General features: G+C 45.8%; 2 protein-coding genes and 1 long non-coding RNA gene across 5 annotated transcripts; 2 read left to right on the top strand and 1 right to left on the bottom strand.

The window, feature by feature from the left end:
* The first annotated feature begins 89,165 nt into the window (after positions 1 to 89,165).
* On the top strand, positions 89,166 to 206,212 carry soga1 (suppressor of glucose, autophagy associated 1). 3 transcript variants are annotated; one of them, XM_038803431.1, is made up of 14 exons: positions 89,166 to 90,300; positions 99,484 to 99,708; positions 103,681 to 103,839; positions 131,438 to 131,500; positions 133,505 to 134,791; positions 143,938 to 144,102; positions 151,310 to 151,435; positions 154,147 to 154,377; positions 159,065 to 159,229; positions 164,236 to 164,403; positions 197,273 to 197,524; positions 199,586 to 199,656; positions 201,273 to 202,740; positions 204,519 to 206,212. In XM_038803431.1, exons 1-14 carry the CDS (start codon positions 89,599 to 89,601, stop codon positions 204,654 to 204,656), a joined length of 5,220 nt encoding a protein of 1,739 aa, XP_038659359.1. In that variant the 5' UTR covers positions 89,166 to 89,598; the 3' UTR covers positions 204,657 to 206,212. The 3 variants fall into 3 exon arrangements, with proteins under 3 accessions (XP_038659359.1, XP_038659358.1, XP_038659360.1); XM_038803430.1 differs by having other exon boundaries at positions 89,168 to 90,300; positions 143,935 to 144,102; XM_038803432.1 differs by lacking the exon at positions 89,166 to 90,300 and adding an exon at positions 93,507 to 93,606 and having other exon boundaries at positions 143,935 to 144,102.
* A 12,473-nt stretch (positions 206,213 to 218,685) lies between these two features.
* LOC119969602 (NADH dehydrogenase [ubiquinone] 1 alpha subcomplex assembly factor 8-like) lies at positions 218,686 to 219,091 on the top strand (the record flags this gene model as incomplete). The annotated part of the gene is made up of 1 exon (XM_038803433.1): positions 218,686 to 219,091. A coding segment is annotated over one exon (252 nt), but the record flags the coding sequence as incomplete, so codon positions are not given.
* Positions 219,092 to 219,425: 334 nt separating this feature from the next.
* LOC119969603 lies at positions 219,426 to 234,835 on the bottom strand. Its single transcript, XR_005461425.1, has 3 exons — positions 234,757 to 234,835; positions 233,829 to 233,918; positions 219,426 to 220,384 (listed from the first exon to the last, which is right to left on the bottom strand). It is a non-coding gene; the product is annotated as an uncharacterized LOC119969603 (long non-coding RNA).
* Between the last annotated feature and the right edge of the window lie 53,523 nt (positions 234,836 to 288,358).

Raw genomic sequence — 288,358 nt, 5'->3', positions numbered from 1 at the left:
AAGCTTAATATGCAGCCAGAGACTCATCATTGTGCAGGAATCCGCAATTGATACTGATCAGCAACTGATGAGGCTGTGTAAGCCCGTTTCCAGCAGCTCTTTGAACCATCTATAGTCTTCAAAAAAAATATATCGAGGCTGTTACATCCAGAATTCCTGGTGGTCAGACACTCCAGATCTGGGAAAATGTGTTAGCTTCCACATGTTGGTCGTTCTTGACTTTATAACTTGTGATGGTGTGTTGTGTTGCAGTTAAATCTACATGTTTGTTTTTGAAACTCTGAAATATTAGGGTATATTTTTCTTTTGAGGGAAGATGTGTGTAGTATAGCGAAGTAAGGCTCAAACTCTGCTTGGTGAATTAGCAAAGGTTTATTAACAGAACATTACAGAGCAAGGAAACTAATTTCTAACCGCCAGGAAACTCCAACTCCTGGAACATTTCGGGTAAGTCTCCAATTCCACTCCCAATTGGACCAGTGGGTCACATGGCCCTTTCAGGCACCCGGCCCTTAAAGGGTAAACGGCACCACAATGTGACACGGGTCACACATTTATTGTGACATTTGTGGCTTCTGAGTCATCGTCAGGTGGTTCATCTGACAATTTCTTCACTCTCCTATGTGTGTGGCCTGGTAAAGCAGCAAACGTGTCAAGCCCCCACAAATCCTGAAACTATTGCAAGTTCACTTGTTATTTAACTCTTTCTAACCGTCCAAGGTTGCACCTACTATTTAAAGTGATAACTCAGCAATCTAGGCTGACAGTAACGTACTGACATCCACCGCATGACTGGAGGTGCAGCTGTTCAGTTGAGATATTCAATAACTAAACGTTAGTGTGTACAATAAATGTCCCATTTAAAGAAAGAACATAGAACATAGAACAGTACAGCACAGAACAGGCCCTTCGGCCCTCAATGTTGTGCCGAGCCATGATCACCCTACTCAAACCCACGTATCCACCCTATACCCGTAACCCAACAAACCCCCCCTTAACCTTACTTTTTTTATTAGGACACTACGGGCAATTTAGCATGGCCAATCCACCTAACCCGCACATCTTTGGACTGTGGGAGGAAACCGGAGCACCCGGAGGAGACCCACGCACACAGGGGGAGGACGTGCAGACTCCACACAGACAGTGACCCAGCCGGGTATCGAACCTGGGACCCTGGAGCTGTGAAGCATTTATGCTAACCACCATGCTACCCTGCTAGGGGTATTCTCCTAGATTCTTGGCCAACGTTTACTTTGAACCGCCACATTGTAAAGAGTTACAAATTTCAATGGCATGTGGACCAGACATAGTGAGTCGAAGAGTTATTTTGCGTGCATCGGTAGCATTATTCAAATCGAAAGGCTCTAAATAAATTTGAAACTGCTGCTTGAACACCCGCCAGTTAACATCAAGTTTACCAGTGATCCTTAGTTGTCGAGGAGCTTGAGCTTTGTCCATCGATCCTGGATTCGTTGAAGTTCTACAGTCCCAGGTTGGTGCTTCGAGATTCAAATACCTTCTTAGTTTTCTGTACTAGATTCTTACAAAACTATACTCGTCAGGTACAGTGGACATCCCTGGTACCATGTTATATTACAATTTGTGCTAATATGTCTTTAGTCTTTGCCTGTGATCCAGAATGGTCTGATGGGTTGATGATAAAGAAACCACCAATCTCCAACTTGAAGCAAAACTGATTTATTGAATAACAATTAAATTAAATAGAGTTTGCACACTCTACAGAGCTATAACTGCTAATTAAGTAAGGTTGAGTCTGTTAAACAGTATTCTATAATCAGGTATTAACTAATGATGTCCTTGTGCTACTTCTGTCTAATCTAAACTAGTCCTTGAGCTGTGATCAATCTCTCTCCTCTGCTAACATTACCCAAGTTCTGATATTTATACTGGGAACTGGTGGTGCCCTCTAGTGTTTTTATTACACTGAGATGTAATAATTAACCCTTCACTGGTGTACCTATATACATATCATTACAGTCAGCGGGGTGTTTATATCAATTTGGGGGCATAGGTTCAAGGTGGAGCAGGAGGAGAGGGGAAGGTTGGTGAATGAGGGTGGACAGCAGATACTCGGAGGCGCCAGAGGCGGAGTTGTTAAAGGAGAGACAGAGGCTCCAGATGGAGTTTGGGCTAGTTTCTACGGGGAAGGCAGTGGGACAGTTACGGAGGGTCAGATCTTGTGAACTGACACAGTCGAATACTAGTCAGAGGAAGTATTGATCAATCTCTGGTCAGACCTCATCAGGCCCAATTGGAAAACAGCCCAAAAAGATACAGTCCCAAAAGCCCTGAGCCTGCTGGGCTCTTCCATTAATTTTATTTGGGCACTGTTCACTGCTTTCTTAAACTGTTCATTCCCATATTCCTGGCTATTTTCTTTTTTTTATAACTTTTAAAAAATAAATTTAGAGCACCCAATTCATTTTTTCCAATTAAGGGGCAATTTAGCATGGCCAATCCACCTAGGTTGCACATTTTTGGGTTGTGAGGGCGAAACCCACGCAAACACGGGGAGAATGTCAAAACTCCACACGGACAGTGACCCAGAGCCAGGATCGAACCTGGGACCTCAGCGCCGTCAGGCCGCAGGGCTAACCCACTGCGCCACCGTGCTGCCCGTTCCTGGCTATTTTCAACCAGATTTCCAATTCCATGTTGTCTGGTGCCACCTGGTGGCTTTGTAACATTCTTTTTTAAACTCCGGATGAAAATTTCAAATTTAAAATTTTCTGGCAATGGGCAGCATATCCGAATGCATCACGCATCTGCATTTGCTCAATGACCATTGGGGATATGTAAGAATTCTTCTTTTCTGCTAGTCAAATGATTTTCATGGTAGAAAACTGAGAAAACTCTCATTTATAATTACAGGGAATACTACAGTTGCACTTAACAGTTTCTGTATGCTGTCACTTGGGGATCAGATCCTCCTTCTAGATTGTGGATTTGAGGTAGATTGTGAAGCAATGAGGGGCCTTTTTGCAATTGTTTAGTGAGCTACTGTAATGATGCACGTTCACAGACTTCATTAGAAACACAAAAGGTATTTATTGATAAGAAAAACAGTACAGAGAATAGCAGCTGCATGGCTTCCCTAGAGCAGCCCACCTGGTTGTCCTGGTCCCTACATGTCTACTTTATGTCTACTACTTAAGAGATAACTCCACCTCCTTTGGTGATTACCCATTCTCAGCCCTAATTGGTCCCCCAAGCCAGGTGACCCTCTTCTTCTGTGTTGCCCTTAAAAGGACAATCACCACAAATCACCATAGTTACAACAACAAAATAGATAAAATCACAATGTTTTCCGAACCCTAAGACTGTTGCAGCATTATTCTTATTCCTCTGTATATTTATTATTACAATATCTTCAGGAGTCCCGGGAAGGTTAAACAACAAAGGTTTATTTGGGAAAACAGAAGTATAAGCTGCAATGTGGCATACAGCACATAAGTCCCAGCTGGGACTACCGATCGTGCCGGTCCCAATCCAGGCTGGCTTTTAAATACCTGGTTCATGCGCCCCAGCACGCTCGACATCTGCCCCTCAGCGGGGTGCTTATATTCTGCGAGCCCCACGATGAGATCATTGGGTCATCCTTGTGGGTCTCGTGAGGGTTATTACAATTGTATATAAGCAATTCATATACAAGTGTTATCTGCATCTCTGATTTTATTTACTTCACCATTTGCAGCTATGCCTGCAGCTGCCTAGGCCCCAGGCTCTGGAATTTACTCCCAAACCCACTGCAACTCTCTATATCTCAAATTCATTCTTTAAGATGCTACCTAAAATCTATCATTATGTTGATACTTCTGGTCACCTGCCTAGTAACTCCTGAGGCTGGATTTTGCGCGCCCCCAGTTTGAAGGCGAGGAGGTGGGCGGGGGTGGGGGGGGGTGGGGGGGGGTGGGGGGGGGGGAGTGGGGGGGAGGCCACTTCAGGGCCTCATCCCACCAGTGCTAGAATTTTACCTGCAGCTGAGGGGAGGCCCATGCCATGTGGAAAGCTTGGCAGCTTTAGTTGTGTGGCTGGGCTTGTGTCAGGTAACGGGGGGAATCTTCCTGGGTCCATCAGAGGCACCCACCCCCCGCCCCATCCCCACCAAAGCTCATTCCCCTCTTCTCCCCAGCCCACATTTAACTCCCTTCCTGGCCTTATTAATCTGCCACCCCACCCCTCCCTCACACCCACCATGCTGAGACTCCCCAACCCTGAACTTATCTGAGCCTCTTCATGATGGAACTACCTGTAGTCCCACTGCTGCGACTTCAGAGTTGCTGGCCATTCAATTGGCAGGATATCCGACTGAGATAGGCCACACCTAAAAGCAATTAACAGTATTTCCAGCTTTAAATTGCTGAGGCATAGCCGTCGTGGTCATGAGCAGGCTTCCCCCTACTTTTGAACCAGGGTGACAGAGAAGAGTTGGTGGGGACCATGGCGGCTCACAAAACCCTGTCCATTGTACGGCCCAGTATCAAATTAAACTCCTTAGGATGTTTCAATAAGTTAACAGCTCCGTTGGTAAAACCTTTGCCCCTGAGTCTAAAAGTGAGGGTTCAAGTCTTTCTCCAAGACTTGAGCATGAACACCAAGGCTGACACTCCAGTGCAGTATTCGAGGCTGCTGCATTGTTGGAGGTACTCTCATTCTAACACGACGTTACATCAAATCCCTATCTGCCCTCTCAGCTGGATCGACAAGATTCCATTGCACTTTTTCGAAGAAGAACGAGGGAATTGACCCTGATGTTCTGTTCAATATTTATTCCTCAGTCAATAGATTATCTGGTCCTACCACATTTCTGTTTGTGGAAGCTTGTTGTGGTGCTTCTTTGTCTTTCGCAGGATGTGAGCATCGTTGGCTCAGCTGGCATCTAATGCGCATCCCCAAGTGCCCTTTGTGGTGATATGCATCACTATAAGTACACAAAGGGGTTAATGTAAATATACCAAGATTAAATAAATAATAGAGAGAGCACCAAAGACATTATGACACACAGACATTCAGACAATAGGTCAGTAAGGTAGGACACGACCAATGGGCAGTCAAGACACCCAGAGGTGACATGACCACAAGTGGGCAACCCATATAAAGGGACAGGGCACACATGCTCTTTCTCTTTCCACAGGCGACACCAAGAGAGAGGCACAGGGGCAGATCAGAAGCATCACACCTACCGCATAGCTTAGAGCAGACTGTTTAGTTAAACTGAGTTACTATAGCAAGATTAGCAGGACAGTCGAACTAAAGTCGGAGAATTGTTAATTGTTCAATAAATGTGTTAAACCTATCTCCAAGTCTGAACGTTCCTTTGTCAGAGCATACATCAAGGAAGCAGCTTATGCTACACGAGGAAGCATAACACAACACCCTTGAGAATGTAAAAGCAAATTACTGCGGATGCTGGAATCTGAAACTAAAGAGAAAATGCTGGAAAATCTCAGCAGGTCTGGCAGCAGCGGTAGGGAGAGAAAAGAGCTAACGTTTAGAGTCCAGATGACCCTTTCTCAAAGCTGGCCCTTGAGAAGGTGGTGGTAAGCTGCCTTCTTGAACCACGACAGTTGTGGTGTTGGTGGACCCACAGTACTGTTAGGGAGGAGAGCTCCAGGATTTTGACCCATCCACAGTGAAGGAACACTGATATATTTCCATGTCAGGGTGGTGTGAGGCTTAGAGGGTGAAATTCGAGTTGTGCAAATGGGCTGCTGAATTTCCTGCATTGCAACAATCACAACATCACAACACTTCAAGTGTACTTAATCAGCTGCAATGGGAATTTAAAATTCTTCTATCAGCGTACAAATAGCAAAGGCACAGAGGAGTGGAACAAAAGGGGGATCTATGCATAGCGGCAGAAGGCATGGCTGAAATACTAAATGAAAAGTTTGCATCTGTCTTTACCGAGGAAGACGATGCTGCCAATATCATAGTAGAAGAGGCCAAGTTGGATGGGTTAAAATTGCCAAAGAGGAGGAATTGAAAATGTTGGCTATACCTGTTTCCACATGGGCAAATGTAAATACACTCACTATGCGATTGGAAAAAGGCTGGCTATTGTCGTAGTTGGTTATCCTTCAATTCAAAAGACTGGCATCTACTCACTGTCACAAGTTTCTGTTTCTGCCATCTGTCTTCAGATCTTTGGGCACATGAGGCAGAGCATCCCATTAGTTAATGGGATTCAAAGGATTTGCTTCATTTTCTTTCCTTCTGTGCTATCACACTGCCTGATCATTATTAGAAAAGCTGTCTGTACTTAAGGTTGATAAGTCACTAGGATAGAATGTATCAAATGATCCTGAGGGAACTAAGTGTGGAAGTTGAGGAGGTATCAGCCAAATCTTCCAATCTTCCTTAGATACAGCAGTTGGGTTCCTAGGACTGGATAATTGTAAATATTACACCTTTATTCCAAAAAGGAATGAGGATAAACTAGGCAACTCCAAGTTCAGGGGTGGAAAGCTTGTAGAAACAATAATCCGGGACAATGTCACTTAGACATGCGTGAATTAATTAGAGAGAGCCAACGTGGGTTTGTTAAAGGCAAATCCTGTTTAACTAACTTGATTTGAGTTTATTGATGGCATGGTAGAGATGGTTAATGAAATTATGCGGTTGATGCGGTGCAAATGGATTTCCACAAGGTGTTCGAAAACGTGCCTATAATGTCAGCAAAGTTGGAGATCAAGGAATAAAAGGCACAGCGAGACCAGGATACAAAGTTGGCTGAGTGACAGAGGTAGAGACGAGCAACGAGCAGTTGTTTCCCAAACTGGAGGTCGGGGTCGGTAGCGCACCATCGCTTTTCTTGATAGCTAGCTCCGCAGATAATACCCACTCCTTCTTCAATTATCTCAGGCTAATAAAAACAATGTTTCTCTTGTGCCAACAACAAGACTAGCATTGGTGTAAAGAAAAGATTTGTATTTATGTAGCACGTTACACAATGAAAGTACATCCCAAAGCATGCTTTGGTTGCAGCATAGAAGGAGGCTTGGCCTGGCTTGTCAGGTCCATATGCCAAGTCTCTGAAAGAACAATTTAGCTTGTTCCACACCCACACCCTTTTCTCGTTTTCCCTTCAGGTGTTTATGTAATTCATGTTTGAAAGCCTCGATTGAATCTGCCCCGATTAAACTCTCAGTTTGTGCATCTCAGGTCTTAATCACTGGTTGGGTAAAAATGTTTTTCCCGAGGCCGTTATTGGGTTTGTTGGTAGTAAGACTTACAAGAAGATAGTCACACTTAGAGTAGGTCCAGGAGAATTCACTGAATTCATTTAGTAGCCATCGTCTCCATTATAGTTTGTTAGTTATCTTTCCATGTGTTTGTTAATAAATCATCTTTATAGTTAAACAACTATATGTTCTGTGTACATCATTACGATGGTTATATCACAGAACACAACAGAGGGAGCACCATGACCATGGCAGAATTTCAAAACCAGATGGTGAATTTTTAAATCAAGTTGTTGCTTGAGCGGGAGCCAGTGTAAATCAGCCAACACAGATGGGTGAGCAGGAAATGGTTCAAGTTAGGGCACGGCCAGAGGTTTGAATGGCCTAACGTTTATTTAAAGTAGGACATCGGAAAGCTGCTAGGAGTGCACTGGAATAGTGAAGTCTCAAAGTAACAAATGCATGGGTGAGGGTTTCAGCAGCAGAACCATGTTTGAGGTTGGGTGACAACCATGTTTGAGGTTGGGAGAGAAAAGAGCTAACCTTTTGAGACCAATGACTCTTTGTCAAAAGCTAACAGTCAGTGAACGTGGGGAATATTTATACTGTGGAGTGAGAATGAAAGATGAGTCATAGCCACTGAAACCCAGGGAAACGGGGTGCTAACAGTCACAGAAACCAAGGGGAAAGAGTGCTAATGGCAGTCCCCAGAGAGAACAAAAGGTGTGAAAGGTCAAACACCACCACCATCATGCCACCACCAAACAGATCTTCCCTTCACTCCCTCTCTCAGCATTCCGCAGAGACCATCCCCCCCCCCCCCCCGAGATAATCTAGTCCACTCCTCCACCATACCCAGTACCTCTCCCATCACCCATGGCACCTTCCCGTGCAATCACAGAAGGTGTAACACCTGCCCCTTTACCTCTTCCATGCTTAACATCCCAGGCCCAAAACACTCATTCCAGGTTAAGCAGCATTTCACTTGCGTCTCTTCCAATTTGGTCGACTGCATTCTCTGCTCCCAATGTGATCTCCTCTATATCGGAGAGAACAAACGCAAACTGGGTGATTGCTTTGCTGAGCACCTTCAGTCTGTGTGCATTCAGGACCTGGACCATCCCGTTGCTTGCCATTTTAACAAAAGACCCGCTCCCATGCCCACATGTCTGTCCTTGGTCTCCTGCAATGTTCCAGTGAAGCACAACGCAAAATAGAGGAACAACATCTCATCTTCCGGTTAGGCACGCTACAGCCTTCCGGTCTCAACATCGAATTCAACAACTTCAGATGATTAGCTCTACCCCACCTAGACCCATTTGTTTTCATCCCATTTCATTTCAACTGTCTCTTACCATTTCTTTCTTTCTTGTCTTTCTTAATACATATTTAACCCCACAATCTTATCTACATTTCCTTACTCCTTCTCCCCTTTGCTTCCCCCTTCCCCTCCCCCCCACATCTCCATCTGTCACAGTTTACCCTCTGATGTTAGTTTCTATGCTGTTTGGCCTCGCACACCTTTTGTTCTCTCTGGGGACTGCCATTAGCACTCTTTCCCCTTGGTTTCTGTGGCTATTAGCACCCCATTTCCCTGGGTTTCTGTGGCTATGACTCATCTTTCATTCTCACTCCACAGTATAAATATTTCCCACTTTCTCTGTCTGTTAGCTTTGACAAAGAGTCATTGGACTCGAAACGTTAGCTCTTTTCTCTCCCTACAGATGCTGCCAGACCTGCAGAGATTTTCCAGCATTTCCTCTCTCGTTTCAGATTCCAGCATCTGCAGTAATTTGCTTTTATCCTCTTGGATTCTCTTTGTTTTTAAATTCAGAGTATGCAATTCTTTTTTTCCAATCAGGGGGCAATTTAGCATGGCCAATTCACCTGCCTGTGCATCTTTTTAAGTTGTGGGGGTGAGACCCAAGCAGATACGGGGAGAATGTGCAAACTCCGCACGGACAGTGACTCAGGGCTGAGGTCAAACCTGGGTCCTCGGCGCCATGAGGAAGCGGTGCTAACCACTGCGCCACCGTGCCACCCGACCTCTTGGATTCTGATATAATACCAAGATTGCAAACAATCTGGGTCAGCCTCAGATATTTGCCAGGGAGAGAGATGGAGACAAAGGTGAGGGAATGGAGAATGTGACATGGACTGTTGTCTTCCCAATATTTAATTTAATAAGCAGAGATCAATGATTTAAAATAATTGTCAAAAGATCTGGAGGAGAGACAAGGAGATATTTTTTCACTGAGAGAGAACCCTGGAAATGCTATCTGAGAAGATGGTGGACTCTTGGTTCCATTTATGATTTGGAAAGGGTGTTGAACAATTCTTGAGGATCAGGAATTTACAGGGTTGTGTACAAAAGGCAGGGGTGCACAGGCATGATGTCCAAATAGCCTCCTTCTGTGCTGTAAATTTCTATGATTCTAATCCCAAGTGCTGCAGGCAGGAAAGAGTCCGCAGATTAAATAGCACATTGCAACAGAAGTGATGTGATCTCATGAAATTCACGTAACTGGAGCACAACACATTTTAGACCACAGTGTGAACTGTTATCAAGTGCCTTGTTGGTTTCATATTATTATGGGATGCAACCTCAGGGTACTGTGAAATTGTTCATAGGCTGAATAAATTTTGCTCAATATATAATAGCGTTATCCAGAATATCAGGCAGCTATCGTTAAAGAAATAGCAGCGAATGCTCAGTTTGGAAATGAAAGAAAGTGAGTGACATTATTGAACATTGTACTGTCACAGCATTTGGGAGAAACGCTTAGAACAGCAGGAGCAGAACTAGAAACTCAAGTGTATTCATATATATTTCATTTCCTAAATGGACAAAAGATGAGTTTTTAGATTTGGTGACATTGCTTGATTGGAACATTTTCTCGCATTCAAGTTTTGATTAAAAGGAACATTTGGCGGGGGGGAGAAAAACTTTACAGTGTGGTTAGAATGTGGAATTCGTTGCCACAAGCCATTGTTGAAGCAGTCAGAGTCTATAATTTCTTTTAAAAGGGATTTTGTTGCTGCATATTAAAGATTTTAGGGAGTGTGACAGTTGTGGTTAAATACTCCGAGTGGAAACTGCCTCAAAAGGTGTCAGTCAGCACTTTACAAAGGCCCCATGCTGAGTGATGGATACACAGGCAGGCACAGGGAATTTAAATGCAGATGAGCCGTCGTTTCGCACAGACCTCAATCAATGGCCGGTTCGTGTGGTAATTCAGGAAGACACTGTCAACATTGGTGTTAACAAATTCTTTGATGTCTGCAAATATTTGAAGCAAGGCTTCTTTTTTAAAAAAGAACAAACACTGGTAACAAGGCAGGCAGCAGCAAACTGAAGGGAGAATGTCGACTCTCAGCTCATCTTTCTCATGAAATAAAAGGCTCACGGAAGTGGGCTCGCTGAAGAAGATTCTTAAGATTTGCAACAATGCTGGAACAGAAATTATACTGAGTGTTTCTTATGGTCATTGAATGGTTCCAGGAGGCAATGTGTCCATTCCAGCTCTTTACAAGAGCCAATCGGCTGCCCCTGCTCCCACACCTTAAAAAGGTGACGGCGCAGAAGAAGGCCATTCGGCCCACCACGTTTGTGCCAACTCTCTTCAAAACCTAGTCCCACACCGCATGATTTCTCTTCAGATAAATATACAATTCCCTTTTGAAAGTCACATTGATTCTGCATCCATCATGCTGTGAGGCAGCACATTCCACATCCCAACCACTCGCTGTGAGAGTGTATTTCACCTCAGGCTGACTTTGTTTCTTTTTCCATTCACCTTAAATTGGTGCTGTTTGGGCAGCACGGTGGCCTAGTGGTTAGCACAACCGCCTCACGGCGCTGAGGTCCCAGGTTCGATCCCGGCTCTGGGTCACTGTCCGTGTGGAGTTTTCACATTCTCCCCGTGTCTGCGTGGGTTTCGCCCCCACAACCCAAAAACAAAATGTGCAGAGTAGGTGGATTGGCCACGTTAAATTGCCCCTTAATTGGAAAAAATAATTGGGTAATCTAAATTTAAAAAAAAAAATTGGTGCTGTCTGGTTTTCAGCCAATGGGAACAGTTTCTTTCTATCTACTCTGTCCAGACCCCTGATCATTTTGAATACCGCTTAATAGAAGGGCCAATAACCAGGGGGTATGGATTTAAGATAAGGAGCAGACGATTTAGAGGGGATTTGAAGAGAAACGACATCACCCTGAGGGTGGTGGGAATCTGGTACTCACTGCTTGGAAGGGTGGTAGAGGTAGGAACCTTCACACCATTTAAGAAGCATTTACATGAGCACTTGAAATGCCATAGCTTACAAGGCTATGGACCAAATGCTAGAATACAGGAGCAGGGATGTACCTTTGAGGCTGTATAAGGCTCTGGCCAGACCCCATTTGGAGCATTGTGAGCAGTTTTGAGCCCCGTATCTAAGGAAGGATGTGCTGTCCCTGGAGAGGGTCCAGAGGAGATTCACAAGAATGATCCCTGGGATGAAGAGCTTGTCATATGAGCAGCGGTTAAGGACTCTGGGTCTGTACAAGATGGAGTTTAGAAAGATGAGGGGGGATCTTATTGAAACTTACAGAATACTGAGAGGCCTGGATAGAGTGGACATGTAGAGGATGTTTCCACTAGCAGGAAAAACTGGAACCCGAGGGCACAGCCTCAGACCGCAGGAGTGATCCTTTAAAACTGAAATATGGAGGAATTCCTTCAGGCAGAGGATAGTGAGTCTGTGGACATCATTGCCACCAAAAGCTGTGGAGGCCATGTCACTGACTGTCATTAAGAGGTAGATAGGTTCTTGATTAATAAGGGGGTCAGGGGTTATGGGGAGAAAGCAGGAGAACGGGGATGAGAAGCATATCAGCCATGATTGAATGGCAGAGCAGACTCGATGGTCCGAATGGCCTAATTCTGCTCCCATGTCTTATGGTCTTAAAATGGGATTAGAATAGGCAGTGCTTGATGGCCAGCACAGACATGATGAGCCGAAGGGCCTCTTTTTGTGCTGTAAAACTCTAGACTCTATTAAAGGAGAAGCTGATGCTACCGAACCCGAGTAGCTATCTGCAGCAGGCATGAATTTGTGCTATGTTTAAGCAGGAGTGGGATTAGACTAACCAACTAATAAAATTACCAGGGGTAGACATTTTGGCAGAATTTCCAATTTCTTTACGATACCATAATTGCTTTTTCTAGCCTGGAAATTGCAGTTAATGCCATAGGAAAGGCCCATATATTATATTTTAAGTATTGACATTTATTTTGCATGCTCACGTTTAAATAAAATACAGCGAAAATACTACATGGAAATAAGCACAAATACTCTCAATGTTTATTCTTACAGTGAGCAAATGGTCTGAAACATATTTACCCACCCTGTTCTCACATCCTTTTACCTGCCCTTGCACATACCCACCCTATTTCAACATTCACGATTAAATAGTTTCTGCTTCAAAACACTAATCCTGGAAGGAAACTTGACAACCTCACCACTGCATGTGTAAAATTTCTCTCTTACATTTAGGCATTAATGTGTGACCGTTCAGATCCCTCAGTTACTAGAAACCATGTGCTGCTATTGAACCTATCTCATTGTCTCTGAAGGTAAAGCACTTCTATCATTTCACTCTATAATCTGCATTATTCTAATGAAAAATGCTACAGTTTTCAAGTTTGCGTGTTTGCATTTTCTGACGGCTGGCAGCCTCAAAATGAATCTGCATATTCCCCTCCAAAGCTTCAAATATGCTTCCTGTAATGTGGACCCCTAATTCCACAAAGTACCCTAACTGAGGTCTTATTAAGGTCATATATTGGCTCATCTTTATCCTGCGGATTTTAGATACACTATCCCTTATGACAAAACCATCCTACAATGTTTTAATGACCTCATCAACCTGAAATGCTGTCTGCGTCCTGCCTATTTAATTCTTTATGAATTTATGCCTTCAAATCCCTCTTCTTCCACGGCACTGAGCCAAGTTCCATTCCGATAATACATGCTGTTATTTATTTTATCAAACGGTACCACTTCTAAAATCTGCATTAACCTATTCCTGGATTCTAATTTTTGTACCAACGTTTTTCCTTTCTCGTTGCGTCTTTAACCTGGGCACATTATTGTGTTATGCCACCTTGGGCTAGGGCATGGTCAATTCAAGCCTCCCTTGACCAGAGTCACAACAGAATTTAATTTACAAATATTTCCCAGAAAAGTACCAGACGTCTTTATCCCTTAGCTGCCCAATAAATACGGTCAACAGGTTTGTAAATTTTAGCACGATTCCTTTTTTTTTGATAAACAATTTTATTGAGGCATTTTGGCATAATAAACAACGTCAATACAAAACTGTGAGCAAAGGACAATCGACATAGTGCAAAAACCAGCTCCCCTCCTACAAGGACCTGCCTAACTACACCCCTAATCTACGTTACCCAACCCCCCCCACCCCCTCCTGCCCTCCCCCCCCCCCCCCCCCCCCCTCCCACTGATGATTAATTTTCCGCAAAGAAGTCGATAAATGGTTGCCACCTCCGGGCAAACCCTGACAGTGACCCTCTCAGAGCGAACTTAATTCTCTCCAGACCGAGAAAGCTCTCCATATCCGATACCCAGGCCTCCGACTTCAGGGGCTTTGAGTCCCTCCATGCCAGCAGAATTCGTCACCTTGCTACCAGGAAAGCAAAGGGCAAAACGTCAGCCTCTCTCTCCTCCTGGTCTCCCGGGTCCTCCGAAACCCCAAATATAGCCACCTCTGGATTCATCACCACCTTTGTTTTCAGTACCCGGGACAGAACGTACGTGAATCCCTGCCAGTATCCCCTGAGTTTTGGACATTCCCAGAACATGTGGACATGGTTCACTGGTCCTCCCGAACATCTGGCGCACCTGCCCTCCAATCTAAAGAATTTACTCATCCGGGCCACTGTCATGTGGGCCCGGTGGACGACCTTGAATTGAATCAGGCTGAGCCTAGCCCATGTTGCGGTCGCATTTACCCTACTCAACGCCTCCGCCCATAAGCCCTCTTCTATCTCACCTCCAAGCTCCTCTTCCCATTTGAGCTTCAGCTCCTCGGTCTGCGTCTCCTCTGCTCCCATAAGTTCTTTATATATATCCGAGACCCTCCCCTCCACCACCCATCAACTGGACACTATCCTGTCCTGGATCCCCCTAAGTGGCAGGCGTGGGAAGGATGGAATCTGTCTGCGTAGGAAGCCCCGCACCTGCAAGTACCTGAAAGCATTTCCTCTCGCCAGCCCGAATTTCTCCTCCAGCGCCCTCATGCTCGGGAAGCTCCGTTCCAAGAACAGATCTCCCATCCTCTCAATCCCAGCCCTCCGCCATGTTCAGAACTGTTCCTGGGGGATCTGTTCCTGGAAGGGAGCTTTCCGAGCATGAGGGCGCTGGAGGAGAAGTTTGGGCTGGCGAGAGGGAATTACTTTAGATACTTACAGGTGCGGGATTTTGTACGCAGACTGGTGCCGTCCTTCCCACGTCTCCCGCTGAAGGGGAGGCAGGACAGGGTAGTTTCTAGGCGAGAGGTGGGAGAGGGTAGAGTCTCAAACGTCTACAAGGAACTAATGGGAGCTGAGGATACGCAGACCGAGGACCTGCAGCTTAAGTGGTAAGAAGATCTCGGGGGGAGAGATGGAGGATGGTATCTGGGCAGAAGCCCTGAGCAGAGTAAACACGACCGCAACATGCGCCAGGCTCAGCCTGATCCAGTTTAAGGTCGTGCACCGGGCCCACATGATGGGGGTCCGGATGAGCAGATTCTTCGGGCTGGAGGACAAGTGTGCTAGATGCGCCGGAGGGCCGGCTAACCACGTACATATGTTCTGGTCGTGCCCTAAACTCAGGGGGTATTGGTAGGGATTCGCAGATGTCATGTCCCTGGTATTGAAAACTGGAGTGGTAATGTGCCCTGAGGTGGCAATCTTTGGGATTTCAGAGGACCGCGAGTCCAGGAAGAGAGAGAGGCCGACGTTCTGGCCTTTGCTTTCCAGGTAGCCCGGCGATTAATATTGTTAGCATGGAGGGACTCAAAGCCCCCGAGGGCTGAGGTATGGCTATCGGAAATGCAAGCTTTCTTGGCCTGGGGAAAAGTCAAGTTTGCCTTGAGAGGTTCGCTATTAGGGTTCGCCCGAAGGTGGCAGCCATTCATTGACCTCTTCGCAGAGGAGTAAGCATCAACGGAGGACGGGGGGGGGGGGGGGGGGGGGGGGGGGGTAGAGTAGGGGGATATTGAGGCAGGTCCGTGCATGAACAGAGCCGTGGTTTGCACTATATTTAATTTGTGTCTTGACTTCTCTTTTTTTTTGTACTGTACAATGTCACCTTTTTCTATATGCCTAAAATACCTCAATAAAATTGTCTGTTAAAAAAAAAGAGAACTTTTCATAAAACTCCACCGGATACCCATCCGGCCCTGGGGCTAAACCCGATTGCATGGCCCTCAAGCCCCCCAATATTTCTTCGGTCCTAATCGGGGGCCCCAGCCTGTTTACCAACCCCCTACCCACTTTTGGGAAGGTCAGTCCATGCAGAAAGCGCCTCATCCCCTCCGGCCCCGCAGGGGGTTCCGAGGTGTAAAGCTTACTATTGAAGTCCCTGAACACCTTGTTCAGCCCTGCCAAATCCCCTACCACGTCCCCCCCCCCCCCCCCCCCCCCCCCCCCCCCCCCCCCCCCCCCCCCCCCCCCCCCCCCCCCCCCCGCCCCCTCTGTTGACTAACTTCCCTATTTCCCTGGCCGCCTCCGTCTTCCTCAGTTGCTTTGCCAGCATTCTACTGGCTTTCTCCCCCGTGCTCATAAATCACACCCCTCGCGTTCCTAAGCTGCTCCACATCCTTACCTGTGGACGACGCCCTGTCCGTCCTGTCCCTATGTGCTCTAATCGAGATCCGCTCCCCTCTCACCACTGCCTTCAGCGCCTCCCAGAGCACCGCAGCTGAGACTTCCCCTGTGTCATTGGCCTGCAGGTAGTTTTGCATACATTTCCTCACCCTCTCACACACAACACCTCGCCCGCCAACAAACCGACCTCTGGCCTCCATTGAGGGCATTGAAAACTTTCCTTGCAGGCCTAAAGATCAACTCAGTGTGGAGCATGGTGTGAAATAGCGATCGCCGAATATTCTAGGTCTGTCATACATAAGAACTAGAACTAGGAGCAGGAGTAGGCCATCTGGCCCCTCGAGCCTGCTCCGCCATTCAATTAGATCATGGCTGATCTTTTGTGGACTCAGCTCCACTTTCCGGCCCGAACACCATAACCCTTAATCCCTTTATTCTTCAAAAAACTATCTATCTTTACCTTAAAAACATGTAATGAAGGAGCCTCAACTGCTTCACTGGGCAAGGAATTCCATAGATTCACAACCCTTTGGGTGAAGAAGTTCCTCCTAAACTCAGTCCTAAATCTACTTCCCCTTATTTTGAGGCTATGCCCCCTAGTTCTGCTGTCACCCGCCAGTGGAAACAACCTGCCCGCATCTATCCTATCTATTCCCTTCATAATTTTAAATGTTTCTATAAGATCCCCCCTCATCCTTCTAAATTCCAACGAGTACAGTCCCAGTCTACTCAACCTCTCCTCATAATCCAACCCCTTCAGCTCTGGGATTAACCTAGTGAATCTCCTCTGCACACCCTCCAGCGCCAGTACGTCCTTTCTCAAGTAAGGAGACCAAAACTGAACACAATACTCCAGGTGTGGCCGCACTAACACCTTATACAATTGCAACATAACCTCCCTAGTCTTAAACTCCATCCCTCTAGCAATGAAGGACAAAATTCCATTTGCCTTCTTAATCACCTGTTGCACTTGTAAACCAACCTTCTGTGACTCATGCACTAGCACACCCAAGTCTCTCTGAACAGCGGCATGCTTTAACATTTTATCGTTTAAATAATAATCCCGTTTGCTGTTATTCCTACCAAAATGGATAACCTCACATTTGTCAACATTGTATTCCATCTGCCAGACTCGAGCCCATTCACTTAACCTATCCAAATCCCTCTGCAGACTTCCAGTATCCTCTGCACTTTTTGCTTTACCACTCATCTTAGTGTCATCTGCAAACTTGGACACATTGCCCTTGGTCCCCAACTCCAAATCATCAATGTAAATTGTGAACAATTGTGGGCCCAACACGGATCCCTGAGGGACACCACTAGCTACTGATTGCCAACCAGAGAAACACCCATTTATCCCAACTCTTTGCTTTCTATTAATTAACCAATCCTCTATCCATGCTACTACTTTACCCTTAATGCCATGCATCTTTATCTTATGCAGCAACCTTTTGTGTGGCACCTTGTCAAAGGCTTTCTGGAAATCCAGATATACCACATCCATCGGCTCCCCGTTATCTACTGCACTGGTAATGTCCTCAAAAAATTCCACTAAATTAGTTAGGCATGACCTGCCTTTAACGAACCCATGCTGCGTCTGCCCAATTTCTATCCAGATGCCTCGCAATTTCTTCCTTGATGATAGATTCCAGCATCTTCCCTATTACCGAAGTTAAACTCACTGGCCTATAATTTCCTGCTTTCTGCCTACCTCCTTTTTTAAACAGTGGCGTCACGTTTGCTAATTTCCAATCCACCGGGACCACCCCAGAGTCTAGTGAATTTCGGTAAATTATCACTAGTGCATCTGCAATTTCCCTAGCCATCTCTTTTAGCACTCTGGGATGCATTCCATCAGGGCCAGGAGGCTTGTCTACCTTTAGCCCCATTAGCTTGCCCATCACTCCCTCCTTAGTGATAACAATCCTCTCAAGGTCCTCACCTGTCATAGCCTCATTTCTATCAGTCGCTGGCATGTTATTTGTGTCTTCCACTGTGAAGACCGACCCAAAAAACCTGTTCAGTTCCTCAGCCATTTCCTCATTTCCCATTATTAAAACTCCCTTCTCATCCTCTAAAGGACCAATATTTACCTTAGCCACTCTTTTTTGTCTTATATATTTGTAAAAACTTTTACTGTCTGTTTTTATATTCTGAGCAAGTTTACTCTCATACTCTATCTTACTCTTCTTTATAGCTTTTTTAGTAGCTTTCTGTTGCCCCCTAAAGATTTCCCAGTCCTCTAATCTCCCAGCACTCTTTGCCACTTTATATGCTTTTTCCTTCAATTTGATACTCTCCCTTATTTCCTTAGATATCCACGGTCAATTTTCCCTCTTTCTTCCGTCCTTCCTTTTTGTTGGTATAAACCTTTGCTGAGCACTGTGAAAAATCGCTTGGAAGGTTCTCCACTGTTCCTCAACTGTTCCACCATAAAGTCTTAGCTCCCAGTCTACCTTAGCTAGTTCTTCTCTCATCCCCTTGTAATCTCCTTTGTTTCAACACAAAACACTAGTATTTGATTTTACTTTCTCACCCTCCATCTGTATTTTAAATTCCACCATATTGTGATCGCTCCTTCCGAGAGGATCCCTAACTATGAGATCATGAATCAATCCTGTCTCATTACACAGGACAAGATCTAGGACCGCTTGTTCCCTCGTAGGTTCCATTACATACTGTTCTAGGAAACTATCGCGGATACATTCTATAAACTCCTCCTCACGGTTGCCTTGACCGACCTGGTTAAACCAATCGACATGTAGATTAAAATCCCCCATGATAACTGCTGTACCATTTCTACATGCATCAGTTATTTCTTTGTTTATTGCCTGCCCCACCATCTCGTTACTATTTGGTGGCCGATAGACTACTCCTATCAGTGACTTTTTCGCCTTACTATTCCTGATTTCCACCCAAATGGATTCAACCTTATCCTCCATAGCACCGATGTCATCCCTTACTATTGCCCGGATGTCATCCTTAAATAACAGAGCAACACCACCTCCCTTACTATCCACTCTGTCCTTCCGAATAGTTTGATACCCTCGTATATTTAACTCCCAGTCGTGACCATCCTTTAACCATGTTTCAGTAATGGCCACTAAATCATAGTCATTTACGATGATTTGTGCCACCAACTCATTTACTTTATTCCGAATACTACGAGCATTCAGGTAAAGTACACTTATGTTGGTTTTTTTACCTCTGTTTTGAATCTTACCATCTCCAGTTTTATTCCTTTTGTTATTACTGGGCCTATTCACTGTGCTCCCCTCACTCACTGTACCTTGTACTGTCGCCCTTATGGATTTCTGACTATGTCTTCTCTGCCTTGCACTTTTCCCCTTACTTCCTTTTGTTTCTGTCCCTGTTTTACTACCTTCCAACATCCAGCATTGGTTCCCATCCCCCTGCCACATTAGTTTAAACCCTCCCCAACAGCTCTAGAAAACACCCCCCCCTAGGACATCGGTTCCAGTCCTGCCCAAGTGCAGACCGTCCGGTTTGTACTGGTCCCACCTCCCTCAGAACCGGTCCCAATGCCCCAGGAATTTGAATCCCTCCCTCTTGCACCATCTCTCGAGCCACGCATTCATCCTATCTATCCTGACATTCCTACTCTGACTAGCTCGTGGCACTGGTAGCAATCCTGAGATTACTACCTTTGAGGTCCTACTTTTTAGTTTAACCCCTAACTCCCTGAATTCCGCTTGTAGGACCTCATCCCGTTTTTTACCTATATCGTTGGTGCCTATGCACCACGACAGCTGGCTGTTCACCCTCCCCCCCAGAATGTCCTGCAGCCGCTCCGAGACATCCTTGACCCTTGCACCAGGGAGGCAACATACCATCCTGGAGTCTCGATTGCGTCCACAGAACCGCCTGTCTATTCCCCTTACGATCGAGTCCCCTATCACTATAGCCCTGCCATTTTTCTTCCTGCCCTGCTGTGCAGCAGAGCCAGCCGCGGTGCCATGAACCTGGCTGCTGCTGCCTTCCCCTGGTAAGCCATCTCCCTCAACAGTATCCAAAGCGGTATATCTGTTTTGCAGGGAGATGACCGCAGGGGACACCTGCACTGCCTTCCTACTCTTGCTCTTTCTTTTGGTCACCCATTTTCTATCTCCCTCAGTAACCTTCACCTGCGGTGTGACCAACTCACTGAACGTGCTATCCACGACCTCCTCAGCATCGCGGATGCTCCAAAGTGAGTCCATCCGCAGCTCCAGAGCCGTCAAGCGGTCTAACAAGAGCTGCAACTGAACACACTTCTTGCACGTGAAGGAGCCAGGGACAGTGGACATGTCCCTGAGCTCCCACATCGCACACGAGGAGCATGACACGGGTCTGGGATCTCCTGCCATGTCTTAAACCCTTGGTAAATTTAAACAACTAGAATTTCAAAATAAAAATAAATAAATTAGACAATGAAAAGAAAAAGAGAGACTACTTACCAGTCCCTTAGCAGGGTTAAAAAGCACCTCCTCACACTCTGCACCGCCCCTAGCTCTTGTGTCGCACATCCCCTGGCCCACCTCCTGGCAGCCCCACTTCTCCATGTTCCCGAACCCAAGTCCCTCCCTCGTCAGCAGATCAACTAACGCCCTTCCCCCCCCCCCCTAGCAACAACACCCTGTAACCTAACCCCTGCCATAAGCTAGCTATATACACACACCCCCACCTGGCTTCCATAGACCAGCTCACCCAGCTAGCCTGGTGACTCTCGACTCCGGCGCCAACAAGTCTCCCACCTATTATTCCCTCTGACCCATTCCCTCCGCCCATCAACACCACTTCCCCAAACCAGCCATCCTGGAGCAATTGCTCTGGAGAAAAAAAAAGAACAAGGAACAAAGAAAACCCTGACGCTAGTGCAAAACGAATAAAAGAAAATAAGTAATAGGCACTTCCAACCACCCCGATCAGAACACAAAAAGCCCCCAGCACCAAATACCTTAACTACCTCTTTTTCCAGCGAAAACTCGAATACAGGAGAAAGAGAAATAAAGAAAAAACACACACAAGAAAAACGTGTAAACATCGTTTAGTGCCTTTTTAACACAAGTCCAAAAAGTCCTCAGTTCGGCACCAGCCCTTCTCTCTTGGCCAAGTCCATCGCATCCTTGGGTTTCTCAAAGTAATGGTGCCGTCCCTCGTGCGTGACCCACAGGAGGCCGGGTACAGCAGTCCAAACTTCACCTGCTTCTTAAATATAATATTTTTGACTTGCCTGTAGCCTGCCCTCCTTCTGGCCACCTCCACGCTCAGGTCCTGGTAGATGCGCAAGACACTGTTATTCCAATGGCAGCTCCACGTGCGCTTTGCCCACTGTAGCACCCGCTCCTTGTCCAGGAACCTGTGGAACCTGACCACAATCGCTCGGGGGAGGGCCCCCCACTCGCGGCTGCCTCACCAGCGCTCTGTGCGCCTTGCCCACTTCCACCGGGTGAGGGAAGATATCATCCCCCAACAGCTTCTGGAACATGTCTGCCACATACGCGGCAGCATCCTCTCCCTCAGCCCCCTCCGGGAGGCCAACGATTCTCAAATTCTGCCAACGAGACCTAATTTCCAGGTCCTCCACCTTTTCCAGGAGCCTTTTTTGTTGATCCTTCAGCCTCTCCATCTCCACCTCCACCACCGTTTGGTGATCCTCCTGCTCCTCCAGCGCCTTTTCCAGCTTCTGGATCGTCCGATCCTGGGCATCCAGCCGATGCTCTAGGCACTCGATCGATTTCTGAATCGAGTCTAAACTGTCCCGTTTCAGAGCGGTGAAGTCTTCTTGGATGACCTTCAGCAGATGCTCCGTTGTTGGCTGGGCTGTCTGCACCGGGTCCGGACATCGGGCATATTGTCCTCAGCAGCAGCTTCTACACTACCCTGTTTGCCCACTTCTTCAGCTGTTTGCGATTCTTTCTGCTTCTTAATTCCATACACCTATATCTGGAGCCAGTGCGTGATCCCTATGCCTTCAGATCCAGTGCTTAAAAGTGCCAAAAAGTCAGGGAAAAAGGTCCAAAAGTCTGACCGGATCGAGAGCCACCAAATGTGCGACTTACTCCTCCATAGTCGCCACCAGAAGTCGCACAATTACGTTTTATTGATATAATGAAATATGCAGCAAATGCAACTGATTTACTATCAATTAATACCTAATCCTCCACTTTAACTTGTCCCCAGCCTCTGTACACACACACACACGACAAACAAATACAGATGGGAAGAAAGGGGTGAAAATAATAGAGATCAAAAGACATGGGGAGAATGTGCAAACTCCACAAGGACAGTAACCCAGGGCCGGGATTCGAACCGGGGTCCTCAGCGGCGCAGTCCCAGTGCTAACCACTGTGCCACATGCCCTCTTTGCTTTCAATTCAAGGGTTTCACTGTAGATTCATTCAGACCTCTGCAGTTTCAGCAGCTTTTATTATGCAGAGTCCTTTCCTTTTAATGGCTTTTAACAAACTCTGCTTTCCTTAGGTCTCTGAAAATCATCCAACTCAGGCAAGATCGAATCGCTACCTGTTACCGGGCAGAATATAGCTTTTTAGGCACAGTGGTGCAGTGATTAGTACTGCTGCCTATGGCACTGAGGACCCAGGTTCAATCCCGGCTCAGGGTCACTGTCTGTGTGGAGTTTGCACATTCTTCCCGTGCTTGCGTGGGTTTCACCCCCACAACCCAAAGATGTGCAGGCTAGGTGAATAGACCACACTAAATTGCCCCTTCATTAGAAATGGATAGTTGGGTACTCTAAATGTATTTATTTTTTTACATTTTTGGCCAATTCATTGACCGCCATCCAACCAATTGAACTGAGTCCCACCCATCCCTCGGGTGCCAGAAAGTCTGAGTTCCCTGTTCGAAACACTAGCACCAAATGTTGTGCTGCAACTTCTTGAATTCCTCATTCTCTCTGCTGCTTGACCTAAAGATGCATGTCCATTAAGCATCCATGGATCAAAAATTGCAACGGAAGTATTAAAATTGGCATCATCATTATTTGCCAATGAACAAAGAAAACAGCTGAAGATTCTGCCTTGTTTGCTATTCCAGTTCACCTGCTGGAAAATACGGGCAAGTGAATGTTTGGTGACAACAGGATTCAGTTTTGTTTAATTTTCCCCAACACATGAATCATCTACCAAAACGCATGGTTGGTGTGTTGCTTGAGGGATGGGTTTTAAAGAGAAAGACAGAATGTGTGAAACTGTATCTTAGAAAGTGTCACTGACAAACTAACAAAGGAAAGAAGATAGAAAATTAACCTGCCTTTAATGATAATCTACTTTTAAGAGCTGCAGAAAGGTAATTCTTAGAATGGTAGTCTATAAGCTCAACAAAGGCACAATTAGTATACATTGGGCGGAATTCTCCGCTCCCGCGATAAATCGGGAAGGCCGTCGTTAACTCAGCTGATTTTCAAGACGGCCTCGGAGGCCGCTCCTCTCACCTTATTCACCCCCACCCGGGGGGCTAGGTGTGGCGCTCCGTAACTCTCGGCCGCCGGGCCTTGACGCTTGCTTCAAGGCGGCACGGCGTGAATGACGCGACGGCGGTGCCTACATAACATCAGCCGCGCATGCACAGGTTGGCCCGCGCCAACCCGCGCATGCGCGGCTGATGTCACGACGGCTGACGGCTCAAACCCGCGCATGCGCGGTTGCCGTCTTCCTCTCCGCTGCCCCGCAAGACGTGGCGGATTGATCTTGCGGGGCGGCGGAGGGGAAAGTGTGCGTCGCTTTGAGACGCCGGCCCAACGATCAGTGGGCACCGATTGCAGGCCAGTCCCCTCCTGAGCACGGCCGTGGTGCTCACTCCCCTCTCCGCCCCCCACAAGCTTCAAACGGGCCTTTGGCGCCCATGTTCACGACGGCATCGACCAGGTGTGGTTGCCGCCGTCGTGAACCGGTCTGGAACGGCAGGCCGCTCGGCCCATCTGGGCCAGAGAATCGCCGGTCGCCATGAAAATCGGTGAGCGCCGATTCTTCCGAGTGGGGGGTGAGAGAATCGCGGGGGGCGCCAGGGGGGCGTGTCATTAGTCGCCCAGCCCTCCCGCGATTCTCCCACCCGGTGTGGGGAGCGGAGAATTCCGCCCATAGCGTCATGCTCTTGTATATTATCAACTTTTAGACAATACTTTGAAAATGTTGAACATAAACAGACCATTAAAATTGTTGCTGAAAACCATGTGACTTTGGCATTCTGAGCACCAGACCGCCCTGAGCATCAGCCAAATATATAATTAAATATAGCAAATCATAGCCATCCAAGGGAATTCACACATAGAACATAGAACATAGAACAGTACAGCACAGAACAGGCCCTTCGGCCCTCGATGTTGTGCCGAGCAATGATCACCCTACTCAAACCCACATATCCACCCTATACCCGCAACCCAACAACCCCCCCCCTTAGCCTTTAGGACACTACGGGCAATTTAGCATGGCCAATCCACCTAGCCCGCACATCTTTGGACTGTGGGAGGAAACCGGAGCACCCAGAGGAAACCCACGCACACACGGGGAGAAAGTGCAGACTCCGCACAGACAGTGACCCAGCCGGGAATCGAACCTGGGACCCTGGAGCTGTGAAGCATTTATGCTAACCACCATGCTACCGTGCTGCCCTTTTATTTATGGATGGGCCATCAACAAAATAATTATAGCATTCCAGCCAGGCTGTCTCTCTGCTTCACCAAGGCAAGAAGACACAATAAAGCTAAATGTGTATGAGATAAATGTGAATGGATCTTGTCGACTCACCATTCTATTATGATATGCCCCCATCCAACCCAGGCTGAAGGATTTTAAGGTATTAACACATGATATGTAGGCCGGGATTCTCCAAAAACTCCGCTAAGTGTTGACGTCAACGTAAACACAATAGTGTTTCACACCAGCGTCAACAGCCCTCTTGGCCCTGGGGTTCTGCAGCCCACAGGAGGCCAGCACGGCGCTGGAGTGCTCCATGCTGCTCCAATTTCCGTGCGCAGTCCTCCACTGCTTGCCACGGGTCCGCACATGTGCGCGGCGGCTGGTTGCCCACTAGCGCCGCGCAACATGGCGGAGCCACACAGCGGGCCGGCATGGAAGAAGGTAGGGCCCCCCCCCCCCCCCCCCCCCCCCCCCCAGATCGCTCTGTCTGCCGATCAGTGGCCCCCGATCGCGGGCCTGGCCATCGTGGAGGCCTCACCCCCCCCCCCCAAGCCGGAGACTGATCCCCACCCCCCACCAGGACGGCCACCTCAACCGCGACGGCGAGCTCCTGCCGGGTGGAACCATACGGGAACCACGCCGACGGGAACTCGGCTGGTCAACCGCGGAGAATTGTCGCGGGGACCTCTTTCAATGGCCCCCGACCCGCGCTGCATCACCTCGTGACGTCAACGGTTGCCGGAGATTCGCGTCCCAGCGCCGGACCTGATCCCGGGTCTGAAAGCCCCATTCTGCGCCTCTGAGCCGAGCGCCATTTCTGCGCGGAAGCTCGGAGAACCCTGGCCGTAATCTTTTTTTGGAAGAAGGAATTTGAACTTGCAAAAGTCACATGGTGAGGAAGTCATTTTATTACCATCTTTTAAAACAACAGCAAAAAACTGTTTTGCAGTGATAGAGTTCCATCAGGAAACCGCCAAGGGAGCTGTGAGTAATACGTAAGCAGCCACGGTAATAAACAGTAAAACCTTGAAAGTGGACCTGGTCAACTTCTCCTGGGAACCAACCTGATGGAAATTCGACGACAAGAAGCCTCCCACTTTACTAATAATCCTCTGCTTTACCAGACCTTCACTTCAACTGACATATCAAATCATCCAGGAAACTAAAGACTTTCCAGGAAAGAGATTGAGATCATCATTAATTGTAATTGGATTGTTTTACCTTCATCTGTATCTAATTTTTTGTTATATATGGTGTGTGTAAGTTGTGTGAGTGCGAGGTCATGCTTTAAACATCTGGGGCAAGTGTGTGATAATCAATCAGCTTTTTTAAAAAACTCAGATTAAGTTTGCTGCTGGGATTATTTAAAATGGGACGCTCACTCTGAGGGAAAGAAAACACACTTTCATATAAAGCATACTGATCGTGGGCAGAACGAAAACACATCAATTCTGTCTGTGACAATAGGGATATGGGCAGATTTCAAACTGAGATGTTTTCACCAGCTTCACAGTTTTGCTGAGCCAACATCAATGTTGCAGACAACAGGCAAAATTCTACGCCACCTGCTGGCGGTGGCAGGGTTCCCAATGCAGGGGTGAAAACGGGATGATGGAATGGATGCGAACGAGTCTTTCTTCTTAAATTTAGAGTACCCAATTCCGTTTTTCCAATTAAGGGACAGTTTTAGTGTGACCAGTCGACCTACCCTGCACATCTTTGGATTGTGGGGGTGAGACCCACGCAGGGACGGGGAGAACGTGCAAACTCCACACGGACAGTGAACCCTTGCTGGGATCGAACACGGGTTCCTGGTGCCGTGAGGCAGCAGTGCTAAGCAAACGGGTCTTAATGACTTATCCATTAATCGGACCAGGCACCATACCCTCCAGGCCTGCGTGATTCTCGGGTCCACTGAACCAGGAATCACTTGGGCGAAAATTACAACTAATATTTCCCAGCGTGGCCTTGACGTGGTGGGCCTTGTGGTGAGCCAAGAGGTTATCCTCTTAAGGGAGTTGCCTCTAAAGTCCATCCGAGGTCTGTGTGGGTCTCACCCCCACAACCCAAAAAGGTATGCTGGGTAGGTGAATTGGTCACGCTAAAGTGCGCCTTAATTGAAAAAAAAAGGAATTGGGTACTCTAAATTTTTTTTAGAACTCCATCCGAGGGCCAACCTCCCCCTCCCCCCTCCCCCTCCAACAATAACAGACCTTCCCACCCCACCTCCACCAGACACCCCCACACATGTTCCCCCAGAGACCCGTAAATAGGGGGACACCCCAGAGACCTCTTCAATAGGGGGAACCACAAACAAAATTCCCTAAATAGGGGGACCCCCACACAGGGACCCACTAATTAGGGGGACCCCAAAGAGAACTCTGAGAGAGGGAGACCCCACACAGAGACCCCCTAGATAGGGAGAAGCCCACAGAGACCCCTGAAATAGGGAAAGCCACCCCCCCCCCCCACACACACAGTGGCCCCCTTAATAAGGGGATTTCCACAGACTCTCCCCCCAGTTTAACTGACTTGGCTAGACAGCTGGTTCATAATGCAGAGCGAGGCCAGCAACACGGGTTCAATTCCCGTACTGGCTGAGGTTATTCATGAAGGCCCCGCTTTCTCAACGTTACCCCTCCCCTGAGGTGCGGTGATCCTCAGGTTAAATCATTACCAGTCAGCACTCCCCCTCAAAGGGGAAAGCAGCCCATGGTCATCTGTGACTGTGATAATTTTATCTTACCTTTTTATTAAGGACCACAGTGGTAATGTGTGCATGGAGCCAGAGGACGTAGGTAAGAGTCTAAATAAACACTTTGTGTCAGTGTTCATTAGCAAGAGAGAAGATGTTGATATAGAAATCAGGGAGAAGGACTGTGATGACATTTTAAAAATTAATACAGATAGATAGGAGGCGCTGAGTGGTCTGGCAGGCTTAAAAGTAGATAAACTTCCAGGGTCAGATGAAATGTATCCCAGGCTGCTGAGTGAGGCAAGGGAGGAAATAGCAGAGGTGTTGGCATTAATTTTCAATTCCTCCATGGCCACAGGAAAGGTGCCGGAGGTCTGGAGGATAGCAAATGTGGTACCATTATTCAAGAAGAGAGGAAAGGATAAACCAGGAAACTACACACCAGTCAATCTAACCTCAGTGGTGGGGAAACTATTGGAAGCAATTCTGAGAGAGAATTAATCTACATTTGGAGAGGCAGTACAGTTTTGTTAAGGGGAGGTAATGTCTGACCAACTTGATTGACTTTTTTGAAGAGGTGACCACGTGTGCAAATGAGGGCAATTCGTTTGACGTAGTCTACTTGGACTTCAGCAAGGCTTTTGGTAAGGTCTGACATAGGAGACTGAGAGTGAAGGTAAGGGCCCACGGGATCCAAGTAAATTTGGCAAATGAATCCAGAATTGGCTGAGTGGCAGGAAGAACAGGGTGATGGTCGAGGGGTATTTTTCTGACTGGAAGTCTGTGTCCAGAGCAATCAGTGTTGGGGCCCTTACTGTTTGAGGTTTATGTAAATTATTTAGACATGAACGTAGGAGGTTTGATCAGTACGTTTGCTGATGGTCTAAAACTTGGTGGGGTGGTAAATAGTGAGAAGATAAATAGTGACAAGGATAGCCTTACTTTATAGGAGGATGTAGATGGGCTTCAGGTGGGATGATCAGTGCCAAAAATGGAATTCAGTCTGGATAAGTGTGAGGTGATGCACTTTGGAAGAACAAACAAGGCAAGGCATGGTGGACAGCAGGACCCTGGGAAGCACAATATCGGAGGGGCCTTGGTGTGCATGTACACCAGTCCCTTAAGATAGCAGGGCAGGTGTATGCAGTGGTTCAAAAAGCATATGGTACATTTGTCTTTATTAAAATCATACAATCCCTACAGTTCAGAAGCAGTCCATTCAGCCCATCAAGTCTGCACAGATCCTTCAAATGAGCAATCTACCAATACCCACTTCTCCCTATTCCCATAACGCCATAACCTAAGCTGCACATCCCAGGACACTAAGGGACAATTTATCATGGGCAATCCACCTAAACTGCATATCTTTGGATTATGGGAGGAAACTGGAGCACAGGTGGAAACCCACGCATACTCAGGGAGAACGTACAAACTTCACACACCCGTGTTGAAATTGAACCCGGGTTCCTGCCACGGTTAAGAAGCAGTGCTAACCACTGTGCCACTGTGTCATCCTAAGGCATTGAGTTGAAGAGCAGGGAGGTTATGCTGGAACTGTATAAAATGTTGACTAGGCCACAGCTCGAGTATTATGTGCAGTTCTGGGAATCCACATTATAGGAGGTAGCACTGGAAAGGGCGCAGAGGGGATTTACCAGGATGTAGCCTGGGTTGGAGAGTTTTAGCTATGAAAAGATATTGGATAGACTGGGGTTGCTTTCCTTGGAGCAGAGAAGACAGAGGGGGACATAATTGAGATGTATAAAATTATGAGGGGCATGGATAGAGTAGGCAGGAAGAAACTTTTCCCCTTGTTGGAGGGATCAATGACCAGGGGCCGTAGATTTAAGATAAGGGGCAGGAGGTTTAGAGGGGATGTGAGTTAAAACCTTTTTACCCTCAGTGTGGTGAGAGTCTGGAACTCCCTGTCTGAAACCCCCATAACATTCAAGTAGTATTTAGATGTGTGCTTGCGATGCCAAGAAATATAATGGGTCAAGTGCTGGGAAATGGGATTAGAATACGTAGGTGGATTTTTCTGACCAGCACAGAAATGATGGACCAAAGGGCCTTTTCTTGCTGTAACCTTAATGACTCTGTGATTCTCAGAGTGAATTTTATGGGACATAAAACGTACATTGGACATCCGCACAGACTTCCCTACTGTGATTGATATTTTTGGGAGAATATCCGCTGGACCCGTCAGCGGCGTGGTCTTTTGTGACCTTTGGACTCTCGTTTGCCCGCATTGATGCCATTCCCACGGCCTTTGGGCAGAAGCCAGTTTAGATGCATGCAAATGAGGTCCAGGAACAATATTGCCTTCGTCAGACTTTCAATATCTCAATGCTAGCGTCAGTGCTCCAGTGGGAATTTTGGAAAATTATTTACAATATACATCAGGTATTGGATTAATTTTCCAAGGACTTTGTATTATGCCTGGATTTTGATTATTGTCCTGGTAAATCCCCTCTGCACCCTTTCCAGTGCTACCTCCTATAATGTGGATTCCCAGAACTGCACATAATACTCGAGCTGTGGCCTAGTCAACATTTTATACAGTTCCAGCATAACCTCCCTGCTCTTCAACTCAATGCCTTAGGATGACACAGTGGCACAGTGGTTAGCACTGCTTCTTAACCGTGGCAGGAACCCGGGCTCAATTTCAACACGGGTGTGTGAAGTTTGTACGTTCTCCCTGAGTATGCGTGGGTTTCCTCCTGTGCTCCAGTTTCCTCCCATAATCCAAAGATATGCAGTTTAGGTGGATTGCCCATGATAAATTGTCCCTTAGTGTCCAGGGATGTCCTTCCTATTTATTTCCTTTGTTCCCATTTCTTTTATGTTATTTTATTATTTTCGTCCAATGACCCATAATCAGAATGAGCCTTTAAGCAGAAAACTTAAAGCTGAAACAGCCTTCTTGTCAGGACACTGTGTTCCCAGGTTTTGCTTTTGGAACCGAGAAGCCAGACTCCTCGGCACCAAGTGGATCTAAGGAACCAGGTTCAGTGGGAGTCACATTGATTGGTTGGCTGGCAACCGGTGGGTTGGTCAGCGACAGTGTTCTGCCTGACAACGGTCAGTGATTGGTTCCTGCACCATGCTTTCTGAGAGAACGTAGCAAAAGTATTTGGCCTTGGAAGTGAAAAGAACGCTCTCTCTCTCTCTCTCTCTCGCTCCTGCTTACATTAGCGAAATAACTGATTTCTTGTTCTGAAAGCAGTGAGGGCCTGGCACATCCTTTGCTGTGAACCTGAAATGATGCAGAGTCTGCAGAGAAGGTAGACAACTTTGCCAGAGAAAATCATCTCAAGCCTAGAAGGAAGAAACAGTTTGTGTGTGCGTGTGTGTGTGTAGAGAGTGGGGCTAATTAGTATAGTTGGGAAAGGGGTATTAGATAGTCAGTTACATTTTTTGTCCATTTATTTATAATGCTGTACATAATGAAAGGTTACATATGTACAATCCTGGCGACTGCAGTTTTATGGGATCAACCAAGGATATGAGGTATTTTAAATAAAATCTAATTTTACCTGTGTTGCGACTCCTGGCCAGTGGGGCTAGAATTGACCTCTCACTCGTCCAGGGTATCAAGACAATTGTCACTTTATTTGGAGAATTATGGAGATGACATATATCTGTCTGAATATTTTCTGAAATGATATAAAAATACTGTGAAAATAGACGGGTAACAGCCAGAACAGTGAACAATGTACTTTGTGCCATCTATTATTATAGCTGGTTTGGATCATCTGCATCGCAGCGATCATCGTCAGATTGTCACTCTGCCCGAAATTCTCCTCACCTAGTTGCTGCTCGGCCTTTCTTGCCGGCTCTCCCGAGTTCAGCTTCATCAGAAATACAAAGCGCAGCATCCCTCGGAGAACCCCATCGCATCACAGCCGCATCAGGGGGCAGACAAAACACGCAAATCTTTTTAACGCACAGGCTACCATGTGGTAAGTTCAAAAGTCCATTGTGAATGTTTGTGAATGAGTGAGTGGATGAGTGAGTGAATGAATGAGTAGGGTGGTAAGCTGAGTAGGTGGTGAGGTAAATGGGTAGAGTGACAGCTGAGTAAGGTGTCAGGTGGGCAAGTGGCAGGTAGGGAGGTGGCAGATGGACAGGGTGTTGGTTGTGTAAAGTGATAAATGGGCAGGTGGTAAGTGGGTAGGTGGTTGAGGTGGTAGGAGGGTAGTGTGGTGGGTTGATGAGGTGACAAGTGATTGAAGGGGTAAGTGTGGTAGGGTGATATGCAGATAGGGTGGTATGTGGATAGAAGAGCAAGTAGGTATGGTGGTTAGTGGCTGGGGTGATTAGGTGGGTGAACTGGCATATGGGTAAGGAGCAGGGGAATAGGCTAGTAGGTAGGTAGTGATCTAGAGACCCAGAGTCATGCTCTGGGGACCGAGGTTTGAATCCCAACATGCCAAGTGTTCAAATTTGAATTCAATAAAAAATAAATCTGGAATTAAAAATCTAATGATGACCATGAAACCATTGTCGATTGTTAAATCCCACCTGGTTCACTAATGTCCTTTCGGGCAGTGTTTTTCAAACTTGTTTTTCCGGGTCCATAAGACATAACAGCAGAATTAGGCCACTCGGCCCATCGGGTCTGCTCCGCCATTCAATCATGGCTGATATTTTCTCATCCCCATTATCCTGTCTTCTCCCCATAACCCCTGATCCCCTTATTAATCAAGAACCTATCTATCTAATTATTCAAGAACCTATCTACCAAACATTCCTCATTCAAACATGAACAAAAGAAGTGAACTCCAAAGGTGAAGTGAGAGTGACTGCCTTCAATATCAAGGCCGTATTTGACTGAGTATGGCATCAACCAGACCTCAGAAAACTGGAGTCAATGGGGATCAGGGGAAACCTCTTCAATAATTGGAGTCATATCTGGCACAAAGGAAGATGGTTGTTGTGGTCAATCATCTCAGCTCCAGTCCTGCGCTGTTTTGCAGATTTTAAGGCTGAGCTGCTGAGCTCTCTGCAGGAAACAAACAAAAAGCTTTTGGAGATCCAGACGACCCAGGGTGCTGCCATTCAGGCGTTGCAGGAGCAGGCCTCTGAACGAGAGGAGGAGGCCGTGGTCCTCGTGAGTAAGGTGGAGGGGCACGAGGCACCATAAGAAGTGGCAAGACCGCTTTGAGGAGATTGATCTCCGCATGAGGCGGAAGAATCTGAGGATCTTGGGCCTTGCGGAGGGTCTGGAGGGGTCGGATCTGACAACCTATGTGGCCAGGATGCTGAACACGTTGGTGGGGGCAGAGTCTTTCAGTTTGCCCCTGGAGCTAGAGGGAGCCCAGAGTATTGGCCAGGAGGCCTAAGGAGAATGAACCCCCGCGTGCGGTGCTGGTGAGGTTCCACCGGTTCCGCGATCAGGAGTGTGTGCTGCGCTGGGCAAAGAGGGTAAAGACCAGCAATTGGGAGAATGCGGTAGTACGGATCTACCAGGATTGGAGTGCGGAGGTGGCTAAGCGGCGGTCCTGGTTTAATCGGACGAAGGAGGTGCTCCATAAGAAGAAAATAAAATTCGGAATGTTGCAGCCTGCGCGCTTGTGGGTAACTTATTTGGAGCGGCATTACTATTTTGATTCCCCGGAGGAGGCGTGGGCCTTTGTGCAGACAGAGAAGCTGGACTCGACCTAGGGGTTGGGGGTTGCGGGGTCGGTTGTAATGTTTTATTGCTGGTTTCTGCTGTTGCTGTGTTTTTTCTTTACTTTTGTAATTTTGATATGGTTATTTATTTGGGTTTGGTTCTGTTTTCTGTTGGGGGGCATGGTTTGAGTTTTGTATTTTGCGGGGGGGGGGGGGGGGGATTGGGGATTTGTTGTATTCTGTATGGGGTTGGGGGTATGGGGTGGGGCTGGTATTTGGGAGCTGCGTCAGAAGAGTGTGGTGGGGCAGTGCGAAAGCGCGGGCTTTCCTCTGGTTTCCCGCGTTGCGGGGCTGGAGGGGTGGAGATCGGGGGGGGGCCTTTACTGGCTCCTTCCCGCGCTGGAGCGGTGCCTTGAGGAGTGACAGGAGGGGGGACGATCCCACTTTGGGAGGGGTCGGGTTATTGGCGGGAGTTTCCGGGGTCAGCAGAAGTTAGCTGACCCACGGAAGTACAATGGAGGACAGGTCGCAGCTAGGAGGGTTCCTAGCCTGGGGGGGGGGGGGGGGGGGGGGGGGGGGGGGAAGGGGAATACCGGGTTGCTGCTGGCAGGGTCAGGAAGGAGCTGGTGTGGGCCGGGGGGACAGAGGTGAGGTGCTGTCGCCGTGGGGACTGGGTCGGGCGGGGGATGCTGGCCTGGGGCCGGCAGTGGACGGGCTATGGCTAGTCGGCGGGGGAGGGGGGCGAGATGGTCACCTGGAATGTGAGAGGACTGAATGGGCCAGTGAAGCGGTCTCGGGTACTTGCTCATCTGAGGGGGCTAAAGGCAGATGTGGCAATGCTTCAGGAAACCCACCTGAAGGTGGCGGACCAGGTCCGTCTGAGGAAGGGGTGGGTGGGGCAGGTTTTCCACTCTGGGTTGGATGTGAAGAACCGGGGAGTGGCGATTCTGGTGGGGAAAAATGTGTCGTTTGAGGCATCTGAGGTGGTGGCGGATAAGGGGGGTAGGTTTGTTATGGTAAGGGGCAGGCTACAGGGAGAGAAGGTGGTACTTGTTAATGTGTATGCCCCAAATTGGGACGATGCGGGCTTTATGAGGCGTATGTAGGGACGGGTCCCGGATCTGGAGGCGGGAGGTCAGATCATGGGGGGGGACTTCAATACGGTGTTCGATCCTTCACTGGATCGGTCCAGTTCAAGGACGGGTAGGAGGCCGGCGGCGGCCAAGGTGCTGAGGGGGTTTATGGACCAGATGGGAGGGGTGGATCCATGGAGGTTTGTGAGGCCGAGGGCACGGGAGTATTCCTTTTTCTCCCATGTACGTAGGGTTTATTCTCGGATAGACTTCTTCGTGGTGAGTAGGGGACTGATTCCGAGAGTGGAGGAGGCCGATTATTCGGCCATTGCAATCTCCGACCACGCTCCGCATTGGATAGAGTTGGAGATGGGGGAGGTGCAGGACCAGCGCCCGTTGTGGCGTTTGGATGTGGGGTTGTTGGCGGAGGAGGAGGTGTGCACGAGGGTCCGGGCAAGTATTGAGGGGTACCTCGAGGCGAATGATACGGGGGAGGTCCGGGTGGGGATGGTCTGGGAAGCCCTGAAGGCAGTGATTCGTGGGGAGCTGATATCCATCCGGGCACACAGGGAGAGGAGTGAGAGGAGTGAGAGGGATAGACTGGAGGGGAAGATCCTGGAGGTAGATAGGAGGTACGCGGAGGCAGCAGAGGAGGGATTGTTGGGGGAGAGGCGCAGCCTACAGGCTAAATTTGATTTGTTGACCACTAGAAAGGCGGAGGCACAGTGGAGGAAGGCACAAGGGGCAGTGTATGAACATGGTGAAAAGGCGAGTAGGATGCAGGCTCATCAGCTCCGCAAGCGGGATGCGGCTACGGAAATTGCTGGAGTGAGAGATAAGAGTGGGAATGTGGTGCGGAAGGGGGTAGAAGTGAATGAGGTCTTCAAGGACTTTTACGGGGAACTGTACCGGTCGGAGCCAACGGTGGAGAGGAGGGGAATGGAGAGTTTTCTCGACGGGCTATCTTTCCCGAAGGTGCAGGAGGAGCAGGTGGAGGGGGTGGGGGCGCCGATTGAGCTGGAGGAGCTGGTTAAGGGGATCGGGCAGATGCAGTCAGGGAAGGCGCCGGGGCTGGATGGGTTCCCGGTGGAGTTTTATAAAAAGTTCATGGACCTAATGGGCCCCCTGTTGGCGCGGACACTTAATGAAGCGTGGGAAGGGGGGGACTTTGCCCCCGACGATGTCGCGGGCGCTGATTTCTTTAATCTTAAAGAGGGACAAGGACCCCCAGCAGTGTGGTTCGTACAGGCCCATATCTCTCCTTAATGTGGATGCCAAGGTGCTGGCAAAAGATCCTGGCCACCAGGATAGAGGACTGTGTGCCAGGGGTTGTACACAAGGACCAGACAGGTTTTGTTAAGGGAAGGCAGCTGAACACGAATGTGCGGAGGTTGTTGAATGTCATCATGATGCCAGCGATTGAGGGGGAGGCATAGATAGTGGTGGCGCTGGATGCAGAGAAGGCCTTCGATAGAGTGGAGTGGGGGTACTTATGGGAGGTGTTGGGGAGGTTTGGATTTGGTGAAGGGTTTATTAGATGGGTGAGGCTACTGTATGAGGCCCCGATGGCGTGTATGGCCACGAATGGGAGGAGGTCGGAGTACTTCCGGCTTTACCGAGGGACCAGGCAGGGTTGCCCCCTGTCCCCCTTGTTTGTATTGGCAATCGAACCGTTGGCAATGGCGTTGAGGGATTCAGGAAGGTGGAGGGGTTTGGTGCGGGGTGGGGAGGAACATAGGGTGTCATTGTATGCCGATGACCTGTTACTGTATGTGGCGGACCCGGTGGGAGGGATGCCGGGGGTGATGGAGCTGCTAGTTGAGTTTGGGACCTTTTCAGGCTATAAACTAAATATAGGCAAGAGTGAGGTGTTTGTGGTGCACCCTGGGGACCAGGAGGAGGGAATTGGTAGGCTCCTGCTTAAGAGGGCAGGGGAGAGTTTTAGGTACCTGGGGGTGCAGGTGGCCAGGGACTGGGGGACTCTTCACAAGCGTAATTTCACCAGGCTTGTGGATCAGATGGAGGAGTTCAAAAGGTGGGACATGTTGCCATTGTCGTTGGCGGGGAGGGTGCAGTCCGTCAAAATGACGGTGCTTCCGAGGTTCTTGTTCCTCTTTCAGTGCCTGCCCATCTTCGTCCCCAGGGCCTTCATTAGGAGGGTGACTAGCAGTATTTTGAGCTTTGTGTGGGCACATGGGACTCCGAGAGTGAAGAGGGTTTTCCTGGAGCGAGGGAGGGATAGAGGCGGGCTGGCACTGCCCAACCTTTTGGGGTACTATTGGGCGGCCAATGTGTCAATGGTGCGTAAATGGGTGATATGGGGGGGGGGGGGGGGGGGGCAGCGTGGAAAGAATGGAGATGGCGTCTTGTAGAGGTACGAGCCTGGGTGCCTTGGTAACGGCGCCGTTGCCGCTCTCTCCTAAGAGGTATACCACGAGCCCGGTGGTGGCGGCAACCCTAAGAATCTGGGGACAGTGGAGATGGCATAGAGGGGAAACGGGGGGCTCGATGGAGGCTCCATTAGGTGGAAATCATGGGTTCATCCCGGGGAACACTGATGGGGGATTTAGGGGGTGGTATAGGGTGGGCATCAGTAAATTGAGGGACCTGTTTATTGGCGGGAGGTTTGCGGGCCTGGGGGAATTGGAAGATAAATTTGGGCTCCCCAAGGGAACATGTTCAGATACTTGCAGGTAAAGGCGTTTGCTAGGCGACAGGTGGAGGAATTTCCTTTGCTGCCCTCGCGGGGGGCGATGGACAGAGTACTTTCGGGGGTGTGGGTCAGAGAGGGGAAGGTGTCTGACATTTATAAGGTAATGCAGGAGGTGGAGGAGTCGTCAGTGGAGGAGCTGAAGGCTAAATGGGAGGGGGAACTAGGGGAGCAGATAGAGGATGGGACTTGGGCGGGTGCCTTAGAGAGGGTTAACTCGTCCTCTTCATGTGCGAGGCTTAGTCTCATCCAATTTAAGGCGCTGCATCGGGCCCATATGTCTGTGACTCGGATGAGTAGGTTCTTTGGGGGTGAGGACAGGTGCACCAGGTGTTCGGGGAGTCCAGCGAATCATGCCCATATGTTCTGGGCATGCCCGGCACTGGAAGAATTCTGGAAGGAGGTGGCGAGGACGGTGTCGAGGGTGGTTGGACCAGGTTGGGGACTCGCGATTTTTGGAGTTGCGGCGGAGCCGGGAGTGCAGGAGGCGAAAGAGGCCGGTGTTCTGGCCTTTGCGTCCCTAGTAGCCTGGCGGAGGATCTTGCTGCAGTGGAAGGATGCGAGGCCCCCAAGTGTGGAGACCTGGATCAGTGACATGGTGGGATTTATAAAATTGGAGAGGGTCAAATTTGCCCTGAGAGGATCAGTACAAGGGTTCTGTAAACGGTGGCAGCCTTTTCTGGACTTTCTGACTCAAAGATAGGTATCTTGGTGAATAGCAGCAGCAACCGGGGGGGGGGGGGGGGGTGTTTTAATTTTTTCTATTTTTTCCATGGTTATTTAACTTAATATTGTGTTAATTTAATTTGTTGTTAAAATGTTTTGTTGTTCATTGAGGTTGGGCGAATGTTTATGACTGTTATTGTTATTGTTGGTATTTTATTGCTGTTCGTTGTTATATAAATACAAAATTTTTCAATAAAAATTATTTTTTAAAAAAATCATCTCAGCTCTAGGACAGCACTAGAGGAGTTCCTCAGGGAAGTGCCCTAGGTCCAACCATCTTCAGCTGCTTCATCAATGACCTTCCTTCCACCATAAGGCCAGAGTGGGGCTGTTAGTTGATGACTACACAATATTCAGCACTATTCACCATTCCTCAGATACTTAAGCAGTCCATGTCCAAATGTAGCAAGACCTGGACAATATCCAGGTTTGAGCTACCAAGTGGCAAGTAACATTCACGCCACACAACTGCCATGCAATGACCATCTCCATCAAGGGAGAATCTAACCACCATTCCTTGACATTATCATCATCCTGGCAGTTATTCTTGACCAGAAACTGAACTGTACTAGCCATATAAATACTCTCACTACAAGAACAGGTCGGAGGCTAAATGTCCTGTGGTGATTAACTCACCTCCTGACTCCTCAGAGCTTGTCCACTATCTATAAAGCACAAGTCAGGAGTGTGATAGAATACTCTCCTCTTGCCAGGACGAGTGCAGCTCCAACAATACTCAAGAAACGTGACACCATCCATGACAAATTACCCCGCCTGATTGGCAATTCATCCACAAACATTCACGGCCTCCACCACCGATGCACAGTGGCAGCAGGGTGTACCATCTACAAGATGCACTGCAGGAACTCATTAATGCTCCTTACTTTCCACCCATGATCACGACCACCTTGAAGCACAAGGATGGGAGGATCACCACCACCCACAAGTTCTCCTCCAAGCCACTGACAGTCCTGACTTGGAAATATATCGCTGTTCCTTCACTGTACCTGGGTCAAATTCCTGAAACTGCCTCCCTAACAACACTGTAGGGGTACCTACACCACATGGACTAAAGTGGCCATAAAGGCAGCTCACCACCACCTTCTGAAGGGCAGTTAGGGTGGGCAGAAAATTCTAGCCCAGCCAGCGAAGACCACATCCCTTGCATGAATAAATAAAAGCTGGGCTGGGGTTGAGGTGGTAAGTGGTTTAGGTGGTATGTGGATAGGGTGATATGTGGATGGAGTAGCAATTGGGTAGGATGGTTAGTAAGTAAGGTGTGTGGTGTTCTTTGTGTTGCTAATTTTAGGATGGTTGGCGTAGTGTTCATAAAGACCATAAAATAGCTTTAAATTGAACAAAGCTATAAATTTATTAACACTACTAATTTAGATTCGACACTTACTCCGAGATAATGCACAGTTTTTTTTTAAATTTAGAGTACCCAATTAATTTTTTCCAATTAAGGGGCAATTTAGCGTGGCCAATCCACTTACCTTGCACATCTTTTGGGCTGTGGGGGCGAAACCCACGCAAACACGGAGAGAATGTGCAAACTCCACACGGACAGTGACCCAGAGCCAGGATCGAACCTGGGATGTCGGTGTGCCGTGAGGCAGCAGTGCTAACCCACTGCGCCACCGTGCTGCCCTTGATAATGCACAGTTGATGATAAACATATGGGCGGGATTCTCCAACCCCACCGGGTCAGAGAATCCTCGGGGGGGCGGCGCGAATCCTGCCCCACTGCCCCGATGCTGGCTGCCGCATTCTCCGGCGCCGTTTTTCGGCCGTTTTTCGGCGTTCACGCCACGCCGGTCGGGGGCTGTTGGCAGCAGACACCCAGCAATTCTTCGGGCCCTGATGGACCAAGCGGCCGTCCGTTTTTGGCCAGTCCTGCCAGCGTGGGTTACGTATGGTCCCACACGGTGGGACCTGGCAGGTAAGTTGGCTGGGGCGGTCCGCGGGGGGGGGGGCATGGGGGGATCGAACCCCAGGGGGGGCCCCATGGTGGCCTGGCCCGCCAGCGAGGCCCACTGATCTGCTGGCAGGCCTGTGCCGTGGGGGCATTCCTTCCTTCCACACTGGCCCCTATAGGGCTCCGCCATGGCCGGCACCGAGACGAGAACCCCCAGTGCATGCACCAAAATACGCCGGCTGGTCTGCGCATGCGTGGAACCACGCCGGCAGTTCCACACAAGCACGGGATCTCGCTAGCCCTTCGGTTCTTCCGGTTGGAACAGCGCCAAACACTCCGGCGTCCACCTAGCCCCCGAAAGTGCGGAGAATCTTTCAGTACTTGGGAGGAAACCGAAGCACCCAGAGGAAACCCACGCAGACACGGGGAGAACGTTCAGACTCCGCACAGACAGTGACCCAAGCCGGGAATCGAACCTGGGACCCTGGACCTGTGAAGCAACAGTGCTACCCACTGTGCTACCATGCTGCCCTACGTGACACCTGGTTAAATTCTGGGTTGCCTACCCGCGTCCAAGCTATATCATGATCGCAATGCAATCTTTAAATGTAAATGTCCTATTGACCAGGGGAAGCAGCAGCAACCAACAGCACCATTTACCCTCCAACTCCGTTCAATAGGTTACAGTCGAACATTTGCATTTCCAGCCCCTGATGCAGGAATCACACTCATTCAGCATTAACTCTATGTAAACCTGCCTAATTTCTAAATTAACCTGCTCAAGTGACACGTTTGACAGTGTGTTGGATTGTCCCAGTGGCAAATCTGGTTTACACTTGGTTTAAATTTTAGTTACTATTGGTTGGGTGAAACTTAAGCTTCAGGAAGCAGCAGTACTAACACCCAGCTGACACCAGTGTAACAGGCTTAAAGGCTGAAAACCTGTTCAGCACGAAACAGGTAAAATGTCAATGTTGAGGTATTCTGTGATTTCCACAGTCAATGAGATAAATGTAAGTGTTAATTTTTAAAGACATATAACTGGAAGTGTTTCACATCAAAAAGAGAATGACTCCAAAAGGAAGTTAGATTTCAATTGCAGGGGAAACAACATCAATATGCAAATGGATCAGGACACTTCAGCCCTCTCCTCTTCCTTTCAAATCAATTGTTTTGTTTGTATGTGACTCCTGAAGTATTTCATTCACATTCAGATTAAATGTTGTGCCACCATGGTCAATTCCATGCTGTCTGTATGTTCATGAAAAATTAACCCAAACACTGAAACCTGTCTCTTCCTGCTACACCTCACCAGCGGCATTTCTCATTCAAATCAGCCCTATTGTCTCCAAATTCCCTCCATATATCCTGTCGCGCAACTTCCCACCCACATGTCAAGGATTTTTCTTATTGGTCTTCCTGTAACTCAAGTTCCAGGACCCTAGACTCGGTGAATCAGCTATTCAATCAATTCTTTGATCTAGGTTGGGGAAACTGGATGGGCCACTGGGTTAGAATGCGCAGTACAAAGGCGGCCTAGCACGGCCTAGTTCCCCACACACGCACCCAAAATCATGCCCCACATCGCACCTGCAGCTCCAGGTTACTGGACTCTGCCCCCAGACACTCACACATCAGCCCACGCCCTAGTTTCCCTGCTCTACCATCTGAAGCTGAAAAAAGCAGGAGCCAGGCATCTGACACAGCAGGGGGTGACCATCAATGACGGCGGTGGAATGGGGGGGGGGGGGGGGGGGGGGGTGGTAGTAGTCTGTTCAAAAGCGCATTCAGACAGTGACAAGAAGTTGGGTCTTACAACATAATCAGATTATTGATGACTCCTGCAAAGCAAATGAATGTTTGGGGCCTTCATATCATGGTAGCAAGCATCCTTGAAGTGGAGCCATGTTCTTTGGACATTCTGCTGGTTTTTGATCTCCGGCTATCTCACCACTCAGAAAGTCCTTGGGAATGCGCTCGTCTTCCTTCCTGCAAACGTGTCTGAGCCAGAGTCGCCCCTGGTTGTTGAGTGTGAACATATTTGGGAGATTTGTCTTTCAGAGGATGTCTTTCAGTATATTAGGTTGTTCTAGTTTTGGACTTTTTGATTTGATTTGATTTATTATTGTCATATGTATTGGTGTACAGTGAAAAGTATTGTTTCTTGCATGCTGTACAAACAGTGCATACTGTACATAGGGAAGGAAAGAGAGACTGCAGAATATAATGTTACAGTTATAGCAAGGTGTAGAGAAAAGATAACTTAATACGAGGTAGGTCCATTCAAAAGTCTAATGGCAGTAGGGAAGCTCCAGGGTCCTAAAGATCACTAAATCTGTAAGTAATTGAATAAGAACATTGTTAGAGAGTTTAAAAGAGTTAGAATGAAGCTTTAGAAGCATAGAACGAGAGTAAAAGATAGAATTAGAGGGTATGCTGGGCACAGCTTGCAAAAAGTCGCTTCGCTCCGGCGCCATCTTGAATCTTGAACTCGCATGATAGACTATAACCTTCGCCTTCTTAGGAAGTCTCTCAGGATCAAGAATGACTTTCTTCAACTGCCTCTCGGATAGACACTGGCATCACCTGAACGTCAACGTTAAAGTTTACACTTTTATTTTGTACATCACTGATGGCTGTCAGGATTGGGTAATTGTGCTTTCTCCCATTGAGATTTTAGTCCAGGGACCTAGGGAGCACTGCACCCGTAAAATCCAGCCCATAATCACATGTACTCTATTCCTAATATTTGTAAAAGCGTGTTACATAACTGTTCAAATTAGACATTACATAAAGTGCAATGCAGATTAATTTCTTTCAGTCAAGTTCAGGTGCCTCATGTAGTGGTACTGACTCAGCAAACTTACCATTACATCTTATATCTACAATGTACAGGCCAATGACTTGCCATACATTGCATAGATTGCAACGGGCTGTCACATGGTTTCCAGCCTCTCAGTATACTATGGTTAGACGATGGGCGCGATTCTCCGCTCCCCAAGCGGCGTGGGAGATTCGCGGGAGGGCCCCCCAACAAAACCCTCGCGCCCCCCGCGATCTCCTCCCCCAACCCCCCCCCCGGCTCGGAAGAACCGCCGCTCGCCTTTTTTCACGGCGAACGGCGATTCTCCGACCCGAGTGGCCTGCCGTTCGCGGCCATTTCACGATGGCGGCATACACACCTGGTCGCTGCCGTCGTGAAACGTGAGTGAGAAGCCCGTTTGGGGCTTGTAGGTGGCCTAGAAAGGAAAGAGCACTACGACTGTGCTCGGGAGGGGACAGGCCCGCGATCGGTGCCCACCGATCGTCGGGCCAGCGTCCAAATCGGACGCACTATTTCCCCTCCGCAAGATCAGGCCGCCACGTCTTGCGGGGCGGCTGAGGGGAAAGACGGCCACCGCGCATGCGCGGGTTCGTGCCATCAGCGTCGTGATGTCAGCCGCGCATGCGCGGGTTGGAGCCAGCCAACCTGCGCATGCGCGGCTGATGTCATTAGTCGCGCTGGCCGCCTCATTCTCGGCGCAACGCCATCGCGGCCGAGATTTATGGAGCGCCGCTCCTAGGCCCGCCGGAGGGGAGAATTGGGGGCGAGGAGCAGCCTCCGAGGGCCTCGTGAAACTCGGCCGAGTTCACGACGGCTCTCCCAATTTTTCCCAGGAGCGGAGAATTCCGCCCAACCTTTCCCCATTCAGCCTTTGGACAATCTCCTAGGACAGTCTTGGACCCTGCCAGTCTGTAACACTCAAGTCACTCAGCTCTTTGTAAAAACAAGCAAGTTTCAGGCAGATTCTCTCACCAACTTCAGCAGTTTGGTCAATATGTCCTTCACACCTCAGCTAGCTTGGGCAGTAACATAAACAGAAACTACTGGACAATCTCAACAGGTCTGACAGCTTCTGCAGAGAGAAAAGGGAGCAAACGTTTCGAGTCTGGATGACTCTTTGTCAATGCTAGAGGGAACTGGAAATAGGGTCAGATTTATACTGTAATGGGGGAGGGCATTGAGCAGGGGGCTGGATAAGGGGCTGGAATTCAGAAGTAGTCAGAAATATTTTTCCTTCTTACAGGCTACAGAAAATGAAGGAAACAGCAACAACAGCAGCCTCCTGGCATTTGCAGCCACCAGCAGGAGCAGCAGCAAACACAACCTGCAGCTGTGAAATGCTCTCACAACTCACAAGGCCGATTCCTTATTAGCAATAGCCTTCAGCTGTGAAGTTAGAGGCCACAGTCAAAGGGAGTTAAAGTGACCTTCGGCATATAAACAAGAACAGAGCTCTGTCTTAGAAGTGTTTTGTAGGACAGACAAGCAGCAGCTGTAGTTGCCCCTGTTATGGGCAGTACGGTAGCACAGTGGTTAGCACAGTTGCTTCATAGCACCAGGTCCCAGGTTGGATTCCCGGCTTGGGTCACTGTCTGTGCGGAGTCTGCATGTTCTCCCCATGTCTGCGCAGGTTTTCCTCCGGGTGCTCCGGTTTCCTCCCACATGTCCCAAAAGACGTGCCGTTAGGTAAATTGGACATTCTGAATTCTCCCTCTGTGTATCCGAACAGGCGCCGGAATGTGCCGACTAGGGGCTTTTCACAGCAGTGTTAATGTAAGCCTACATGTGAAAATAAAGATTATTTAGATAATTATGGGTATCCACAATACTTAAAGGCCTCAGAAAGGAAAAGTCCCTCACCCCCCCCCCCCCCCAGCTTAGGGGTGACCCCTGGCCTGGAACGCTTCAGCCCCCCAACAAGCCCAAGCACCCCCTCCCGCCAAGCACTAGGGCAGCAACTCCAGTGACCTTGAGCTGTGTGCCCATAAACGAGATGGTTACTCACCTCCTCAGCTCCCCTCAGCAGCCATTGCTCCAGCTTCATGTTTTAAAAAGCGAGTACGAAATGACGCCCGTGTGGTTCCTCATTGGGGAGCCAGCATTTTTATTATTTGGTCTTGGGATGTGGGCATTGCTGGTTGGGCCAGAATTTGTTGCCCATCACTAATTGCCCTTGAGCTGAATGGCTTGCGAGGCTATTTCAGAGGAGGCAGTTAAGAGTCAACCGCATCACTGTGTGGGTCTGGAGTCACATGTAGACCAGACTGGGTTAGGATGGCAGATTTCCTTCCCTGAAGGGCATTAGTGAGCCAGGTGCGTTTTTACGACAATTGCCATTGGTTCCATGGTCATCATTAGACCTATAATTACAGATTTCTATTGAATTCAAATTTCACCATCTGCCAGGATTCGAACCTGGGCCCTACAGCATCACCCTGGGTGTCTGGATTACTAGACCTCGCTAATGAGATGGAAATTAATGCAAATTGGAGTTAATGATATGCTCGCCATATTTCGGCGAGATTCAGAACTCGGCATCAAGAGCGGGCCAATTAGATAGCAAACTGATTTGCACCCACCGCAAATCTTGATTTTGGCCTTTCCCGCTATTTAACCAATGTGCCCAGATCCGTGCCAGGTTAGGGTGCCATTTTGAAAGGCTGTCCCGATTTCTCCCCCCCCCCCCCCCCCCCCCCCCCCACCACCACCACACACACCTTTCAGGACCTCCGCCTTCCCAACCTCAAACTTTCTTCAGCCCCCTCAACCTCCCCCCCCCCTCCCCCCCCCCCGCACCCCCCCCCCCCCCTTTCATGGGTATGGCCCCAGTGCTGAACCTTGGCAGTGCCTGTCTAGCACCATGACAGTGCACCTGGCACACTGGCAGTGGCAACTAGGCACCCTATGATGCCAGGGTACCACTCTGCCCTGTCCCCGAACACCCGGGGGGGGGGGGGGGGGGGGGGCTCAAATGGTCTGCAAGTCTTCCTCAGGTTCCATCACGCCCAGACCACGATTGTGGAAACCAGTGCTTAACGGCACTGGGTTGAGACCTTGCAGGCAAGGTCGTTATCTCCCAGACCGAGTGAACATGGCATCCGGATATTAAAATGAACCAGGATGGCGCCCAGCGAGAGCGTGATCCAGATTGCGCAGAGCACCGCGGAGTCAGGTGACTCACGGCGAGGTTTCGTGCCAGGTGTTGAGCCCGATTTGGGGCTATTCCCGGATTCACCTATTGTGTCCGATGTGGAGCCGGGAGCGACGCGGTGGGAAAACCGTGCCCCTCATTAAAATCTCAAAAGGGCGTTAAATGCAACGATAACTACTTTTCTACCTGCACCAATTAAGGTCCTGCCTGTGATGAATACAGGCATCCAAAACCACAACTGTTAAACTCAGAATGTGGAGCTAAGAAACATGTCAGAATCATGACCCCAAAGTGTGCCTACTTGTGACATCAATAAAGATTACTGTTATTATTATTATTATTTAAACTACCCACCCATGCATTTCTGAAGGCTAAAGGATCTCCCCATTGCCCCACCACCCCTGCTGCCCCAAAACAGTGCAGCACCGTATAGAGTTAGGAAAAACTGTGAGAAAGTGATGGTGAGTGCAAAGTAAAAGGAAGGTGACAGGACTACCATGTGTGCACTAGATGGTGCTACAGCCTTGACAATTCTGAGAACCACAAAATAGGCAAGACAAAAAGTCGGGTATCCTTTCGAACTGTACCTTTGGATTTGGATTTGGGTTTATTGTCACGTGTACCGAGGTGCAGTGAAAAGTATTGTTCTGTGTAAAGTCCAGACAGATCGTTCCATACATCAAAAACAGAGGACATACAATAGATACACAATGTAAAAAATACATAGACATAGAACGAGTTACACATTCTATGAGTTACCTTTGTACTCAGATTTAAGTGTGTATATTTTGCAGCAATGACTATTACAGGGCAACTCATGAAGCAGTGCATCTTTGCAAGACCTGATAAACATTAAGCAGCTCATAATATAAGAAACATTTAAGTGTATTTGTACTACAGTTGCAATATAAACACAATGCAGTTTCACTTTCTATCAACACAAAAGGTTTGTAGTGTAAATTGAGAGCTACAAGCCACCAAGTATGTGCTGGATGAGTTGCTGAAATAAGGCTGTCCACAGGACCACACTATCTATTAGCACCATGAGTTTCTACATGCGTTTGTCACCATGTTGAGTCAGGCATTGAGACAAAACATTTTCACATTAAATGTTTTAAATAATTCCACAATGCACCCTGGACACCTATGTCCAATCCAGTGTAGCAGGTGGCTCACTTCTGTCATGAATGAGTTTGTTATTGAATCTGTAGGCCTGTAAATGAGCAACTCACCAACAAGAACAAAGAACAAAGAAAAGTACAGATCAGGAACAGGCCTTTCGGCCCTCCAAGCCTGTACCGACCATGCTTCCTGTCGAAACTAAAATCTTCTGCACTTCCAGGGTCCGTATCCCTCTATTCCCATCCTATTCATGTATTTGTCAAGATACTCCTTAAACGTCACTATCGCCCAGCTTCCACCACCTCTCCGGCAGCGAGTTCCAGGCACCCACTACCCTCTGTTTAAGAAACTTGCCTCATACATCTCCTCGAAACCTTGCCCCTCGCACTTTAAACCTATGCCCCCTAGTAATTGACCCCTCTACCCTGGAGAAAAGTCTCTGACTATCCACTCTGTCTATGCCCCTCATAATTTTGTCGACCTTTATCAGGTCGCCCCTCAACCTCCGTCATTCCAGTGAGAACAAACCGAGTTTATTCAACCTCTCCTCATAGCTAATGCCCTCCATACCAGGCAACATCCTGGTAAATCTCATCTGCAATCTCTCTAAAGCCTCCACATCCTTCTGGTCGTGTGGCGACCAGAATTGAAAACTATACTCCAAGTGTGGCCTAACTAAGGTCCTATACAGCTGCAACATGACTTGCCAATTGTTATACTCAATCCCACTGCCAATGATGGCAAGCATGCCGTATGCCTTCTTGACTACCTTCTCCACCTGTGTTGCCTCTTTCAGTGACCTGTGGACCTGTACACCTAGATCTCTCTGACTGTCAATACACTTGAGGGTTCAACCATTCACTGTATATTCCCTACCTGCATTAGACCTTCCAAAATACATTACCTCACATTTCTCCGGATTAAACTCCATCTGCCATCTCTCCGCCCAAGTCTCCAAACGATCTAAACCCTGCTGTATCCTCTGACAGTCCTCATCGCTATCCGCAATTCCACCAACCTTTGTGTCATCTGCAAACTTACGAATCAGACCAGTTACATTTTCCTCCAAATCATTTATATATACTATGAACAGCAACGGTCCCAGCACCGATCCCTGTGAAACACCACTCGTCACAGCCCTCTAATCAGAAAAGCACCCTTCCATTGCTACTCTCTGCCTTCTATGACCTAGCCTGTTCTGTATCCATCTTGCCAGCTCACCCCTGATATCGTGTGACTTCACTTTTTGTGCCAGTCTGCCATGAAGGACCTTGTCAAAGGCCTTACTGAAGTCCGTATAGACAACATCCACTGCCCTACCTGCATCAATCATCTTTGTGACCTCCTCGAAAAACTCTATCATGTTAGTGAGACACGACCTCCCCTTCACAAAACTGTGCTGCCTCTCAGAAATACACCCATTTGCTTCCAAATGGGAGTCGATCCTGTCTCGAAGAATTCTCTCCAGTAATTTCCCTACCACTGACTTAAGGCTCACAGGCCTGTAGTTCCCTGGATTATCATTGCTCCCCTTCTTAAACAAAGGAACAACATTGGCTATTCTCCAGTCCTCCGGGTCATCACCTGAAGACAGTGAGGATCCAAAGATTTCTGTCAAGGCCTCAGCAATTTCCTCTCTAGCCTCCTTCAGTATTCTGGGCTAGATTCCATCAGGCCCTGGGGTCTTATCTACCGTAATATTTTTCAAGACGCCCAACACCTCATCTTTTTGGATCTCAATGTGACCCAGGCTATCTACACACCCTTCTCCAGACTCAACATCCACCGATTCCTTCTCTTTGGTGAATACTGATGCAAAGTATTCATTTCGTACCTCGCCCATTTCTTCTGGCTCCACACATAAATTCCCTCGCCGGTCCTTTAGTGGGCCCACCCTTTCCCTGGCTACCCTCTTGCTTTTTAATGTACGTGGCGAAAGCCTTGGGATTTTCCTTAACCCTATTTGCCAATGACTTTCCGTGATCCCCTTTAGCCCTCCTGACTCCTTGCTTATGTTCCTTCCTACTTTCCTTATATTCCACACAGGCTTCTTTTGTTCCCAGCCTTCTAGCCCTGACAAATGCCTCCTTTTTCTTTTTTGGCGAGACCTACAATATTTCTCGTTATACAAGGTTCCTGAAATTTGCTGTATTTATCCTTCTTCCACACAGGAACATGCCGGTCCTGAAATCCTTTCAATTGACATTTGAAAGCCTCCCACATGTCAGATTTTAATTTACCCTCAAACATCCTCCCCCAATCTCGGTTCTTCAGTTCCTGACTAATATTGTTATAATTAGCCCCAATTTAGCATATTCACTCTAGGACCACTCTTATCCTTGTCCACCAGCACTTTAATACTTACTGAATTGTGGTCACAGTTCCCGAAATGCTCCCCTACTGAAACCTCCACCTGGCCGGACTCATTCCCGAATACCAGGGTCCAGTACAGCCCCTTCCCTAGTTGGACTATCTAAATATTGTTTTAAGAAGCCCTCCTGGATGCTCCTTACAAACTCTGCTCCGTCCAAGCCCCTAGCACTAAGTGAGTCCCAGTCAATATTGGGGAAGTTAAAGTCTCCCATCACAACAACCTTGTTGCTTTTACTCGTTTCCAAATTCTGGCTACCAATCTGCTCCTCTATCTCCTGCTGGCTGTTGGGTGGCTTTAGCAAACCCCCAACATTGTGACTGCACCCTTCTTATTCCTGATCTCTACCCATATCGCCTCACTGCCCTCTGATGTGTCCTCCCACAGTACAGCTGTGATATTCTCCCGAACCAGTAGTGCAACTCCTCCACCCCTTTTACATCCCGCCTGAAACATCTAAATCCTCGAATGTTTAGTTGCCAATCCTGTCCTTCCCTCAACCAGGTCTCTTTAATGGCAACAACATCATAGTTCCAAGTACTAATCCAAACTCTTAAGTTCATCTGCCTTTACCTGTTATACTTCTTGCATTAAAACATATGCACTTCAGGCCACCAGTCCCGCTGTTTTCAGCAACATATCCCTGTCTGCTCTTCCTCAGAACCATACTGGCCCTATTCCCTAGTTCTCCCTCAATTTTTTCACCTTCTGACCTAGTGCTCCAGTACGCACCCCCTGCCATACTAGTTTAAACCCTCCCGTGTGACACTAGCAAACCTCACGGCCAGGATATTTATTCCTCTCCAGGTTAGATGCAATCTGTCCTTCTTATACAGGTCACACCTGCCCCGGAAGAGCTCCCAGTGGTCCAGATAACGGAAACCCTCCCTCCTGCACCAGCTGTTTAGCCATGTGTTTAGCTGCTCTATCTTCCTATTTCTAGCCTCACTGGCACGTGGCACAGGGAGTAATCCCGAGATTACAACCTAGAGGTCCTGTCTTTTAACTTTCTGTCCAGCTCCCTGAACTCCTGCTGCAGGACCTCACGCCCCTTCCTGCCTATCTCGTTAATACCAATATGTACAATGACCTCTGCCTGTTTGCCCTCCCCATTCGGGATGCCCGCTACCCGTTCGGAGACATCCTGGATCCGGGAACCAGGGAAGCAATATACCATCCTGGAGTCTCTTTCACGTCCACAGAAGCGCCTATCTGTGCCCCTGACTATAGAGTCCCCTATGACTATTGCTCTTCTGCGCTTTGACCCTCCTGCTGAACATCAGAGCCAGTCGTGGTGCCACTGCTCTGGCTACTGCTGTTTTCCCCTGATAGGCTATTCCCCCCAACAGTAAGCAAAGGGGTATACCTATGCGAGATGGGGACAACCACAGGGAATTCCTGCACTGACTGCCAGCCCCTTCTGGTGGTTGCCCATCTCTCTGCCTGCACCTTGGGTGTGACCACATCTCTACAACTCCTATCTATGATGCTTTCCTCCACCTCTATGCTCCTAAGTGCATCAAATTGCTGCTCTAACCGAACCACACAGTCTGTGAGGAGCTTCCATTGGTTACACTTGCTGCAGATGTAGTTGACCGGAATGCTGGAAGCGTCACAGATCTGCCACATCTCACAGTTGGAGCACTGCAGCCCGCTGAATGACATTTAAGCACTAATTAATTAAGTTAAAATAAACACTTGAATTATTGATAGATTGATTTACTATTAATTATATGGCCCTGACGCTAGATGAGTTTTACTGTAAAATTAAATGCTAAACACCGATCTGTGCCCTCAGGTTTTATTACTCTAGTTAATCAATTGGATTTTTTTTGCAATATTATATTTTTTTCAAATTGAACAGAATCCCAACCAGCCAATCAGGTCACAGCTTTACTGTGATGTAACTCCCCCCCCCCCCCCCCACACACACACACACAACCACACACAATTTGAAAAGGTAATAAAAATAAAAATCACTTACCTTCCCAGGATGCTCTCTGGTTCTCTCCCTGCAGATTAACAGTTACAGGCCAGAAGAAAGAAAACAAAATGATAGGGAAAAAGCACCTTCTCCCACTCTGCACCGAATTATCTCACTGCACCAAATTACCAAGTTCCAATTCCCACACTGGATGTGTCTCACTCACACAGGCTGTGTCTCCTTCACCTGCGCAAAGCTTACTGAGTGCTCTTTCTGTCTGTCTTTAATACAGAACTCAGCTAACCAGGGTGACTCACACTACTTAAGCTTCAAACAACCATGAAATGAAAATCGCTTATTGTCACGAGTAGGCTTCAAATGAAGTTACTGTGAAAAGCCCCTAGTCGCCACATTCCGGCGCCTGTTCGGGGAGGCTGTTACGGGAATCGAACCATGCTGCTGGCTTGCCTTGGTCTGCTTTCAAAGCCAGCGATTTAGCCCTGTGAGCTAAACAGCCCGGATTCCATTCATTCAAGACCATTTACAGCCCAAGCACCCAAGTACCTACCCCACTGAGGGCAAAGATTGGAGTGGCACTGATCAAGGATGGAGAGGCAGCCAGCAATCGTTAGAAGAACTTCAGGGCAGCACGGTGACATAGTGGTTTGCCTGCTGCCTCACAGCGCCGAGTACACGGCTTTGATCCTGGCCCCGGATCACTGTCCATGTGGAGTTTGCACATTCTCCCTGTGTCTGTGTGGATCTCACCCCCACCACCCAAAGATGTGCAGGGTAGGTGGATTGCCCACGCTAAATTGCCCCTTAATTGGAAAAAAAAAGAATTGAGTACTCTAAATCTTAAAAAAAGGAGAACTTCAAAGATCTCCTCAACCGAGACAAAATCCTCGACATGAGGTTCCTTGACCACATTCCACAACATGCTACCTGCCAGCACTCAGAACTATCCCAGCCCAACATGAGGTTGAAAGGGTCATTTAACAGCTAAGAACCAATAAAACTGGCACAGCCAGAGTCCCAAATGAGATACTAAAACACGGCAGAGAAATACACTTGACACAAATACATGACCTCATCTCCTTCACCTAGAAGGAGGAGAGGATGCCAGGAATCTCTGAGGCATTATAATTGCAACCACCTTCAAAAAGGAGACAAGGCGGACTGCGGTAATTCTACATGGATATCTCTGCTGTTCGCCCTAGGGAAGACCACTGCAAGAATCTTCGTCAATTGCCTTCTTCCCCTGGCTGAAGGGCACCTACCAGAGTTACAATGCAGATTCAGTCCATCAAGAGATACAGTGAACAGGATCTTCTTCATGAAGCCCAGTGCCGGAGTGGAGCTACCCTACAGGATGAGCAGGAAACTACTCATTCTACGACACCTTCATTCCAGAACCAAGATTGCCCCAACCTCTGTCATGAACTTGGGTATGCTGATGACGTTTGCATATGTGTGCCCTCACAGGATGAGCTCCAAATTATCGTTGATGCATTCAGGAAACGGTATGAAAGAATGGGTCTCAGGCTAAACACCCGGAAGACAAAGGTTCTCTACCAGCCTGCTCTCGCTGTGTAACACTGACACCTAACTATCAGGATCCATGGAAAAATATTGGACAATGTTCATCATTACCCATATCTAGGTAGCCACCTCTCAGAGAAGGCACACATCAACGATAGAATTCAACATTGCCCCCAGTGTGCCAGCGCAGCCTTCAGCCATCTGAGGAAAAGAATGTTTGGTGACAAAGACCTTAATTCCAGCACAAAGCTCATGATCTGTAGGGCTGCAGTGCTACCTGCCCTCCTGTATGTGCCAGAGGTGTGGACAATGTACAGCTGACACCGTAAATCCCTGGAGTAAAATCATCAGCGATGCCTTTGCAAAATCCTGGAAATTCAATGGCAGGATAGGTGCCCGAATATCTGTGTCCTCTCTAAGGCCAACATCTCCAGTATCGTAGCACTGGTCATAGTTAATCTGCTATGTCGGGCAAGCTACCCTGTTCACCATGCCTGACATGAAACTCCTAAAACAAACTCTCTCCTCCGAGCTTCATCATGGCAAGTGACTACCAGGAGGCCAGAAGAAGCATTTCAGGGACTTCCTCAAAGCCTCCATGAGAAAAGCAAATTTCCCTATCGATCTGTGGGAATCTGTTGTTCGCGACTGCTCAAACTGGAGGAGAAGCATCCGCATAGGTGCCAACCATTTCAAGCGTCTCCGACAGGCCCAGGTGGAGGCCACGTTCACACAGCAGAAGGAGCATTCTACCCACCCGCCTCAACAAGATCCAGCATTGGACTTTTTAGCCACCTCAGAACCTACAATTGCAGAGTAGAAGAAAATTATCCTCAAGGGACGGCCTAAAAAGAAGAAAAGACCTGCAAAATTGTTGTGGCACTTTAGAAAATTTCTAAGTCTAAAGATCAGTGAATACGACTTGTAGGGTTATGACATTAACCAGGTCAAATATTTCTGGCAATGCTGTTTTAGTGAACTATGATCATATTGTATTGCATATAGAAAAAAACATCAAGAGACAGTATTTCTCTATTCAGTGTTTGAATCCTCTTCATCAGTAATTGTTAATTGAAGAGAAAATGTGTGTATGTTAAATGAAAAAGGAAATTATGTAGGTGGACCTGAACTTCCGCGGAGTGGCAATCAGAGTTGGATTACTACTCCTCTTTTACTTTTACACTTTCACATTTTTGCCGTCCTTTCTCACCCGGCCTTCAGGCTGGGTGAGAACTGTGCAGGGCAGCATGTTGCCGTTCAGTGCGTTCTGTCTAGGGCTTCAGTGTCAGAGGCACGGAAGCCTTGTCCTCTTTTTTGCAGCACTGTCCGTTGTTCATCAGGTAGGTTTAATGGTCCAGCCTCCTTCAAATCAAGGAGAAGGTAGGTTTGTTAGGCAATTGGTTAGAATTTGGGGTTTGGGTGAGGAGGTGGTGGTCAGGTAGGAGGGGTCAGCAGTTGGAGGGGGGAATCATACGTGGGGTGGAACAAGACAATCGGGGGGGGGGGGGGTGCAACAGACATTTGCAGGGTTTTGGATAGTCAGGGGGTGTCAGACATTTGGGGGTGGGTCGGACATGCATGTGGCCTGACTGTTGGTGGGGTCAGGCAATCGGCGAGGGGGGGGGTGTTTCAGACATTTGGGGGTCAGGAAGTTGGTGGGGGAGGGGTTGATCAGTTTGCAGGAAGATCGGATCTGATCTGTTGGAGGGGTAGGCAGGAGCTGGATAGAGTCCCAAGGCAGATAGTCGGGGGCAGGGGGGGAGGCGTTGTCCTATGGGGAGGTAGTCGGGTGGGGGAAGACTCCTGTGGTGGGGGTAGCCGTGGGATGTGGAGGTTCCTATGGGAGTTCTGGGAGTGGTGGAGTCCCATGGGGAGGGGTAGTCGAGGGGTGGGGTAGTCCTGAAGGAGTATAATCAGGGATGGGTGGAGTCCGCTGGGGTTTCGGAGGTGGGGGTGCCATATTGAAAGGGTGGTTGTGGTGGTGAAGGTTGAGTGTTGGGGGTGGTCCCATGGGAGGTTGGTGTGGGCCTGTACAATAGTTACCCAGAAGTGTTTTTAATTCTTCTAACTTTTTCTGGATTACTATTGATGTAAGAAAGTTGGAACCATCCAAAGTTTGTGATTTAAATCACATTTTCGAATAGTTTCCAGTGCAGGGCAACTGTCTTAAGGAAGTTTGAATTTCCTGGGCAACTATTGTGCAATCCTTACCTGGGAACCTACGGGGGACTGAGTGGGACTGAGTGGGAGTGGTGTATCCAATTGCATCTTCGGGGTACCTTCCAGATACAAGACATACAGCCCCGAGGCACGGAATTTACAGCTCATAGTACTTTATAATCATAGCAGACAGTGAAATATTAATTCAAAGCATATAAGAACATTATAAGAGATTTATTGCAATAATTTGGACATTTAAACACTAGAAAAATACTATTCTTTGTAGTAACAACCAAGCATGACCAGAAATCAATTAATTTGAAATACATAAAAGCTAACGCATGCATTAAATCACTTGATGTATCATGCAATAACTTTGTAGTTTCAAAACTTTAAAAACATTACATTTAATGAGCAAAAGTCATGCGTAAAATGAGTTGGTGTCAAATACCTTTTAAAGCTATGGCATAATTTAATGTGCTGAATTCAGGCTGTGCAGCCAAGAAACAGAAGCAATTCCACATTCATAATTAAGCAGAAACAGGAGAAGATCTTAGTAACATTGGGAGCTAGCTAAAGATGGCTCATGGTGTATTATGATTTCATATTACTTTTACATTAAGTATGCTGGAGCTTGTGTTATTCAATATAATGCATGTGCAGTTATCAGTGCTATCCAGGTGATCCCTGTGCCATAACCGTCTCTGTGATTGAATACAGCTGAGGTCTGCCTCCTCGTGCAGAACCATAAGTGCGGTGTTGCAAATGTACTGGGGTAAGTGCTGTCTATTTTAATTTATCAGCCGTGATAATGACAATTTTGACCTTACCTCGATGAAAGTCCCAGTAACCTTTCTTCTGCTGGTTAGATTCCCCCAACGTTATACAGGTAGACAAAATAAGGCATGGACAACTGTATACCATGATAAATGATATACTGCCCTTGTTGTTAGATCTGGGTTGTTTGCAAATATTCGTCTGCAGCTGATTCACTGTACATAACGTCGATTAGCTATATTCTAGAACTGGTCAAAAGGGGCTGGTTTAGCACAGGGCTAAATCGCTGGCTTTGAAAGCAGACCAAGGCAGGCGAGCAGCACGGTTCAATTCCCGTACCAGTCTCCCCGAACAGGCGCCGGAATGTGGCGACAAGGGCCTTTTCACAGTAACTTCATTTTTGAAGCCTACTTGTGACAATAAGCGATTTTCATTTCATTTCCAAGTAGACATTCTCCAGTTTGAGAAATATTCTGAGTCTATCTCTGCTTCTTACTGAAGATGACTTGCAATTGACACAACCCAACTGATGGCCTGATAATAACATTGAGTGGACTGTGTCCAGGCCATGTCTTTCTGGAGACCTCTGTCCAGGAACCTTTCTTGTCTGCTAGTTTTTACTGGCTTCCAGCAGCTCAGTCCATGCATCCTATTCCTTGTTTTTTCGAAGAATAGCACGCATGTGGTGGCCATCAGCTACCTTGGCCCAAAGCTCTGGAATTCCGTCCCTAAACCTCTCCACATTTCTAATTTGATATTAATGATGCTATATCACTGCAGATCGTTGTTGGTAAAGGCTCTGAGGATGTTCTGGTGTTGGCACTGCTGCCTCTTCCTCTCATGGAGCAGGCTTGGCCTGAGTTGAAGAAGCAAACAATTTCAAAGTGATAATGGAGATATTATGTAATGGCTTTCCCCAGCCACTTTCTCAAGCAATCTGCAGGCTAATAGGTTGTCAGTGGGAGTCACTTGAGTATTTACTTGGCTTGCGGATGATTGAGGCGACAATTGATTTCTAGAAAGTTGGAAAGTGACCCAGCATAAGCGACTCACTGAAGATGTCAGCAGTCACATTCATAATTTCTGCAGACACCTTTCTGAAAAATGCCTTGATTCTGCCGTCTGAATGAATCATTCCTCAAGCATTCTCTTCAGCATTCTATTTTTACATTGAGCAATTATTATTTTCTCTGCCATTATCCAGGAGAGAGCCGAGATGCTAAACATTGGTGGGATCTTTGTTTAAAGGGAGTGCACACCTAAGCCTTCATTCACGTGTACTTTAAGCAAAGTCACTGGATAAGAATCAAGAACAGGTTGACCTTTGATTTTCCACTCCTTAATTCATAATACCCTGCCTGAAGCCATTGACATCAATTTAGGAAATACAATAAAAGCAAAAGATGCTGGAAACACTCTGTATCTATGAAAAACTATACATTTTTCAATTAATTTATGGGATGTGGGTGTTCCTTGTTTGGCCAGCATTTATTGCCCATCGCTAACTGCCCTCCATTTCAGAGGGCATTTGTTTGAGGGGCAACCACGGAAATGGAGTCACATAGAGGCCAGACCAGGTAACAGATTTCCTTCCCTTAAGGACATTCATGAACCAGGTGGTGGTTTTACAACAATCCTTTCACAGTGAGCATTTTAATTCCAGATTTTTGTGAAATTAAAATTTCACCATCTGCCATGGTAGGATTTGAACTCAGACCTTGCCCTGTGTTAGCTGGATTACTAGCCTGGTAATACCCCTACGCCACCGCCTCCCCAATGTTGAACTTACATCAATGCGGTTCCAGAATGCTACCAGCTCCAGTTCATTTTTTGGGTTATTTAATAGAGTCAGACGATGATGTCCTTGCTACAACTGTCTCTGGCTGAGCCCTGTGTTATTTTTTTCTTCTGTATAAATTTAGAATGCACAATTCATTTTTTTCCAATTAAGCAGCAATTTAGAGTGGCCAATCCACTTACCCTGCACATCTTTGGGGTTGTGGGAGTGAAACCCACGCAAACACGGGGATGAATGTGCAAACTCCACACGGACAGTGACCCAGAGCCGGGATCGAACCTTTCGGCAGGTGCTGCCCCGCCTTGTGTTATTTTATCTTACAAACAATAGCATAGTTACAGTATTTAAGTCAATGCTACTTTTTTTTAATACATTTTCACAAGATGGAGTGAAATAAAGCATTCTTTCCGGGAGGCTTATTTCCCTTCTTTTAGCAACTCAGGTAAAATGTCAATCTGATGCTGGGAAAGGATAGCTGTGTGATACAATCCAATTTTCATTATTCACTGTTATGTTCTTTGTTGTAACCACAAAGAGAAAGAATCAGAGGTGGCACATGTTGAGTTTGTATAACGTAGTGCAATGGGTTTATTTTACTCGACGCTGCTCAAAAAGGGTACAATGGTGAACTCCACAAAAACCGATTATGTCATTGCATAACACATGACATTACACCAGCCAATGGTGTTACTCTGATACATTACACCCCATCCATCTTTACATCTGTAGTGTCCCGGAATTTTTTTAAAATATAAATTTACAGTACCCCATTCTTTTTTTTTCTAATTAAGGGGCAATTTAGGGTGGCCAATCCACCTACCCTCCACATCTTTTTGGGTTGTGGTGGTGAGACCCATGCAGGTATGGGGAGAATGAGCAAGCTTCACACGGACAGTGACCCAGGGCCAGGATTGCACTCGGGTTCTCAGCGCCCTGAGGCAGCAATGCTAACCATTGTGCCACTGTGCCAGTGTCCCAGCATTTTTAACTTAATCAAACAGTTTAACAGAGATCCAACACATTATGCCAAAACTATGTTACGTATAAATATGTAAGACAGTCTCTTGGGTGGAAGTCTGTCTTGTTTTAGCAGAAAACAATGTTCAGGAACCTGTATCTTCCTGTACACTGGTCCACGTTACATCTGGTGAAACCAACTCAGGAATTATCTCTGATTGTGTGGATGACTGTGTCGTAACAGGTTCCATAATTTCAGCAGTTGTAGTCCTCATGTCTGGCATGTCACTGTCTATAATCTCTGTGGTGTAACCATCTGTACGGATTCTGTACTCTCACTCCGTGCAGACAATAATTGGTCAGCGTGCCAATGCCAAATTCATTCATTTTGCACAGTATATTGGACTCGTTATGACTAGTACAATTGATGGAGTCCATTTTCGCATGAGGTGTAGTTTCTCGCAAGAACACGTTCCCCATGGTCAAAGACTTTGCTTTTGGAATATTGTTTCCTTTTAGCCAATTGTGCCTGATGTTGTTGCCGACTATCTCTGAAGTTGAAGAGGGAGTCATAAGTTCAAACTGTGTGAATGGTTTTGTTTTGAACAATAGTATAGCTGGTGCGTTTTGTGTTGTTGAATGCACAGTGTTTCTGTATGTCATTAGAAAGCCTTTATCCCTCAAAACCGTCACTGAATGCTTGAGCGATGATATGAAACATTCAGCTAAGCCGTTGGCAGCAGGATGGTAGATTTGAGATGGTGGATGCCACACCCATTCAGGTACTTCTCGAATTCGACAGACGTGAACGGCGTACTGTTATCGTTATGAGTTGTTAAGGTCACCCGATTCTTGCAAACACCTCATCAAGCCTTTCTATGGTCTGTTCTGTAGTTGTCAATTTCATGATGGCAACCTCCGGCCACTTCGAATGTGCATCAACCATGACCAAAAATATGTGTCCTTTGACTAGTCCCACATGATCAACATGGATTCTTTGCTGTGGCCTGGTAGGCCATCTCCATGAAATGAAAATCGCTTATTGTCACAAATAGGCTTCAAATGATGTTACTGTGAAAAGCCCCTAGTCGCCACATTCCAGCGCTGTTCGGAGAGGCTGGTACGGGAATTGAACCGTGCTGCTGGCCTGCCTTGGTCTGCTTTAAAAGCCAGCTATTTAGCCCTGTGCTAAACCAGCCCCTGGATGCAAACGTTGTAGTAAGGTACATTTATCAACGCAGCGCAGGATTGGCATAACCTCAGCTTCTCCTCTGTTTGGACATCCAGTCCGGGCCACCAGAAGTAGCTTCTCACCAACTCCTTCATTCTAACTACACCACAATTCCCCTCGTTCAGCTGTACCAGGATTCTACTTTGTAGACATGGCAAAATAATCACTATAATACCCAACATTAATATTTCATTATGTACTGTCAACTCAAGATGCCTGGCAAGATAGGGTTTAAGGTCCGGATTCTTTCTGTGCTCTTGTGTAGTAAGCTAAAGTCGCCATAATCCCAGATGACCATAGGCTGCATTCCTCTTTGAAAGGGAGAGCTAACTGGTGGTAATGTAACCTGAGGATCACCACACCTCAGGCGAAAGCAAAGTTGAGAAGGTGGTACAGGAACCTCAGTTGATACAGAAATTGAATCTGCGCTGCTAGCCTTGCTTTGCATCATGAACCAGGTGTCTAACCAAGTGAGCTAAACTGACCTCCTTGTATTGGAGCGCCTTTTGAATCACGTCCAATACTTTGCCCATGACCTGGTCTGTTCAGGTAAATTTCCATACCTGAGAAGGCATTACCAGAACATTTTCCACCTGAGACAGATGGAATATGTCATTGAAGTGTTCATTCGGTTCATGCTTATCTTTTTGGTCTTGTTGATCTTGCAGCGGCAGACTAAACAAAGTGTCTGTGTTTGCACGCTATTAAAAGCTACAGGGCGCGATTCTCCGCCCCCCACGACGGGTCGGAGAATAGCGGGAGGGCCTTCCCGACATTTTTACCGCCCTCCCGCTATTCTCCCCCCCCCCCACGGCCGCCCCCCGACACGAATCGCTGCTCGCCGTTTTTTACGGCGAGCAGCGATTCTCCCCTAGCCGATGGGCTGATTTCCCAGGCCTTTACGCCCGTTTTCACGAACGGCAACACACCTGCTCTCACCATTCGTGAAAACGGCCGCAAAGTGCCGTTCTGGGGAACCATGGCACCAATTGGCACGGCCGCACCACGGGTCCGAACCCCGCGCACTCTTTGTTCCTCCGCCGCCCCGCTGGATCAGTCCGCGGTGCGGCTGAGGTGCATAACGGCCCGCACATGCGCGGGTTTCACGCATATGCGTGATGACGTCATCCGCGCATGCGCGGGTTGGAGCCGTCCAATCCGCGCATGCGCGGCTGACATCATCGTTTGCGTCAGCCGCCGTTAACTTTGGCGCGCAGGCTTAGCAAAATTCGCTAAGCCCACGATGCCGAGGTTCACGGGGCCCCGCTGCTAGCCCCGACCGGGGAGCAGAATCAGGTCCCGGAAGGGGGCGCGGAGGCTGCCGTGAATCACGGCCGGTGTCACGGCAGCCTTCACAACTCTCCGCATTTGTGGAGAATCGCGCCCCACAATATTTGATGACATAATCATGTGCCGACAAGTATAATGCCCAACTTTGTAAGAGAGCAATACGATCCCCTTATGTGGCCCAGGAATTGCTGTTAAGGGAAGATGGTCAGTCAATAGAGTCAATTGATGGCCAAATAAATAGTGGTGGAACCTTTGAATACCAAAGATAATGCTTCAAGCTTCTTTCTCAAGTTGAGCATAGTTGGACTCAGTGCTAGTCAACATCCTGGAAGCAAATGCTATTGGTCGCTCTTCACCTGAGGCATTATTTGCGAGACAACTGCTCCAACGCAATAAGGTGATGCATTGCAAGCAAGCTGGAGCTTCAATTTCGGGTTATAATGAACCAATAACACTAATTCCTGTCATTCTTCTTTAAATTTGGTAAGCATGCTCACAATCTTTCATCCAGAACCAAGCTTGCTGTTACAAAGCAATGTATATAAAGGCTTCAGCCTTGTTGCTAAGCGAAGTACAAATGTTCCATATTAATTCAATAATCCCAGAAACAAACTTAACTGAATCATGTTCTGTGATGTGGAGCATCCAGGATCTCCGACATCTTAAGGTTCTTTGTGAAGACCATCTGGGTCGATGATGTGTCCAAGTTCGTGAATAGAAGATTTAAAAATGTTGCTCTTCTCTTTCTTGCCCCTGAGGTTATGTAGTTACAGCCTTGCAAGAATAGTGTCTAGGTTCTTTAAATGATCTTTATCGTTCGAACCTGTAATCAAAATGAGCATTGCACACCCGATAGCCCACTCAAGGTCTGATCCATAGATTGATGAAAGAAAGGCAGTGCTGACGTTATCCCAAACAGAAGTCTCCGAAACCGAAAAATACCCTTGTGTGTTACTATGGTCAGCAATGGCTGAGATTCAACAGCTATGTTCATTTGCAAATAGGCTTGGGAGAGTTGAATTTTGCTAAATGTTTGGCTGCCTGAAAGTCCTGCAAAGAGATCTTAGAGAAGTGGTAAAGAGTATTGCTCAGCACATAACACAGGGTCAATAATTGTTTTGAAATCCCTGCATATTCTTAAAGAACCATCCATCATTCTTTAAAACTGGGAAGATTGGGGTTGCCCAATCACTGGAGGTAACAGGCTCAATGATTCCTGACTTCAGTAATCTCTCGGGTTCTTCTTCCACTTTAGATCAAATGGCATAGGGTACGGTGCACGCTTTCGAACACGTAGGCAGGCTGCCTGCCTTTATCTTGAGCTTCACTTCAACCCCTGTCATGGATCCAAGTGACTCCTCGAGTAACTTCACATACTTTCTTAGAAATGGTTGAAGATCATTCATAGAATCAACAAGCGTGAAAGGGGCTGGTTTAGCATACTGGGCTAAATAGCTGACTTTTAAAGCAGACCAAGGCAGGCCAGCAGCACGATTCAATTCCCGTACCAGCCTCCCTGAACAGGTGCCGGAATGTGGCGACTAGGGGCTTTTCACAGTAACTTCATTTGAAGCCTACTTGTGACAATAAGCGATTTTCATTTCATTTTCAACAGCCCAGTTTAGCTTAATCATCCTGAACCAAGAACTCCCAAACAATGCTGGAAAGCTTCCTTGAACAATGTGAAGAGACAACTTTCTGCTCACTAACTTCCACAGTCACCTTAATGAAGTCCTTAGAATCATGGAATCTCTACAGTGCAGAAGGAGGCCATTTAGTCCACATTGGCACCGACCCTTGGAAAGAGTTTCCTACTACACCCCATCCCTCTCCCCGTAACCCAGTAGCCCCACCTAACATTTGGGTCACAGCTGCACAAACTCGGTATATGCCCTCAAGTACACATCAGATGGTTGCAATGGCAGATACTTCAATTTCTGATGATGTATCGATTCAGGTATAAGTGATAGTGCAGCACCCATATCCACTTCCATCCCATTGAATTTTGGAGAGACCCAAAATTGTTGCTGGTCTCCTTGTACTACTAGAATGGCGATCTTAAAATCATTAAGCTGACTTTAAACTTGGTGAATCTTCAGTTAGGTCACTTAACTGATAACCTGGTATACATCTTTTGTGCTGATGAAGGCTGGTGTGAGCAAGATGCCTCGGCAACATGACCAACTTTACCACAAATTTTGCATTTGTTCTCCTTGCTCCAACAATCTCCAGCCATATGTCCTACTTGGTTGTCGTGGTGACATAATTATAATTTTTATTAGTGTCACAAGTAGGCTTACATTAACACTGCAATGAAGGTACTCATGGTAGGCACTTTGTGGGCCTGCTTCTCACAAGCACCACCTTATAGACTTTAGCTTGAACTCCAATCAGTGAAGCTTCTCTAGCAACAGGTTCCATAGATGGTGCAATTTTAAGTGTTAATGCACCTTCCTTCAGTCAACAATTTCCTTCGGATGGCTTCATTCCTGAGACCACAATCTAATCGGTTGTGAGGTTTATCATTCCAAGACTGGTCAAATTTGCAGTACTTTGCTAGCTTTCGTAGTGTGCAAAGAATTGTGAAATGTAATTTTTTAAAAAATCTTTATTGTCACAATTAGGCTCACATTAACACTGCAATGAAATTACTGTGAAAAGCCCTTCCCCTTCATCCTGAGCATGATGGTTAAAATGGAACATTCCTACCTGGCGATTGTCCAACGGGTGAACGGTTGAGCGGACATTGCGCGACAATCGCCAGGCAGGAATATTCCCTTCCAGTCGGGGAACACTTCAGCAGTCAAGGGCATTCAGCCTCTGATCTCCGGGTCAGCGTTCTCCAAGGATGCCTTCAGGACGTGCGACAACGCAAAATCGCCAAGCAGAAACTTATAGCCAAGTTCTGCACACATGAGTACGGCCTCAACCGGGACCTTGGATTCATATCACATTACATTCATCCCCCATCATCTGGCCTGGGCTTGCGAAATCCTACCAACTGTCCTGACTTGAGACAATTCACACCTCTTTAACCTGGGGTTACCCCTCTCTCTGGATCTGTAAAGACTTAATTAGCTGCAAATGCTCGCATTCAAAGCATTGTCTTGCATCTTTGACTTTGTCTATATATATGTTTCTGGAACCTACCTCTTCATTCACCTGAGGAAGGAGCAGTGCTCCGAAAGCTAGTGTTTGAAACAAATCTGTTGGACTTTAACCTGGTGTTGTAAGGCTTCTTACTGTGCTCACCCCAGTCCAATGCTAGCATCTCTACATTGAGTGTAATCAAGGCTAAGAAGGGTGCTGATAGTGGCACAATAAAAGATTAGAATGCACCCTTCTCAGCCAATTTACACTTGTACACAGAAAGGAATTAACTTTCCGGACTTTTTACGTTCAAAACACAAGATTAGAAAAGTTAGTTTATATTTCCAAATTGTGTGTATAGAATGTTGTGGGCTCCCTAAATCATCGACAACAAGGACTTCCCACAAACGTAGCTTTTATCCCTGAACTCAACAGCTATTTACCTGTGCTCTGCCCGTGCTCCAGAGGATAACCCCTGTGCTCCCACCATCTGACCACTTTTGTAGCCATGTCATCGCATTCTCATGTGACCACTCAGCCTGCATCTCCCCGTTTTGTTGGGACACCCAGTGGCATGAAATGTAACAGTGTGCACAATAGGAAACCATGTACAGACAATTGTATGACATAGAATTAAGCAAACTGACAATGCATTACTATTTACATGTATATATATATCGAAGCACAGATTAATCTGTAGGAACAAGTGTATAGCCCATCGCACCTAACTGTTCAGTTGCAGAGCATTACTGTGTATCGCCACCAACGGGTCATGGCCATGTGCGGTCTGAATCCTGACCGTTTGCCCTGGTGGTAGAGGGCCAAGTCTGTGTGCATTGTAATCATAGTGCATTTTGCTTCTCCATCTGCGTTGCAGGAGGACAACATTCACATCGGTTTCAAGTTTAGGCTACAGCAAAGCCTTGACAGTAGGAATTGTGGTACTGGTGCGCTTAGAAAAGGATTGTTGTGCTGTCGAGGGAAGGCCCTGTCATACAGAACTCGCAGACTAAAGAGTGCCCACAGTAGTCTGTGCGATCCCGGGCACGTTTCTCTGGAAGATACTTGGCCAAGCGAACTGCCATTTCCACCAAACCATTTGGCTATGGATATAAGAGGCTCTCATATTCAAAGTCCTATGTGCATGCAAAGTTGTGAAATTCAGCAGAAATGAATTGGTGAGCATTGTCTGTCATGAGTCTCTGTGGGATGCTGTGTGTGGTGAAATATCTCTTAAGGTTGGTGCTGACTGATTTACTCGTCATGTTTCATAGGTAAAGTGCAAAGTATGCGAAATAGGAATCAACTGAGACTAAATGTTGTTTACCAATTCACTCAAAGATGTTGGCTGCTATGAATTACCATGGAAGGTCCAGGACCTGCTGTACATAGAGCAATTCCTTTACTTGATGCGGCTTGGGTGTATTGCATGGTGCACAGATGGAAATTTCTCTTCACATGTTTGCATACATGAAGGGCCAGTACAGTGGTTTCTTGATCCTGTGTCTGGTTGCTTCCAACCCACGTGCCCTTGGTCAGGTTCTGTGTTGTAGCTCTGGAGGGCAGTAGGGGTGATGAATCACTGGCCACGCAATATTAGTCCAGACTGTGCAGTCAGTCCATCTCTGATGGCGAAGAAAATGCAGAGCTCATGGGGAAGCTCCCATGGGGTTTCTGGCCAGCCCCTCATTGTGCAGTTGACCACATGTGATGCCCACCTGTAAAGCCTGTTTGAGTTCCTGAATTTGATGAAAGAACAGCACCCCTTTTGCCATAATGACCCAATACGGTTTTGATTCCCGTACCAGCCTCCCCGGACAGGTGCCAGAATGTGGCGACTAGGGGCTTTTCACAGTAACTTCGTTTGAAGCCTACTTGTGACAATAAGCGATTTTCATTTCATTTTTCATTTTCAAGTGTCCTAACAAGTCACTCAGTTGCATCAAAAGAAAACCACCATGGCTCAAGCGGAAGATAACTTCCATCTTCCCGGGGGCAACTTGTGATGAGTAACAAATGTTGGCCAACAATGCCCAAAGACAAAGGATGAATGAATCAAAGAAAATTACTCCCCAGGGAACCCTTTGCGGGAATTCTATTTTTATTTGTAGTTTTTTTTCCCTTTCCCGCTTTACCTTGTTAAGTTCCTTGTTTGTCTGCAGCATCTTCCAGTCCCAAAGAAGGGCTCTTTAGACCTGAAAGGTCAACTTCTGTTTCACCACAGATGGTGTCAGATCTGCCTGATAATTCCAGCTTTATCTGTTTTAATTTCAGATTTCCAGCATTTGTATCATTTTGATTCGCTTTATTAAGTTTTAAAGTAAGTAGGTTCTGTGAAGTTCTTCAAATAAAGTATAGTTTAGGATATTTACAAAACCCAATGCATGACCAATAAGTCTATATATTTTACATAAGCCGGATATGGTTCTGTCTTCCTTAATGTCAAAACAAGTGGTGAAAGAGGAACTGTACAGATCAATGCTGAAATATACAGCATCCCTCTATTCCCATCCTGTTCTCCCCTGTTTGGAGTAAAGCCATGACTAGACAAACTGGTTTCAAACAAGTTTATATTAAAAGAAACAAATGTGGTTTTAGTTCTTCCAGCAGAGTTCCTTGCAGAGAGTGGCTCTCACAACTGAGGGTTGTTAGGTACTTAATTCTGATTTGACCAAATGTCCCTCCATTAAGACCGAGCAAAAGTTTCAAATTACAGACGTTAAGAATTCCTACCCCTTCCTGCATCGATGGTCATCATTGTGGCGGATAGAGATTCCTGCCCAGCAGGCCATTGAGGAAATGTAGCACAAGGTCAGAATTCAATATCCATTTCACAGTTCCTAGCTGTTCTGCCATGTTCCCACTGAAGTTATAAAAGAATAGAAACATAGAAAAATAGGAGCAGGGGTAGACCATTCAGGCCTTCAAGCCTGCTCTGCCATTCAATATGATCAAGGCTCTGACTGTCAATACTCTTGAAGGTTCTACCATTCGCTGTCTATTCCCTACCTGCATTAGACCTTCCAAAATACATTACCTCACATTTGTCCGGATTAAACTCCATCATCCATCTCTCCGCCCAAGTCCCCAAACAATCTAAATCCTGCTGTATCCTCTGACAGTCCTCATCGCTATCCGCAATTCCACCAACCTTTGTGTCATCTGCAAACTTACGAATCAGACCAGTTACATTTTCCTCCAAATCATTTATATATACTACAAACTACAAAGGTCCCAGCACTGATCCCTGTGGAACACTACTAGTCACAGCCCTCCAATCAGAAAAGCGCCCTTCCATTGCTACTCTCTGTTTCTATCACATAGCCAGTTCTGTATCCATCTTGCCAGCTCACCCCTGATCCCGAGTGACTTCACCTTTTGTACCATTCTGCCATGAGGGACCTTGTCAAAGGCCTTACTGAAGTCCATATAGACAACATCCACTGCCCTACCTGCATCAATCATCTTTGTGACCTCCTCGAAAAACTCTATCAAGTTAGTGAGACACGACCTCCCCTTTACAAAACCATGTTGCGTCTCGCTAATACATCCATTTGCTTCCAGTAATTTCCCGACCACTGACTTAAGGTTCACCGACCTGTAGTTCCCTGGATTATCCTTGCTACTCTTCTTAAACAAAGGAACAACATTGGCTATACTCTAGTCCTCTAGGACATCACCTGAAGACAGTGAGGATCAAAAGATTTCTGTTAAGGCCTCAGCAATTTCCTCTCTAGCCTCCTTCAGTATTCTGGGGTAGATCCCATCAGGGCCTGAGGACATATCTACCTTAATATTTTTCAAAACACCCAACACCTTGTCTTTTTGGATCTCAATGTGACCCAGGCTATCTACACACCGTTCTCCAGGCTCAACATTCACTAATTCCTTCTGTTTGGTGGATACTGATGCAAAGTATTCATTTAGTACCTCGCCCATTTCCTCTGCTTCCACACATAGATTCTCTCGCCTGTCCTTCAGTGGGCCCACCCTTTCCCTGGCTACCCTCTTGCTTTTTATGTACGTGTAAAAAGCTTTGGGATTTGCCTTAACCCTATTTGCCAATGACTTTTCGAATGAAATTATTTCCTTTCATTTAATAGCCGAGGCATAGAATATCAGAGCAAGGAGGTTATGCTGGAACTGTGTAAAGCATTAGTTTGGTCACAACTTGAGTACTGTGAGCAGACCTGGTCATCGCACTACAGAAAGCATGTTATTGCACTACAGAGAATACAGAGGAGATTTATTAGGATGTTGACAGAGTTGGAAAATTGAATCTATGAGGAAAGATTAGATCGGCTGAGTGCTTAAGGAAGTTGCCCTAGAAATAGTAGATCCATTGTGGTAATTTTCCAAAATTTTTTGGACTCTGGAATGGTTCCTACAGATTGGAGGGTAATGAATGTAATCCCACTATTCAAAAAGGAAGTTGGGAGAAAACAGGGAACGAGAGATCAATGAGCCTGACGCAATAGTGGGGAAGTTGCGATAGTCCATTATCAAGGCTTTCATAGCACCGCATTTGGAAAGCAGTGGGGATGTAATCAGATAAAGTCAGCATGGATTTATGAAAGAAGAATCATGTCTGACAAATCTTCTAGAATTTTGAAGATATAACTAGTAGAGTTGATCAGGGAGAACCGGTGTGTGTGGTTTATTTAGACTTTCAGAAGGCTTTCGACAAGGTCTCACACAGAAGATTAATATGTAAAGTTAAAATGTATGGGATTACGGGTAATGTATTGAGATGGATAGAAAGTTGGTAAGCAGACAGGAAGCTAAAAGTTGGAATAAATGGTCTTTTCCTGATTGGCAGATAATGAGTGACTAATGGGGTACCACAGGGATCTGTGCTAGGACCCCAACTGTTCACATTATATATTAATGATTTGGACGAGGGAACTAAATTTATTATCTCCAAATTTGCAGATGATACAAAGTTGGGTGGGAGGATGAGCTGTGAGGAGGATGCGGAGATGCTTCAGCGGGATTTGGACAGGCTGAGTCAGTGGGTGTGTGCATGGCAGTTGCAACATAATCTGGATAAATGTGAGGTTATCCACTTCAGTAGCAAAAATAGGAACGCAGATTATTATTTGAATGGGTGAAATTGAGAGAAGTGGATACTCAGTGAGACCTTGGTATCCTCGTGCATCAGTTACTGAAAGTAAGCGCGCAGGTACAGCAGGCAGTAAAGAAGACAAATGGTATGTTGGCCTTCATTGCGAGATGATTTGAGTGCAGAAATAGAGATGTTTTACTGACAGTGGTGAGGCCACACCTGGAGTATTGTGTGCAGTTTTGGTGTCCTTATCTGAGAATGGATGTTCCTGCTGTGGAGGGAGGGCAGTGAAGATTTACCAGGCTGATTCCTAAGGAGAGACTATGTCGGTTAGGATTATATTCATTGGAGTGTAGAAGAGTGAGAGGGGATCTCACAGAAACTTACAAAATTCTAACAGGATTAGACAGAGTAGATTCAGAAAAATGTTCCCGATAGTGAGGATCCAGAACTAGGGGTCATAGTTTGAGGATAAGGGGTAAACCTTTTAGGACTGAGGTGAAGAAAAATTTCTTCACCCAGAGGGAGGTGAATCTGTGGAATTCACTACCACAGAAAACCCATGCAGACACAGGAGTGCGTGCAGACTCCGCACAGACAGTGACCCAAGCCGAGAATCGAACCTGGGAGCCTGGCACTGTGAAGCAACAGTGCTAACCACCGTGCTTCCGTGCCACAGAGAGTAACTCACGTCCTGACTCTCTCAACACTTCTCCATCATCTACAAGGCTCAAGTCAGCAGTGTGATGGAATACTGAGCAAGTGCCTGAATGAGTGCAACTTCGACAATTCTCAACAGGCTTGACACCATCCAGGACAAATCAGCCACTTGACTGGCACCCCATCCACCATCTTCACCATTCACTCACTCAACCAACAATGTACTGTGGCAACATCTACAAGATGCTGCACGGTAGCACAGTGGTTAACACTGTTGCTTCATAGCGCCAGGGTCTCAGGTTCAATTCCCGGCTTGGGTCACTGTCTGTGCAGAGTCTTCATGTTCTCCCTGTGTCTGCGTGGGTTTCCTCCAGGTGCTCCGGTTTTGTCCCATAAGTCCCGAGAGCTGTGCTTGTTAGATGAATTGGACATTCTAAATTCTCCCTCTATGTACCTGAACAGCCACCGGAATGTGACGACGAGGGGCTTTTCACAGTAACTTCATTGCAGTGTTAATGCAAGCCTACTTGTGACAATAAAGATTATTATTATTATAAGATGCACTGCAGGAACTCACCAAGGACACTTCGACAGCATTTTCCAAACCTATGACCTCTACCACCTCAAAGACCAAAGGCAACAGATGCATGGGAACACCAGCACCAGCAAAATCCCCTCCAAGCCACACACCATCCTGACTTGGAGCTGTATCGCCATGCCTTCAAATTCACTGTGTCAAAATCCCTTCCTAACAGCACATGGACTGCAGATATTCAAGAAAGTAGCTTGCCGCCATCTTCTCGAGGGCAATTAGGGATGGGAAAGAAATGCTGGAATAATCAGCGAAGCCCAAGCCCCGAGAAAGAATTTTAACAAGGACCTGTACTGTTTGTACGCACAAAAAACAAACTCACAAATCTACTGGGAAATAGGAAACCCTTTAAAATTAATCAGAAGTTTTTTTAAAAACCTATCTTAAACCCTCACAAAATGTGTCAGAAATATTAACCTTCATTTTCTCATGCACAAATCTTCTAAAATGGATGAAGAGCAATCTCTAGTACCGATTCACAGCACCTGCAGTCCGTCCTGCAAACTAAAACTTTTGCAGAAATGGAACCAAATAATCCCACTTGTAAAATACCACATCCACTGACAAGAAACAGAAACCTACAAATATCAACAGTGACACACAACTCCTCAAAAATAGAACTTGGCATGGTACATGAACTGCAAGCTCAAGACCTGGAATCAGGACAATCATCACTGCACATGCTCTTGCAATCACTGTTTTATTCAAACTATTAAAGGGTGAAAATATGCAAAATATGTTCATAAAAAGCAATTACTTTTGAATAAAGCATTGGTTGTATTTTGACATATGGTACCTTATGTAAATTGAAATATTGTTATTTATTGAAACTTAAACACTCTAAAGAGCAAACTTAAATTAACACTACTGTTATTATTTACCGACAAACAGATCTGTAAATGGCATCGAAGATGGTGCTGTTCCACCGTGTGGACTACGAAGGTACAAACAAACACGAGCTTTATTGGAAAGGTGTTTACAGGCTGTTAGGATAGAGTGCCCACGCAAACGGCCAATGGCATCATCAGTACGTCATGCGATCAGACTCTTAAAGTGACCTTGTTCCAACAGAACAAACATAATGCACAATTTTCCTCCCCCTTTACGCTAGTGGTTCCTGACACAATATAACATTAACAATCAAAATGTATAATATGAACAATTAATAAATACAGCTGTCAATAAGTTAGACTTTTTGGAGGACGTCGATTTCTGTGTGGCTGTCAGTGAACCTCAGATGTCGGCCTTATCGTGTTGACTGTAACCTCTGGTTTTTATGGTTTAATTTGGATGTCGTCCGTAGTTGTCTCAACCGATGCTGACGTAGTGTTCAGAGGTTGACTGAGTGGCGAAGTGTCCTGAACTGGGGTTCTGTGTTCCACAGTTGTTTCTGGCATTGTCAGGTTCTCAGGAATGTCTAGGTTTTCACTGGACACAGTTTGTTGCAGACTCTCAGTTGAGTCTGTCTCTGACAAACTAGTTCTAGTTGTTTGAGGTTGATCAGCGTGTCTCCTCCACGCTGCATCATCCCGAGTTTGAACAATGTAGGAGGCCACTTTTGTCTGTGCTAAGATGATGGCAGGTATCCTCTTCTCATTGGTAATGTAGTTCCTTGCCAGTACTTCCTGATCTGTCTGAAAAACACAGCATTTCGCCCTGTTCTCACGTCGCAAAACCTGACTTTGCTGTTTCCTCGCAACAATTTATTTTGTCTGAGGTGGCTTTAGCAAATCAAATGCTGTGCAACTGATATTTTACCATGAGTAATGCCAGAGAACTTTGGGTTGTCAAATGCGTTATTTTCTGTATGTCATCAGGAATTGGCTTAGTCGTTTAGCCAATGATCCTTGCTCACGAGTTACCATCAATGAATACTTCATGTGTGAACAAACCTTTCAACCAACCCATTTGTGGCAGGATGATAAGGAGCGGATCGCATGTGTTGGATTCCGTTCTCCTTGAGATAATTTGTGAATTCTTGCAAAAATGAACTGTGGCCCATTGTCATTAATAGGTTGTTCAGGGTAATCGAATCTTGCAAAAATCTCATCCAGTCATTCTATTATTCTCTCTGAGGACTCAGTTGTTATAATGGTGACTTCAGGCCATTTCGAGTGCACGTCTACCACAATGAAAAACGTTTGCCCTTCGAACGGTCCAGCATAATCTCTATGAACTCTTTGCCATGGCCCTTCTGGCCATTCCCATGGGTGTAATGGCTCTAGTGGCAGCAGGTTATGAACATTTGCACAGGCCAAACATATGCCCGCCTTCTCCTTGATTCTGCCAGCAAGCCCTGGCCACCAAAATCAGCTTCTAGCTATCACCTTCATCCTTATTATCTCGCAATGACCTTCATGAAGTTGGTTTAAGACACGTTTTCTTAACAATGGCAGAATGATGAAACCCATTCCCCAAAATAGACAAACAACCTGAATGGATAGTGTGGGTCTTCGGGTAATATGCGGCTTCAAATCCAGGTTTGCTCCTGCCATCTTGCGACAAAGTACCATGTCCATAATCTCTGACAGTAGTGGATTATTTCTGGTATAATTCCTAAATTGTCCTGCGGTTACAGGAATGTTATCCACTTCTTCAAAACAAAAAATATTACCACTTGGACTATTCATTGATGACTTGTTAGGCAAAGATAATCAAGAGAGCGTTCCCATGGAAATTTGATTGACAATATTTTATCTTGTACATATGTGCTGACAACAGCACCTCTCTGCATCAAACTTACTGCTTGAGATGGAATACCAGTGTGTGTGGACCAAGTATCATTATCAGTGGTCAATGATCACATCGTCTCCTTTATATCGGAGAGACCAAACGCAGACTGGGTGATCGCTTTGCTCAGCACTTTCGGTCTGTGCGCATTCAGGACCCTGGCCTTCCTGTTGCTTGCCATTTCAACACAAGACCCTGCTCCCATGTCCACATGTCTGTCCTTGGCCTGCTGCAATGTTCCAGTGAAGCTCAACGCAAACTGGAGGAGCAACATCTCATCTTCCGGTTAGGCACGCTACAGCCTTCTGGCCTGAACATCGAATTCAACAACTTCAGATGATTAGCTCTACCCCACGTCAACTCCTTTGTTTTCATCCCATTTCATTTTAACTGTCTTTTACCATTTCTTTCTTGTCTTTCTTTATATATATTTAACCGCCCCCTGCTATCATATCCCCCTTTCCTTAACTTTTCTCCCCTTTGCTTCTTCTTCCTCTCCCTCTACATCTGTCACAGTCTACCCTCCGATGTTAGCTTCTCTGCTGTTTGGCCTTTCACACCTTTTGTTCTCTCTGGGGACTCCCATTAGCACTCTGTCCCTTGGTTTCTGTGGCTATTAGCACCCTGTTCCCTTGGTTTCTGTGGCTATGACTCATCTTTCATTCTCTCACTTCACAGTGTAAATATAACCCACTTTCTCTGCCTTTTAGCTTTGACAAAGGGTCATCTGGGCTCGAAATGTTAGCTCTTTTTCCTCCCTACAGACCTGCCAGACCTGCTGAGATTTTCCAGCATTTTCCCCTTGGGAAAAGAGAGGAGGAGTTGGTCATAGATGTAGAGAACGGACTTTGGATCTGCGCAGGGCAAATTCCACCTCGACATGTGCAGGGTTGAACCTAATGCAGCTCAAGGAAGTGCAAAGGGCACATTTGACCAGAACACACATGAGCAGATTATTCCCGGACAAATGTGAATGGTGCCAGGGTGGCCCGGCCAGCCACACCCACATGTTCTAGTTAAAAGCAAATTACTGCGGATGCTGGAATCTGAAACCAAAAGAGAAAATGCTGGAAAATCTCAGCAGGTCTGGCAGCATCTGTAGGGAGAGAACAAAGCTCATGTTTCGAGTCCAGATGACCGTTTGTCTTTTCTCTTTTGGTTCCACATGTTCTGGTCCTGCTCCAGACTTGTCAGGACTTTTTTGAGGCCATGTCCAAGGCTGTGTGGTGGGGTGGAGACATGCCCAACAGTGGCAGTCTTCAGGATATTGAAACAGCCTTTACTGAGAGAGACGTGCAGAAGCCCTATCCTTTGCCTCCCTGATTGCCCACCGGAGACTCCTGCTTGGCTAGAGATCAGCAGCGCCACCCAAGGTCGCCGCAGATGGCTGTCCGACTTAGCCCAGTTCCTCAAATTAGAAAAGATAAAATTCGCCATCGGAGGATCACATGGAAGCAATTTACCTGCCTGTTCGAGGGCCTGGTTGTAACCAGCAACCAATAAGGGAGGGGGTAGTAGGGAGGTGGAGGGTGGTCCGAAACAGACAAAAGAACAAGAAAAGAGAGAGGGGAGGTTAGGAAAAGGGGGGGGGAGGGGAGACACCACCCAGTGTTCAGGGAAAGTAGGCAGAGGAACCAAAGGGTATCGAGGGAAAGAAACTCCCATGGGTGCGGCCACGGAAAACAACAATAGGGTGGGCCTTTAGTGACCTCAAACATGCCCCTGGTATGTTTTAACATTATGTGGCAGCATGTAGATAGTTTAAAAAGTGCGGTTGTGGTAACCGGTTACTGGGAATCCAATGTAAATATGTCTCATATATTTACATATGTTTCCTATGTATTCATACCTGTTTATTGTTTCCTTTTTCATTGTAATGTTGTTACAAGTAAAGTAAAAGACAATAAAAATATTGTTTTCAATCAGTAAAGTAAATTTCCTTTCATATAGATATTGGTAAATGTGTTTGAATCTGAAAATGATGCCTAGAGCTTCCTTCTCTTTCTGTGCATAATTCATTTCTACTTGGTTCAATGATCTAGATGCAAACACGATTGGTTTATCTTCACTGTTGGACAGTATGTGAGAAACCACTGCTCCCACCCCATAAAGAAAAGCTGCACTTACATGAGGTCCCAGACTCCCCACGGTACTTCACAGCAGCTGACATCTTCCAGGTGGACATTGCATGCGGACAACTGCACAACATCATTATGAGGGGTTGGCCTGAGTCCTCAAGGGCACAGTCTTTGCGATCAGAGATTCTCTGACCACACAGGATGGACTGGCCACTTCATGGCCACCGATTCATCAACCCTACTTCTCTTCAGAGGTACTACACCAGGAACTTCACAAGGCAACCAGATACAGGGCCCAGAGATCATTATACTGGTCCTCTATGTACGCAGACAGGGAGAGCGAAATCTCTAGATGTGCACCATGCACTGCACTCAAACTGCATCAAACAAAAGAACCACTGCACCTACATGAGGTTCTAGACCTCCCATGGTAATTCACAGCAGCTGACATCTTCATATGGAATGGTGAACAACACCTAGTCTTCGCTGATTTGTATTCTGGGTGGTGTGAACTCAACTACCTGCCAAACGTGATGAGTAAAACAGTAGTCATCAATCATAAGAGACACTTAGCCACATGTGGCATTCCACAGAAACTCATGAAAGATAACGATCGCCAATTCATCGCCATTGAATTTTGCAACTTTGCACGCACATGGGACTTTGAACATATCATGAGCAACCCCCTATACCCAGAATCCAATGGCCTGGTGGAACGGGTGGTGCAGTCAGCTAAACATCTTCTAGAAAAGTGAGCCCGAGATCACACAGGTTACCATGCTGCACTCCTCAGTTCTGTGAAACATGCCACACGGGATCTGCCCTCATCAGCACAGTGACTATTCTTCAGACGCACCAGGACCACAATTCCAAATGCCAAGGCTCTACTGCAGCCGAACCTCAAAATCAACAACTTCATAGAACAGTAATTAAGAGGCAATGTGCACTATGATTGCCATGCCCACAGACTGGCCCTCCAACAGCTGGTCAAGCAGACATGATGCAGGCAATACGCAGCCATGACAGGTTGCCAGTGGTACACAGCTTGCCCTACAGCCAATCAGTTAGGTGGTAACCTCAGACAGTGCCAACTATATACAAAACTATACTGTCTACGAAAGGTATCAGAACCAGCACCAACAGATATCACAGTGCTCCAGCCATCCAGCCTACAACACGGGCGTCCTATCCCAGTCGACATAGAGGCTCCTCCAGAGGCCTAGGCAGCGAGCCCTGCACCCACTTGGTTAAGTGACAGATCACCCTCAAGTCGTCCACACTGAGGACATCATCCCAAGAACATCTGCAGGACAGTTCATTGACACAATCACACTCAGAGTGTATGACCAAGCTAATCACAAGGGCTATGTAACAAAGTAGTCTGCAACCGGCCTTCATCATTCTTCATTACACAACAAAAAGGAAGGGGGGAAGGAGATGCGATGGGCTATGCAGTTGCTGCAACAACTTAATTTATGTTTCACCCTAAAGAAATAGTTCTGTATTGTTAGCTTGTTCAATTGGCATGTTTTAAAATGGTTTGCACAGTTACTGTTCGCACACTGTTACATCGCAGTACCACCAGTTGTCCCAACTTAAACCAGGAAGATGTAGACAGGGTGGTCACGTGATGATGTGATGATGCTACTTGAAGAGTCACGTGATGGGAGTGTGGGGATTCTCCCCAGGGCAAAGGCAGACGACAAGCATGTAGAGTTTCGCCAGTGAATAAACTATTGTTCTAAATCCTTGGTCACCGGTTATTAGAACCCAACATTTCTACACTTGGCCACATTCCCACAGTGCTCTTCACTTTTATTTGCCAGAAAGAAAGTGAGCTGGAAAATCCAGTGGCAGCCCAAATGTCCTGGGTAAAAGTGAATATTTTGTGCCAATGAATCAAGATTACTCATTGATCCCAGCACAGCCAAAGGTAATACGGTGATAATGTAAAAGATACAAAAATGCATACCCCTACTTTCAATGCACAAGAACAAACCAGAACTATAAATTGAGCAAATCGAAAAGGCCGACCTGCCTACACACAAAAAGATTCTGATAATAGTAGAAAATCAAGGGGCAAAAGGGAGAGATAACTTAAAACAATCCCCATCACTTAAGGAAAAATACGAGGAAAACAAACGGGATTAAAGACTGACAGGTCCCCTGAACCTGATGACTTGCATCCTAAGGTCTTGGAAGAAGTGGCTGAGGAGGTACTGGATGCATGGCTTGTAATCTTTCAAAATGTCCTAAATTCTGGAAAGGTCCCAGCAGAATGGAAAATTCCCAACTCCCCACACCCGACGCAGAAGAAAATTCCCAGAATGTTTGGAGTTTTGTTCCGGGGGCTGGGGCTAACCAGGATTGCCCGACCTCCAGAAACAGAGTGAAGGTAGCTACAGGGGCTGTTGGGTGCCGAGCTGGGCTGTTTAAAAAGACCACTTTTGTGCTCAGGGGTTATAATTTTTTTAAAGTTCTTCTAACCTTCCCCTACATCACTTCTCACCCTCCCCACACACTCCCCTTCCCTAATCAACGCCAGCTCATGCCCCCCTGACCATCCCTCATTGTCCCCTCTTACCTTTCATACCAACCTATGAAAGGATATCCCCCTCTTGGGGATTATAAAACTGGCGGCAGAGTTTCAAATAAGGGGTCTCCCATTTAAGATGGAGAGGAGGAGGAATATCTTGCTCTCAGGCAGTCATTATTCTTTGGAATGCTGTACTCCAAAGGCCGGTGGAGGCTGGGTCATTGAACATATTCACAGCTCTGATAGACAGACCTTTGATCAATATTGGAGTCAAGGGTTATGGAGAACAGGCAGAAAAATGGAATTAAGGCCACAATCAGTTCAGCAGGGCAGAGGGCAGCACGGTGGCGCAGTGGTAGCACTGCAATCTCATGGCGCCGCGGTCCCAGGTTCGATTCAGGCTCTGGGTCACTGTCCGTGTTGAGTTTGCACATTCTCCCCGTGTTTGTGTGGGTTTTGCCCCCACAAGCCAAAGATGTGCAAGGTAGGTGGATTGTACACGCTAAATTGCCCCTTAATTGGAAAAAATGAATTGGGTACTCTAAATTTAAACAAAAAGTTCAGCAGGGCAGGTTTGAAGTCCTAAATGACCTATACCTGCTCCTATTATTTATGTTATGGAGATGTTGGCATTGGCATAGGGTGGACTGGGCTTGAGACAATTCACACCTCTTTAACCTGCTCCATCTGGACCTGTAAAGACTTAATTACCTGCAAAGACTCGCACTCAAAGTATCGTCTTGCATCTTTGACTTTATCTATATATATGTTTCTGGAACATACCTCTTCATTCACCTGAGGAAGGAGCAGTGCTCCGAAAGCTAGTGATTTGAAACCTGTTGGACTTTAACCTGGTGTTGTAAGACTTCTTACTGTCCTATTATTTATGTTCTTGTGTTCTTAGCTTACCTTGAAAATACAACAGAAGATGCAGGAGCCTATTATTTTTTCTATTACATAGCATTGCACAATATTTACAGCACAGAAACAGACCACTCAGACCAATAGCTCCATGCCCATGTTCACTCTCCACATAAGTCTCCTTCCACTCTTCTTTACCGAATCGCATCAGCATATTTTTCTGGGTTATGCCTGGAGGGGTATATGTCTGGATTATGGGTTCGGCTGGGGTTTTGGTTTTGGGGTGTGCTGGAGGCCCTGGGGGTATAGTTTCCTGGGTGTCGGGATGTGCTGGGATAGGCCTGGTTATACAAGGTGTTCGTCCGGTTGCCTCTGGGGGCTTGGGGTGCCGCTTTTCGAGGGTACTTTTTGGGGGCATCTTGGGATTTGCTTCTTCAGTGCACAGAGACCTGGGGCTGAGACACATTCTATGCTTCTTCCTTGTGGGGTGGGTCACCTTTTTAGTTGATTGAGCGACCTGTTCCCTTCTTCATTGGCGGCTGCTCGGCGGGCGCCAGGGTAATACAGAGCCTGGATTGGGTCCTGATCCCTTGCTATTCTGTGGATTAGTTCTGGTAATTTACGGGGAGGCAATGGTGTAGTGGTATTGTCACTGGATTAGTAATCCAGAGACCAAGGGTAATGATCTGGTGATCCGGGTTCAAATCCCACCACGGCAGATGGTGAAATTTGAATTCAATAAAAATCTGGAAATAGAAATCTAATGATGACCATAAAACCATTATCGATTGTCATTAAAAACCCATCTGGTTCACTAATATCCTTTAGGGAATGGAATCTGCTACCTTCAGGGCAATTAGGGATGGGCAACAAATGTTGGCCCAGCTGGTGATGCCCACATCCCCTCAAAGTTCTAGATTTTCCTTCTTTTCCTGGGAGATTCTGAAGGATTGATCATAATCCAGACAAGTTGCTGCTGGTACACTCTGCATCGTAGTTGGTAATGATGTTGGTTCTGTACTGGACTTTAGTTTGGGGTTAAGTTGCTTTTGTAGGCCACAAATGAGTCCCAATCAAGTGGGTAAAAAGAAAACTTGGTTTATTGCAAAGCAATTATATTTATAACATACATCAGATCCCAGTCAGGTCTGCTCTGTCGGTTCCATCTCCTCCAAACCTTGCCCCTCGCACCTTAAACCTATGCCCCCTAGTAATTGACCCTTCTACCCTGGGAAAAAGCCTCTGATATCCACTCATAATTTTGTAGCCCTCAAGCAGGTCTCCCCTCGACCTCTGTCGTTCCAGTGAGAACAAATCGAGTTTATTCAACCTCTCCTCATAGCTAATACCCTCCATACCAAGCAACATGCTGGTAAATCTCTTCTGAACCCTCTCTAAAGCTTCCACATCCAGCTGGTAGAGTGGCGACCACAATTGAACGCTATACTCCAAGTGTGGCCTAAGTAAGGTTCTATACAGCTGCAACATGACTTGCCAAATCTTATACTCAATGCCCCGGCCAATGAAGTCAAGCATGCCGCATGCCTTCATGACTACCTTCTCCACCTGTGTTGCCCCTTTCAGTGACCTGTGGACCTGTACACCTAGATCTCTCTGACTGTCAATACTCTTGAGGGTTCTACCATTCACTGTATATTCCCTACCTGCATTAGACCTTCCAAAATGCATTACCTCACATTTGTCCGGATTAAACTCCATCTGCCATCTCTCCACCCAAGTCTCCAAATGATCTAAATACTGCTGTATCCTCTGACAGTCCTCGTCGCTATCCGCAATTCCACCAACCTTTGTGTCGTCTGCAAACTTACTAATCAGACCAATTACATTTTCCTCCAAATCATTTATATATACTACGATTAGCAAAGGTCCCAGCACTGATCCCTGCGGAACACCACTCGTCACAGCCCTGCAATCAGAAAAGCACCCTTCCATTGCTACTCTCTGCCTTCCATGACCTAGCCAGTTCTGTATCCATCTTGCCAGCTCACCCCTGATCCCATGTGACTTCACCTTTTGTACCAGTCTGCCATAAGGACCATAAGTCCATATAGAGAACATCCATTGCCCTACCTGCATCAATCATCTTTGTGACCTCCTCAAAAAACTCTAACAAGTAAGTGATACATGACCTCCCCTTCACAGAACCTTCTGATGACTGCGGAGTAGGGGGGTGACGGACTCTCTTTGCTCGTGGCTGTGCTTCCTACACTTGCGGGGCTGGATCTGGCAGCGTTTATCTGGACGGCGAATGCCTCTTCCATTTGGAACATCCTGATGGATGCACTTTGGAAGCTGCTGCACTGCTTGCTCCTGTCGGAGACATCCGACTCCTGTGTTTCCATGTCAGAATCTGTAAATTCTCTCATTTCAGAGTCTTGACTCATTTGGGTTAATGCTTCAGTTACTATGGCCATCGGATTTGGTCTGGATGTAATTTTCCTCTCCTGAGGAAGTTTTTTTCCAGGACTGACCATAAATGATCAAGGTGCTTTTTCATGACGCGACCTTGTGCCTGAACTTGATAAGATACCGGCTCTGTCTGGCGGATAATTGTCCCGGACATACACTGGGCACCTTCTGCAAAGTTTTGAACATTGACTGTGTCATCTGTTACAAGTAGTCTTGGTGGCTTTCGTCAAACTGGGCAACTCCCTTACTGCTCCTGGCTGTGGCGTACTTTCCCACCGATATCAGGGAAAACCAGTCCAGGACAGTTTTGAAGCCTCCAGCTCATCAGCAATTCAGCCAGTGATACCCCGGTTGCAGCATGCGGAGTGGTCCTATAGCAGACCCCAAAGTCTGCCTTCACTCATGTGGAAAATGCATTTTTCTCTCTGCAGACTAACGCCCGTCTCTGAGGAACAATGGAGCACCTCACCCAAATTACTTAAATGCTCCTGTTCGGTTGCCAGTGTGGCCAACACGTTGTCCAGATAGAACATAGAACATACAGTGCAGAAGGAGGCCATTTGGCCCATTGAGTCTGCACCGACCCACCCAATCCCTCACTTCCTCCCTATCCCCGTAACCCAATAACCCCTCCTAACATTTCTTCATCACTAAAGGCAATTTATCATGGCCAATCCACCTAACCTGCACATCTTTGGACTGTGGGAGGAAACCGGAGCACCCGGAGGAAACCCACGCAGACACGGGGAGAACGTGCAGACTCTGCACAGACAGTGACCCAGCAGGGAATCAAACCCTGGACCCTGGCGCTGTGAAGCCACAGTGCTAATCACTTGTGCTACTGTGCTGCCACTCACGGCAATCCTCTCAGTCTATTTTCCATTACCCTCTGGAAAATGGTACGGGCCGACGACACTCCAAAGGGTAGGCTGGTGTACTTGTATAGGCCTCTATTGGTGTTGATAGTGACGTATGAATGTGAGGCTGGATCCAATTCTCACTGTAAATATGTGTGGCTCATATCGAACTTCACAAACGAGTATCCACTGGCTAGTTTTGTGTATAGGTCCTCAAAGCGGGACACAGGTAACGATCCAGCTGGGAGGCTCTGTCGACTGTCAACTTATCGCCCCACGCAATCTAACCAAAATATCTGGTTTGAGCACTGGAACTACCGGTGCTGCCCAATCAGCAAAACATACTGTCCTAATGATCCCAAGGCCTTTGAGCTGGCCGCATTCAGCCTCAACTTTTGCTAGCAAAGCAGAAGGGACTGGGTGAGCCCTGAAATACCTTGTGCATCTGGGTTGACCTTAATTTTTGCCATGGCCCCTTTTATTTTTCCCAGTCCACGTTGGAAAATCTCAGGATATTTTTCCAGCAGTTCGTATTGGCCCCCAGATCTCATTTGAAAAATTTGCTGCCAGTCTAGGTGTAGGTGCTTTAGCCAATCGCGGCCTAGCAGGCTGAGGCCATGACCCTTGACTATGATATGCGGGAGACACGCTGACTGTTCTCTGTAAACTGCTGGGGTCATTGTGGTCCCTGCAATGCCAAATGGTTCGCCTGTGTATGTCGTTAATCTTGCCTCGGTGTCCTGTAAATCCAACTGCTGCCCCCCTGTCTTTATCATGTTGAATATCTATTTTCCAATAACTGAAACTACAGCTCTGATGTCTAGTTCCATGCCTAATGGATGCATATTAACCTGCACAATTAGCCTGATGGGAGATACCCAGGGTGCTGTAACGCAATTCAGATGCATATACACTTCCTCTGGCAGGTCCAGGTGGAACGTGTCAGCCCTTCATTGGTGCTTGCCTCAATGGGATCTCTGGCTGGCTTCTGCCTTACATTCCCTTCGGCTCCTGCGTCCACATGCCCCACAACACCCGGGATCTACCTTTACAGACTCCAGGGAGATATCTTGTCAGGATGATTCAGTCGTTGACCAACAGACCTGTCCCCCAGGTTACTTGGTCCAGGATGGGGTGTCAGTCCTAGGAGGACGGGGTACTTGCCGATAGGGGCACACACTAAGGTATTTGCCTCCATCCCCTGGGTCTCTTACACTCCTCTCTCAGTGCTTTTGAGGGAAAACGATATTTGCACGTCTTGCTGAAGATCTAGGGGCGGTTCAGCTAGCAACTCCATTTGCGTAGCCATGTTGTTAACGCCGCAGATCAAACCGTTTCGGAAAGGGAAGTTACATATTCACAATATTCAGCTATTTTTCGCAACCTCATCAGAAACTTGCACACTCTCCAGGGGTCCTCTCAGCCATGTTAAAATGGTATCTCTGTACTATAACGGATGGTTTAGGGTTGAAGTGTTGCACCACTAGGGTCACCAATAGCTCAAAGGTTTCAGTGTCCGGAACTGCAGGATATGTAAATCTTTTTATCACTCCATAAGTATGGGTTCCACAGGCAGTCAGCAATATTACTGCCTGTCGATCAACATCTATGAGTGATCGCTAGAAAAAGGAACACATGCATTCTGCATACTGTGTCGAAGCTTGCTTCAAACATGTCAATCTTCCGAACAAAGGCATTTTGTAAAAATAAAATTCTCCAACCTCAGTCCAGCAGAGGGAAGGAGGTGGTTCACCTGATTGTGTAGGTAGCAGCGTCAACAGTAATCCAGTTTTATCCTCATTGCCAGTTTTGTAGGCCACAAAAACGTCAGACCAGAGTTGGTCAAAATAAAACTTGGTTTATTGCAAATCAACTATATTTACAATAGACATCATATCCCAGCTGGGTCTGCTCTATCAGTTCCATACCTGGCTGACTTTATACAGATCTCAATCATGATTGACTTCGGGCTCCTCGCCCCAATAGCGGGTGAGCTCGTATTTGGCGAGACTCATGGGGAGACTGATTGCTCCAACCCTGTAGTTCTCATGTGGGTTAGAACAGCTGGGTTGTGTGGTATATATGTAACTCCCATCAGAACTGGTTTTTTTTGTGCATTTCTTTTAATTTTGTAAGGATAGGTATGAAGGTCCCATGCTTGCCTCCCATGCGAGTGCTGGTGGGTTTGGTATCCGAGGAGATGAGGCTGTAGTGAGTTGTTAGTGCCTTTCGTGCTGCTAGAATTGAGGGAGATGTATGTTGGTGCGCAGCCGAGCATGGCACAGAAATGTATCCTGATTTCTCATAGTAATTGCGGACTGACGCAACATGGGAGGGCGGGCACCATTTTTATCATGATTTTCATGGCCTCATCCTGTTTCTCCCTCAGTCTCACGTGGTGCTCTACAGGTACCTAGTTATGTCTAATAATTGTATCGAGCCTGTTGTGATGTTGTTCCCCTGTCTCTCTGTACTCAGGTATGTTGAGCCGTTTTGTTTCTTTGACCCTTGCTTATGGCATTGTATTATTTTGTAATTTTGTTGTGTTATTCTTTAAAATATAAAACATGAAAAAACATACTTTAAAAAAATTAAGACCGACCAATCATGTCCCTCCCCACCACTAGCTCACCACGTCAACCTTCCTTAAAGGTTCCTCAGTCCTAGCCATGAACTTGCACCTTTCTCTAATTTGCTCTCCACAAGTCAAGAAGCTTGACAAAGCAGCTTGGTCTGTACCCCCTCCCATGCGAGTGCTGGTGGGTTTGGTATCCGAGGAGATGAGGCTGTAGTGAGTTGTTAGTGCCTGTGAGCCTTACTTCGGTTGTGGGTAAAATGTTGGAAAAGGTTATAAGAGATAGGGTTTATAATCATCTTGAAAAGAACAAGTTGATTAGCGATACTCAACACGGTTTTGTGAAGGGTAGGTCATGTCTCACAAACCTTATTGAGTTTTTTGAGAAGGTGACCAAACAGGTGGATCAGGGTAAAGCTGTTGATGTGGTGTATATGGATTTTAGTAAGGCGTTTGATAAGGTTCCCCCCTGTAGGCTATTGCAGAAAATAAGGAAGTATGGAATTGAAGGTGATTTAGCGGTTTGGATCAGTAATTGGCTAGCTGAAAGAAGACAGAGGGTGGTGGTTGATGGCAAATGTTCATCCTGGAGTTCAGTTACTAGTGGTGTACCGCAAGGATCTGTTTTGGGGCCACTGCTGTTTGTCATTTTTATAAATGACCTGGAAGAGGGTGTAGAAGGATGGGTTAGTAAATTTGCAGATGACACGAAGGTCGGTGGAGTTGTGGATAGTGCTGAAGGATGTTATAGGATACAGAGGGACATAGATAAGCTGCAGAGCTGGGCTGAGAGGTGGCAGATGGAGTTTAATGCGGAAAAGTGTGAGGTGGTTCACTTTGGAAGGAGTAACAGGAATGCAGAGTACTGGGCTAATGGCAAGATTCTTGGTAGTGTAGATGAACAGAGAGATCTCGGCATCCAGGTACATAAATCCTTGAAAGTTGCCACCCAGGTTAATAGGGCTGTTAAGAAGGCATATGGTGTGCTAGCCTTTATAAGCAGGGGGATTGAGTTTCGGAACCACAGGGTCATGCTGCAGCTGTACATAACTCTGGTGCGGCCACACCTGGAGTACTGCGTGCAGTTCTGGTCACCACATTATAGGAAGGATGTGGAAGCTTTGGAAAGGGTTCAGAGGAGATTTACTAGGATGTTGCCTGGTATGGAGGGAAGGTCTTACGAGGAAAGGCTCAGGGAATTGAGGTTGTTTTCGTTAGAGAGGAGAAGGCTGAGAGGTGACTTAATAGAGACATATAAGATAGTCAGAGGGTTAGATAGGGTGGACAGTGAGAGTCTTTTTCCTCGGATGGTGATGACCAACACGAGGGGACATAGCTTTAAATTGAGGGGTGAGAGATATAGGACAGATGTCAGAGGCAGTTTCTTTACTCAGAGAGTAGTAGGGGTGTGGAACGCCCTGCCTGCAACAGTAGTAGACTCGCCAACTTTAAGGGCATTTAAGTGGTCACTGGATAGACATATGGATGAAAATGGAATAGTGTAGGTCAGATAGGCTTCAGATGGTTTCACAGGTCGGCGCAACATCGAGGGCCGAAGGGCCCGTACTGCGCTGTAATGTTCTATGTTCTACTTAACTTAAACATCCACCACCTCCACCACCGACGCACAGTGGCAGCAGTGCTCACCGAATAGAAGATGCACTGTAGCAACATGTCAAATCTTCTTTGACAGCACCTTTCGAACCTGCAACCTCCACACCCTACAAGGACAAGGTCAGCAGGCACATAGGAACACCACCCTCTGCAATTCCATTCCAAGCCAGAGACCAGCCTGGAATTCTCTTCCTTACAGCACCGTAAGTGTATCCGCACCACATGGACTGTTGTGGTTCAAGGCGGCGGCATAGCATCACCTTCTCAAGGGTAGTTAGTGATGCCCTTGCCGCACTGCTCACATCACATGAAATAATAAAAGTGCCTCAACTCTTAAAATAACTGATTCCCATCATTAACATCTGAAATAAGCAATGTAATGAACATTCCTTAAAAAATGAAAAAAAAGGAATGCTTTACTGAACAAAATTTGCATAATTTTGCTATATTTAATTTGGACAAAAAAGTCACTTTAGTCATGTCATTGAACTCATGAATAGTTCATAATTAACATGATGGTAATTAGTTGGTCTGAAGGCTCCATATATTATTAGATATAAACAATTGCTAATAACTGGGACATCAGTTCATTTGAGGAGTGTCAGGTCAGCATTTGCTGGAGGGCAAAGATTTAGTTTATTTCAGAGAAATATGCTGTACTCTGCAAAGTAAAAAGGACAAAATAACAATAAAGCATCACTTTATTAATCAAGTATATAGAATTATTTAATTCAATGGTCAAACATATGGACATTTCTAAATATAAATACGTTGCACTAACAATAACTGTTACGGAAAAGGGAAATTTCTTAAAATGGAAGGTTTGGGGGGTAGATCACACATCAGACAATGAATTACTGATCTCACTTCAGGGGTGGTAAAGCTTTTGGGAGATTAATTTAATTTATTCTTTCACAGGATGTGCGCGTTGTTGACTAGGCCAGAATTTTATTACCCATCCCTAATTACCCTTGAGAAGGTGGTGGTGAACCGCTGCATTCCATGTAGTGTAGGTTTACCTACAGTGCTATTGGGGAGGGAGTTCCTGGATTTTGACCCAACGACAGTGAAGGAACGGCGATATATTTCCAAGTCAGAGAGATACATTTCCACAGGCAAGGAAAGACGATCAGAGACCAAATTATTTAAAGGCTACCGTAAATATTTATTGACAGCTGTCTGGAAAACATTGTCATCAGAAAGTATGCAAGAATAGATTCAGCTCACAATTTTCTTGCATGTACTATTCCTCAATGGTTTAATAGATCATAATTGCCCTTATGCGAGTAACCACTTGTATGAGCCCACAACCTAGTTTTATGTAACCGCACGGCACAACATTGCATTAACTACCGAGAAATCTGCAATGTATCTGATGGTTACATTCTAAAGTTGGAATAATGTCTGTTGTACAAATAATCTATAAAAAGTCAAGTCAAGAAGAACATCTGTTATTAAGCATCGAAAATCAGAGTGCTTCACCCCAGAACATAGAATCAAATCTGACTGATGTGTTACTGTCAGTCAGTAAGTAAATTGTAGTCAAGATATACAGGCAAAAAATATTGTTGTGTATTGTACATGCAGGAGAAAATAATGTCATGCTGAAGTACGTGGGTTGAATGCAATACATAGCAGAGGTTTATTAGATGGCTATGAACTGTAAAAAGGCTTGAATTAGGCTAAAGGCAAACGCTCACAAAACAGCCGATAATGTCACATACTACCACATGACTAAACTCTTAAAGTGATCATGCAACAACACAACAGCCCACAGATATAACAAAAATGGCCACAGAGTTATGATAGATAAAATCTTATTGCCTGTCGCTCTTCTGAGGCCTCCGTATGCATGCTTGAGCTTGGAAAAGGATGAAAGGGTGACCATTGGTCTACTTGAAGCTTTCTGCAGCCAATAGAAACTTCTGGACATACTATGCTTTGTTAACATATACAACTTTATCTTGGCTGGAATTTTCCCACCAGCAGTGCATCCTTGCCCAAGGGTTTCCCGGCGTTGCGGGGTGGTTTTAATCGGAAATCCCATTGAAAAGCGGCAGGAAGATAGAATCTCGCCACTAGCAAACGCCGGGCCACCGAGAAACGCAGTTGGGGGACCGGAGAATCCGCCCCTGGTTTTTAACGTTTACAAATGGGTACCAACCTCTTGGGGAGTACTTATTAATTTTTTTTTGTTCTGGTGGCAATGGACCCTGTAAGTTAGCCAGTCTATTGTCCAAGGTAAAAAAAGGCACATGAGAAATGACCAAATAGACAGGATACCAGGAATCCACTGTTGCTTCTGGAGCCACAACGCATCACAAGTCACTAATTCCCTGGAGGAGGGGATTTGGTACCAAATCCATCGAATCTCTTGTATTTTCAGAAATACCCACTTAGTCTGAAAATAAGGATTATGGCGTAAGGATACGACTTGCATTTGTGTGTGCATCTTACCTCATCCTGAAAATAACCTTAATTATAGTAGGTGCCTGACTGAATAGAATTTTTCATTTAAAAAAACTCGATGGGGGCGGGGGGGGGGGGGGGGGGGAAGAGAACAGGGAAAAGTTGCGAATTCGCAGCAGACGAATAAAAGAAAACAACGTGCGTTAGTGCGTAAAGGTTCAACGGGGGGAAAATCCCCCCCCCCCCCCCCCCCACCTTATCTATTTTTAGGCATTTTTTTCATTTCGGCTTTCTGGCATTTGTTTTTTCCAACAAAAGAAATGAAATGAATAAAAAGGTGGCGTGTAATGTCGCCCATCTGAATTAAAGAGATGCACAAAGAGATGGCTGTGATGAAACGAAGAGCATTATTATATGAAAGGCGATTCACACACTGGCTGTGTGTGTGGGGCTGGGGCTAGCTGTGTGTGGGGGTGGGTGCTGGCTCTGTGTGTGTGGGGGTGGGGGGGGGAGGCTGGCTGTGTGTGTCTGTGTGTGAGGATAGGGCTGGGGTGGTTGTGTGTCTGTGTGTGGGGCTGGCTGTGTGTGTGGGGGGGGGGCTGAGGTTGGCTGTGTGTGTGTCTGTGTGGGGGGGGGGACTGGGGCTGGCTGTGTGTGTGTGTGTCTGCGGGGGAGAGGGCTGAGAGTGGCTGTGTGTGTATCTGTTTTAAGGGAAGGCTGTGTGTGGGGCTGGTTGTGTGTGTGTGTGGGGGGGCTGGCTGTGTGTGTGTCTGGGGCTGGCTGTGTGTGGGGCTGAGGCTGGCTGTGTGTGTGTGTCTGGGGCTGGCTGTGTGTGTGTGTCTGGGGCTGACTGTTTGGGGCTGGCTATATGTGTGTATGTCTGTGGCTGACTGTTTGGGTCTGGCTGTGTGTGTGTCTGTGGCTGACTGTGTTTTGGGCTGGCTGTGTCTGGCTATGTGTCTGGGGCTGGGCTGGCAGTGTGTGTGGGGAGAGGGTGGGCTGGGGCTGGCAGTGTGTGTGTGGGGGGAGCTGTGCGTGTGTGTCTGGGGCTGGGCAGCAATTCCAGCGGAGGACGTCTGATGCAAGGGGGGAGCAAGTTGGCTCTGAGTGGGCAGCAGCATGCGTCACTGGATCAGGAGCTTTGGGCGGTGCATGATGCTATTTACCAGCAGTAGAATGGCGCATTAAACAGGCAGAGCGTGTCTCAGAGAGATTCTACACACACACACACGCTTATAGTTCAGGGAGGGGAAAAAATAACTAGAGGAAGCGAGGCGCTCAGCCACACGGGGTTTGTTTTGGTATTTGTGATCGAGCCTTTGAATGGATCAGGGTGCGAGCCCAGGACGTCGGCGCCGATGATGGGCTGAGTTGGACTTTGTGGCTGAGACAAGGGCGGCTGTGTCTTGTTTCTTCCTGAACAACAACAACAAGACAACAAAAAGAACCGCCCGTCCGTCGAGGTCTATGGCCGAGGGATGGAGGCGGTGAACGGAGCTCCGGAGGTCCAGCAGCAGCAAGTGGAGAAGAAGCGGCTGCACCGAGCCCCCTCCCCGGCCAGACCCAAGGCGATCCGGGGCTGGTCGGTGGCCAAATCCAAATGTAACCCGGGCTCCAAGCCGGGGCTGGCCCAGTGCCGGCTGTCCCGGCACAGCCCGGCTCTCAAGGACGGCAAGCTGGGCAAGATGCCGGCGGGCAAGGCGGCGGCGGCCTCCGCCTCATCGTCTTCCCGGGCGAGCAAGAAGCCGGAGCGGGGAGGCGGCGGCCTGAGGGGCAGCGCTGCGGGCAAGAGGAAGGGGCAGCGCGGCGGCCCGGCTCCCGCTCCCGGCAAGCTGTCGCCGGCCAGCGCCACCGACAGCAGCTCCGAGCTGTCCGACTGCCCGTCCGAGCCGCTCTCCGAGCCCGGGGACGGCGAGCCGGGGCCCGGGCCCAGCCACGGCTGCCCCACGACCCCCGACGCCCTGGACGAGGGCACCTGGCCGGCCGAGGACGCCTCCCTGGCCTCGGCCAGCGGGCAGTCGGACGCGGCGTCGGGCGCCAAGTCCCCGTCGCTGGACAGCCGGCTTCACGTCAGCAACTCGCTGGCCTTCTCCGACTTTAGCGAGGAATTCGTCGACAGCATCCAGGAGGAATTCTTGAAAGAAATAGAGGAGCTTCGCTCGGAAAACGACTATCTGAAGGTGGGCCAGGTTGCTTCCATTATTGTTTTTAAAAAAAAAACAACTATTTTAATGTCTGTGAGGGAATCTCCTTTTGTTGCTGTGGCTTTTTCATCCACGTTTTGTTTATGTGTTTTGACTGGGTAGGAATTGAGAAATGAACCCCAACTCCAGGTTGTCGAATAAATTCGAGGTTGTACAGATTGCTGCTGTGCAGTGGGTTTAATGGGCGGTTTACTCAGTTCCAGGTATGTATAGGTTTGTGCAGCAAGGTGCCCACCCCTTTTCAGGGTTTAATCCCCACTTGTACCAAATGTAGATGTAGCCAGAAGCTCGGCATTGCCCCCCATCCAGACACCAGAGGAATAGATTCCATGTTGACAGAGCGGGAGAGGCTGGCATTTCTGTGTCAGGTCTCCTACAGCTCAGGAGAGGTTTTACTGCTGGACGCCAAGATGTGTGTTTCAGGGATATTAACAGGTGACAACAGTAGGACCACTTGGATGTTTCTCAATAGCAACTGGGAGATTGGAGCTCTGCAATGCATCCTTTTGTTATTGGATTCTTGTTTGCCTTCATCCTGCCCTTTTGGGCGATGAGGACCTGCGCACAATTCTTTGATGCCTCGACTGGCACTTTGTTATGTGGCAGTTTGTTCATCTTTGAAGGAGCAAACGTATTGACATTCTTGAAGTGTAATGATCAGCAGCAAAGAGAAGTGGCTACTTCTGAGCTGTGTAAGCTGCAAATAAATTATGTTGCAATTCAATTAATGTACACAAAGTGTAAAACTTTATGTTCACGCTTGTTGTTTGGTCTGTTGCTGAAATCCTTTATTTATGCCTTTTGTTAACCTCGCAATTTCAACTTTTCAGTGCTCTTCGATTCTCCATAAACTTGAGCTCTGCTGCTTGTATCCCAGCTCTCAGCAAATTACATTCAGCCATCAACTGCATGCTCACTGAGCTACATTAACACCTGATCTGACAATGCCTTAAATATAACATTCTCGTAGCTGAGTTACAATCTCATCCTATCTCTGTAACCTCCTATAGCCTGAGAAACCTTCAGAGAACTCTACCTCTGGCCTCTTGTGCATCGCAGATTTATTTTGCCCCACTCTTGGTGGTGTACCTTTAGCATTCTGGGCCCTAAATTTTGGAATTTCCTCCCTAAACCTTGCCTTGCCTACCTCCTCTCCTTTAAAATGCTCCTTAAATCCTGCCTCTTCAACCAAGGGTTTAGTCACCTGGCTTAATATCTCCTTATGTGACTTAGTGTCACATCATGTCCCATGATGCTCCCTGTGAAGTACTTGGAACCTTTCACTAAATTAAATGCAAGTGACACTGTCAGATGCCTCATTGTCTTATGTTTACTTAATGATCAAAGGGACCTGAGCAGAAGAACACATTGTGGGTGTAGCAGTTGTCTTTTTTACAACAGTATTGTACAGCTTGCTGCAAGCAACTCCACAGGAGACCCAGTATTCTTAAAATAGTGTTGTTTATTTAAAATGTTTTTCATATTATGGGCATAAATCCTACCCTCAATGTTTGTTTCCTGTTGCAAAAATATTAGATGGTGCAGAAAGTCTTGCATTACATGCATAATTTAGTTGTTTTTGAAGATTCTTGCTAAACTGCTGGCCAATTTGAATAACCTGCTTTCATTCAAAGTGCCCAAGTTTTAAGAGCGACAGATCAAAGTCGGAAAATAATCTTAAAATAATGTTTCAGTGCCAAAAATGGGGAGCTGTATCATTAAAAAATATAAAATCAGGATGAATTATTTTATGGTCCATGCCTGCCACTGAAAACAGAGTCCATAGAACTTTAAATGAACTTTAATATTCACTGTTATCACAAAATCAGACTACACCAGCAAGATAGGTCAAAGTTGAGCAGTATTCAGAAAACCACTCCTATGTGATTGAAATAGTACTATGTAATATTAGTAACAAACTTACAGGCAATTCCAATGTCTGCCATTTTTTCCAATTAAGGGGCAATTTAGCGTGGCCAATCCACCTACTCTGCACATTTTTGGGTTGTGGGGGCGAAATCCACGCAGACACGGGGAGAATGTGCAAACTCCACACAGACAGTGACCCAGAGCCGGGATCGAACCTGGGACCTCAGCGCCGTGAGGCGGTTGTGCTAACCACTAGGCCACCGTGCTGCCCATGTCTGCCATTTTAATAAAAAATATTAATGCCTTTCTTACTCATCACATAGCAAAACCTCTAAATTCAAAAACATTTGTGCTCAAGACAAAAAGTCAATTGTACTAAAAGAAACTGGAAAATTAAAAAAAAACAGCTTTAGCTGCTTCCATGATGGCTGCATAATATGGACAAGAGCACTCTTGGTTCAATTTCTGACCCCTCACATTGTTAAATAGTTCATCTCAGCTGAGGATTGGCAGAACTTTGGCACGATAAATAAAAGTAGAACCTCAAAATATGATTTCTGTTCAGCGACTTAGTCTGATTTTTCTGTTCAGCTCCATCAAAACAAACTAGTTATTTAATTCCGCCAAATATCAAAATATTATTTCCTTATGCTTTATATTTGTAATAGAGCAAATTATTTTCATTTCACAGGACCTACTGTGCACAGCTCTACACCTGATTGCCATATGGGTTAAACACTGAATGAATAACTAGATTGCACCCATTTTAAACAAAGTCGAACATATGACTGTTTGTTTCTTTGATTCAAGCATGCAAAAATAAAATAGTTATTAAAATTCAAAGTTTTCAGCCATGCAGAAACAACGAGCTGGACTCTCCGGTCCTTCACGGCCACTTGCTGGCACTGGGATTCTATTTTCCCGCAACTTGTCAATGGGATTTCCCATTGTAACCACCCCATGTCGCCAGGAAACCGACGTGTGGGGGCGCGCTGCCCGCGGGAATAGTGAATCGCAACAACTGGAGAATTCTGGCCAACATTTGAGCGAGCCACTTGAACTTCATTTAACACATTGTAATTCAGTCCTATCGTCCTTGAGGTTTGCTGCATAGAATGTGGAGTAATAAACAAGCATTTTCTTCCTCTACACAGCAACTGTTGTTATTTTTTTGAAATTAACTGTTTTTGTATAAAGTTATGGAGCTAAAATTTGTAACCGTTATATGGCATAACTTACACCAGTATTGAATTTCAGACAAATAGAACCATCAGGAAATAGAAGGGAGGGAGGACCTTGGGAAAATTACGATCGCCAGGGAAATGGTATTGAGCAAATTGTTGGAGCTGTGGGTTGACAAAAAATACCCAGATCGTGATGGACTTCATCCTAGGATCTTAAAAGATGTGACTGGTGAGATAGTTGATGGTTTAATTTTCCAAAATTCCCCAGATTCGGGGAAGGTTCCATGAGATTAGAAAATAACGAATCTAATTCTTTGATTCAAAAAGGGAGGGAGACAGTAAACCGGGAACAGCAGGCCAGTTAGCATAACATCGGCAATAAGGGGCGGGATGTATCTATGTATCTACCGCCCATATCCTGCTGTAGCGGCCAGTAGATGCAGGTAGAGGCCTCTTCTGGGATTTACCCAGCTCGCCACACCTCGCGAGATGTAACAGGATCTTGTGAGATGTAGTAACTTCTCATTGTGGGCGGGATCAGTATTTGGCAAATCTGCCAGCTGTGCCCAGATGGCATTGCCAGGCTGGCAAGGGCACTGCCGGGTCAGCAGTGCTGAGGTGCTAGGCTGGGATTTTGCACGTGCTGGGGATCGGGCCCAAGGGTACCCTGCCCATGTGAGGGGGGGGGGGGCGGGACGAGGACTCCTTTATAGGTGAGTTGGGGTATTGGGGACGTTGCGAGATCGGGGCCCATTTAAAAATGGCATCCCGATCTCCTGCAGCAAGGAGTTCTGGCGAGCGAAGCTCCTTGGTGCAGGAAATGCGACTGAGTGCGGCCTCGGGAGGGAGAGGGGGAGGGGTCACAGATAGCGGGGCCACTCATGCCACTAAAAACACCGAGACCAACCCCTCGATTCTCACTCTGAACAGACTCCCTTTTTTTTGGTTAAATCGCACAGAGGGAAAATGTTAGAAGCTATTCTGAAAGATGTTATAGCAGGGCACTTAGAAATATTCGAGGCAATTAGGCAGAGTCAATATGCTTTTGTGAAAGCAAAATCATGTTTAATCAATTTATTGAAATATTGTGAAGGTGTCACATTTGCCATGAGTAAAGGGGTATGTGAATAAAGTGGGTGCACTGAACCTAGATTTCCAGAAGGCATCCTCAAAGGTTTTTGTGGAACATAAAAGCTCATGGTGTGGGGGGTAACATATTGACATGGAGAGAAGATTGACTATCTAACAAGAAACAGACTAGGCATAAATGGGTCTTTTTTCTGGTTGGCAGGATGTAACAAGTGGTATACCACAGCAATCAGTGCTGGGGCCTCAACCTTTAATAACTTATATAAATGACTTGGAGGAAGGGTCAGATGGTATGGTTGCTAAATTTGCTTACAACACAAAGTTAGATAGAAAAATAAGTTGTGAAGAGGGCATATAGAGGCTATGAAAGGCCAAAGGTTAAGTGAGTGGACTAAAATCTGGTAAATGGTGCATAAATTGGGAAAATGTGAAATTTTCCATTTTGGCAGGAAGATTAATAGAGAACTATATTAGTGCAGAGGGATCTGGGTGTGCTGGTGTACGAATCACAAAAGGCTAGTATGCAGATTCAGCAAGTAATTAGGAAAGCTAATAGAATTTTTAGCTAATAGAATAGAGAGGTTATGCTTCAGCTGTTCAGGGCATTGGTAAGATAGGGGGTGCAATTCTCCCAGCCCCGCGCCGGGCCGGGGAATTGCCTCAACCGTGCCATGCCAACCCGATGCGCAATTCTCCGAGGTGCGGAAAATCTGCACCATTTGCGCCGGCACGTTTGGCGCGGCGCAGTCGCAGGCCGGTGTACGAGGCCGGGCCACCGATTCTCCGGCCCGCATGGGTCGAGTGGCCGCACGGAAAAATCAGAGTCCCGCCAGCGCCATCCACACCTGATCGCTGCCGACGGGAACTCTGCACGAAGGGTCGGGCGGCCTATGTCGGGGGCGGGGGGGGAGGGGAGAGGGGGGCCTCCGATTGGGTCTGGCCCGCAATCGGGGCCCACCGATTGGCGGGCCGGCCTCTTTCTCCCCCCCCCCCCCCCCCCCGGGCCTACTTTGTTGCGCATCCGGCCCCAGAACCCCCACGCCATGTTGCGTCGGGGCTGGCACGTTCCATAAAGCCACCACACATGCGCGGGTTGGCGCACTGCCATGCGTGGGTTGGCGCTGCCCCCAGTACACGCCAGGAAGTGAGGCTGGAGCGGCATGAACCGCTCCAGCACCGTGCTGGCCCCCGCAGTCGCTAGTGCCTGCGCCCATTTCGCGCCGTCGTGAAACGCGAAGGCATTCAGGACGGCACAGACACTCTGTCCCAGGATTGGAGAATCGCGCCCCACATCTCGAGTGTTGTGCACAGTATTGGTCTCTATTTTAAGGGAGGATTTAAATGCATTAGAAGTGGTTCAGAGAAGATTTAATGAACTTGTAGTAGAAATGCACTGGTTTTCTTGATTGAACACGCTGGGCTCATATCCACTGGAGTTTAGAAGAGTCACAGGCAACTTGATTGGAATATTTAAGATCCAGAGTGGTATTGAGAGGGTGGACTTGGAGTGGATGTTTCCAAAGATGTGCAGGCTAGGTGGATTGGCCACGCTGAATTGCCCCTTAATGCCAATGGTTAGATGGGGTTATGGAGATAAGGTGAGAGATTGGACATGGCTAAGTGGGGCGGTGCAGATTCAGTGGGCCAAATGGCCTCCTACATTAGGGATTCCATGGATTCTTGTGGGAGAATCTAAAACTCGGAGTCACTGTTTAAAAATAAGGGGTCACCCATTTAAGACAGAGATGAGGAAAAATTGTTTTCTTTGAGGGTTGTGAGTCACTCTCTTCAAAAGGCAGTGGAGTCTTTGAATATTTTTAAGGCAGAGCTAGATAGATTCTTGATAACCAAGGGGATGCAGAGTTTGAGGGGTGTGCAGGATTTTGCAATCAGCTCAGCCATGACCTTGAATGGCGGAGCAGCTTCGAGAGGCCGAGTGGCCGACTCCTGCTCCTGGTTCGTACACCCATATCTAGAAGTTAGGGGAAATTAAAGTGAGCTGTTTATTATATGTATGAAAGTAACTCTCTTGCTCACCAAATTAGTACTCCAATGTCTTGAGGTGGTGTTGTGGTCCTGAGGCCCACTTCTCCAGTCTAGTTGTGTTTATATTTCTTGTTTGCTGTTTGTTCCGTTGGAAATATCTTTAGCATTGTTGGCTCATTGGTGGTTAAATCCTAAATCAAAAGATTATTATTGGTTATGTTCCATACCATGACAATGTAGTATTGGCTAGATTTCCCAACCATTGGGCTGGATCATATTGGGCCAGATTTGCTGAAACAATAAAGGTGTGTGTGCTATTAATGGGTAAATTGGTCAGCAACTTGAAAGGAGGAAAAGACGCCTCATGAATTGCAATTTGTCACAATTTGAGGACGAATTTGCATGCTCTGTCATCAGCATCACAAAAAGGGCATTTCCTGTTTCAGGATATGAATGGCTTTCGGAGATTTTTTTAAAAATCTTTGCTTTTTGTTTCTTTTTATTTATTTCTCTTTATATGATTGATTTAACATTGAATTCAAACTCGTGTTCTTTCTCAATCCTTCCTCGATTTCATTTAAAATCCCAGCCTTTAAATCTAATTTTTTTTTAAGCGGATACACTTTTTGTCCCTTTTGTCACCTTAAGGTCCAGTGTGGTCCTCACTGTAGTGGTTATCAGCTTGCACTTCTAGCGATCTGGACAATTGTGTCCAGCTTTTGCAATATCCTGATTTGGACATGTATTGTTGTTCCTTCATTGTCAGAAAACCTTACACTATTGTGGGATTTGCATTACTACAAGGATTGTGGCTGTCAAGGAGAATGCCTACTACTACCACCTTCTTAGAAATTAAAGATGAGTAACAAATGCAGTTTACCAGCATGGCCCACATCTAACAACCAAAAAAATCAGGACAGTGAACATTTAATGTGCTACTTAGAATGAGATCTCAACGAAAGATGCAACTGACTGCTTTTCTCCCCCCTCAAAAACAAGGTTTTATTCTAGCATCCACACAAGATTTACACTGCTTTTTATATTTCGAAAATCAGAGGATAAAATTTAAATGCATTGTGCTAAATGCTTGAAATCCTATCTTTGCCAAATTTCCAGCTTGGTGTAAAACAGTCCTCATCAATTAACCCCACACTCGTCACTGAAATCCCCCCTGGCATCCACAGGAAGAGATGTGAGCCAGTCATTTGATCCTTCCCCCTGTGGTCATTTGTATCCCATCTGCTCCAACACAAAGCTTTAATGTATGGACAGCTGGCTCCACCAAACAGCTGGAAAATCAGTATTTCAGTACTGTTTGTATAACGGGTAATGCTGAATTCATGTCAAATGGAGGAATTCAGTGCCTAGCGCTTCACTGTTCTCTTCTGAATTCATTTCATAAGCAGTAAAAGTCACAATTATACTTGATGTGTAACCATAGTTAGAGTGTGCTAAATTTTTTTATGTAATTACTCGTTAGGCTGAAAATAATTGATATTTTTTCTAATAAGTTCTATTTTATTATGGTGTTCTGTTTTGGCACGGTGGCACTGTGGTTTGCACTGTTGCCTCACAGCACCAAGGCCCCATGTTCAATTACAATCTTGGGTGACTGTGTGGAGTTTGAATGCTTTCCCTGTGTCTGTGTGGGTTTCCTCCGGGTGCTCCAATTTCCTCTTACAGTAGTCCATAGAAGTGCAGATTAAGTGGATTGGCCATGCTAAAATCCCCCTCAGTATCCAAAGATGTGTAGGTTATGTGGGGTTATGGGGATAGGACGGAGGAGTGGGCCTATGTAGGGTGCTCTTTCAGAGGGTCAGTGCAGACTCGATGGGACTAATGGCCTCTTGCACTGTAAGAATTTTATGGTTGCTGCAAAATGAAAGCATGCTGAATTACTTTCTGACTACAGCTGGGAAAATCACAGGAGACAGTGACGTCCATTCTTATGCAGGCATGCTTCTCAGTGGGGCTTTGTGCATTTGATGCTCATATTTGAATGATGTTTTTGTTAATCATTGCATTAATAACAGTTCATGAAAGACCTCGCACAATCATTTAATTGAGATTCAGGTAGCTTCAACCTGTCATGAATATTAACCTGCTTTATTAAAACAAGTTTTTATTGTTATTCATGAAGGCCCGCCTTCTCAATCTTGCCCCTCACCTGAGGTGTGGTGATCCTCAGGTTAAATCATCACGAGTCAGCTCTCCCCCTCAAAGGGGAAAGCAGCCTATGGTCATCTGGCATGATACCGACTTTACTGTTAACCATTGTTATTCACGTTTCCATGCAGCACCATTCGGCTAGCTCAGTTGGCTAGGTGGCTGGTTCGTGATGCAGAGCAACGTCAGCAACACGGGTTCAATTCCTGTACCGGCTGAGGTTATTCATGAAGGCCCGCCTTCTCAATCGTGCCCCTCACCTGAGGTGTGGTGACCCTAAGTTTAAATCTGTCAGCTCTCTGTCAAAGGGGAGAGCAACCTTTGATCCTGTGGGACTGTGGCAACATTGACATTTTATGTATATCACAGGGGAGAGAACTACAGGATGATAAGACATGCACCTTGATACACTAATGAATTATATTTCTTAAACTCCTGATCAATCTTCCTCATAACAGAGAACCATGCAAATGTTTGCATTCTGAAGTTATTGTTTTGCACATCAATATGAGTAACATTTTATTAAAGCCTACACTTTTATTAAAGCCTACAGATAATTTAAAAATGCTGCAGTTCTTTTTGAATGCATTGAACTATTCTTTCCTTTACAACTCTACAATACAAATTCAACTGTTAAAGCACGAATGACAATTAAAAGAATTTTTTATTTCATTCATTACTAATATTGATTACACCTCACTCGAACAATGAAACAATATATACCAAATAATATACCGTAAATGATTCACTTTCAGACTTATTGTTATGTGGAGAGTAACATAATTCATTTTTCTTCCTCGTTTGCTGTACTGTCTTTAAAAATATAGGTGCAAAAACGTAATATATGAATGTTTCTTGATATTAGGATGAAATCGAGGAGCTTCGAGCAGAAATGCTGGAAATGAGGGATATTTATTTAGAGGAAGATGTTTACCAGCTGCAGGAACTTCGTCAAGAACTAGACAGAGCAAACAAAACCTGCCGGATCCTTCAGTACCGACTGCGAAAGACTGAACGGAGAAGCCTAAGAGTAGCTCAGACAGGCCAAGTTGACGGGGAACTAATCCGAAGTTTAGAGCAAGATGTGAAGGTATTTGTTATATATATTTTTGAGCGATTTTAATTTTTTTCTCTCCCCAGCATATTGTTAAACTATATTAAAGAGATTGACAATTGTTTTGTACCTTTTAATTAAAGTTTTATTTGCATGTTTTAAATGGCATACTTTATTATGTAGTAATCCATCTGTGTAATGTCTTCCGATCCAGTGGTTGGATGAGTTTGGTCAGGAAGTTGCGTGATTATGAATAGATTCACAGGAATGTCAGCTGGGTGTGAATGCTAACCTTATGCAATGAAGTGTCTAGGCCTCCTTTCAAAAATGTTGATCTGAGTAACTCAATGCAAATAGGTTTCTTCTTTTTAAGCAGTTGTCAGGTTTATTTTTGTTGAGAAAACTAGTTGCCTGAAAATCACATTACGAAATGAGTTGAAATTAAAAAGTAAAATCGGCATCACATTTAATTTACAACACTTTCGCTGATGGCCATCTTCACTTCAGGGGCAAATTTGTAACAGTAAATAAATATTTAAGATCCATGTTTAAAAAAAATATATTTTTGTTAGGGCACTTTTGAAAGCAATGACCACTGACTTGAGTGATGCTCCCCCAACTATTGTGATTTCCCCTACCACCACTCATGGGACTTGCCAGTGAGGCAAGTGGCTCTAAATTGGCATTTTTTCCCATTATCCTGTTGACACATAAAATTCTTAAGCAGCTTGACAGAGTAGATGCTGAGAAAATGTTTCTCCTCTCTGAGGAACCTAGAACCCAGGGTCACAGTCTCACAATAAGGAAACAGGCATTTGTGACTGAGATTAGGATAAATTTCTTCCGCGAAAGGGTTGTGAATCTTCAGAATTTTTTACCCGAGAAAGCCATGGATGTTTAGTCATTGAGTTTATTTAGACAGAATGATAGACCTTTGGATATCAAGAGATATGGGGATAGTGCAGGACGGTGCAGTTGAGGTAGAAGATTAGTCATGATCCTGTTACATGGTGGAACAAGCGCAAAGGGCCAAATGGCCTATTCTGCTCCCATTGTTTGTGTTTTTCTAAGGCCTGAGGATTAATTTGTATCAATCCTCTAGCTGGTTCAGGAATGTTCTTCCATCCAGAAACAGGTTGATCTGTCTTGAACGTGCGCAAGACAGTCGAGGAAATTTGTGCGTGTCAACTGTTAAGTGTAAAATAGTTATGCATAAATTTTTCTCACTTATCTCATGCTGCGTGTTCCAGGCCAATAGTTTACCTCAAAGTATTTGATGCTTATCATGAAATTTGACCTTAAATATGAAATAAGGCAGTGATTACCTTGGCCATTGAAAACAAATGGCCCTGATCCAAAATGTATTAATATTATTATGTCCGTTGCTTCATGTTTGCACATATATAATGGGCATGAGCTTTGAAGATTCCATAAAATGTTTAAGATTGAACATGGAATGGCATGGTATCCAAATCATCTGGCTGGCAGCTCTCTACAGGTTAATTATCAAAAATGCTTTATACTAATTCTATGCATTGATGTTAACACCATGATAATAAAAATAATTTTGCTTGTTGCAGCTAGTCATTCCATCTTTCCTGCTGCTTCAAATGTTTCTCGAATTTATCTAATTGAATTAAGGTACGTCCTAATGATCAAATGCTTTTAGTTCTCTTGCTAGGAAAAGTCGAGTTTAGGTTAGGTAACTGGATTTGGGGTAAAAATGAGTTCAGGGTTTTGCTTTCCCTGGTGTTGCACTGTTCTGGGGCCTTCGGGGGCTGTTTTGCTGCGGGTTCCAAGCAGCTCCAGCCAGCGGAGGTTTGAACAAAATTTTTTGGAGCAGGTAAGTGCGCTTTAAACTCTTGTAATTTCAGCGGGCCAGGACTTTACGCTGCTGAGTGGAGGTTATGGCCCAATATTTCTTAATGCAGTCTGAAAATTCCCAGGACGTTTGGGTAAAACAGTAAAATCCTACAGATGCTCAAACTGAAGAAATTAAGAAATATTCTGATTTCTTTATAAAAGATTTATTGCGTAGTGTTGGACGTGTATGGCATGAATTTCCAATTCATGGTGTTTATACCTGCAGCCCCGAATTAAAACTCTGGACGCGTGCCACAGAATTGTTTCATCTTTCAGCCATAGCTTTGGCGTTAGCTCCTGTGAGGTGCGGTGGAGTGGAAATTAAGTACAAACTAATTTAATGCCAGGAATGGCTGTTTTAAATGTTAACATGTGCAGCTTCCTGGCACTTGGAAAAGAACAATTTAATTATCCTCATTGATTAGTCTGTTAATGGAAACTGTGTCTTTTTCATTTGCCCCGAATGTTTTGGGAGAGAATCCAAAATGGAGCAACTTTGTTTCTCTTTGCAGCGTAGCATCAGACCTGCACACGTCTTGACTGAATAGAATCGAAAAATTAGCTTTCAAATGCACAATATCATTCAGTTTTAAGGTATCACAAACTTTCAGGTGGAGCCAATTGCCACACTGTTGGGTTTGTTGCTGGAGATTGGTTTTCCAATCTGGCTCGTTACATCTTTGGCAAGCCATTCAGCTGTACATTCTGGATTCTGATCATTTTGGAATGTTTCAGGCGAGCAGACTGATTGCCGATGAGATTCCGTATTTGTGGGAGAACGATTAATGTGTCTGTCAATTATACCAATGAAATAACATCCAGAATCTGAAAGCAAACCAAAGTACAACTTGGGAGATCAAGGACTTGTTATCCAATTTTATAGGTTTTGGCAAACAGTCATTTATATATTAGAGAGGAGCTGGTTCATGTCGGACGGAGCCTTCCAATTTTTAAATTCCGCACCAGAATTTGGTGAGGTTTCCACAAGTTCAAGTCACTTCCTTCAATTACTGGCATTAATATGTGGTTTTCTACATGATGACGGGAACACCTGCTGTGCAATCTTTGTTTCAACTTGAGTGCTCATGTCCTCGGTCATCATCAAGCCCTTGGTTGATTGCTTCTGGGTCATCATCAAGCCCTTGGTTGATTGCTTCTGGCAATGTGCTGCATCATTTTACGATGGGTCATAGAAGTTTTCTTAAATTTGGCAAACTCAGCACAGAACTGTGATGGCTAAGCACATCCATCATTTGAAGATGAAATGTCCAGTACATCACTGCAGCTGAAGGACAGCATGAGCTGGCTAATCATAACTTAATGTTGTTAAATTGACAACAAAATTGGAAATGTGAACAGGACCAACTCGCAACGTGCAGCTCCTTGTACAACGGTCTGCAAAAGCACCTGGACCATGCTCCATGTAACTTCAGATAGGACGTCAGCTGTAAAGTCTTGTAGATTGCACTTTTTACGGGAGCGGAACCCCACTGAATTTGAATATGCTTTTCAGAAGAGGTTTTTTAATAATAACGCCGAAATATTTTTTTGAAACTCACTATGCTTGCTGTTCCCGACCAGTTTTGTTTACTTTAAATTCTGTACATGTGACTGCTTTCTTGCCACACTATTCTACTTGCAGTAACCTTTCCCAGCTCACTTATTTCACCATGCCATTTCAACCTGTTGTAACTGGAAGATTATGGTGGCTTGACACAAAGAATGTCTGCTGGTAGTTCTTGCTCAGGTAGGATGCTTAAAAGCTCCTTTAGAATGATGTTGAACCTGCACAAATGTTATATCCTCAAGATCGTCCCTGACATACATTTTTGAAATGCAGGCCTTTGTGATGCTGATTCAACTGGACACTTTTCAAACAGTAGATCGGACAATGGTTACCAGTTTTTGACAATAGGATAAAAATTCTTCTGAGTGAACCTTTTACAACAAATAAGTTCAGTGTGTGAGAAATGCAAAGTGCCTCTAGTGACAACATGCCGAATGAAATTCAATTAGGGGCGCAGCGGAGTTAAGCTTAATTGCTGCGCAATAAACAAGTGTGGCTTTATGAGGCATTATCTGAAAAAAAGGCGCTATGCCAAATGCATGTTCCCTGAATACTTTGAATTATCTTCCTACATACAGGTTTCAAAAGACGTGTCTGTAAGGCTTCACAATGAACTGGAAGCTATTGAGAAGAAAAGAATAAAGTTAGAAGAAGAAAATGAAGATCTTCGACAGAAACTCATTGAAATGGACGTTTCCAAGCAGGTGTTGCACAACGAAGTGGACAAAATGAAAGAGGTAATGCTGCTCTTAGTTGACCCATGACATCTTAAAATACTGTACATGATCATATAGATGCGTGTGGGCAGATTTCTGTGATCTCACTGCTAATTAAGGACCTTTCCACTGGGAGCATTTACTGACGAATCACAGGCACATGCCCCATGGATTTAGTCCACATTTTCTATCTGAATATGCAAAAACTCACACCAGTCAGGGGCCCTATAAAGTCTGTTTTATGTATCCTGGAACTTGACTGTTCGAATGTGATGAATTTAGGAGGAGGCTATTCGTGTGAGAAAGAAAGTGATAAGAGGGTTATGCTGATAGATAGACAAGGAAGGATGTGAGGAGACTCGAGTGCAACATAAACACGGCCATGGAGTGGTTAGGCCAAATATTTGATTTGATTTATTGTCGTGTACTGAGGTACAGTGAAAAGTATTGTTCTGCGTACACCCTCCAGGCAGATTCTTCCATATATGACAAACATAGGACATACGATAAATACACAGTGTAAATACATACACATCGGTTGGAGCATAGCACAGTGTATCACGCTGTTGCTTCACAGCGCCAGGGTTCCAGGTTTGATTCCCGGCTTGGGTCACTGTCTGTGCAGAGTCTGTACGTTCTCCCTGTGTCGGCGGGGGTTTCCTCCGGGTGCTCCGGTTTCCTCCCACAAGTCCCGAAACACGTGCTGTTAGGTGAATTGGACATTCTGAATTCTCTCTCTGTGTACCCGAACAGGCGCCGGAATGTGGCGACTGGGGGATTTTCACAGTAACTTTGTTGCCGTGTTAATTTAAGCCTACTTGTGATGATAAAGATTTTTTAAAAATAAATTTAGAGTAGCCAATTATTTTTTTTTTCCAATTAAGGGGCAATGTAGCATGGCCAATCCACATAACGTGCACATCTTTTTTTTTTGGGTTGTGGGGGTGAAACCCACACACACACGGGTAGAATGTGCAAACTCTACACGGACAGTGACCCAGGGCCGGGATTCGAACCCGTGTCTTCAGTGCCGTAGTCCCAATGCTATCCACTGCGCCACCGTGCTGCCCGATAATAAAGATTATTGTTATTATTTGTGCTACATAGCAGAGAAGTCGCCCGGAGAGATCAGTTCAGTCCATAAGACGATCGTTGAAGAGTCTGGTAACAGCGGGGAAGAATCTGGTTTTGAACCTGTTAGTGCGTGTTCTCAGACTTTTGTATCTCTTGCCCAATGGAAAAGGTTGGAAAATAGAAAAGCCCGGGTGGGAGGAGTCTTTGATTATGCTGCCCTCTTCCCAAGGCAGAGGGCGGTGTAGACAGAGTCAATGGATGGGAGGAAGGTTTGCGTGATGGACTGGGCTATGTTCACGTTTTTTATGCTGTAAATTACATGTCATTCTACTGCAAGAGTCGAGATGGTTCACATGGCATTTCTTCTCTATAGTTGACTGATAACATTTCTGCTACTTCATGATCTAGCTAAAAATGAAAAATAAGCTTCAAGTCCACACATCTTCCTCATTTTATGTAATCTAGCTGACTGGGCTTGAGAAACCACTAGACGAGCTGAGGTTACAACAGTACAACTTGGACTTCTCACAATGTACGTTCTGAATTTATGATCTAATGGGTGTAATTGTACATTTAACAAGGTAAATATTATTATCCTTTTAACTACTGGCGAGTCCAGAAAAACAAACAACAAACTAGTTTAATCAGTTTTCTGCTCTGACTCTATTGCTAAAGCAAACAGCATGGTGATAAGCCTCCTTGATTATCAGGGGTTGCTTTACTACTTAACTTTGCAACAAAAATAAATAATTCAATTTGCCCAACTTTCTCTTCCCGCTTGCCAATATTGTGTAGCCCCTGGTGAAACCGACCAGGTTTAGTGACGACCATTTTCTCAAATCACTGAGGAAGTGAACTGTCTGTGGTCTTCCAGTGACTAATGAGTAGGTTGAATGGCATAGGTTGTTTTGCATCTCATTGTTGAGTCTCCGACCCCATTTTTTACTTCTAGAATTTTCTGCTCCTTAAGTAGTCTGCAGTATCCTTTCACTGGGAAATTATAATCTAGAAACCTAGTTGGAGAATTAAGAGCTATAGAATATGACATTGTTAATCCTTTTGTGACAACTACTTCTTTCTCTCCTGGATACCTGACCGTTGGTTCTTATCTCTGGATTTGATGCTGATGGCATTTAGCAGGAGATTTCTCTTACATCATCAGGATAAGAATAAGTCCTCGCAGAGTGAGATCTAGCAACAGATTTCACTCCTGTGTTATAAAGCTAGACAGCTCATATTTAACACCTTGCAATTTTCCATTGTGGCATATCGCTAACTGCTGGTCTGTTAATTAACAGTAGCATAGGAGGTGCGAGAGTAACCATCATTGAGGCAATACATACATCTAACTGTAACATTTGTCCTGAATTATTGTCATTTGAAGGATAAATGGTTGCAACCATGTTGCATATGTGCAATAAAAATAATAAAAGCAGATTTATTACAATATGCAAATAATAGAATCTGAGGTGGATTGGGCATTTTTCAGGTATGAAATTGGCTCCCTTGGGCCCATTCATGAGTTTGCATGACACAACGAGCAATGATTTGATCAGGATCGCCATTATCCTGCATGATGGCTTTGATGTGCATCAAACCTGTATGGTGAGCAAATGGCTCAGGCCCTATTTATGATGTTGCCAATAAGGCCAGTCTTATAGAGCGTGAAACTGGATTTGGATTTGTTTTATTGTCACGTGTACCAAGGTGTGGAGAAAAGTAATTTTCTGCATACAGTCCAGACGGATCATTCCATACATGAAAAAATATAGGGCATACATAAATACACAATGTAAACGCATAGACACAGGCATTGAGTGAAGCATACAAGAGTGCAGTACTAATCAGTAGAGAAGATGTTTGAAGAGATCGGATCAGTCCATACGAGGGTCATTAAGGAGTTTGATAACAGCGGGGAAGAAGCTGTTTTTGAATCTTAGTGCGTGACCTCTAGACTTTTGTATCTCCTTCCCAATGGAAGAAGTTGGAAGAGTGAATACACCGCGTGGGAGGGGTGTCTGATTATGTTGCCCACTTTCCCAAGGCAGCGGGAGGTGTAGATCGAGTCGATGGATGGGAAGCGGGTTTGTGTAATGGACTGGGCTGTATTCACGACTCTGTAGTTTCTCATAGTCTTGGGTCAAGCACTTGCCATACCAGGCTGTGATGCAGCCTGATAGGATGCTTTCTATGGTACATCAGTAAACACTGGTAAGCGTCAATGTGGACATGTCGAATTTCCTTAGTTTCTTGAGAAAGTATAGGTGCTTTCTTGGTCGTAGCGTCAACGTAGGTGGACCAGGACATATTGTTGGTGATATGCACACCTAGGAATCTGAAGCTGTCAACCATCTCCACATCTGCACCATTGGTGCAGACAGGGGTGTGTATGATACTTGATGACCAACTCTTTAGTTTTGCTGACATTGAGGGAGATGGGGGACATAGTCCCTGAAACGGAGAATCCAGCCCCACATTTCTTTGTGGCTTGGGCAGCCCAAACATAGCAGACACTGACCTATTGTGTATGCCACATGGCAGCTTGTTACTCTTGCAGTCCAACAAGCATGCTGTAAATTGCTTTTGAGCAGGACTGTCTGGTTATACTTAGCAACTAATGAATACAACTTTGGACCCATCATTAAGAGTGGTGAAGTATCCATGCCAAGAGAATAAGCATGAACAGCAAGCAGGATGCAAACGATATTCTTTTTAATTAGCGTACCCAATTCTTTCTTTTCCAATTAATGGGCAAGTTAGTGTGGCCAATACACCTACCCTGCACATCTTTAGGGTTGTGGGGGTGAGACCCACGCCGACACTGGGAGAAAGTGCAAACTCCACAGAAACAGTGACCCGGGGTTGGGATTGAAACCGGGTACTTGGCACTGTGAGGCAGCAGTGCTAACCACTGTATCACCGTGCCACCCACGATACTCTTTTTTTTTATCATAATACACAAATCTCCTCTCCCCGATGGGTCTCTCTCCTCCGCCCTGCACCCAGGTCGTGGTTTTTATACTGTGGGGCTCCCCTCGTTAATGGGGAAGCCCCGCCCTGTTACCAGGGAAGTTCATATTTATTGGAGGTTACTGGGTAACTAATGGTACACACCCAGTGGCCTCCGTGGGGGTTATGACAAATGGCATGGATGTTATTGATCTAGCCATGCTTGTTAAGGATGACCATTCCAGTACCTGCTGTCTGGTATATATGCCTAGGTTGGTTTTGCGGCCTTGCAACACCATCAGACATTTGCGTTGTATGTGAAAATCAACAATGTTGTTCAGAAACCGGCAATCCTTGATGCTTTCAAGGATTCATCATCTTCAATGAATGCTGGTTTGTGGCAAGATAGTTGGGGATAGAGGAGTTTGAACTCAGAAAATACTTGTTTCCATTTGATGCACACCAAAATTGAAACCATGCGCAAGAACGAACGATCTCTTTCAGAGAATATGTGGTCAGAGATTTATGACGTGTTTGGCGGAGTCATTGATTGCACTGCAAAATTGACTCTACTTAAAGTGAGTTTACAGTGTGGTCAGCCATGTTTCAAGCCGGTGTTGTTTATGGTGCGGTAATCCATTGAAGCACTATATAGAGGCACAAATGGATCAAATCGATGAATGAAATTTGCGCACCTCCGATTAAGCAACGTATGGAACGGCATGAATTAGTAATCCCACTCCCATCTCTTCTTTGAGTAGGGTCATGGGATCTTTTAGGTCCATCTGACGGAGTAGTCGTGCTTCAGCTTAACATGTCATCTGAAAGGCAGCATCTCCCACAGTACTGCACTGGATGTTTCTGGAGTGGCACTTTAACCCTCAGCCATCTGACTCAGATGCAAGAATGTTGTCAATAAGCCACAACTGAGAGTATTCCAAGGCAGTTGGATCTGCAATGTTTTTGAACCGTTTTCAAAGTCGGTACTGGCACACATGTTTAATACAGACGTCTTGATGAAAAATACTTGGGGATGACCAGGTATTCTTGTCAGAAGTTAACTTCATCGAGGTTTGAACTCGACTGACAATAAAAAGAAATAATTCTAATAAGGTGCTTGTAATAATGTGACTCTATTGTATTTTGCATAATTCCCTGTATTGCTGTAACTGCATCAACCAAGGTAAGTGGAGAGTATTCTAACATACTCCTGACTTATGCCTTGTAGATGGTGAACAGACTTTGAGGAGTCAAGAGTTGAGTTTCATGCTGCAGAATTCTCAGCCTCTGACCTGCTTTTGTATTTATATGCCTGGTCCTGTTACCTTTCTGGTCATTGGTGACCCCAGATGTTGATGATGTGGGATTCAGTGGTGGTAATGCCATTGAATGTCGAGGGCAGATAGTTGGATTCACTCCGAGCACTGTGCAAACATCAAGCATCCCCACTTTGAACTTGAAGTTGGAGGCAAAGTCATTGATGAAGCAGCTGAAGATTGTTGGGCCGAGGACACGATCCTGAGGAACTCCTGCTGTGATGTCTTGGGACTGAGAGGATTGGCCTCCAACAACAGCCGCCATCTTCCCTTGTGCTAAGTATGACACCAATCATTGGAGAGTTTTGCCCCTGATTCTCATTGGCTTCAATTTTGCTTAGGCCCCTTGATGTCGCAATTGGTCAAATCAGCCCCTTGATGTTAGTGGCAATCTCTGTCACCTAGAGTTCAGCTCTTTAGTCCGTATTGAAACCAGGGCTGTAATAAGACCTGAGCAGATTGGCCATGGCAGAATTCAAACTGAGCAGATTGTTGCCACTTTATAGCATTGTCGATGATAGATTCCATTACTTTGTTGATGATTGAAAGTAGAATTGATTGGCAGGAAATAGGCTGGATCAGATTTGTCCTGCTTTGTGTAGGCAGGTCATACCTGGACAATATTCAGCATTAATCGGGTGGATGCAATGTTGTAACTACAGTTGTAGAAGTATTGGAATAGCTTTGCTCCGGGCGTGACCAGTTCTGGAGTACAGTTTAAACTTTAATCTTTAAAAACTATGGCCGGAATTTTCTGGTCATTGCGATACACTTTTCCCGCAGGCAGTGCACCCCTATCCATGGGTTTCCCGATGGCGCAATGGTGGTTTCAAAGGGAAATCCTATTGACAAATGATGGGAAGGTAGAATCCCGCCTCTACCGCTGAGAAACACGTGGCTGGGGAACTGGAGAATCGGAACCGGAGAATCCCAACCTATATTTTTACAAATCATTTATGTAACATGTCATCCTTAAAAAGTATATTTTTACAACCAGATCCATCAACTCATAATCCCCCATGACTAAAGATACTGATCCTAGTAAGTGTAAAATTATCTCTCCTGTTCTCTTCTCTTTCTCAATCCTTTTCCCATATCTCACTGTCTGTATCTCCCTTCTATTCTCTTTCTCTCTTCATTCTTCCCTCCTCTCTCTCATCATTGCTTTCTCTTCTCCCTATCTTTTTCTCACTCTTCTTCTCTTTCTCACATTCCTCTGTTATTTTCTCTTTATCCTCCTTCCTCCTCTTTTCTCCCTGTCTCCTTTCTATCTTTCTTTCTACTCTTCTCTGTCTTCTCAATCTGTTTGCCCTCTGTCGCCCTCTTTGCCTCTCTATCACCTCTTTGTCCCTTACCACCCTCCCTTTCCTTATCTCTTATTTCTTCAATTTAATAATCTTTGGGTATGTATTGTTCACTTGATGGAATTTTTGCAATTTGTAAATATTTGGTGGGTTCCTGGAGTACTTATCTTCCTTTCAAATTTACACCTACGAATGAAGTACAGATTACAGACATTGTGATGTAAGTCACAGGGCTGCAGTACAGTCAAATCCTGATAAACACATGATTAGTTTGCCACATAATTGCATACTTCAGCTAGACATTCTGTAAACAGCAGATAAAAATAGCCATTTGAAAATCCTTGTATCATAGACTTTATAAATAGGCATTTAGCGATTCGGTAATGGCCAAAATTCTAGGATGCCAAGCGATAGGGTTGGGACAATGTGCGATGTCCTGGAGTTCGAATGTGGCAGTGTAAATTTAGACATTGCTTTTGACAATCATACATGTCCATAACATGCATGCGCCAATTGTTTTGCCCCAGTTATTTAAGCAGAGATGTGATCCTGTTTAAAATTAATGGGTTAAAACAGCAAAGGGAGGAATCCAGTCCATAGGCAATGATTGTGGAAAACACTGACAACTGTAATTTCTGCTAAATTGAGCATTAGAAACTGTTGGTTGGAAACGATCCTCGACCTGGGTCAGAATCGTTGCAGTAAGATTAAATGGAAGGCATTTTTTGAATTGAAATACGATGATTGACCAGTGCTAAACGGCACCAGGCTAGGGTCTCCTCAGTGGGGCCGGTGGATGCCGGATGGCCGTTCGATCCGAAGTAGATATAGTTAAGTGGGCTTTTAAGCTCACTTAACGATGCAAGTCTGGACCCCACCCATTGTGGGCGGGATCCAGATCACAACGTCTCAATAGATCTGATTAGATCTCGCGAGGCGCAATGACAGCCGGGAATCCCGGGAGAGGCCTCTTCCGCGATCTGCTGGCTGCGTCCCATCCCGATTCTGGCAGGACGTGGCCAGTAAATCGCACTCTGTATTTTGCTTTTGCTTGAAATTCTTGGATTTCCCATAAAGCCTAACTTGTTACTGCATAACTTGGGACATTTTATTTTCATTTTTGAGCAGCTGCCTATCCCTTCCCTTCCCCAGCCATCTACCCTTCTAATATTTGTTTTCTCTTTGCTGGTCCCTTAGGTATGTTGGACGTTGCTGAGTCCAAACGGGTAAGGCAGGAAACCAATCCCCATCCATCATCAGTGTTGGTTTTGGCCACCTTTCAGTAGATTCATGAGTACAATCCAGGAAAACATCATCTTTACTATGCTTCTCTCAACCCCTTCCCTATAACAACAATGGTTTAATGTCTATATATTTCTAGCAGTGTGACCAGGAAACTGACACTGGAATATCCCGACAGTGTGGAAAGGCTAGGAGTTAAAACTGCGTCATACCACTCTGGTGCCAGGCGTTAGTAGTCCTGTGCCCCTATAATAACATAAGCTTGAGGTGGCGCAATGGTTAGTACTGCTGCCTCACAGCGGCGAGGACCCAGGTTTGATCCTGGCCCCGGGTCACTGTCCGAGTGGAGTTTGCACATTCTCCCCTTATCTGCGTGGGGTTCTTTCCTCCTCCCCCCCCCCCCCCCCCCCCCACCCCCGAAAAAGAATTGGGCACTTTAAATTAAGAAAAATAACATGAACTTTTCTTGATTAATCTATATATTTGTTTACTTTTCATATACATTTGCTGAGTAACATACTCTGTTATGTAGTGCACGATCGGGAACAGAGATTGGGTACGTGCGCAATTAGCTGGGTGTCTCACGGTGTTTGGAACGCTGAGAAACACATACCATTGAACAGTCATTCGGATAGATTAGGGGCCTTAGCGGGGAACGCACGGTCGAGGCTGCACTTAGTCCCGTTCCCTGCACTGAGTAGCTCTGCTCGAAAATAGCGTTCTGATCTTTGATTTCCCCTCCCGCCTGCCTAAACCAGAACTCACTTACAAGGGGATTCCCGTCCTGGCAGTGCCAATGTGCCCAGTTGGCACTGCTGACGGTATTGCCAGGTTGGCACTGCCGAGGTGTCGAGCTGGCATTTTCTGCGCTGTGGCGATCGGGCCAGGAGTGCCCTAGGACCCTCCCATAGTGTGTTGGGGCTGGGGCGGGGGGATTGGGTGTCGCTTCAGGGGCTCTGGATATCGAACTCCGATCTCTGACTGCACTGAGGAGTTCCAGCAAGCGGCGCTCCTCGGTGCACAAAACCGTACGGCCTCGGCCACCGTTCCCTGCCGTGTGTCGCTGTGGGACTTCGTTCCCATTTAGTTAAATCCTGCCCATGATTCACTTTAAAAGATCAGATATGTTATCCAGCTTTATGTCTATAATCCCGTGTTAGAAAACTGTACAAAGGGGAGGCAGTTAAAATGGAATTGGGAAGGAGCCCACTTCTTTCCCGCCACCCATCTTGTGCTTGGGATCGTTGCCCCTGGCAATGACCTTCTGCCACCTGAATCTGATGATCAGACAGCTCAGAAACAGGCTATCCAGCTGGTGTGTGCCAATGTTTATTCTCCCACGCCAATGACCTCTTCTCACCCCACCCTCATCCCTTTGTCCACTTGTTCTTCATGTATGCAACGTCTTCATTCAGAGGTTCAACACGTTAAGACTTTTGGGGTAATGCCCCAATTTGAGGTCATGAAAGGAAAATGATCATGAAACCGCTAAGTGCTCATCGGTTATTATCAGCAACTTGTATGTAAGCAGAACATTCAGCATGTTTCAATAAGTCTAATATAATTTCTGAGTACAAACTTATGCTTACTGGTGGAATTATTTTCTCCACACAGCATTGTTTAAAGTACTGAATGTGGGATAGACCGTGCTGGCATCAGAGTAGAAAATAACAGAAATACAGCCGGGAGATGTTTATAATATTCCCCTCTTTTTAAATAAATATTATGGAACTATCGCCTCCAGCAACAGTGTCGAAGTTGGTTTCAACACTGAATTGTTTTTGTGACAGGAAATGGCCATTCTGGTTTAAAGGAAATCTCCTGTGTCCAATATAGAGGCTGCAAATCAATGGAACTTCCTTGAACTTTCCAGTCTAACACCCATTCTGGCTCAGTGCGCTATTTTAACAAAACATGCTTGATTAACACCATTTCCTGGCTCGATTCAGAACAATCTTGATAATAACTAATCCTGTGAGGGGTTGTTCTCCTTAAACCTTTCATATACTTTACCTCATTTACATATTTTTGAGTGACATTTTCTTGCAAGAGATTCCCCCCATCCCCCTTCGTGCTCCAGCGATAACAGTGAGGTTTCTCATCTTTAAACAGAATTGTTTTAAAACAACACAGCTGACTGTACTCCTTTAAACAGCTCCATTGTTGGCTTACTAAATGAACAAATCATCAGAGGCCACGGACTTGCTCACAGCAAGCGAGGGAGAAAGGTTTTGAAGCCGAAATTCCCACTGGGCCATTGTGTCCTTTCTGCTAGCTGCCCCGAACAGGCACTGATCATAGATCATAGAATTTACAGTGCAGAAGGAGGCCATTCGGCCCATCGAGTCTGCACCGGCCCTTGGAAAATGCACCCTACCCAAGCCCACATCTCCACCCTATCCCTTAACCCAGTAACTCCACCCAACCCTTTTGGACAATTTAGCATGGCCAATCCACCTAAACTGCACATCAGTCTATTCTTTTGGTTATATTAGTGTGCTTATCACCATTTGTTACAAGGTAACTACTGGAGCGTATATGAATATAGTAAATCTGTCACCATTGGTGTGCATATTGCTATACTTGTGTTCAGATAATGACCCACTCTTCTGGCTCCTGAGGATGTGGGCCCCTTTGAATAGACATACTAGCATACAACTTGTTGGCAGCAGGAGGGTGTGTTTCTCAGTTATGGAAATGCCCCTTTGCTACAAGTACAGATTAAGGACCCGTGGAGCACATGACGGTCAGCAATGCAGACCTGGACAAATTTATGAGGATGTTAATACTATAGTTGATAATGTGGAATGAGTTGCAGTCGTACAATAGGATTTCCGAAAGGCATTCGATAAGGTACCATAGAGAAGGTGAATGCACAATAACAGGGCTCATGGAGTTTGGGACGGTATATTAGCATGGATAGAGAATTGGTTAATGGACAGGGAATAGTGTGTCGGGATAAATGGGATAACTTCAAGTTGGTCAGCTTTGACTCATGGAATGCCACAAGGATCAGTACTCGGCTATTTACAATCTATATAAATGATTTAAATGAAGAGACAGAGAGTAATGTATGGAAGCTAGCTGATGATACAGAGGTAGGTGGGAAATTCAAGCTGTTAGACTGCAGAGAGATATCTTGCCATTGGGTGAGTGGGTACTAAGGTGGTGGTACTATATGGGGAAGTATGAAGCTATTCACTTTGGTTGCAAAGATAGAAAATCTGAATTTTTAAAAAAAGGCGTGACTGGAAAATGTTAATGTTCAGAGAGACATGGTGTACTCATACAAGGAGCACACGAACATTAGTATGCAAGTACAGCAAGCAATTAGGAAAGTAAATATGGCACATTGCTCTTTTTCACAAGGGAAAAAGGGATTAGAGTAGTCGAATAAAGAGTAAGAGGTGAACTAATTGAAACATCCTAGATTCTAATAATAATCGCTTATTGTCACAAGTAGGCTTCAATGAAGTTACTGTGAAAAGCCCCTAGTCACCACATTCCGACGCTTGTCCGGGGAGGCCGGTACAGGAATTAAACCCACGCTGCTGGCATTGTTCTGCACTACAAGCCAGCTGTTTAGCCCACTGTGCTAAACAGTCTCCAAAGGTCTTGACAGGGTAGCTATTGAGCGGTTGCTTCCCCTGACTGGTGAATCTAGAATTAGGAGGCATAGTTTCAAGATGAGGGACCAACTATTTAGGATTGAGATGAGAAATTTCTTCACTCAAAGGGTTGTGGAATCTTTGGAATTCTGTACCCGAGGGTTGTGGATGCTCCACTGCTAAATATATTTAAGGTTGCATTAGAAATATTTTTCGTCTTTCGGGGAATCATGGGAGGGGTGTGGGGAGTGGGCGGGAAAATGGAGTTGAAGTTCAGGATCAATTCCACTGTACTGAATGGCAGAGCAGGCTTGACAGGCTTTATGGTCTTCTGTTGCTCCTATTTCTTATAATCTTCGATTCAGACTGGTACCAAGCACTGCAAGAATAATGTGTCAGGAAGAGTTTTGCTTATACCATGTGTCTTAGAACATAAGAACATAAGAAATAGGAGCAGGAGTAGGCCATCTGGCCCCTCGAGCCTGCTCCGCCATTCAATGAGATCATGGCTGATCTTTTGTGGACTCAGCTCCACTTTCCGGCCCGAACACCATAACCCTTAATCCCTTTATTCTTCAAAAAACTATCTATCTTTACCTTAAAAACATGTAATGAAGGAGCCTCAACTGCTTCACTGGGCAAGGAATTCCATAGATTCACAACCCTTTGGGTGAAGAAGTTCCTCCTAAACTCAGTTCTAAATCTACTTCCCCTTATTTTGAGGCTATGCCCCCTAGTTCTGCTGTCACCCGCCAGTGGAAACAACCTGCCCGCATCTATCCTATCTATTCCCTTCATAATTTTAAATGTTTCTATAAGATCCCCCCTCATCCTTCTAAATTCCAACGAGTACAGTCCCAGTCTACTCAACCTCTCCTCATAATCCAACCCCTTCAGCTCTGGGATTAACCTAGTGAATCTCCTCTGCACACCTTCCAGCGCCAGTACGTCCTTTCTCAAGTAAGGAGACCAAAACTGAACACAATACTCCAGGTGTGGCCGCACTAACACCTTATACAATTGCAACATAACCTCCCTAGTCTTAAACTCCATCCCTCTAGCAATGAAGGACAAAATTCCATTTGCCTTCTTAATCACCTGTTGCACTTGTAAACCAACCTTCTGTGACTCATGCACTAGCACACCCAAGTCTCTCTGAACAGCGGCATGCTTTAATATTTTATCGTTTAAATAATAATCCCGTTTGCTGTTATTCCTACCAAAATGGATAACCTCACATTTGTCAACATTGTATTCCATCTGCCAGACCCGAGCCCATTCACTTAACCTATCCAAATCCCTCTGCAGACTTCCAGTATCCTCTGCACTTTTTGCTTTACCACTCATCTTAGTGTCATCTGCAAACTTGGACACATTGCCCTTGGTCCCCAACTCCAAATCATCAATGTAAATTGTGAACAATTGTGGGCCCAACACGGATCCCTGAGGGACACCACTAGCTACTGATTGCCAACCAGAGAAACACCCATTTATCCCAACTCTTTGCTTTCTATTAATTAACCAATCCTCTATCCATGCTACTACTTTACCCTTAATGCCATGCATCTTTATCTTATGCAGCAACCTTTTGTGTGGCACCTTGTCAAAGGCTTTCTGGAAATCCAGATATACCACATCCATCGGCTCCCCGTTATCTACTGCACTGGTAATGTCCTCAAAAAATTCCACTAAATTAGTTAGGCACGACCTGCCTTTACGAACCCATGCTGCGTCTGCCCAATGGGACAATTTCTATCCAGATGCCTCGCAATTTCTTCCTTGATGATAGATTCCAGCATCTTCCCTATTACCGAAGTTAAACTCACTGGCCTATAATTTCCTGCTTTCTGCCTACCTCCTTTTTTAAACAGTGGTGTCACGTTTGCTAATTTCTAATCCACCGGGACCACCCCAGAGTCTAGTGAATTTCGGTAAATTATCACTAGTGCATCTGCAATTTCCCTAGCCATCTCTTTTAGCACTCTGGGATGCATTCCATCAGGGCCAGGAGACTTGTCTACCTTTAGCCCCATTAGCTTAGACAATTAGTCTTAGACAATTCTACAAGCCTGGTGAAGTCCAGAGATGGGACAGAGCTCAACAGACTGGTGTAGTCAAAATAACCAGGTGAGTGAAATGTCCTGGGCTACTGACCATCTGCAGATGGTAATCTGTCTACCTTACATCATTGAGCTGATTATTCCATTCCAGCTAGTTCCCAATACCACTCGTTGGTTAATGCAGTAAAAAATATGTTCAAGAGTTGATGGGCCAAATGGCTGACTTTGTTCCTAAAATAGAACAGGTAGATTGGAGAAAAATTAAAGGATACTTAACTTAAGCTTTGGTTGTTTGGCTTTTACATTTGGGACATAAGTTTGCATCTTGACATGGAAGTAATAAATGCTGATAGTTTTCTGAATTAGCATTCCCCAGTGCTAGCATCCCTCGTCTTTTATATTAGAAAAACCTCATCAAGTCCCAATGAGAGAGGATCATTTTCTTAAGAAGATGTTATTGAGAAAAGCACTCTTCAATAAAACCTATGAAAAGAGGAAACTATTAAAAAGGGAAAAAGTTAATTAAGTGTGATGCATTTTCACAGCCATAGTATAGAAATCCTGCCTGACATTTAATTAAACACACGAGCCCCAACTTTAGCTGAGAGGGCCTATAGGACATATGTGACAGCTCTGTTTTGAGCGTCGCACAGTTATTCTGTCCACAAACCAATCTAGAAAATGTCACTTTAAATTTGATCTTGTTTATGTCATGTTTAGATGATTGTACCAGTGTTCAGTACTTGATGTTCATTTGCACACTCTCTCCCCATTGCCATATATATCTATTTAAGTAAAGCGAGGAACCTAAAATTCAAGATGGAAAGTGCATTCGGAAAACTTTATTCGAAATACGTGACCATGTTGTGTTAAAGCTAAAGCTTTGTGCTGCATAGGCTTATTGTGAAGATAAGAAAAGAAGGACTAACACTGCGTCATGTCATCAGGGCAGCCAAGAGCACACTAAGTTATGTTCAAAGTGAAGGTAACTTCTGTGTAGAAAAGATTTACACTGCAAAATGTTTTTATTGCAGTGTCTCCACTTTAATACATATGAATTTCTATTCGTATGTATTATATTATGGCTGTTTGCTGTTACTGTGATGTGGAAAAATAATGTGCTTTAGGTCACAATTATCTACTGTTACCAAGCCTTTGTTCTGCAATAAAAAAAGTGAGAAAAAATGGAATATTACTGCTTGCTTTGAGAACTCAGAATTATATGAATCTGATGAAGAAATATCTCACCAAAGGCCACCAATTAGAACTCGGACCCAATTTTCTGGCAACGGACCAGTAGTGCAAGTTAGAAGCTCTCCTGTTGCTGCAGAAGTGAGGTTCAGGGTTTTAATTCCTGTGGTTCAATTTAAATCCCACTGGTCCACTTTCCACCCATTCTAGGTGAGAAGCCATCACGAATAGGTTGCTTGGCCCATAGTCATCCACTGAGACTGGATAAGTGATTTTTAAAAAATAAGTTTTGACGGATGTGGGCTTTGCTAGCTGGACCAACATCTGTTGACCATCTCTAATTGCTCTTGCGAAGGTGGTGGTGAGCTGCCTTCTTCAACCGCTGCACTCCATGTGATGTAGACACGCCGACAGTGCTGTTAGGGGGGGGGGGGTTCAGGATTTTAACCCAGGAACAATGAAGGAACAACAATATATTTCCAACTCAGGATGGTGAGTGACTTGAAGGGAAACCTTCAGGTGGGAGTGTTCCCAAGTATCTGCTGGTCTTGTCCTTCTAGATGGCAGTGGCCATTTGTTTGGAAGGTCATGTCAAGGGAACCTTGGTGAGTTGCTGCAGTGCACCTTGTAGATGGTACGCACTGCTGCTACCGTGCATCAGTGGAGGGAGTGGGAATATAGGTAGGGAACTCTGGGAGAGAGACTGCGAGGTTCTTGAGCACATTGACATCGGGAGTGACAAGGTATTGGAAGTGTTGGCAGGCTTAAAAGTGGACAAATCTCCAGGTCCGGATGAATTATGTCCCAGACTGCTGTGGGAAACGGGGGAGGAGATTGCAAGGGCTCTGACCCAAATTTTAATTCCTCTTTAGCCACAGGGGTGGTGCCAGACAACAGCTAATGTGGTTCAACTATTTAGGAAGGGTTGTAGAGATCAGTGACATTCACGTCACTAACTAGTGGAGAAAATTCTGAAGGAGATAATCTATTTCCAATTTTGAGAGGCAAGGTTTGATTAAGGATTGTCAGCACGGCTTTGTCTGAGGGAGGTTGTGCCTAACAAATTTGATTACATTTTTTTGAGGCGGTGACCCAGGTGCATAGATGAGTTGATATTTATATGGATTTCAGCAAAACCTTTGACAAGATCCCACATGGGATACAGGGTAATTTGATAAGATGGATTCAAATTGGCTTAGGTGTAGGAGACAGAGGGTGATGACAGAAGGCTGCTTTAGTGACAAAGTCAGTGTCATACCACAGGGATCTGTGCTGGGTCCCCTATTATTCGTCATTTATATAAACGGCATAGATTACTATGTGGAGGGTAGGATCAGTAAGTTTGCAGATGAAACAAAGATTGGCCAGGTGGTTAACAGTGAGGTTGAGTGTCTTGTATTACAAGAAGGTGTAGACTGGATGGTCAAATGTGCAGATAAGTAGCAGATGGAATTTAACCCTGAAAAGTGTGAGGTAATACTTAACAAGTAAGTATTCAATGAATGGCATGACACTAGGAAATTCTAAGGAACAAAAGGCCCTTTTCGTGTTTGGGCAGATTAATAGGGTGGCGAAAAGAAATATGGAACACTTGCTTTTATCAATCAAGGCATAGATTACAAAAGCAGGGAGGTTATGGTGGAGCTGTATGGAACTTTGGTGAGGCCACAGCTGGAGTACTGTGTGCAGTCTGGTCACCACATTATAGGAAGGATGTGATTCCACTGGCTGGGTGGAGAGGAGATTCACCAGGATGTTGCCTATTGTTGGAACATTTAAGTTATGAAGAGAGGTTGGATAGGCTTGGGTTGTTGGAGAAGAGTAGACCGAGGGGTGACCTGATCGAGGTGTACAATATTATGAGGGGCATGGGCAGGGTGAATAGGAAGCACCTGCTCCCCTTAGTTGAAGCTGTTCCCCTTATTCATGAGGGGACATAAGTTCCATTTGAAGAGCAGGAGGTTTAGGAGGGGATGTGACAAAAAACGTTTTTACCCAGAGAGTGGTGACAGTCTGGAATGCACTGCCTGGGAGAGTGGTAGAGGTGGGTTGCCTCACATCCTTCAATAAGTACCTGGATGAGCTCTTGGCAAGGCTCTGGGCAAAGTGCTGGTAAATGGGACATGGTAGATAGGTTAGGTGTTTTTCACATGTCGGAGCAGACTCAATGGGCCGAAGGGCCTCTTTTGCACTGTGCGCTTCTGGAAGGGGTGCTAATCAGCAGGCTGCTTTTTCCTGGATACTGTCGAGCTTCTTATGTTGTTGGAGCTGCACTCTTCCAGGCAAGTAGAGAGTATTCCATCACACCCCTGCCTGGTGCCTTGCAGGTAGTGAACATGCTTTGGGAAATTAAGAGGTGAGTTACTTGCTGCAGGATTGCTAGCCTCTGACCTGATCTTGTTGCCACAGTATTTATATGGACAGTCCAGTTCATTTTGTGGTCAATGGTAAACCCCAGGATGTTGATAGTGGGAGATTAAGTGATCGTAATGCCATTCAAGAGGTTATGGTTTAATTCTCTCTTATTGGAGATAGTCATTGCCTGACACTTGTGTGGCACGCATGTTACTTGTCACTTGTCAGTCTAAGCCAGGATATTGTCCAGTTCGTGCTCCATTTGCACGTGGACTGCTTCAGTCTCTGAGGAGTTGTGAATGGTGCTGAACATTGTGCAATCATCAGCGAACATCCCCACATCTGATCTTATGTTGAAAAGAAGGTCATTGATGAAGCAGCTGAAGATGGTTCAGCCTAAGACACTACCCTGAGGAACTCCTATAGTGATATCCCAGGACTGAGATGACTGACTTCAAACAACCACCACCATCTTTCTTTGTGCTTGGTATGACTCCAAACAGTGGGGAGTTTTCCCACTGATTCCAATTGACTTCAGTTTTGCTAGGGCTCTTTGCTCACATACTCTTTCAAATGCTGTCTTGATGTCAAGGGCAGTCACTTGCACCTCACGTCTGGAATTCAGCTCTTTTGCCCATGTTTGAACAAAGGCTGTAATGAGGTCAGGATCTGAGTGGCCTTGATGGAACCCAACTGAGTGTTGACGAGCAGGTTATTATTGAGTAAGTGCCGAATGATTGCATTGTTGATGACCCCTTCCATCACTTTACTGATGACTGAGAGTAAACTGATAGACGGTAATTGGTCTGTTTCTTGTATACTGGGCATAGCTGAGCAATTTTACTCATTGCGGGGTAGATGCAAGTGTTGTAGCTGTACTGGAACATCTTGTCTAGGGGCACGGCAAGTTCTGGAGCACAAGTCCTCAGTATTGTTGCCGGAATATTGTCAGGACCCATAATCTTTGCGGTATCCAGTGCCTTGAACTGTTTCTTGATATCAAATGGGGTGAAGCAAATTGGCTAAAGTCTGGTACCTGTGATGCTTTAGGGCAGCACGGTAGCATTGTGGATAGCAGAATCGCTTCACAGCTCCAGGGTCCCAGGTTCGAATCCAGCTTGGGTCACTGTCTGTGCGGAGTCTGCACATCCTCCCCGTGTGTGCGTGGGTTTCCTCCGGGTGCTCCGTTTCCTCCCACAGTCCAAAGATGTGCGGGTTAGGTGTTTTGGCCATGATAAATTGCCCTTGGTGTCCGAAATTGCCCTTAGTTTTGGGTGGGGTTACTGAGTTATGGGGATAGGGTGGAGGTGTTGAGCTTGGGTAGGGTGCTCTTTCCAAGAGCCGGTGCAGGCTCGATGGGCCCAATGGCCTCCTTCTGCATTGTAAATTCTATGACCTCTGGAAGAGACAGATGGATCATCCACTCAGCACTTCTGGCTGAAGATTAATGCGATTGCTTTAGCCTTGTCTTTTGCACTGATGTGCTGGGCTTCTCCATTATTAAAGATGGGGATATTTCTGGAGTCCCCTCTTCCAGTAGGTTGTTTAAATATCCTCCATCATTCACAACTGGATGTGGCAGGACTGCAGAGCTTATATCTGATCCGCTGATTGTGGGATCGCTTAAATCTGTCATTACATGCTGCTTATATTGTTTGTTATGCAAGTAGTCCTGTGTTGTAAATTCACCAGGTTGATGCTTCATTTTTCAGTAGGCATGGAGCTGCTCCTGGCCTTCCCTCCTACATGCTTCATTGAACCAGGGGTGATCCCCTTGGTGATAATGACGGAGTGGGCTATGCTCGGCCATGAAGTTACTGATTGTGGCTGAATACAGTTCTGCTGCTGCTGATGGCCCATAGCGCCTCATGGGTGTTCAGCCTTGCTGAATCTATCCCATTTAGCATGATGGTAGTGCCACACAACACAACCTTGACTAGCACCGTACAGTGGTTACTCCTACCGATACTGTCAGGGACAGATGCATATGCGGCAGGCAGCTTAGTGAGGATGAGGTCTAGTATGTTTTTCCCTCTTGTTGGTTCCCTTACCATCCGTCACAGACCCAGTCTAGCAGTTATGTCCTTTAGGACGTGGCCAGCACAGTAAGTAGTGGTGCGGTGATGGACATTGAAGTCCGCCATTCAAGAGTACATTTTGTGCCTTTCCACCCTCAGTGCTTCAAGGTGGAGGAAGACGATTCATCAGCTAAAGGTGGACAGTACGTGGTAATCAGCAGGAGGTTTACTTGTCCGTGTTTGACCTGAAGCCATGAGACTTCAGAGTCAATGTTGAGGACTCTCAGCGCAACTCCCTCCTGACTGTTCCACTGTGCTGGCACCTCTGCTGGGTCTGTCCTGCCTGGAACATACCCAGGGATGGTGATAGTGATGTCTGAGATGTTATCTGTAAGGTATGATTCCGTGAGTATGATTTTGTCAGACTTGATTGACCAGCTCTCCCAATTTTGGCCCGACCGTCGGATGTTATGAGGGTCGACCAGTGCCTAGATCGAAGCTGGTCCGTCCGGTTTCTTTCCATTGTATTGACTTTGTAGCGGTTGATACAACTGAGTGGCTTGCTAGGTCATTTCAGAGGGCATCTATGAGTCAACCACATTGCTATGATTTTGGAGTCCCATGTAGGCCAGACCAGGTGAGGTCTGCAGATTTCCTTCTCCAAAGGACATTAGCGAACCATATGAGTTTTTTTTACATAACAACCGACAATGGTTTCATGGTCATCATTCAATATTTATTGGATTCAATTTCCACCACCTGCCATGGCGGGATTCGAACCCAGGTCCCTGGAGAATTACCCTGGATCTCTGGATCACCAGTTCATTGACAATACCATTCCTCCACCATCTTCCCATGAGATCACCTGTTGAGGCTGGTCAGCAAATGGTCTTGCAATTTGAGATGATGGCAATGGATAGGCAGGTGATGCAGCAAGGAAGACCTAAGCTGTACATGTGGAAATTGCAAAGCCATTCGGTTCCCCCAAAGGCTAATAAAATCTCCTTAAAATTTGTCCTTTTTTTTTTTTACCTTTTTGGGCCTCTTATGATCACAATCAGAATTGGCCTGGCATTAAATTCACTGCTACTTTGCACTTGGCCTACAGATATTGTAGAATTTAGCTACGCCTTACAGCTGGAAACTGATACTGTGCCTTTTTTTAAGCTTTGGGTATTAATGTTAAGCTAATCGAACATACGCTACATCAAAATTTCAGCATCCTCCTTATTAGGATATACAGCTGATCTGTGTGTTAGTACTGGTGTTTGCGCGGAGATCTTCCATAGCTGTCTCTCTGGTAGTCTTGTTGATTGAAATTTAATTATGTTCAAAATTAAGCTGATTTGCCTGCTGTACGAGAGACAGATAATTAACATGAAGCACATATGTTGTTGCTTCATATCAAATCTGCACCTGTAAATTACACCTTTGATTGTTTATTTTGGGCCAATAGACTCGTCCTTAATTAGCTAGATAAAATGCTCTGGAATTGGAGACCACAAAAATAAATTGATCTTTGAATGATGAGAGCGTATTACTTTGTTGTTGTCTGAGAGTAGCACATGCTAGGAGGACTACAGCTAAATGTTTGGCGGTACAAACACCTGCGACTGAATGACTGATTTCATTCATCTTTGTCATGGCAACTGTGCTTAATTTTGCATTAAGCGTCACATCAGTGGTTGCTGATGGTATATGTTTTGAGAATATAAATGTTGTCACAGTCCCAGAGGACCACAGGCTGCCCTCCCCTTTTGAGAGAGAGCAGTCTGGTGGTAATTTAACCCGAGGGTCACCACACTTCAGGCGAGAGGCAAGGTGGAGATTTGATATGAATAACCTCAGCAGGTACAGAATCATGACCCACACTGCTGGTCCGCATCAAGAACAAGCAATCCAGCCAACTGAGCTAGTCTCTTTCCCTTCCACACCCATTTCCCCCCATCTTTACCCGTAATTTCAAAGCACACCCCACTGACTCCGCAACATGTCAAAGACTTCCAACACTCCTCATTGAATTGACTCTCCATTATTCCTGGCACAAGAGCCAGTTCCCAACTCTGTAGAGGGAGTGACTTCACCAAGCTAGAGCCTTCGCTGTGGTGTCAGCCAGTGATGTTGCAGTGAGTGGGGGAAACTTAACTTCTCCCCAACTGGTAGCAACGGCAATGAGGGTATACATGTTCTTTTTTAGGAAGATGCCCCCAATAATCCAATATGTTGGCAAACGGCAGTCATGATGATTCTTGTAGGTATTATTGGAAATCTTTCATATGGAAATTTGACAGAAATGATCGGGATAACTAAGCAAATTATAATGGTTGCCAACACTGTAACATCCTCAAACTAAATCAAGGGGCTTTATTCTTTCAAATCTTTAATGTTGAAAGTCACCCAAAAAAACCTGGACTGAATCAGAAATAAGCCTGGAAGTTTAATGTAAAATGGCATGAGGTACAATTTTCCTATTTGCTAAATTAGACTTCTTAATCTTGTTGTGTCTTATTTGCATGTATCATCATTTGTTCCAATGTGTGGATCTCAATGTTAAACAGAGACCAAACAAATGGATTTCAGCTTGAAATTATTGCCTGCATTACTTTTAACATCATCGCATAAGAATGCGTAGGGAAAGCCATGTAATTTACTGGGATCTAAGCCAGGCTGACATCTCAAAAATGTTCTCATGTAACCAAGGAGATGCGATACATATGGCAAAATGCATCAATGTTGTTTTCATTGTGAATTGTTCTAGATTCTCATCATGCATTTCTCCGAGGGTGAAGATTTTACTGGTTTTTGTAATGTCAAATCTTCTGTTGGTTAGTTTATTCCTTTTAGCTGTCAATTAAACTTTTGAGTAATAACAGATAAATGGCCATGGTTTCTTGGTTAGAACTGAATAAGACTAACATTGTCTGAACAGCAGGCAGCCATTATTGAACTAACTTTATTCATACCTCCCCAACAGAGCAGGAAGCAGAGAGGGCAATATAACAAAATGCTCAAGTCTTGCAATATACTACACACACTTTTAACTTTTGAAAATACAACCTACATAAAATGGTTATGGCATAATTTTCCAGAATTCAGTATGACTAAACCATTAACCTGAAAATTTAACAGGTCTGTTTACTTTTACTGTTGATTGCAACCAATACATATTTCACCAATACTTTCAAAGCAATTTACGTGTTTTTTTTAAAAAAAAGTTTATCCTTAATACCAGTGTGAATTGAATAAAAATATCATGAATTGACCAGATGAAAAGAACAACTTTTTCGCTTCTTCCCCCCTCCACATAATTTATATTAACCTACCTGACTTCTTTATCTTCAGTCTGGGTACCTACATCCAATTCTATTAGCTTGACTCTGCTCTCTCCCTCAACATCTCTGACTGTGACAAACCTTTGGTTACCAACCCATTTCATGGTTGAGACTGTGACATTGATTGATTTGCCTCAGTCAAAAACTGTGATTTGCTTTTCTTTATACAGGCAAAATTGCAGTTTCTTTTGACTTTAACTTTGAACTGTAGGAGGGATTTGGGCTATTGGAGGTTATCATGTTCTTCTTCTGTCAGATTTCCTCTTTCAAGCAAATGATCTATGTGACACTGACAGAGTCCCTCCCTCCCATCTTCACTAGATATCTGAATGCGCCTGGCCTCTGCAGCAACTGCAGTCACATTCTTCTCCTTATCGCCCTGGTGGCTTTTCACCGTGACCTGCTGATCAGTACTGAACTTTCATGCCTCGTGTATCAAGACTCACCTTCATTTTGTTTTGTTTGTCTCTTACTTTGATTTGACATCAGGCTTAAGCAAACTAACCGTCTCCGAGGAGCGTGTTTAAATATTAACTCATCAAGTGAAAACCTATTGTAGACTGTGGGGTAATTCTAAGAGAAGAAAAAGATTTTCAGCATGTGTCTAAGAGAAACATGTAAATTTCTCTCTAACCTGTCACCTAGCATGTACCAATGTGTGGATCTCAATGTTAAACAGAGACTTAGCTTTTCACAGTAACTTCATTTGAAGCCTACTATTGACAATAAGCGATTTTCACTTTTCACTTCTGCAAAGACCTCTTCATAATCTGTACACTTGCAAACCAATTTCTCAACACCTCAGTAGTTTTTGTTCTTTTAGTATTGAGCATAATCTCAAAAGTAATCCTCTTGCTCTAGCTTTCTTACAAAATAAGGTATCCTTTCCCTTCCACTCCAAAGAAATCGACATGTACTCATTCCCATAGTTTTCTTGTGTTGAACCATGGAATTAAAGGAACCTTGGAAGGATCATTTCTCATTCTGGGACACACTTCACAACTTTCCATCAACTCTTCAATATCTATCCACCTTTGGATACCACTCATTCCCATAGTTTTCTTGTGTTGAACCATGGAATTAAAGGAACCTTGGAAGGATCATTTCTCATTCTGGGACACACTTCACAACTTTTCATCAACTCTTCAATATCTATCCACCTTTGGATACCAACAGTAGCTTCTGGCTACTGCTTTCAAACAGACTTTCCCAGTGCGCTCCTGAAGTTCCACAAACAATCTAAACCATGTCAGGATATTGATTCTTACACCCCCATAGGAGACCACCTTAATTAATACTCAATTCATTTCTACATGTGAAATACTCCTGCGATTGCTCATCATACATACTTTAGGCCAACTATTCATGAATTTAATGCGTACCACTTCCTTGCAGGTTTCTCCACTAATCTCTCTGACAGATAGTGACGTGTCATTTGTGTATGTAAAATCTTCTTCGGCGATCACTCGCTAAAGAGTATGATTGTCCACCTAAGAATCTCCATGTTACTGGTCATTGGTTCTGCGGCATCCTGCATGGCTGATGAGCCAAACCCTAGAGCCGCACGTTCGAACGCACAGTTGGCAGACGGTTCCGGAAGGTTGGATCAGTCCTTGGACTCTAGATCGCCGGTATTCATTTAGCGGGTGGCTAGAAATGAATCCGTCTTCAAGGGAAATCTTGAAAGAATGTCCACATTTGCATGGTCTACTGACTTATAATATTTAATCCCGTACTGATGACTAATTTTATCATTTGGTCTTCGTCACACAAAGATCACTTTGTGCTCTCTGAACACTTTCTCAATGTTTGACATATTCTCAGTGAGCTCTACTGTAAATAGCTCGGCCCAGTTTAACTGTACCGTCTTATGTCAATTCCATTCCAACAGGGAGACTTTGTTCCCCCCACTGCTTCTAGCAATGGCAAGTAATAAGTTGTATTATTGTATTCCACTCATACACTGACCTCACCTAACACTGAAATGCTGTTATTGGAATAACTGGTCAGTTTCACACCAGTTTTGCACAAAGGGAATATGTGTTAGGGGCATCTTGTACTAACTTTCTGAGGTACATACATGGCTGCAGCTATATCAAAGCTGATATTAAATTATCAATCTCAAAATTTCATTTTTACTGTGGGTGCTGGAATTTTATCGTTGGCCTATTACTCTCATCTATCATGTGCTTTTTTTTGTTGATTTGAGTACAACTATTGATCTTCCTACTTGATAATATCAACTCTGCTTGCACATCTATCATGTGCATAATTGAGGCTTTCCAGACTCCTGTACTAGCTTCAAATTTATCATGACTACGACCTGGTGCATGGCTTAAACCTGGAGCTTTAGTATGACTTGGAGCATTACTATTTCCTTTATTCCTGTATGTTATCCAAATATCACTGACTTTCCCACAGGCAGAGCAGTTTGAATGGAAATGGAGACATTCAAATGGTTGGTGGCCACCATGGCATCAGTAGCAGCTTAATTTATGATTGTGAGCTGGCTGCTGTGGCCTGGAACCTGCTAAAATCCAGTGGACCACCCTCGCCAGCTCAGGAAAATAACTACCTTATCATTTGCAGCTATCTCTTTCCGTCATTTACATGGCTGCGGCCTCATCACAGGCTTTCTTCCATGTCAGCGTCTTGCCTTTACTCAAAAGATTGGATGGATTTAATTGCTTCTTTAGGCCTTACATAAACTAAGGTTGATTTATATGTTTATGTCATACCCACAGAGATGAGAAAGTTGCTTTGTTTAAAGAATGTAATGTGCAACAAACTCACAGGCCAACCGTTTCCTTTCATGAGATGTAACTCTCAGTGCAAACTCATTCTTGTTCTATAATGAGTCCAGAATCTCATTAATTTCAGATTTAAAAAAAATAATCTTTATTGTCACAAGTCGGCTTACATTACCAATGCAATGAAGTTACTGTGAAAAGCCCCGAGTCGCCACATTCCAGCGCCTGTTCGGGTACACTGAGGGTGAATTCAATGTCCAATTCACCTAACAGCACGTCTTTCAGGACTTGTGGGACGAAACCGGAGCACCCGGAGGAAACCCATACAGACACAGGGAGAACGTGCAGACAATGACCCAAGCCGGGAATCGAACCTGGGACCCTGGAGCTGTGAAGCTACTCACTGCTTCCATACTGCCCACGGACGGATCATTTCTCAAGAATTGTCGATAGTACTGGGGTCTGGAGGGCAACATTGACTAGACACCATCCCAAAAGCATGTGACCTCCATCATGGTGAGGAAAATATTTATTTTATCCTCATCTGCTATTTTCTTTTCTTTCAGCCAAATGTGTAACCTTCATTTATAATTACACCAATCCTGTTTGTCAGGGTTGAATTCCCTCCCATTGTCCCCAAGTATGCCTTCAATGCCCTTTTTTAAATGATTCACTGTACCTGAACACGATGTGCTCACAGAGCAATGTTTCAAATTATTCTAATTTCCTCAAAATCAACTTTAGAAATTTCAAACGTGTGTCATAGTATTCTTGGATTCTTGATGTCTCAAATGAAGCTTATTAAGGAAATCCATCCTATCCTTGTAGCTATTTTTCCAGCACTGAGTAAGACAAACACATACCCAACTGCAGAAAGTCATTATTGAGCTAACTTTACTTAGCAAGGTGGGACTACAGAGGGATTTGAACAGGAAGATGGTGATTTTAGAACTGAAATGCTGGTGAATAAAGAGCTAGTTTCACTCGCCAGACCCGAGGGTAGTGAGTAGTCAATGAGTTAAATGTGGAACCTTTACGAATAACATCCGAAAGTTATGATTGATGGCCTTGTTGTAATACTGGACACAATACTATTCAATACTGTGCAGATAATGAACCATTTTCATGTAAATGCTGCCTGTAATGCATTTGAAATGAATAAAAGGTAAGATTTAAGCATTTGTGTATTTTTTTTTAAATTTAGAGTATCCAATTTTAGGTGAAATGAAAATCCATCTGAAAAGGGAGGTCTGGGATGTGCTATCGGTACAAAGTACTTCTCCACATATTTAATACACTGTTACCTTCCTGGATAACCATGAAACAATAAACAATTAGGGAAGGACTCTCAAATGTCCTCCAAAAATGGCCTAGCCATTTAGGGATGGGCAAGAATTTTTTCTGGGGCAGCACGGTAGCACAGTGGTTAGCACAGTTGCTTCACAGTGGCAGGGTCCCAATTTCGATTCCCGGTTTGGGTCACTGTGCAGCGTCTGCATGTTCTCTCCGTGTCTGCGTGAGTTTCCTCCGGGTGCTCCGGTTTCCACCTACAAGTCCCGACGTGCTGTTAGGTAGTTTGGACATTCTGAATTCTCCCTCTGTGTACCCGAACAGGTGCCGGAAAATGGCGACTAGGGACATTTTATAGTAACTTCATTGCAGCGTTAATGTAAGCCTACTTGTGACTCTAAAGATTGTTATATTAATATATTCTTTAGGTTCAATTAGTTCCAGTAACTGATTCTTTTCTGAAGATCTCTGTTGCAGGTTACAGGAGGAGCCTGGTATTGCCCATCATGGTTTTCAGTGGGACTAGCAATTCAGACCAGTTTGATGGCCCAGGTAGACAATTGTGGTTTGTCCAGCATTAAGTGGGGCTGAATTGATCCTGGGTCAATCCAAATTGCCATGTCAAGTGGCATATTTGCATTGTGGCTTTGTATCCAATATGACTAATGTATTTTAATGGGGATAAGACAGAAAACCAAATAAATTTCAGTATCCCCATAAACCTTAAATAAATAAATAAATGTTGTTTTTCAGGAAGGAGCATTATGCGAATGATTGCTTTATAAATAAAGTTCTCGACCTGTCACTCTTTCCATCTTCTTCATTCAATAAGCATAAGCAGTTCCGTTTACAACTGACTGGTATTCCCTAACTAAGTGGTTTTGTTTATTACAGATAATTGCTTGCACATGATGTTAAAGCATTAGGATTTAATGAAAGAAGGGAATAGGGTCTGTGACTCAATTAACTACCCAGCATGTGGTTGCAAGCTCATTTTGAAATGGGTGCTCTGGAAAGCTAGTATGGCCCACTGGCTTTGTCGTTTTGCAACCGCTTACATGTTGTGAAATGAGCCCCTACGCAAATGGTTACAATTTGAATAAAAGCATTCCGTTTTATTGTTCTTTCAGAGCTCTCTGAAGAAAAGAGGAGGCCGTGTTGCTACTAAACCAGAGAAGAAGCCCGTGCTACAGGTGCAGAGGCAGTTCTATTTCAGTGGTGGCAGTGTCAGTGATTTGACATCATTGGGTTCATATACAATTGTTGCGGTTGTATAATATATTCAAGGATTTCAACTGCCCAAGAGACAAGCGACATCGGAAGCAATCTAGCCAAACAAAGAAGAGCCCGCTCTAGACGGGATTAGTGGGCACTGGGGAGCGATCCCGCTATTTAATGGCACTGGGGTGTTTTGGGGGCCTTAAGGTGGCCCCTGCCGAGGCCACATTTCCTGTACTGAGGGGCTCTGACGAGAGGGCTCCTCAGTGCAGGAAGAGGGCACCTGATCTCTCAACACACCAATGTGACCCAAGGACTCCACCTCACATGGGCAGGACACCCCTGAGCCCGATCCCTGGTGCGGGTAAAATGCCACCTGGACACCCTGACAATGCCCCCGCCAGCCTGGAAGTGCCACCTGGACACCTGGCAGTGGTTGGGTGGCACCGTCAAGGTGCCCAGGTGGCAATACCAGGCTGGCAGTGCCAAGGTGCTACCCTGTGGCTTTCGATCACCTCGGCGACACCCCCTCCCCCCCCCCCTCCCCTCCCACAAAGTGGCATTCTGCCTGGTCCCTGTTGAGGTCTCCTTGGCGATGATGGAAGCCAGTTCAGTCTCTGCAAGTCTGGGTCCCGCCCATTGTCTCATTGGTCTCGCAAGGTGTAACAACCGTCGGGAATCCCGGAAGAGGCCTCTCCCAGGATTTACTGGATACGTTTGCCCCCCCCCCCCCCCGCCCCCCCCCCCCCCCCCATTCCGGCAGGATGCAGCCGGTAAATCGCATCCATCCAAGTGTTTTGACAATCCTTGTTTTTGTTTCGATGTGTACAAGCTCAGTAAAATAGCTATAAAGTTTATCTGTTTAAATTTAAATGGAAGTAAAACACAGAGAAAACCCCTTCGGCAAAGACCGAATGTAACAAGAGAGTAATTGGAAAGTCTATTGGAGGCATTTTCTTCAAGTGGCAGGTTAATATTTCGGTGAGCTTTAGTCTCATTGTCTACTTGGTAAAACAATGGTTTTCAAACTGAAATGAACAGACACAGTTAAATGGAGCATTTGTGTCCATATTTAAAAATGGTCTTATGAATGCCATACTTGAGGTTTTTGCTACAAGTATTACAGCTGTTACTGCAGTTCAAAACATGGTGAGGACCAGTCAGACCATTTCACGGGAGTTGTTTCTGGACAAGCAAGCTGCTTGTGAAGATGTTTTCAAAATACAACTATGGCCCTTTGGCAATAGACTGTACATCAAATCATCCTTAAATGATAACATTGGCAGAAATGTAGGTAATCCGTCCATCCCATCAGTGTGTGATGATGTTGGTGTAAGTAGACCTAGGAAAGTGCCAGGGGTCTTTTGGAAAGGAAAGTATGCCTTCAAGTTTAAAAGTAGAGTCATTTTTCACATTAGAATATCAGACAGTATTTGAAATATTGGGCAATCTGTAATGATCTAGCAGTGCTTGCAGCCGTTTCTTTCAGGTTTAGCGGGTTAAAACAAGTCCATGATCCTTGGATTGCAGCTTAGTGCTCCTTGCATACATTATCGCACAGACTTTCTATCCTTTGAGAATGCTGCAGCTAAGGTTTTGCATAATGCTGCTTTTGTGTTTTCATTTAGGAGGGTGACACTCCCTCTGCTGTCCCCCGCCCCCCTCTTCCCCCAGTTCTGTTTCTCCTAGACATCTACAAATGCCGGTTCGAAGCTAACCAGTAGAACTTGCAGAATAATACCCAGGGAATGATTCACCCTCCCCACCCGTCAACCAGCAAGTACCTTAATGTGTACTTATTTGCCCAGAGCAGGAAGCTGCTAAACCCGGTTGGCAGTGGTGCCTTAAAAGTTGCAACATTGCTCACTGTAACATTTTGCTAGTCTGATGTACCATAATTTGCAATTCAAATTGCAGTGCATGATGACATATTCTGAATTAAATTGCTTTGCAAATGAATTATTTTTGATTGAAAATAGGAGGACAGTGCTGATCTGAAATGCCAGCTCCACTTTGCTAAAGAGGAAGCCGCTGTGATGTGCAAAAAGCTGACCAAATTAGTGAAGGACAATGAAAACATGAGAGAGGAATTGGTGAAGTACAGCTCTCTTTATGGTGATTTGGACAATGCAATGACTATTGGTGAAATCGGAGAATCCCCTCATGTAAGAGAAGCTGAGCTAAAACTGCATCTAAAGTTGGTAGAGGAGGAAGCCAACATTTTGAGCAGGAGGACAGTGGAATTGGAGGTTGAAAACCGTGGATTAAAAGCTGAAATGGATGACCTAAAAGGTCACGGTGAGAAAGAATCCTCAAACCAGGATATCCGGCTAGGAATTACCAGCACCAGCTATGGCGAGTTTGGAGAGAATGTTGCGGAACTCCGGCGTCACCTTCAGTTTGTGGAAGAGGAGGCAGAGCTTCTTCGGCGATCCTTAATTGAGTTAGAGGACCAAAATAAGCACCTCATGAATGAACTGAATAGATACAAATCTGAGTCCAATCAGGAGTCAACGTGGTCAGATAGTTGTCCATCATTAAATGAACCTTCCCAGGAAGAGCTCATGGCAGCAAGACTCCAAATCAACGACCTCAATGGGAAAGTCAAGAAACTGGAATATGAGAATCGTGTGCTTGTTTCAAACCTTCAGCGTTATGACTTGGCATCCTATCATTGCCAGAAATGTTCCCGAGAACTTGATACGGATATTAGTGACTCTGCAGATATTTCTTCATCCCAGCCCAGGAGAGAAGTACCTGTTGGAGGAGAAACTGATTCAAAGGAAACTCAAGAGCGAACCTCTGGAAGTGGGAGCAGCAGAATTGCTGATAATGATGATACTGCTAAGTTGTTGGGAAGCAAAGACCTTGAGATTCTGTTCAGCATTAAAGATCAAGCTGAACTTGTTACTGAAGTCATTGATCTCTTAATTTCAGACACAAGTGGCTTAATTTCTGACACCAAGCTTTGTTCAACCATTGATTTGCCAAATCACTCCTTCAATGAAAGTAACGATGAAGCTGCAAATGCCAATGATCCTAAATTAATGAGTTCCATTAATTCAAGGCTTCTTGGCTTAAAGACGGAGTTGGCATCTGTCACTGAGAAAATTGACCGCCTTGGCGAAAGCATCAGAGAAGAAAGCAGGGGCATGTCCCCTTTACCCCATCTAACAGAGTCGGCGAGCTTTCTGTCCACAATGACAACAATGTCTCAGGATTTGCCCATGGATTCTGTAGGGAAAGAATATGCAGCGGATTTAACGGTAAGAGAATATTTTTCCTCGCAGTTCTCCCTTCTTACTCCCTGTGATAACATCCTGCTTTGTCATGCTACACACTTGAAGTAACAAAACAAATAATAAAAGTTTTCTCAACTAACCCGCAATTTGAATGTCAGTGAAATTAACTGCAGAATAGCTAACAGCCCATTGCATTGCAACACCTTATATCAGCATGGAGCTTTGTACCAATGAAGTGTGTGTTGTACAAGAAAATGATGCACGCATGTGAATGGGAAAAATAGTCATAAATTGTCAGTAAAGTTTCAACAGATCTAATAATTATAGTTGGTAAATTAAACATTTGAGATCCAAGTCACTATTAATTATGTTATATTGTTTTAAGCATTGGAGCTTTTGGATGCTCATTTCTTGAGGAAACGAAGGCACCTACAGGCGTTAGCTTAACATCTGTCATGCCAAAATTGCTGAAATCTATTATTAAGGAGGTTATAGTGTGAGCAGCACGGTGGCACAGTGGGTTAGCCCTGCTGCCTCACGGCGCCGAGGTCCCAGGTTCGATCCCGGCTCTGGGTCACTATCCATGTGGAGCTTGCACATTCTCCCCGTGTTTGCGTGGGTTTCACCCCCACAACCCAAAGATGTGCAGGTCGGTGGACTGGCCAACTAAATTGCCCCTTAATTGGAAAAAATGAATTGGGTACTCTAAATTTATAAGAAAAAAAGGTTATAGTGGGCCACTTCAAAATCTCAATGGAGTCAAGCAGGATCAACATGGTTTTGTGAAAGGAAAATTATGTTTGACTAATTTACTGGGGTTCTTAACAAGCAATGTGGATAAAGGGGCACCTGTGGATGTTGCGTACTTAGATTTCCAGAAGGCATCTGACAAGGTGCCACATCAAAGGTTTCCATGCAAAATAAGAGCACATGGTGTAGGGGGTAACATATTCGCATGGATAAGAGGATTGGTTAGCTAACAGGAAACAGAGTGGGGAAAAATAGGTATTTTTCAGTTTGGCAAGATGTGACGAGTGGAGTGCCGGAGGGATCAGTGCTGGGGCGTCAACTATTTACAATGTATATCGGTGTCTTGGACGAAGGAACCGACTGAATTTGCTGATGACATGAAGATAGTTGGGAAAGTAAGTTGTGTAGAGGACGTTAAGAGGGACGTAGATAGCTAGTGACTGGGCAAAAACTTGGCAATATAATGTGGGAAAATGTGAATGTGTCCACTAGCAGGAAGAATAGAAAAGCAGCGGATTATTTAAATGGGGACAGATTGCAGAACTCGGAGGTACAGAGGGAACTGTGTGTCCTGATACATGGAATCATAAGAGTGCAGAAGGAGGCCTTTCGGCCCATCGAGTCTGCATCGACCCTTGGAAAGATTACCCTACCATGCCCCTGCCCTATCCCAGTAGCCCCACTTAACCATTTGGACACTAAGGGCAATTTAGCATGGCCAATTCTAACCAATTCTAACCATCTAATCCATCTTTGGACTATGGGAGGAAACTGGAGCACCCGGAGGAAACCCACGCAGACACGGGGAGAACGTGCAGACTCCGCACAGACAGTGACCCAGCCGGGAATCGAACCTGGGATGCTAGCGCTGTGAAGCCACAGTGCTGTCCACTTGTGCTGCCCAAATATTAAAATAGAGATGTTTTGCTACAATTGTGTAGGGTTTTGGTAAGACCACGTCTGGAGTACTGTTTTGGTCTCCTTATTTAAGGAGATGCATTATATAAATGCATTAGAAGCAGTTCAGAGAAGGTTTACTCAACCTCCCCATAGGTGTCAGTCATCTTATGAGGAAGATTAGACAGGCTGGGCCTGCATGTATTGGAGTTTAGAAGATTGTAACATATGGGATCCTGAGGGACTTGATAGAATAGATGCTGAAAGGATGTTTCCCCTTGCAGGAGAGACTAGAACTAGGATACATAGTTTAAAAATAAGGGGTCTCCTACTTAAGACAGCGATGAGAAAAATGTTTTTCTCAAGAGGATCTTGAACCGTTGGAACTCTTCCTCAAGGTCAGTGAATATTTTTCAGGTAAAATTATAAGGGGGTAGTTAAAATGTGGAGTTGAGGCCACAATCGGATCAGCTATGATCGTATTGAATGGCGGAGCAGGCTCAAGGGGCCGAATGGCCTACTCCTGCTCCTAATTTGCATGTTTGTACGGAGTTACCAGTAGCTTGAAATAGATTGATCTCAGTGCTCTAAATCCTGTTGCAATAAAGTTTATGTCTGTTTCTGTGTTGTGGTTGTAGAATGTGCTCGAATCATTTCACACGTTAATACTCTGCTGCAGAGCTCCATAGTTTAGATTAGGAATTTGAGCGTGTTGTCCTTCATGCCCAAATTCCTGATGTCCGCTGTCGCCACATGAATCTCCATAACAAGGCTGCAAACCTGTAAAATGCCCACCTGTTTTTATACATCAGAGCCCAAATTCCCTCGGTGTACAAAACATTTAATTCATACTTCCGCATATCTGCATTGCCATTTGCATTTTCTTAAATTGCATCCATCAGGTTCCCTATCAACCGTGAAAACACAGACCAGTATATAAAGCTGATACGGGATTAGGATTTGAGTCTCAGTGAGCACTTGGCGTTTTAAGCCCAAAAAGGTCACACTTGATTATTTAAATGTATTTTCCAGAAAGTCATGTATGTGCTGTGCATATAAGGTCTATTGTTGTTTTTTTCTTTCATGCACCATCATTAGACTGGATTGAGAATTATCAGGTTCCACCCAGAAAAATTCTGGTTACCATTAACTGAAAAACAAACAGACTCTGTAAGCAAAGATGTAATTTTGGGTCTCCTGCACGGACTCTTTTACACTGGTCACTATAGTGGAATGGAATTATCTAGAATTAAATACTCCTATTTATTCATTGTTGACACAGGACAGTACAGGGAACTAGGCAACAATTTTAAAGGAAATAAGAAAAGGAGAAAGACTTGCATATATATCATGCATTTTACAATTTGTATCTTGAGATGGTGGTGGTGAGTTGCAGGAGCACACACATGCCCCTGTGATGGATGACAGAATGCAGCACCAGCTGGAGCACCCTTGGCACATGCCACTCCTATAACATGGATGAGTGAATGGTCAAGGCACTTGTGAAGGTCTAAACAGTCATAGGGTGAAGTGAATGGCCACTCCGACCTGCAGCATAAAAGATCCGGCACATATAGGGTACCTAAGTAGAGTACCACACAGTGATGCAAGAAAATACATAGAACATAGAACATAGAACACTACAGCGCAGTACGGGCCCTTCGGCCCTCGATGTTGCACCGACCTGTGAAACCATCTGAAGCCTATCTGACCTACACTATTCCATTTTCATCCATATGTCTATCCAGTGACCACTTAAATGCCCTTAAAGTTGGCGAGTCTACTACTGTTGCAGGCAAGGCGTTCCACACCCCTACTACTCTCTGAGTAAAGAAACTGCCTCTGACATCTGTCCTATATCTCTCACCCCTCAATTTAAAGCTATGTCCCCTCGTGTTGGTCATCACCATCCGAGGAAAAAGACTCTCACTGTCCACCCTATCTAACCCTCTGACTATCTTATATGTCTCTATTAAGTCACCTCTCAGCCTTCTCCTCTCTAACGAAAACAACCTCAATTCCCTGAGCCTTTCCTCGTAAGACCTTCCCTCCATACCAGGCAACATCCTAGTAAATCTCCTCTGAACCCTTTCCAAAGCTTCCACATCCTTCCTATAATGTGGTGACCAGAACTGCACGCAGTACTCCAGGTGTGGCCGCACCAGAGTTATGTACAGCTGCAGCATGACCTTGTGGTTCCGAAACTCAATCCCCCTGCTTATAAAGGCTAGCACACCATATGCCTTCTTAACAGCCCTATTAACCTGGGTGGCAACTTTCAGGGATTTATGTACCTGGATGCCGAGATCTCTCTGTTCATCTACACTACCAAGAATCTTGCCATTAGCCCAGTACTCTACATTCCTGTTACTCCTTCCAAAGTGAACCACCTCACACTTTTCCGCATTAAGCTCCATCTGCCACCTCTCAGCCCAGCTCAGCAGCTTATCTATGTCCCTCTGTATCCTATAACATCCTTCAGCACTATCCACAACTCCACCGACCTTCGTGTCATCTGCAAATTTACTAACCCATCCTTCTACACCCTCTTCCAGGTCATTTATAAAAATGACAAACAGCAGTGGCCCCAAAACAGATCCTTGCGGTACACCACTAGTAACTGAACTCCAGGATGAACATTTGCCATCAACCACCACCCTCTGTCTTCTTTCAGCTAGCCAATTACTGATCCAAACCGCTAAATCACCTTCAATTCCATACTTCCTTATTTTCTGCAATAGCCTACCGTGGGGAACCTTATCAAACGCCTTACTGAAATCCATATACACCACATCAACAGCTTTACCCTGATCCACCTGTTTGGTCACCTTCTCAAAAAACTCAATAAGGTTTGTGAGACATGACCTACCCTTCACAAAACCGTGTTGAGTATCGCTAATCAACTTGTTCTTTTCAAGATGATTATAAACCCTATCTCTTATAACCTTTTCCAACATTTTACCCACAACCGAAGTAAGGCTCACAGGTCTATAATTACCAGGGTTGTCTCTACTCCCCTTTTTGAACAAGGGGACAACATTTGCTATCCTCCAGTCTTCTGGCACTATTCCTGTCGACAAAGACGACATAAAGATCAAGGACAAAGGCTCAGCAATCTCCTCCCTGGCTTCCCAGAGAATCCTAGGATAAATCCCATCTGGCCCAGGGGACTTGTCTATTTTGCCATTTTCTAAAATTGCTAACACCTCCTCCTTTTGAACCTCAATTCCATCTAGCCTGGTCGACTGAACCTGAGTGTTCTCCTCGACAACATTGTCTTTCTCCAGTGTAAACACTGACGAAAAATATCCATTTAATGCTTCCCCTATCTCCTCTGATTCCACACACAACTTTCCACTACTATCCTTGATTGGCCCTAATCTTACTCGAGTCATTCTTTTGTTCCTGATATACCTATAGAAAGCCTTAGGGTTTTCCTTGATCCTATCCGCCAACGACTTTTCGTGTCCTCTCCTCGCTCTTCTTAACTCTCCCTTTAGGTCCTTCCTGGCTAACTTGTAACTCTTAAGCGCCCTAACTGAGCCTTCATGTCTCATCCTAACATAAGCCTTCTTCTTCCTCTTGACAAGTGCTTCAACTTCCTTAGTAAACCACGGCTCCCTTGCTCGACAACTTCCTCCCTGCCTGACAGGTACATACTTATCAAGGACACGCAGTAGCTGTTCCTTGAAAAAGCTCCACATTTCGATTGTACCCATCCCCTGCAGTTTCCTTCCCCATCCTATACCTCCTAAATCTTGCCGAATAGCATCATAATTGCCTTTCCCCCAGCTATAATTCTTGCCTTGCGGTATATACCTATCCCTGCCCATTGCTAAAGTAAACATAACCGAGTTGTGATCACTATCACCAAAGTGCTCACCTACATCTAAATCTAACACCTGGCCGGGTTCATTACCCAGTACCAAATCCAATGTGGCCTCGCCCCTTGTTGGCCTGTCTACATACTGTGTCAGAAAACCCTCCTGCACACACTGCACAAAAACTGACCCATCTATAGTACTCGAACTATAGTATTTCCAGTCAATATTTGGAAAGTTAAAGTCCCCCATAACAACTACCCTGTTACTCTCGCTCCTGTCAAGAATCATCTTTGCAATCCTTTCCTCTACATCTCTGGGACTATTCGGAGGTCTATAGACAACTCCCAACAGGGTGACCTCTCCTCTACTGTTCCTAACCTCATGACCCACACCAAGCTGTCAGTCTAGTGATGGACAGAGCCATGTGCACAAGCAAACTTGGGGACAGCTCCCAGCTTGAATCCCCTTATTGTATATATGTACATAAACTGTATATATGTACATAGTACTTAAAGTTAATAGATGCATACAGTTAACCTGCTTAACCTATAAAGACTTCATTAAGACCTACCAAACAGTATCCAACACCCTACAATGTGGCGGCAGTGAATGGAAAAAACCCAAAGCTTTGCAAAAAGGGCAGAGAGAAAATAAAATCCTGCAAGACTAAAGAAAAATTTGAAGCATTTTGAACTTAAGAAAAGCTCGAGAAGCAGACAAGCAGAGGAAAATCATCAGGCAAAGCTCCAAAGAAGGGCTTGGAAGCTGAAGGCAGAATTTTAAAATGTTTCACTGCAGCAGATGACTGCATAGGATTTCTGAGGAGTCCAGCTCCAATTTCTAGAGTGTAGAATCAACAGACCTAGCAGGAGTGGACTAAAACTTCTAAATTCCAGCAAGTCCTGAGAAAATATAGTTCCGTGGTCAGAAATTACTGTTTCACTGTCAGAAAAATAGGATTTCCAAGTTGGTGCCTGAACACTTGGCATCTGAACTCGCTTCAAAAAAGAGGGGGCGATAATTAATTCATTTGGAAAAGGTGCAACTAAACAATCTGCTTTAAAGACCAGGATTCTGAGCTTTCACGACCCTATTGCATAGCACTGAGACATAGAAGTCTGTAGCTATTTGATCCAATCAGCCATTGTTTAAATTTGTTTTCAAGGCTGATGACAAGTGACATTGCAGCAGGGGCCTGTCAAAATTGGCAAGAGGAGGTAAACCCTCTGGCTGCAAATCTGAATTTCAGAAACTTGAAGCTGAACCTACACATCAAAATATTTTAACCATGGATCAGAAATGGATCAATTTGGATGCTTTCCAAGGCCCAGATCAATCACATTATTGGAGACTTCGGAGAAAAGGATTCTTTAGATACAGGGCAGCACGGTAGCACAGTGGTTAGCACAGTCGCTTCACAGCTCCAGGATCCCAGGTTCGATTCCTGGCTTGGGTCACTGTCTGTGCGGAGACTGCACATTCTCCCCGAGTCTATGTGGGGTTTCCTCCGGGTGCTCCGGTTTCCTCCCACAGTCCAAAGATGTGCAGGTTCGGTGGATTGGCCATGCTAAATTGCCCTTGGTGTCCAAAAGGTTAGGTGGGGTTATTGGATTACGGGGATAGGGTGGAGGTGTGGGCATAGGTAGGGTGCTCTTTCCAAGGGCCGGTGCAGACTCGATGGGCTGAATGTCCTCCTTCTGCACTGTAAATTGTATGATTCTATGATACATGATTGCTTCAGGTCTGGATAAAAAGACAGAATCTGAACAAGTTAACACATTGCTTTATTCAGTAGGGTTGATGGCGAATGATGTTATTGCTAGAATAGGAATCAATGAATCATCTGCTAAATTTGTAGAAGTAGTAAAATCATTCGCTGTTCATTTTAAATCTAAGAAGGAAGAAAATGCTTGAAAGGTGTAGTAATCCACAGGAGGCAGGAGTTCCGTCACCACACCAATATATATTTACAATAACGATATTACAGGAGCAGCTACAAACAGTGCTGCTAGCAGTCCAGTCAACTTAAGACTCTCTCACAAAGCCTACACAGGTGATTATATGGGCCCCCTCAATGAGCTATCATTGAGGGAGCTCATACTCCAATTGGCCAACCAATAAAGCCAATTGGAGTTCATTACAAAAGGACAAAATTTAACAAACTTGTCAAGCAGCCAGGAGAGCCTGTTGAGTTGTTCATTAATGCTCTGTACAGGATAGTTGAAGGCTGCAAATACAGAGACCTAAAATCTGAACTGATCAGGGATGGAATAGTTGTAGGAATAACGGACTACACACTCTCATACATGCTGCAGTGAAGGATGCTACCCTTCGAGAAAGCTCTCCAGATTGTTGGGCAGTCTGAACTCGAGTGAGCAGCACAGGTCCATTTCCAGTCTCAAGTTTCAATCCACGATCTGTGTACCGTTGGCTGAATTTAGCTGGTGCTATGCTGAGGCACTATGATCTATTAAGAATGGAAAAATCATCTACAGTTTGTGCTCTTAATCACTATCGGGTGGTCTGTGTTGAAAATCAATTGTGGACATTGGCTTCAAGAACATTGTGGACATTGAAGAATGGTCACTCCCATGTTCAAAATAACCTGTCGAGACCACATGAATAACAGCATTTAGGCAAGGTAGTCGAGAGTGAATGTAATTGTATCACAGCAAAAGAGAGCATAGCAGAAAATTTGTAAAGATAAAGGGTATTTTAAATATAATGTTTGATTTAATGAAGAAATGCTAAAAATCAAGTAACCTTAGAAAATAAAGCATCAGCCTTTGGCACAAAGTACCATAATGCATCAACGTATTCCTCCTGCATTCACAGTGTGACCAAAATATGTAGTACCTTCCCAAAAAAGATCAGGAAAGCAAAAGAGCTGAAGACAGAGTTGTTTTAACCACGATAGTCCTCTTTGCCATCGTTGAGATGTTAAATAATAAAACAAAAAACGTAGAGATTCGCAGATGTTTTTAATAGGGGATTTATAATTATCTACTTTTTAATTCAGTCACTTAATTTAAATCTGATCAAGCAGATTTTCAGCATTAAATTCTCAGGCCACAATGTTATTCATGTGGTGTGAGTCAAACATTGGGACAATTCCATTTTTTCTTAGCACAAAACATTTGAATAATCTGCTTACCAAGGTTTCACCCTCCCACAGCGCTGGATAAAACATTTGCAATGGGATATTTGTGTAAATAGGTGTGTGATCTCACAATCTGACTATCAGACAAGTGATGTAAACTGGATACTGGCTTTTATTTTTGTTTACTGGTCAGATGCTTTTGTAGTTTAGTCGATTTGGGTTTACAACTTTTTTTATTGCTCCCAAGAATGTTCCCACGAAGTGCATGCACGCCCTTAATTGAATCAGAGCTCTATTGCCTGCATGTTGCTGGTTTAATCCCTGCATCATTCACTGCATGTGCACCGCAACTAGTGTTTGCACACTTTTTCTTCTCTTTTCTCTTTTTGTTTTCAAACACATCAGCCCATAATTTTGCTCATTGTCTTTTTAATTCTGTTTACGACACTCTCATATGCCACTGTAATAAAGATGTTTTTCCTTTTCATACTTTTCATTGTCTTGTAGTTTTTTCAATGTTTACTATACCCGGTTTTTGTTTCTTTGTTTCTTCCCTATCCTTTGTTTTGTTTCCATTAACTTGCCCATGCATGCAGCAGCCTGACTTTAGGGACCAAGTGGACTGGCAGCAAGATGTTAGCCATACCCTGGAGATCTGTGTGACCAATGCCGACACCAAGGAGTACCGGGAAAATTCCAAGGAGTATACCGATAAGGAATACAACATCTACAGCCACGAGGACAGCGACTCCTATGCTACAGAGGTAAAGTTATAAAATTATCTATGTCAGTAATAAAATGACATGGTAATAATGTGAGATATAATATTTCTCAATATCCACTTTTATTAGTGTGATTATATAAAAAGCAAATCTCCCATGGGGCTACTCATGGTCGGGGAGAAGATGCATTGTTTTATAAGCAATATTATGCCATGTAACAAAGTGTATTCATCCTCTCATATGTTATATAAGTTATGCCCTTTAAGGTGAAAAGTCTAATTCTTGGTGAATAAAACTGGATGAATTTCTACAGTGATTAATTGAGAGACTGCAGATATTCCCGTCCTGGCATGTGTTCCTCTTAAGTTATTCAAGCTTGACGTGGAAATTTTGAGTGTAGCTGTTGAATTGTGACCACAATTTGTTGGATTGGCTTTGTAAGAGTACTGGTTAATTGGTTGGCATTTTCAAGTCCGGTTTTACTGTTTTCCAAGGACAAATATTTGTAATTTAAAACCGATTGGGAATAATGGCAGGCTCCTCATTGCTCAAGTGTGCACAAGCTGTAAGGTTTCACGTTTTACAACCGAACCTACATGGAGACATTTGGTTTTAGTGGAAAAGGGGGGTGGGGGGGCATGCTGCTTTAGCATGAACCAAAGATAAGATCGAAGATATCTAAGGAGTGTGTCGACTGCCATGGATGGCACCTTTTGCTACAGTCTACTGAGAGTTGCTAATCATGGCCTCTGCCACGGTATTCCTACTGGGCAAGGCCAAGGGGTAAGTTCCAGGAACTACCTCAGCCAGTGTGGTGATTAAACCGGTGTCATTCTGCACTATGCTTGGTTAAGGGTGCTCAAAGATCAATTAAATGCCTCTTCATGCCGCTGACAGTCTCCCAGTGAGCTTTGGGATGGAGTCCCTCTATTTTGGCACTCTTTGGCCCACAGAGGTGCCCCCCTTCTCCTCCACAATGGCACCATATGTTTTCACCCCACTCTTCAATCCCTCAGGTTCACGGTTGGGCCGCTTCTGCGAAAACACCGTGTCCAATTTAGCGTGTCCAAGCTATTCACTCAACTTTCTAGGCATAAGACCTGCTTATCCAGCTTCTATATTACTTCCAAGATCATCTGTCTTCTCCCAAACAGCAAAACTAACCTTTCCCTAAGAGCGATTTGCTTCTTCTCCGCACAGGTATTCCTCTTTCTGTTTCTGCCTGTTTCCTCTTTGTGTCTGCATCTGTGCCTTCATCCTCCAGCTTCTCTGTAGCTGTCCTTTTTGTCTGCAGCTCTCCTTTGTGCCAGCCAACAACACAACTTCTTTCTTAACTTCCGTCCTAATGGCACTGCTTCCAGGTCAAGAGTCACATTGACCTGTACTTCCTATTATTCCAGAAAATTACAGTTGATCACTTTGCAATTGATGCAATCTCTTAAAAGTCTTTTCCGAAAATTCATGAAAACAGTTGCATTTTAAAGAAACACAGATATTTTAAAGAAATTACAAATGCTCCTTATTGTTCTGCTTCCGGATCAAAGGTCGCCATTGAACCAAGCCAAATGCCAATCATCAAGGAAACGGTCATCCTCTAGTTGACCATAGAAGTCTATGTAAGCAGAATTACCCTGTAGTTCACTTAGAAGAATAGCTATTTAGGCAATATCTCCACAAGGTGTACCTGCGCAATGATCTGGAAGGGATATGTTAGATTAGCACTAATTGTTACAACATTCATCATGTTCCACACCACTCGGGAGCAATGCCATGGGAGATCGGCTATTAACTTCCTGGACGAGGTGATTGTAAGCATGGCAGTGTTCTGAAATTTAATATGCTAATTGTAACATTCTATAATGATCAGTTTCTCGGGCTGTGGATTTAAACATTTTGTTAAAATTAAAGTGTACAGAAGATTCTCAGCTTTCTGGTCCGTCCAGTGTCTCTGCCATTCGAACGTGTTAAATCCCGGTTTCATCCCCTAGTTGTGCTAGATTAGTGAATCTTGCATACGGAGCACCTGCAATGCTACAGCCCATCTTACTGACCCAGGCTCACAGTTGACATGTACAGAATGTGCCAATCTGTATGATACCACTCTTGGTTAAATAGACTCCCTTTATGAGAGATAGCTACTTGGGCAAGGATCTGGAGGTCAGTGAGTTATGCCCATCATGGATCATCTCCTTTGTAAGACAATTAGAAGGATGAATCATAGGTGAACATAAAGGTGTGATGCATGGTGATTGCATGGTTATGAGGCTAGATTTTTCAGTCCTGGCTCTGAAGCAACGGGACCAGATTTTAGAAGGTTTGCTCTCCGCAGTTTATGGAAAGGTTGACCTCATGCAATCTGAGGCTGTCCTAACACCTTTAAGGAGTCCCATTGTGGATTGGGGCTCATGTGAGGAAGCTGGGATTCCTGCTCAATAGCTGTCCTTTCAGGGCTGCTGCTGCTGTTATTAAAAAGGAAGATTCGTCTGGACAGTTCAAAAATATGATACAGCAAATGTTGATGATTTCTGTTTTGTCGAGGGGAAAGGGACACTCAATTTCTTGGAGGTGCTGCTGAAGCAGGGGAAGGAGAAGAGTTTAGTCAAGTTTGCATGGAAAGGGTACATGGAAAGGGCGAATGTATGTGATCCCCCCCCCCCCCCCCCCCCAACATCCACAAGACTGGGGAATAGCTGAATAATGTAGGTTTGGTAGTCTCCAGGGAAGCACCAAGATAAGAATACCGAGACAAAGGTGATGAGATATATATGCTTACAGAGATTTCTCTCAGCATGTTGGCACTTGACTAAGTCTGCATAAAAAATATTCCAACAATTCTATACATCTTGCAGATTCACATGCATGCTCATAATGCTGCAAGGCAGATTTTATTGCTACCATAGTGAAATCTGAAGCTATTAATTCACTTGCAGCTTCAAAATCCTGTTCCCAAAACAAGCTTGCAGCGAAGTTGCAATGCATATTAGTTGATTCGCTGAACAGTGGGAGATAATGAAATAGTTTTAATGCCACTGGACTCGTAATCCAGACACCCGGGATTATGCTTTGGGGCCTCGGGTTTGAATCCCGCCACGGCAGATGGTGAAATTGGAATCCAGTAGTAATCTGGAATTAGAAGCCTGGTGATGACCTGGTCATAAAAGCCCATCTGGTTCACTTATGTCCTTTAGGGAATGAAACTTGTGTCCTTAGTTGGTCTGGCCTATATGTGACTCCAGATCCACAGAAATGTGTTTGTCTCTCAAATGCCCCCTCAAAGGCAATTGGGATGGGCAATAAATGTTGGCCCGGCCAGTGGCGCCCACATACCGTGAAAGAATGAAAAGTGTGGGGATGTGGCGTTGGATCTCGGTGATTAAATGTGTTGTCATCTTCAAACCTCCAAACCTCAACAGTGTTCTCAGGCAATGCTTCACAGGCCATGCTTCACATTGCAAGGGGGAGCAAATTTATGCATGAGGAAGGTCCACAGCTTCAGGCGCTTGAACGGATTTGCAAAGGCCATTCTATAGATCCTGGAAGCAGGGGCCATAAACAAAATGAAAGTTGCCTCTACCATGCTCGAAGTTGGCACATTCCTGTTCCTGTTGATCGGCCTCTCCTGTCAAACAGGCAGATTCTGCAATACAACCCACAAGATAGCCATTCTTATCTTTGTGTATGCTCAATCAACTGATGTAAATTAAATGCACATGTTAGGAAACTGACTGGAGATAAATTAGACCAAGCTCACCGGATTATTTTACAAATGGTTTAAACACAGCAACCTACCAACGCATTTATTTCTCCCATTGGAGCCATTCACTTATGACTCTTCCTGCCTGCAGCTTATCTTTGAACTTTTGCTAGGTGGCTTGTTCTGCCATTGGTTCCAGCCAAGTTTCTTGTACACTTGTTCCACAAGGTTTCCTCTCTATTTAATGAAGTTGTGCAACATACTTTGATACCTTAGTGACCCTACAGCACAGTCATCCCCTAATCAAACATATTGCCCAGATCCTCCAATCCCAATGGCACCAAATGCTGAAACATTCACTGTTATTGAACGTCACAACAATATCAGACATTATAGAGAGCTTATATGTCCAGTCATGATGATCTGTGACTTGGAGTGGAATTTGGGTGGAATGGTGTTCCCACACATTCTTGCTCAGGTCTGTCTCAATAGTAGAGCACACGACAGGCATGTGCTGTTGAAATAAGCTTGGCAAGTTGTTGAAGTGCATCTGTAGATGGTGCATACAACAGCTATAATACACCACTGATGGAGGGAATGAACATTGAGTCCAGCAACTGAGCCACTAGTATAGTGTCTGCTTTGTCCTGGATGATTTCAAGCTTTTGAGCATTGTCACATGCATGCCAGGCAGATGATGTACATTCCATCATACTTATAATGTAACCAGGCCTCTCATCAATCCTCAAATCCTCAAAAGAAAGCTGAACGAGAGGAAAATGCAGAGGAATTCTCATGGTCTGAATTTTGGAAGCCTCGAGTAAATGTGCACTAAAATAAAAGCAAGATACTAGAAATCTGAAATAAAAATGAAGTTCTGGAAAAACTCAGCAGGTCTGGCAGCATCTGTGGAGAGAGAAACCGGGGGTGGATTTTACATGTCCCTAACCAGCATGTTTCCCACAAGGCGGGTGCATGTCAATTAGAGCAGGTGCCCACCGCACCACTTTCCCACCCACCTTTGAGTTCATACTCATAATATGGGGGACCTGCCATATTTAAATGAATAATCAAGGGTTAATTAATTTTTGCATAAACTAGTATCCAAACAGATTTGCCAAGGGGAAACTTTCATTATTCCACAGTTTCATGTTGCAAATTCCAGTTTATTGTGGATGCGTTAAAAGGACGAAATTCACAGCCTTATTAACATGCTGATTGTAGATGTTCAAATTACTCTCGTCTATCTCAGCAGAGTTTCAATAAATGGGTAAATCGCCATTAAAATAATGAGAAAAGAATTCGATATAAGAAATAATTAGGGAATATTCCAAGAATCATCAATCAAGAATCAGCTTTTACTGAAAATCAGATGCACTCTCCCTCATTGATTTCTGCTGTACACAGTTGGTTAATGTTGTTCTCAGCTCTTTGAATGCAGTGTGTTTTTTTGCATACTCAAAGGCATCCCCTCAGCAAATGAATGATAATGTTGCTGAATTTTGCTTTTCTCTCTTTTTAAAAAAAAAAGAGATTTGCATTATTCAAAAGGATTTTGAATTTTGATTTTCCATTTTCAGATAATTTTGCAGGCACTTGATTTTATTCTCTTTTGCCTCTACACCAGGTACGAAATTCTTGTGTGGGCTCAGAAAAACCTGACCTCCACGCTTCGGCGGTTCGCAAAATGCACACCCATGTATGACTTTAGAAGGGAATTTTGGCTTTTCACACAAGGTTGGGTTTGCATTGCATTTTGCAAGCCACGATAGAGTGCATGTGGAGTGTGGGTTTCTGAACACGGACCAATTAGATTCTAGAACCACCTTGGCTCTCCCACACAGCACTCCAGCTCCCAACACTGTTCAAAGGCCCTCTCAGCTCACCTTTCACCTGCACCAATGCCACCTCACATTCCCCATGCCCCTCACATTTCCCATGCCACCTCTACGCCCCCCCAATTGTTCCTCCAAAATCATATCCAAGTAGGCACAAGTGCAGTTCTCGGGAGTCATGGAATGGCAATTATTTTAACTTAATTGGAAAAACTTCGAACAATCGAAGAAAGCCCTGCATTCAAACTCCTTATCATTGATACTAGACCAACACAATCCATGAGGAAAAAAGAATTGCAATCCTTTAAGTGCCTATTAGGTTTGTAAACAAACAAGAAACCACAACAAAGACATATTCTATGAGGCTCATAAAACTTTCAACGGTTCTTGGATCAATAATACCACCTGCGGAGCTGAAGCGTTTGAAACCCAGTCAAGCATTAATAATGCAATAGTTAACAAAAGTCTCCAGCTCCACTAACAAAACAGGTAACCATTTCCATTTCAAAGCATCGTGCCTGTCAACCAATGGAAGGGGAATGGATGCGCACCATTTTTTTTCCACTGTCAAAAGCAGTTTTTTGATTTAAGTCAGAGCATTACAGCAGGTGACATTTTTTAAAAAACGTTTTTGATACACTTGTACTTTCCTCATTCAAGAAGTACCATTTGGCATGTGAACAATTACACTAAGCTGGTAAATGTAAGGTTAACTTATCTTTGCAGAACAGATTCTGTGATGAATCGCTGCATTAAAAACCCATCTACGACTGGCAGCACAGTGGCGCAGTGGTTAGCATTGCTGCCTCACGGCGCCGAGGTCCCAGGTTCAATCCCAGCTCTGGGTCACTGTCCGTATGGAGTTTGCGCATTCTCCCCGTGTTTGCGTGGGTTTCGCCCCCACAGCCTAAAAGATGTGCAGGTTAGGTGGATTGGCCGCACTAAATTGCCCCTTAATTGGAAAAAATGAATTGGGTACATAAAATTTTTTATTTTTTTTTAAAACCCATCTACTTTACAGCACAGCACCTAATAGTGATATTTGAAAGTGTCAATTTATTTCATGCTTTTCTTTGAGAATATTTGCAAATCCCCAGCAGGCTTTCCATTTTCTTCACAAACTCCCAAACCTGCTGTGCTTTTAATGGGCTTCCAAGACTCGCACCACCTGACGAAAATGGTGTGCAAGAGGAAATCAGACTTTCGTTCCCATTTAAAATGGGGAACCCGATTACAGCGGGGGCCGGGGTGCATTTTTCACCACAGCTTTTCTCAACCTGCCAAAAGGCTAGCGGAAAATGGCACAGCATTGGGAATGTAGTGGAAAATCAACTCCCCCCCCCCCCCCCCCCCCCCCAAAAACCGAAGTGGCTATCCGTGCATCAAACTACGCCTTCATAGCCACACAACTATTCAGCTCAGATGTTCAGAGCTCACATTACAATTTTCACATCACATCTGCTCCGTGAATTGCTATTAGTTCGCAATTGGTGGTTAAATGCGAAGGGTTATCTCAGCAGGCGTACTATCACTCATTTGTATTGTCTTAGAACCACTTTGCAGAGGCTGGTGCAAATCTGAAAGGCAGCACTATCCTATCCTCTTCACTGACTGAGATTGTATGGCAATGTGAGAATAGTTTGGGGAGAAAAGGCAACCTATGAAAATTTCCTCATGGCCCTACTGCAACTCCTAATTCCGTAAATCCTCATTTAACCAGGTCAAGGAACTGCAACTTGATTTATCTGAAGCTAAGGAGACTATCCGAGGGCTGCAGGAGCAGCTTGTTCAGGAAAGGGAACTTCGCAATGAAGAGGCGGTGAGATTTCAACAGAAAATGTCACAGGTCAGTTTAAAAAGAACAATTATTAATTTCACATATAATAATAATAATGATCGCTTATTGTCACAAGTAGGCTTCAATGAAGTCACTGTGAAAAGCCCCTAGTCGCCACATTCCGGCGCCTGTTCTGGCAGGCTGGTATGGGAATTGAACCCGCGCTGCTGCCTTGCTCTGCATTACAAGCCAGCTGTTTAGCCCACTGTGCTAAACCAGCCCCATGAAATGGAGTTTGAGTTTTGAAATGAAACTCAAAAAAGTACTGAAGCATGTTTAAGTGTTAGTATTTAAAAATCACAACTGTTTAAATTCTGAAGTTGTTGACTAAATAACATTAATTAAATCCCTCATGTACATACAAAGTGGATAAATCTTGTTCAGGCAATGTGTCATCACACACTTGACACTTCTTGGAACATCTATTCAACATGCTGTTTTTTTTAAAGATATTCACTTGTGAATGGGCACGTTCACAAATAGAACATTTCACTATTTTGCCTCATTTTCTTAAGTCCAAAATTTCACTCTGCAGGGAATTTTACTGGATTGTTCTACATTTAAAGAAGACCTGTCCATTGCTTTGATTGTTAAATGCTTGTTCGCAGCTAGGGCTCAATAGATGCTCTGATAAGACTGACAAACATGTGCATGTTAATGAGCATTATTCTTGCATTTTGTTTTCAGGTTTTGCAGTTTTTCTGCCTCTACGTTATTCCCTACGGCTGGCTACCAACATCACTTATCGCTGTTGGTGTGTCTCCGTTTACCATCTGCCTGTCTCAATCTTTTCTTCCTTCTGTGAGAGAAAGTTGGATATAGTTGGTAGAAGTAAATGTTGTCCTAGCCTTCAGCGTAGGAGCCTCTTCTCCCGGCTTACCTCACCATACCAAGATCCCACCCTCCACCACGCCTCCACCATCACCCCAGGGCATCCCCTGCCCTCCTGCCCCTGTGAAGTGCGGTCCCGAAACCTAAGCTCAGGTACCACGCTGCAGTACCTCTTTTGGCCACTGCAGTGCTGTGGGCCAATCTGATTGGCTGACAATTCTCCAAGGGCGGATGGATCTGCTGACAAGCGCAGGCAAAAGTCAAACGCTCGCCATCCTGAAAATTCAATGCCCATGCTTTCACTGGAAACATGTCACTCTGGAGACAGATTGAAGTTTGATGAAGGCAGGTCAAGTCCAAGATCCAAGCAACTTAGTTTTGCTAGGTAGTGAAGGAAGGTGCATGACTGAATCCTATTGTCAGCAATAATACTTCCTAGTGAATGGAGCAGACACCCTTAAGATTAGCTGAGGAAATTTAGAGACTCTTTGAAGATCTGGAGCAAAGTATTGGTCAATTCAAGATCTCTTGCTTGAATTCAATTCTGTTTACATGAAATGTATTGTTCAGCAAATTGGACTTCTATTGAGGGATGTAATTCCTGTAGAGTTGGAATTCCACAACCTGCAGTGACCAGAGTTTGGACTATTCATTGCTGTTTTTTGCAAAAATAATCATGGATAAGTAATGCCGTTTGGCCTATATTTCCTTTAGACGTCAGTCAACCAGTATGTAGCTTTTTCCTAGAATTTTCCAAACCCGTACTTACTCATTTCTGTTTCACGTAATGTTTCGTACAGTATATCTCATGTAAAATCTATTAGAATTCATCTTTGCCAGCTCATGAATCTTCTTTCATTGGGTAAAACCTTGATGAGGAAAATTTGCAGGGAAAATCTCCCTGTGTCTGCGTGGGTTTCCTCCTGGTGCTCCGGTTTCCTCCCAAAGTCCAAAGATGTGCAGGTTAGGTGGATTGGCCATGATAAATTGCCCTTAGTGTCCAAAAAGGTTAGGTGGTGTTACTGGGTTACAGGGATAGGGTGGAGGCGTGGGCTTAAGTAGGGTGCTCTTTCCAAGAGCCGGTGCAGACTCGATGGGCCGAATGGCCTTCTTCTACACTGTAAATTATATGACATGGGAGTGGTTCTATTGGGATAATTCCATCAAAGAACCAACACAGACATGATGGGTCAGATGGCCTCCTTCTATGATTCTACAAAAGAAAATAACAATTTTGCATTGATTGGATGGTGTAAAGCCAATATCCGGATTCTGCTGAATGGACTGTTAGGAAAGCAGTATGGGTGTTAAACTGGAAAAGCAAGACTGTGGCTACCACTCCCTACTGTTAAGCAGGGATTGAGGTACCACACGGCTGTTGGCACCCTTTGAACAATGAGAAGAACTAGAAAGAAAATCGTTGGGGGGAAAAAATACCATATTTCTGCAGTTGCACAATTTGTATATGTAGGCGTTCAGGGACAGGCCTTCAGGGAAAAGCTAGGGAAATTAGAGCATGAGTCAGCTTGGGTCAGGCTTGCTAATTTCCTAGTTACATGGAGGCATTGACAGAGCCTTGGGTTACATGTCACCTTCCACAGCTCCAAACTAGCACATCCAATACCATATCTGACGATTAAATGGAACAATTGGAAAGACTTTTTAAAATATTTTTTTTCTTGAGGTACTCAAGCAAGTACTTTTGAATTTGATAAGATTAATGGGGCATATCAGTTTTAACAGCTGTTCTTTTATGCTGAGGATATAGAGCAATGAACTGTGACACAAACATACGAGTTGCTGATAGAAGACGTACATGGTCTGGTTTGCTGTTAATTTAAATTAAGGGTTTTATGTTTCTCACTGGTGTTTCTGATTGCTTTCCACAGCTTAAAGAGGAGCAACAAAAAGCTCTTGTACGAAGAGATTTTGAGCTGCAGAGCCTGAATTTGCAGAGCAGACTTGAGCAGAAATTCTGGAGCCAGGAGAAAAACCTGTTTGTAAAGGAAGCTGATCAGTTCAAACAAAACCTCTTCCTGCTCTACATGAAATTGAAATGGTTCCTGAAACACTGGAAATGCGGCAAGAAGATGGATAATGATGGGGATGATTTACTAGAGGTGCAACATTTGAATTTTTAAAAAATCTAATAACCTGCTCTTTCAGTGTTTATGCTTTCTTGAAATCTCAAACATTTCAACCGTGCAAAACTAAACCTATAAAATAGATGCAGCCAATGATGGAAGTCAATCCATCTGATTAGTAAGGATATATTGTTATGACCCCCCTGGGCTGGCACCCGGTCAATTCCAGCCCCATTGCCCCCAGAGTCGCAACACCAGTGAAATTAGATTTATTTAAATACCCAAGGTCACAGGCGATACGGTGGCGCAGCGATTAGCACTGCTGCCTCACGGCGCCAAGGACCCGGGTTTGATCCCGGCCCCGGGTCACTGCCAGTGTGGAGTTTGCCATTCTCCCCATGTATGCGTGGGTCTCACCCCCACAACCCAAAGATGTGCAGAGCCGTTCTAAATTTCCCCTTAATTGGAAAAGAAAATTGGGTACTCTAATTTTATTTTTAAAAATACCCGAGGTCTTTGGTTGATTGAGTCCAATAAACTACAGCCGCCAGGTTTGTAACTTCAAAACACAAGTAATCTTTTATTAAGAACAGTGGGCGCAATTCTAGCACCCCCCCCCATGCCGGGTGGGAGAATTGTGGGGGCGCCGGGCGTGACCCGCCCCGGCACCCGCACGCGATTCTCCCACCCCCCCCTAAAACGGCGTGCCGAGATTTACGGCAGGCCACTCGGAGAATCGCCGCTCGCCGTTTGTAATGGGCGAGCGGCGATTCTCCGGCCCGAATGGGCTGAGCGGCCTGCCCAATACGAAGTGTTCACGCAGGCGCCAACCATACCTGGTCGCTACCGGCGTGAACAGCGCGTGAACGCTGGGAGCGGGTGGGGGGGAGCTCAAAAGGGGTCTGGCCTGCAATTTGGTGCCCACCGATTGGTGAGCCGGCCTCTCTGAGAGATACACTCCTTTCCTCCGCCGCCCGCAGGATCACTCCTCCATTTCTTGCAGGGGGCCCGCGGGGAGGACGGCAACCGCGCATGCGCGGGTTGGCGCCGGCCAACCAGCGCATGCGCGGGTGACGTCAGTTACGCCGCATAATTTATGTGGCACCGCTTTTACGCGGCGCCACAGCCCGGTGTGCGTAAATGACGCGGCGCCGCTCCTAGCCCCCCGGGGGTGGGAGAATCGGGGGCGATGAGCGGCCTCCGACGCCAGAGTGAAACACTCCGGTTTTCACTCCAGCTTCGGCACTTAGTCTCCCGTTGGGAGAATCCCGCCCAGTATCTTTAATTAAACAAACACAAAATGTAACTGGCTATTGTCATGGGAGTGATTCTTTAAGAAAGGTTTTTGTCTTATCACATTGCTTCAGTGATCTCGTTTTGTGGGTCGAGCTGAGCTGTGGCTGTGAGGTTTTGTTTTACTTTTGTTTTCAGTTTTGACTGCTGTGGACTACAGACAGAGAAAATAAGTGTTTTGGCCTGTTTCTCTTTCATTTTAAATATCTGTTCCAGTAAAAACAAGCATTGATTATAGCTACCTGCTTTGGTAATTTAAAAGATATAGTTTGCTTTCCGGAAGAGCTCAAACCTGCTGATGAGACAGGGTCAGAATCTCAGGGAAAGCCAGCCTCATTCAAGTGAGAATGCAGAGTGCTGGGCCACGCCCTTGGAAAGGGTTTTTTGGTTTATAGGATTTTGTTTTGAATTGGAACAGTTAAGGGGGAATTCATTAAGTGTTATACATGAAGTACTGTAGCTGTGGGGTATCTTTATGTTTGTAATTGATAAGAATTCTATCAAATATATAGTCAACTGGGTTATTAGAATAAAGCTTATTTTGATTAAAGTTTCTAGGAAGACTGTTGAATCTCACCTGAAGGGAAGGTCCTTGTGCTCATCTTAGCCAAATTCAAAAGAAAGGTTGTAGATCAGGTGGACTTCATAATATACTTTGGAATTTCTAGGCCCTGGCCCATAACATTATTTCCTACCCATCTCTCTCCCCCCCCCCCCCCCCCCCCCCCCTCACCGCTCCTTTCTAACTTCCCCCACTTTTTTTATATATATATATATATATATATATATATATATACACACACAGACAAACAATATAGAGGGTAAATGGTGGTGGAAACTGAAAGAAAATATTCATAAAATAAAGTTATAGGGATGTTTGATTCACAGGGATTATTTCCAGACAGTGTCTTTCTGAAGTTCAGGCTTCCGGTTTGGTACTTCCTTTCTTCCAGGCTTGATATGATCTTCTCAAACAAGGTTGTCTACCTTCCTTGCAGACTCAGCATCATTTCGGGTTCACAGCAAAGGATATGCTAGACATTCACTGCTTTCAAAAAAAGTTATTTTACTTCAGCCCCTGAAGAGCAACAAGCTGTTGGTTTACATACACTTAAAGATCTTCAGCTTCCACCTACAGACAACAGGTAGTAGAGAGAGAAAACAGTTCCCTTCACTTCTGAAGTCTGATCACTTCTAAGGTTCTCTCAGAAACATCACCCAGCAGGAACAATCGCTGACTGTTGTCAGGCAGAACACTGTCCCTTGCTAACCCATTGGTTGCCAGTTAACCAATCAGACTGATTGCCTCCAAAACCAGTTCTTCCCGTATACTTGGTACTGAAGAGTCTGGCTTCTCCTTCTCCCAGACACAAATCCTGAGAATACAGTATCCTGGCAAGCAGGCTGTTTAAATCTTGAGTCTTCTGCTTTCTTCTCTCTACTTAAAGGCACATCCCAATTATTGATCTGTGGACCAAAACAATAAAATAAATGGGAACAAAGGAAATAGACAGTAAGGATTCTTACAGTATGCATACAAAGTAAATCTTAGATTACAGGAGCAATGTGTAGAGCACGTCTATTGGGCTCATAGACTTGGAGCTTAAAAAAATGAGAGGTGGTCTTATTGAAGCATATAGCATTCTGAGGGGGCTTGACTGGATAGATGCCCATGAGATGTTACCCCTCGTGGGAAAATACAGAACTAGGGGGCACAATTTCAAAATAAGGGATCTCCCATTTAAAATGGAAAAAAGGAAGAATTTCTTCTCTCAGAGGGTCGCTCGGGTTTGGAATTCTCTTCCCCAGCGAGCAGTGGAAACTGCGGCCCATATATTCAAGGGTGGGTTAAGCAGATTTTTAATTGAGAAGGAAGTCAAAGATTATGGGGGCAGGCCACAATCAGCCATGATCTTATTGAATGGCAGAACAGGTTTGAGGAGCCAAGTGCTCATTGAACACCTGACCTGTCTACCTAATCCTGTTTGCCAGCACTTAGCCCATAGCCTTCAATCTTATGACATGCTAAGTGCTCATCCAGGTACTTTTTAAAGGATGTGAGGCAATGCCTCTATCCACCTCCCAGGAGCCAAGTGGTCTACACCTCCTATTTCTTCTGTTCTTTTACAGTAAGTTGAACAAGCTAAACCCGAGTTACTCTGCCCATACTCCCAGTGGGGAGGTGAAAATGAAAATGAAAATCGCTTCTTGTCACAAGTAGGCTTCAAAATGAAGTTACTGTGAAAAGCCCCTAGTCGCCACATTCTAGCGCCTGTTCGGGAAGGCTGGTACGGGAATTGAACCGTGCTGCTGGCCTGCCTTGGTCTGCTTTCAAAGCCAGCGATTTAGCCCAGTGTGCTAAACCAGCCCCAGAGTTGTGTTCACTGACAACGTGCCACAAAAGTCCTATATACACAGAGCACAAATTTCAGATCAAAATACATAAATAGTTTTATGTATTGAAATTTTTGATGTGTGCTTTTCGCAAGATTAGATTCCAAGGAACACAAAGTAAGAACCTTTGTTAATTTTTAAAAAAAACTAAATTTAAAAAAATTGTTGGCATATTTATGTACCATAACAAAAGATGAACTATTATCAGTGTGTAATAATGCACTGCACTTTTCAAAAATGATTTCACGGGATGAGGGCATCGCTGTCTAAGGCTAGCATTTGTTGCCTATTTCTAATTGCCCTTGAGAAGGTGATGGTGAACCGTCTTCTTGAACCACTGCAGTCCATGTGGTGTAGGTTCATCCACAGTGCTATTGAGGAGGGTATTCCAGGATTTTGACCCAGCAACAGCGAAGATATGGTGATAAAGTTCTAAACCGGATGGCGTATGGCTTGGGAGGGGAAGCTGCAGGTGGTGTGTTTCATTGTCCTTCTCCGTAGTAGTGTTTGATTTACAAGGTGCTGTCAAAGAAACCTTAGTCAGTTGCTGCAGTGCACTTGGAGATGGTATACACTGCTGCTGCTATGCATTGGTGGTGGAGGGAGTGATGTTTAAGGTGACGAATGGGATGCCAATCAGTTGGGCTGCTTTGTCCTGGATGGTGTCCAGCTTCTTAAATGTTGTTGAAGCTGCAGTCATCCAGGCAAGTATTCCATCACATTCCTGACTTGTGCTTTGTAAATAGTGGGATGGGCCTTGTGAAGTCAGGAGGTGTTGGTCACTATAGAATTCCCAGCCTCTAACTTGGCTGGAGCAGTTAATTTTCTGGCCAATGGTAACTCACAGGATGTTGATAGTGGGGGATTCAATGATTGGTTGTAATATCATTAAATGTTAAAGACAGTTGGTTAGATGCTCTCTTCGTGGGGATGATCATTGCCTGGCACTTGGGTGGCATAAAGATTATTTGCTGTGTACTTCCTATCCATGAATGAATTTCAGTCAAACAATCCCTGTGCTTCAATATTTTGGCAGGTTAACAGTGTGAAAGATTTATATTTGCTGATTGAAGAAGAAGAGCTGACCCCTCGCCAAGTGGACAATAAGACAGTGACCTCAGATGATCAATCTCAGAAAACCTTTGAGGAGGTTTTGACTGTTCCAGTTGTGAAATCTGTTCCTACGTCATGTCCAAAGCAGGTACACCAATATTTTATATGGATTTACAGCAGTGAAAAGTGATGTTCATTTCTGTGGCGTACTATCCAAACTTAATTACTAAAGCTATTTTCTATTAAAGTACAGGGTTCATTTCCATTAAAGGTTCTACTCAAGAGGGTTTGACCCATATTTTTTTTCAGAATCACAGATTTCACAGAATAATACAGTACAGAAGAGGCCCTTTGGCTCATCGAGTCTGCACATGAAAAACACCTGACCTGTCTACCTAATCTTGTTTGCCAGCCCATAGCCTTCAATGTTATGACATGCTAAGTGGTCATCCAGGTACTTTTTATAGGATGTGAGGCAACGCCTCTATCCACCTCCCAGGCAGTGCATTCCATGATCATCACAATGCTCTGGGTAAAAACATTTCTTCTCAAATCCCCCTTAAACCTCCAATCCCTCACCTTGAACTTGTGTCCCCTCGTAATTGGACCTTCAGCTAAGGGGAACAGCTGCTCCCTTTCCTGCCTGTCCATGCTCCTCATAATCTTGTACACCTCGATCAGGTCGCCCCTCAGTCTTCCCTGCTCCAGTGAAAAAAACCAAGCCTATCCAACCTCTCTTCATAACTTTAATAATCGCCTCTGCACCCGCTCCGGTGCAATCTGGTCTTTCCTATAATGTGGCGACCAGAATTGCACATAGTACTCCAGCTGTGGCCTCACCAAAGTTCTATACAACTCCAACATGACCTCCCTGCTTTTGTAAGCTATTCCTCGATTGGTATAGGCAAGTTTTCCATCAGCCTTTTCCACCACCCTATTAGCCTGCCTTCTGCCTTCAGAGATCTATGCACAAACACTCCAAGGTCCCTTTGTTCCTCAGAACTTCCCAGTGTCAGGCCATTCATTGAATACCTCATTGTCACGTTACTCCATCCAAAGTATCACCTCACACTTTTCAGGGTTAAATTCATCTGCCACTTTTCTGCCCATTTCACCACCCGGCTATATCTTCCTCTAGCCCAAGACACTCAAACTCACTGTTAACCAACTGGCTATTTTTGTGTTATGTCATGTACTTTTGAATGAAGTAACAGGAGTTGAGCATTACCATTCTTATTTTGTATAAATTGCATGAAAGCATCGTCCATCATTGTGATAATAGGTTTATTTTTAATAGTGTAATAGTTAAATGAATGTCTAGAGCAAGGCAGCTCTGTAATATTGTAGCTCTGACAGTGCTTAGCTGGACGATACTGGATCATTGCATCGTCATGGGGAGATGGTAGCATAATGGTGATGCAACTGATTTGATTTGATTTATTATTGTCACATGTATTAGTATACAGTGAAAAGTATTGTTTCTTGCATGCTGTACAAACAATGCATACCGTACATAAGGAAGGAAGAAGAGAACACAGAATATAATGTTACAGTTATAGGAAGGTGTAGAGAGAAGATCAACTTAATACGAGGTAGGTCCATTCAAAAGTCTGATGGCAGTAGGGAAGAAGCTGTTCTTGAGTCGGTTGGTAGGTGACCTCAAACTTTGGTATCTCTTTCCTGACGGAAGGCGGTGGAAGAGAGTATGTCCGGTGTGCGTGGTCCTTAATTATGCTGGTTGCCTTTCTGAGGCAGTGGGAATTATAGATAGTCAATAGATGGGAGGCTGATTTGCGTGATGGACTGGGCTACATTTACGACCTTTTGTCGTTTCCTGCGGTCTTGGGTAGAGCAGGCTCCATACCAAGCTGTGATAAAACCAGAAAGAATGCTTTCTGTGGTGCATCTGTAGAAGTTGGTGAGGGTCGTAGCTGACATGCCAAATTACCTCATTCTTCTGAGAAAGTAGAGTGGTTGGTGGGCTTTCTTAACTATAGTGTCGGCATGGGAGGGACCAAGACAGGCTGTTGGTGATCTGTACACCTAAAAACTTGAAGCTCTCAACCCTTTCTACTTAGTTCGCATTGATGTGGCCAGGGGCATGTTCTCCACTACGCTTCCTGAAGTCGATGATAATCTCATTCGTTTTGTTGACATTGAGGGAGAGATTATTGTTGTCTCACCAGATTCTCTATCTCATTTCTGTATTCTGTCCCATCATTATTTGAAATCCGACCCACTACAGCGGTGTCATCAGCAAATTTGAAAATTGAGTTGGGGGGGAATTTGGCCACACAGTCATAGGTGTATGAGGAGTATAGTAGGGGGCTGGGGACACAGCCTTGTGGGGCACCGGTGTTGTGGATAATCGTGGAGGACGTGTTGTTGCCTATCTTTACTGATTGTGGTCTGTGGGTTAGAAAGTTCAGGATCCAGTCGCAGAGGGAGGAGCCGAGGCCAGGCCATGCAGTTTGGAGATGGGTTTCGTAGGAATGATGGTGTTGAAGGCTGAGCTGTAGTCGATAAATAGGAGTCTGACATAGGTGTCTTTGTTATCTAGGTGTTCCAGGGTAGAGTGCAGGGCCACGGAGATGGTGTCTGCTGTGGACCTGTTGCAGCGGTAGGCAAACTGTAGTGGATCAAGGTAATCTGGGAGGCTGGAGTTGATTCATGCCAGGACTAACCTTTCGAAGCACTTCATGATGATGGATGTCAAAGCCCCTGGACGATCGTCATTAAGACACGTTGCTTGACTTTTTTTGGTACAGGATGATGGTCGTTTTCTTGAAGCAGATACGGACCTCAGATTTTTGTAAAGAGAGGTTGAAGATGTCTGCGAATACCCCCGCCAGCTGATCCGCGCAAGACCTGAGTACTCGTCCGGGTAGCCCATCCGGGCCAGTGACTTTCTGTGGGTTGACCTTCGAGAAGGCTGCTCTGATGTCTGCAGTGGTGATCTCAGATAAAAATTCATCCGCGGCTTCTGGGGTGGAGGTTTCGCTCTCGCTGACCTCTTGCTCAAAGTGGGCATAGAATGCGTTGAGCTCATCAAGGAGGGGTGCATTGGAGCCAACAATTTTACATGCCTTCATCTTGTAGCCTGTTATGTCTTGCAGACCTTGCCATAGACGGCGGGGATCCGTGTGGCTAGCCTGGGACTCGAGCTTGGTCCGGTACTGTCTATTGGCATCTTTGATGGATTTCTTTCGATCATATCTGGCTTTCTTGTAGAGGTCAGGGTTGCCTGACTTGAACGCCTCAGACCTAGACTTCAGCAAACAGTGGATATCCCTGTTCATCCAGGGTTTCCGGTTGGGAAACACATGGATTTGCTTCTTTGGCACACAGTCTTCTACACACTTACTAATGAAGTCAGTTACTGTGTGGGGTACTCATTCAGGCTGGTCGCAAAGTTTTTAAATACTGACCAGTCCACTGACTCGAAGCAGTCCCGTAGGAGATCATCCGATTCCTCAGACCAACAAAGCACGGCTTTCTTTGACGGATTCTCCCGCTTCAGTTTTGCTGATAAGCTGGGAGCAGGAGCACAGCCTTGTGGTCAGATTAGCCAAAGTGTGGGCGGGCGATAAAGCAGTAGGCATGTTTGATATTTGTGTAGCAGTGGTCCAGGATGTTTGGGCCTCTGGTGGAACAGGTGACGTGTTGGTGGTAACTTGGTAGTATGCTCTTAAGCTTGGCCTCATTGAAGTCCCCAGCTACAATGAACAAGGCCTTGGGATGTTTCATTTCAAGGCTATTTGTGGTGGTGAATATTTCGTCCAGTGCGATTTTCACATTCGCATGGGGGGATGTAAACTGCCGTCAGGATAACGAAGCTGAACTCCCACGGAAGGCAGAAGGGCGGCATTTTAGCATCAGGTATTCCAGGTCCGGGGCGCAGAAACTCTCCATTGTTGCTACATCTAGGCACCAGGAGGTGTGGATTCGGAAGCAGACCCCTCCTCCCCTTGTCTTGCCTGAGGCCGCCGTACGGTCGATTCGGTGGCTTGAGTCAACTGGACTAGTAATGCGGAGGCCCAGGCTAATACTCTGCGTACATGGGTTCAAATCCCAGCATGGCAGATAGTGAATTTAAATTCAAATCGATAAAGAAAAAATGGAATTGAAAGCTTTCTTTATTCTTTCATGGGATGTAAGCATCGCAGGCAAGGCCAGCCTTTGTTGCCCGTCCCTAAGTGCCCTTGAACTGAGTGGCACTTTAAGAGTTAACCATATAGCTGTTGATCTGGAATCAGCTTAATTGCCATCAGCAATTACCAAGCAAGCCACTCAGTTCAAGGGAAATTGGGGCTGGGAAACAAATGCTGGCTTCACCAGTGACACCACATCCCATGAAAGAGTATTTTTTTAAATTGACCCGACTGGATAACTGATCTTTGGTGGGTTAATAAATTTTGGCTACCATTTATTTAATCACCCTGAATTGTTTTGCATGCCTTTTGCCGCTACATCATCCCCTTTTAGTAGTGTCAGCAAATTTCCTGTGGGAGTCAATCTGTTCACCCATCTGCTGTTGTGCCTATCACGAGCACTTCTTAAGAGTTTTTTTAGATGGATCCCATGGCCAGTCTCGGCATTTCAAAATAGACTTATGTTCTTCCTATTTTTCTTTCCCAGCCTCCTTTATCTAATGCTGTTTCCAAACGTTCACAATTGCTAAACTAAAATGTAGCAACATTTCAGTTGTATTCGGTCAGTTGGTATTGGCAGGGCTGAAAATTGATTGTCAGTTTTGTACATTATTGGGCAGCACGGTAGCACGGTGGTTAGCACAGTTGCTTGACAGCTCCAGGGTCCCAGATTTGATACCCAGCGTAGGTCACTGTCTGTAGGGAGTCTGCACGTTCTTCCCGTGTCTGCGTGGATTTCCTCCGGGTGCTCCGTTTTCTTCCCACAATCCAAGGTGGGTTAGGTGGGTTGGCTATGATAAACTGTCCTTGGTGTCCAAAAAGGTTTGGAGGGGTTACTGGGTTACGGCATGGGGTGGGCTTAAGTGAGGTGCTCTTTCCAAGGGCCGGTGCAGACTCGATAGGCCAATTGGCCTCCTTACGCACTTTAAATTCTATGATTATAGCAGAAATATTTTTGCGTTTTGGCTGGAATAATATTTTAAGCTTGTTCCCTATTTTCCAGTCAAATGAATACAGCAGAGTTGTAGGAGACATTAAAATGATTGTAAAGGACCTTTGCACAGAGTTAAAGGAGGAAAGAAGGAGAACAAATGATCTTCAGCTCCAGTTCGCAAATGCCAAATCAACCTGGGAGATAGAAAAGGTGGAACTCAAAAGTTGCATTGCACAGGTAAGCAGAAATTGAGAACAATGTTTGAAGCAGTTCTGTTGTGTCAGCAGTAATTCATGGTCATTTTCTCTACATTCACTGTCCAAAAGGCTAGTGTGGTTTCATCACTATCTAAGGGGCATTAAGGTACATTTGTGCTGTATATTTTATTTAAGCACCAGACACTTTACTATGATAATAGGAGATTAGCAAGATTGGACACATTAAAATAACATGTTTCACTATGATCAAGGGCCTGTTCAAAGAGTTTATTTGAATGAACATAATTCTGAATATTAAGAGTATATACTATTGTTAATTGCCATGATTGTTTTTAAAGTTAATTACGTTGTTACAGACGCTGACAAGTGAATTGAGCTTAACTAAAAATGATACGTGAAACAGCTGCGTGTATATGGATACCACTTAGGAAGTGTACCATTATCCATTTAAATGTCATCATACACTCAGGATGGTTAAGCTTTCACAGGCATGTCTGCATAGAATTGCAGATAATGTGGAGCACAGAAATAGACCATTCGGCCTAACCAGTTCATGCTGGCATTTATATGCTCAATTTGAATCTCACCAGTTCTTCCTCATTTAACTCTATCCGCTTTACTCTTCATCTCCTTCTCTCTCATGATTATTTAGATTCTCCTAAATTATATTAGGGCAGCATGGTAGCATAGTGGTTAGCACTGTGGCTTCACAGCGCCAGGGTCCCAGGTTCGACTCACTGCCTGTGTGGAGTTTGCACGTTCTCCCCATGTCTGTGTGGGTTTTCCGGAGTGGGCACTCCGGTTTCCTCTCACAGTCCAAGATGTGCAGGTCAGGTGGAATGGCCATGCTAAATTGTCCTTAGTGTCCAAAAAGGTCAGGAGCGGTTATTGGGTTAGGGGGATAGGGTGGAAGTGAGGGCTTAAATGGGTCGGTGCAGACTCGATAGGCCGAATGGCCTCCTTCTGCACTGTATGTTCTATATTCGCCAATGGTCACCAATTCCACATTATTATCATTCTCTGAATTCCCTAATTGATTTCTCGGTGACTATCTTACAATGATGGCCTCTAGTTTTGCTTTTCCCCACAAAAATGAAATGAAATGAAAATCGCTTATTGACACGAGTAGGCTTCAATGAAGTTACTGTGAAAAGCCCCCAGTCCCCACATTCCGGCGCCTGTTCGGGGAGGCTGGTATGGAAATTGAACAGTGCTGTTGGCCTGCTTTAAAAGCCAGAGTGTCGACAAACACTCTGCCTTGAGTTTTCAGGATTTATGGAGACTCTGCCTTATCTAAAATGGTGGCGCTGATCCAAAATTTCTGCCCCGATATCCGACATAGGCTATTCTCACCGAGTGGTGTGAGGCGGGAGAGGGAGGGAACGTGCATCGCATGAACTGGTGAGACATTTAAAAGTGCAGCTGACTGCAACCAGAAATGGTGTTCACCTGTGCCTGACTCTGACCACCCTCCAGCTCCCTTGCACATCAGCCACGCACTTGTATTTGAACTTAAATTTTTTGCGCTCTGCATGCAACGGCCTTCCGCTAGCTTTACAACTATTGCACATACATTCTTTGCGCTTTCCCAAAAATTTAAAGCGCCATAGGAAGTCTGCTAACACAAATACAGGTGTGTGGCTGATATCCAAGGGAATTGGAAAGGTATACTTCATTGGCATCCAGGTGGGAAGAAGGATAGTGTGCGAGCTAAGGGGATGCGTGTGCAACATGCCTAAGAACCTGGAAAGGAAGATTAAGCCATTCTATGTACAAGGTAAAGAGGCACATGAGCAAGAACAACATGCTGCTCGAGGTAGGGGAAAGAGTAGGAGTTGGAGGTAGTGGGGAGGACCCCAAGGTATTAGTCCAAGATAAAGGTATATGGGTCCCGAAGCCATATCTGGACATGACCGAAAACCAGTGTAGATGAAGGCTAAGAATTTCCCAAAGAATGTTTGCAGAGATATGTGCCATGGTGCAACAAGATCTGGCACTACAGTCTGCAGATCCGCATAACATTCCAGTAATATTCAAGGGGACAGTGGTTGGGAAATGTTTATGCTACTAGCTCATTCCAGGGGTCTTCCACAGAACTCTGCCGATTTCGCAAGCAGCCTCCCACAGGTGCATCAAGGCCAATAGAGATGCCGTCTTTGGTCAGGTGGGAGAGCACATAAGTTTACCTTTGGATGTGTTTACACTGACGCAGAAGGCCACGGACTTCATAGAAATAGCAGGCTTCTCTCAAGTGCAGAAAGTTGTAGTCTGCACTCGCACCACCATAAGGGCACCAGCTAATCACCCAGATACCTTAACTAGCTGGAAATCCTTCCACCACTTAATGTCCTGTTGGTGTGTGACCACGCTAAGATGTTCCTGCATGTACATGAACCTTATTTTGGAAGCTTTTCTAATGAATAACTCGCCTTGCTAGAGCATAGTAGGTTATGAAACCTCTTCCTACACTGGATCCAGGATCTGGCATGGTCTCCTGCTGTGTGCACAGTGGATGCCATCTCTTGCCGTGTCCTCTTTGTGACTGTGGGTTAGTTCCATCGACCATTTGGGCGCGGCATGACCCACTGTATCCCTACAATGCAGAAGGAAGTAATTTGGCCCATCAAGTCTGTACTGACCCTCCGAAAGTGCATGCTACTTAGGGCCACTCCCCAGCCCTATTCCAGTAACCCCCACCTAACCTGCACATATCTGGACCTCCTTGGCTAGGAGCTGATGGTCCTGGTCACTGAAGTTGGGCACCACCCCCACCCGCTGCTTCTCAACTTTCCCTTCCTTGTGGCACACTGGCATGACAAACAAAAATAGCATGGACAGTTTTGATTGGTCTCACAGAACATATGCCTGCTTACAAAATGAACCATGTTCTTAAGTTCAGCAATACCTGATGATGGGGCTGGGTGGAGCATGAAGACAGGGTATACTGATATCTGTTCCTGTCACTCACCAGATGGCATGTTGTGCTGACACAAACTACTCTGCTGATCTGCACCCTCTTGAGTCACACTATTCTACCATGAAAGTAAGCAGCTGTAAGGATCCTGTGCAAGGCTCAATTGCATGGCCACACCTATGGCAAATGTGGTGTGAACAGAGGCATTTTACTAATCTGAGTCAGTGCAGAATATCATGAGCAACTGATGCTGCCAATTTGGTATCACCTCCATCGTTGTGTCTTCCGAAGCTTTTCCAACCTTAACTTTGTAGAGTTTACTCCATAATGACAAGCTGAATAATTAGTAGTGATCTCTACATTTCCCCGAGGAAAACCTTTGACAGGCCATCCCTCCCCAGTGTTGGCAAACAGGTGGACAACTATTACTGTTAGTGCTCACTGATCCTCTGATTGGATTCTCCTCCCAAGACCCACAATGCTCCCGCTACCTTCCTGGATCAAGAAGGAATTCTGTACAGGTTTGTCTCTGGTACTGAAGCCGAGACATGTTCCCCATGCAGGCCCCACCTCTATGTGACTACTGCTTCCGGGATCAGCAGATGGACTCCATCATGCCTCTTCACCCCCCCACCCCCCACGAACAAACATTAACGGCGCGATTTAGTGGCCGCATTACGCTTGAGTGAGAGCGCGGCGAGGCCGTTAGATCGCAGGAGAGGCCAAAATTGAGAACCGTGCTAGGCACCGATCTGTTAGCAATCTAACCGACCCGCCGCTGTTGGCCAAATTAGGATCCCATCACTTAAGCACAATCTCCCTACAATTAACAGGAGCTACCCCCTATCTAACAGCCTCCCATAATCTAATGGCCTCCCCAACAAATAGTCACGTGGGGCGAATTAATACTCCTTTTTAAAAATGTGAAACTGGCAGAAGGGCTGCTTTGGGGATCTGAGGAGGTGAATAGCCATCCTCCCTCCCGGGCAATGAACTTGGGGACACTGGGGTTGTTGCCCTGCTACTTGGAGGGGAGTGGGGTATCCCCGGGGCGGGCAGCCTCTGTCGGGGTGGGCCGCCATCAAGGGGAGTTTGCAGAGCAAGGGGTGGCCTCGGCTGGAGGGAGTTGGGGGAGATGGTGTCTAAGCGCCTGTGGATCTGCCATTGCAACCCCTGGATCATATGTTCCTGAGGCAGCCCCAGCCGCCAATCTTACCGACCACCCAAGGCCACGCAGCTGAAGGGTGTTGCGAACAGCGAATTAACAATCCCAGTTAAGTGAGCACTTCACACCTCCCAAGCGGATCCCGGTGGGTAGGCGTGCCATGTAGCATGTGGGAGTTATTGCCTAGCACCCCAATTAGACCATGATGCCTGTAGCATCTGGGACTCCTCCAGTTGGTTATGGACCTGCTGGAGGGTCGCGGACATCCCCCTCTGAATCGCACAACTGCACACTGGCGTTTGCATTAGCTCCGGATAAACCTTGTCCAGATGCTCAGCATCTGACCAGGACCCAGCTGGGTCCTGGGATCCAGCCGATCTCCAACTGCTGTCAGCCTGGGCGTTCCTGTCTCCACCTGATGTGCCTCAGCAACTGTCTGGTGCTCACCAGAAAATGTCCCAGAAACCAGTCCACGACTTTCACCGAGTTGTGTGTCTCTCTCTGCGCTGATGAGGATGTGGGTTACAGCTGTGACGCATTGACAGTGGCATCCTTGGAGCTCACCTCTGAGGTTTTCTCACAGGAGGCAGAGGGGGGGAAAAAACAGATGGGCCGTCAGCGGGAGGGATGGGTAATTCTGTACAGCATTAACAACTCGCGTGTGGATTGGATTTGGATTTTGTTTATTATCATGTGTACAGAGGTACAGTGAAAAGTACTTTTCTCCGAGCAGCTCAACAGATCATTAAGTATATAAAGAAAATAAAAGAAAATACATAATAGGGCAACACGAGGTATACAATGTAACTACATAACACCAGCATCGGGTGAAGCATACAGGGGTGTAGTGTTAATCAGATCAGTCCATAACTAGGTCGTTTAGGAGTCGTAACAGCGGGGAAGAAGCTGTTTTTGAGTTTGTTCGTGCCAATTCTCAGACTTTTGTATCTCCTGCCTGATGGAAGAAGTTGGAAGAGTGAGTAAATCAGGTGGGAGGGGTCTTGGATTATACTGCCCGCTTTCCCCAGGCAGCGGGAGGTGTAGATGGAGTCAATGGGTGGGAGACAGGTTTATGTGATGGACTGGGCTGTGTTCACGACTCTGAGGTTTCTTGAGGTCTTGGGCCGAGCAGTTGGCATACCAGGCTGTGATGCAGCCAGATAGGATGCTTTCAATGGTGCATCTGTAAAAGGTGGTGAGAGTTAATATGGACATGCTGAATTTCCTTAGTTTCCTGAGGAAGTATAAGCGCTGTTGTGCTTTCTTAGTGCTAGCATCGACGCGAGTGGACCAGGACAGATTTTTGGAGATGTGTACCCCTAGGTATTTGAAACTGCTAACCATGTCCACCTCGGCCCCGTTGATGCTGACTGGGGTGTGTACAGTACTTTGCTTCCTGAAGTCAGTGACCAGCTCTTTAGTTTTGGTGGCGTGGATGGATAGATAGTTGTCGCTACACCACTCCACTAGGTTCTCTATCTCCCTCCTGTATTCTGACTCGTCATTATTCGAGATCTGGCCCACCACGGTCATATCGTCAGCAAACTTGTAGATGGACAGTTCATCTGGGTGGGGGTTGGTTGACCTTCACCTCTGCGCCGTAAACTGACCTCTCTGTTGGTGACAGATCTGCCCATGGCCTCTTACTTGTAGGGAGTAGGGAGTGAGGATGCTGGCGTCTGGCACCCCTCTGCCCATATTGGCCCTCTCCCATCTGTTGTGGTCCAACTTTTCCTTTTGGGGGCACAAATGGGGCATCATTAGCCGCTCGAGTCGTTCATTGCAGGGTAGGAGGGGTGTTTGGAGAGACGGGTCATCTGGGGGGGAAATGGGGAGAATTGGGTATGGGGAATAAGGGATATGCGGGGGATGGTGTTCATGGGTGGCACTGCTAGACATGGGTAGGCCAGGGCACAGAACAGTGTTGGGCGGTGCCAGATGCATTCTCGTTAGGGGGGTACTGTTCGGGCACCAGGTGCTAACCCACCAGCCCGACCCTGTGGTGGTCGTTAATCTTCTTATAGCACTGGGTGCTGGTCCTCTTGGTCATGCTCCCCAAGCTGATGGCTGCTGCCACTTACTCCCAGATGCCACTGGCTGCCCTGTGGCTGACCCTCTGAGACCCTCGGGGAACAGGCATCCCGTCTGGCCTCGACGGCATCCAATCATCTGCCCAGGTCAGCATCCCAACTCTGCACACCCACCTTAGTCAAAATCCGGTCCACTACATATGTTTCATGGTTTTGAGGATTTCCCCCTCGGCCTTTTCTTTTCAAGAGATGAGAGATCCAGTCTGTTCTTTCCTTCCTGAAAGGCATAACCTCAGTTCTGGTATCATTCGTGACTCTCTTCACCTTCTCTAGTATATCACAATCTTTCTCATGAACTGGGGTCTGATTTTCATTTCCCAGAGGAGGTGTGAATCAGGTCACAAGGTGCGTTCTCTGTCTTACTGACCTCGCACTATTTTTGTGTGGTCTTTTTGTGGGGTGTGCCCTCTCCCACGCAGTTTGCTTGTGCTGGTGCAGGTCTTGGAAGCCCAAAAACAAAGGTACCTCCTTAGAGAGTTTGTGACTCCTGAGAGAAACCTGCTGAGTCGTCGGGAGCATACTGAAAGGTAAATGTAAATTGCTTTGACACCTTTAAATGTTATATTGTAATGTAGATGTGTTTTTAATGCAGTGATTCATGGGGATCTTTTCGTTATTGCAATGAATCAGAAAGTTTAACCCCCCCCCCTTGTCTCTGTATATGCTCTTTTAAAGAAACAATAAACCAATAAAATAAACTAAATAACTGTTAAAGTGACAGCCCCTCAAATGGGCAATGTAACAAAGGACAAACCTTTGAAGGAAACTAGTTAAAATGTCATTCCTGGAGCCGACAATGCACTCCATCCCCCGTGATGTCCACCGATCATGGAAGGCCTCGAGCGTGCTGGTGGGCACCACATTCACCCTCTCTAGGGACATCAGGGTGCAAACGTAGCTGCAGAATGGGGCAGACAGTCTGGTCTAAAAACCCCTTCCATGGCCCGCTGCCTCGATCTGTTAATGACTGCCATACCTAGGCCCAGGTGCAGACTCCCACAAGGAGGTCCTCTGTTGGCTCACCCCCCCTCTGCACCAGGTAACTAAAGATCCGAAGCACAAGGCTGAAATGTAACGAGCAGCTGCTTAAAATGATTAAATATTAAATAATCTGACAATCTATACAAATGTGGAACAAGGACTCCTCAAGGCTGCAGAAAATGCAGGTGGTCGGGAGTCCATGAACCACCTGAACCTACCACGTATGGTATTATTGTATGCAACACCTTCAAGCCAGATCCCCGCTAGTTAGAGGGAGGACTCCAACATTGAGAGCCCTCCACTGGGGATCCCTGCTATCTCGGGATTGGCTGGGCAGAACACCATGCAATGCCCGCTCTGATGACTAGGGTGGGGAAGTGAAGGGTGCATGGCAGCAGCCCAGATAGGAAGCCCCTCCATCTGGAAAGAAAAGCCATGGAGGGAACTGATGCAAGACAGCCCAAAATGTGAGGCTAAGGTTCCTTGTGGCCAATGTGAAATTCCATCTGAACAGGGATCAGTTCAGATTGGCAGTGTCCTTTTATATGCTCTTTTTAAAGAACTGTAAATCAATAAAAGAAATATAAAGGAGGAGGCAGCCTCTGGTGGGACACTGTTAATAAATCAAAACATTAAAAGGAAACTTAGCAAATCAAATGAAAATGGTGTTCCTGGGGTTGATGATGCACCCGAGCCTGCGGAGTGCCCACCAGTCCCGGAAGACCGAGTGCCAGTGCTCCCTCTCCAGGGCCACCTAGCTGCAAACATAGTTGCAGAAGAGGGGCAGACAGTTGGATCGAACAACTCCTTGACAGTGGCTCTTTGTAATCTTTTGAGTAACCAGTTAAACTAAATTAACAAACTGAGAGACAAATTAAGAGAGCAGCCCCTTAAAAGGGCACTGCATTAAACAGAAACAGAAACTTAAAACGTTGAACCAAAATGTGATTCAAGGGGTTGATTAAACACCCCAGTCCCTTCGGTGCCCACTGGGTATGGAAGGCCTCAATGGTGCCAGACAATACTGCACTGTGAAGTGTTCCTCCCCATGTTTGAGCTTGGTGCCTCTTCCAATGCTAAATTACCCCCTGCATCATTCCCTCACAGTTGTTCACATTTGAACAGGTGTGATTAGCATTAGAAGAGACACCAAGCTCAAACATGGGGAAGAACACTTCACAGTGCTGCCAGTGACTTATTATCAAAGATGAATCTTGAGGCTTTAGAGCAGGGATAGTTCTTCAGAAATCAGGAGAGACCATTGTAACAGTTTGAGAGGTTGGTAACGCATCCTTCAGACAATTAATATAAAATGTGGTCTCGTTCACACTTTTAGGACCTTCAAACCTCAAAAGTGCAGCCAGCACGATAGTATGATCTGTGATTTTCCCACCTGTGAAAGTTAATGTGGGAGAAGGTTCCTTATTGGTGGAAAGAAAACTTTCATTTACATTTCTGATGACCACCAGGTATCTCAGTGATTTACAGCCAATGAAGTAATTTATGGGATGGAATTTAGTGAGGGCGGTGGGAGGGCACAACATGTGCCAGCAGAGCTGGCAGTACCCCTGCCAACCCGATCTCTGGGAGCCCTGAGAGAACTAAGGCCCTAATTGGCTCCACATGGGACATTTTATTGCAGGACTTCAGCCAGTGGGGTGAAATCCCCACACTCGACATCTTCCAGCCGGTAGACAGGTTTCTCTCGATTATCGGCAGCACCATCGGGAGGAATAGCTGCTGCCGATAATTCACTCGGGCCGTCACCAGAGATCCGTGGAGAAAGGTTAAAGAAGGAGGGATGAGTGTCACAAGCAAGGGAAAGAGTTATGTCAGATTAAAGGGTAGGGATGTGGCTCCCAGCTTGATCAGGCACCATGTACTTTTGAATCAGGAAGCCTCTCATCACCACTGGGCCGCAAGAAAACGCCGACAGGGCTTCTGTATAGTCTTCATGCATGACGAGTCTTCCTACTGCCGCTGATTAAATATCCACATTAATTGCCCACTAAAGAGAGTGGCACAGTGGTGTAGTGGTTAGCACTGCTGCCTCACTGCGCCGAGATTCGATCCCGGCCATGAGTCATTGTCCGTGTGGAGTTTGCACATTCTCCCCCCGTCTCTGAGTCTCACCCCACAACCCAAAGATGTGCAGGGTGATTGGATTAGCCGTGCTAAATTGCCTCTTAATTGGGAAAAAAATAATTGGGTACTCTACAACTAAAGGGTTAAGTTGGCAGGCTCTCCAACCCACATCCTTCTACCTGATTTCACAGCCCACACCCCTCGTCGCCACGTCTGAACATGCCCGAGGGGACATTAGATTTTAGCCCGACGTAAAATCTTAAAAACTTCCACAAATAGCAATATGATTACCAGGTAATCTGTTTTTGTGATGTTGATTAAGGGATAAATATTTGCCACAAAACTAGGGATAACTCTCCTCTTATTTTAAATAGTCCTATTAGATCTTTAACATCCACCTAAAGCAGGCAGATAGGACCTCAGACTTATGGCATCCAAACGATGGCACTACCAACATTGCAGCACTTCCTGAGTACTGAACTGGAGTGTCAACCAAGATTTTTTGTGCTCAAGCCCAAGAGTGGGACTTGAACCAAAATCTTCGGCTCAGGAGCGAGTGTGTTACCCACTGAGTGATCACTGACTCAGTCGATCCAATATGTCTGGTTTATAGCAAGCAGTGTTCCCTCTGCGATGAAAGAGGTTCCAAGTATTCCCTCTTCTATTTAATGATGTTTATATTTTCTGTCCATCATTATTTTGTATTCATTCTCAAGATGAGAACATCACTGGCAGGGCATCATTTATTGCCTATCCCTAATTGCCCTAGTTTGATACAGAGTCTTGCTAGACCTTACAGAAGCCAGGTAAGAATTGCCAGTGTGGGAATAGAGTCGCGTATCTGCCACACTCGGTAAAAATAGCAGGTTTCCTTTTCTATAGTACCAGTCATCCAGTTGAGTTCTTTGTATGTATGAAGTACTGTACCTCACACTGTATATTTCTATAAAATAAATATAGATATGTTCATTGCTTTTTCTTAAATTTTAAAACTGAACAAAGACCTCTAAAATAGCTGAACCTATGTCTGTCTGGGAGCCCTGTACAAAAGAAGCTACTTGGCAGTTTTGGAAACACTTGCACCTCCTCATCTCTGAGGAGCCACTAATGACCACCTGTGGACTATACAGCCCAACTTCAAAGAGAGATTTAAAAGGATCATCTGCATTTAATAACCCAGGCTGGCCAGAACGAGACGGATTGTCTGCTAAGACAAAGGCCCCATAACTTTCCTTTCACTTCCTAATGACAAAAACATTTAACAGTCGTTGGAATCCAGACAATGGATCCTTTGTCAAAGACCTAGTGGAGAGGTGGGACTCATGTGACATGGGCCTCTGGCCTGTGGAACAAGTAATATCTCCTTCTGAACTGCATAACTCAGTCTTCTGTTTACCATCTAACTAGCAGCTTCACAGACGAGGAGCTCTGCCAGGTGGAATACTTGGCCCCAACTACATTACTTCTGCTGGAAATATGTACCATCACCGACAAAACGGATTGTTCCCTGCATGTCTATCTCATCATGTGGACTCAACACCACTGGAAAAGTGAATTATCCAGCATCTGATTTCAACCTGCTGACTGACCTCCATGAAGGAATACCTCATTGGACTTGATTTTGGACTTTGGAACCCACATATTTCCTTTCTCTGTGGTCTCTGTACTTGAATCTATCTTTTCTCTATCCCTCTCTTTACTATCTGTATGCGAGGGGGATGCTGCGAAGCCTCTTTTTGTATTTTGAGTGTGTGCAAATAAATTAACCCTTTGATTTCATCCTATCTCGAGTTTGCTGTGGGCTAATTAATACAAAAAAGTCTGATTGTACCAAAACCGAGGCGTTGGGAAATACTTATAAAAAAGGAAACCAATCCAAACACCTTTCTGTTACTGATGGATGAGAGGGGAGATTAGCGCTGTTTAAATTAACCTCCCTCCTATCTGTCACAGAAATTGGGAGCTCAATCCAGGAATACCCATTTTAATTTGACCAGAGTCCAAGACATGAGCCAAATCTGATATAAACGAGCCAAACACAAAATTCAGTAGTGGAACCAATTTTAAAGCATCAGTAACTTACCACAGCAAATTTCTTTCTCCTGAAGAAAATGGCAACTTTTGATGTTCAGATGTGGTCAAGCAAAGAACAAAGAAAAAGAAAGAACCAAGAAAATTACAGCACAGGAAGAGGCCCTTCGACCCTCCAAGCCTGCACCGACCGTGCTGCCCGTTTGAACTAAAAAAAAACCTATCCTTCCGGGGACCATATCCCTCTATTCCCATCCTATTCATGTATTTGTCAAGACGTCCCTTAAAAGTCACTATCGTATTTGCTTCCACAACCTCCCCAAGCAAGAAGATTTGAATGGTGAAACGTTAGCATCACTTAGCACAGAGCAATGGAAAGCTATAGCTAGGGTGCTACAGCTAAAGCTGCCCAGTAAAGTGAAGAGAACTGATTCAGTTGTTGGTGGAACATTTGGATCTCTCGTATCTGATAGAGCTGGGAGATGAAGGTCTCAACTGTGGCTTTGAATTCCCTCCCCTAACCACATTTGAGCTGGAAAAGCTGATAATACAGCAAGAATTTCAAGAAAGGGGAAGTGAGAGAGAGAGAGCAAGAGAACAGGAGACGGAAAAGAGAAGAGTTCTAGCTCTGAAAATTGGAAATTGAACTAGCAGCTCAAAGGGAGAGAGAAAGAGACAGAGACCAGACAACTGAAAATGGCATGAAAAAATGCCTCTCTTCCCAGTAGCACCTCCTATTTCCCTCACCCAGAACCACTCTTGAGACCCTCATGTCTATTAGATTAATTCCCAGAATCGAAGAGGATGATGCGGGGTCATTACTTTGCCACTTTTGAGAAAGTAAAAGGACAGCTAAAATGGCCATCAGATATCTGTACCTTCTTAATTCAAGGACAGCTGTCGGAGAGCCCAAGAGGTCTACTCAATGTTGACTCCTGATGTCTCCAAGAATTATGAGCAGATCAAGGCTGCCATCCTAAGTGTCTACGAGTTAGTCCTGGAGGCAAATCATCAACAATCCAAAACATTCGCAAGAAGCCCACAAGAACCAACCTCTGGTTCAAACAGCTGAAGCAAATCACATTTGACCAATAGTAAAGTCCCTAAAGATCCCTTTGAGCTGGAAAAGCTGATATTGGCACCTATTGGGGCACCTATTGGGGGGGGGTTGGGTGAGATGGTACTGTTGGAGGAATTCAAAAATTCCCTACCCTCGAACCTGCTGGTGCACTTAATGGAGCAGAGAACCCTCACAACCAGGGATGCAGCAGTCACAGTGGACAGCTACAATCTTGCCCATAGGCCTGGAAACTTCAGCAGACCCTGTCCAAACATTCCCATGAATGCAAGAAAGATAAGCAGAGCAATATAGATAGGAAAGCCCCCACTACCCAGAAAAGAACATACAAAGGAATTGTCTGCAGCCCAAAAGGAAAATAACAGGAGGCTAGTGTGTTCCCTTTTTAATAAAATAGGCCATTCCAGGCTGGAGTTCTGGAAATTGCGAGAGAATCCTGTAGGCCTTATAGGACTCTAAATATAGAGTAGTCTCTCGAAAGACACCCCCAATAGGGTAGTGTGGCAGAACAGATTGAGTCTCTTACTAGGGAAGCTTGTCTTTTGGAGGTCATGGGCATTCTGTGTCTGAGCCAGGCAAACCCCCAGAGAACTGATGGAGTTTTGTCGTTTCTGGAGCAGTGTTTACCTACCCATCCCAAAATGTGCAAAAGTCCATTATTCTTCTCCAGGACACAGGGACCTTAATGTTGGAAGGAAACCTAAACCTACCTCCCAACCCCCAGTCCCCTTTATTGGCCAGAGCCCTGATTCCTGGAGTGGAAGAATAATCTGTGTTTGCATCCTTCCATAGGGTTCACCTCGAGTGTGACCTTGTTTCAGGCCCTGACATAGTAGGAATATCCCCTGACCTACCAGGGACAGGAATCGTATTCCTCCTTGGCTGGCAAAAGTGTTAGCCAGCAAAAGAAAGAGGCCAGCATCAGCCAGCAGAAATCTGCAGGAAATGAAATGAAATGAAAATCGCTTATTGTCACGAGTAGGCTTCAATGGAGTACTGTGAGAAGCCCCTAGTCGCCACATTCCGGCGCCTGTCTGGGGAGGCTGGTACGGGAATCGAGCCGTGCTGCTGGCCTGCTTGGTCTGCTTTAAAAGCCAGTGATTTAGCTCAGTGAGCGCAGGAGAGGAGCGAATGTTTAGAGACCCAAGTGTGGCCATTGAGCAAGTGCTGCTTGAATGTAACACAGCCAAATCTAGACCAGTAAATTCAAAGGAAAGACCAATAGAATTTAAAATAGACTCCCAGAATTAAACAGGGGCCAGAGAAGTCCCAGAGCAGGGAAAAAGGTAGTGAGGGAGATGCCACTCATAGTCAAAGAGTCTGAGGAAAACCAGTTAAATCAGGAAAGATCTGGTTAGAAGGAGATGGATCATCTGCTCGGGCAAAGGCCCCACAACATTTCTTTCAAGTCCTGATGGCGGAGACATTAACAGTTTTTGGAATACAGACAATGGATTTACATCCTTTATGATGAAAGTCATAACATTGGCGCCTGGTTTGTGGAACAAGTAATATTGCCTTTCTGAACTGCATAGCTCGTTCTTCTGTTGCGATCTAACCAGCAGCCTCACAGAGGAACTCTGCCAGGTGGAACATCTGGAACATCTATACTGCTTTTGCTGGAAATACTGTACCCACCTACAAGACTGATTCAACTCTGTATGCCTATCCCATCATGTGAAGTTAACACTACCGGAAAAGTGAATTACCCAGGATCGGAGTTCAACCCACTGACCTCCATGAAGGAATACCCTTTGCTTCACAAATATCTGTCTCCAGGGAACCACCTTTCTTGATTTTAGTGGAGGGAGGAGCACGTAATGTGCTTGTACAAGATCCCATTGGCATCCATTTTAGCACAACATTAACCCATTTAAAACATACAGGTTAACATCTGTGTTTAAATAGGAGGAGAAATGTCATATAACCCCAATAAAATGCATTCACTAAGTTTGGAAAGAGTAATTTATATGAATAAATCTGTTTAGAGCTAACTTTCGTGTAGCTTTGAGGGTAAAGTATATTTAACTGAAGTTCATATATTTTATTTGCTTCGAATTCTGAATTAGTTGACCATTTTTAATCTTCAAATACAAGTGAGCTGGTAGCTCCATAGACCCCCTGTTCAGCAAAATAAGATTTAAATATGAAAGCGAAACATTATGGGTGTTGGAAAACAAAGCAGAAAGTACTAGAAGTACTCTGCAGGTCAAGAAGCATCCGTGAAGAGAGAAATAGACTTTCATCAGAACTCTGCACTGCAATTGCTGACAGTAATGTGATATACTGATTCCATGGCCCAGATTTGACCGTAGAACTGCATTTATCAATACCTGCTATTAGTTAGACTTGCCCTAATGAATTTAGGTTTTTAAAAATTGTGTGCGTGGCAAAATTACAGAAAATGCAGCCAGGCGACCAGAGCTGCATCTACAACCCCCCTCCCCAAGCAATCAAATCGAAGGATTGGTGTGTGGATTAGACTGCGCAAATTCAATGACAAATCAGTGACAAAGGGAAAGGAGAGAATGAATAAAAGAGACGGAAACGTTTTTAAGAAAAAAATTCACATTTTTAAGTTTATCATTTTAAAAATTCCCACCTAATGAATTCAGAGTCCACACTTGTACTAATTAATTTTGAGTATCAAGCAGGATGATTTCAGTTATTAACACTCATCACATCATTAGAATGCTTAGACTTGAAATATCAGGACTTCACTTTCTGTGGTGAGTTCCCAAGTTCAAAGCCACAGAAACGTAGCTACTTCACACCATTCAAAGCATTTCAATCGTGAGGGAGGCAGTGAGATGCCATTTTTGAGCCGCCAACAGCAAAGCAGCGCAACTTGGGACAGCAACCTTTGGAAATTCATGACTAGCCATGCATCTGTCCCTCGACTGAAGTTGCCGTGTCATTTCTGTACAAGTAATGGTCAGCGCCATTAGCCTCAGCATTCATTTAAGAGAAAGATCTGGCCCCATCTTTCTGGGACCATCACAATTTGCTACATATTTATGGACTTAAATAATGTAGTTTTAATATTATTGACATTTGTGGATTGCAGCATTTACTGCAATACTCAGTGCATGTTCAGGATGAGTTCAAACCTAAAATTCTCAAGCATTTGCATAATCGATCCAAATTGTAGACTTTTAAGAGGGTCACTGAATTTTTTGGCACCACAGTTCATGGAATTGCAACCCCTTTTTTTCTTTTTGCTCAACACTGTGACTCGCAGATGTAACTAAGCCACACCATTACAACCTTCAGCTCAGCAAACCACAGTTTCCTTTATCAGGCTGACCGAGGGCCACAGCTGCATATTTGCCCCTGGGAATGGAAATGCTGTGATTCAGACGGAAGTGTGTAATCCATGTAATATCTCATTAACCTTCTGAGAAATAACCCCGAAAGAAAGATTATATTCATTTTTTGTTTTACAGAAACTCATTAGTATTTGGGAATTTCAAGCTAGTATTGAGTAGAAATAAAAACAGGAAACAAACCTTGCATTTAAATACCTCTCTTCTCAATAGCCGGGCCCATCCAGCAAAGTTTTGTCTGTGCTGGTAGTGCTCATTCAGAGAATTGTACTCCACAATAATAATAATAATCTTTATTGTCACAAATAGGCTTACATTAATACTGCAATGAAGTTACTGTGAAAAGCCCCTAGTCACCACATTCCGGCGCCTGTTCGGGTACACAGAGGGAGAATTCAGAATGTCCAGATTACCTAACAGCATGTCTTTCAAGACTTGTGGGAGGAAAACGGAGCACCCGGAGGAAGCCCGCGCAGACACGGGGAGAACTTGTAGACTCCACACAGATAGTGACCCAAACTGGAAGTTGAACCTGGGCCCCTGGAGCTGTGAAGCAACAGTGTTATCCAGTTGTGCTACTATGTTACCCATTAAATGGACCACGATTTGTTGTAGCATGGCATCTAGTGATGTCTGTCACGCTCTTGCATGATTATGGGGTGGACGCCCTGATGCCGGTAAGAGGTTTCCCGATTCGGCAGAAAGTGGAGCATCAATGACACCGTTCTCGGTCCGATGCTCTGGTCCCTCGCGACAGCGAGGAACATGCCCTATGCCAACGGCAGTTTGCATCCACTTTCATCTGATTAACGGTCTGAAAGCCCAAGTCTCCTCACATGCCGCATTTCCCCCCACTTCCATTATGCACCCATCCCCAACAACTGGAAATCCTCCCAGCAGGATTTGGTGCACGTTTTCCAAGCATGGCCCCGACGCGGTAGCCCCGTGTTGAGTCAAGGCTGTCAGCTAAATGCTTTCACTTCCTCTTTTTAGCAGCAGCAAATGTAACTTCACTACATTTGATGTGGTGAGGAACTGTCAGTTATAACAGGAATGTTTATAAACATTGTGGTTAGTATCAAAGCAGGGCACTTGAAGATGCATTCAAGCATGAAGGGAAAGATAGATCAACAATTCACAAAGCAGCTGTCTCAAATAATAACACTGACAATCACTGGCGAATGCAATGTATTGACGTGTTTAAATGAATGGAAAATTTGCATTTTAAAATCAAAGGAGTTGCAGCCCTTTGAAGTGTACTTATCATACGCACATTCATACATACATTGTGCAGAAGGAGGCCATTCGGCCCATTGAGTCTGCACCAGCCCTTCGAAAGAGCACCCTATTTAAGCCCAAACCTCCACCCTATCCCTGTAACCCATTAACCCCACAATCTTTCAGAGGATTTTGAGGAAGCCGCTGAAACTTGTAGCAGCTGCTGCTTTAAACACTTATGTCTGAAGCAGCAAATGTTGGAGAAGGATAAGTGAAAATGCAGTAATTCTTCACTCTATTGCCTGGCCTGCTCTTCAGCTTTCAGGCAGCGGTCTCTGCGAGGGTGACGCCACACGTATAATAATTAATTTTCAGTGCCTAGGAGGTTGATTGTCAGTAATTAACACTTACCACAACATTTACAGAATGCTATGATTTGAAATGGACAAGCCTTAACTTACTTTAGCAAGTTTAGTTGACACCTACCATACAAATACAGCAGCTCCACACCATGCGGTATTTTTGAATGATGAAGCAGACAGTAAAGTGTCATTTTCGGATTGCTACTGCCAGGCAGCACAACTCGGCCAGCAGTTTTTGCTTATTTGTGATAAATGTGCATTTGTCCTCCTGAAGGGCCTGTTCTGTGCTGTAATGTTCTATCTATGTAAGGTCCTGTAACTTTTGTGCATAAGTAACACTAACATTAGCTACACCACTATTTCATCAGAAAAGATTATCTTTGTTGTAACTTAATAGCAACTAACGGTAGAATTTATAGAATTTCTCAGATTCGGCTACCAAGACAATCAAGTGATGTTTCACTGCATTGTTGTGAATACAATATATTCCCTTTTTCATTTTATATTGGAGTGAACACCAACGATATTGGTAGATGGATAGTTAGTGGGAGGTACATCCAATAGATACCACCATAAGAATTCTGGCAAAGGAAAAATGAATATTTCCTCTCTGAATGGAGAGGCAAGGTTTTGCTTAACAAATGCATTTTCAGGCAGCACGGTGGCACAGTGGTTAGCATTGCTGCCTACGCCGCTGAGGACCCGGGTTCGAATCCCGGCCCTGGGTCAATGTCGGTGTGGAGTTTGCACATTCTCCCCGTGTCTGCGTGGGTTTCGCCCCCACAACCCAAAGATGTGTAGGTTAGGTGAATTGGCCACGCTAAATTGCCCCTTAATTGGAAAAAATAATTGGGTACTCTAAATTTATTTTGTTAAAAATGCATTTTCCTGTTTAGATTCTAGTTAATTAAATTTGCAGTCATTTTAATATTGCATAATCTAGTGTCACTCACATTGATTCTAACAACTCACATGATGATTATTTGAAAGAATGCAAGATCTCAGTTAAGTAACATAACCTTGCATCACTATTTTTATAGAATAGTTCTATATTTTTTCCTGTTCCCAGTGTTACGTTGCGGTCGATTCCAGCACACAGGCCCCAGAGTCCCAACACAAGTAAATTAACCAATAATTTGTATAAAATTCACAGAATCTTTGGCCCTTTGACTGCTCAATAAGTTATAGCCACCAGGTTTGTAAGTTGCACACAATAACTGTTTATTTATAACAGAAACAAAGTTGACATATGCAGTAATTACAACAGAATACGGCCAGAAAATCTACTACTCCCCCCTTTTACCCTCCCACCCTCTACCCAAACACAGCAAAGTCAACAAGTTGTACTCTCAGGATGTGTAAGGAGTGAAGCCACCAGTGTCGTGTTGGAGATGGTCTTTTAGAAGAAGCATTCAGTCAGAACTCCCAGACAATTGAATTTCCGCCGGAGAGTCACTTTAACTTTTATCAATCTGGACCTTCATTCAAAGGAACAGCCTCACTTTAACTTGTTTCCACCTCCATCAGAATGACCAACAGCCAAACATCTGAAACCAAAGAGAAAATGCTGGAAAATCTCAGCAGGTCTGGCAGCATCTGTAGGGAGAGAAAAGAGCTAATGTTTTGAGTCCAGATGACCCTTTGTCAAAGCTAAAGACAGAGAAAGTGGGAAATATTTATCCTGTGGAGTGAGAATGAAAGATGACACAAACTGGATGAACAACATCTCATCTTCCGGTTAGGCACGCTCCAGCCTTCCGGTCTCAACATCGAATTCAACAACTTCAGATGATTAGCTCTACCCCACCTCGACCCATTTCTTTCCATCCCATTTCATTTAAACTATTTTTTACCATTTCTTTCTCTCTTTCTTTATATATATTCACCCCTTCTTATCCACCTTTCGTTACCCTTTCTTCCCTTTGCTTCCCCCTTCCCCTCCCCCAACATCTACATCTGTCATAGTTTACCCTCTGATGTTAGTTTCTCTGCAGTTTGGTCTTTCACACCTTTTTTCCCTTTGGGGTCTGCCATTAGCACTCTTTCCCCTTGCTGTCTGTGGCTATTAGCACCCCATTTCCCTGGGTTTTTGTGAGCTATGACTCATCTTTCATTCTCACTCCACAGTATATATATTTCCCACTTTCTCTGTCTTTAGCTTTGACAAGGGTCTGGTGGAGTCAAAGCATTGGCTCTTTTCTCTCCCTACAGATGCTGCCAGACCTGCTGAGATGTTCCAGCATTTTCTTTTTGGTTTCAGATACCAGCATCCGCAGTGATTTGCTTTTAAACATCTGAACCCGGCCTGCAGCTGGTGGCTTGACTTTGGTTTCCTTGCAGTTCAGTCTGGCTGTGCAGAGAGATTGTTTTTTACCTCGGATCTTTGGAACAAATCCATTAAATGAGAGAGAGAGAGGGTCAGACTGCCACCTTCCAGGCTTCCAAGCCAAAAATGCAAATGAAAGAGAAAACAGTCACACCGGTGAAGGAACATTCCAGAGAAAATCCCAACCAATCGGCAGAGCAATTTGAGTCAGTCCATTGTCTGACAGTCAAGTCCATCGGGGCGTGTCAGCACTGATCTCCCTGGAATCTGCTGGGTGAAATGCAAATAGCCTCATGCAACCTGCCTTGCATTCGGATCGTTGGTTGGTCATCAGTTTAAACCAGCCACTCAAATTCAAGGCAAAGTCCATTTTAAAGGCACTGGTACATTAATTATCCATGTACAAAAATTGGAATAGCCAAAATAAAATAAAATAAAGGGGAAACAGGGGACAATCAGGAATTAAACAGGAGGATCCCTACACCAGAATCATTATGGTTGTATCAATTGTTTTCACCTCGCTTCCAGTTTCAGCCGAAAGCAACATGTTTATCCATTGTGGGGCACAGTCACTAATGTATTGTGATTATAACTCTATTCCGGCTTTAGGAGTTAAGAATCATGAACTTAAACATCCTCGGGTGTTCGAAAAATATTTTATACCAGCCTGAGACAGAAGAATTTAAATCATGTCAGATCAAGTTTCCAAGACAGGACTTAAACCCTTATTAGTGGTTGGAAACATTTTTATCATTCTGTCTATTAGGCCCAATATATACAGTTCTGAAATTGAGTCCAAAGAATAGAACATAATTAGCCGCTGAAGGGCTAACATTCAGTAAAATCACAGGTATTCTACAATCTAATTGCATCTATCCACCTTTACTCCATAACCCTTTGGATAATGTAAATCTACCAGTCTTCTTTCAAATTAGCAACTGATCTACATTAATTGTCATTTACAGAAGAGCTTCAAACATATACCGTTCTTCATTGGTCCAACTATTTTCACATTACACTCCTGAAAGATCTGTCATCAATTTTTAGACTTGCCCTTAGATTTAGTCCCAGATTCCCCCGACCAGCAGAAACAGAGTAATAGATAAGTTTTGTGTTTCTCAGCATTGTACCAACCGGAATGCTCTGTTAGCCGCAATTAAAGACACCCCGCCCCCCAAATGCAAGGGAAGGGAAACAATTCAATAACAATGCTGCGATAGGTTAACAGCATTAACCAAGAATATTATTTTTCAGGAGGCTTTTAAAAGCAGATTTTGGAAATGTGTTATAATAATAATCTTTATTATTGCCACAAGTAGGCTTACATTAACAATGCAATGCAGTTACGGTGAAATCCCCCAGTTGCCATACCCCAACGCCTGTTCAGCTACACTGAGGGAGAATTCAGAATGTCCAATTCACCTAACAGCATGTCTTTCATGGCTTGTGGGAGGAAACTGAAGCACCCGGAGGAAACCCGCGCAAACATGTGGAGAACATGCAGACTGCACAGACAGTGATCCAATCCGGGAATCGAACCTGGGACCCTGGCGCTGTGAAGCAACAGTGCTAACCACTGTGCTACCATGAAGATGTGTTAGCCGAAACAGCAACAATTAAAGATGGAGTTCAGAGAGTGGGGAACATGGGGCATCAGAGTGGTACTTTCTTGGCATATATAACACAACATATTTTCATGTAAAGCGGCAGCTGGAAAAGTTCATGTTGATAAGGCAGTAGTTCTTTCTCCCCAGGTTCCGATCCCTCTGTGGTATTGTGCAGTCAGCATTCTGAAATGCAAATCTAGTTTGATTTTTAAAACAATTGTGATCAGCCTGATCATTAAATAACCCATTGACTCCACAGCATTTAACCAGCATGTTTTTAAAAAAAATATATTTTTATTCAAATTTTAACATTTTTACATTTAACACTCACATTACAAAACAAAATAAATCAAAACCCAACACCCCCCTGCGCCCTTACACTTATTTTTTTATAAATGTTTTTATTGGGTTTTTGAACAAGGTATAATTACCGTTATGTACACAGAATAAGAAACATATATCTATATGTATACGCATATTTAGAAGAGAAGGGCACACCCCAACGTAGAATACAATAAAATATGAAATAGACTAACTGGTGGGGTACTGTGCACCAGCTCGACAGCGGCAGCTCTGTGCATCTGGCCGAATTATTTACACCACGTAAGTTCGCGACTGTTTGCGGGGAGGTTGGGGTGGCGGGGACTGGGGGGAGCAAATATACATTTGGGTGCCGGGGAGATAATCACAGTGTGCGACACCTGGCCGGGTCGCGTGCCGCTGTCGCCCGCCTCTCCCGGACGGCTCTCACCGCCGTCCCCCACTCGCCTCCACTGCTCCTCCCATCCTCCATCCCCAACCTCCTCATTCCCCGCTCCTGGAGATGTCATGCACGTTTTGGCACCCCATGCCCTCGTTCCGGCTCCCGTTTCCCTGTCCCCCGTCCCATGCCGCTGGTTCTCCTCTCCCTCCACGGTTCGCCCCTCCCCCCTCAAGTTCAGCTGTCTACCCCGCCGTGGTTCGCCTTTCTTTCTCTCCCTTTTATGCCTTGGCTACTCTCCCCTGATTCTTCACTAAGTTCTCCTGATTCTTGGCTACCTGGCTATTCTTCCTCTTGTTCGTTGGCCACAAACAGGTCCCGGAACAGTCGCGTGAATGGCTCCCACATTCTGTGGAAGCCGTCGTCCGACCCTCGGATGGAGAATTTGATTTTCTCCGTTTGGAGAGATTCCGAGAGGTCGGACAGCCAGTTTGCAGCTCTGGGTGGTGCTGCTGACCGCCAGCCAAACAGGATTCTACGGCGGGCGATCAGGGAAGCAAAGGCAAGGGCGTCTGCACTCCTCCCCAGGAATAGATCTGGCTGGTCCGAGACCCCGAAGACCGCCATTTTCGGGCATGGCTCCACCCTCACTCCCACCACTTTGGACATTGCCTCGAAGAAGGCTGTCCAGTACTCTACCAGTCTGGGGCAAGACCAGAACATGTGGGCGTGGTTGGCCGGGCCTACTTGGCACTGTTCACATCTATCCTCCACCTCCGGGAAGAACCTACTCATACGGGTTCTTGTTAAGTGGGCTCTATGTACCACTTTTAGTTGCGTCAGGCTGAGCCTTGCGCACGGGGAGGTGGAGTTGACCCTATGCAGTGCTTCGCTCCAGAGTCCCCATCCTATCTCAATCCCCAGGTCCTCCTCCCATTTCTTTCTTGTTGCGTCCAGTACGGTGTCGGCCCTTTCTGTCAGTCGGTCGTACATGTCACTACAGTTCCCTTTATCTAGGATACTTGCGTCCAGTAGGTCTTCCAGTAGTGTCTGTCGTGGCGGTTGTGGGTACGTCCTTGTCTCCTTTCATAAGAAGTGTTTGAGCTGCAGATACCATAGCTCGTTCCCCCTGGCTAGCCGAAATTTTTAACCAGCATGTTTGATTGACTCACACCAATGATTTCCAGAGCGTGCCGGATAATAAATATTTTACTTTAAAAGTCTGATCAAGGTTTTAACCTTCCAAATTCCAAGGAATAAAATTGGAGTTTGTGCCTAACTCTCCTTGTAATTTTAAAGTGTGGAATTTACCTACATCCTAATAAATCTGTGCTTCAATCCCTCCATGGTCGTTATGTCCTTCCTAAAGTGTGATGGCCATGGCTGTAGCATAACCTCTACCTCGTGTATGCTAGTCCTTTAGGTATAAAGCCAACCTTTCATTAACTGTTTCAATTATTTTCTGTATCTGTTCATGACATTTCAATGATGAAGATATCTGGACACCAAATCTCTTCGGTCCGCTGTTTCCTGATTTTCACTTATGGGAAGTGTCCTGTTCTATTCTTTTCAGTTCCAAATTGGCCTCAAATTTGCCTACATTGAAATTAATTTACACAGATTTGACTAGTCAATTAATCTATAGCCATCCCTTTGTAGTATTGCTTTCTTCCCTCTGCACTACTGTGTCAACGGCAGACTTGAGAATGTGACTTTCTATTTCATCATCTAAGTTAAGTACACAGAAACATAGAAGACAGGAGCAGGAGGAGGCTTTTGGCCTTTCGAGCCTGCTCCACCATTTATCACGATCATGGCTGATCATCCAACTCAATAGCTTAATTCTGCTTTCTCCCCATACCTTTGATCCCATTCTCCACAAGTGATATATCTAGCCACCTCTTGAATATATTCACTGTTTCAGCATCAACTATTTCCTGTGGTAACAAATTCCACTCTTTGGGTGAAGAAATGTCTCCTCATCTCTGTCCGCAATGGTTTACCTGAATCCTCAGACAGTGACCCCCTGATTCTGGACACACCCACCATTGGGAACATCTTCCCTGCATGTACACTGTCTAGTCCTGTTAGAATGTTATAACTTCTTTGAGATCCCCCCTCATTCTTCTGAACTCCAGCGAGAACAATCCTAACCTAGTCAATCGCTCCTCATGACAGTCCCACCATCCCTGGAATCAGTCTGGTAAACCTTCACTGCACTCCCTCGAGAACAAGAACATCCTTCCTCTGAAAAGGAGACCAAAGCTGCACACAATATTCTAGGTGTGGCCTCACCAAGGCCCTGTATAATTGCAGCAACACATCCCTTCTTCTGTACACGAAACCTCTTGCAATGAACCATTAGCCTCCTTTACCACCTGCTGCACCTGTAAGTTTACATTCAGCGACTGATGCACAAAGACACCCAGGTCCCGCTGCACACTCCCCTCTCCCAATTTACAACCATTCGGGTAGTAATCTGCCTTCCTGTTTTTGCTTCCAAAGTGAATAACCTCACACTTATCAAATTATACTGCATCTTCCATTGATTTGCCCACTCGCCAAAGCTGTCCAGATCATGCTGTAGGATCCCTGCATTCCCGTTATAGTTCACCCTCCCACCCAACTTGGTATCATCTGCAAACTTTGAGATGTTACATTTTGTTCCCTCATCCAAATTATTAATATATATTATGAATAGCTGGGGCCCCAGCACCGATCCCTGTGGGACTCCACTAGTTACTGCCTGCCAATTTGAAAAAGACCCATTAATTCCTACTCTTTGTTTCTATCCACCTCAATATACTTCCCCCAACCAATGCGCTTTAAGTTGCAAATGAATATGGTGAATAACTGAGGCCTCAATACAAATCCTTGCAAGATACCACTCATCACATCCTGCAAATTAGAATACCTTGCCCATTATCCCTTCTTTCTGTCTGGTGCCATTCAACCAATTTCTAAACTCGGTCAGTGATTTGTCTTTAATTGCATGATCTTCAACATTAGCTATCAATCTCTTGTGAGATGCTCTAACAAATGCTTTACGGAGGTCCATGTAAGTAACGTACATAGAAGTTCATCAGCACACTTCACAAGAATAAGGATAAAGCCAATTACACCGCTATCAGTCTACTCTTAGTCATCTGAGAGGTAACGGTGTAATCAATCAACAGCGCAATCAATAACTTGCTCAGTTTAGGTTCTGCCAGGACCACTCAGCTTTTGATCTCATTACAGCTATTGTTCAAACATGGACTAAAGAGCTGAACGCCAGAGGTGAGGTGAGAGTGACTGCCCTTGACATCAAGGCAGCATGTGACCAAGTGTGGCATCAAGGAGCCCTAGCAAAACTGGTCAGTGAGAATCCGGGGGGAAACTGCACGGATTGGAGACATACATAGCACAAAGGAAGATGGTTGTGGTTGTTGGAGGCCAATCATCTCAGCCTCAGGACATCACTCCAGGAGTTTCTCGGGATCGTGTCCTAGGCCCAACCTCCTTCAATTGTTTCATAAATGGCCTTCCTTCCATCATAAGGTCAGAAATGATGATGTTCGATGAAATGTTCAGCACCTGTTGCAACTGAAGCAGTCCATGTTCATATGCAGCAACACCTAGGCAACATACATCTTGGGCTGATAAATTGCAAGTTACATTCAAGCCACACAGATCCCAGGCAATGACCACCTCCAACAAGAGAAATCCATCTTGACATTCTGAATGGCATTGCCATTGCCGATTACCCCACTACCAGAAACTGAACTCGAGCAGATATATAAATACGGTGGTATAAGAGCAGGTCAGAGGCCAAGACTCCTGCGGAGCGTAACTCAACCACCTGACTCTCCGAAACCTGTCCACCATCTACAAAATTCAAGTCAGGAATGTGATGGAATATTGTCTACTTGCTTGGCTGAGTGCAGCTCCAAGAGCATTCAGGAAGTACAACACTATCCAGAGAAAAGGCTGCTTCATTGGCACCTGATCCACCACTTTAAACATTCAGTCTCTCCACCACCGATCCACAGTAGCAGCAGTGTGATACCATCTACAATGTGCACTGCAGCAATTCATCAAGGCTCCTTCACTTTACCTCTGCTGCCTAGGACAAGGACAACAAACACATGGGACCACCATCACCTGCAAGTTCCCCTCCAAGCCACAGTCCATTCAGACTTTGAACTATATCATCGTTCCTTCACGGTTACGGGGTCAAAATCTTGGAACTCCCTTCCTAACAGTTCACACCACCTTCTCGAGGATAATTAGAGATGGGCAATAAATGCTTGCTGAGCCAATCCCATGAAAGAATTTTAAAATTCCCCGATCCATTACTTCAATCACTGCTACAAAAGTTCAGTCAAGTTGGTCAGACATGACCTACCATTTACAAATCCATGTTGGCTCCCCTGATGATCTGAACATTTTCAAGGTATTCAGTCACTCTATCTTTGATTATAGACTTTAGTAATTCCCGACAACAGATGTAAGGATAAACTATAATTTCTTAGTTTCTCTCTTTCACCTTCCTTAAGTAGAATAGTATCCACGGTTTTCCAATCTAAAAGAATAGTCCTGAATTCAGAGAATTTGCCAGTTTATAGTTTGGGTTTCTGCACTATTCTTACCTACTTCCTATAAAATGCTGGAATGGAAACCATCTGATCCTGGGGATCATCAACATGCAAGCTGAGCATTATTGCTGTGTATGTGACAATTGATAGCACTGTCAATGACTCCTTCCATCACTTTGCTGATCGGAAGGAGGCTGGTGGGGTGGTAATCGGTCAGGTTGGACTTGTCTTGCTCTTTGTGGAAAGGACATACCTGGGAAATTTTCACAATGTCAGGTAATGAGGCATCCCCCCTTGTTGGTTCTCAGGCATATATGGCGCAATCTAACAAAGAAAATAAAGTTGTTAGATCTGGTATGAGCACGGCTAAGTGAGTTCTTAAACTTACTTAACTTGTGTGCAACTGGGTCCCGCCAATTGTGGGCAGGGTCTAGATTGTGATGTCTTGCAAGATTGATTAGATCTCATGAGGCGTAACGGCTATCGAGAACCCTGGGGGAGGCCTCTCCCGAGATCGACCGGCCATGTCTCGCCCATTCCTCCCCGGACGCAGTCAGTAGATCGCGCCCAATGTTGCAGAAAACAATCCTGGACACACGAGGGAATTTTCACTGCCTTTCTAATGTGCTTGTCTGCTTATGCCAGTCTATATGCAAATTAAGCTCCCCTATTAAAACCATTCTGCTATTGCCACATGCTTGTTTAATCTTTGCATCTACCACTTCATAGTTGCTATTAGGGAGAGTAGAGACAACTTCCTCAATAGCCTTACAACCATTTCTCACTTAATGAAGCTTCCACTGCTTGTTTATGTCTTATTACGTCCTCTCTCATCATTGAAAAATGTTCATCCGCTACCACTAAGGCTACTCTTATCTCTGCTATATTTTTAAAATCTTTTCTAAAGACCTGCAACCTGTCCTGATTGTCTTATAGTTATGTCTTGGCAAACCCTCCAAGTTCCATTTGTCCCCGCCCATTTACTAGTTTCAAGTACTTGTGGCTGCTCTATTCATCCATCCCACTGGGATCCTCTTTAAACCCGAGTTCAGGAAGAGACTGAAGGCTTCATTCCTGCCCCAGACATGTGGCAGTGTGCCATTAAATGGAACCAATCCTCTCGTATCACCCCTTCAACTAACCGTCCACCTCAATAATCTGTCATCATTCTACCTGGGACATGGAGAGTTTGAACGTCGCTTATTCAGTGTCCTAAGACCTAGGTTAATGAGCCAGAGGTCGGGCTCAGTAATTCCCATTTCCTAGACTTGTGAGGAGGTTAGCAAGGATCGTAGCTACAATGCAGTAACACCATCTCTGCTAGTTACAGCTCCCTTATTGGGAGCATGTAATCGCAGAACTAATTCCTTAGTTCCGTGTCCAGCATGTGCAGATCAGAGTTATGGGAATCAGAAACATTTTACAAGAAATTTTAAGTAGACAACTTGAAGTTGGATTGCACAGTGGCGCAGCGGTTAGCACTGTTGCCTTACAGCATCATGGACCCGGGTTCAATTCCGGCCTCGGGTGACTGTGTGGTGTTTGCACTTTCTCCCCGTGTCTGCATGGGTTTCTTCCGGATGCTCCAGTTTCCTCCCATCATCCAAAAATGTGCAGGTTAGGCAGATTGGCCATGCTAAATTTCCCCATGGTGTCCAAAGATGTGCAGGTTAAGTGGGGTTACAGGGATAGGGCGAGGGAGTGAGCCTAGGTAAAGTGCTTTTCCAGTGGGTCGGTACAGACTCGATGGGCCAAATGGTCTCCTTCTGCACTGTACAAATTCTATGGGTCTAAGTATATTGTTGTAAGAGCTGTAGTTAAAGGGAGCTGTCGTTGAATGTCTTTTTTTTTTAAAACAGGTTTAGCTGAATCCATTTCAGAAATGTAAACAATAAAGAAAGTTTTTCATATATATGTTTTTCCCCAAGTGCAAGAAATACAGGAGAGGAAATGTGGAACTTGAGCTCGAAATGAATCATCATTCTTCAAACTACATAAATTTATCTTTTTAATTGTAATTGTATTATTAATGTTCAAAATTGGGCTAGAAAACTACCAGCAGATTCAGTAACAAAGCAGTTATGTTACTGGACTAGGAATGCAGAGGCCTTGGTTAATGACCTGGAGAAATTAGTTTAAATCGCAACACTGTATTTAAATAAATTCAATTGAATAACTCAAGTTTAAAAGGCTGGCATTAATTTTTTTTTAAATAATTTTCATTGAAAATTTTTAAAATTTACACAACAACATCAAACCATACTAAAATACCAATGATAACAGTAATAACAACAATCATAAACCTTCGCCCCTCCTCAATGAACAACCCAACATATTAACAACAACTTAAGTTAACCCATTGTTAAGTTACAGAACCGTAGCAAAAAAACAATATAGAAACTATAGTTAGGAACACCGCCCCCTTGCCCCCCCTCTCCCCCCTCTCTCTCCCCCTCTCCCCCCCTCCCTCTCCCCCCTCCTCTCTCCCCCCCCCCCTCTCTCCCCCCTCCTCCTCTCCCCCCCCCCTCCTCCTCTCCCCCCTCCTCCTCCTCTCCCCCCTCCTCCTCCTCTCCCCCCTCCTCCTCTCCCCCCCCTCCTCCTCTCCCCCCTCCTCCTCCTCTCCCCCCTCCTCCTCCTCTCCCCCCTCCTCCTCTCCCCCCCTCTCCTCTCCCCCCTCCTCCTCTCCCCCCCTCCTCCTCTCCCCCCCTTCCTCTCCCCCCCTCCTCTCCCCCCCCTCTCCCCCCCCTCTCCCCCCCCCTCTCCCCCCCCTCCTCTCCCCCCCCTCCTCTCCCCCCCCTCCTCTCCCCCCCCTCCTCTCCCCCCCTCCTCTCCCCCCCCTCCTCTCCCCCCCTCCTCTCTCCCCCCCCTCTCTCCCCCCCTCCTCTCTCCCCCCCCTCCTCTCCCCCCCTCCTCTCCCCCCCCCCTCCTCTCCCCCCCCTCCTCTCCCCCCCCTCCTCTCCCCCCCTCCTCTCCCCCCCTCCTCTCTCCCCCCCCCTCCCCCCCCTCCTCACTCCCCCCCCCTCCCCCCCCTCCTCACTCCCCCCCTCTCCCCCCTCCTCTCCCCCCTCCTCCTCTCCCCCCCCCCTCCTCTCCCCCCCCCCTCCTCTCCCCCCCCTCCTCTCCCCCCCCTCCTCTCCCCCCCTCCTCTCCCCCCCTCCTCCTCTCCCCCCCTCCTCCTCTCCCCCCCTCCTCCTCTCCCCCCCTCCTCCTCTCCCCCCCCCTCCTCCTCTCCCCCCCTCCTCCTCTCCCCCCCCCTCCTCTCCCCCCCCTCCTCCTCTCCCCCCCTCCTCTCCCCCCCTCCTCCTCTCCCCCCCTCCTCCTCTCCCCTCCCCCTCCTCTCCCCTCCCTCCTCTTCCCCCCCTCCTCCTCTCCCCCCCCTCCTCTCCCCCCCCCTCCTCTCCCCCCCTCCTCTCCCCCCCCCTCCTCTCCCCCCCTCCTCCTCTCCCCCCCTCCTCCTCTCCCCCCCCCTCCTCTCCCCCCCTCTCCTCTCCCCCCCTCCTCTCCCCCCCTCCTCTCTCCCCCCCCCTCTCTCCCCCCCCCTCCTCTCCCCCCCCTCCTCTCTCCCCCCCTCCTCTCTCCCCCCCTCCTCTCCCCCCCCTCCTCTCTCCCCCCCTCCTCTCCCCCCCCTCCTCTCCCCCCTCCTCCTCTCCCCCCCTCCTCCTCTCCCCCCCTCCTCCTCTCCCCCCTCCTCCTCTCCCCCCCTCCTCCTCCTCTCCCCCCCTCCTCCTCTCCCCCCCCTCCTCCTCTCCCCCCCTCCTCCTCTCCCCCCTCCTCCTCTCTCTCCCCCTCCTCCTCTCTCCCCCTCCTCCTCTCTCCCCCCCCCTCCTCTCCCCCCCCTCCTCTCTCCCCCCCTCCTCTCTCCCCCCCTCCTCTCTCCCCCCTCCTCTCTCCCCCCCCTCCTCTCTCCCCCCCCTCCTCTCCCCCCCCTCCTCTCCCCCCCCTCCTCTCCCCCCTCCTCTCCCCCCCTCCTCTCTCCCCCCCTCCTCTCTCCCCCCCTCCTCTCTCCCCCCCCTCCTCTCTCCCCCCCTCCTCTCCCCCCCTCCTCTCCCCCCCCTCCTCCTCTCCCCCCCCCTCCTCCTCTCCCCCCCCTCCTCTTCTCCCCCCCTCCTCCTCTCTCTCCCCCTCCTCCTCTCTCTCCCCCTCCTCTCTCCCCCTCCTCTCTCCCCCCCCTCCTCTCCCCCCCCTCTCTCCCCCTCCTCCACTCTCCCCCTCCTCCACTCTCCCCCTCCTCTCCCCCCCCTCCTCTCCCCCCCTCCTCTCCCCCCTCCTCCTCTCTCTCCCCCTCCTCTCTCCCCCCCCTCCTCTCCCCCCCCCCTCCTCTCTCCCCCTCCTCCTCTCCCCCCCTCCTCCTCTCCCCCCCTCCTCCTCTCCCCCCTCCTCCTCTCCCCCCCTCCTCCTCTCCCCCCCCCTCCTCTTCTCCCCCCCTCCTCCTCTCTCTCCCCCTCCTCCTCTCTCTCCCCCTCCTCTCTCCCCCCCTCTCTCCCCCCCCCTCCTCCCCCCCCTCTCTCCCCCTCCTCCACTCTCCCCTCCTCCTCTCCCCCCCTCCTCTCCCCCCCCCTTCCTCTCCCCCCCTCCTCTCCCCCCTCCTCCTCTCCCCCCCTCCTCCTCTCCCCCCCTCCTCCTCCTCTCCCCCCCTCCTCTTCTCCCCCCCTCCTCCTCTCTCTCCCCCTCCTCTCTCCCCCTCCTCTCTCCCCCCCCTCCTCTCTCCCCCTCCTCCTCTCTCCCCCTCCTCCTCTCCCCCCCCTTCCTCTCCCCCCCTCCTCTCCCCCCCTCCTCTCCCCCCCCTTCTCTCCCCCCCCCTTCCTCTCCCCCCTCCTCTCCCCCCCTTCCTCTCCCCCCCTCCTCTTCCCCCCCTCCTCTCCCCCCCCCTCCTCTCTCTCCCCCTCCTCTCTCCCCCCCCTCCTCTCCCCCCCCCTCCTCTCTCCCCCTCCTCCTCTCTCCCCCTCCTCCTCTCCCCCCCCTCCCTCTCCCCCCCTCCTCTCCCCCCCCTCCTCTCCCCCCCTTCTCTCCCCCCCCCTTCCTCTCCCCCCCTCCTCTCCCCCCCTTCCTCTCCCCCCCCTCCTCTTCCCCCCCCTCCTCTCTCCCCCCCCCTCCCCCCCCCCTCCTCTCCCCCCCCCCCCCCCTCCTCTCCCCCCCCCCCCCTCCTCTCCCCCCCCTCTCAGGTTGCTGCTGCTATTGACCAAGATACCTATCTTTGAGCCAGGAAGTCCAGAAAAGGCTGCCACCGTTTATAGAACCTCTCAGGGCAAATTTAACCCTTTCCAACTTTATAAATCCTGCCATGTCATTGACCCAGGTCTCCACACTTGGGGGCCTTGCATCCTTCCACTGTAGCAAGATCCTCCGCCGGGCTACTAGGGACGCAAAGGCCAGAACACCGGCGTCTTTCGCCTCCTGCACTCCCGGCTCCACTGCAACTCCAAAAATAGCGAGTCCCCACCCTGGTTTGACCCTGGATCCAACCACCCTCGACATCGTCCCCGCCACCCCCTTCCAGAATTCTTCCAGTGCTGGGCATGCCCAGAACATATGGGCATGATTCGCTGGACTCCCCGAACACCTGGTGCACCTGTCCTCACCCCCAAAGAACCTACTCATCCTAGTCCATGTGGGCCCGGTGCAGCACCTTAAATTGGATGAGGCTAAGCCTCGCACATGAAGAGGAAGAGTTGACTCTCTCCAAGGCATCCGCCCAAGTCCCGGCCTCTATCTGCTCCCCAAGTTCCCCCTCCCATTTAGCCTTCAGCTCCTCCACTGACGACTCTTCCACCTCCTGCATTACCTTATAGATGTCAGACACCTTCCCCGCTCCGACCCACACCCCCGAAAGCACTCTGTCCATCGTCCCCCGCGAGGGCAGCAAAGGGAATCCCTCTACCTGTCGCCTAGCAAACGCCTTTACCTGCAAGTATCTGAACACGTTCCCTCGGGGAAGCCCAAATTTATCTTCCAGTTCCCCCAGGCCCACAAACCTCCCGTCAATAAACAGGTCCCTCAATTTACTGATGCCCACCCTTTGCCACCCCCTAAACCCCCCATCCTTGTTCCCCGGGATGAACCGATGATTGCCACCCAGAGGAGCCTCCATCGAGCCCCCTGTTTCCCCCCTATGCCGTCTCTACTGTCCCCAGATTCTTAGGGTCGCCGCCACCACCGGGCCTGTGGTAAACCTCTTAGGGGAGAGCGGCAGCGGTGCCTTTAAAAGGCTGGCATTAATGATGGGAAAGAAATCTGCCGTCCTTGCCTGGTCTGTCCTTTGTGTGACCCAACCCGTGCCAACGCGCTTGACTCTTAAGTGGCCTCACGGCTCACTAGTTGAATAAATGAGCGATGGGCAGTAAATGCTGGCTTTCTCTGCAACCCATGAATAAAAATAAGGTATGAAAATTGCTGGAAATTCAAACTAAAATACTGATTTCCCACAACAGCTGGAAGGTAAGGCTGGCAAAATGACCTCTGAGAAAGCTCCGGGTGATCTCAAGACGGCTTTGAAATGGGAGCGGGAAGAACATCAGCAGCTCCTCGCAGAGTCCTACACTGCAGTTATGGATCTAACGCAGCAGCTTCAAATTAATGAGAAGAACTGGAGTCAGGAGAAGTTAGAGTTACTGGACCGATTTAACATTGAACGGAGCCACAGCGAGCAGCGTTTGAAGGAAATGCAACACAAGATCAATCAGGTACATGCAAAACAAGCTCCGATATATGCTAAACATTTTTAATGTGTTTGTAAAATCGAACTCAAGTTAACCTTTTTAAAACATAGTGAACATCTGAGCAACCATCAATTCATATACAACCCCCAAGGAGTACAACACTAAGTCATCCTTAATAACTTCCCAAACAACATCCAGAAGACAAAAGAAACACCTTTTAACAGAAGCACATTAGGTTTACATTCACTACTGAGAACATTTATAATTCTGAATTCACCAAATGATCAAGAGCTAAGTCTTTTCATGGCAGAGAGAACAGCAGTACACCTGCTTTGTCTGGCTTCAGCTCCTACACTGAAACAAAACTAAAACACTGCCTGCAGCAACAGCCTAAAACGAATGTAAAAAATCTGGCAGACAGCCCAGCTCCACCCACACTCTGAGATCACTGATAAACACCCATTTCTTAAAGTTACATTTCTTAAACACCCATTTCTTAAATGTAGTATCACATGACACCGTCCAAGCACAAATGTTATTCCTCCCCTCTGCCGGTTGCCCCAAAATGCAAGCGGCATGGTTACGCAACGTTTATGGGATTTTCTGGCATTGTGTCTGGAAAGTACCTACCCTTTAATAGACAAATATTGGTTGTGAGGCAGAGTGGAACAAGGGACAGACATTTCCTATACCGGGATTTCCAATTTCCCTGCCTCACTCAAGACCCAGCGTAATGCTGCCGGTATACTGTTTGAGATAAGATGAGCCTGTTCAGATCAGTCAGGTGGACCATTTAGGCCAGAAAAGCAGCCTGAGCCTTTGAAGAAAGGAAATTGTTGTGGAGCTGAAATTGATCGTTGCCCCTTACACAGGGGGACCACAGGGGAGTTGGTCGGACTCTATAGGGAAACCTGGCAACCTCCCTTAATAGCGAGCAGATGCCAGATTTGCTGGCTGAACGGAGCAGATGAGTAATGGTGATCTGACCTCCCGCCCCATGCACTTTGGGTGCCCTTGAGCTGACCCTACAAACTCCTGGGATTTCTGCAGCCAGTATTCAGCAAGCTATGTTCTTTGTCACAGATGTGGAGATAAACAAACCCAGCAACAATGTCAGATATGCATAACACGTTTCGTTGTCACCACTTAATTACAGCCATTTTTTAAACCTGCTTAATGAGAATACAGGGAGTGGCTGCAATTTTTCCATTATTTTTCTATTGCTAACATCCGAAAAATCTTGGGTGTTTATTTTGATCCTCTTGGTTTATTTCCTCATGAGTGGGTGGCAGATGACCAGTTTCCATTCCCGTAGGTCATGAGAGAAGTTAAAAGAAAATAAAGTTTGGTCAAGGGCATCCTTTGACTCCCAAGTTTTGCCTGCTGCGGAAAACTCAATTTTTCCTGCAGCCTAGCTGCTGGGCATTATGAGTGCCAGCCATCACAATCTAACACCAGGGGCTTATTAGATTGAAGCATTAAACTACCTAAATGAGAAATCCTTTAGCTGAAAGTAAAATCTCTCCCTTCTGTTGGGAATTTAGTGCTGACCTGCTCCAGCTTCAGTTTTCTAATGGCATAAACAGAAACATTGGTGGTTTCCTCTATATTTGATTGACTCGGTTAGTATAGTCCCACAAATGGAACACGCTCAGCATTACTGTGTCCACATTTCTTAGAAGAACCAAATAAAAATAGAATGAATACAAGGCCGTTCAGTACCCCAAGCTCTTCTTTCACCTTAAGTGAGGACAGTGTACCTGTCCTTACTTATATACTTCCTTGTATCCCTGTGAGGGATCACTTTCTAGAAAATAGAGCTTTGTAAGTTGTCCCCCTGATGTAAAATCAAAAGCAGAAAATGCTGGACATTTCAGCAGGTCTGATAGCATCTGTGGAGAGAGGAGGGAGCTAACGCTTCGAGTCCAGATGACTCTTTGTCAAAGGGGTTTGTTTTTCTCGGGTGTTAAACTGGGGTGACTTGCAGTGACAGTCGGTATATTTATGAGGAAATGAAAACAGGCTCACCTGCCCCTGCAAATTCCCACTTAACCGTTTACAAGCTGCATTCTTTGTCATTTTCAGATGCTACAACACAGAAGCAGTGAAAAGGAGACTTCAGATGAATTAGAGGCTAAAGGAACTAATTTGCAACGGTAAAAATCAGATTATCTGCATTTAGATCAAGTATTTGTTGCCAAGCAAGAAATTATATTGTGATGAGATTTAAATTGAATTAGGCTCCAGTTGGCCTTTTCTTTACTAGTTTTCCAGAATTTTTTTAAGTTCTAAAATTTGACCAAAGTACAAGTTAACTATTTTCAATTTAAATTTTTTCTGTTGAGCTGTTTCTTGGACAATAATTTGATATTTTTGACACAAGAGGACAGGGGACCATTTGGCATCTCAATTAGATCCATGGATGATTTGTACATCAATTCCATTTAACTCACCTTTGCTCAATACTCCTCAACCCCTTCAACTAACCAAAATCAATCATTGTCTTGAAAATTTCACTTGACGCAGCATCCAAGCTTTTTTGAAGGAGACAATGTCAGATTTCTACTATCTGTTCTGTGGGTAAAGTGTTTCCTTTGGACAAGAACTAATTTTAGGATTATTCTTCCCTTGCTCTGGACTTCCCCCATCAGAAGAATTTGTTTCTCTGTATCTATCTTATCTAATCCTTTTAATCACCTTAATTAACTCACCCCTCAACCTATTACAGGAACAATAACAATTGAAGGCAGTGAGATATTAATTGCCCTGGATTGAGGAGTGATGTTAAGGAGATTGAAGCAGTTAAACATTGACTCAAGCACAGCACATTTCCCTGTAGTTCATTCATTAACACCACACAAATGTAGATTACGGGGGTGATTTTCAGTCCGCGGTTGCCGCCAGAGAGAAAGGCGACAGGGGCGGAAAATCTCTCTGGAGAGATTACTTTTCCCAATTTTCCCGCCCTTCGCCAGCGGTGTAACAAGGTTGACACCCTCAAATGCCAGGGGGCAATGCCAGGGGCGGGCCCTCATGGGAGCCCCATGGGATGGGGGGATGGAGGTTGGGGAAAGGAGAGCAGGCATTGAGGATGAACTTGCAGCCACGGTGGGGAGAACAGATACTGAGCGGGAGAACGCCGGCGATACTTCCACTGAGCATGGTGGTGGGGGATGCACCGATACCTCCATAGTGGGGGCTGGACACTATTAATTTGCAGTTCTGATCAGGAAACCCTTTAACGATGACGCCCCGATCGCTGTGGAGCCAGGTGCTTGCTCTAACAGGCCCCACCCCACCAGAGGGATGGCGTCAACCATGCCCACTAATCTCTTTCCCCAAAGAGGCACAAGATCTGGAGTTGAAACTGGTCTGTGCAACTGGAGAGCTACACACCAGTTTTCAGACTGAGCCTGGCACTTCGAAAGACAGATGGTAAGATTCCGTCCGACATCTGCATTTCCGTGTAATTTATTCTCTCTTCCATGTATGCATGCAGCACCCCCTCAATGCAAACAATACGAACAATTTAGGATCCTTATTTGATAATTGGCCATGATGTTTCTCTGTATTGAGCCAGTGAATTTGCATTTTTCCAAATCTGTAAATATCTGAACTCTAGGTGTACTAAAATATTAGTGAAAGCCTTCCCATCCTAACTAGAAAATAAGTATGGGTGGCATTTTTGTTCCTGTGGGTGATGTGGCCTTCCCCCTTTTGTTTTCTTTCAACAAAGAGGAAAATAACTTATTTTTAAATGCATTATTTTTAGGGCAAAGTCAGTTTCTTCCATGTCTGAGTTTGAGAGCTTGTTGGACACGTCTCCATATTTACCTCCCACCTCCGCACCCTTGTCAAATGGTTTAAAGGATCTTGAGGAGCTGAACAAGAAAAATTGGACGCACATGAATAACGAAGGGGAATTGTTACACGAGAAATCAGAAAGCACATTAATCGAGCAGTCAGATGTGGAAATGCCTGTAATTTCATCTTGGGACTTCACCATGGCAGCAAATTTAGTTAACCCGCATCTCAATACGAAACAAATACAGAGGAGTTACACAGCACCAGACAGAACCGGCATTCGGATTTATTACAGTCCACCAGTAGTGCGCAGAATGGATGGCTCTGTGGTTCAAAACAACGAAGAAAAGATAATGATTGAGCCAGGTTTCCTGTTCACGATGGCAAAACCCAAGAAAATGGCAGATTCAGAGCCGCAATCAGAGAATGCCTGCAACAAGTGGTTTAATGACTTTTCCAAGCACCGAGATCTGCTGGAAAGTGGTACTGGAGAACACCAGGTTTCCGTTTCAGCTAATACCGCCACGACTGGGTTTCCTTCTGCTCTGCATGATCTACAGATATCAGGTAACATGAGTGATGACATGAAGGAGGTAGCCAACTGCGTCAGAAATGTTATTTGTACCAGCTCATTGGAAAGGAAGGTTAATACGGCAAGTCAGACTGTTGGACTTATCAGTGTTGGTACTCAGACAGCCCGAAGTATTAGTGTTGGGTTGCAGACTGAGAGTCCCAGATCTATCTCCAGTGCTCTGCACCGGTCATGGGCGTCGAGAGGCTCCTTACTGATGCCAACCCAGAGCTCCCGTAGCAAACAACTCTCTTCATCTTTGGAAAAGGTGCCGACTAAGTTTGAACGACCTTGCTGTTCGCCCAAATACGGCTCGCCAAAGTTGCAGAGAAGAAGCTCTTCTAAAATAGATCATACAAGAGAGCGAAGCCCATGGGCCCTGTCTCATCGAGGTCAAAATGAGTCAGCTTGGGCTAGGTCAACGACCACGAGGGATAGTCCAGTGCTCAGTTCCATCAACGATGGGCTGTCCAGCTTGTTTAACGTCGTTGAGCACACATCTGGAAATGTCGACTCAGTTTGGAAATCAAGCCAACATGAAACAAAAACAAAAGGCGATTCGTCAAGATATGGGATTGTTCAGGAGTTTTTCCGAAACGTGTGTGGCAGATCCCAGAGTCCAACAAACGGAGCTGACAAACCATTAAAAGATCCTGTAATTGAGGAAAATGTCAGAAAAGAAGAATTTGCTGCTCCAGCTCCAGCTCCAGTGGGCCACACACAGGTAGACAGTATTTCCAGAATTGTAAATAAAAGACTTCCCAAGCAGCCGAACAAAGAGGACCAAAAACCAACATCCTATCCAACCCCGGGAGCTAAAGATCCAGACACACGGGATGCCTGTGGAGCTTCTGGTCTTCTTGAGGTAGCTACTTTAGTCGGAGTTTCATCTCATTAAAGTATGTCATTAAATTAGTTTTAAAACTCTACTCTAAAACCTCTGTTATTAACATGAGATATCTGGACTAATATAAAATCATAGAATATTGCAGGGCAGAAATAGGCCATTCAGCCCATTTGCCTGGGCTAGGCTTTTCTGAGTGCTAAGCAATTAGTTCTTTTTAGATTTATAAATGTCAAACGTTGTCATTTTTTATTTACTATTACCTATAGTAAAATAAACTAGCTGAATATATATTTTAATGCATAAAGATGGTAAACAAACTGTGGAGGGGTGCAGGGGGGACTTTAGAATTAGGTGGCATGACAGGAGCATCATGCCTGTTGCTTTTCCGCCTCTGCTGTATTTTACCAGTGCTAGGGGAGACATTAGTCAGCGTGTCCGCCTTTGGGCAAATTGAGGTTGACCAATATCCTTCAGGGAAGGAAATCTGCCGTCCTTACCTGGTCTGTGACTCCAGGTCCACAGCAATGCCATTGACACTCAAATGCGCTCTGAATTGGAAGGCAGTTAGGGATAGGGCAATAGGTTCTGGCCCAGTCAGCCACATTCACGTCCCATGAAATGAATTTTAAAGAAGTCCTCAATTGGCCAGTAAAGGCCACTCAAGGGCCTCTTCCCGCCAACTCCAACATTTTACTTTGTTGGGGCCTGAAGGGAGTGCCCCCCTCCATGATTAACACCTTTATTTGTGACCCCCAAAGCCCACTTCCTCACCTGAGCCTGCCAGCCTGGCCCCCACTGGCCTCCTAATTGGGTTCCAGCACCGATTGACATTGAAGACAGCCTGAGCCCGGGCAGTGGCCACCGTTCCAGATGGCACTGCGGGCACCAATTGATGGCCATCTTATTGGTCGGAGGCGGGATTTCCTCGAAACGGTCCAATGGCCATATAAGCAGATCGGGGCTTCCTGGCCGTGCAGAGGTCGGCTCAACTCTGATCTTAAAGCTGGAGTGCTGGGCCACCGGCTCCACATAAAATTCCAGCCTTGGGTTGAAATCAAACCCAGAATGCTGCAAGGAAAGGCTCTTCTGTCTGATGACTGAAAGTTTCTTTCTAGGCCATTTGTTTGGACAATCTCAATCCCATTTGTAATGGAATATGAGTCTAAAATACACAATGTTCCTAAATCAGCATTAATTGACAAAATCATTGTGAGATCTCTGATTGCCTGGGAGGAAAGTCATGGTTTTGGGGTATATTTTTCTGAGGTTGAGACACGTTGCAGGATCATAGTCGAGGGAGCTTATTCGCACCTACCAGTGCTGTTATGAAGCTATATTTCTCCTGGAACAGGTTACTGAGTTGGACGATCAGAATGAATGGCGGAGGAGGCTCGAAGGGCCAAATGGCCTCCTCCTGCACCTTTGTTCTATGTTTCTAAGCTGACATTGGGTACGTGAAATACCCAACACTCACATTCCTCACCTTAAGGAGCACTTTGTTTTTTCTTGATAAAGAAACTGCTGCTGACGATATTAGAATCGCTTGCTCAGCATTTCTCTGTCTGCTCGTTAAACACAAGCATGAGAACATTTATTTTAAATAGGTTAGTACCTCTGCTAAATTAGTGACTCATGTCAGCCTGTTAAAGCGCTGAGTCAGCCAGTGCCAATGCTAGTTTCTAAGTTTAGAATTTCAATGATCGTTTAAGGAATTTCTTAGAAACATTTATTAAGCAAGATTGTTTTTGCTTGGCATGTAAATATTCACATTGAATTTCATTCCTGTTTTTGTGCAGGAAACATCATGTGATTGTACGTCTCAGTCACTCACCTCCTGCTTTCCATCCAGATCGTCAGCTCGCCATTCGCTATCGCAGTGTAAATCGCGTTCTTTGCCTTCAGATCCCAGCATGTCAGATGAAAAATCAGGCTGAGTCATGAGAACTGTGCCACATACTGGGGCAAGGAGGCAACTTTTTGTGTGCTAAAATAACCCCTGCAACTTTTGCTTTATCTGACAGCATAAGAAACTGTCAGAGACATTTTGGAAAGATGTTTGGGGTTTTATTGCCGTGGTCACTAGAGACTGGTACAAACTGTGGAGGGAAAGCAAGATAGTGATTGATTTTTATCGAGAGAATCTGAGCAATCTAGTTCATGACGCATAGGTGGCTGAATCATTACTGTAATAAAAGTGCATAGATATTGATTCTGCAACACGACTGTTAAGCCACATTCTCGACATCTTTTGGCAAACATCCTCCCATCTTTGTGCTGCATTCTTTTGATTCTCGTTTGCGATCTACAAATGTGTCTGGGACCTCAATCATTATCGTCCTACCCCACAGATATATTTAACTAAAAAGAAGTAAAAACTTGCAACTCACATTTCAAACTGCACATTTGGCAACCTGGAGTGATGCCATTCACCAATCATCTTAAATTTAGTTGCACTTTGTTAGCGTATATAAAGATGATCATAAACTAGTAGATCTCCTATGGCACTGCTGTCAGAAAGTATGAAGGATGAAATTTGACTTGGGTGGAGAAACTTAAGTGAATGGAATTGCATGGACTGCCTGTTACACAGCCTGTTTAATAAAGATGGGGTCCATTTAGGGAAAGAGACTTAAAGCAACGTCCACTCTAAATCTTGCACAACCTGTTCAGTGGATGCACAGTATGGTAAATGTCTTTCTCTGGCAACACAATCACGTGTGATGTCTCAGAAGGAGATAGTTGTGATTGGTCGGTGCTTTCCAAGTTGTTGTGCATAGCTTACAGGGTGCATTACTGTCCAAGTGTTAATTAGTGCAGTCAATGCTTAACGAGTACTTTGCAGATTTGAAAGTACTTGTATGCTGCAAGCTGCAGGTCGTTGATTAGCTTTCTCTCCCATTTCCAGGATTGTTTTTCATCTGTGACAAAGTATTTTGTCTGGTGGGTAATAAAAATGGAAGTGATAGTGAAATAAATCCCCACATTACTTCTGGCCCAAGCACTTAGCATGCATATAGGACCAGTCGTTCCATACCTTTCCTGATGTTGCATTCTATAATTTAAAAACTATTTTTGAAGGGAAACCACTGAACTGGAAAAGGAGGAATTAATATTCTATCTCGGATAAGAATGAACTTGTGTGTTACAAAGCAGGTATATCTCTTCAAATTGAATGAATTTAAAGAAACCATTTGAAAATCACTTTCATACTTTACCACGTCTGCACTATTTCATGTTACTGCTTTCTGACACAGTATATTTTGTGGGTTCCGTATACCAAATGAATTGCATTGTGGGTTGTGCAATAATCAGAGGTCATTAGCATAAATGTACTTGTGTAGATTTGGGGGGGGGGGGGTGAAAATGACCAGTGATAACTGTGGCCGAGCCCCCTGAGCCTACAATAGACAGGCACAAACGAATGCTCACTATGAGCCAGGCATGTGCATTCTGTAATATTGATGTAGGCAAATAAATATTGACAACAAGGCTCCATGCCTGAAGCAGGTGTTAGACACTAATATATGTTCAAGGGATCTAATGCCAGTTTGAAGCACCCTCTGCAGTATTAGGTTGCCCTGTATCCAAGCAGTGCTGAACCTCTTATGTACAGGAAAACAAGGTCTCTATTCAGCCGAATGGGCAGATCTAAAAGTGACAGTTGCAGACCACATCCATAATGGTTAAGTGCTTCAAATATACTTAACCTGCATGTGGACGTAGGAGTAGCAAGAGTATTTCCCCTATACCCCACATTAAAACCACAAGAGCCAATGCGGGCCAGCAGCCTGCATTATTTCTGCTGACGAGCTGGCTGAGAATGTCCATTAGGTGTCCAAGGTTCACTATCACAATGATCCTGAGGTGTGAGGCCCAATATAACATGCACCTCAGGCCTCTCTGTTCAGGAGTGGAGATTGCTCAGATATTGATGGGCACCTTCGAATTTCCAGACCACTACGCTTCCCCCCGTCCCCCATTATTACCCTGGATGGAATCAGAAAAAAACAAATTCTGAGGGAAATTATTGCACAACACTTAAATAGATTGTGTAGAATGCTGAATTTCAGCTTTGTTGCATTTGGAGGGAAAATATACCTGAAGAATGCTGAAAAAGAAAGAATAGGGGTGGAGACCTGTAGCATCATGTGACCTCCCACATTACGCAGTGCAAGGATTTCCTCAACTTCCCACATGGGCCTGGATTAGGCCTAGTCACAGTATAATTATCTGAATGAGACAAGGGGGGGGGAGCATCATTTTCCTGATTGCCTTAATAGTTGGGTATCACAGCAGAGGGATACTGAAAAAAAAACAAGCAGATTTTCACTTACTGCCAGCCTATGTCTCAACTGAAAAACCAGCTGCCAACATTTGACTGTAGGTGTGGGTGTGGCATTTCTACCTCCTGTTAACCCAGGGCTCATGTGATGCAGTGAGTGGCTTAATCAATAGACCATAAAGCAGCCAATGCTATTGTTTCATAAAACTGCCCAACCCTTTTTCACCTTTCATTTTGTGGTGCCAGAAGTAAGAAGCAATGATCCTTCTTTCATCGTATTTCCGCCCATCCTGCCCACTGTCCTCCCACCATCATTCCCAGCTTGGCGCAGTTGACTAACTCCACAATGAGGCAGATCCACTGGACCCCAATTTTGGTGCATGCAACTCAGTAGATCCATGTAAATGACTGCCTGTCCGCACAGTACCAAATGGTGGGTGGCAAGTGGATGAACTCTGCTTCCCATCCCATATTCCCCACCACTGATCTTAAACTTCCCCCACCGGTCCCCAATCCTATCCTTTGGACTGGAAATTCATCTCCGGCAGTGATGTAAAAGTGCTGCTATTGGATCAGCCACCTTTTCTACATGGCACCTGATATTTAATTCCAATTCCACAAACTTCAATGGAACTGAATATCAGACAGTGTGGATTACAGATCTAATGCCATCTGTATGACTTTCTAGCCCTGTATCTTTATAACATTAGTAGATTTTGTGCCTTACTAAGTTTATTAGCCTGTGGGAGTGAATCAGTAATCTGTTGTCAAATCTGCACAATTTTATCCCCATTGATTTAATTGAATGAATTTTTTTCTATAATCGGTTGCCGATCTGATCCATCTCGATTACTGTTCAAACAATGATTTTCCTGCCTACCTCTATTTTCTTCTCATTCCCTTTTCTTTAACATTTCCTGTTCCTATCTCGCAGCCTTGGCATTGCTCCTCCTCCATTTGCATCCTTTAGCTCCTCTTCCCATGACCTGACCCAATCTGGCAACCTTTGTTTTGCCCCTTTTGAAACCTGTTCCCCTACTGATTGGTGTAGTTTCTTTCTTATCAGTCTAATGGGTGTCACAGTGGTTAGCACTGCTGCCTCAGAGCTCCAGGGACCTGGGTTCAATTCCGGCCTCGGGTGACTGTGTGGAGTTTGCACTTTCTACTCGTGTCTGCGCGTTTTCCTCCGGGTTCTCCGGTTTCCTCCCACAGTCCAAAGATGTGCAGGTGTGGATTGGCCATGCTAAATTGCCCCTTGGTGTCCATAAGGTTAGGTGGGGTTATTGGGTTACGGGGATAGGGTGGAGGCGTGGGCTTAAGTAGGGTGCTCTTTCCAAGGGCCGGTGCAGACTCGATGGGCTGAATGACCTCCTTGCTTCTCTTTTCAAACAATTTTCCTAATGTGTCTTCCTTTCCCATTCTCATTACCCTTACCAGTCTAGCTGCTTCCATATCCAGTTACCTAAGGCGGACTTGATGACCTTCCCAATATAGCTCCTCTTGTCTTTTCTTCTGCCATTTTTCACTTCCAGTTGCTCTTCCCTTCCTGCCTGGCATTCTTCCAAAATTTTCTTCCTTCATATTCCAGTTACTATTTTGCTTTCCAAATTCCCTTAACCCTCCTGCCCATGTTTTCCAATATTCTTAGCATCCAGCTACTTCCCTATCAGTATTTCTCCATAGTTCCCCTTTCCATTGACCATATGATCTGCCTCAAATTCCCTGTTTGTCTTTTCCTTTGAAGCCCTTCACTGTCTTTCTGGCTTTTTTTCTTCATTACCTCATCCAATCTTCCCCTTACCCCATTTCCACATTATCAACCCCAGACTGGTTTGCATTTCAATGTAACTCCTTTAACTTTCCTTTTAATTTCTGCTTGTCTTTGCCTGCATTATTTTTCCTCGATTCTCAGTCTGATTCTCATTTTCAGTCTCCTGATTGCCTCTCCCAATATGTCTTCCTCTTGCAGGCATCCCCATCCCATTCTTAGGGTGGAATCTTACCAGCGGGATTTTCCAACTCCACGGAAGTTAACGGGCTTTTGAATGCCCCGCCATAATTTACAGTCCCGTCATGCTGCGACGGGGCAGTCAAATTCCACCCATAGTCCTTGTTTGAATGTTTATGCCTCTTCTCCAATCTGCCTCACTCCCTTGCTTCCCATACCAAATTGTCTGCCTCCCGTCTCTCACATCCTTGAACAGTGTCATACATCACATTGCGCCTTTGCTTGTTTAGTCCAGCATGGCCCTTCTGTTTTAGTCCTACTGCCAGGTTTCTGTCTCAGTTGTGTCCCACTTGTCTTTCTCCTCCTTACTCCTTCCAGACTGGTTCAGGTACTGAGTTGCCTCCCTTCCCCCATTTTCCCGCCCTATCCAGCCTTTATTTAACTTCCCTTCTCAATACTCCCAACCGGGCATCTTTTCCACTGTCCATCTCAGTCTGTCTTTCCACTTCTCCATTAATTTTGTTCCCCTCTACTCATCACTTTACATACTTTTTTCCATCGACTTAATTTGTTTAACCCATTCTAACATACCATTTCAGCCTAAAACTTCCGTGGGCCCCAGTGATTGTGCAGAGCAGGACTTCCATTCCGTAATTTGGCTTCCTCGTGATTTCGTTGGGATGGGTACTTCGTATCAACAGGGGTGTCTGTTCCATTTTGCTATCAGAAATTAGGAGTGGCTTCCCGCTGGAATTAATTGTCCTTTGCCTTCTCCATTGTAGATTCTAAAGGAGACCTACACCTGCTCTCAGCAGACGTGGGTTCTGCTAGGCCTATCAGAAATTCCTGGCCAAATTCTTGGCATTGTCCTGAATAGCTCCAGAAACATTCCTAAATTCCTGGAATGATGTGACCGACACAGGCAGAATTACCTACCCTTTCTACATCCGGAGAAAATTTTAAGAGGCGCGTAAACCTGATGGAACCAAACTGCACACCTTCTCCCCTGCCGAACCAATAAGAATTCTTCACTGAGCAGAAGTTTTGTACTTTTTTCATCCCTCCAAATTTATTTTTCCTTGTTGTTCCAGTCTGACTGCCCTTCCCATTTACCTTTTCAGCCTAGCCCTCCTTCCCTTACCTCTCGCAATGTCGCTCTAGTTCTTTATCTGTTTCCTCTACTCTTTCTCCATATTTTAAATTCTTCAGTTTGACTCCTCTTTCATTGTTCAACCTATTTTTCTTTCCCATTATATTCTCCGTCTGACTCCCCTCATGATTACTCTACTCTTCGTTTCCTTGATGTTTAATGGAACAATCTGCCTTCCTCTGCTGGCCTTTGTCATTACCTTTTGTAGACTGTATTCCATTCCATTCCCTCCTAATGCTCTTAATGCCATCCCTTATTTCCTTGCCTTGTCTAACTCCATGTGGCATCCCATATTGATTACGCTTGACCTCTTGATTCTTATTCTCCCACTCTATTTAACCTTTGACTCTCCTTTCTAGTTCCTCTCATCACAATGTCAATCCTGGTTTCCTATAATGTTTGCTCTATTAATGTGTCTCCCCTTTCCATTGCCTCTACATATTTTATTTTTTCTGGCTTTCCATGATTTTTATCCAACCAACCTGTCTTCCTCTGTGCCCATCCTTACTACCACTCCAATTTTAGCATCAAGGAGCTCAAGTAAAACTGGCGTCAGTGGGAATCAGGAAATCTCTTCATTTGTTGAAGTCAAGCATAGCACAAAGGAAGATGGCTGTGGTAGTTGGAGGTCAATTATCTCTGCTCCAGGACAATACTGCAGGAGTTCCTCGGTGGTGTCCTAGGCCTGACCATGTTCTGCTGCTTCATCAGTGATTTTCATTCCATCATAAGGTCAAAAGTGGGGATCATGGAAAGCCAGAAAAAATCCAATGAGTTGAGGTAATTGCTGAAAACACCACTGTCCATTCCCTGGAGGTTATCATTGACTAGAATCTCACCTGGACTAGCCATATAACTATACTGGCTACAAGAGAAGGTCAAAGGCTCAGGACTTTGCAGCAAATAACTCACCTCCTGACTCCCCAAAGCCTGTCAACCACCTACAAGGCACAAGTCACGTGTGTGATGGAATACTCTCCTTTTGCCTGGATTAGTGCAGGTTTAGCACAGGGCTAAATAGCTGGCTTTTAAAGCAGTACCAGCCTCCCCGAACAGGCGCTGGAATGTGGCAACTGTTTCACAGTAACTTCATTGAAGCCTACTTGTGACAATAAGTGATTTGCAACACAGACTTGACATCATCCAAGACAAAGCAGCCCAGTTGATTGGCACCGCTTCCTAAAACATTCACTCCCTCCACCACTGATGTACAGTAGCAGCAGTGTGTGCCATCTACAAGTTGCACTGCAGGAACTCACCAAGGCTCCTTAAGGCAGCATCTTCCAAACACACAACCACTACCATCTAGAAGGCCAAGGACAGCAGGCACATGGGAACACCACCACCTCGATGTTTCACTCCCCTCACCACCCTGATTTGGAAACATCTTGCAATTGGAACTCCCTCCCTAATAGTTTGGTGGGTGTACCTACACCACGAAGACTATAGCATTTAAAGAAGGCAGTTCATTATCACCTTCTCAAGGACAATTAGGGATGGCCAATAAATACTGGCCTAGCCAGTGACACGCACATCCAATGAATAAATCATTTTTGTTTTAGTTCTCTTTGAAATTATCCTCCATTCTGATGTTATTGCTTCTCATGATACTAATCTGTCTTTGGCAGGCACCCTTTTATGTCTCCCCCTGTGACTCCCTTATTCTGGCTTGCTTATTATTAACCTGGCAAATCCAGCTTTCCTGGCTATTTCCCATCCAGTTTGTGATTTGCTGGTTTCCATTGCTACTGCCTTTCCTTATTTATTTTCCATGGGCTATTCTTCCTATTTCCCATGCAATTTGACCTCCCTTGCCACTATTCCTCCCACCTTAGCTCAGTTTAGGATTCTTTGTCATTGCCACTCTCCCCTCTGTCTTCCCATCATACTTACTCCATTCACTCTTCTCATGATCCATGCTTAACAAATCTAGCTCCATTGACCTTGCCCCTTTTAGAGTGACCTTTTCTGGTGCTCATCCCACTAGTCTAGTTTCCTCAACTTTCCATGATGCATACTTCCACCAGTCCATCTTCATTGGCTTCCCTTTGTATCATCTTTCTAAATATGTCTTCACTTACTATTAGCCTTCCCACTGACTTCCCTTTCTATTATAATTGTTCCCCCCCAACCCTTTCAATCTGACTGTTGCGACTCAATCTAGTTTCCTATTCCAAACTGTTATATTCTGGTTTCTCCAGCTCTTGTATCCACCCAGTTTCTTTCCCAATCTAATTTCTCTTAGCTCTCCACATTGTTTACTTCCACCAGTCTACCTTGCTCTGTTTTCTTTCCCATTTCCCTTCCCAATCTGTTTCCTTCAGATATCAGACTTGGCAAAGTGGTAGCATGCTCACCTTTGAGTCAGAAGGTTATTCTTGAGCTTGATTCTAAAGACTTTAACATAAAAGCTAGGCTGATAGTTTAGTGCACGGTAGCATTGTGGATAGCATAATTGCTTCACAGCTCCAGGGTCCCAGGTTCGATTCCAGCTTGGGTCACTGTCTGTGCGGAGTCTGCACATCCTCCCCGTGTGTGCGTGGGTTTCCTCCGGGTGCTCTGGTTTCCTCCCACAGTCCAAAGATGTGCAGCTTAGGTGGATTGGCCATGATAAATTGCCCTTAGTGTTAGGTGGGGTTACTGGGTTATGGGGATAGGGTGGAGATGTTGACCTTGGTAGGGTGCTCTTTCCAAGAGCTGTTGCAGACTCGATGGGCCGAATGGCCTCCTTCTGCACTGTAAATTCTATGATAACTGAAGGAGCACCTGGTTTTCTCAGCAACATGTGCCTCTCAACCAAAATCACCATCTCCTTACCGTTTGTGGGAGCTTGCTGTGCTTACATGGTTGCCATGGCTTCTATACATTCCTTCAATAGTGTTTCATCCTGTGTATCTCTTTGGAACCCCCTGGTGTCCCTTAAAAGCCATGATACAAATGCAAATGTTTATTCCCATGTCACTGCCCCCCCCCCCCCCCCCCCCCCCAAAGCTGCCTTCCCATTACAGCTCCCAGTCTGATTCACTGCCTCGTTCCTCAGGCATCCCTTTCACCTTTCCTCTCCCAATATGTCTTCTCCCTTTTCCTTTAACATTCCCAAACTGCCTTTTTTAAGATGTTAATCACCACCGGTCAGGAGTGATTTTAACTGTACCCACTTAGGGAAAACAATGCAGGCAATGAAATTTGCTCATGGGATTTGCCTTCTGACATCCCACGTTGATTTTAACCTGCTGTTTTAACCACTGTCATCAATTATTCACCAGATCTTTGCTAATAAATCAAAGGCCATTGTTCCAGTTGGACGTTGCTGCATCCATTTAAAGTTGTATTTCTGCACTCACACAGGGAAGGATCCCGTTCTGCTCAAACTTTGTTTTATCGTTTTGGATAACTTTTTAGACATATGGATTCAACGTTTAAATTTTTAATAAAGGGCAGTTCGTTTTGACACCACTGCTTCTTGAGATAGTTTCACCTGGTTAAATCAAGGTTAATAATCCAACTGCCTTTCGCAATCATTCTGTTTTTAGACTTCACTTTAATTGACAAGTGAATGCGCACGTGGTCAAGAATATTGTTGGATTATAGAGCTGTGATTTAAGTGAATAATGTGAGAAAGGGTGTTTCACAAATGCTCTTCTCAAAGCAGTGGGACATTATTGAGTTCTTTCCATGCATCTATTATGTGATTAAAAAGTTATTAATGTATATCAGTTTTATAAGCTTCATCGTTTTCTACGTCTTTGTTGTGTGTATATATGTGAAAACTATTTAAACTCCAAAATATTTGATGGCCATTCTCAATTCTTGATATATTTAAGTTTTTTTAACATTAGTATTTTTTAATTTTTGTAATGTAAGACTAGATTTTTAAATGTTTGTTTTTAGGTAACCTTTTAATATAAAAGTTCAGCATATGTTTGTAAAAATGCCTTTTAATTATTTATACTGTTCATAGAAAATAAATTGTGTATAATAATTGAAGAAAACATATATCTAGGTATTTGGACTTAGTTTATACTTTAGAGAATGCAGGAGAGATAAAGAATCTTGGCATAGACACAGTGGCTTTTGGGTGGACAGCTTTCAAACACTAAATTATTGGAAATTATTGTTGAAAAATGTACTAATCTTATTTTATGCAGCATTTACTGGGGACAATAAAATATTATAAAATGCTGTTTTCTATACATTGTTGAGTTTACACAGTCTATGCACAAACTTCAGTATTTTTGAAGCTGTATAGTACAAGCTGTGACCTAATCTGCCACAGGGACTGTTTTAAGAGCTTAATATTTGTGTATGTTGAAAGAAAAAAAGTGAGGTTTTGTATCGACCTCTTGTTCGAAGTAGTGTTTACCCCAAAAAGGCAAATAATTGTGGCAAAGTCATTTCTGTAATTAATTTTTAAAAATCCAACAAATTATCCTTGAAAATGAATGAAAGACCCATCCAAAGGTCATTCATGCCCATGCCAGAGCTTAACGGTCTTTGTATGATGGCCTAATACTTCACCTGCATGTTTTTGCTTGCACATCCGTCCTCAGTACCTAAACCCTGTCACTTCCTTGAAACAACATTGAAGCGAACAATATGATGAATTTGAAGCTGTTGTTAAAGTGATTTCCAAGACATGTCAATTTGTGGTAAATTATTTAAAACTGACTGTAAATTTTAAACAGAATGAGGCTTGTTTGCACAAACAAGTTAGAACTAACTTAACATTTTGCTGTATTTTCAGGAAAACAGTGCAACATAACATTGAAGTGTTTACAATTTGTTTAATATGTATTAATTGTTGTGTTCTCTTTGTGAAAATTTGTGATTGATGTTATTTTGATGTCTTGGAAAAATGTCAAAGAAGCATTCTTTGAAAAAAAAAGGAAATAAATCTTTTAATCCGGGTATTTTGGAGTAAAATTTGACGGCAGCTGCTTTATAGCCATAGATATTTCTGCTCATGTAAAGAAAAGGTTGCTACGTTCGAGGAGTTCACAGTACAAGAACTTATACTGATGTAATGTGTTTTCTTAATAAAAAAAATATTTCTGTTGAAAATCAGGTCTTTTGTTTTATGAACTGCCTCTATTATTAAGATGCTGGAATCTTTGCTCCACACACTTACACGTACGTGTTTAGTCAGCACAATTTGGATGATTTTTGCTGCAGTTTCTCCTCTAGAAATGTTTCGTCTCGGTAAATTTGTAGATCGGTAATCCCGCTTGTAAAAAAGGAGATTTTCAAAACATACATTTTGCTCACCCTTAATCAGTAGCTATCTGACTGAACTCATAATTACTGTTAAGTATGCAAAACTCATAATTTAAATGACAATTGCATCATTCTCCATTCCCCTGCTCTGATAAGTATGGAGATTTCTTAGCGCAGTGGCAGGCTGATTTATTTCTTTTAAATCGCCATTATTTTCTCATCTAAATGGATCACAGAGGGAGTCAGAAATCAACTGGGGTTTAAGCAATGCCCCATCTGACACTACATACAAACATTTTGTCCAATCACCACCACTTAATTATTCAGTAGGCTAAAAGGATTGAATGCAGGCTTGTTTCAACACAAGAGCTTGCTCTTTGCAATCTCTCACCACAACCGATAGAACGTCTCAACAGAAGTTTTCACCCGTGATCTAATTTATTTGTGTAGAATCTTCACTGCATTTTTAATCAACTCCAAGTAATGTAGTTACAAATGCAGTGGGAGGAAACTACCCATTTAGACCATTTTAGTTTACAGCTAAGTCATTATTCCTCAACCAGCTTCTTTCATTTGATTGCTATTTATTATCAGTTAGACAAAATGCTAATAAAACAATCCCAGAAAACCTCGTAATCCTGTGGAATAAAAATTGTGGTGATCTATCTTGTCAACATAGAGCAATGGGCCTACATTCAAACAGTATTGTGAAATGATAACTCTCAGCAAACCAGTGAAAACCAAGAAATTCTACATCCTAAAAACAGAACTTGACTCTGGTTTCATCATGTGGCTCTGAAAATGGATCTTGTGATTTGAAACAGTAAGGGCCGTGAAACTGAAATCCTTTCAGAAATCTCAGAGTAAAGAATTAATGAAGGATGCTTGTGTGGCGTGTATGATGCAATTGCTACTGCCCTAACAAATGGAATTTTGCAACAAAGGGATTATTTACTGTGCCTCAATCAACAAGGACAGGCCTTCAGCACATTTCTGAACACAATCCAAAGTGTCATTCAGCTGAAAAAAATGGAAATAAAGAGAAAGATACAGCTGAGCCCTTCCTAAGGAAGTGAACTCACCAGGTTACATCACCATAGCAACCACAAGCTGCCACTTCTAAATAGTTTGCCGTTGTTTCCTGTTATTCTGGTAATTGAGACTCCCAAGTGATTTGTAAATATATTAACCCTATAACAGCATATAATCATTTTAAAGATGTGTAAAGAAGCTCTGTGCCTCACATACATCTCTGCTAATCAGCAGGTGACAGTTTCCGAAATACATTTGCTGGCTTGTGCATTTTTAACATGAGTTGGCTATACCTACCCCTAGTTGACAGCACCTTGTAGTTTTAGCAGTTAGAACGGGAAAAGGATGTATATCAAAAGTAATCCAATTTACTTATATAGATTCTGCATAAAACAGTTACATTTTATTATTAACCAAAATCTGCCAAATAATTAATTAGGAATGTAACAGTATGGAAAGTTAGATCATTTTAGTTCAATAGTATGTTAAACAGATATTGAAATTATTTGCTCTATTCATAATCCAATAAAGTTGCTGCACTAACTAAAAAGGCACGATATTGGTCTGGCTGCATCTGTGGAGAGGAAAATAGAATTAACCCTTTAGGTTGATTCCCGATCATCAAGAGTTCTTCAACCTGAACTCTGCTTTCTTTTACCAGATGTAGGCGTCACTGGTCAGGCCAGCATTTATTGCCCATCCCTCGCCATTATCAGAGGATGGTTAAGGGTCGACCACATTGCTGTGGATCTGGAGACACATGTAGACCAGACAGGAAAGCAGAACCTGATTCTGGATGACAAATGGTCAACGTTACTGAGACAAGGACCAGGATTCTCCGAGCCTGCGCCAGGTCGTGCGAGATTCCCGCCACGCCACTCCGACCATTACTGAGGCACGTTTTCAACTGCAGATTTTTTAAAAACATGAATTTAGAGTACACAATTCTTTTATTCCAATTAAGGGGCAGTTTGGCCAATCCACCTACCCTGCGGTTGAGACCCACGCAGACATGGGGAGAATGTGCAAATTCCACACAGGCAGTGACCCGGGGCCGGGATCAAACCCGGGTCCTCGGTGCCGTGATGCAGCAGTGCTAACCACCGCCAACGTGCTGCTACCAACCGCAGATTTATTAATTGAGTTTAAATTCCACGGGTGGAACGGTAGAAGGAGGTGATTTCCCTGAAGAGATTCACCAAGATGGAGCATCTGAGCGATAAGATGAGACTGGATGGGCTTGGATTGTTTTCTTCAGAGCAGAGAAGGCTGAGGGGGGAAATGATTGCGGTGTATAAGATTATGAGGGGTTGGACAGGGTAAATAGGAAGCAGTTGTTCCCCTTGGTTGATGGGTTAATCACACTGGGGTATAGTTATAGGGTAAGGGGCAGGAGATTCCGAGGGAATTTGAGAAAATAATTTTTCACCCAGAGGGTGGTGAGAACCTGGAAGGCACTGCCTGGGAAAGTAATGGAGATTGGAAACCTCGCAACCTTTAAAAAGCACTTAGATGAGCATTTGAAACACCATCACATCCAAGGATATGGGACAAGTGCTGGCAAGTGGAATTAGCCCAAGATTAGGGATAGTTATTGTTGGTGCAGGCTCGATGGGCCAAAGGGCCTTTTCTGTGCTGTATGACCCGATGACTCTATGATTCTACGTGCGACTCCAGATCCACAGCAATGAGGTTGAGTGCTAAATAGCCTCTGAAATGGCCTAGCAAACCACTCAGTTCAAGGGTAATTAGACATGGGCAACAAATGCTAGCCTTGCCAGAGACACCAACACCCCATGAAAGAATACAAAGAAAGCTTGAGGCCCTCTGTGTATGCAAAATTTCATGCATGAGAATCTTTTTCAAATCCTCCTCATTATGTGGTGGTGTATTCAAGCCAAAAATGTGCTCCTGCTTCCTGTCCGCTTTCTAAATGGGCACTGCACAAACTCATTTTCAGGCCAACAGATCCCCAGCTATTCACATCGAAAGAATCAAAGATCATGCAACGTTCAAAAATCAGCTCTATAGTCTGTTGCGGCACTAACTTAATTTTAATTGAAATGAAATGTTTTTCCACTCGTGTCACAATCAAGCATTCCCTGGATGAAGGCAAAGCAAAGCTTCTTTGGTCGAACATGTTTTAACTTGATGCACCTCAGATGTGAGATTTTATTTTCCCTTTTTCTCTGTGCCGGGATTCTTGTACACTCTCTGATTTTGAGACTTCAGAGTTATGAGGACCGCTGATTCAGTGCAGAGCATTTGCAGCCCACCAAGAGGGAGCACTTCTGTCAACTCTATCAGGGCTAGTTTCAAACTAAGCCCCAGAAATGAAAGACGAATGTGTTCACTCATGTATCTGCTAGTTGGCCTGGTGGGAGCCTGCCGGGGAAGGAATTGTGGACCCGGGATCGGCTCAGGAGCTTCCCGCGCCTCGTGGCCGCGTGTGCTGAAGAAGCATCAGCATATGGGCGATGCGTGGTTGCAAATACCCAGGGAAGCAAGGATCTCAAAAAGGACACGTGTGCAAAAGAGTTTCAGGCACTTAAGAGCTGCTTTACATTAAATGCCAAGAAAGCAAGGTAAAGAGCAAGTGTTGATGTCTACAAAGTCATCGCCAGAACCTTGCTGCGCATAAAATAAATCCTATCAAGCCATTATCAAATAAATCTGAACAGCCATATCCTGTAACAGGCGTGTCAGCATTAAGCATGATATTAAAGAGCAGAATGAACTCAAACAGGCCACTATATTTTTTTAAATTTTCTTGGCTTGGTGCATTCTAAACCTTTGTGAAAGATGTTCAAAAATTAAACATTTTGCATCAAATGTTTCTAAACCAGGCATTACTTACGACAGATATGATGTGCCTGAGGCTGCACTGTATGACTTTAGAGTTCCCACTATTGTTCCTTTTTTAAAAAAATCATTTTAATTAACACTGCTGTTTAGAATAATTGTTTTATATGTATGAGAATTAAAAAGACGGAAATTCCAAAAAAAATGTATCTGCTAGTTTCTGTGTAATCATTTATTATCCAACAAATATTTATGTTTTAGGATATAATGACATGAGCACACGGATTCACTGTCAAAAGCTGAAAGTCTCCGTAATGAAGCTAAAGAACCTATATGGTTGCCTCTACATATTCATAGAATCCCTACAGTGCAGGAGGAGACCATTCAGCCCATTGAGCCTGCACCAACCTTCTGGAAGAGCACCCTACCTAGGCCCAATTCCCCGTCCTTTCCCCAGTAACCCTATAATCGCACCTAACCTTTTGGACACTAAGGGGCAATTTAGCACGGCCAAACCACCTAACCTGCACATGTTTGGACATGTTAGGGTAACATATCACTGTCCACCTGGGTAATCCTTGCACGTGTTCTAGCAAATCCTCCTCACGGTCCATGTATTTTTGCGAGGTTGCGGGTGGGGGTGTAATTATGCGTGCCATCAATCACCCCTTGAACCTGGAGCATGCCAGTAATGGCAGCAAATAATATTGCCTGGGCATCGTGGTAAGCCTGGCCTAGATTGAAGCTGATGTCGCCCGATGTCCGGGCACATAGGTCCGATCACCTGCGTGCAAACGTTTGCGAGATCCCACACAGGTCCCCGCTCAAGCACTGAAATGAGCCAGAGGTAGAAACGTTCTGGATGACCTTCACCGTGACGGGTGCTAGGAGCGGGTGTTCTCTTCCATACCCCCGCAGTGCCAGGTACATCACCATTTGGCACAGGTGGTGCACTGTCGGAGTGGGCGTCGCCACACGGTGGCCAGCAGATCAGGACAGGCGACGATGGTATACACCTGCCCTGATGCACCGTCTCCTTTGCACCTCCTCCTTAGCCTGTTGGACTGCCGGCACTTGAGATTCACCGGCTGATCTCTGCTCCTCTGGGGCAGGCTCCTCTTGTGCAGGGTCCTCCCTGGGCTGGCTCTGGCGTTCTTGCCTCCGTGCAACCACAACCACAGCAGGGGCCAGGTAGGTAGCGAGCAGTGCTGGATGTAGTCCGAAATCCATGTATCTGTGGGTGGAGGGGATGGGGAGACAGAGAATGTGAGCAAATTGAGGATTCCCTTGACCATCCACTGCCACCAGGTTACATGGTCACCCTGAGCTGTAGTGCTGTGCCACCCTCAACGTGCCCTCCCCTCCCTCGTCCGACCCATTTTATATGATGTAGTCTGCACTTCAGCTCTTCCCCTAATAGTGAGTGGCACCAGGCCTGTGACGTGGGTAGCTTCCATCCTTATCACCCATCCCGATGGGCCTGCGATTGAGCATGGCCACGCCCATCCCCTTGATGATACTGCTGTGAGAAGTGGGCTGGATGGGTTCACACATCACCAGAAGTCCTCTGAGCATATACAGGAAACAATGAGCCGTCAGCAGTCTTTTTTTTAAGAATTTAGAGTGCCCAATTCATTTTTTTTCCAATTAAGGGGCAATTTAGCGTGGTCAATCCACCTATACTGCACATCTTTTGGGTTGTGGGGAGGAAACCCACGCAAACACGGGGAGGATGTGCAAACTCCACACGGACAGTGACCCAGAGCCGGGATCGAACCTGGGACCTCGGCGTCGTGAGGCAATAGGGCTAACCCACTGCGCCACCGTGCTGCCCAGCCGTCAGCAGTCTCAGCAGTCAGGAGCCAGTAAGTTGCAGTTAGGGGATGGGTTTAAATGGAATAATGCAGTAATGAGGGTCTGAGCCAGGCCACCCCAATACCGAGGGGGGCACTCCAAGTCCATGCACTTGTAACCAAGCCGTTTCCTGCTACTCCCTGAGATCCAGGCAGACACCTCCCCCACCCCAACAAGGCTCAAAATGTTTGGGAGTTTTCTTACTTTCTTCCTCCCCCTCAACATCCATGGCACCTGGACCCCGCTCGTGAATACTTACACCAATTCATGCCCGTGTGACTCCCGCCTGAGAAGGGGTGGAGCATCTGGTGTCCAACTGTGGATTTGTATGGGCCGCCGCATCTGGGCGTTAACCTCGATGTCACCGCCAGCAGGTGACCAGAGCATCACAACGAGATCGGCGCTGGGCACCAATCACGATTTTTGCGCAACACAACATTCCCTGCCCGATCGCGAATCTCGCTGCCAGCGTCAGACAGCGGAATGCCCCGGCCATGTTCTGGGATACTATGTGTAATCTAAGCTAGCTTTTGCTCTTCCACCAATGTATCTATCGCAGTACAATTGACTTCAATGGCGCTTAGCTCAAGAAAGGTAAAACTGAGCCAGCATCTTCTGCTGAATATTATATGAAATATGGTTGTGGAGTGAGAACTGAGTCAGGCTTGCCTGTATTGCCCCAACGGCAAATAGCCTGTTCACACGCACAGGCAAGATTCACGTGAACACAATAACCTTTATGGTCAAAAAAATAGGAAGCAAAAATCAGGCAAGAAATGGGGAGTTGCAGCAAACTGACGCAATGAAGAAAATCACTCTGTGAAATGAATTGCTAAAGAAGGGCTCACTCTCGCCCTGCAGTCAGAAGGTTGTGGCTTCATATCCTACTCCCGAGACTTGTACAAACATAAAATCTAGGCTGACACTCCAGTGCCATAATGCTGAGACTGCATGTCTGTAATTATGTATGTAGCCACCCACTTCCTCATACACATGAGTGCACATGCCCTTTCGTCTATTCATTTTTTTAAAAAAGTATGTTTATTAAGGTTCTAAATTTTAGCAAACGTGCTACAAAATTATGAAAATGATACATCGCCATGAGCAAAGAAAAGACAGCCTCAACATGCATGACGACTGAGGGGGACAAATCTTTATTTCCGGCTCGATACCATCACAGCACATCCTGTCAAACAGGAAGCGATACCCCAAGATCTCCAGCACATCCCAAACCCCACACCCCAATTGAACTTGCATCTTTTCAACCACATCCAAGTCAGTGCATCGCCCCCACTTAGACTAAGAAGACAAAATGATGATTACGCCTGCCCCAGCCAGGTAGACACCATCACTAAAGAGAAGAATTGTTGTAACACCCAACAATTGCGCGCCCTGGAAGGGAATGCCGATTCCCTCCTTCCCGGTACATCCAGGGGAACCGCCCCTAACCAGACAGGACCAGGATTATGGAAAGCACCCTGTTTACCCTGATGAAGAGAAGATGCCTCCCCCAAGGGAGGGATGCCTGAACTGACCCAAAAACATCAACCACCGTCCCAGACTTTCCATCATCACAGAAAGGATACCAAGAATACTCCATCTATTCAACAGACAATTCACAGATTAACCAATCTCACCTCATTGTGCGCCATTACTCAAATCCTCTCATTCCCTCATCTTCCCCTGAGGGCAATATGGTGGCACAGTGGTTAACACTGCTGCTTTATAACGCCAGGGATCCAGATTCAATTCCAGCCAAGGGTCACTGTCTGTGTAGAGTTTGCACGCTCTCCCTATGTCTGCTCCATGTGCTCCAATTTCCCCTCAAATTCCAAAGATGTGCAGGTTAGGTAGATTAGCCCTTTTGTGTCCAAAACATTAGATGGGGTTATCGGGTTATGGGGATAGGATGGAGGCGTGGGTCTAGGTAGGGTGCTCTTTCCGTGGGTCGGTGCAAACTCGATGAACTGAATGGTCTCCTTCTGTTCTGTAGGGCTTCTACGATTCCAATAGCTCTAAAGAAAAAAAAAGGCCCAAAGGAAAAACTAAAACTCTGCAACAGGATCTTAATGACTTGAAGCAGGGCCTCTTAACATGAAAAGTGCTCTTTCGAATGCAAGAATAATCTCTTGCGCCTCCTAGGGATACCATGGGTGGGATTCTCCCAGCCCTGAGCTGGGCCGGAGAATCCCCACGACCGGGCCATGCCTCCCCGATGCCGGTACACGAATCTCCGCAGAGCGGAGAATTGGCACCATTGGCACCGGCGTGGTTGGCGCGGCGCCGGTCGCGGGCCGCTCTACGTGGCTGGCCCGCCGATTTTCCGGCCTGGATGCCGTAAAAAAAAAAACAAGTCCCGCCGGAGCCGTCCACACCTGCTCGCAGCCGGCGGGAACTCTGCGTGCATGGGTCGGGTGGCGGACTGTTGGGGGGGGGAGGGGAGGCACCGACCCCGGGCGGGGCCTCCGATGCGGCCTGGCCCGCTATCGGGGCCCACCAATCGGCAGGCCGGCCTCTCTGTCCCCCAGCCCCTTTTCCTACGCAGCAACTCCTGTACTCTTGCACCATGTTGCGTTGGGGACGGCGCGTTGAAGGATGCCACCGCGCATGCGCGCGTTGGTGCTGGCGCCACTGCGCATGTGTGCGTTGGCACTGGTGCCACTGCGCATGCATGGGTCCCGCGGTGCACAGTTCGCACTGGGATCGGCAGCTGGAGCGGCATGAACCACTCCAGCGCCGTGCTGGCCCCCTGTAGGGGCCAGAATTAGTCCTGGCAGTGGCCCGTTCACACTGTCGTAAAACATGACGGCGTTTACGACTGCGTGGACACTCTGCCATGGGATGGGAGAATCCCACCCCATGTAATTCTTCAAAGTGAGTTCTCAGGATCTGTGCCGCAGATCCGCAATCTTCAGCCAAGGCAACATTCTAATGGCGGCCATCACCTGATGCACACTGCGTCACTGAAACGAGAACCCGCTCAGCAGGAACTACGTCACTGTGAACTGGACCCCACACCAGCCCACTCAGACCACCACAAAGAAACAAGGATTTTTACTATTTATCTTGGCTCCTCTTCACAAAACACTGATCAGGAACCACCAGGGACAAAGCATAAGCCATGGAACCCAAGAAAAGGCAAATATGAAATGTGCAGCCGAATAAAATAAAGGATTGCAAGGTGAGCAGAGCAGGAGCTTGTTAAAACACTACCTCTGCCGCACTCACATCACGTGAACCCCCCTCCTCCAAATAACACCCTTAGTGTTGAGTGGGGTTACTGGGTTATTGAGATGGGGTGGAGGTGTGGGCTTGGGAGGGTGCTCTTTCCAAGAGCTGGTGCAGACCCGATGGGCCGAATGGCCTCCTTCTGCACTGTAAATTCTATGATTCTATGAAGTCTATTCATATTAATTGATAGAAGGTTGTGATGTCCATGTGCCTGAATTCATGACGTGCAGTCCCAGCAGTCGAAACTGTACATAAGAGGTGCAAATTTCCGGGAATTACATTTATATGTAATTTACATGTAATATGGAAACAATTCGACCATTCATGCTTTGTATAAATGTTCAAAAACAAAATCTGGTGTTGAACAAAGTTTGCGATGATCCATAATTAACAATTGGTATCGGAGTCACAATTACAATTGACGGATTTTATGTCTAACTTTTCATTGTGGTTGTAATGCATTCCTCTTGACACCTGAACCAAAATAGTCTGCCCAACACTGTAGAATGTTCATGCATAAACTTTGTTGTTTGGAATTTCTGCCTCATGTCATCACTTATCACAAGAACTGCTGGTGGCCAAAGGAAAACCAGAACAAACACTATTCACTGTATGACAAAATTGAACTGACAACGTTTAGCAAACTGTGAAGGAAACTGACAATGCTCACTTGTGACTTGGTCACGCGTGAGTTCTGCAATGCGCTGGAGGGAGAGGAGGCACTCTCTGTGGAATCAGCTCCTATTAATGAGCTCTGCATTCCGGAGAAGATGGGAGAAAACTGTTGGGGAGCGTGAGAGAGAAAAAAATGCATGGCAAGCAAAATGTCGGAAATCTACTTACACCAAATGACTATGTGACCTTAATCCTATGGGCATGAGTGATCTTATATCGAACCATAATTTTTAATATTTTTGACTTTGCGAATTCTGTCATCCTTTGTCTTTAGTTGGGAAGGGATCACTGATGACAGCACTCTGAAGATATGAAGTTTATATTTTTACTTTACCATTTCAAAAACCATTAATATCCTGCAGCTGCCCAACTGTGCCAATCGGATCATTTTAAGCAAAGGCAGTAAGATTATCAGAATGTTCACATGCAAGAAAATAGCTGTCATTCTAAGAGCGATTTACTATCATACAGAAATAACGGCTCAAAGTAGTTAAAGGGTCACAGTTTCGGACATAAATTTATGGAGCGGTTATCATTTGAAATTGGGTTGCATTTGCTGGTTAGAGCATTTTGTTATCTGTAAACTGCCTGCATAGAGTAAGAGGAAATAATCAGCAGTGTTTGGCATTGTGGGTCATAAGCAATTGTCAATGATTCTCAGCATTTCAGAAAATGTGTTTGTACCTCCTTTAAACTCCTTGTTTTATTACACTATAGGTGCCATATGAATGTTGTTGATATGGTTAATACCCTTTTCCAACAGCATGCTTACTAAGAGGCTGTTTTCTCAGGGAAATTTCCCTAATCTCTTCCTCTGATTTCCCATGGTTCTGACATCCAAAGCCTAGATTTACCGTTGGTAACATTAGCAAACAAATGCTGAACTCATTCGCTTAATCTTACTCTGGAGCAGAGGAGACTAAGGGAAGGTATTGTCTCAGTACAAGTTCAAGGTGAGGGGTGATAGGTTCAGTGGAGATGAGCGGGGGAAGTTTTTGTTACACAGAGGGTGGTGGTGGCCTGAAATGCATTGCCAAATGAGGTGGTTGAGGCAGATACGTTAGCGCCCTTTAAGACTTATCTGGATAGACACATGAACAGACGGGGTAGAGAAGGATATCGGCGGTTGGTCTAGATAGGACACGTGATTGCCGCAGGCTTGGAGGGCCGAAGGGCCTGTTTCTGTGCTGTACTGTTCTTAGATTCAAGATTCTTAGGGTGATACATTGAGCCAAGAAAGTATATTTGAGATCACTGTTTCAAAATAAGTGGTCTCCCAATTGAGGTAAAGATGAGGAATATTTTTCCTCCGAGGGCCATTGGTCTTCGGAATTCTCTCCAGCAAGCAGTACAGGCTGAGCCACTGGATATATTCAAGCTGAGTGAGGCAGATCTTTTGAGTGACACGGGTGGCGAGAGTTGCGGGGATAGGCAGGAAAGTGGAGCTGAGGCCATATCAGGTCAGCCATGATCTTATTGAATGGCAGAGCAGGTTCAAGGGGTTGAATGAGCCACTCCTGCTTCTATTTCTTATTTTCCTACTGCCCCAAACTCTAGAATAGAAGACAACAGACTCAAGCCTGGAAGAGAGAAGGGGGTAGTGGCAGAACGATTTCACAATTTTAAGCAGAGGATGATGAATTTGCGGAACAGGCTGCTCACAGAGGCAGTGAAGGCTGAGGGAACAGACAATTTACAGGAGAATTAGATGGATATTTGAGGGAGGGAGTCTCTGAGAGTATTATGTTGTGAGACCAGCCGGATAGAATAGGAATTAGAGCTACTGTGCTTTCCTATAACATTTCTCTGTCCACTATTTGAACACAGATGTTTATCTATTTATCTTATGACTATTTAACTTATTTCAGATTTCCAGCAACTGCGGTATTTTTCTTTTATTTGTGTGATATATAATTAAGTGGTCGAAATCTTCCGTTCTCGCTCATATCACAATTCTCTGGTGCCTCAATAGCAGTGTGCACTCCACATATACAGCAAATGCCATTAGCAAATCATTAGCAGGCCTGACCCTGTAATCTCCGGGTCCTCCGCGATTCTCCGCCACCGGGGGAATTCCTGGCGGCGGGGTTCGCTTGTGCTGTTAAAAATCATGAAATAGGGGTCGTGGTTGATGAGAGGGATAGAGGGGGTACGGATAGTGCCCAACATCGACATAATATGCTCATAGTTGTGCCGCTGGCCGGGGGGGGGGGGTCTTCTGCTCGGGCCGGGGGGAGCAGCAGGGGATGGCCAGGAGGTGGGCCTGGGGTCGAGGTGGACGGCCACATAACATCATTACCGCAGCCTGCCAGGCAGCCATAAGGGTGACTGCCCACTGTGAACCTAGAACCACAGGTTGTATGGGTGCCCCCCCGCCTAGGCCACCCCTGCTAGGTACCCTCTTGCCCCAGCCGACCTATCAACGGGATGGGGCCGCTCCAGAGCATACAGTGCCATTTTGCTGGCTGGATGCGTGTGAGTGGGTGAAGTGCTAATATGCTGCTGCAGCTTGTCAGCCTCTCGAGTGTCAATCCCGACACCGTTTTCTATTGGAATCGATCATTTTCCATGTGCCACCAGCCCCTCAATGGTCGCTGAATCGGTCTGGGTGCGGCACCAGTTTTGCTGTCGTAGAACTCCATGAATCCTGCCCTGGCATCAACACTTAGTCTCAGGAACAGAGAATCCAGCCAATTATCTTTCAAAATTCAAGCTGATGAACTTCTATCAATAAAAAAAACTAACAAAAACATGCTAAATATTGCACTCTTAAAAAGTTCTAAACTAGAAATAACCCATGGTGATAACAATGGAGATTGCTTAACATGTTTGGTTTCCATTATCATAGAGTCATAGAATCCCTACAGTGCAGAAGGAGGCCATTTGATCCATCTAGTCTACGCCAACCCTCTGAAAGAGCACCTATTAAGAGCACACCTCCACCCTATCCCCATAACCCAGTAACCCTGGGCCAATTTAGCATGGTCAATCCACCTAACCTGCCCACCTTTGGACTGTGGGAGGAAAGCGGAGCACCCGGAGGAAACCCAAGCAGACACAGGGAGAAAGTGCAAACTCTAACACACACAGCAACCCGAGGCCAGAATTGAACCCGGGTCCCCGGTGCTGTGAGTCAGTAGTGCTAACCACTGTGCCATCATGCCGCCCTTGGCAAAATTATCTAATGGGTGGATTAAACAGCAGGAATGTCATTTGAAAGTGTTTACTTGCTGATGATTCCAGTATTTAACTCAACTGGCAAACACATCTTTGCTTCCTTTCCAGTTCAAAACAAATGAATTTAAACTCTGTCATTTGTTCACTGACACTACAAACCAATTTGTAGCAACATCGGTGTCTAATCGACAGGGTACAGAATGGAAACACACGTTAACTTTAAAACTTGAGATAACAAAGAATGTAAATATGCAGCTTTTACTACCCTCGTAAAAATCGAGCCCACGTTCCTTTTCTAGTTTACTGTTCTCCATTGACCAGAAGCAGCATGTGCTGTATTTAATGACCCACCTACGCCTTGTTTAATTCAGGAAGGTGCAACAAGAAGAGGCACAATTTGAGGAAAGGTAATCTAAATACTAATGAGTTACTTGATCTTTCCTTTTTTAATAGCAAGCACATTTTGTATTGGCAATAGGGTTATGATTCCCCATTTCTAATGCTGTTGATTCGAGGGTGAGAACACTAGTTCCTATCGTGAATTACTGCAGATAGCAGAGGGGGATGGAGCGAAATCCCCTACACCATGTTCTTTTGAATGATGCTCGAATGCTTGCATTTAAAAAGCATTATGCCATCTCAAACTATCTCAGTGTGAAATGAAATGAAATGAAAATCGCTTATTGTCACAAGTAGGCTTCAAATGAAGTTACTGTGAAAAGCTCCTAGTCGCCACATTCCGGCGCCTGTTTGGGGAGGCTGGTATGGGAATTGGACCCGCGCTGCAGACTTGTTCTGCTTTACAAGTCAGCTGTATAGCCCACTGTGCTAAATCAGCCCCTGTGTGCTTCGCATAAAGCAGTGACAGCTATTAATGCGGCTGCCGTTTTGTAGTCTCAACGCTCCACAAACGTCACTGAAATGAAGGGCTCCATTTAACCATTATGATCATAGAATTTACAGTGCAGAAGGAGGCTATTCGGCCCCTCGAGTCTGCACCGGCTCTTGGAAAGAGCACCCTACCCAAGTTCAACACCTCCACCCTATCCCAATAACCCAGTAATCCCACCCAACACTAAGGGCAATTTTGGACACTAAGGGCAATTTATCATGGCCAATCCACCTAACCTGCACATCTTTGGACTGTGGGAGGAAACCGGAGCACCCGGAGGAAACCCATGCACACACGGGGAGGATGTGCAGACTCCGCACAGACAGTTACCCAAGTCGGAATCGAACCTGGGACCCTGGAGCTGTGAAGCCATTGTGCTATCCACAATGCTACTGTGATGGAAGTGCTTAAAAGAGGATCATTGTCCAGAACACTAGAAAACTCCCTGATCTTTTTTAAATTGCTTTTAAATCTGTCAGAATCACCATGGCTGGGCTGCAGTTTGACATCTGTCAATGAAATTGTTTGCAGAATAGAGCTGCATTTTTAAAAAACAAATCTTGTAGTCTTGTGTCTTGGCAGAATAGTAAGCACCAGTAAGCACTGTGATATCAATCTCCTTTTTAGTCCTTGGGGTCAAATTCAAGCAATGTGGGACAGATCGCTGCTTGGTAATCCATCTCAAGTAAAGACATTGTACTCAAACCAGCTGTTCCAGCTTTTTGCCAGTCGATAACAAAAGCTAATAAGATCAGTTTGTGAGGTCCCCATGCTAACTCCTGTGTCGTTTCAAAGAAGATGCTGCTCTGTACGTCAATCACATAACCTTTCGGATATTCGGTACTGATGCTCGATCAATGACTCCAGAAGCGAGATTGGATGACAATTGAAGGCTTTATTAGGCTAGATGTTACCCCCAGCAGCGCAGGTACAGAATGCAGCAGCTGGGGTGACACAGACTCTTATACTCCGCCTTACTGGGCGGAACCAGCAGACAGGCTTCACCAATGATCTTGCTGTCTCAGGTACCTCCCACACTAATGGTCTTACAGCATTATCCAGGGTACCGTAATACCCCTAATACCGACTACCACATTCACCCCCTGTTAAAAAAAGAGTCCGGCGGGGGTGGTGGTCTTGCGTCATACAGTGGTAGAGGTTGAGATTATGGGGGTACCCGTCAGTGGTATAGTGTTTTGCCTTGTTACATGTCACAACTATTTACAGTATTTATTTACATGTACATATCAAAATGAAGCAATTAGTCAATCGGGGGCCCTGGTCGTCCTCTGTGGTGTTTCGGCGGTGATGCAGGCGCCGGCTCGGGCATCCGTGACTCCGGGAGCGTGACTTTGGTTTCTTCAGTAGCTTCATCACCCCTAGATGGGACCAGTGGGAGAACTGATCCACCTGGGAAGGGGGCAGCCGTGGGGTGCGCCGGTGGGAGGGAGGGTGGGGTAGTTGGGGGGTGGGAGGGATCCAGCGGGCGGCAGGCCCCATAGGGAGACCGTATCCTGTCAGCCGTCAGGGTACGCCACGTAGGCGTACTGAGGGTTAGCGTGAAGGAGGTGGACCGTCTCGATCAATGGGTCCGACTTCTGCGCCCGCACATGTTTGCGGAGCAGGATGGGTCCAGGAGCTGCCAGCCAGGTTGGGAGCGAGGTCCCGGAGGAGACTTCCTAGGGAAGACAAGGAGACGTTCATGATGTGTTTCGTTTGTCGTGGTACACAGTAGTGATCGGATGGAGTGGAGTGCATCGGGGAGGACCTCCTGCCAGCGGGAGACTGGGAGATTTCTGGACCGCAGGGCCAGTAGGACGGTCTTCCAGACCGTTCTGTTCTCCCTCTCTACCTGCCCGTTTCCCCATCATGCACTATGTAGCCAAGGATGGCTAGACGGTCGGTGCTGAATGCGCATTTGTCCATGTTGTAGGTGAGATTAAGGATTTTTGCGGTATGGAGGTATTTTCGGAGGTTGGTGTCGTGGCCCTGCTGGTCATGGCCGCAGATGGTGACATTGTCGAGGTACGGAAACGTGGCCCGCAAACCGTACCGGTCAACCATTCGGTCCATCTCCCGTTGGAAGAACGAGACTCCATTTGTGACACCGAAGAGAACCCTCAGGAAGTGGTAGAGCCGCCCATCTGCTTCGAATGCAGTGTATTTGTGGTCGGCCAGGCGGATGGGGAGCTGGTGGTAGGCGGATTTGAGGTCCACCATGGAAAAGACCTTTTATTGTGCAATCTGATTGACCAAATCAGATATGCGGGGGAGAGGGTACGCGTCGAGCTGCGTATACCTGTTGATGGGCTGACTATAATCGATGACCATCCTGTGCTTCTCCCCGGTCTTTACAACCACTGCTTGAGCTCTCCAGGGGCTGTTGTTAGCCTCGATAATACCTTATTTCAGTAGCCGCTGGACTTCCGACCTAATGAAGGTCCGGTCCTGGGCACTGTACCGTCTGCTCCTGGTGGCGACGGGTTCGCAATCTGGGGTGAGGTTCGCAAAAAGGGAAGGCGGGTCGACCTTGAGGGTCACGAGGCTGCAGACAGTGAGGGGGGATGTAGGGCCGCCAAATTTAAAGGTTAAGCTCTGGAGGTTGCATTGGAAGTCTAACCCTAGAAGCGTGGCAGCGCAGAGGTGAGGAAGGACATAGAGTCGGAAATTTTTTAATTTCCTTCCCTGGACCTTGAGGTTAGCAACGCAGAATCCCTTGATCTCTACAGAGTGAGACCCGGAGGCCAAGGAGATTCTTTGGTTAACTGGGTGGATGGAAAGAGAACAGCGCCTTGTTGGGGTGCATGAAGCTCTCTTTGCTTCCGGAGTCGATCAGGCAGGATGTTTTGTGTCCGTTGATGAGCACAGTCGTCGTTGCGGTCGAGAGCATTTGGGGCCAAGACTGGTCCACGGTAGGTGAGTCGTGGTAAAAGTTGAAGATTTTCCTCAGGCAGTGTGTGGTCATCCGAATCGGGGTCCTGAGACTCCAGCCACGTTGGCGGCGCCCACGGGTCGCACATGGCTGGGGGTGTGCAAGATGGCGGCGCCAACGCGTTGCATGTGGTCCCTGGGGAACAAGATGGCGGCACCCGGGGCCCGCACGTGGCTCGGGAAAACGAAGATGGTGGTGCCCGCTGCCCATACTTGGCCTGTGGAGAGAGTTGTGCTGGCTGCCCCGGTTCGCCCCCGGACTCGGCAGCGACCGCCCGGGCCTGGCATACTGCCACGAACTGGCTCTTTTTGCCGCATCCTTTGCAGGTGGAGGAGCGGGTTGGGCAGCGCTGCCGGGGGTGCTTGGCATGCCCGCAAAAATAACTGTGGGGCCCCCCGGGGTTGCCTGGTAGCCGCGCGGCACAAGCTTGTGGGGGGATGGGGGATGCATCGGGGTCGACCACGGGCGGGTTCCACGCTGCACAAGGGGCTGCCATGCAGTCAGGGACGTATGCGTGGGCGTTTCGGGAGGCCACATTCAGGGAGCTAGCGAGGGCCCGTGCCTCCTTGAGGCCTAGTGTCTCTTTCTCTAGCAGCCGCTGACAGATTTGGGAGGACAGCATACCTGCAACGAATGTGTCCCGGATTAAAGGTTCTGTCTGATCGCTGGCTGAAACTTCTGGGCAGTCACAGTTCCTACCTAGTACCAGAAGCGCACGGTAGAATTCATCCAGTGATTCCCCCGGGATTTGTGGCCTTGTCGTGAGCAGATGTCAGGCGTAGACCTGGTTTACTGTGCGAATGTAGTGTCCTTTCAACAGGGCCATCGCGGCCTCGAAATCGTCCACATCCTCGATGAGCGTGTAGATTTCTGGGCTCACCCTCGAGTGGAGAACATGCATCTTCTGGTCCACCATGGGTGCAGTCATGGCCGTCCTGAGGTACCTGTTGAAGCACGCCAGCCAGTGTTTGAAAGTTGCCGCTGCTTTTGCAGCATGGTGGCTGAGTTGCAGACACTCCAGCTTGATTCGGAGCTGCATTCTTTCAAATCTAGTCCAATAAATTGATCCTCGATCAATGACTCCAGAAGCGAGATTGGATAACAATTGAAGGCTTTATTGGACAAGATGTTTCCCCCAGCAGCGCAGGTACAGAATGCAGCAGCTGGGGAGACACAGACTCTTATACTCCGCCTTACTGGGCGGAACCAGCAGGCAGGTTTCACCAATGATACAGCAGTCTCAGGTACCTCCCACACCAATGGTCTTACAGCCTCAACCTGGGTACCATAATACCCCTAATACCGACTACCACAGGTACTACTTTGGTTACATTCTTTCTTGATTATAAAAGGATTGCTATTGTGGTGACCTACAAGGGCCTAGTTTTAAGGCCGATTTAATTGGATATCCTAAATAAAAGAAATAGGCATTTTAAAATCATACTGCAGTCAAACCTCAGGCAGGCAGTTGGAATTCAGATTTCACCAAAGTCAAACACACAACCAACAGCCAAACTGCCAGAACATGTGTGGACCTGCCCAGTCTATCATCCATCAGGAGATCATCGCATCCTGTTGATATGCACATGCACACGTCTATTGTCAGGAGCCCAGATCGGGCCTCACTTTCTGTCACCCAGAGATTCAGCTGTTATCCTATATGGGAACAGGTCACGTGCAGCCCACACCACCAGAGATGGGACACCTGGGGCGGGCTCAGCTGGCCTGTCAAATGGTCATCAACCGGACCATTGGGTGCTGAGGCCTCCTTCCAAGGCAGCAGAAAGCCAGAGGAAATGGCAAAAGGGCGTGAAAAACAGGCACCGAAGGCACATCAGAAGTGAAGACACCACGCAGAGGCAATCAAGATAACTGACCAGGGAAGGAAAGAAGGAAGAAACAGAGTGTGAGACTCACCTTCATGACGACGGACCAGATGGAGTTGAGAATCAGACCCGCCGTCCTACCATGCCATCTTTGCGTGTAGTGTAAATTAATCTTGGGTTCCTATAGAGAATAGTTTGTGGGTAATTTACGGGTAATTGGTTGAACAAAGCGTGTTTGAGATTATACCTGTGTTTGTACTTTGTTCTCCGTGATATTAAAGGACACCTAGGTAAAAGATTCAAGTAAATAAATTGGTTGAAAGTATCTGAATTGGCCAGATACAACAATCTTTCTTTTTATTTTGAGTGCCACCCATACCAGAGTTATGTAAATGCTTAGACCTCCTAGTATCAGTGGGATTCAACTACCTCTCAACAAGCATGAACACAACTACAACCTTGAGCCAAACCTTGTGCTGTTAAATCATCCTGTGCCAACTTATATTTAAATATTTATACACGTCCGCACAATCCATCCTATTGCAAAATCTCGATTCTCGATAGTGTTGATGCACAGTACCTAATTTACTAGAATTGTCTGCAAAGCTTTGAAAAATAGATGTCAGCTGCTGTACTAAGCCTGGCTGAAGACTGATGACACCTTTCCCCTGAATGAAACCTCCCAACCTGGGAGTGCCCCCCACCACTTGCCCTGACTAGCAGGATTTAGCGGGTCCGTTAGCCGCGGGTGCAAATCCCATTATGGCGGCAAAATCCTCACGGGAAGCCAAAAACGGGATTTGTTCCGATGAGCTGTCGGAGCGCAATCATCACAATTTCACAATCAGGTTCACGCCCACGAAAGGCAAGAACCTGAGATTTGCATCGATGTGAAAGAATTATGTTATGCTCAGCGCAGTTAACGTTGCGTCTTCAACCCTCAGTAAATTATCTCGCGCGCCTAGGCATGACGGGCCAACGTGAAATACTTCTGCTTTTTAAAAACGGGAACACTGTACCATGATCCCCGAGGAGGAGGAAGGAGGTCAGCAGCACTGTCTCCAGCCAGCACCAGAGAGAAGGAGCCAGACACTGCTGGCCAGATCCATAGAAAGGGGGAGGGGCTCTGGGGCATCTGGAGGGGTTGTTGGGAGAATGATGATTACCTGGATGGGAGTTCCGGCTAGGGTGAGTGGTCCTGAGGTCTGTTACCTGTGTTGTTTGACAGTCCTTAGAGGGCTGCGTTAGCCTGCTGACTGTGACACGGGGGTATGGGGCAGTTGCGGGCCACATGGGTGGGATTTGGGTGTGATGGGAGTCAAGGAGGTGAGGCTAATTGGCTGGGTGGATAAGACGCCAAACGAGAAACAAAAATGCCCAGTCTGGGTCGGGGGAGGGTGGAGGGAGAAGGGCCTGGCCAAAGGGAAGCACGGTAGTGCAGTGGATAGCTCTGTGGCTTCAGAGCACCAGGGTCCCAGGTTCAATTCCCCGCTGGGTCACTGTCTGTGTGGAGTCTGCACGTTCTCCCCGTGTCTGTGTGGGTTTCCTACAGGTGCTCCTGTTTCCTCCCACAGTCCAAAGATGTGCAGCTGAGGTGGTTTGGCCATGCTAAATTGTCCTTAGTATCCAAAAAAGGTTAGGAGGGGCTATTGGGTTATGGGGATAGGGTGGAAGTAAGTACTTAAGTGGGTCGGTGCAGACGTGATGGGCTGAATGGCCTCCTTCTGCACTGTATGTTCTATGTAAAGATCTGCAGTGACTACCCAGGAGCCTCATGTATTGAGGCATGACAGCAATGAGAGGCGCAATTCACCCAAAAAATGACCAAGAGCGGGATTCTTCGGCCGTGCCCGTCCGGCAACAGAAATTTCCACCCCAGGTCAATGGACCCGTCCGTGGCGATCTTGCGGTGGGCCCGGCGCAAGAAGTCAGCCCCAAATGGGATTTTGAGCGAGTTTGGCAGATTATTTTGTGTTTTGCGAGAGATCCAAGACTTTTATTTACCCACACTTAAGTCATTTTTTGGGGCATGGAGAGTTTCTCACCAGTCTCGCCCACACTTAAGGCAGGGTCTACTCTCCACGCTCATGAGGGTGTCCCAGGGGATCGGTGGCCCCCAGGTGCTTGCCCTCTGGGTAGGGTGGCACCTTGGAAGTTGCACCTCGGTGGTGTGGCACTACCAGGGTGCTAGGCTGGCATATTGTGTGTAATGAGGATTCGGCCTGGGGGAGGGGGGGGTCTGCATGGGAGGGCTGAGAATCTCATTGTTGAGTTAGTGGTTGCATCGGGGGTAGGGGGTGAAGAGATCAGGACACCATTTAAAAATGGCGTCCTGATCTTTCCCTGCACTGAGAAGTTCCGGCGAGCGGAGCGCCTCAGGATAGAAAATGGAATTAAGTGCAGACCTGGCTGCACTTTCCCCTTTGAGGGCCCCGATCTACCCGAATGGCCGTTTGATAGCGTTGGCTTTCCCGGCACTTCCAACACTCCACGTGCTGGGAAACATCCGGCTAATTACGCGTTATGGGACTCTGTTCCCACTGAAATAGATCGTGCCCTCAGAATTATTTTCTGCAGTGGGGAACTAAACTCGCTGGCCACACTGGCTCCTCAGAGATTGTGGCGCCATTTTGGAAGGGTGAGGTTGAGGGTCCCCCACATCCCCACCCCTGGACAATGTGATTCTCTGCAGACATGGGCAACACACCCAACCCTCGACCCCCGAGGGGCAAACTTCCAACCCATTACTAAAAGTAAGCGTGGGCGTCCCCGCACCATCCAGGCAAGAGGATGACACTGCCTCACACCCATCCACACTTTTGGGCATCGGGGAATCGCCCGACCCCCCCCCCCCCACCCCGCCCCAAATGAACATACCTTGCTATAGGGCCGCTGATGGCCCTCACTGCATTGCCCTGACCGCAACAACCTGAGGAGATCCAATGGCCTCCGAGACCCCCGGAGTGGTCATTACTGCTAGTCTCTGCTTGTGGAGACTAGTACTAATCAGCTGACCATTGTGGCCAGTGACTCCCAGGGGGCAAGCGACTGCGGCATCAACCCAGCTACGCATATTCAAATGAGCCTAATGGCTCATATCTGGATCAAGACCTCACATCCCTTGAGGCACCTGAACCAAAGACCTTTGACCAGATTGTGAAATTGATTGAAGATCATTGGTTGAAGATCACTGAAGAAATTCCGTCAGTCTGTGTATGGTTGACAGTTTGACATAGTGACTGATAACACAACATTACTGGGGCTTTTCAGGGAAGATAAGCCGATACCGCTCATAGCCTTGGTGAGTGTGGGTTGTTGGGCCTCTTTGTTGGTGGCTTACAACTGGCCTAGGATGCAAATTGCTAATGCGGATGCATTATGTCGCCTGGCTCTACGCAAGAGCATTCCATTACCACTTGTACTCCAGGACATAATTCTAGCCTTAAACTTCCTCGACACTCTGCCAGTGTCTGTGGGGCACATCTGCAACTGGACCCAAAGAACCCCAGGGTTGGATTCTCCGTTTCGGCGGCTAAGTACCGGCTCAAACGGAGAATTCGTGGGCGTTTTACGACGGCAAAATCAGCGCCGAACCCTTACCGATTCTGGGACCAATGAGGGGCTAGCAGCCGCGCCTCGTAAAAACCGGCTTTACCAGCCGATATGGACGCAGAATGGCCAACTCCGTGGCCGCACATGCGTATGGTGGCGGTCTGCCGCCGCGGCGTCGTACAACATGGCGCCCGCTGCACACGGACATGGCCTGCCATAAACTGACCCCTGTAAGCCCCTCTCCACCCCCGGACAACCCCCCACCAGTGCCCCCAGTCCTCGCCGAAGCTCCCCCTGCCAGCGGAATGGCTCCCCCCCCCCAAGCCCAACCCCGCCGGACTGTGGCAGTGCTGGACACAGTCCACAGCTACTACACCAGGTTTACGAAAACTGAGAGAACAAGTGCCCCACGCATTCAGGAAGTCAGCCCATCAGGGTCAGAGCATTGGGGGAGGGCCTCAGGTGACGTCCTGAGGCCGTCCCGACAGCGTGTGGCATACTACTCGAGTACGCCGTTTTTGAGGGGGCAGACCATTCAGGCATAAAAATGGATTCTCCAGCCGATCGCCGAATGCGATTTTGGCGCCGTCGATAGGAGAATTCCGCCCCCTATTCTTTCAACGGTTAAACAAATGATACAGTCTGGCTGGTGTTCTGAGAAGTCTGATCAGCTGAGGCAATAATTCTCCAGGACGCGTTGACATGCGAAGATGTTATGATTCCATAGGGATCATGGGTGGCCATCCTGCCCACTCTATGTGATTATCGGTTCAAGAGATTAGAACCACTACAATGGTAGCCACAGTAGATGCCTTGCGCCAAATGTTTGCCATTCATGGGCTTCCCAAGTCAATTGTTTTGGACAATGGCATCCCTTTCACTGGCAATGATTTCCATATTTTTGTGCAGGCATATGGCAAACGACACACGAGGACAGCCTCCTACCATACAGCATCGAGCGATCTGGTTGAAAGAGCCATCCAAACTTTCAAGAATGCCATGAAATAGTAATCTGATAAGCGACTTCGCCAGAGGTTGGCGAAACCTTTGTTATTGTACAACACGTTCAACCACGGTGGTCACACTAGCTGAGCAAATTATGGGCTGTCGGTTGACAACCCAATTGGATCTTGTATTTCCAAATTTGGCAGAGAGGATGGAGGCATGTCAAGCCTCCCAGAGAATTCAGCGGTTAGAGCAGAGGGGCGACAGGGCATTCCGGGTGCTAAACCTGGTTTTGGGCCATACATTGTCTCAGATTCACCTTGATTAGAAGGGTGGATTGTGCCATCAATGTTGTATAGTGTTCTGTGATTAATAAGGGGATCAGGGGTTATGAGGATAAGGCAGGAGAATGGGGGTGAGGAACATATCAGACACGATTGAATGGCAGAGCAGACTTGATGGGCGGAATGGCCTAATTCTGCTCTTATTTCTTATGGTCAATGTGAACGAGAAGTGCTTCAGAAAGTGTGTCGACCACTTGAGAAGTTTAGCGGGGGGGGAGACACCAAACTTGGAGTTGACAGTTACTGCTCACATCGTGAATATTACTGTGAATCTGTTCAGCCAGAGGAGCCAGTGACTCCTGATTCTGCTCAACCAGATGCACCTGATGAAGTCAGTGAGACCAGTACATCTGTTGTAGAGGTGGTGCCACCTGAGGTTACCCAAAAGAATGCCGAGTCTCTGGCAGGGCTGTGGTGGTCCGGGAGGACACAGATGTCGCTGGACCAATTGACTTTTTTGATGGACTCCTTTTCGCCTGTTGTCTCTATTAACAATTGTAACTTCTGTTTCTAGTTTTTGGAGAAGTTGTAATAAGGGAGTCAAGGGGGGAGGGATGTAGTAGAGTAACTCTTTAAGGGGTGGGCCCATGGACCACGTGACCAGTTCAGGGGGTGAACCCGGCCAATGGAGAGTTTGCGCGGGGACCAGGGAGCTGAAGTGTTCAGACCTGTTGTATAGTGTTCAGTACCTGTTACTAAACTGCCTTTGATTTTCATCAATAAATCCCTTTGTTAACTACTGAAGCCTTTAGTATATGTCTTGAGCCACCACACTGCCCCTGAAGCAGAAAGCAATTGTGCCCTCTAACATTCCACAGACCCATGCTCATCAAACTGTGATGAATGGAACAAATTCATATTTGATATTTTTTGCAGCGATATTATTAAAACCTGGGTTATGATGCATGTAGACAGTATGAATGCTGGAATTGTGATTAAGGTGTCGTAAAAGTGAGGTAATCATTGATCTGCAGGTGACGTGTTCTTACAGATCTAGAGAACGATTTACTTATTTATTTACTTATTTACAGCCAACTAGGCAATGAATATTGTTTACGTTTAAAAGACAATTGGGGTGTAGATCATTTATGGGGGTGTATTGTATTTGGTCCTGATGAAACAGTTATGTGGCATCTGATGCTTTGAGTACAGATGCTGTAATTAAGGGGAGGAGACAGGTCTGTCTGAAAAAGTTAGTTCTTCTTAGGATTTTAATCTGAACAGTGGTGTTCAGTTTTGCTTCTGGAAGGTTCTTCCTCCAAAGGTTCTGCACAGAGAAAAGTAAGTCAAAACCTAATTGTTAACTTTATTCATGAGTGATGTTTGAACTATTTTGGTTTGCTTAATTGGAATATAGAGGCAGGTTTAGGAAGTATGTTACCGTGTCTTCTTTCACTTAAGAACTGTTGTACCTGTTAACTGTAAAGCAATTTCTTTGAACGAATGTGATTAATTGTGTGTTTAAATTAAAGCTTGTTTTAACATAAAAGATATCTGTTGGTCAATGTTATCCTGTGATGCAGTAACCTTTCCTCACAGTTTTACAAACTGCAAATAGTTGGCTTCTTGTCTGGGATCCTAACAAAAATTGGGGGCTCATCCGGTATTTAAAAAGGGTAATTCCTTGTTTGGTTTAGGATTATTGAATTTAAAGACAATGAGTGTGAGGAGCTGTCGCTTTCAGGTGTTGATACTCTGTCAGTTTAATAGGGAGTGACATTAATTTAAACCTCATTAAATGGCTTTAGTGTCCAGCCCTACAGAATGCACCCCCCCCCCCCCTTCCCTGGCAGGGTAATGTCATGCCGGTGTAAATCACTGCTGGTTTCCAAACCTGTCAGAATTTTATATGTTTCAATGAGATCCTCTTTCAGTCTTCTAAATCCCTGTGAATACAGGTCTGGCCAACGCAATCATATAACAATCCTGCCATCCCGGGAATCAGTCTGGTGAGCCTTCGCTGGCCATACTCCCTTTATGGAAGCATACCCTTTCTTAGGTAAGGATATAGTGGCATAAAATGATACAAGTTCTAAAATAAAATATTAATTATGTACCTATCATGTTACCCACAAATGGGGCAGCGTGGTGGCACAGTGGTTAGCATTGCTGCATACGGCTCTGAGGACCCGGGTTTGAATCCCGGCCCGGGGTCACTGTCCGTGTGGAGTTTGCAAATTCTCCCCGCTTCTGCATGGGTTTCGCCCCCGCAACCCCAAAAGATGTGCAGGTTAGGTGGATTGGCCACGCTAAATTGCCCCTTAATTGGAAAGAGATAATTGGGTACTCTAGATTTTTTTTTTTAAATGTTACCCACAAATGCACAAAATGAAAAGAAATAATACACTAAAATCTGGTCGGGAATTAACAAATAAGCAGAATATTTAATAATGAGAAAACCCTGATAGTTCACAAGCCTTACTTAGGAGTGTTGGCCGAGTGTTTTACTTTGCATTTCACAGTTAGGCAATCAGTTGAATTCTCTGCTTTCCGCCGCCGACAGTGAGAACTGTGATGAGGTGGAGAATAGCGTGCAATGGAAAAATTGGGATTTGCTCCCGATGCCGATTCTGGTCCCTCTCGGGGGGTCCATGCAAAACCGTCATTTGCATGGATTTAAATCTCATTAGTGGATTGGACGCTCAATGCTCGACCCCTCTGCAATGCCCCACCCCTCTCAGGCGGAAGTCATGCGGACACGAATTGGTGCCAGTATTTACAAACGGGGACTGTGCATCATGACTGGGGGGACGGAGTGACAGGGTCCAATAACTCTCAAAAACTGTCAGGCTTTCTGGGAGGCCGCTGCCTGGGCCGGACAGAATTATGGGAATATTAATTATGCCACGTCCATAAACTCGGGGTGTCCCTCTCAGGCCACCGTTGCTGCAGCATGTGTTCCAAACGCACTCCTTTAGTGCTACATAGAGGTTCCTGGCTGTTCACTCTGCTGACTGCTCACTGAGCCCTGCAAATGTTCAGAGAGCCTCTGGTGATGTGGAGGCCCACCCAGCCCGTTCCTCTGGAAACCCTCTTACCCCAGTGTATCATCAAGGGTATGGGTTGGCCATGCTCAATCAGTGGCCCACCAGGTGTTCGCACTCCTCACTGCACTCCTCAGAAACCTAATCCCACTGCAGAGAAAACAGGGGATTGGCAGAGCTCACCCCAACCAAACCAAGCTCACCTCAACAGTGGCCTTTGGCATCCTCCCTGGCATAGTGCCTCTCTCAGGGCAAAGACCTCACCAGTGATCCGCACCCCTCAGGATCACCACTGTCTCCTCCTGGTGAGGTTGGCAACACTCACTGCCTCTGCCACCTCCTCCCACGTGCTGTTCAGGAGGGCGGACATGAGTCTGTGGCCCACCCTGCGGAAGAGGGTGTCCCTTCTCCCGTCAATGGCATTGAGCAATGGGTCCAGTTCAGACTCCTGAAATCAGGGCGGGGGAGTGGGGGTGGGGGTGTGGGAGGGGGAGTGGGGGGTAGTCTTCTCTGAGCCACTTTCATGGCTGCAATGGGTCTGTGGTGAGTAGAGCGCTGGGCTGGGAATTGCTTCCAGTTCATACCAGCAGAGTGCAGCCCAATTTGCATGTCCTGAATCGCAGAACGAATAGTGCCCCCAATGGGAACACAATGGGAACACAAATCAATTTAGTCTCCCAAACGGAATATCTAGCCCAACATGTTGACCTGATTTCTTAATAGAATAACTACTCTAACTCTGATCCAGTAATTAATTAGAGTAGGGATTGTTGGAAAGACAGAAGCTTCTTTCATTCTCTCCAGTAAGCCACCTTGGCTATCTCCCAGTTCCCTACAAAAGAGATTAGTCACCCACATTGCAAAGTCCTTAAATGCAGATGAGATACCAAACAAAATGAGGTTGGTTCTCAGAACTATAGATTATTTTTTTACCAGTTACTAAGGCATTTATTATGAATATTAACTCTGTTACTAAATCATAGAATTTACAGTGCAGAAGGAGGCCATTCGGCCTATCGAGTCTGCACCGGCTCTTGGAAAGAGCACCCTTCCCAAGGTCAACACCTCCACCTTATCCCCATGACCCAGTAACCCCACCCAACACTAAGGGCAATTTTGGACACTAAGGGCAATTTATCATGGCCAATCCACCTAACCTGCGGAGGAATCTCACGCAGACACAGGGAGGCCGTACAGACTCCACACAGACAGTGACCCAAGCCGGAATCGAATCTGGGACCCTGGAGCTGTGAAGCAATTGTGCTATCCACAATGCTATCGTGCTAGATACTAACTGAATTAATTATTTGCTGTATGGAAAGACAAACTATGTGTACAATTCGCGGTACATTGCTGCCATCAGTGTTATAACAGTGATGGAAAACAGAGGCTCCATGGTGTTTGAAATGAGCCTTAGGAACCACATGTAAAGCTTAAATTAATATTCTTAACATATATATGTTAAGTTGCTGATACTAACAGCTTGTGTGTTTGATTTAGGGTATATGCTATCAGCTTATATTTACGTAGGCTTTTAATACAATGAAACCTCTAAAGATGCCTTACTGTAACATTATAGAGCAAAGTACTGAGCTAAGGTAGTTAAAGGCACAGCCACCAACAGTGGAGCCATCATAATTGAGAATGTACAAAAAGCCAAAATTAGAGCGCGGTAGATATCCCAGAGGGTTATGGGATTGGAGAGGATTACAGAGGGCGGGAGGGTTGAGGCGGTGAATGAGTTTGAAAGTAAGGGACAGGATTCTCCATTTGGGAATCTATAGGCAGGATTCTCCATTTCTCTATGCCAATTTTGTAATCGGCGATCGGGCAGAGAATCCCTTTTTACGACGGAATCAGGGGCGGCACCTGTTTTACGCAGGTTTTGCATGCTCCACTCCTTCTGCAATTGATCCGCTGCACTCAGCCTCATGATCGGCCTATGTTCTCCCTCCAGAGCTAAATGGCACCTGATTTGCACTCACGCTGGGAGCGCGAATCAGGAAGCGAGTCACAATCCCTAGCCATGTAAAGTTTTGTATGGCGGGCATTGTGAGTGATTCCCGAGGGAATTCCACTATCGGGTCGCCATTTTGAGTGGGCAGCCCGATAGTGAGGCCCCATGGCTGGGCCCCCTCCCTCCACCCCTCCACAACACAATTCAGCGCTCACCCCCCCCCCCCCCTCTGTCCCAGATTTTCTGGATCACTCCCCCCTCACAGTATGAGAGTGGTTTGACCCCTCCCCCCCACCAACCTCCCACCAGTGACCCCTAATTAGAGAGACTCCCACTAGAGATTCCCTATAAGAGAGATCCCTGCCTGGAAGCCCTCCATAAGGGAACCTCCTTTCTGGAAGCTAGATTTCAATGTAGACAGAGGCAGTGAAAAAAAATCACTGCTTTTCAATTCACCTGTGCAATATACCTGCTGGCCCACGCAGAGGAAGCAGCACTTGTCAATTCCTGGAAAGAGAAAAACAGTCAGTTGGGTTTAAATCCCCTCGTGTCTCGGACCTGTAAGCCTTTCATTCATATCTCCGTGAAATTGCTTTCACTAGACTGTGATTGACAGCTTTCACACATACCCAGCCGTCTGCATTGTTTCGTTCATCTCCCTTCATGCTTGAGTGGCTTTGAAGTACCCAGCTGTGGAACTAACCAGAATCTTTATAAACATCTACCTATAATTGACAGCTCTTGGAACACATAAAAGACAGTTAAGTGCTTTCTGCAGAGATAAAGAGGAAGTGAGAGCACTTAAACCACTAAACAGGTAGCACTTAATTGGGTGTGGGATGAGCAGGAATTGCATTGTGGGGGGGGGGGGGGGGAGTAAGGCCCTCCAATAGACTTTGTGGGCAACTGCTTTAAAAAGTAAGGTGTTTAAGTAATTATATGTGCTGAAACCTTTGTCAATTGGTAGAAGTGCATACTCCTGAATTTTGACTGGACTATCTGTTTTGTGTGCAGGCAATGCATTCAGGCTAATAAAGTCAAAGTCCAAAGCAGCAGCAAACATTTCATACCTACATGCATCATCCCAGCTGCCACTTCAACCTAAGCTCAGAGGTTTAGAAAATTGGAATACTGCTTGGCCCTGAGCTCAGCTTATTCTCCCACATTTGATCCATCACCAAAATGACCTTCTTTCAACTCTGAAATATCAATCACATCTGCCTCACCTCTCTCACCTGCAGTCTTACTCCTTTCCACCACAATCTCCTCCATCTTTATGCCCTTGTGTACACCACCTCCTCCACTTCACTACAAGTGTTTCACCTTTCTGCCAATGTATAATCTTGACCTTCCACCTTCAGCGTCTCTGCCTTTTCACCTTTCACCTTCTCTTCAAATGATGTCTTCTAGTCACCATTGCTTTCTCTCATTACCCAGTCACTATCCACTACTGTGTAAAGCACACTGAGATAGCCCCTTGTACATAACAATTTCTATGGAACTTCAGGCAATCTGCATGCACACATCAATTTAAACACAGACTCATCCAGGCCTTACCATAAAATCACTCTGATAAATTCCCCACCACTAGAATTCTTTGACCCAGAACTAGCTGATTGCACATGGGCCAACTTACATTTTCATTGAAATCAAAAGTCATCTCAGTTCCACTTGTAGCCCACTAGTTTCTCTGTTAGGGTTAAGAATTGAAAATCTTACAGATTGCTGTTAACAGCATTAGCGATTGATGATTAAAATAATTTTTATGACATCATTCTGTTCACTACCTGATATTTATTTCTGATAATATAAATAGAGTAACACCTGTTCAGATAACAAATGGGGAAATAAGTTACAAATACATATATTCATCTGTTGCTATAGTCAACCTCAATTTATTGGATTTAACATTGTAGAAATCCTGTTCTCTTGATCTTCCCAGTCCTGAAATTTAACTGATTTACTCCCAAGTACTTTGTGAATTATCTTTTTCTTACTTCAAATTAAACAAATTATAAGAATGATAAATGGTGATTAGCCAAGAACTCTGATGGCACTAAATATTCACCTCACTAATTAAGAAATCATTAAAACAAAATCCCTGTTCAAATGTTTGATTTTCGCACCAACCGTTCTGGCATGACAACACTTTGCAGCCATTATTTCATTCCAATACCATAAATATGTAATGTACAGTGCAGTGCACTGCTACACTGAATCCTAAAGCAATTACTATGTTAAAAAGTTCATTTTTCACAAACGTATGAAATGAATACATGCATTTGGCTCATAATCTCCCAAATAGAACCTTTGCTGCACTGTGTGAATAATTCAGGATAGGATTCAAAAGAGTTTGAGAGTTTCAGAAACAGTTTTAAATGCAATAGAAATTTAATGAAAACTTTATTAAAAATAGACGTGGTATATTTCACGCCTGGCAGATTTTAATTATAGCCTTACTGATTCCTAATTATCAGCAGATGGCTATCACCCACGAAAGGAATTAATCTTACTCGGATATCTGGAATGCAAAGCCATACCAGTGTGCAAAAGGAATGCCTCTAGTGGGATATTCTACCAGCAAGATTTGCTATATTGCTATATGTTGTGGAGACATCGAAGAGGATTCACAGTGACATATATTCTACAAATCATTCCAATGAAATGAGTTAATTTTGGGGAGATTCCATGTTGACTAAGTATTGCTGTCAATGGTGATTCTGATGATGACAGCAGCAACAGGAATGACAATAATGAAATAACTTCCATTTTTCTGTGCCCTCCTGAAAAAGAACTTGTGAAATTGTCATTGCCTCTTTCCGTGCTGGGGTTTGATGATCAAGTCACTTTTCAAGAAATACTAATAATTGACGATATAAGATTAAGAGTTCTGTATTGGGGTGCAAGTAAATAATTTTCAGAGCCTTTACTTGGGGGAGGAATTTGGTTGCATACTTCCCATCAAAAGCAAATTGGAAGCCGGAGGTCCAAATGGACTTTTCTTGTTTCATGTTACCTCATGTTCCCACAGCCAAAAAGTCATCTTAAAATAAAACGTAGCCTTTATTTTATTCCGTCTTTCACAGTTTGATGTACGTGTTCACCATAAATTGAACCTTTGTAGAACCGACTAACCAAATAGGATCAACAGATCAAAGTACAGGAAGTTTTTTATAGGCCGAGAGACATTGACACCTATTTCCCCCCCACCTTCAGCCCTCGGTACATCTGTTCCTTCACTCACTGTCCAGTTAAACCTGCAATTTTTCAAGAGCCAAGAATCAACACTATTCACTTTTATTTTGCTACCCAGACGTGAGAAGTAAAGGAACGTGTTTGAAGGAATGGGCTTCCCTTGTATCTCTATAGCAAGTATAGAGTTCAATTTATCTATAGCCCTTTAGTCACTATATTTTTCCTTTTAACAATCACTTGGCAGCTACCCAGTCTGCCACATTTGAAATCCAAAGCTCACCATGTGGGGTTTTGCATCCAACACTTGAGGTTTGGCATGTTGGACCATCCCGGAGATTAACTTTCGAACAAAACACTGTTTGCAATTTTGACCCTCAATAAAAAGCTAATGAAAAATGTTGCTTTGTTCTAAACGCCTGACCCAAAGACTAGAACCTGTTCAGAATTACTCAGGAGCTGGACAAAAGGCAGATGCAATTAAATGTGAATTGGGACAAAGGGCATAAAACAAAAGTGGCAAAACAGCTGCAAAAAGCCATTCATGTCAACTGATGGATGAGGCTTGCCTCTTTATCACCCGCAGCAGGTTTCTGTGGAGATTGATCATTATATTACTGTCAGTGTCTATTATATAATCTGCAATCATGAATTGAAAGGGGAGGGGAAGATTGGAACCAAATGTCAAGCATAATTTGTCACTTTACTAGGCGTCCATATAGCTCCAGAACAACAGTAAAAATGACTTTTCATTTTGTCAGACACATGACTGTTTTCTATACGAGGTCACCAATTTATTTAGGATTTTCATTTGGTGGTGGGTGGGTGGGTGGGAGTTGGTGGGGAAGTTAGCCTTATAATAAAGACTTGGAGACTCAAAGTTAATTTCTTTAACAGAAATCCATTAATAAACTAGTAAGTATTTATTCACACCCTGCAGTGAAACCGTGCAGAAATTCTGAGTTTATAGATGTAGGCATCAGCAAAACAAAAGATTAAATTAGCAAACCCATGCATGAAGAGAACACATAACAAGAATTTCCTAAGAGACAAAATATAATAGCTGGTAATTATTTTGACTGATTAAGCAAGAGAAAAAATGGAGGTGGATTGTAATTGCAATCCTAAACAGCATTACAAAGCAAAGATGTTAAATTGCCTAAATAAAATACAGTAATAGGGGAAGAATTTCCTTGTCTCTTGAAACTGCATTTGCGCCAGTTGTGGCACAGTGGTGGTGAATTACAGCAGATCCATAAGGGGGTCACTGCCCATTTTTTCAGTCCTATGTATTTTCTGCTGGAAGTGTCAGGCATAAGCAATGTGAGGTGGGTGGGGTGGGATTAAAATGATAGTGACATAGTGGTGTCATTATTACATTATCTGTGGGCATCCAGTCAAATAATTCAGAGGTTCAACAGGCAGCCAGTATTGCCAGTTGATGCAGAATGCCAAAAAGAATTTTAAAGGAGCACGTAAGAATAATTGGATCCATCAGTTATTGATAAACATTTCCCCATTGATTCCTTATCTACTCTTCAGTAATGTTCCCTGCCTTAGCTTAAGTTGGAGGTCCTCCCTCAGCTCCACATAGCAGTGGGTTTCCAAGTCCAGGCAGAATTAGTCCCAGAAGTCCACTGTATCTTGTAGATTATCCCAAGCCCAGAAACTCTGCTCAGTTATAACTTTGGAAAAATGCAACAGGCTGGGAGGTCCATCATCCCAACCTCGTACTACTGACTCCAGCCAAGTTACCTAGCTAAGCTTAAATAACATTGGATGTGCTTGAATTCCACCAACATTGGTCTTTCCAATCGTGGGGTGCTGGGATGAAGAAAATCTTGTGCTGCTGGAGAATTTAAACCCTTTCTGAATTTCCACGTCAGCGCAAGACAGGGCATTCTGGGCTGAGCACTAAATTCTCATGACAGTGAACTGGTGATTGCCCTGCAGTAGATGTGCATAGCCATTCCTTGCATTTCAATTCAAATCTTTTCCTTTCAACCTTACCTGTTTGCTTCCTCTTAAAAGGCACAACCAGGCACTTTTTGGTCTGGTAGAAATATCTGTCATAACCTTTATGTACTCTGTTTGGTGTCTCCCTCACGGCAAACACAGGTCTTTTACACTGTATTATTGCTTTGGAGAGACACAGCGCATTGCGCCTCCTTGCAAGTATCCTCCTGTTCATTTATATTTAACTACAATGTTTAGAGAAAGCAATTGCTCCACCACCATGGGAGATTAACCCGGTCATCTGTACTTCAGGCATGGCACTCCTATATTATTCTCCATCTTCTTGCTTGGCACCAGATCAGAAAGAAGCTTTCGATGGTGAGCATCATAAGGAGTGATATACCAAGCAGGAGTGAGGAATTGAAGATGGAGGAGCATGATTCTCCTGAGATGAAGAGCCTGTGAGTTCTGACCTGAGGATCCTGCTTTGTAAAATAAAGGGTGCTTGCAGAGAATCGCATGTACGCGCGCAGGTACTAGGAGCAAAGGTCTCATAATATGTAATTATTTTGGTAATTTTCTGGCAGTTTTCTGGCTAACTGGAGGAATCCATGGCTACAAATACCATCAAGTGGGCTTCATAGCAAAGCAGGTGCATTAGAACAATGACAGCTCCAGATAAAGTGCAGCAGATGTTGAACACAGTGGTCCGATAAAGCAGGGCAACTCACAATGTCACATGTCACGTGGTGGGCAGCACAGTAGCATAGTGGTTAGCGCAGCTCCAGGGTCCCAGGTTCAATTCCCGGCTTGGGTCACTGTCTGTGCGGAGTCTGCACATTCTCCCCGTGTGTGCGTGGGTTTCCTCCGGGTGCTCCGGTTTCCTCCCACAGTCCAAAGATGTGCAGTTTAGGTGGATTGGCTATTCTAAATTGCCCTTAGTGTCCAAAAAGGTTAGGTGGGATTGCTGGGTTACGGGGATAGGGTGGAGGTGTGGGGCTTAAGTAAGGTGCTCTTTCCAAGGGCCGGTGCAGACTCGATGGGCTGAATGGTCTCCTTCTGCGCTGTAAATTCTATGATTCTATGAAGGCCTTGAGTGACCATTTGGATCTGCTTCATGGATCTTATTTGCCCCAATCAGATTTATATTTCTATTGTTTTGCAGCGTGAATGCTCAATACCAGCGATCTGATAGATAAGCACTCATGCAATGCTATCTCATGGCAATACGACAGATATCTTTTCAATGTGGAGGAGCAGAACCAGGATTCTCAGGCAACAGCACTGGAGATGTAATTTGTAGCTGGTCATTTTCAGGACTCAAAGCACAACAGTCTCAGTTAGGCATATGGAAAACAACTGCCAGTGAGCTCACAAGATCCAGTCTCTCAAACAACATTTAGGAAGAGTATGAGATTAGATTAGTGTTCTGGAAAATACAGAAAAGGTGTCATTTGAAACATTGAAGTCTGGCAATATCTGGTCTGAGAGGGTACAGGGAAAGAATAAACATTTTAAATAAGACACTTTCCCTGCCCTTGGCGCCTGTCTGTCTCCCGCCCCAGTGCTCAGGCCCTCCCCCCACCATGCCCCTTTAAGCCCCGTAGCCCACCATGCCCCTTTAAGCCCTGTAGCCCATCCCCTATCGGAGGTCCCGATTTTTCCCGCCAAAAAAGTATCAAGTGCGGGCTCCTCCCCCCCACCCACGAGGCAGCAGCAATCAGGAGAGCAGAACGTGAGGGAGCAGCAGCTGGAGAGGTCAGAACGGAGCACAGAGGAAGGAGGACAGAAAACAGAGAACCAGCATCAGGAGAGAAGAGGAGGAGAGAGAGAGAGAGAGAGAACTCGGTCATGGGAAAGGCAAGGCAAGCAGCCGAGTGTAAACTGTAATAGATCTAAAGAAGGCTAGGATTTAAAGTTAAAATGTTAAGGTGGGTCTGAAGGTCCCCACAACCAACCAGACAGCATCCAAAATCACTAATCTGTTTACCTTTCTGTAAAGAAAGTGTTTGCAACTTATTTAAAAAAAGTATAATGATAAAATAACAACCTGAAAAAGTGGTTATTAGCTTACTTCACTTCCTTAATAATGCAGGACCCAGGACATCGATGCTATTAAGGGGTAAGTAGGTAAAATTCTTCGGTGAAGGTATGGGTTATACCGGGGGATAACTTGAAAAGATAGTTTGACCTGAATAGCACCCACTGAAGCCTGCATCGGAGTCAGGGAGTGAGAATCCCTGTTCACCATTTAGAATATTGGCCCTTTTTGGTATAGGGGGAATTCTAAGAAGAGTGGTGAATTTGCAAAAACATGGCGCCCAACATGGGGCCTCCTCTGCTCTCCTGATGCTGGTTCTCTGTTTTCTGTCCTCCTTCCTCTGTGCTCCGTTCTGACCTCTCCAGCTGCTGCTCCCTCGCGTTCTGCTCTCCTGATTGCTGCTGCCTCGTGGGTGGGGGGGAGGAGCCCGCACTTGATACTTTTTTGGCGGGAAAAATCGGGACCTCCGATAGGGGATGGGCTACGGGGCTTAAAGGGGCATGGTGGGCTACGGGGCTTAAAGGGGCATGGTGGGGGGAGGGCCTGAGCACTGGGGCGGGAGACAGACAGGCGCCAAGGGTAGGGAAGGTGTCTTATTTAAAATGTTTATTCTTTCCCTGTACCCTCTCAGACCAGATATTGCCAGACTTCAATGTTTCAAATGACACCTTTTCTGTATTTTCCAGAACATTAGGTATAGGCAGAATATTACACAGTGACATACAAGGGAAATTTGGTGGTGATAAACTGATAATTGGGCACAACTGCTAAGAGTACTAAATCTAATTTTTCTAAATTGGTGCAATTCAAGTGCCACTTCCTCAGGTGTTGAGACTGGATGGGATATGTGATGGACAGGAGAAGTGTGATGGACATAAGATTGTGGGCATGGTTGATTCTCAGAGACAGGCAGGCAATATGTTTATTGAGCAGAGTAAGTCAATTCTTGGGAGGGCTCCTGAATGAATTGAATATGAATGCCTCTGGTTGGAAGCAGAGGGAACTCCATTGTGCCTTTTCACACAGGTGATGTTTGTCATTCAGATTGTGTAACTCACTTGACAAAAGCAGACAGATTTGCATTTGTATAGTGCTTTTCAAGACAACCAGGTGACTCAAAGTGCTTTACAGCCGATGAAATATTATTCAAGTGCAGTCACTTATAATGTGGGAAAAGTGGCAGCCAACTTGCAACCAGAAGCTCCCGCAAACAACAATATGACCAGATAATAGCCCATAACTTCCATTGAATCGTCTGCCGTAGGGGTATTGTACGGCGCACATGCACGTTTGGAATATGCAGAAGACATAGAACATAGAACAGTACAGCACAGAACAGGCCCTTCAGCCCTCAATGTTGTGCCGAGCAATGATCACCCTACTTAAACCCACGTAACCCGTATACTCGTAACCCTACAGTCCCCCCATTAACCTTACACTACGGGCAATTTATCATGGCCAATCCACCTAACCCGCACATCTTTGGACTGTGGGAGGAAACCGGAGCACCCGGAGGAAACCCACGCACACACAGGGAGGACGTGCAGACTCCACACAGACAGTGACCCAGCCGGGAATCGAACCTGGGACCCTGGAGCTGTGAAGCATTGATGCTAACCACCATGCTACCGTGAGGCCCCAATCGCACAGACATGCGCGCTGAAAGTGCACCAAGTTCAAAATTCCGCTCCAGTGTTATTCAATTCCTTTGCTGCAAGTGCTGCGTTGAAGCAGCTGAATATGAAACCTCGGGACAGCGCTAACTTGGCCTGCTTGACCAAATGTTAGGTACGTTTTTACGCTTGTTTATTTGTAATTTTTTTCCACACAGAATCATTGAGCAGAGGCAAGAGAGAATTTTTTTAGGTGGGTTACTCTTTTATAATAGTGTTTATAAATATGTTTAAAGACTTCCGGTGGCGGCCATGGAGGAGTAGGTAGCACATTTGATAGCTCCCGCCTGTAACGGACTTTTGGACCTTTTTTCTCTCGTTTTTTTCCGGATTTTATTGGATCAATCGGTGAAGAGTGAGACAGTAAGGAGAAATCCCCCTCCGGTGTCTGGAGAATTGGACCAGAAGTGGCCGTGTGAGAAGACAAAAGTCCTATAAGGGAGACACAAGCAGAGCTGGTAACATGGGACAGCATGGTGGGGCAGCAGGGCCGTGGGGAGACGACACAGTGGTCAACAGAGCAGCTGGTGAAGTTTTTCGAGGATTGCTTCGCCAAGCTGAAGAAGGACACGCTGGACCCGATTAAGGCTTCAATTGATCGAGTGGTTCAGAATCAGGAAACCCACGGGAGAGCGATCCAGGAAGTTGAACCAAAGTTGTCCGAGCACGGGAAGTATATAACCGTGCTAGAAAAAAAGGTGGGGGAGATTAACGACCGCCAGAAAAGAATGCTGGAGGACCTGGAGAATAGGTCCAGGAGGCAGAATCTCAGAATTTTTGGCCTCCCTGACGGCAGTGAAGGATCGGATGCGAGGGCTTATGTGACGGACATGTTGGAGATTTTGATGGGGGCTGGGGCGTTCCCTCAGCCCCTGGAATTGGACAGAGCGCACAGAGCCCTCGCGAGGAAGCCCCAAGCGAACGAGCCGCTGAGGGCCATGGTGGTACATTTTCACCGTTTCATGCACAAGGAACACGTTTTGGGGTGGGCCAAGAAAGAACGCAGCAGTAAGTGGGAGAACTGTGAGTTGTGCATTTATCAGGAACTGTGAGCGGATTTGGCCAAGAGGAGAGCTGGTTTCAATCGGGCAAAAATGTCCCTCATTAAGAAGGGGGTGAAGTTTGGGATGCTGTACCCAGCCCGTCTGTGGGTCACACATGAGGAACGGGACTTCTACTTTGAAACGCCAGACGAAGTATGGACCTTTATTAAAGAAATTAAGCTAGAGGCGAATTAAAAGACACTGAAGCCTTGGAGAAGTACTGTGGCAGAGATTTGTGGTGCTGGATTGTATAAATTTAAGTAAAATAATGGGCTGTGTGGATGGTTAAAGGTTGCTTTGCCTTGCAGGGAGCTGTTTAGAGGGGGGGATGGGCTTTGAATTTGGTTCTGCTTTTTGGGTGATTATTTTTCTAAAGTGACTGTTTCCTCCCTTTTTGTTTTCTGATGTTTGTTCACTGGGGAATGTGATGCTTTTAAAACATTTATTCATGTGGAGGGAGAGGGGAGAGAACAATAGGGAGACTGACTGCTTGGTGCCAGGGGTGGGCGCTATCAAGTCAGCAAGGGTCAGCTGACACTCGGAAGCGCAGTGGGGGGAGGGGGGGTGGTGAGCAGGTGTTAAGATGGAGCTTGACTTGGGGGATTCGGTTTCTCGTGTTGTTGCTGGGGGGGGGGGGGGGAAGAGCTGCTTTGCTGACAGGGCAGGAACTGTTACTAGGGGACAAATGGGAGATCAGGAACAGCGACTGCCCAAGTGGGGACTCGAGGAAGCGGAGGGCGCGAGCTCGAGGCTGGCCTAAAAAGGGTGATGGCTAGTCGGCAGGGAGGGGGGGTGGGGTAGTTGGAAGCCCCCGTACAGGCAGATCACATAGAATGTTAGAGGACTGAATGGACCAGTCAAGAGGGCTCGCGTGTTCGTGCATTTGAGGGGCTGAAGACGAACGTGGCAATGCTACAAGAGACACACCTAAAGGTTACAGACCAGACGAGATTGAGGAAGGGGTAGGTCAGCTAAGTGTTCCACTCAGGACTGGACTCAAAGACCAGGGGGGTAGCGATCTTGATCAGCAAATGAGTGGCATTCGAGGCAGGGAAAATCGTGTCAGACAATGGGGGTTGGTACATAATGGTGAATGGGAAGCTGGAGGGGGTGCGAGTGGTACTTGTGAACATATATGCTCTGAATTGGGACGCGTGGAATTTATGAAGCGGGTTTTAGGTAAGATCCCAGAATTAGAGTCACATAACTTGATCATGGGAGGGGACTTCAACACAGTCATTGATCCGGAATTGGACCGGTCAAAATCCAGGACAGGGAATTGAAGGGTTTTATGGAACAGATGGGGGGAGTAGACCCATGGAGATTTACACGGCTGAGGATTAAGGAGTTTTCCTTTTTCTCTCATGTCCAGAAGGTATACTCTCAAGGGCAGCACAATGCTGCAGTGGGTTAGCTCTGCAGCCTCACGGTGCCGAGGTCCCAGGTTCGATCCTGGCTCTGGGTCACTGTACGTGTGGAGTTTGCACATTCTCCCCGTGTTTGCGTAGGTTTCGCCCCCACAACTCAAAGATGTGCAGGGTAGGTGGATTGGCCATTGTAAATTGAGCCTTAATTGGAAAAAATGAATTGCGTACTCCAAATTTATTTGTAAAAAAAGGTTTACTCTCGCATTGACGTTTTTGTTCTGAGCAGGATGCTAATACCGAAGGTGGTGGATACTGAGTACTCGGCAATCGCAGTGTCAGATCAATCCCCACACTGGGTGGATCTACGGGTTAGTGTGGAGAGAGGGCAACCCCCGCTGTGGAGACTGGATGTGGGGTTGCTAGCGGACGAGGAGGTCTGTGGGCGGGTTAAAAAATCCATCCAGAACTACCTGGAAACAAATGATACAGGGGAGGTCTCTGCAGCAACGGTCTGGGAAGCTTTGAAGGCAGTAGTCAGGGGGGAATTAATCTCGATACGGGCCCACAGAGAAAAGGTGGAACGGGCTGAGAGGGACATGTTAGTAGAGGAGATACTCCAGGTGGATAGGAGATACTTGGAGGCCCCGGACGTAGGGCTACTGAGGGAGCAGCGGAGGCTACAGGCGGAGTTTGGGCTGTTGACCACAGGGAAAGCGGTGGAACAGTTGAGGAAGGCAAGAGGTGCAATCTATGAGTACGGGGAAAAGGCAAGTAGAATGTTGGTGTACCAGCTTAGGAAAAGAGAGGCGGCCAGGGAGATAGGTAAAGTAAAGAGTGGAGACAGTAATACATAGAACATAGAACAGTACAGCAAAGAACAGGCCCTTCAGCCCTCGATGTTGTGCCGAGCAATGATCACCCTACTCAAACCCAAGTATCCACCCTATACCTGTAACCCAACAACCCCCCCTTAACCTTAGTTTTTAGGACACTACGGGCAATTTAGCATGGCCAATCCACCTAACCCGCACATCTTTGGACTGTGGGAGGAAACCGGAGTACCCGGAGGAAACCCACGCACACACGGGGAGGACGTGCAGACTCCGCACAGACAGTGACCCAGTCGGGAATCAAACCTGGGACCCTGGAGCTGTGAAGCATTGATGCTAACCACCATGCTACCATGCTACGGCCTAGACCCAGCGGCGGTAAACGAGGTGTTTAAGGACTTCTATAGTAAATTATATGAGTCGGAACCCCCGACTGGGGTGGAGGGGATGAGGCAATTTTTGGATCAGTTGAGGTTCCCGAGGGTGGAGGGCCTGGGAGCCCCAATTGAGATTGAGGAAATAATCAAGGTGCTGGAGGGCATGCAGTCGGGCAAGGCCCCGGGGCCTGACGGATACCTGGTGGAATTCTATATAAGAGGTTTTCAGAGATATTGAGCCCACTGCTGGTGAGGACATTTAACAAAGCAAGAGAGAAGGGAGTCCTCCCCCCAACAATGTTGCAGGCCTCGATTTCATTGATCCTGAAACGGGAGAAGGTTCCGGAGCAATGCGGGTCATATAGTCCGATTTCTCTACTGAATGTGGATGCCAAACTGATGGCTAAGATACTGACCACAAGGATAGAGGACTGTGTCCCGGCGGTGATAGGGGAAGACCAGATGGGATTTGTTAAGGGCAGGCAACTCAAGGCCAATGTTCGAAGGCTTCTCAATGTTATTATGATGCCCTCAGAAGGAGAGGAGGCGGAGGTGGTTGTAGCGATGGATGTGGAGAAGGCTTTTGATCGGGTGGAGTGGAATTACCTGTGGGAGGCGCTGGGAAGGTTTGGGTTTTGGTGAGAGCTTTATTGACTGGGTGCGGTTGCTCTATCAGGCACCAGTAGCGAGTGTCCATACGAACCGGCTGAGGTCGGGTATTTTAAACTACACCGAGGGACAAGGCAAGGGTGCCCCCTCTCCCCGTTACTGTTTGCTCTGGCCTTAGAGCCATTGGCCATGGCGTTAAGAGCCTGTAGGAACTGGAAAGGACTGGTTCGGAGGGGGGAGGGGGGGTGGAGCACCGGGTGTCGCTCTAAGCAATGACCTGCTCATGTATATTTCGGACCCGCTGGAGGGGATGGGGAAGTAATGCGAATCTTGGGGGAATTTGGCAATTTTTCGGAGTATAAATTGAACATGTGCAAAAGCGAGATGTTTACGATCCAGGCAAGAGGACAGGAGAAGAGACTGAGAGAGCTGCCGCTGAGAATGGTAGGAAGGAGCTTTAGGTATCTGGGAATCCAGGTGGCCCGGGAATGGGAGGCACTGCACAAGTTAAACCTATCCCAGTTGGTAGAACAAATGAAAGGGGACTTTAAGAGATGGGACATGCTCCAGCTATCACTGGCGGGGAGGGTACAGACTGTGAAAATGACAGTCCTCCCCAGATTTCTGTTTGTCTTTCAGTGCCTCCCCACCTTGATCCTGAAGGCCTTTTTCAAGCGGGTGAATAAGATTATTTTGGGCTTTGTGTGGGCGAGTAAAACCCCGCGAGTGAAGAAAGTGTTGCTGGAGCGCAGTCGGGGGAGGGTGGGTTGGCGCTGCCAGACTTCTGCAACTACTACTGGGTGGCTAATATATCCATGGTTAGGAAGTGGGTAGTGGGGGAGGGGTCGGCATGGGAGCGGATGAAGGCGGCGTCATGTAAAGACACCAGTTTGGGGGCACTGGTAACAGAGCCTCTGCCGTTCTCGCCAGCCCAATACTCCACAAATCCAGTGGTAGTGGCGACTCTGAGGATCTGGGGGCAATGGAGGAGATAAGAGAGAGTGGAGGGAGTATCGATTTGGACCCCGATTTATAATAACCACAGGTTTGTACTGGGTAGGCTAGATGGTGGGTTCCGGAGTTGGCAGAGGGCAGGAATTAGAAGGATGGGGGATCTATTTATAGAAGGGAGTTTCCCAGCTTGAAAGCTTTGGAGGATAAGTTTAAATTGCCAGCAGGTAATGGTAACTGGAGCATTTGCAGGTGCGAGACTTCCTGAGAAAACAGGTGCCGGCCTTTCTGCTGCTGCCGCCACGGGGGATACAGGATAGAGTAGTTTAGAGTACCTGGGTGGGAGTGGGGAAGCTTTAGGGTATCTACCAGGAGCTTACAGAGGCGGAGAAAACCCCGGTGGAGGAGCTTAAGGGCAAGTGGGAGGACGAGCTAGGAGGAGAGATAGAGGCGGGTCTATGGGAGGATGCCCTGAGCAGGGTTAATACTTCCACATCCTGCGCCAGGCTTACCCTGATACAATTTAATGTAGTCCACCGGGAACCACATGACAGTGGCTAGGATGAGCAGGTTTTTGGGGGTAGAAGATAGGTGTGCGAGGTGCTCGGGAAGCCCAGCAAACCATGTCCACATGTTTTGGACATGCCCAAAGCTTAGAGGGTTTTGGCAGGGTTTTGCTAAGGCAATGTCCACGGTGCTAAAAACATGGGCGGTGCCAAGTCTAGAGGTATAGTATTGACAGTCAGAGAGATCTAGGTGTACAGGTCCACAGGTCACTGAAAAGGGCAACACAGGTGGAGAAGGTAGTCAAGAAGGCATACGGCATGCTGGCCTTCATTGGCCGGGGCTTTGAGAATAGTAATTGGCAAGTCATGTTGCAGCTGTATTGAACCTTAGTTAGGCCACACTTGGAGTATAGTGTTCAATTCTGGTCGCCACACTACCAGAAAGATGTGCAGGCTTCAGAGAGGGTGCAGAAGAGATTTACCAGGATGTTGCCTGGTATGGAGGGCATTGGCTATGAGGAGCGGTTGAATAAACTTGGTTTGTTCTCACTGTAACGACGGAGGTTGAGGGGCAATCTGATTGAGGTCTACAAAATTATGAGGGGCATAGACAGAGTGGATAGTCAGAGGCTTTTTCCCAGGGTAGAGGGGTCAATTACTCAGGGGCATAGGTTTAAGGAGCGAGGGGCAAAGTTTAGAGGAGATGTACGAGGCAAGCTTTTTACTCAGAGGGTAGTGGGTGCCTGGAACTCGCTGCCGGAGGAGGTGGTGGAACAGGGACGATAGTGACATTTAAGGGGCATCTTGACAAATAGATGAATAGGATGGGAATACAGGGATAGGGACCCAGGAAGTGTAAAAGATTTTAGCTTAGATGGGCAGCATGGTCGGCACAGGCTTGCAGGGCCGAAGGGCCTGTTCCTGTGCTATACTTTTCTTTGTTCTTTGTTCTTTGGAGTATCGGAAGAGTCGGGAGTTCAGCCCTTTGCCTCCCTAGTAGTCCGGAGGAACTTGTTAATATGGAGGGACTCGAAGCCCCGAGTGCAGAGACCTAGGTTCGCGACATGGCTGGGTTTCTCAATCTCGCCTTAGGAGGGTTAACGTTAGGGTTCACCCGGAGGTGGCAGCCGTTCATTGACTGTCTCAGGGACTGTCTGTAGGGGCTGGTTTAGCTCACTGAGCTAAATCACTGGCTTTTAAAGCAGACCAAGCAGGCCAGCAGCACGGTTCGATTCCCGTACCAGCCTCCCCGAACAGGCGCCGGAATGTGGCGACTAGGGGCTTTTCACAGTAACTTCATTGAAACCTACTCGTGATAATAAGCGATTTTCATTTTTTCATTTTCAGCAGATGCAGTATTCCAAGGCGGGGGAAGAGATTGTTGTTGTATGGTTGAGGTGCTTGAAGAGAGCTGTGGGGGCGGGTGGAAATGTTTATTTTACCATGTTGATGTCATTGTTTATGTCACTGTTATAAAAAAATTTCAAGTACCTCAATAAAATATTATTTAAAAAAAGAATAAATACACATAAAGTATGTGTATAAATGCTCAGAGAGTGGAAGAAACGTATATTCTTATTTTTTAAAACTTTGGTTTAGCATGAGGCTGGTAATTCCATTTAAAAGTAGAACATAGAACAGGGAACAGTACAGCACAGTACAGGCCCTTCGGCCCACGATGTTGTGCCGACCATTTATCCTGATCTGAGGTCAACCTAACCTACACCCTTTTAATTTACTGCTGTCCATGTGCCTGTCCAAGAGTCGCTTAAATGTCCCTAATGACTCTGACTCCACCACCTCTGCTGGCAGTGCATTGCACACACCCACCACTCTGTGTAAAGAACCTACCTCTGACATCTTATTCATTAAGTACTTTAATGTATAAAGCGAGTTTGGAGTCACAGAAAATGAAAGAAAAATATTTTCAAACTTTGATTTGTCATGTTAGGGCAGCACGGTAGCACAGTGGTTAGCACAATTGCTTCACAGCTCCAGGGTCCCAGGTTCGATTCCCGGCTTGGTTCACTGTCTGTGCGGAGTTTGCACATTCTCCCCGTGTGTGCGTGGGTTTCCTCCGGGTGTTCCGGTTTCCTCCCACAGTCCAAAGATGTGCAGGTTAGGTGGATTGGTCATGCTAAAATTACCCTTAGTGTCCAAAATTGTCCTTAGTGTTGGGTGGGGTTTTGGGGTTACTGGGTTATGGGGATAGGGTGGAGGTGTGGGATTGGGTAGGGTGCTCTTTAAAAGAGCCGGTGCAGACTTGATGGGCCAAATGGCCTCCTTCTGCACTGTAAATTCTAAGATAATTCTATGATTAGCACACTGGGCTAAATCGCTGGCTTTGAAAACAGACCAAGCAGGCCAGCAGCACGGTTCGATTCCCGTAACAGCCTCCCCGAACAGGCGCCGGAATGTGGCGACTAGGGGCTTTTCACAGTAACTTCATTTGAAGCCTACTCGTGACAATAAGCGATTTTCATTTTCATTAATTCCATTAAAGGAACTGTAATGGATAGAATGGGTTGGAGTATCTGCAATCTTCAGCAATCATTTACTAACCAGCATGATTGTCCACCTAATTTACTCCGTGTTACTGGTCATGGGTTCTGTGGGTCCTTGAGTGGCTGATGAGCCCAGTCCTTGAGCTGCATCTTTGACTAAACACTTGGCAGGTGTTTCCAGAATGAGGAATTGGGCCTTGGAGTCTAGATCGTTGGTCTTCCATTCTCAGGCTCTTTTTCCCAGCCTCCTCTTGCTCTTGGCTGTCCTCGAAGAAATGTGTTGTCTCTCCAAGTAAGTCTCTTCTGAGCAAGGGTCTTCCAGGCGTTGACGTCTATGCTGAATTTCTTGAGATAAGCCTTCAGCGTGAATTTTAAGTGCTTCCCTTTTCCTCCTCTAGCTCGGGTGCCTTCCTTGAGCTGTGCAAAGAAAATTTACTTTGGCATTCGGGACTCAGACAGCCGAAGCACATGGCCGGCCCAGCGGAGTTGGGTTCGGATGATCATTGCCTTGATGCAGGTGTTTCAAGGATGTTGATGGTCGTATGCCTGCCGTCCAAGCTGATGTGGAGATTTTAAAAAACCTTTGGATTTTGCAATATATTTCAAGCTGTGTTGCTTAAGAGTCTCCCTGATGAAATGTTGATTCTTACAAGTCTCAGCGATGACTTCAAATGCTTTAGCAAAGCTTAATGCTTCAGTTTCCATATGCAATCTCCTGTAAGCTTTTGTGAACTATCCCTCTGACAGGTATTGCAGAATCCATTGCAGATTCAAAATCTGGAGTCAGGCTACATGTCTGCCTGGTGAGGAAACAAATCAATTATCCACCTCTGAGAGAGTACAGGCAAAGCACATCATATGACATGATGTCAGAGGAGATGTGTGCCAGGAGACTGCGCTTCAGCAAGGAAGCAATGGGACACCTTTATGAATTGTTGAAGGAAGACCTGAAGCCAAATTCTAATTGTCACGCTGCCTTAACAGTGAAAATGAAAGTCACACACGACTTGCCACCAAACGTGGAGGAGCTGGAGGAGGGTAATATGGAACTGATGCAGACATACCTCCTGGTGCAAATGTGCAAGCCCAGCCTCCAGGTGATGCAGGCAGTTCGGGTTTGCCTGGTAGCTGCTGCTTTTGGACATGAAACCCTCCCTCTTTTCCCTCTCCTCCCCCTCCCTCACCCCATCCCTCACTCATCTCGCTCCCTTTGCCTCCTTCCCCTCCCTCACCACCTCTCCTCTCCGCCCACCCCTATTTACAGAAAGACAACACAACCGTTGTATTCAAGTAAAAATATATATTTTATTGATCATTATGTTGAAGTGAAAAAATGTATGTTGTTGCAAGAAATTTCAAAAAGTTGAGGTAGTTATTAAACAAAATGTCATACAGCAGCTGCTTATGTTAAACATTAAGTTAAATGTTAACATGGTATCAACATTTTGTATTTGTAACATTAGTTTTGTTAATAAATAGTTTCCATTAAACTTTACAAACTTCTACAAATGTCTAAGTGATACATCAAAACACTACATTTAATTATGTCACAATTACATTTGAATTAGATAATTGAACTAAGCAGAGCAGAAATATAATAATGATGAACACAAATCAACAGAAAAATCAGGATCTCACAAGGACAGTGACAGCTAAAAGAAAAATCCTTCGTGGCAGCTTTTCAAACTTATGACCAGGTGAGAACCATCTTGCAACAGCATTTTATGATCCCTTCTGCAGGTCTGCAAGGAGATGGTGTTACTTACATTTTGTCTGGCTTCAAGACTCTCCATTATTTGTGATCCAAGAAGTTCTGACTTCTCTTCTTCCCAGCTAACTTTTCAGTTGCCATATTTTACATTAAAACATAGAAACACTATGCATGCCACACGTAAAGTTCTAGAATAACATAGTGCAGATTTAAATAGTAGCTTCACAAAATGAAAGCAAATAACAAAATCTATCTTCACTTATGAACATTAAATAAAAATGATCTTCCATAATAAAAACAATTAAAAATTACCTTAAAAGAACCAATAACAATAGCATTGCCTTTATAAAAGAAAGAACAAAATAAAACAAAAAAAAAACTTCAACATACCTTCCTTTGTAATGTCATTGGTAAGCTACCAGTAATACACCATATGAGGCTAGATGACTCGCTGCCACCTACATTCTGTGCTCTGAGCAAAATATCTCTAGCACTAAAGGAGAAGGTAGTCAATGAGCTGCATCAGATGACAACATGTATCAACTTCTATAGATGAAGCCACAGATATAAGTGGGATTCAGCAATGGTGGCTGCAGTGAAAAAAGATGGCATGGTCAGGATTTGAATTGAACCAGTCCACTTTCACAAGTTGCTGTACAAATCTCATCACCCCATGAGGATGGTTGAGCAGGTGATAGCTGACATGCCCAATGCCAAGGTTTTGGCATCTTGGATGTGAAATGCGGGTTCTGGAAAATTCATCCGGAGGAAGAATCCCCGAAACTCACTACATTCATGTCTCCTGTAGGCAGATACCATTTTCTCCTCATGCCCTACTGGGATCTCCACTTGCAGCGATGTCTTCCAACGGTTGCATGGAGCAACTCTTTGCAGGCCAATCCTGTGACATAATGGTCAATGACATCCTGGTCTGGGGCCATACCATGCAAGAACTTGATGCACATCTTTGTTTAGTCCTCGACAAAATTAGGACCATACAATGAAAGCTCAACCCTGCTAAATGCAGATTAAGGGCCAACCAGGTTACCTAATGGGTCGCTGACTCACAGCTGATGGTGTGAGGCCAGATCTACACAAGACAATGGCTTTACGACAGATGTAAATTCCTGTGGACAAGCTTTGCAGCGTTTCCTTGGTATGACAGATTATATTTCCAAGTTCATTCCTTGTTCAGTGACATCATTGGATTCCTTCATCAGCTCCTCCATCAAGATGTCAAATGGCTTTAGCACACTGCATGAGTTCAACAGACTCAAACTGGCACCCTCAGCCCTGTTGGTGCTTTTATATTCGAGTACATGTACTCCTATCAGCAGATGCCTTCCAGCATGAACATAGTACAGAATGTCAGACCCAAGGCCTTTCCATCAAGGGCCTTCACTGACACACAAAATCATTGTGCCCAGATCGAGAAAGAACTCCTTGCTCTAGTTTTTACCTGGCATAAATGTCATGATTGCTGTAGAGGATACCATAAGTATGCCAGAAATGGTCAAAAATACAAGGGAGGAATTAAAAACAGTCACCATCACCAGATAATTAGTTTTAGTCAAACTAATGGGGTTAAAGACTGACAAGTACCCTGGATCTGCTGATTTTGCAACCCAGGGCCTTGACGGAGATAGCTCCAGAGATCGTGGAAGCATTGGTAGTCATTTTCCAAAAATTCTTGGATTCTCAAAATGTGCCAAAGGATTGGAAAACTGCCAATGTGGTACCCTTGTTCTAAAAGGGAAGGAGGCAAAATACAGGAAACTACAGGCATGTTGGTCTAACCAGTTATTTGAAAAATATTAGAATCGTTTATTAAGGAGAGAATAGCAGTGCATTTGGAAAGTCATAATCTGATCAAGCAGAGTCAGGAGGGTTTTAGAAGGGGAAATTATGTCTGACAAATTTACTAGAGTTCTTTGAGGAGATATCAGCCAGAGTAGATAGAGGAGAACTAGTCGATGCTGTATATTTGGATTTTCAAAAGGCATTGATAAGGTGCCAAATAAATCAGGAGTTCATGGTATTCGAAGTAATGTTCTGGCATAGACCGGGGATTAGTCTAATGGGAAGAAGCAAGCCGCGATAAAGGGATCGTTCTCAGGTTGGGGGGCAATAACCAGTGGAGTCCCACAGGGATCCGTTCTAGCACCACTCTTCACAATATTTATAAATGATTTGGAGGAAGGAACAGAGGGAGGGATTCTGGGATCCTGAGGACATCCTGTGTTGATCCCGTTGCGTTTCTCGACGGCGTCAACACAGCCTCAGAATCAGCAATTCTGGCCACTACAGGGTCGGGGGCCAATACGGCACTGGAGCGGTTCACACCTCTCTAGCTGCCGATCCCGGTGTCAACTGGGTGCCGTGGGATCCACGCAGGCGCAATGACACCGGAGCCAACGCACGCATGCGCAGTGGCTTCCTTCAACACGCCGGCCCCGACGCAACATGGCGTGGGAGTTCAGGGGCCGGCGCAGAAGAAAATGGGCCCGGGGAGCGAGAGGCTGGCGCGCCTATCGGTGGGATCTGATCGCAGGCCAGGCCCTATCGGAGCCCCCCCCCCCCCCGGGGTCGGAGCCCCACTCCCACCCCCCCGACACGCCGCCCCCTAACCCTGCGCATAGAGTTCCTGCCAACTGCGACCTGGTGTGAACAGCGCCGGCGGGACTCTGCCTTTTTAGAGCGGCCGCTCGGCCCACCCTGGGCAGAGAATCGGCGGCCCGGCCGCATAGAGCGGCCCGCGACCGGTGCCACACCAAACGTGCCAGCGCCAATGGCGCCAATTCTCCACTCTGCGGAGAATCGCGTGCCGGCGTGGCCCGGTTGCAGGGATTCTCCGGCCAGGCCCCGGGCTGGGAGAATCCCGCCCCGATGTCACCCACACTGAGAACATCAATCCAAGAGCATCTCCAGCACAATCACACACTCAGAGCGTATGGCTAAACCCTATGCAACGTTCCAGGACTATGTCATAGACTAATCTACAACTTATCTTCATTTTTAAAAAAATGGACAGGTAGGAGACGTGATGGGCTATGCATCAGCTGCAACAGCCTAAACCATGATTCCCACAAGGTAAATAGGTACGTGTTGTTAGCCTGTTCAATTTGTATGTTGTAAATAGTTTGCACCCAGTGAGTGTTCTCACACACTGTTACACCTCAGTACCACTGATGGACCCAATTTAAATGGGGAAGGTGTGGTCCGGGTGGTCATGTGGACGCTGTGATGACGCGCGTACGTAAGGGGTCACGTGTTGCTAGCGTATGATTTCTCTCGAGAGCGTGCTCAGACACATAGCAGGTAGAGTTTCTCAGAGTAAACTGTTATTGTTCTAAGTCCTTGGTCCCAGTCATTGGAACCTAACACTTCCATAATTAAACAGTCTAGTTAAGTCCCAAAGCATTCATTTTTGCAAATAGTACTTTTATTGCAAAACCTGGTGTCAATGGGAGTACATTAGGAATTCAAGTGTGTCAGTTCATCCAGCTTTCGTTCCACAAGATTTTATATCCATTATATTTGCGGAAAAGCATGGACACAATGCCTCAATGACCTTTGAGCCCAAGATCCAATATGCATTTGCAGAGACAGCACTTGTTTGTATTATATATATATATTTTTTTTTAACTTTTAAAAAGTTTAAAAATTTGAGTACCCAATTTGGTTTTTTTCCAATTAAGGGGTAATTTAGCGTTGCCAATCCACTAACCGTGCACATCTTTGGGTTGTGGGAATGAGACCCACACAGACACGGGGAGAATGTGCAAACTCCACATGGACAGTGATCACTTTTTTACATTATAAATGTTATCCCTAAATTCTTCAATGCATTTCCCTAAGTTGGAGTGTATCCTCTGTTTACTAATTAAAATACACAATTTCCCCTCAACTAGAAGTTGTGCTTAGGGTGACCAAACACGTTAAAAGTAAAATACCAACTATTAAACCTAAACTTCCACATATTTGTTACGATAATTGTATATACTTTTAGCCAAGTTTTATTTTGCTTATATTTTGTTCTATATTCTGTATTTAGCTTAATATGTTCCAGTTTAGTGATCCTAAAGAATATCTTTAAATTTTTTTTTACAGGGTAACGGTTTGAAGCATAAGTCAGCAAAACGTACCATTATTTTGAGATCCAAACTAATTGACCTCTCAAACAGGAACATGAGAAAGGAAGAATGCAATATATTTGTAATTAATTGTATTTACACGAGAAAAATCTGTATTGAAAGGATGTGCTGATTAGTGTGTTAACTGAGTATGTGCCAGAATATGGCTCATCCTAATTTCATTGCCATGGTAACCTCTTCACACCGATGGGTATGTGGGTATATCTATTGCTGAGACGGCTCATACATTTTATCCTGACTTAACACGTTTACAACATCAGTTATCTGTTGCCATGGTGAAATAGAGTGAGGGTGAGCTGGAGGAGCTTGCTGTTAATGGGACAGAACAATCGCACATCTTTAGTGATAACCTGAGGAACTAAAACAGGAGCAATTCAGCACAAAGCTTTATCTGAATTTGAAAGAAAAATTGAGATATTTGAATGTAAAATGCAAAGACTATTGTGCTGCATGTGAAACTGATGCCATTTTCCAGCAACAATGGTCTTGCAAGGCATCACCTGAGACATGTACAGCAGCTTTAGGAGCAAAACATTGCCTTTCAACCACTTAACGCTCCCTCCCCCAGCACCAGCTGAACAAATCTCTTGCTCTCCATCACCATAACAACACATGCAAGTACCAACTGTCATGTGACCACAGCACAGCAGCTTTCTTTGATATTAAATCTGCTGACAATGAGCAGCAATATGTCTGTGCAGCAAATGTATTTTCCATGGTTTACCTCAACATTCTGCATCTATAAGATATGCAGGAAGAGCCAAACTGTTTTTCTGCTGGTCTTTCACCATTGCCTCCTGCAGCACGGATCTACTGCCACCCGACAGTCATATGGACGTAAAGCTCCCATTTTCTTTAAGAGCACGGGAAAAAGGCTCTTTCTGGAACAATGTGACTGCTATTGTTCTTTATGGAGCCGCACCTGTGCTGCCCTGGCATGATGAGATCGCGACCTTGCTGTGCACCTCTATTACCATTTTTGCGATAACACCATAACACAAAGTTGTGATGTTTCTGTATTCACATTGGCCACATCATTGCCAGTCCGCATAGACATAGATTGGCAGACCTACACACTGTGACTGATTAACAGGTATGTTACCTGTGCCATGAAAAGGTAAATGCATGATAGCGGTGCAGTTAACTCACCCGACTATGGCCCAGGCAATGATTTGAAAGCTGCTTCAATGGTTCGGTGGACCTTCCAACGAGTCCATCCTGTACAAGCTGCCACTCAGGAATTTCATTTTTCAATAAACCAAGTCTCTTTCTGTACTTTTGAGTATATTTTACTTTCTCGGCTCCCACCCTGGCTTCTCTAAGGTACAGATGTATGCTCCAGTAAGGATCCTTTGCACCTACAGCTACCTAATGTCTCACCCAAGTAGCCAGTCTTAGGCATTTCTGCTCTGTTGCTTCTTAAGTTCAAATTTTGAGTGTCAGGTTCAGGTGCTGACACCCTGTATTTACCCTGCCAAAGGCCAGTGCGTGGATAATGGTTTCCCATGATCCAAATTTAAGGAACCCCAATGTAAAAATGGTTCTTCCCTGTGTGAATCTGGGCAGTGTGTGTCCATGGTTTATTCCAATATGGCAGACTTCACATCTAATCCTGACACCCACATATAAAGAAGACATAAATTTAGATGGCATTTTACATAGACTCCCACAATGTATCACGTATAATTATTATCAAAATGCTTCGCATATAATTAATTATCTTGAAGTGAAGCAACAGCTGTGATGTCAACAAATGTGGCAGCCAATTTGCACGCAGCAAGGGGACGTGCTGAGGTAGTGATCTAGTCATCCGGAGACCTCAGGTAGTGCTCTGGGCACCCGGTTTTGAGTCTCACCATGGCAAATGGTGAAATTTGAGTTCAATAAAAATTGTCAATTGTTGTAAAAGGCAGTCTGGTTCACTGGGGAGGGTAAACTGCCATCCTTACCTAGTCTGGCCTATTTGTGACTTCAGAGCCACAGCCATGTGGTTGGCTCTTAAATGCCCTCTGAAGTGGCCAAGAAAACCATTCAGTGCAGGGGCAATTATGGATGAGCAATAAATGCAGGCCCAGCCAGCGATGCGCAGATTCCATGGATGAATTTTGAAAAAGTTTCTACAGGAAAGAAATAAGAAGACAATTTCATCTTTGCACTTTCCACCAATATCAGCAGGACATTAATTCTGGAACCTAATGTGACGTTTAGATTTTTCCATCACAGTGACACTGGATCCAGTTACAGCATCCTAACTGCTTCGTCAGAGATTACCACACACAATCTCAAATCTTCCTTGTACATATGATTCTGCAACACACAAATTCTCCACCTCCCCAGCTGAGTGTTCCTCAGCAGTGGACCGTCGCTGGCAGCAGGATTCTCTGTTCAACCGCTGGCCAATGGGATTTCCCATTGTAGCCACCCCATGCTGCCGGGAAACCCACGGGTAGGGGTGCATTGCCGGCAGAACGGAGAATCCCGCCAGCGGAGAATTCACCCACTGTGTTCAGCCAGTGAACCAGTGAGGTAGCCAATAAAGAGTTTTTCAATTCTTTTTAAGCTTGCTTGCCTGAAAATGGAAATAACTGAAAACCAGATATCTTTTCAGGCCTTCAATAAATGTATCGAATTATGCAGCACAGAAGGAGGCCATTTGTCCTTTCTAGCCTGAGCCAGTTCATTGAATGAGATATCTAATTAATCCTCCTCCACTGTCATTCCTCAAAGTCTTGTATTTTTGTTTCCTGAAGTTGCCTTTAGAAAGTTACTAATGAATCTGTTCCATCACCCTTTCAGGCAATTTCTCCCTACGTGCTGTATCAAAACCTATCAATGTTTTGAACACATCGATTAAACGTCCCCTTAATATATCAGCATCTCAATGGATATTTTAGCAGGTTGTTTTTCAGCAGCAACCGGTGAGAATACGCTGGCAAAAATTCAACAAAGCCTGAATGACAATTCATTGGAGGATAAACTTCCTCAAAATTAAATATTTTCGAACTCTTATAAGTGACAGTGCAGTTGACACTCTGTGCATTGCTGAATCAGTCCCCATCACCAGCGAGAGATAGAGCGAAAGAGAGAGAGAGAGGGATGACCAGCTTCAGTTTCCTTCACCAGTTAGGACATAAGGTTACATCCACAACTCTGCAATTCTCCAGCTCACCTAAAGAACTATCCCCATGCATTCTCACAGCAAAGGAGGGGGGAAAATGAATGGCTTGATTTTTACAGTCAGCATGAAGGGACAGAGCTCACCACTGACCTTGAGGAAAGCTGACCACACAGGATTAGCGGACTTTGTGGTGTTGATTCCCCATTACAACACAATTTCACTCAGGCGCCATCTATGGAGAATTACTGGCATCCAGGAACTGTGAAAGCTTCAAGCAGGCAGAACAGCCAATCAGATTGAAGAATTACCACAGACAGCAAAGTAGGGAGTATAAAGTAGCAGTGATCACTCGACTTGAGTAATTTTACAAAGAAAAAAATAAAGATTGGAAGATAAATTTGCAATGAAGAATTTGAAATATCATAAACATTTAGCAAAAAAATTATAACATTACTTGGATTGTTAAAATAAAAATTATTTATCTTGGAATGGAGGGCATAACATTCCAGACCAAGAAAATTAATTTTGTTTGAGGCCAGATAGAATGTTCAGCAGTAAGTCTGACTCAGTACATTGATAGAAACTCAGTTATAACTCATTCAACAAGGCTTAAACAAGACTTAATGTTTTCAATGTTTTCGCAGTGGGAACAGTGCGTAAAAAGTTGAAGTTCACATCAACCGTATCTGTGTGACTGCCCATGTTGAAACAAGGTACCCCTGAGAACATCCTCAAGATTTTCATGTTTAACTGTGTACGTGTGGATGCTTAATGTTGCTTTCAGTTTTGCACAGTATTGGCAGCAGACATGGACAGCCTTGTCATCATTATTCATGGAGTAACAGGGACAGTAGCAACAGGGATATGAAATTGGCTGGGTGATAGGAAACAAAGTAGTGGCTAACAGATGCTTCAGACTGCAGGAAGTTTTATAGTGGAGTTATCCAAGGTCTCCTACACGCCCTGAAATATATAAATAACCTAGACCTTGATGTACAGGGCACCATTTCAAAATCTGTGTGAAATACAAATCTTGCAAGTACTGTTCCCTATTAGAACAGGACTCACAATGGCACAGTGGTTAGCACAGCTGCCTCACAGCTCCAGGGTCCCAGATTCAATTCTGGCCTCGGGTGACTGTCTTTATGGAGTTTGCACTGTGGTTTCCTCCCACGGTCCAAAGATGTGCAGGTTAGGTGGATTGGCTGGCTAAATTGCCCCAATGTGTCCAAAAGGTTAGGTGGTGTTGCTGGATTACGGGGATAGGGTGGAGGCGTGGGCGTAGGTAGGGTGCTCTTTCCAAGGATCGGTGCAGACTCAATGGGCCGAATGGCCTCCTTCTGCACTGTAAATTCTATGACTTCTATGAGAACTTCCAAAGGACATAGGTTGGTGGAAAGGGTGGACAGATGAAATTCAATGCAGAGAAATGTGAAGTGATACATTCTGGTAGAAATAATGTGGAGAGACTATGGCCGGAATTCTCCGGCTGTTAGGATTCTCTGTTCCCGCCGGCAGCACATCCCCACACGCAGATTTCCTAATGGCATGGAGTGGCTTCAATGGGAAATCCCATTGATAAGCGTTGGGAGAATCCCATCGCCAGCGAATGGCATGCCACCGGAAACAAAGGGTATAATTCCAAAGCGGGTGGAAGAAGAAAGACTGTGTATATGTGTATAAATCAGCGAAGGTGATAAGACAGTATGAGAGAATAGTTAATAAAGCAGTTAATAAACATGGCACAGTGGTTAGCACTGCTGCCTCATGGCGTCGAGGACACGGGTTCGATCACGGTCCCGGGTCACCATCCATGCGGAGTATGCACATTCTCCCCGTGTCTGCGTGGGTCTTACCCTCACAACCCAAAGATGTGCAGGGTAGGTGGATTGACCACACTAAATTGCCCCTTAATTGTAAAAATGTACAGGTGGCACAGTGGTTAGCACTGCTGCCTCACAGCACCAGGGACCAGGATTCAATTCCGGCCTTGGGTCACTCTCTGTGTGGAGTTTGTATGTTCTCCCCGTGTCTGCGTGAGTTTCCTCTGGGTGCTCCAGTTTCCTCCCAATGTCCAAAGATTTGCAGTTTAGATGTATTGGCCACGCTAAATTGCCCTTTAGTGTCCAGGGATGTGCAGGTTAGGTTATGGGATTATGGGAATAAGACAGGATGGACATGGGTACAGTGCTAATTCGAAAGGTTGGTGCAGACTTGATGGGCTGAATGGCCTCCTTCTGCACTGTAGCGATTCTAGGAATCTATGAAAGTAAACAGCATCCTAGACTTTATTAATAGAGACGTGAAGGAAGTTTTTTGTGAACTTACTTAAAACACTAGTCTGGCCTCAATAATAGTTCTGGACACCACAGTTCAGGAAGGATGTGAGGGCATTCGGGAGAGTGCAAAGGTGATTGAAAAGAATGGTTCCAAGGTGAGGACCTCAGTTATGCAGATGGATTGGAAAGTTGGGACTGTTTTCCTTGGAGAAGAGACAAGATTTGATAGAGGTATTCAAAACTATGAGGGGTTTGGACAGAGTACATCTTCTTGAGCAGCCCCTCAAGGTTGAGGATAACTTGCTTCCACTTCACGGAGGCTAAATAGTCCAATCCTGGTTCCGCAGATTCTGCCACAGGTGTGGCAGACGGTGCTGGATGAGGTGGGTGGGTGGGACGCTCTGGATTCTGCTCTCTCCTTACTCTGTTTACGCTCGGCCTCCACGTGCTCCACCCTACAACAATCGAGGTGATTGGCACAATCGCAGATGCTTTTTCTCCAGCTTGTGCGTTCCAAGGCAAGCGATTCCCACATGCCAATAGGATGTTGCATTTATTTATGGAGGCTTTCAGAGTCCCCTTGTAGCGTTTCCTCTTCCCTCCTAGTGATTGCTTGCCATTGCGGAGCTCGGAGTACAGCACTTGTTTCAGGAGTTATGTTAATAAGTTCATAAGATATAGGAGCAGAATTAGGCCATTCGGTGAATCAAGTCTGCTCTGCCATTCTATCATGGCTGATATGTTCCTCATCTGTTACCTACAATGCTACAGACGAAGAGCTGGATTGCAAAATAAACCAGAGCATCTCCTCCCTAGAACACATGGCCTAGGAACAGGAGTCGGCAATTTAGCCTCCCGAGCCTAAACACCTTCAATTTGATCATGGCTGATCCCATCCTGGCCTCAACCCCATTCTGCATAACCCTTCAACACATTACCAATTAAAAATCTGTCTAACACTTCCTTAAATTTACTCATTGTCCCTGCATCCACTGCACTCTCGGGTAGCGAATTCCATAGATTCACAACCCTTTGTGTCCGGTATGCAGGCAATGTGGCCGGCCCATTGCAGCTGGTCGCGCATGACCAGTGCCTTGATATTGGGGAGAAACTGTTCCCATTAGCGGATGGATCGAGGACCAGAGAGCACAGATTTGAGGTAATTGGCAAAAGAAGCAATGGCAACATGAGGGGAAACCTTTTCACACAGCGAGTGGTTAGGATCTGGAATGCATAGCCTGAGAATGTGGTGGGGTTAGGTTCAATTGAATATGCAAGAGGGATTTGGCTTATATTCTGAAAAGGAAGATTGTGCAGGGCCTTCACGGGGTGAAAGTAGGGCGCTGGCACTGGTTGAATTGATCCTTCAGTGAAACCAGCAGAGACAGAATGTGCTGAATAGCCTCCTTTTTTGTTGTAAACTTTCTGTGTGATTCTGTGATGCCCCCATTCCATTGATGGGTCGGCTGGTACCTAAGGAGCTGGCCTGGGGGGAGGGGGGGGCACCCTTACGACCCGTGGCACTAAGCTCACAGTCGACAGTCAGCGGTGTGCACAACCGCATGGCTGCCTGGCACACTGGGGCAATGGTGTTATATTCCGTGTCCGACCCCACAGCCCACCTCCTGGCCACCCCTCGCTGTTCCTCCCGGCCCTGGCAGAAGCCTCCCAGCCAGCAGCACAATTGTCAGCAAACTATGGTGATGTTGGACACTTTCTGTACCCCTCTCTCCCCTCCATCAGCCAAGGCGTTTCACGATTTTCGAAAGCACAAGTGAATCTCGCTGTCAGGAATTCCCATCGATGGAGGTGGTAGATTGTGGCGGCCGTGGAGAATACCAGGTCAGTGCCGCTGGTGTTCACTGTATGTGTGGAGTGGAACGCATTGACACCGCTGTTGGTGCACAGGAAAATTGCGATTTGCCGTGAACCCAGCAACCGCCACGATTTCAGCATCAAAACCGATTGTCCGCCCAATCCCATTTCGGGATACTGACGTCAGCTGACGGAGACTCCCGCCTCTGATTTTTCAAAAGGCATAAGGCGTGATTCAACTGAAAAGAATCTATGTCCCGTTTTCGGCGAGTTTCATGCAGAGAAACATCTCGTTATTCAACGGCACTTTGACGTTTTTTGTTGGCCTCTGGGAGTTTCTCAAGGTCCCTCAAACTGCAATCTGATAATGATCAAATAATCTGTTTTGGCAATTGACAAACATTCCAGCCACTATTCCCAGTCCCCATGGTTAGCCCACTTAGTGTATAAAGGTGAGAGAAGTCACTGAGGCATGTGTTGCAGTCTGGTGCTGGTGATGGGATTGGGAGATTCAAACATTTAAACAATTTGGGCTGGATTTTACAGCACCCTCACTGGGCATGTTTCTGGCAGGGGGTTCGCGGAAAATATGTCTTGCTGCCACCGTCTTCTCACCCACTCCTGACCCAGTTCCCATAATATTCGGGGCGGCTAAGGCTAGGCCCTCCGCCCATAGGCCTATTGAGGCCTATAATTGGTCAGTTATTGAGCACTTAAGGCCCTAGGTCCCCATAATATTCCGGCTGGCTGAAGGCGGACCAGAGTGAAAAGGGCGGGAAGGAAGGGATTTACCTCCTTTGTGGTCTGCGCTGAGCACCTCAGGGATATCCACCCTCCCAAGAGATTACCTCTCCCCTTTGTGCATCGCTGCCTGGCCTTCAAAGCCCACCATCCCACCCTTCTTGCACTGCGCCTTAAGGACCCCCAACACCCTTCCTGTCCAAAGCCAGAACTTGCCTCTGTCTGGTGGCCATGTCCACTTCACCCCATGGCCTCCTTGCTGTCCCACCAGCACCCACCACTCAGTTCTGGAGCTGCTAGAACTGGAAGAGCTGTTGGACAATTAGATTATTCGGTAACTCTTAACAGTGGAAGCTCCTTTGACTGAGGGGCAGAAGTCCAACTTTCAGCCTATTAAGGCCTCCCCCAGGGCAAAGTTGCTGAGTTATGCTGGCTGTTAAAGTTTAATTCCCATCCACCACAATTTTAATTCCAATCCATTCACAACGTAATGGCATTCCTGACACCAGGATTTGCTAAATCGTTAATGATGGAAAACAAGCCAAGTGATTATGTCAGTCATGTGATAAATTGCTTGTCAGTATGTTGCAATGTAACAATAGGAAACCACTAATGCCCTTAGTTCGCAGTGAGACCATGGCAAGCATTTGGATTGGATTGGATTTGTCACGTGTACCGAGGTACCATGAAAAGTATTTTTCTGCGAGCAGCTCAACAGATCATTAAGTACATGGGAAGAAAAGGGGAGAAAAGAAATACATAATAGGGCAACGCAAGGTATACAATATAACTACATAAGCACCGGTATTGGATGAAGCATACAGGGTGTAGTGTTAATGAGGTCAGTCCATAAGAGGGTCATTTAGGATTCTGGTAACATCGGGGAAGACTTTAATATTGCGTCTGCAATAATATTGCATCTGCATCTCATCTTCCGGAATACGCGTGGGCAATTCCATAGGAGGTCAACTTAAAAAGAATTAAAATGGCAAAAGTGTTATCAGTAAAGTTCAATGGTAACATCATGGTTCATTGTTGAGAATCAATACTTCAATATTAAAGTGTTTGACGGGCCGTGGTGAAGATTAAGTCAGTGAAGCCATTGCCAATAGTAGAAATAAAGATAATCATCAACTCAAAATACCAGTCATGGAAAATCCCTGGGCATTTTAACCATGCATAAATATAATCCTACATTTTTACATAAATCACGGAGGCTAACTTCCCAAGTTCCAAAGTAATAGATCAACCGGATAGAATATTTCCCGGAATTGGAACACCATGCAGATCATAAACCCTCTGGTAATTTGCGGTAGATAAGACACAGTCTGCAAATGCTCCAGAGAGAAATAAAATCAATAGCATTCAATCTTGTTGTGCACATAATGCGTAGCCAGCTACTACAAGCACCATTTAACCTGCAACAACACCAGCCCAATAACACCAGAAATACAAAAAAATACACAAAACCACAAGGGCAGTTTCTTTGTAACCACCTAGAGAAGATGAATATAGACAGTGAGGCTATCTTTCCGTGGAAATTGGAAGCAGTGTGATTTCTTTGCAGCTCAGTAGAGATGTTAGGAGAAACAGTAACAGCAGAATACCAAACTCACTTTGTCTGCTTTCATAATAATGTGGTCACATTAGTTCCTTAAATCTAAGGCGGCCATATTTTGTATCTTATACCATCTATCAACGGACAGCAGTAGCTGTGCATTATTGTATTATGCACCTTGAATAATGAAAGCATTACTTAATTTGTGCGCAGGTTGGAATTCCTACAGAGAGCAGGCAAGCATTCTGCAAACATGTCTACAGCAAATCTTGTATTAGATATTTCCAGACCAAAAAGTCAAATGTGATAAAGATGTTGAATTCAAATCCAAACACAATAATTGCCTTCAATTTATTTTCCACCTATGGCACCTTTCTTCTAAGAAGATTTATTAAGTCTGCTACTCCCACGAGGTATTTCCCCATTCTTCAGCAAAGCTGCTGAAAGGCATGTTCACATGGGGCCCTTGAGATGCTTCTGGCTGATGACTTACAAGTGCTTGAGCCTGAGAAAGCCTGGCTGCAGATTGGTACACATAAGCTTCTGCCAGGGCAGTCTAGCCCAGCTGCCATCCTGATATGTATTGGTTGGGCGGCTGGCAAAGGGAGGAAACCTCAATGCCCAGCGAGCTGTTTCTTCAGCTACCCCTGTGTTGACTGTTTCATCAAATGTAAACCCTTCTAGTTTGATGTCTCATTCCCGTTCAATATCAGTTTCTGTGCGAGTGCATGAGATGGGCGAAACATGTGACGATGCAACCGTAAGAGGATTGTCATCTGAGGTATTTTCTTCTGCAGGGTCCAGGTGCTTTGAAGAGCCACTGAGCTCAAGGCATTAGCAAGTGACAGAAGCCATGAAGCTGGCTGAACGTTTGCTGAAGCGAATGAAGGGTTCCAAGTAATTTGCAGACATCCTACTCAGATGAACCACTAACATTGTCTACTCCTATGCTCTTGGCTTTACCTGGTCCACTAATCTCCAGGTCTTCTTGCTCCATTTGAAGGCGAGCTACAATGCAAGATACTCCTCCTGTCTTGGTTCTCTCCCTGGAATTGTATGCTGTCTTGTCCCACAGAAAGACAGGATGAGAATTAGTGAGTGGTTCTTGAAAAAGAAAGTGGATATATGCAGGGCTAATGCCCGTAGTGCATGAGCTGAGTACTGACGTCAGGATGGGAAGGTAATGAATGGAAGGCCAAGCATGTGGCATGTGAAACAAGGAGGCAGCCTGGAAGGAGTCTCTATCCTCTAAGTGCTAGATGTTCGAAGATAAAATAGCAAAGAAAGAGGTTAATGTGAAATTAAAAAGAGAGGTATAAAAGTATGTCCTTGTTGTATATACTAACAGATATTATGAAAGGGAGGGAATTGCTGGGAATGATCGGAGTGTGCAGAGTGGTTGGAGAAGGATAGAGATGAAGAACTGTTGAGTTCATCCATTCAGCCTTTTCCTACAATTAGCCCATAATGCTGCTGGCACTGACCTCTAACCACCTCTGTCCATCCTTGTCAGATATTCCCTCAGTATAGTGCTGATGGACACTCTCTCTCATTATCCAGATTTTCCCCCACCTGAACACAGGCAGGTATGATAATCTATGGGAAAGCATTAGATTCATTACTGCCTCCAGAATTGTCTCTGCAGTATGAATGTAATGCAAACTCATTTTGGCAGCGGCATTCCTGCTTTAAGTATAGGCCTCGATGAGCCTCTGAATGGGCGGCACGGTAGCGCAGTGGTTAACACTGTTGCTTCATGGCGCCAGAATCCCAGGTTCTATTCCCGGCTTGTGTCACTGTCTGCACATTCTCCTCGTGTCTGCGTGGGTTTCTTCCGGGTGCTCCGGTTTCCTCCCACTAGTCCCGAAAGACGTGCTGTTAGGTGAATTGGACGTTCTGAATTCTCACTCTATGTACCCGAACAGGCGCCAGAGTGTGGTGACTAGGGGATTTTCACAGTAGCTTCATTGCAGTGTTAATGTAAGCTTACTTGTGACATTAATAAAGATCATCATCAATACTGGCGACATGTTTGGGGTGTGGGGGTGGAGGGTCCTCTCCTGTGTCCTCTCTTGCACAATTCCAATCTCAAGTTGAAATCCCAGTCGTAGATCCTTCAAGGCCTTAAAAATGAGATTCCAGGTTCTATACATTTGGGAATTTAATGTACAAGTGAGAAAACCATGTTGAATTTTTATTAAGATTTTGGTTTGGCCATAGTTTGAACATTACAGTTCTGGGCACCTCATTATACAAAGAATGTTTGAACTATGGCAAGTGTACAGTGAAAAATCAGTAAAATAATTCCAGGAAAAGGAGGATAGAGTTATAAAGAAAGGCTTGAAAAATCGGTCCACCTTTCACTGCAATGAAGAATATTAAGGGGAGTCGTCCTCTAATAGAGGCTTTCAAAATTATGAAAAACAGTGAAAGATAATTTCCATTTTACGCCCAGGGCAAATCTGGCATTCTCTCCAGAGAGATGATAATTAGAGCATGAGGTAGAGACTACTACATCAACATCAGCAACTTGCATTTATATAGCACAATTAATGCAGTAAATGTCCCGACGTGCCTCTCAGGACTGTTGTTAGAAACATTTGTCACCGAGCCACATAAGGAGACATCAAGACAGATGACTTGTTAGCAAAATTAAAGCTCATGGGATTAGTGGAGTCAAAATTGGCTAAGGGACTGAAAGGAGAGAGCAGTGGTAAATGATTGTTTTTCAGACTGGTGGGAAGTTTACTTTGCTGTTTCCCAGTGGATGGTATCCGTGCATCTACCTTTTTGACAAGTATTAATGACTTGGATTGGATACAAGGGGCTTAATTTCAAAGTTTACAGAATATGTGAATCTTGAAATGTGGCAACCTATGAGGGAGTAGTAACAGCCTTCAGGAGGACGTAAACAGACTGGTAAAATGGATAAGCACATAACAGATGTAATTTTAATGCAGAGAAGTGTGAAGTGATACATTTTGATAGGAAGAATGGAGAGGTGCAATATGAACTCTATCGTACAATGTTAAAGGAACTGTAGAAACAGAGACACGGAGGTGTACATGCAAAAGCCTTTGATGGTGACAGCACAAGTAGAGACGGTTGTTAAGAAGGAATCATTTGCTTTACTAAATGTGGATAGGGTATAAAAGCAAGAAAGTTAGATTAACCCTTGATGAAACACTGGTTAGGCTTCAACTGAAATACTGAATTCAATTTTGACCAGCGCACTTTAGGAAAGATATCAGGGCCTTGCAGAAGTAATTTACCAGTTTCGTATCAGGGATGAGGCACTTCATATCTTGAAGAGACTGGAGAGGTTGGGCTGGTCCTCCTTATAAAAGAGAAGGTTAAGAGGAAGTGTGATAGAAGTGTCCAAAGTCATGAACGTATTCTGTAGTGTATTTTGTGACTCGATGATGCATTACCAATGATTTCCAATCAATTTCCTATATTATGGTTTTGAAAAATTAATATTTTTTCCAAATCTTTTTGTGGTTTGACGTGAACTTCTCACCTACTTAGTTAGATGGCAAAACTACAAAAATTCCTGAAATTATGTTAATTAATATTAATGTATGCACTGTTGAAAACTCACTAGATATCTCGTTAACAAAGCTCAACACACACTGATCGAGACAGATGGGCTAAAATATGCTCAGAGAAGAGTGAAACTGATTTATATAAAAATTCTTAAAGGTTATTTAATGCTGATAAAACTCTACAATATTGGGGCAGGGTTTTGCTTTTTGGCTCGCAGTCCCGATGTGTAGAGACCAGTCACCTGGAAGTATGCAATTGGCCAATTAGTGATCAGAGGGTGTGCTCACTGTCCAATTAAGGATGCTCTCAATACTGCAGGGCCAATAGGGAGCCCTATAGCATGGAAGGAGTTCCAGCCTGCTGTTGCAGGTAAGGGAGAGAGGGGGTGGGTCCACCTTAAGGCACCCTGTCATCAGCTCTAAAAAAAAATCCAAAACAAAATGGCCACAGCTTTGGGGTAACCTTTGGACTCCAGATGTGAGCTGGTTGACTCTGGATGCTAGTTCTGTCAGAAACAGAGAACCATTGTTAGTTCACTCGGTGGTGGAGATAGGAAATGGCAGAGAGGTTATTGGGTCTTGGTCTGTGTCTGCCCAACAGCCTGCTGCTGGCAATTTGGCACAGACATGGTGAGGTATGACCGTCAGGCCTGGAGTCTGGGATTGCTACTAGGCCCGTAAACTGTTTGTGGGCAGGGAAGGCCACAAGCCCAGCTGCAGCCAAAACTACTACTGGGACTGCCACAGGCAAACGATCTGAGCAGGAGGACATGAATGAAAAGACCCCATCCGACCACAAGAGACCGAGAACCGGTTCCCATTCTACCTTCACAGGTCATGAATCAGTTCCTGCCCCACTGGGAGAGGCCTGGAATTTATGGTAGCTGCCTATCAGGAGATGACAGGAATTGGTCCCTGCCCTAATGGGGGAGGTCGGGAATCAGTTCCTGTCTCACTGGGAGAAGCCTGGAATCGGTTACTGTCCTACCAGGTGAGCCCAGGAATTATTCTCATTCTATCAGCATTAAAAGAATAGAAATTTGTCAGCAGAGATATGTTTTTCTTTTGGTTGGTTGCCTTTGGTGGCAATATCTCTCTAAACCAAGTATCTTAAGACAGCATAACTGATTAATGTACTGGCACTGATTACTGCTGTGTCTCTCTACTACACACTCTCTCTACAATACTATCAGTCTGTTATGATGGATTGAAGTGACTCAACAATTATCTCACAATAGAAGGAAGTCATTTCTTCAATGTAATAAAATATATTGGGAGGTCGTGAAATTGAATTTTGGTTCCCGTCATAAACTAATCAGTGAAAAGTGATGCTGTAAGAACTTATCAGCACCTATCATTCCTGCCTCCATTGCTGGTTGAATACATTAGAAAAGCATCCAGGAAAAAATTCATTCACCGAATATTATTCATTTAAATAAGGAGCAGTAGTCGCAAATCCACTGACTATTCTGCTGAAAGAATAATGTTTTACCTTTTTTTGTCTTGTTCCTTGTTTGCTCATAATACTGATTAACTATGAAGGAGTTCAATGAAAACAAGGCTCTTGGCATAAATTGTTTATTGAACCGACACAGGCAATTTAACTGGGATCTTTCACATGACAGAGGTTGATTCCTTTCATCCAGGATTAAATCCATTTCTCTTAGCAGCATTTTTTCCAAGGCTCATTTTCGCATTTTTGTTCAGCAGTTTTATGCACACCTATGCCTCACTATATCAAATCTGTTACAAATCAAGGATAGATTAACAAATTTTAACTTTGGCATGTAGCGAATATAGGGCGATACCACAAATATCAGAAAAAGCACTGTCAAGCAAATCCCAACACCTGAGAGCCTTCATTTTACTCACTAATACAGAACTTGCATTTAAAGTGTAACGTTGCCCTGTGGCAGTTTTTAATAGAAAAGCTTTCCAAAGGAGGGAAAGACATTAAGGATCAAACCCACAGCAGGGGCTTCTCTTCATGGTCATTTCACGGAATCAAAATCATATAAGAGGCTTAAAATTATGACTTAAAAGGCCCACACCAAGGGTTCTGTGACAAAATTGAAAAGGTAATTGAGGAAGATGTAGGTTTCAACTGTATGGGTGAAGTGTCGAAGGCAGTTGTCTGTGAGGATCTAAAGGCGGTGGTGAGGGGTGAGGTGATTTTGTTTAAGGCCAGGGTAGACAAAAGGAGAGGTTGGAGCGGCAGAGGTAATAGATGAGATGTTGGGGGTAGATAGGAGTTATGCAGAAGATGGGGACCCAGCAAAGCTGGAAAAGAGGAAGGAACTACAGGTGAGCTTTGACTGACTATCTACCAGGAAGGCGGTGCGCCAACTGAGACAAGCAAGGGGTGCAGCTTACGAACATGGAGATAAGGCATGTTAGCAGGTCAGCTCCGGAGGGAGGCAGCGGTAAAGGAAATTGTTCAGGTGAGGGATAGGGCAGGGAAGTTGGTGGTGGCTCCGGATCTGATTAACAAGGGTTTTTGAGGAATTTTATGAGAGGTTGTAAAGGTCAGGGCCACCTGGGGGAGACCGTGAGATGCAGGAATAGGTTGGGTAAGGCCAACCTATCACGATCCGCCTTTGGACGATCAACGAGGCGAAGGCCACAACATCTGCCTCCACACCCGTTTCTGGCTGGTCCGACACCCCGAATATGGCCTTCCGGGAGCCCGGGTCCAGTTTCACTTGCACCACTTCAGAAATTACCCGCAAAACCTCCTTCCAGTAATCCTCTAGCTTTGGACAGGACCAAAACATATGAATGTGATTAGCGCAACCCCCCCCCCCCCCCCCCCACAACGTTCACGCACACCTTCTACTCCTTCAAAGAATCGGCTCATCCTCGCCCTTGTGAGGTACCTTCAGCTGTATCAGCCCCAACCTCGAGCACGAGGTGGAGGCATTCACTCTCCAGAGCACCTCACACCAGAACTCTTCCTCCCCTTTGCTTTGATCCCTTCCAGCGGCCCCACGCTGGAGTGGTTAGCACCACTCTTGGCGCCGGCGTCGGGCCGTACCGCCAATTGCGGGAGAATCCTGGCCCAGGTCTTTGGGGCATCAGCAACCACCCCACACACCCCCTTCTCGGTGAAGCAAGCCCCTTATTTAGGGCTGCCTAGCGCCTCCGTGCCCTTCAGGAACTGTCCCTGGCAATGCCAACTTGGCAGCACCAGGTTGGCACTGATGGGGCAGTGCCAGGGAGTCAGGAGGCAGTCTCCTTCTCTGACAACTCAGGCACTACACTGGCCTCCGATTCCCCAGCATGGTCATCACGTCTAGTCTCCGTTTTTGGTGACCAGTAGTGTTTGCCGTGATGTCACGCTGGCAGGTGTGGTCATCTAAATTAATTGTAATCAGGTTCACGCCCTGGCTGGGCATGAACCTGGTTACGTCGCAGGTAGGGGGTGGGGAAGATCTGATTCTGTGATTTCTCCATTGCAAATCCCGTTATGGCCCTCTCGCGAGAGTCTGTCCATAACGGGATTTGCGCCTCACCTGAACAGGAGTGGAAATTGGTGGTCAGGGTTCCAAGCAGAAATGGGCAGGAGGTTCAGACATGTATGAAAATCAGGGTCAAATGACACTGATAAGACCCCATTGCTATTAATTCCTATCCACCAATGGGAAGCTAGGCATTTCTGATGGTACTTAAAGTATTACAAAAAAATTAGAATTTTTACAAATTCGCTGATACAACATACAAGAAAAAAATACTAAAAATACACATGTTTAGATATCTGCAGGTAAAGGCATTTGCTAGACGGCAGGTGGAGGGATTCCCTGCGCTCCCCGCGAAGGGGGTGAGTGACAGGGTGCTCTCGGGGGTCTGGGTCGGGGAGGGGAAGATATCCGATATCTACAAGCTTATGCAGGAGAAGGAAGAGGCGTCAGTAGAGGAGCTGAAAACTAAGTGGAGGGGGAACTGGGGGAACAGATCGAAGACGGGACATGGGCTGATGCCCTGGAGAGGGTAAATTTCCTCCTCGTGTGCGCGGCTTAGCCTCATCCAATTCAAGGTGCTGCATAGGGCCCACATGACTGGGACGAGGATGAGTAGGTTCTTTGGGGTGAAGATAGGTGCTCGGGGAGTCCAGCGAACCATGCCCATATGTTCTGGGCATGCCCGGCATTGGAGGAGTTCTGGAAGGGGGTGGCGAGGACGGTGTCAAGGGTGGTGGGATCCAGGGTCAAGCCAGGATGGGGACTCGCGATCTTTGGGGTTGGGACCACACAAACCATACTCACCCCACCCAAATTCCTCCCCCGCTCTCTCCCGAGCAGCTGGCAGTGATTAGTTCCTTAAAATAGGCAATGAAAGGTCGCCACCTCCGGTAGAATCCCGCGACCAATCCCCTCACAGTGTACTTGACCTTCTCCAGGCAGAAACTCCATTAGGTCCTCTAACCACGCTGAGGCGCTGGGTGGGGTTGGAGGCCTCCACCCAAGCAGAACTCACCTCCGGGTGCCCAACACGGAAAAGGCAAGGACATCCGCATCTGCTCCTGTCGGCAAACCCGATGAGTCCGACACCCCATGTATGGCAACCAGAGGTCAGGGCCCCCAATTCGACATTGAGAATCATCGACATGGTGCGGAAGAAGGAGACCCAAAATCTCACAAGTTTGGGACAGTACCAGAATATGTGTGTGTGATTGGCCAGGCCCCCAGAACACTGCCCACACCTATGACCCATCTCCGGGAAGAAGACGCTCATCTTCGCCTTGGTCAGGCACACCTTTAAGCTGGATCAAGCCCAGCCTCACTCAATAGGACGTGGTGTTCACCCTGCAAAAGGCCTTACTCCTGACCTCATCATTTACTATGGGTTCTAGCTCTCCCACCCACCTCGCTTTCACCCCATCCACCAGGCCCAATAGGATCTGCCCATTGATGCCAGATGTGCTACACTCCTCTGACCCTGAAAGCGAAAGGTTCCTTTCCATAAAAGACGTTGACGGTGCCTTGGGAAATGTCAGGAATGCCTTCTGTGCAAAATTCCAAACCTGGAGATATCTAAACGAGTTGAACCCCACGAGCCCATATTTTACCAAGTTAATTCCTCTAAACTGATGAATCGCCCTTCCAAAAACAAGTCACTTAATCTCTCCAGCCTTTTCCTTCCCCATTCCCCATCCCCCCGCCTCGTCGGCTCAAACAGGTGGTTGGTACAAATAGCCGCCAACTTCAACAGAGACCCGAGCTTAATGTGCTGCCTGAACTATCCTAATATCCTCAAAGTGGATACGACCACCGGACTCGTAGAATATTTTGTCAGTGAAAACGGGAGCGAAGCCGTCAGTGCACTCAACCCAGATCCCTTACATGCCGACCCCCAAGTAGCCCCTAGGTCACTACACCAACCCAGCACCTTTTCCACATTAGCCGCCCAATTATAAAAAAGCAAATTAGGCAACGTGAGACCCATGACAGTCTGCCCTAAGAATTCTCGGAACTTAGCTGGCCACATAAAAGGTGTTATCAACTTATTAACCCTCCTAAAAAAGGATGAAGGGAGGAAGGCAGGAAAACATTGAAAAGTAAACAAAAACCATAGCAGAATATTAATTTTGATAGATTGGACCCTGCCCCCAATGGACAGGGGAACGTTCGCCCACCTTTGCAGATCAGACCTAACCTTACTCACCAGACTGGCTTAGTTCAATTTATGGAGCTGGGCCTAATCCCAGACCACTCGGAAAGCCAGATACCTGAAGCTTGATCTGCCAATGAGAAAGGGAAGCAGCCCTGGTGGTTCCCCTCCCCGTGGGATCCACAGGAAAATACCCACTCTTTCCCAGATTCAACTTGCATCCCAAAAAAGAGACCAAGCTCTTCAGTAGCTCCATTATACCACCCATAGTGGGAACTGGGTCCATCGCATAAAGCAGTAAGTCATTGGAATATGGGGATACTCTCCCCTAACTATACCCTTCCACTTTCAAGATGTCCTCAAAGCCATAGCCAGGGGCGCATTCACCAATACAAATAGGAGGGGCGATGTTGGACACCCTGTCTCATTCCATTACCCAGTTGAAAGCATTCTGAACTCAAAGTGTCACTACACATAATAGCCGAGGAGGACTTATACAGTAGACATATCCACGAAACAAACTTCGGTCTAAAACGAAACCTCTCCAAAACTGTGAACAGACACTTCCACGGGCAGCACGGTAGCACGGTGGTTAGCACAGTTGCTTCACAGCTCCAGGGTCCCAGTTTCGATTCCCGGCTTGGTTCACTGTCTGTGCGGAGTCTGCATGTTCTCCCCGTGTGTGCGTGGGTTTCCTCCTGGTGCTCCGGTTTCCTCCCACAGTCCAAAGATGTGCAGGTTAGATGGATTGGCCGTGATAAATTGTGGTTGGGTAACTGGGTTATGGGGATAGGGTGGAGGTATGGGCTTGGGTAGGGTGTTCTTTCAAAGAGCCGGTGCAGACTCAATGGGCCGAATAGCCTCCTTCTGCACTGTAAATTCTATTAAAATGCCTTCTCGGCACCCAAAGACACAACCATATCTGGATCAGGCCATGCAGGCGGGAAGAGAACTACATTTAACAGTCGCCAGGTGTTAGACGACAGCTGCCGGCCCTGAACAAATTCTGTCTGAAATTCACCTATCACCCCAGGGAGACAGGGCTCTAACCTCATTGTTAGCACCTTAGCCAATACCTTGGCATCAACATTCAGCAACAAAATAGAACAGTACGACCCACATTCCACAGGATCCTTGGGTGGGTGAATCTCGCCCCGCCGCTCCAACACTGGCTGCCGAATTCTCCGGCGCCGTTTTTTTGGCGGGGGCGGGGATCGCGCCAGTCGGGGGCCATTGGCAGTGACCCCCCCCCGGCAATTCTCCGGTCCCCGATGGGCCAAGCGGCCGTCCGTTTTCGGCCAGTCCCGCCAGCGTGAATTACACAAGGTCTGTACCAGCGGGACCTGGCTTTGAGGGTGGCCTGCGGAGTCCTCGGTGGGGGGGGGGGGTTGGATCCGGCCCCATAAGGGGCCCCCACGGTGGCCTGGCTCGCGATCGGGGCCCACTGATCTGCGGGCTGGCCTGTGCCGTGGGGCACTCTTTCCTTCCGCGCCGGCCTGTGTAAGTGGCCGACGCGGAGAAGAAACCCCCTGCACATGCGCAGGAATCACAGCAGCGGTTCTGGGAACACGCTGCCGCTCCTGCACATGTGCCAACTCGCGCTGGCCGGCAAAGGCCCTTTGGCGCTTGTTGGCGCGGCGCCAATCACTCCAGCGCTGGCCTAGCCCCTGAAGGTGTGGAGGATCCCGCACCTTGCGGGCGGCCCGACGCCAGAGTGTTCATGCCATTCTTTGGCACCAGTACGGCCAGCCTGATGGATACCGGAGAATCCCGCCCCTTATCTTTTTTCAACAGCAGGGAAATTGATGCCTGCATTAGTGGTGCCGGAAGACAGCCCGGATCAGAGAGTCCGGAAACATGTTCATCAGCTACGGGATCAACTGTCCAGCAAACGTCTTATAAAACTCCACCGGAAACCCATCCAACTGTGAGGCATTACCTGTTCGCATCCGCCCTATAGCAGCTAAGACTTACCCAGGACTTAGTGATGCCTCCAACTCTTCGTGCTCCACCTCCCCAACACAAGAAATTCCAGACCTTCCAAAAATGGCAACATATCCCACCCTCCCCCACTGGCGGCTCCGACCTGTAAAGATTCTGATAAAAAACCTTGCATGCCCTGTTAACCAACCCTATCCATGGCGGACACCAGCTTGCTGCCTGAGTCCCTGAACTGAATCATCTCCCGAGAGGCTGCCTGCCTCCTCAGCTGGTGGGGCAGGAGAGGGCTGGCCTTTTCCCCATATTCATGAATAACCCCCTTGAACACTGTAGCTGGAGCACTGCCTTACCTGTAGACAAAAGATCGAACTCCATTTGCAGTTTGTTGCTATTTGCCAGGAGCTCCGGGGTAAGGTCACTCGAATACTTGCAGTCCACCTCCAGAATATCGTCAATAATTTCTGCCTCTTACCTCCCTATCCATGTTCACCTTGACTGATATAATCTCCCGTCTGATAACAGCGTTTAAGGCCTCCCACAGCAGGGAGAGAGAGACAGACTCATTCTCATTGAACCTTATACACTCATCTATAGCCTCAGAAATGTGGTCACAAAACTCCATATCTGCCAGTAGCCCCATGTCATGAACCCCTAAAACCGTCCACCAAATGCAGACCATGGTCCGAAATGACTACATCTGAATATTCTGCTTTCCTCACCCAGGAAGGAGAGACCTACCCATCAAAAAGAAGTCTATCTTCGAGTATACCTTATGCACTGGGGAAAAGAACGGGAACTATTTACCCCCTCAGATACATGAACCACCACGTGTCCGCCCATACCTTTCTCTTCCATAAATGCTAACAGCGCCTTCAAATGAGTCTCCTGCAAAAGCACCACATCAGCCCTCCACCAACGAGATCTCAGCCTCCAACAAGGTGATTTGATTGTTGTTCCCTTGGCAAAGTTGTCTCCACTCCCTTCAACGCCTCTCAGTGCTCCATCACAGATTCTGAGATTTTCTCCACCTTCTCCCGAATGGGACCAAACGCCTTCTTAACTGACATTTTGAGGGTTTCCCTTGTCACCAGCCCTTCTTTCTCGAAGTACTTTGCAACCTGCTTCTCAAACCCTGAGGCTACCCTGTCAGTATATCAGCCTTGATAGGAGCGGCCACACCCGCTGGAGTTTCATCCGCCATCTTCCCTCCCAGCGGGCCACACAGACTCATCAAATCCTTCGAAGGATTTCCACTTGCAACCTTCTTTACGCCAGTCTTTTTTGAGATTTCGACACTATTTTGTTAACAGGCTCAATGAAC

Source organism: Scyliorhinus canicula, chromosome 7 (genome assembly GCF_902713615.1).
Source record: "Scyliorhinus canicula chromosome 7, sScyCan1.1, whole genome shotgun sequence".
NCBI lineage: Eukaryota > Metazoa > Chordata > Chondrichthyes > Carcharhiniformes > Scyliorhinidae > Scyliorhinus > Scyliorhinus canicula.
Note: the sequence above shows the minus strand (reverse complement) of the source record. Positions and strands in the feature narration are given on the sequence as shown.

Excerpts from the sequence above, each read along its gene's own strand:
- soga1 (XM_038803430.1), top strand. The coding sequence starts at position 89,599 with ATGGAGGCGGTGAACGGAGCTCCGGAGGTCCAGCAGCAGCAAGTGGAG. Across the intron at positions 99,709-103,680 it reads GTTTAGAGCAAGATGTGAAG|GTTTCAAAAGACGTGTCTGT; the intron begins GTATTTGTTATA and ends TCCTACATACAG. Across the intron at positions 199,657-201,272 it reads AAAGGAACTAATTTGCAACG|GGCAAAGTCAGTTTCTTCCA; the intron begins GTAAAAATCAGA and ends CATTATTTTTAG.